The sequence below is a fragment of the Ammospiza nelsoni genome, chromosome 22 (genome assembly GCF_027579445.1).
Source record: "Ammospiza nelsoni isolate bAmmNel1 chromosome 22, bAmmNel1.pri, whole genome shotgun sequence".
Taxonomy (NCBI): Eukaryota; Metazoa; Chordata; class Aves; order Passeriformes; family Passerellidae; genus Ammospiza; species Ammospiza nelsoni.
In genome coordinates this window covers 5,187,347-5,448,074 of record NC_080654.1, presented here as the reverse complement: position 1 = coordinate 5,448,074, position 260,728 = coordinate 5,187,347, and the positions used below count along the sequence as shown (strand labels likewise).

The 260,728-nt window shown below is 55.1% G+C and overlaps 12 protein-coding genes across 22 annotated transcripts; 5 read left to right on the top strand and 7 right to left on the bottom strand.

Moving 5' to 3' along the window:
• Positions 1–3,868: 3,868 nt before the first annotated feature.
• On the bottom strand, positions 3,869–16,675 carry ECE1 (endothelin converting enzyme 1). 8 transcript variants are annotated; one of them, XM_059487524.1, is made up of 18 exons: positions 16,525–16,675; positions 13,314–13,400; positions 12,254–12,395; positions 11,043–11,255; positions 9,616–9,740; positions 9,147–9,359; positions 8,866–9,057; positions 8,189–8,331; positions 7,989–8,103; positions 7,668–7,778; positions 7,288–7,386; positions 7,096–7,173; positions 6,618–6,721; positions 6,305–6,415; positions 6,109–6,176; positions 5,842–6,032; positions 5,653–5,748; positions 3,869–5,387 (listed from the first exon to the last, which is right to left on the bottom strand). In XM_059487524.1, exons 2-18 carry the CDS (start codon positions 13,398–13,400, stop codon positions 5,211–5,213), a joined length of 2,265 nt encoding a protein of 754 aa, XP_059343507.1. In that variant the 5' UTR covers positions 16,525–16,675; the 3' UTR covers positions 3,869–5,210. The 8 variants fall into 8 exon arrangements, with proteins under 8 accessions (XP_059343507.1, XP_059343499.1, XP_059343502.1 ...); XM_059487516.1 differs by lacking the exon at positions 16,525–16,675 and adding an exon at positions 16,399–16,493; XM_059487519.1 differs by lacking the exon at positions 16,525–16,675 and adding an exon at positions 16,399–16,490 and having other exon boundaries at positions 13,314–13,436.
• Positions 16,676–17,774: 1,099 nt separating this feature from the next.
• On the top strand, positions 17,775–25,830 carry ALPL (alkaline phosphatase, biomineralization associated). Its single transcript, XM_059487437.1, has 12 exons — positions 17,775–17,919; positions 18,721–18,815; positions 18,887–19,006; positions 19,876–19,988; positions 20,563–20,737; positions 20,824–20,999; positions 22,336–22,479; positions 22,625–22,694; positions 23,321–23,455; positions 24,083–24,274; positions 24,889–25,008; positions 25,129–25,830. Exons 2-12 carry the CDS (start codon positions 18,755–18,757, stop codon positions 25,383–25,385), a joined length of 1,563 nt encoding a protein of 520 aa, XP_059343420.1. The 5' UTR covers positions 17,775–17,919; positions 18,721–18,754; the 3' UTR covers positions 25,386–25,830.
• Positions 25,831–27,409: 1,579 nt separating this feature from the next.
• Positions 27,410–34,738, bottom strand: RAP1GAP (RAP1 GTPase activating protein). The gene is made up of 21 exons (XM_059487700.1): positions 34,638–34,738; positions 34,510–34,557; positions 34,361–34,399; positions 34,077–34,262; positions 32,900–32,994; positions 32,746–32,824; positions 32,614–32,667; positions 32,451–32,534; positions 32,273–32,373; positions 32,061–32,190; positions 31,520–31,675; positions 31,372–31,443; positions 31,183–31,269; positions 30,297–30,434; positions 29,493–29,561; positions 29,305–29,414; positions 29,152–29,223; positions 28,278–28,371; positions 28,118–28,199; positions 27,970–28,037; positions 27,410–27,891 (listed from the first exon to the last, which is right to left on the bottom strand). The coding sequence occupies exons 2-21, from the start codon at positions 34,546–34,548 to the stop codon at positions 27,883–27,885; spliced, it is 1,764 nt and encodes a 587-aa protein (XP_059343683.1). The 5' UTR covers positions 34,549–34,557; positions 34,638–34,738; the 3' UTR covers positions 27,410–27,882.
• A 2,756-nt stretch (positions 34,739–37,494) lies between these two features.
• On the bottom strand, positions 37,495–71,574 carry USP48 (ubiquitin specific peptidase 48). 3 transcript variants are annotated; one of them, XM_059487697.1, is made up of 27 exons: positions 71,353–71,574; positions 70,348–70,468; positions 70,126–70,267; positions 68,579–68,706; positions 66,077–66,201; positions 65,412–65,520; positions 64,088–64,221; positions 63,858–63,940; positions 63,100–63,279; positions 60,485–60,610; positions 57,172–57,321; positions 54,640–54,840; positions 53,296–53,410; positions 53,037–53,167; positions 51,675–51,746; positions 48,805–48,929; positions 48,541–48,663; positions 46,635–46,696; positions 46,064–46,174; positions 45,062–45,180; positions 44,313–44,419; positions 42,425–42,529; positions 41,845–42,000; positions 41,014–41,139; positions 39,293–39,341; positions 39,168–39,194; positions 37,495–39,070 (listed from the first exon to the last, which is right to left on the bottom strand). In XM_059487697.1, exons 1-27 carry the CDS (start codon positions 71,484–71,486, stop codon positions 39,048–39,050), a joined length of 3,084 nt encoding a protein of 1,027 aa, XP_059343680.1. In that variant the 5' UTR covers positions 71,487–71,574; the 3' UTR covers positions 37,495–39,047. The 3 variants fall into 3 exon arrangements, with proteins under 3 accessions (XP_059343680.1, XP_059343681.1, XP_059343682.1); XM_059487698.1 differs by lacking the exon at positions 42,425–42,529; XM_059487699.1 differs by lacking the exons at positions 68,579–68,706; positions 70,126–70,267; positions 70,348–70,468; positions 71,353–71,574 and adding an exon at positions 66,279–66,376.
• An 806-nt stretch (positions 71,575–72,380) lies between these two features.
• HSPG2 (heparan sulfate proteoglycan 2) lies at positions 72,381–120,391 on the bottom strand. Its single transcript, XM_059487421.1, is given in 94 exon segments — positions 72,381–72,829; positions 73,769–73,872; positions 74,004–74,087; positions 74,195–74,265; positions 74,362–74,440; positions 74,576–74,651; positions 74,743–74,796; positions 75,464–75,598; positions 76,544–76,646; positions 77,085–77,317; positions 77,963–78,184; positions 78,817–78,915; positions 78,995–79,103; positions 79,177–79,286; positions 79,372–79,471; positions 79,540–79,684; positions 79,769–79,825; positions 79,827–79,854; positions 80,111–80,227; positions 80,433–80,580; positions 80,663–80,775; positions 80,850–81,116; positions 81,613–81,710; positions 81,790–81,985; positions 82,239–82,499; positions 84,027–84,206; positions 84,304–84,496; positions 85,238–85,419; positions 85,865–85,999; positions 86,074–86,217; positions 86,309–86,447; positions 86,534–86,685; positions 86,768–86,906; positions 86,990–87,141; positions 87,224–87,362; positions 87,448–87,599; positions 87,680–87,818; positions 87,914–88,065; positions 88,149–88,287; positions 88,611–88,768; positions 88,889–89,027; positions 89,427–89,584; positions 89,704–89,842; positions 89,945–90,099; positions 90,176–90,314; positions 90,400–90,545; positions 90,633–90,768; positions 90,853–90,995; positions 91,836–91,976; positions 92,063–92,185; positions 92,360–92,419; positions 92,904–93,084; positions 93,575–93,675; positions 93,755–93,865; positions 93,942–94,168; positions 95,865–95,951; positions 96,027–96,154; positions 96,244–96,357; positions 97,225–97,455; positions 97,536–97,616; positions 97,710–97,802; positions 98,702–98,893; positions 98,974–99,114; positions 99,189–99,277; positions 99,360–99,409; positions 99,494–99,580; positions 99,658–99,776; positions 99,856–99,969; positions 100,047–100,158; positions 100,239–100,357; positions 100,525–100,704; positions 100,804–100,980; positions 101,650–101,790; positions 102,379–102,446; positions 102,520–102,578; positions 102,671–102,757; positions 102,827–102,954; positions 103,042–103,189; positions 103,266–103,462; positions 104,163–104,339; positions 104,410–104,573; positions 104,649–104,795; positions 104,875–105,023; positions 105,846–105,990; positions 106,667–106,798; positions 106,881–107,000; positions 108,072–108,317; positions 110,276–110,401; positions 110,581–110,741; positions 111,919–111,977; positions 112,078–112,187; positions 112,641–112,724; positions 114,029–114,158; positions 120,269–120,391. Coding segments are annotated over 94 exon segments (12,525 nt in total). The 5' UTR covers positions 120,335–120,391; the 3' UTR covers positions 72,381–72,665.
• A 12,199-nt stretch (positions 120,392–132,590) lies between these two features.
• On the top strand, positions 132,591–136,732 carry TMEM269 (transmembrane protein 269). Its single transcript, XM_059487613.1, has 6 exons — positions 132,591–132,660; positions 133,886–134,033; positions 135,018–135,115; positions 135,206–135,349; positions 136,309–136,509; positions 136,588–136,732. Exons 1-6 carry the CDS (start codon positions 132,636–132,638, stop codon positions 136,695–136,697), a joined length of 726 nt encoding a protein of 241 aa, XP_059343596.1. The 5' UTR covers positions 132,591–132,635; the 3' UTR covers positions 136,698–136,732.
• A 1,448-nt stretch (positions 136,733–138,180) lies between these two features.
• SVBP (small vasohibin binding protein) lies at positions 138,181–139,360 on the bottom strand. 2 transcript variants are annotated; one of them, XM_059487601.1, is made up of 3 exons: positions 139,262–139,360; positions 138,451–138,572; positions 138,181–138,369 (listed from the first exon to the last, which is right to left on the bottom strand). In XM_059487601.1, the coding sequence occupies exons 2-3, from the start codon at positions 138,568–138,570 to the stop codon at positions 138,283–138,285; spliced, it is 207 nt and encodes a 68-aa protein (XP_059343584.1). In that variant the 5' UTR covers positions 138,571–138,572; positions 139,262–139,360; the 3' UTR covers positions 138,181–138,282. The 2 variants fall into 2 exon arrangements, with proteins under 2 accessions (XP_059343584.1, XP_059343585.1); XM_059487602.1 differs by having other exon boundaries at positions 138,451–138,631; positions 139,262–139,332.
• Positions 139,361–141,505: 2,145 nt separating this feature from the next.
• Positions 141,506–151,647, bottom strand: LOC132083039 (E3 ubiquitin-protein ligase TRIM62). The gene is made up of 6 exons (XM_059487554.1): positions 151,580–151,647; positions 148,783–149,198; positions 147,010–147,105; positions 145,072–145,328; positions 143,921–144,036; positions 141,506–142,223 (listed from the first exon to the last, which is right to left on the bottom strand). Exons 2-6 carry the CDS (start codon positions 149,188–149,190, stop codon positions 141,673–141,675), a joined length of 1,428 nt encoding a protein of 475 aa, XP_059343537.1. The 5' UTR covers positions 149,191–149,198; positions 151,580–151,647; the 3' UTR covers positions 141,506–141,672.
• Positions 151,648–157,923: 6,276 nt separating this feature from the next.
• Positions 157,924–168,942, top strand: ZNF362 (zinc finger protein 362). The gene is made up of 9 exons (XM_059487512.1): positions 157,924–157,953; positions 159,823–159,907; positions 164,801–164,864; positions 164,998–165,244; positions 165,331–165,652; positions 165,750–165,974; positions 167,146–167,224; positions 167,301–167,459; positions 167,536–168,942. Exons 1-9 carry the CDS (start codon positions 157,944–157,946, stop codon positions 167,650–167,652), a joined length of 1,308 nt encoding a protein of 435 aa, XP_059343495.1. The 5' UTR covers positions 157,924–157,943; the 3' UTR covers positions 167,653–168,942.
• A 930-nt stretch (positions 168,943–169,872) lies between these two features.
• Positions 169,873–183,826, bottom strand: PHC2 (polyhomeotic homolog 2). Its single transcript, XM_059487658.1, has 15 exons — positions 183,656–183,826; positions 180,733–180,918; positions 180,505–180,663; positions 180,356–180,433; positions 180,110–180,271; positions 179,475–179,579; positions 179,194–179,407; positions 178,438–178,781; positions 177,125–177,284; positions 175,582–175,775; positions 173,942–174,071; positions 173,720–173,834; positions 172,856–172,997; positions 171,705–171,990; positions 169,873–170,633 (listed from the first exon to the last, which is right to left on the bottom strand). Exons 2-15 carry the CDS (start codon positions 180,874–180,876, stop codon positions 170,479–170,481), a joined length of 2,388 nt encoding a protein of 795 aa, XP_059343641.1. The 5' UTR covers positions 180,877–180,918; positions 183,656–183,826; the 3' UTR covers positions 169,873–170,478.
• A 53,245-nt stretch (positions 183,827–237,071) lies between these two features.
• On the top strand, positions 237,072–242,088 carry LOC132082843 (basic proline-rich protein-like). Its single transcript, XM_059487257.1, has 6 exons — positions 237,072–237,086; positions 237,826–237,969; positions 238,120–238,218; positions 238,580–238,606; positions 239,128–239,397; positions 241,879–242,088. The coding sequence occupies exons 1-6, from the start codon at positions 237,072–237,074 to the stop codon at positions 242,086–242,088; spliced, it is 765 nt and encodes a 254-aa protein (XP_059343240.1).
• SLC2A1 (solute carrier family 2 member 1) lies at positions 242,087–258,757 on the top strand. The gene is made up of 10 exons (XM_059487535.1): positions 242,087–242,228; positions 249,167–249,259; positions 253,575–253,735; positions 254,096–254,336; positions 254,649–254,811; positions 254,892–255,079; positions 255,171–255,275; positions 255,375–255,476; positions 255,708–255,911; positions 256,977–258,757. Exons 1-10 carry the CDS (start codon positions 242,211–242,213, stop codon positions 257,172–257,174), a joined length of 1,473 nt encoding a protein of 490 aa, XP_059343518.1. The 5' UTR covers positions 242,087–242,210; the 3' UTR covers positions 257,175–258,757.
• The last annotated feature ends 1,971 nt before the right edge of the window (positions 258,758–260,728 follow it).

Here is a 260,728-nt window from a genome sequence, read left to right as displayed (position 1 = left end):
AAGAGAGAAATAAGGAGCACCAAAAAGAAAGGCCAAATACTCCTCCACTCCCCAAAAATGGGAGTCAAAGGAGGAACTTCTCTCATGATATGGGCTTTGCCCAGGTACCAATAGATCTCCCAGCATCCCAGAGAGCTGCTGTGTTCACAGAATACCTCTCCTGCTGGGGAGACAATTCTGGTTAAGATTTGGCTGTTATTATTTGGAGGGTACAAGCAGAGCTGTGTGTTCTGGGGGGCTGGTGCCATTCCATGACCACCTCCTGGCACAGCCCCTCTCCAGCCACCCCCCTTTGCATGGAAGGAAATTCATCTCAAAAGCAAATTGACATCCATGGCTGCCTCTGTTCTACAGAAATAGCTGCCTGTAAACACAGCTGCGAAAGAGCTTCCCAACTCCAGGATCTTTGCATTTAACACTTTTTGCCTGTTTAGAAAGGAAAAAAATGGCATTTTCACCATATTGTCTGCTGAAGCTCCCAAAATGTGCTGGCCAGGGGAAGGAGCCATGCTCCCAGTTCTGCCTTAAAGCCCTTCCAGAGTCAAAGTCTCTCCCCAGCCATGTTTTCCCCTTCTTTTTATTTTTTCCTGAGAAGAAAAAGCAGATATGTCTCCCTTCTACCTTATGTAGGATGATTTGGCCAACAAATCCTGCAGATTTTGGAGCCTGAGCGAGTTCCAGCTGGATTCACACCCTTCTTGCCGCCTCTCCATTTTGTTTTTCCTCCTCTTTTTCCTGCTAGCTCTGTTAGCACCTGGGAACTGATGTGTCACCGTGGGCAGCTGGAACCTACAGTGCTGAGCTCCTGTTTCAGAGCACCACCAGCCCTTTTTCCAGCCCCACAGTGTCTCCTGTACCTGCCACAGCAGAGACACAACCCCACAGCACAGAGTGCAGTGGGAATGCCGGAGCTGTTGGTGAACTTCAGAAAACACAGGAGTGGGGTATCCCCTGAAGGGATGCTCGTGAAGAGCAGAGCATAAAGTGAGAAAAGCACAAAGCCATGGTCCTGGGAGTGAGTGAGGAGTGAGGAGATACAGCCTTGACTCAGCTTGGCTCTGAGTGAAATGAGCAGGTCCCAGCTGCAAGGTGGGATTTAGAACCTGCTCCCCACCTCCCACTCCCCATCCTCCTGCCTTCAGGAAGGTATGACTTGTTCAGGGGAGATTTTGGCTGTATAATCTGTTTGTTCCACTAGGTGACCTCAGTACTGTTGAGATGTGTCAGGGGTCAGATCCTACCTGCAGGGAACAAAGCAGGAAGGAGAGGGGCAGTTCAGATGGCTGGGTTCAGCCTCTCACCAGCCTTCTTGGCCCCACCGATCCTATGAACAGCCCTCATCTCCAGCTCTGTTTGTAGGCTCCAGCATGCTCCAGGTGCCTGCTTTCACCCAGCACAGCACAGCAGCACCTCCCTCTTTTGACTTCTCCTGATTTTCCCCCACTGTTCCTCTTCCAACACCCTCCAGACAAAAAAAACACCCAACATTAAAAAAAAAAAAAAAAAAAAAAAAAAAAGGTCCTGCTTGGAGCTTTCCCCATTCTTCCCCCTGCCCGGGCTCAGCCCTCGGCAAACAACGACTCAGCCCTCCAGGGCACAGCTGAGCGCACAATAAAGCGAATACCACCCAGGACCAGGCAAGCCCACACCAGGAGCTGGCACAGAGCGGGATGATTCAGAAGAGAGCAACGAAACTAATAAGGGGCTTGGAACACAAGCCATATGAAGAGCGACTGAGGGAGCTGGAGTTGTTCAGCCTGGAGAAAAGGAGACTAAGGGGTGACCTCATCACTCTCTACAACTTCCTGAAGGGTGGCTGTAGTGAGCTGGGGGTCGGCCTCTTTCTCCAGGCGACAACGGATAGAACAAGAGGACACAGTCTCAAGTTGCGTCAAGCTAGATGTAAGTTAGAAGTAAGAAGGAAATACTTCACAGAAAGAGTGGTCAGAAACTGGAATCATTTACCCAGTGAGGTGGTAGAGGCATCATCCCTTGAAGAATTTAAAAAAAGACTGGATGTGGCACTTGCTGCCATGATCTAGCTGAACAGTTAGAACATCGGCTGGACTAGATGATCTTATAGGTCTCTTCCAGTCTTGAAAATTCTGTGATTCTGTGATTCTGTGATTCACTCCTGCCCGCTCTCCCTGTGCCCGCAGCCTCCCAGGGAGGAAAACTCCTCCTACCTGCACCCAGCACGGGCAGCCTTGACCACAGTGTCCCCCACCACAACACAGCTCATGGTCACCCTCGAAGCCCTTCCTGCCCTAGGGCTGTCCCTGACCACGGTGTCCCCCACCACAACACAGCTCATGGTCACCTTCAGAGTCCTTCCTGCCCTGGGGCTGTCCCTGACCACGGTGTCCCCCACCACAACACAGCTCATGGTCACCCTCAAAGTCCTTCCTAACCCTGAACCATCACCTGCCTGGTCCCTCCCTGCAACTAAATCCCAGAGAGCCAAAGTGTTTCCTGTTTGGATGGTTAAACCACTTCTAACAGCATCTCCATGTGACTGACGCCTGTGCTCCCTTCCTTGCTGCTTTGCAGCTGGGAAAACACCCTCACCCAGCCGCACTCTATTCCTCTTTGCCTTACACCCACGCTGTTCCTCTCTTTCCCTAGGAATGCAGGTATTCCACCACAATTCAAACACGTGGGGCCACATCCAGGCCCAACCAGGGATCGGGTAACATCGCTGGTTCCTGCCAGCCCAGCCCTGGATGTGCAGCAGCGATTTTCTCGGCTCCACCGCCCTCTGCGGGTTTGCGCCATTTCCAGGCGGATCTCAGGGAAAACAACGGCGGCCACGGCCACTCTCAGCGCTGCAGGAAGCCCAGGGCCTCACACCGACAGAGCAAGCAGAGAGTGAGGGCTATTACTACATTTCCATTCCATCTGGGCGAGAAAACACGGTAAAAACAGTCAGAGATGTATTTTAATGTCTTATTTGTGCAACACCCATGTCCCCAGCTCACTGCTGGCTCAGTCCTGCCCGTGCCAGCAGCAGAAGCACTCTGTAGCCCCAAAAGTTTGCTACCAGTGGGCTGCAGCCTCCTAGTTTTGCCCCAAATCCAGCCCCCAATAACAAACCCGTCCCCTCATCTGCTAATAACCCCAACACCCCCCCCCATAACAAGTCCCACCACCACAACCAACCCTATCCCAAGACCATAACCAACAACACCCCACCTACCCCAAGCTTCCAGATAAGGATTCACCACCAATGACACTGAATAAACAAACACTACCAACATCCCCCCTAAATAAACTATAACCAGTACCAAAGTACCAACAACTCCTAGGTTAAACAGCAAAGGAGTACCCAGCACTTGGTGTGGTAATAACCATCAGCCCAGGGGTGAGGCTTGCAGGGAGCCTGCAGTCCAGGTCCTGCCTTGCATTTTTTGGGCAAGCCTGCTGAAGCCATGGAGCATCTGTTCAGAGTGAATGTTGGCCTGTTGTGGAGCTGGCAGCATCCCACCAGCATCACCAAGCCATAAATAAGGGAGTTTGGAGGAAAACCTGCACAGGGCCTGTGCCGCTGGATCCAACCGCAGCCCAGCCAGCCAAAAACTCACCCAGGAGGAAGGAAAAGCATCTGGGAAAGACCTCCCTGCCAGGGAGCTGTGTGGGGCCATGCCATAGAGATGGAAAGCAAAGAGCCACCTGCAGTGAGAGTGAGGTTTTTGGGCAAAAATCCCCTGGATTTAGCCTCCAAGAGAGGCATAGGTCACCAAGCACAGGCTAGGAAAAGGCTCAATGGCTCAGTTTTGTCAGCACAGGACAGTCTCAGTGGTGTAGACAGGGAGAAGAGCACAAATAAATGGATGCAGACCCTCCTGCTATAAGAAAATTCAAGTCATGATCAGCTCCATATCCAGTAAAAAGTATTTATTATTTCAATTACAATAAGCCTCACGCGTAGGGTGAAAAAATAGTTACAAAAACCCAGCCCCTTCCATCCCTCCCTTTACATATAAATATTAAAAATCCCTCTAGGTCTCTGCTTTGTCTAGAGCAAGAAGACAACACACAGCACCTGAGCTCCTGTCAGTGCTTTCCCCTCAAACAGGTATTAAAAACATCCCTTAAAAAAGTCCCTCAGCCCCATCCTGATCACTTCTCACACTGGTGCCAAAGCAGCTGTGGAGGGACAGAGCTCTGGGGGCACGTGGTGCTTTTGGGGCTTGCAGTTTCCCAGGCAGAGGGCAGGCTCGGCATGAGAGAAGCAGCGGCAGGAACCGCCTGCACTTGTCTGGGAAGCTTTAGGGCCAGGAAATCCTGGCTGGCCTGGCTTCAGAGGAGAGAGGAGGGAGAACAGGATGCTTCATCCACCCCATCACCACCTTGGTTACATCTTTGGTTACGTCAATTTTTCCCTTTACGCTCTGAAATTAAAGCTAATCCCAGGAGCTGCAGCATCTCGGCACAGCCTCTCTGACTTGCAGCATCCTCCAGCCTTGTCCCCAGGCCTGCTGTCCCTAATTTTCCCATCAGCATCCTCTAAGGATAGTCCCTCCCAGAGAAACACAGCATCCAAGACTGGAAAGATATCCACAGCCCTACCCAGCTTCCCTTGCCAAGGGACTGTCACCACAGGGTACTGCACCTACTGCACTAAGTAAAAAAAAATTAATAAATATACTAATCTTTTACTAAAAAAAGGCTTTTAAATGCATTTTCCCTGAAAATTTCCAGTGTATTCCACAACACATGAAAAAAATATATGTATTTCCCCCCCTCCCCCAAAAAAATACATCTTAAAATACTTTCCACCCTCGTGTGCGCATCTTTGGAGAGAAGGTGGTACAGCAGGTGTATTTAGACACGCAGACAAACCTGCCACTGCTGGGGGTTCCCTTTATCACCTCCAAAACAGAGGGGTTTTCCATGTGGTGGGTCAGGCTGGAGCGCTGTGTGTGTAAATACAGGCAGTGCCCACAGATGCCTGTGCCTCGGCACTTGGCCCGGTCATGGTGGCAAAGAAGAGACCCCCAAACCGAAGCCATGTCACCAACAAGCAGGGGATGAGGAGTTTTCACAGTGGGTTGAACCTCGGACAAAGCCGGGGCACAGACACTGCTCCGGCTGAAGAGTCGGGCTCTCCGTGGCATGGAGAAGTGGTTTGAGCCTCAAAGGACAGGGGAAGCCCAGCTGTTGGCAGAGGACAAAGCAACCAGCCGCCGGCTCCCTGGGGCACTCGCCCATCACCAGACTTCACACTTCTTGAGGGGGTTCATGGGGGAGCCCGGGGGGCAGCTGAAGTGCTCGGCGAACTCCCGCGAGTTGGAGACGGTGCCGATGACGCGGAAGCGTGAGGGGCTGTGGGGGTCGGTGATGAGCCCCTCGTGCGAGCTCTCTGGGGTGCGAACTGAGCACCACACCTGCAAATGGAGGGCAAGGGGGCTGAGTACTGACACCATCACCATGGGGCCAACCTGGTGATGAATCCAACCTCTCTGCCTGCGTGACAGGGGCCTAGGCAGCTCGAGCTGCAGTTCTCTCTTCCTTTGTAACCAGCACCACCCCAATCTCATTCTCCATCCACTACATGAAGGACTCTGTTTTGCCATCACACCCTCCTCCCATCTGGGCATACTCCACCTCCAAAAATCTGTGTGATCACCCTCCCAAGGCCACCACATGTACCTGTGCAAAGCCAACGAAGAAGAGCTGATAGTTGGTGAGGCCGAGAGTTGGGAGTGTTTCTTCATCTCCATTCTTTTTCAGCCAGTTCTGATATGCCTGAAAACCAGGGAGCACAGCGGGCTCAGGAGACAGCACAAATCCCACCACACCATGTCCCCCTTTGAATCTCCCCCAGCCCCGTGGTCCTACCCGGTAGGCAGCCTTGAGGCCCCCGTTGTCGGCGATGTTCTCTCCGAGGGTGTGCTTGCCATTGACCGCCTCACCGTTGACAGTGTAGTTGCCATACTGCTCCACCATGCACGCTGTCTGATGCTTGAAGGCCTCCACGGAGGAATTCTTCCACCAGGGACGCAGGTTGCCATCTTTGTCATATTCCCGGCCTGCAAAAACACAGTGGATCCTTCATCTCGTATTGGCCACCCCTCCAGCTGCCCACCCACCTGGCTGTGGTCATACCTTGGTCATCGAAGGCATGTGTCAACTCATGGCCCACCACCACGCCAATCCCACCAAAGTTCAGGGACCTGCAGGAGGGTAATGCAGAGATTAAGAGAGCAGCTTTTGCTCTCCACAGCCATGAAACTTAGTCAGAGATTTGGATATAGGAGGAAAGCTGGGAATCCTGCCCTCTCTGTTTTGTCATGGCTCTTACTTGGGGGACGCACGGGTGTAAAAGGGGGCCTGGAGGATGCCAGCAGGGAAGACAATCTCATTCTTGGTGGGAGAGTAATACGCGTTGACCGTCGGAGGTGTCATGCTCCACCTGCAGGAACAAAACATGGCCAACATGGCAACACAAGCCATCATCAGTGTTTGCTCCAACAACATCCACTTTTGTTGCAAAGCCATTGTCCTAAATGTATCTCCTCAAAACCAGCACAGGCTGGTGGACACTAAATCCCAGTGCTCCAGATATGCTGATATTCCCCACTGAGTACAACAGGGAAGTGGAGCAGAGGACTTACTGGTCCCGGTTTGGTGGTTTCCGGAGCTGGTCAGCCGTGACCCTGGCTGAGAAGTTGTAAAACTGCATGACATTCTCAAAATAGAGGTCGGACACGGCCTCGTACTGCAAAAGAACAAGGCGTGAGTGGTGTGTGGTGATCGCCCAGCCCCACTCCTCCCTTCACAGTCATGTCTGAGCCTCCAGAGCCAGCAGAGCTATGGCTTCTCCTGTTTCTCTACATCTGTAGAGTCTCTGGAGGGAAATGAATCACCATTACGGAAAACAGCTCCTCCTTTTCCCAGGCAGGGATCCCAAGAGCCTCAGCCACCCCAGGACCGGCCCACAGCTCTCTGAGAAATCCCAAGAGAAGGGCCAAGGACATCAGCGAGACTCTTCAGGAGGAAACCTGGGGTTCAAGGCTGCCCTGAGGCCATGGTGATACAGACACATCCTGTACCTCCTAAAGAAAACCCAGGGGACATATCTGACCTACTCACGTCATTAAACACTTTATCCAGCTCCTTGGGGTCCATGATGAATTTCGGATAGCCAATCATGTTGTAGATGGCATCTGCCTGGAGGGTGACAAGGACCAGAGTGCTCTCAGTGCCAAAGATGCAGGACAGGCTCGCCCTGTTATGCCATCCTCCACCTTCATCCTCTCCCCAGCGCAGCCACCAGTGCCTCACCTTCTCTTTGGCTGATTTCCTTGTCTCCTCATCCATCCACTGCAGGGTCTCCAGGCTTTCCTCGAAGGCAGTTTTAATCTCCGCGATCATTTCCTCCGCCTAGACAAAACAAGGCAGCACAGCGTCAGTCCAAAGAGCTGGCTTCCTGTCCCAGAGAGGTCAAGGACCTTCACACCACAGGGAAGAAGTGGCTGGGAGGCCAAGACAACACATGGTGAAAAGCCCGGCACGCGGAGATGCACAGTGAATGCAACACAGTGGACAGAGAAACTCCTTTCCCACCCACAGTGGACAGAGAAACATTGTCTGCCCCGACAGTTCCACCACTGTAGAGACCTTCCCAGCACTGGGACTCGCATGCTGCTGCCTTGGGGACGTACCACCTGCTTGCTGTCCTCAGCAAAGGTGGCCTTGACAAACATGGCCCCCAGAGCGAAGCCCAGGTTGTTGTCCGTGTCACTGATGCAAAACTTCCAGCGTGGGAGGCAGCTCTGCATGGGACAGGAGGTGGTCATCAGCGGTGGCACGGAACAAAGTCCTCTACATTCCCACTCCTCGCACCACCTGGCCCATCCAACCCTCTGCCACCCCAAAAGCTGCCCCACATCTCTACTGTTTGGATGCCACATGAGAGGGCCTTGGGATAAAAAGCCATCACCATTTTAATGGTGATTCAGGGGCACTGAGGACTTCACCCTCACCTTCTTCGTCCCATACATCACTTCCATGAATTTTTCCTCGGCGTCCCGGAAGCGCTGGTCAAGGAGAGGGCTGGTTTTCCTCACCAGGTTCCAGATCATGTAGTTGTTGAGGAGACTATGGTGAGAGGGGGTGAGTAGGCAGCAGCACATTCCTGCCCACCCTGGGTACCCAGGTCTCTGTACAGGCTGGGGGTTCTCACCACTTATCCGTGGCCAGGATGAGGTCAGAGACCTGCTCCAGGTACTCCTTGGCATAGACCACAACGGGCTCTGACTCGTTGAGCTCCACAGGGTAGAAGACCGTGGAGAGGAAGGGCATCCAATCCACAGCTGGTGCCAGCTCCTGCAAAAGCCACAGCGCTGCTATGGACCTAAAAACCATCTCAGGGGGTGGCAGCTGCTTCTTGAGCTGGAAGTGGCTGCATCAATCCCCATTTGATGAATTCAGCTGATTTTGCAGAGGTCAGTTCCTATAACAGCAGCATCCTTGAAAGGTTGAAGGGGAGTAAACAATTTCCTCCCACAAAGAAGGAAAAGAAAGTGGGGTGGGTGTCAGAGATGCTGACACAAGTTACAGCCCCTCTGGGGACACTGGGAGGTGACCAGGCTGACGTCCAAGGGCAGCAGTCCCAGGAGGACATAAGTGCTGCAGTAAGACAGCTGCTGGCCCCAGGGGTGGTCCAGAGGCTGGGAGGAAGGTTCAGGGTAGGATTTCCCCAAGGAGGACGTGGGCCAAGCTATTGCACAAGAGCTTCCCAGGCTGTGTCAGCTGGTGTCAGGATTCCCAGAGGAGCTGCGTCACCTCCACCCATCCACCCCAGAATGGGGAACCACACAACCACAGCAGAATGGGGAAGCTCACCAGCTCCATCCCTACCTTTAGTTCTCCTGCTGTCATTTTATGGTAGATGACCTCCTCATCCCGGTGCTTCTCCTGCGGGATGGTGATGTTGGCCAAGGCCGTCTCAAAATCCAGGATCTGCTGCATCTGCTGCCGTGTTGACTCCTCATCGGTGCCTCCCAGGAACATCCCCAGCTGCACCATGTAGTTCAGGTACCCGGCGAGCACCTGCATGGTCAGACAGGTGGGATCAGCACAGCAGGTTCACCCACCCACGGCATCCCCCAGCCAACCCACGTTTCCCCTGACACCCTCACCTTCTCGTTCTCAGTCTTGTTCAGGTAGTAATCCCGTGATGGCAGGCCCAGCCCTGACTGATCCACCTGGATGACGTTGCTGTTGGAGTTCTTGGAGTCGGCGCTGACGTAGACGGAAAAGAAGGGCGAGGTGCGATAGTGCGCCGTCACCTCCCGCAGGGTCTCGTTGAAATTGTCACCAGCACAGGTACCTGTGATGTTCCAGCCACCCAGCTGGGGACAGACAGCAAACGACTTCTGAGTAAGAAACAACCACCTGAAATTGCTTCAATTTCCATCCTGGGGGGAAACATCTTGCAAGGGGGCTAAAAAGCCCCACTATAGGATTATAAATCTCCGCCTGTCTGACCTGGATATGCTCTTCTGCAGGAAGCACCAAGAATGGAGTATGGAGGGTGCTGGGACTGCCCATGACTGAGCTTTCCCCCCCATTTTGCAGAGGGAAGATGGCTTTTCCACAAGGACAAACCTTTTGGATGAGTTCCATGAGCGGGGTGGCACGCAGCTCCTCGATCTTGCTCTCATTCATGCAGGCCTGGTAATAGCGCTGTGCCTTGCGCTCTGCCTCGCTGGACACATTGGCCGTGGTGTTTTCTGTGGGAGGTACCCAGGGAGAATCACATGGGGCTCCAGGGATGGGCATCTGCTGGACCCAGAAGGATTCAGCTCCATTCTGGGCAAGGCCAGGCTCCAGAAAAGCGCCAAGGATTGTCCCAGTAGTCCCCACCATGCCCCCAAGGCATCCCATTGGCCCCATCCCTTCCTGGCCTCCTGCCCCCCTCTCCTTTCCCACCCACAGTGACTGCTCCAACTCTTTGGGGACAAAAGATAAAGAAAGAAAAAACAAAGAGCATTTTTATTTTTCCAGCAGCTCTGATATTCCCAGCATCATCCAGCCCCGGGTGCTGCCCTTGCCTCTGTGCTGGTGCCCCCCAGACCTATATTATTTATTCCTGCAAAAAGGAACAATAAACCCATTTTTCTCCTCTGCCTCCAAAACCTTCCTTTCATCTCCCCAGCTAAAATTCTACTTTCCCAGAGGGATTTTGGGGTTTTTTAAATTTATTTTCCTGATGACACAGCTTGCACCTTTGGCTTCCCAGCTGTGTGGTTTTATTAACTAAAGGTCCCTCAGCTCCAAGGAATTCAAGGAAATGCCGACCGCGACCACTTGGCTGGAGGCCCAGTCTCTTCTCCCGGTAAAACCAGCGCCAGATTTCTGCGGGAAAAGCCAGGGACGAAGCTGTTCCCGCGCCACCCCCTTTCTCTCAAAAGACAACACTCTTCCCAAACCTTCTCTTTCCAGATAATCAGCCCTGGCGCAGTGGAAAGTGCTGATAAGGAGCCAGTTGTTTGCTCAAAGCTTGAACAAACCGTCCCCGCCGGTTGCTGGGATAAGCCTCTCTGCTTCGGCGTTCGCACGCAGAGCCTGAGCCAGGACTCTCCTTTTGCTGGGGGAGTTTTGGCCCCCCAAAACGGCCAAACTAGCAGCCAGTCCCCTAAAAGGCTACTCACAAAGGCTGGAAGTTATAGCACAGGAAAAACACATATCCTTGGGGTGATACTGGGGCACTACAGCCTCTGGACGCAGTCTGGAATGCACATCCTGAATTTCAGAGCTCCTGGGAATGCCACCATGGGGTTTACAGCACAGAGGCCTTTTCCCTACTCAGCACCACAGACTAGCAACACCACAGTCAAAAATCTCAGGACCATCTAGGAGAGCAAACACAGCCAGGATCCCTTTCTTAATGTCCTCACAGCACACATGTCACGGACTGGTTTGATGCTGGAGTTCAGTTCCAAACTTGAATTTGCATGCAGATGTTTTTGGCTTCCCCGGGACCCACTGAGGCCCCTGAGCATTGCGGGGTCCCACTGCTCCCACACACTCACCCAGCAGGTGCTTCATGATGGCCTGGTTGTGCTCCCAGAGGTTGTTGAAGGTGCCCCAGCGTGAGTGACCATCGGGGAGGGGGTTGGCCTTGATCCAGCCCCCGCAGGCGTAGCTGAAGAAATCCTCGCAGGGATTCACCGTGCGGTCCAGCGAGCTGAGGATGGAGCTGGTGATGGAGATGCAGGCTTCTGACAGGCACATGGCAGGTGGCCCTGGGGGACAGGGACAGGGTCAGCTCCTCTGCTGAGCAAAATGAGCAGCACCACAGAGCATCCTGCCCTGAGCTGAAGGATGCAGGCAAATATCCCACCTGGTTCCTGAGCATCCCACCTTGGACCTTTACCACCATGCTCTATGGCAAGCAATATGGACTAGCATGCTGATATATGTCTGAGCATCCTGCCCTATCATCCTATCCCAGGGCAAGCATCTCATCTTATGCCCAAAGATCCTGCCCAGTGCCCAGTCATCCACCCTGGGGTGAAGGATGCAGAGAAATATCGTTATAGGACATGAAAGAACACAAGTGCACACTGCTGTCCTCAAGATGAAGAAAAAAGGGAAGTTTATTTTCTGACACCAACATTTATAGTTTTCCAAGAGTGATAGTGGATTGGAAGGTGACAGTGCCACCTCTCCAATGACACTGGACAGACTGCTAGTCTATCAACTTTCTCTTCTTTTATAAAGGAATGCAAAACAGTGCGTTATTTACAGAAAGTGTGTGAGAAAGTTCGCTACAAGATGTCAACATCAGAAAGCTTAGAAAATCTTAAAAAATCAAAGCAACAGAGAAACAGTCCATCCTGTGCTCAGCCATCAAGTTCCAGGATAAAGGATCAGAGAAACACCTTATCCTGCATCTCAGCATCTCGCCCTGGGGTGAAGTGGTGCCATGCTGTCTTGAGCCCAAAGATCCCACCCCACACCTGAACATCCTGTTTGATACCCAAGAATCCTGTCCTGAGCTGAGGAGTGCAGCTAAGCATCCCACCTTTGCACCAAATAACATATTCTGGGAACTCCCCAGCAACCCACTCTGGTCAAGAAAGCAGGATCCCTGCACAGCTGTTTGCTCAAAGCTTGAACAAACCATCCCTGCTGTCGCTCGGACAAGCTGCTCTGCCTCGGTGTTCACAGGCAGAGAGTGAACTCAAGATCCTCCCTTTCCTGGGCATTCTGGCCCCCGAAAAATGAGCAAAGGACTTACTGGCTCTGTACTGGAAGATGAGTCCCAGCAGACAGGCCACGAGCAGCACGGCCAGCACCCCCAGCAGCACCAGCAGCTGCTTCTCGGCACGCGTGCGCTCGGCCCAGCAGCCCCGGCTGCCGCGCGAGCCGCGGAAGTTCACCTGCGGGAACAGCAGCGTCGTCTCCCCGCTGGCAGAAAAACTCGCTGACGCAGCCCCCATTTTGCTCCCCACAGCCCACAGCAGAAATTTAGCCCCGGCGAGGGATCCGTCATGGATTGGGCTGGGAAAGGCAGCAGCTGCCTTCCAGAAACAGGGCAGGAAGGGCGGCACAATGGCAGGAAAGGGAGCGGGACGAGCGCTTTGGAGGGCTCACCTGCTGTCCCGTGCCACCCTGAACCCCTCCTCGAGCACAGCGTAACCCCAAGGCTGTCCCCGTCCCCGCTGCCAGCACTGGGACAGGGTGGGGGCTGCATCACAAAATGCCTCAACAGGATACTCCCACTCAGCCAAAAACATCCCCAGGAAACATCTCAATGTGACGGCAAGCGGAGACGGCCCCGCCGGGAAAACTAAAAACACATTTGGGGCAGAAACCACCATTCTAGAGACTGATGGAGCTGGGATTGGGGCCAGGACAGAGAGGATCTCTCCAGACCTGAACCTTTCCTGGTGAGGCTGGACACTGGCACTGGTGGAGTTTTTTCTTGCCACCCTCAGCCCTCTTTAAGCTGCTTTCCCACTGCTCAGGGAGGAATTAACCTAATCCCCTTTTGTGTGGGGACAAAACTCCCAGTGCTTGGATAATTGCTCACCCCAGCCATACTGGGAAGGGGTTTGGCAGCAGAAAAGCTGGGAGGTGGAGTGTTGAAACAGTGCAGGCAGGATATGGCCCTGCTGGCTCCCTGTGCCAAAAGGGGAGCGAAGGGCAGCAGTGGCAGGAGCCAACATGGCTCTGCCCACACTGGACTTTACTCCCCAGATATTGGTCAAAGGTAGAAAACCCTTCTGCACCCCCTTTGCTGCTTGCCAGGACACAAAATCCCCTTTTTCCTCCCTAAAAGACACATGAAGCCATACCTGAAAGCCATTGGGGTATCCATCACTGTCACCAAGAGACTCCAGGGGGTCCTCATCATCCAGCGTTGCCCGCTTGTAGGTCGACATCTGCACAGGAGATCAGCAACAGAGGTGCTCAGTGGCCTTGGAATGAGGAAAAGATGAAGGAGAAGGAAGGTTTACACACCTTCCAAAGCCACCTCCTCCTTCAGGGAGCAAAATCCCGAATGGCTCAGAGGTAGTAAAGCACTACACAAACGCCGGAGGATGGTTATGGAAAGCAAAGAGGCCGGAGCCAAGAGCTGAGCAAAGCCCGAACCCGCCTCACTTTCCCCCGGGGCCGCGTTGTGCAACCTCCCCTTCAGCCTGGAATAAATCCGGATCCACCTCCGCCCTGCAGCGGGGAGCGCGACCCCCCTGTGCCAGGGCACCCCGGAGTGCCAGGCACCTGGGCAAGGCTGGCAGCAGGGAAAATGGCTTTTCTCCCCGACACTCCCGGCTCTATGAACCCCGCGCACCGTAAAACACCCGGACACGTCCCTGCGAGCACCCAAAAGCGACAGCACGAGGAATTTCAGCTGCGGACTGGCTCCCTCCCGGCGCCGTGTCCCCCGGGCATTATCTTGTGCCTGTGCCCGGCTCTTATCTCATCCCCGGCAGAAAAACAAGGAAAACCTCACGGGTTGGCAGCCGGCCCTTATCGTGCCGCCGCCGCTGTTTCCTTCCCCCTGGCACTGCCCTGCCATCCAGCCAGATTGTCTCCCGATGGAGCAAACAACGCTCCACTCCCCACCGAGGCGCTGGGCACCCCAAAATCCACCCTGACCCTGCCACCGATAGCCCGAGTGGCACCACTCACAACCCTTCACCCGCAATCAGTGCAGGGAAGGGATTTAAACCCATCTGGATGTCCCCATCCCGCTGCCATCAATCCCAAAGGGATGAGCTGATCCAAACCCCGCACAGCCGTGCCTCAGTTTCTCCAGGCAGAATGAAAGCACCGGTTCTCAGCCTTGTTTCCAACAGCAGCATTCCCAAACCTCCCTTTGCACACTTAATAACAAGTCTAATCCTCTCCCCGAATCCCAAATCCCAGCCTCAGTTTAATTAACCACAAAACCCACCTGGGGAAGAAAAAGGGTTAAAACAAAGAGGTGGTTTCCCTCCTCGGTTGTACGGAAATCTCCGTTTGCAGCCCCAAAATCTCCCCTGGGCGCCCGCCTGGAGCCTGAGAACCGTGAGGCAAAAGAGCCTCAACTGCAAGATTTTATCGTGGGGAAAATCTCTGTTTAGATCCTATTTTTTCCCACCCCTTTCACTTTTTCCCACCTATTTTAGTTCTTCGCACATGGCTGGAATTGGCAGCTCCGGGCACAAATCCCCGCTCACGCAGAGGAGGGGGGGGATCCATGAAGCCCCCACGGCTCTGCAACACCAAATTCCTGGAATCCCAGCTTTCACTCCATTTCCTGAGGAAATGCAATCTTTTTTTCCCCTCAGCGATCCCCCACCCCGCCTACCCCAGCCTGAAAACAAGGAAAAAGACCAAAACAAGAATCCCTTTCTGTTCTTCTTTCACAAGAGATGTGCTGGCTCAACCCTGTACCAGCCATCAGAGAATCAAAACTGAGCCCGAGTTCCCCAAAACACCCCCGAGAGGCACTAGGGTCGACCCCCAGCATCCTTAATTTGAGGGGAAATCGGGCCCGGGAGGTGTTTTTAACACCCATATCCTTCATATTGTGGCCATAGCAGCACCTCGGGGTGCTCCTCATCCTCTCCAGCAGGTGAAGCAGGAGCACCCCTTTTTGTGGGGTAGATTTTGTCATACACCTCCCCCCCCCCAAGCTTTTATTTGCTTCAATCCGAATAAAAATCCATTCTCCCCTCTCCAACAGGGTGGGGGACACCCACACTTTACCCCCCGCGCAAGGGATTTTCACTCTCTTTACAACTTATAAAAATCTTATAAAAATCAGCATTAAATAATGGTTTTACCCCAGATCGCTCCTTCGCTCTATAAACAATAAGCCCCACGTGCTCGGAGCCCGCACACCCCCAGGAAGGCCCGGGGGGCCCCCAGCGCCCGGTTCTGCCCCGCCGGGGGAGCCCCGCTCCGGTACCGGGCACCCCGAGCCTCCGCCGGCCGCTTTCAATTCCCGTCCGGGCGCCATTTCGGAGCAAGCGCGGCCACGATCGGCATGGCGATTCCTCGCCTCCTTCCAGCCCCTCCAGCTCCCCAACTCCCCCCTGAGCCCCCCAAGCCACCCCCGCGCCCCCAAAGCCCCGCCTGGCAAAGCGGTGCCCACCCGCCCCACCCCCGGCACCCATGGGTGCCCCCGCACCTTTGCAGCCCGCAGCCAGCGCCCAGCGAGGCTCAGCTTTGCTGCTTAGGATGTCCGGGGGTAATTAGCAACTCCTGGGGTGTCGGTGTTAATCAGGGGTGCTGGGAAAGTGTTTTGGAGGAGCCCCCTGTTTTGTAGGAAGCCCTGAGTGCAGATAAAATAATTTTTTTTTTGAGAAAAGCTTAAAAAGCAGCAAATAAGGGGTTAAACTTAAAAAATAAAAAAATAGGGAGGAGTACAACCCAGTTTGGGGGTGTTCGCAAACAGCCCCACAAAAGTGGGTTCAGTTGGGTGGGGGGCGCCCCCCTCTCTTTGCAGAGGGAAACACGGAGCAAACCCCCGCGAGTTTGGGTCAAGAGTGGATTTGGGGGCGGCGGGGGAGTTGAGGGGGCACCCAGAGGGGGGCATCCACTGGTGACCCCCCTGGCCACAAAGAAAAAGCGGCGGGGGGGCCCGAGGGGGGCACCCAGGGGTGTTCGGGGGTGCACCGGGGGTCCCTGGGGGTGTCTTGGGGAGGGTCCCTTGGGATGCAATGGGGGATCCCTTAGGGGTCCAATGAAGGTCTCACGGAGTCCCTCGGGGATCCAAAGGGGGTCCCGCGGGGATGCCGGGGGGTCCCCCGCGATGCAGTGGGGGGGGAGCCTATGGGGTTACAAAGAGCATCTCACGGGAGATGCATCACCCGGCGCCCCGCTTCGGCCGAGCGGCCCCCACTCAGCCACCCCCAGATCTGGGGGTGTCGCTGGGCCCCCCCCACTCACCATGGCCGTCACCCCACTCCCGCCGGCCCCGGCCCCGATGGGGCGAGCGCCCGTTGAGCCCCGGCACCGCTCGTGACGCCGCCGCGGCCTAGCGAGGGTGGCGAGGGTGACGAGCAAAGGATGTACCTGGGATGGGAAACCAATGGGGCCGCGGAGGGACGGGCTTCCCGCACGCCTCCTTTAACTCTTTCGGGGGGCCCCGAGCCCCGTTTGGGGGGCCCCGCGTGCCCCGGCGCTGCCGGCAGCATCCCCCAGAGGCAGCCCCGGCTCCATGGCCGGAGGGGATGTGGCGTCCTGGGGCGAGCGTGCAAGGCGCGATCCCGGCGGCGGCCGCTTGTGCAAGGGCGAAAGAAAGCACGTGGGGCCGCGGGAAGAGCGCTCGGGGCCGCGGGGAGAGCGCTCGGGGCTCCGGCCGCGGGAGCGCGCCCGTGCGAACGCGCGTGGCCGAGCGAGCGGGGCCACCGACGGGCACGCGCGCGGTCGTGCAAGAGCGCGCGTGTGCTGCTTGCACGCCCGCAGCTGCAGCCACTCGTGCACGCCCGCGGCTGGAAAGCACGGGTGGGTGCAGCTTTCCCCACGCCGAAAAGCACCGGCGGCTGCCCGGCCGTGGGGACAGGGATGGGGACACGCGGTGCCACCTCCGCCCCCTGCGCTGAGCACTGACGCGCTCATCGTACCCACGGGGCTGCAAATAGCTTCTGCTGGGCTGCCAAAAGGCCGGGGGGTGCTGAGGGGTGAAGAGAGGGTGGGAAGGGGTAAGGAGAGAGGGTCCGCAAGGCGCCGTGCCCGTCCCCTGGCATCGCGGCCGTATTGGGGCTCCCCCGGTTGCACCCCGAGGCTCACGGGGAGCGGATTTTTGGGCTGAGACCGCCACCTTCTGGGAGGTCACGGACGGCTCCGCGGGTCACGGAGCCCCCCGGGCCCACGGCACGGGGAAACTGAGGAAAGGCTGGGGTCACCCCGTCCCCCCGCGCTCGTCGCGACGCCGTGTTTATTGTGGGACCGACAGCAATGCCGCGGGATACCACCAGGGATCTCTCGTGGGCTGCTGCAGGAGCCCGTGCGGGGAAACTGAGGCAGGGAGACCCCACTCATCTCCATCACCCCCACCCCAACGCCTCGCTGGAGCAGCTAGCATAGTTTGGGTGAAAATAATGCAAAATCGGGCAAAACACACATCTACCCCGCCAAGAGGCACCCCAAACTCCCGCGTGTGAAGAGGGGGAGGGTTGCTCAGCACTTGTAGCCAGGCTTGGTGCTCCCCAGTCCTCCCAGTCCTCCCAGTATAACCCGGCAGAGGGCACCAGCAAGCCCAGTTGTGGCCTTTTCTCCTCCCGCCCCCCCTCGCTGGCAGCAGGGGGAGGGTGGAGGAAGGGGAGGAGGAGGAGGAGGCGAAGGCCGGGTGCGGGGGGATTTAAGGGCTCGCGGTCCCCCCGGCCCGGCCTCCTCCCGCCGCCCAGAGGGACGTGGGTGTAGGGACCCAAGTTAGTGCGGTTACGAGTGTGACAGCCCCCACCCCCGGTAAGGACCCCCGGGGGCACCGCTGCCATCCCGGGGCACGCAGGGAGGCTCTCCGGGGAGGGGGCGTGCGGCGGAGGGGAGGGGATGTGCGGGTGTTGGGGACAGGAGAGTGCCAGGGGACACGGGAGTGTGGTGGGGACAACGGGGACACGGAGATGCTACAGGGACCTGGGTGCGCAACAGGGACACAGACATGCAGTGGGGACATGAGCGTGTGGCGGGCACACAGGCACGGGTTGGGGACACGGGCGTGCAGCGAGGACATGGATGTGTCATGGGATGTGATCATGTGGAGACGTGGGCGCACAGCAGGGACAGAAATGCAACAGGGACACAGGTGTGTGATAGGGATGGGGACAGGGGTGGGTGGTGGGGACATTTGGGACATTGCACACACAGGGGACGTAGTGGGGACATGGGTGTGTGATGGGACTGGAGATGTGATGTGGAGACATGGATGTGGGATGGGAACACAGGGGTGACAGGGACACATGATGGGGACACACGAGAGGTGCACAAACACATGATGGGGACATGGGCATGGAAGGGGAGCACACATGTGATGGGGACATGGCCATGTGATGGGGACCTCACTGTGCCACAGGGACCATCCGTTGGTGACAGTGAGGTGACGCCTCATGGGACTGATGGCCAGGGAGGCAGGGTGGGGGGGGGGAGCTGGCATGTCCCCACGGGGGTCACATCGGAGGGGACATTTCTTTCCGTCCTCGCTTGGCTGACCCCAGGGCAAAGTTCTCAGTGGGGAAACTGAGGCACGAGCAGGTGCCACCCTCTTTGCAGCTCTCTCCTGGCAGCACCCGCTCAGCGCCGCAGGATGAAGGCTCTGCTCGTCCTCCTCCTCCTCGCCCAGCTCTGCTCGGCATCGCTGGTCCCGGGTAGGTGATGTTTGGAGGGGCAGCCCCCCAAAAGCTGTGCTGTGGGGTGCTATGAGCCCGTTCCCCCACAGAGAGGGAGAAGGACCCCGAGTACTGGCGGCGGCAGGCGCAGGAGACCCTGAGGAACGCGCTGCGGCTCCAGCGCCTCAACCAGAACGTGGCCAAGAACCTCATCCTGTTCCTGGGGGACGGTGAGATGGGAGGGAGCACCCATCCCGGAGCGGTGCATGGAGTGGGGTGATAAAGTGGGTGCTGGGATAAACTGGGGCTTTGACACATTGGGTGTTGTGTAAAAATCGGTGCTGTGGTGAGTTGTGTTCTGGGATAAACTGGGGTTCCAGTAAGTTGGGTGCTGGTGTGAACAGGGTTTGCAAAAAGATCTGTTCTGGGGTAAACTGGGTGATGCAACGAACTGGATTTACAAAAAAATGGGTGCTATGGTAAATTGAGTTTACAGTAAACTCAATTTATTTTGTGGGTGGTGGAGAAATTGGATTTGCAAAAAATACTGGTTGCTGCAATCAGTTTGGGTTCGTGTTAAGGTGGGTGCTGGGGTAAACTGGGTGCTGGTATGAACAGGATTTAGAGTAAGTTGAGTGCTGCAATAAGTTGGGTTTGCAATGAATATTGGGTGCCAGGGTGAACTGGGTTGCAAAAAATTGGGTTCTGCAATGAACTGGGATTGCAGTAACCTGGTGTAGGGATAAACTGAACTAGCAAAGAATTGGGTGCTCAGGTAAATTGGTTTTGCCATCATTTGAATGCTGGCATAAACTGGGATTGCAATGAAGTGGGTGCTGGGATAAACCATGTGCTGGAGTGAATTGGATTTGCAAAAAGTCGGGTGTTGCAATAAACTGGGAGCTGGAATAAACTTGCTTTGCAATGAGAAGTGGCTACTGGGATAAACTGGGAGCTGGGATAAACTGGCTGCACAATAAACTGGGCTTGCAAAAATTGGTTGCTGCGATGAGCTGAGCGATGGGATAAACTGGACATCAGGCTAAGTGGAGATGAGCGGGGTTTGTGCGGGGTTGGCGCGGCTGACACTGTCCCGCAGGAATGGGCGTCTCCACGGTCACGGCCGCCCGCATCCTCAAAGGGCAGCTGCATGGGCAGGGCGAGGAGAGCCTGCTGGAGATGGACAAGTTCCCCTTCGTGGCCCTGGCCAAGGTGAGCCCCCACGGGGACGCGGCACCCACCGCAAGGCCACGGGCGGGAGGCATCGACCGAGCTGAAATTAGGTCAGGGGCGGGCGAAGGCAGCTGGCTCCGGTGCCCGCTGGCCGTGCCAGGGGCCGGCCGTGGGAACGGGGAGGGGACAGGAGGAGCCCGCCGGCTGCGGGGCGCCACCACGGGACCCCCCTGCTTCTTGCCGGGCTCGTTTTGCTGAACAAAACATTTTAAAATAATAATTAAATTGGAAGCCAGCAGCCACCTCAGCTCACCCCGTGGGGATGCCCGTGGCAGTGGCTTCCGTCTCCCTGCCAAAAGATGGACTGAAAAAAGGCTAAAAGCAGCAAAATGCAGTGAGGGAGGGATGTGCCCCCACGGTGGAGGGAGCAGAGGGTGAAATGGGGGGCAAAGGGCAAAAGAGAGGGGACACAGGTGGGATGGGGGTCTGGTGCAGCCAAACAGCTCAGGGAGGGAAGCCCCAGGGTGGGAATGGTGCTGTCAGTGGCACTGGGGGTGTTGAACACAATGATGGTGGTGATAACGATGGGGTTTATCCATCTCCCACCTTCCAGACCTACAACACCAACGCCCAGGTGCCCGACAGCGCGGGCACGGCCACCGCCTACCTCTGCGGTGTCAAAGCCAACGAGGGGACACTGGGGGTCAGCGCCGGCGTCACCCGGGACCGCTGCAACACCACCAAGGGCCAGGAGGTGACCTCCATCCTCCGCTGGGCCAAGGAGGCAGGTGAGGGATGGAGAGACTCCTGGGCAGCAGCTCCAGCGGGCGGTTTGGGGGTGTTCTCACCGTTGTCCCCTGAACTGGTGGCGCAGGCAAGGCCGTGGGCATCGTCACCACCACGCGCGTGACCCACGCCACGCCCAGCGCCGCCTACGCCCACTCTGCCAACCGCGACTGGTACTCGGATGGGGAGATGCCCCCCGACGCCCTGGAGGGGGGCTGCAAGGACATTGCCCGGCAGCTGGTGGAGAACATCCCTGACATCGAGGTAGGGATCAGGACACCAGGAATGTGCCCTACAGGCAGGGGGATGGGACCAGGACAGCCTGGGGTGCGGGTTGGAGCCACCCAAGGGTGGGGACAGGGCTGTGGGTAGATGGGGGACCAGGACCAGCAGTGGTTGAAGAGCCAGGACTCCCAGGAGATGCTGGGCTGGAACCATCAGTGGTTGAAGAGTCAGGATTCCCAGGAGATGCTGGGCTGGAACCATCAGTGGTTGAAGAGACAGGACTCCCAGGAGATGCTGGGCTGGAACCACCAAGGGGTGCAGGGTCAGGACTGTGAGTGGGTACAAGACAAGCACCACCCCTGCAAATGTGAGGCTGAGACCAGCCACGGGTGCAGAACCAGGGTTGTGGGTGGATATGGGGCCAGGACCACAAATGGGTGCAGAGTTGGGACCCCAATGCAGTGATGGGCTGGGACCACCCATGGGTGCAGAGTTGGGGCCCTCATCAAATCTGGGACCAGGACCACCATAGGTGAGGTACCAGCACTTTCAGGTGGACATGGGACCAGGAAATTCAAACACAGATCTTGGAACACAAGCACCTGTAGGATCAAGCCCCACAAATCCATCTTAGCCTCCTCCCTTCCCGTATTTCCCAGACCCAAAATTCTTCCTTTTTCCCCAAGTTCTGCTCCTTACTGTGGATTTATGCAGAAATTCAGCACTGTAAATAAATCTTCTTCTGTCCTTCAAAATAGCCCCAAAGCAAAACATCCCAGCCTGTTATTTAGCTCTTTAATAGCCTCTTTTGCTGTGTTTTTTTCCCTTTAATATAATTTTAACTCTGTCCCTGGAAATAATTATATAGTGGGGAAAAGAATTTTTTTCCCTTCTTTTTTGTTAATAATTTTGGCATTGGTGTTTTGCAGCTTTATAATTCACCTTCTACACAGAGAAAGGGGGAAAAAATACAAAAAACCATAAAATCTCTGCTTGGTTATAAATAACAGAGGCCAAATAAATCAGGCTCCAAAGCAAACAGGGAGAGCCGCGGGACGGGGCTCCATCCCAGCGGGTTCATGTGGGGATCCCGATGTGGAGCATCCTTCCCACAGACTGGGGAAAAAAGTATTCAAAAAGCCAAATCCCTGCTGGAAATGGTTATTTTTGTCCTGGGTTTTAATTAATAGGGAGATATTCGGAGTTATTTTGAGCGAGGTGAAATTCCTCGGGTGTTTTTGCCCACAACTCCAGGGCTTTCCTGGACATCCCGCTCCGCCCCTTTGGGGTCTTCCTCTATTAAACTCCAGCTGGAGGGGGAGATTAAAAATAATTTTAAAATATTTAAAACTGCATTTCCACCCCTCTTCTGCAGGTGATCCTGGGTGGAGGGCGGAAATATATGTACCCCAGAAATGCCAGTGATGTGGAGTATCCCCACGAGGAGAAGCAGCGGGGCACCCGCCTGGACGGCCGGAACCTGGTGCAGGCGTGGCGGGAGGCCAAGCCCCGTGGCAAGGTGACAGGGGTTCTGGGGTTGGGGTGCACACACATCACCCCCCTGTAACCCTGCAGAGCCATTCCTAGGGCTGGAATATCCTGGGGAGCACACCAGGGATGGCAGAAGCAATGGAGAGGTGGCAATGCCTGTCCCCTGTCCCCAGGTTGCTGAGTACGTGTGGCACCGGCGAGGGCTGCTGGCGCTCAACCTCACCCGTGTTGACTTCCTGCTGGGTGAGTCCCTGCACCCACGGGTGCCCTGGCATCAGCTGGGTGCTTTATGGGTACCCCTGTCCTGCCCTGGGCTGCTGGGGCAGCTGCAGTGGCCAGTTATCCTCCAAGGGATGGTGGTGCCCTGTCCTGGATGTGCTGGTAGCTCCCAAACACGGTTCTATTCCCTTGGGGATGCTGGTACCCCCCAAACGATCCTGTTACCTCCCTGGGGATGCTGGTACCCCAAAGGGATGCTGTTACACCCCCAAGGGTGGTGCTTCTGCTGCCACCTCCCAAAGAGGCTGCAATTTCCCTGGAAATGCTGGTGCCCCATCCTGGTGTGCCCTCAAGGATGTGCTGCCCACCAAGGACAATGTAACACCCCCAAGGATGCTGCTGCTCCCACCCTGGGGCACATCTCCCTCCTAGGGATGCAGTTCTTTTGTCAGCAGTGAAATTCCCATCCCGACTGGAATGTGGAATCCAGCAGGGCAGGAGGAAGGAAGGGCTGGGATTGTCCGGCTTCTATCTAATCTTCCTGGATCCAGCGGTGTGTGAAACACTCGAGTCAGCACAAGGAGCAGGATTTGGCCCCTCCTTTTTCTTTTGGTGGAAAAGGATGTCTCCAGCAGTGTCCCTGTCCCCAGGCCTCTTCGAGCCAGGGGACATGATGTACGAGCTGGACAGGAACAATGATACAGACCCGTCCCTCAGCGAGATGGTGTCCGTGGCCATCAGGATGCTCCAGAAAAACCCCCGAGGGTTCTTCCTCCTGGTTGAAGGTGGGGGAGTTCGTGGGGGTGCAGAAATGGGGCACAATGGGGGTGCAAAAAGGGAGGGATTCTATAAAAGAAGAGTGCAAGAGGAGAAGAAAATGGGTGATAGGGATACAAAAAGGAGAGGAAAAAGGGGGTGATGGGGTGCAAAATAGGGTGCAAAAAGGTGGGGAATTGGATGAAGGGGAGGTACAAAAAGTGAGGATGGGAAGATGGACAAGGATGATAAAGGGCGTGATGAAAGAACAAAAACAGGGATTTAAGGTGATGGTGCATAAAGGGAGGATAATGGCGAGATGAGAGTGCAGAAAAAGGGGATGACAGGGAGGAAGGATAAAGGAGTGGTGGGGGATACACAAGTGACAGATAAAGGGGATATGGGGGGATGCAAAAAGAGGGGTAACGGGCAATGAAGGTGCAAAAAAGGGATAAAAGGGGTGAAGGTGGAGTGCTAAAACAGATAGAGGGCAGGGGTATGAGAAGGAGGCATCAAGGGGCTGGGGTGCAAGAGGGAGGATGTGGGATGTAAAAAGGGGGGGATAAATGGGGTGAGGGGAGGACACAGGAATGGAATAAAGGGGTTTGCAAGGCTGGGAAGAGGAGGGCAAGGCCGAGCAGTGCTGGGTTCCGCAGGCGGCCGCATCGACCACGGGCACCACGAGGGGAAGGCGAAGCAGGCGCTGCACGAGGCCGTGGAGCTGGACAGGGCCATTGGGCTGGCCACGCGCCTCACGTCCACCCAGGACACGCTCAGCGTCGTCACCGCCGACCACTCGCACGTGTTCACCTTTGGAGGCTACACCCCCCGAGGGAACCCCATCTTTGGTGAGCCCTGCCCGGCCAGGGTGCTGGGGACGGCTGGGGGACAGCTCAGGGACACCGTGGGGACAGCTGGGGAACAGCCTGGGGACAGGCTGGGGACACCTCAGAGACACCCTGGGGACAGCTCGGGGACACCCTGGGACAGACTGGGGCCACCCCAGGGACACCATGGGTACAGCTGGGGGACAGCCCAGAGACAGCTTGAGGACATCGTGGGGACACCCCAGAACAGCTGAGGGACAGCCTGGAGACACCATGGGAACAGCCTGGGGACAGCCGGGGGACACCCTGGGGACACTGTGGGGACAGCCTAGGGACAGCTTGGGGACACCCTGGGGATAGCTGGGGGACAGGCCAGGGACAGCTGGGCGACACCCTGGGGACTGCTCAGGGACACCCCAGGGACAGCGCAGGTACACCCTGAGGGACACCCTGGGGACACCATGGGGACAGCGTGGGGACAGCCCAGAGACAGCTGGGGGGGACACCCTGGGGACAGCTTGGGAAGACCCTGGGGGCAGCCTGGAGATACCCTGGGGACAGGCTGGGGACACCTTAGGGACAGCTCAGGGACATCATGGAGGGATCCCGTCCTGCTGACCGTGCCCCACCGCCAGGTCTGGCCCCGATGCAGAGCGACGTGGATCGCAAACCCTTCACCTCCATCCTCTACGGCAACGGCCCCGGCTATAAAATCGTGGCGGGCGAGCGAGAAAACGTCTCTGCCGTGGATTTCGGTGCGTGCGTTTTGGACCAAAACCCCTTGAAAATCAGCCCAGCTTGGCCAAAACGAGCTGGGTTCTTAAACAATTCTCACTTCTGCTGGGTTCTTAAACGATTCTCGCTTCTGCCCCCAGCCCACGCCAACTACCAGGCACAGTCGGCCGTGCCGCTGCGGCAGGAGACCCACGGCGGCGAGGACGTGGCCGTGTTCGCCCGCGGGCCCATGGCCCACCTGCTGCACGGCGTGCACGAGCAGAACTACATCCCCCACGCCATGGCCTACGCCGCCTGCATCGGCTCCAACCGAGGCCACTGCAACGCTGCCGCCCGCGCCGCCACCCCGCTCCTCCTGCCCTTCCTCGGCCTCCTCCTCCTCCTCCTCCTCTGCTAAAGTGCCTCTCGCAAATCACCGAGGGGGGATTTATTTTTAATTCATCCCCCCTTTTTATTTTTTCTGTGGACAGCAGCGCCCGGGAAAGAGGAGAGAGAGAGAACAGAGAGACTCAGCGGAGCAAAAGCAGCCGCCGGTGGTTTGGTGCTGGGAGCTGCCTCTGTAAATACATGGTTCCTTCCCTATAATTAGCAGCGTTCCCTGGCCTATCCCAAACCCACTGCGGGATTTGGGATGGCAGCCGGAGCCTCGGCGGATAAAATCCCCTCTTTGAGCGAAACGCCGTGGGGCTGGGTCCCAAAATGCCTCTGTGGTCCCTTGGCTGAGGACTGACCCTGGTGCCCAACTCGTCACATGCGTGGAGGAGCCAGGGACCACACGAAGATGGGAAAAAAAATTAACTCATCGGGTTAATTTGTCCCTAAACTTGGGTTTTGTTGTCTGCTCAGTGATTTATTTTGTTTTAAAATTCTTCGGGTTAAAGCAATTTGCTGCGCCGGGAGGGATTTGGGAGGGGCTGGGATTGTGGAAAGGGGGGTAAAAGCAGCAAAGCTGGATGTGAGGGGTGGGACGCCCTTGGGCATGCCCTCTTCTTTGGGGTGAGGTAATTAGGGGGATAATTAGTGGGTGGGGTCACAAGGGGAAAGGGCTTGTGCAGCTGGAGAGGTGCTGGGAGTGGGCAAATGTCACTGTGCTTGTGCCAATGTCACCGTGCAAGTGGGTAACAGTGCCTTGCACACGCAAATGTCCCTGTGCCAGTGCCACTGTGCGCTTGCAGACACTGCCTGAGCCGAGCAAAAGGTGCCCTGTGTGTGCAAATGTCACCGAGATGTCACTGTGCGTAGTGCCCTGCACACGTGCAGATGTCACCATGTACAAAAGGCACCGTGCACGTGTGACTGTCACTGTGAGTGACACACAGTGAAAATGTGCAGTGCAAACACGTGCCCGAGTCCCTGGGCTTGTGCAAATGACCCCTGGCACGGGCAGAGGTCCCGCGGTGCCCCTGAGCTCCTGTGCTTGTGCAGATGGCTGGGAAAACACTGCCCTGCCTCCCCCAAATCCCCCCAAAGCCCCTGAACCCCTCCCTCTTTTTTCATTCATTCACCAGTTTTATAATTAAAGGGTCAGTTCCTCATTAACCAGGATCCTGCAGAGCGGGTGGAGGTGCTGACCCCAGCAGGGCTGCATTTGGGGGGCACTGACCTCGGCAGGGCAGGATTTGGGGGGGGCTCTGACCTTGGCAAGACTGCATTTGGGGGGCTCTGATCCCAGCAGGGCAGGATTTGGGAGGCTCTGACCCCAGTAGGGCTGGATTTGGGGGGCTCTGACCCCAGTAGGGGTGGATTTGGGGGGCTTTAATCCCAGCAGGGGTGGATTTGGGGGGCTCTGACCTTGTCAGGACTGGATTTGGGGGGCTCTGACCTCAGCAGGGCTGGATTTGGGGGGCTCTGACCTTGGCAGGGTAAGATTTGGGGGGGGGCTCTGATCCCATCAGAACAGGATTTGGGGGGCTCTCACCTCAGCAGGGCAGGATTTGGGGGGCTCTGACCCCATCAGGGCAGGATTTGGGGGTCTCTAACCCCATCAGGGCAGAATTTGGGGGGCTCTGATCCCCGCTTTGCCCCCCAGGCAGTGCCAGCTCCCGAGCAGGGCCGGCTGCTGGCCCTTCCCAGAACCCGGGCTATGTTTAACCACTCCCGGGGTGCCGCGTGGTTTTTGGGGGTTCGGGGGGGTGGGAACCACTCTGCCTTGGCCGGGGGGTTGGCAGGGCGCCGCTGGCCACGGGGCCGTGGCCAAAAGCCGCTCCTGACGCCGGGCTGCCCAGCAGAGCTGAAAGAGGCACCGGGGAGGGGGGCTGAGGGCACTGCCTGGCACATTTTGGGGTACTCACAGCACCCCAAAAATGGGCACCATCAAAGGAAGGTTTTGCTCAGTGAAACCCCAACATTTTCCCCAAAATGATTGTTTTTACAGCCCCCGTTGGTGTTTGGGGTTTTGGGGATATTGGTGACACCCCCCAGTGTAGCGATAAATAAACCTTTATTTTATACAGGACTCACGGGAAACACAAACACAGTTTTGGGAGGGTGTGAAAAAATATTCCTCCCCCTCCCCCCCAGTTCCAGCCTCCGGCACATTCCGGAACTTTTGTCCCTTAAAATAAAGGGGGGGAGAGGGAGCTCCACTTTGGGGTTACCCTGGATTTGAGTCCCCTCTGGTTTTTTTAGGGGAGGGGATGATGCTGGGGTTGGACCCACTCCTCATTTTGGGGTCACGGCAGAGGGGAGGCCCCTTTGTGGTGCATCACCCTCTCACCCAAAGGGTTTTTGGGGTGACAGAGATTGTCTGGAGGGGAAGGGGGGCACATCCCAATTTTTGTTGGGGGTTCCCCCCCCCCCAAATCCTGCACCGGGGACGATGGCTTCAGCTCCTGGCACGGGGGTGGCACACAGAGGGGGGTGAAGCAGTGACACCCCCGCAGGTCGGGGGGTGACTATGAGCCCTGTGGGAGGGACATCAGTGGGGGCACCCCACGGTGGGCACCCCCACTCTGTGCTGGTGGAGAGGGGCAAAGCCTCACCGGGTTCTGGGGGGGCTGCTCCAGCTGGATTTTGATCTCAGGGCAGGGGGAGTCAGGCGGGCGGCGGCCTGGGGCAAAGGGGGGGACCGTGAGCACCCCGAGGAGCCCCCCAGCCCTGCAGTGCCCCGATCTGGGGGTGCTGGGCTACCTGGGGGGGTCCCGGGGGGCTCATCCGGCCAGGGGGTGTCCGTGAAGGCGTCGCGGTGGCTCCCCGAGGGCGAGCGGCTCTCCTGAGGGGGCACAGGGGGGTCAGGGGGCGCTGCCCACCCCAAAGTGCCCCCCAGGACCCCACCCCGGGCTCCCCGTACCCGTCCCGGCTCGCCGGGCTCCTCCGCGGCGCTGCCGAAGCTGCTGGCGCTGGAGGAGGAGCGGGAGAAATCCGGCGGCTCCGGCTTCTCGGCCCTGCCAGGGACAGTCCCCAAGGCCAGGGACGGTCCCCAAGGCCACAACAGGCTGGCACCGCGCCTCGTGGCCACCACCGTGGCCCCGCTGCGATGCTGTGCTGGCCCCGGGACACCCTGTCCCCACACCACCCCGGCCGGGACGCTGCATCCTCGTGTCACCCTGGCCCCGGCATGTCCCATCCCTGTGGCACCCTGTCCCCACCCCAGCCCATCCCAGCCCTGGGAGGTCCCAGTCCTGTGCCACCCTGTTCCCATGTCCCTTGTCATCACACCAAGCTATCCCCGTGCCATGTGTCCCTGTGCCACCCACCTTCATGCCAACCTGCATGCAAGCCACTCAAGTGCCACCCCAGAGCCCCCTGGGACATACGGACCCGGTGCCACTCAGCCTCTGGGTGAGCCTGTGCCTGTGACATCCCGTCCCTCTGGTGTCTCCATGCTGCCATGTGCCAGCCATCCTGGTGCCACCTTGTCCCTGTGCCACCCCGCCGCCACTCTGTCCCTCTGCATTCCTTTGCTGTCCCATCCCTCCGGTCCCTGTGTCACCTTCACTTGTCCCAGTGCCCATCCCTGTGCCACCCCATCCTGGTGCCACCCTATCCTTGAGCTGCGCCATCCCAGTGTCCTCCAGTCCCCATGTCACCTGGTGCTGGAGTCACCCCATCCTGGTGCCACCCTGTCCCGTTGCCACACCACCCCAGTGTCCTCCGGTCCCCAAACATTCCCCCCCCAGTGCCCTCCTGTCCCCGTGTCCCCATCCCGGTGCCAGCCGCGGGACCTGTCGGGGTTCCGGCGGCTCTCGGGGGAGCTGTGTGTGGAGCTGGAGCCGTCGGCGGCTGCGGGGCCGTCCCTGCGGGGAGGCGACGGCAGTGAGGTGACACCGGGAGGGGACATCGGGAGGGGACAGCGGCGGGGCCGGTAGCGGGCTCACCTGCCGGCCGGCGCCTCCTGGATGCTCTCGATGCCGATGGCGCTGGAGCGGCGGGAGCCGAGGGGGCCGGGCCGCCGCCGTGACGGGCTCTTCCCGGGCACCAGCAGCGCCTGCGGGGCGCCGTTAGCCGGGGGGACACCGGGGACCGGGGGGACACCGCGGGGGGACAGCGAGGTACCGGTACCCACCTCTTCCACCGAGCCCAGCCCGATGGCGCTGCCGCGGCGTCCCCGGCGGCTCCCGGGCACCAGCAGCGACTGAGGGGGCAGCGGGTCAGAGACCGGGGACACGGGGCGCAGGGAACCGGGTACCGGGGGGGGGGAACCGGGTACTGGGGGGAACCGGTACCGGGAGGGGAAACTGGGTACTGAGGGGCACCCGGGACCCAGGGACTGAACCGAGTACCGAGAGGGGAACCGGGTACTGGGGGGCACTGGGCACCGGGGGGGTAACCGGGCACCGGGAAGAGAGAATCGGGCACCGGGGAAAAACCGGGCACCGGGAGGGGAACCAGGTACTGGGGGAAACTGAGCACCGGGGGGTATCAGTCACCGGGGGAAGTCGGGTACCGAGATGGAACCGGGTACCGGCAGGGGAACGGGGTACCGGGGGGCGGAGCCAAAGGCGAGATAGGAGGGGCCTGTAGTAAGGGGCGGGGCTTAAGACGCGGGGCGCGATCAGCAATTTGGGCGGGGCTTGTGCCGATGAAGGGGCGTGGTCTACATGGGCGTGGTTTCTACAGGAACGGGGCGGGGTTTGCGGTCACGGGGCCGTTCTTGTCCGTGAGGGGGCGGGACCCGGGGTGGGCGTGGCCGCAGCCACACCCCCGCAGATCGGCTGCGCGCGTAGGGGGCGGGGCCAAGGCCTAGGGCGTGGTCACAGCAAAGAGGCGTGGTCAATGCAGGGGCGTGGTCAGTGCCGGGGGCGTGTCCTGGGGAGGGAACCCGGCCCCGCAGCGCTGCGTGAGGGACTGCGGGACCCCCGCGCCCCACCTTGAAGGACTCGAAGAAGCCCGGGGCGGTGCCGCCGTTGTCGGGGCGCTCATCGTCGGGGCTGAGCCCCAGCATGGCCTGGCTGCGCGCCTGCAGCTCCTCGTGCAGCGTCTCCAGCAGCGCCGCCCGCGTCCGCTCCTGCGCGCCAGCCCCGCACTGCTGCGCCCACGCGAGACCACCCGGCCCGCACACAGACCCGCACCCCGCCCCGCACCCAGCCCGCATCCACCACGCATCCAACTCCGCACACATCCCCGCATCCATCCCCGCACCCAGCCCGGCATCCACCCCCGTACCCAGCCCACACCCAGCCCGCACCGCTGTGTCGTTCCAGACACCCACCCCCGCACCACTCAGCCTCCACCCACGCAGGACCAGCCCCCGCCCTGCTGCACCCACGCGACGCCGCCCGCAGCGCCCCTCACCCACCGCTGCCACCCACCCCTGCCCGCTGCACCCACGCGAGCTCATCCCACGCCGCACGGCTGCACCCACGCCAGGCACGCACAGCCCAGCGCTGCACCCACGCGGGGCCGCCCCTCACAACCCCTTCCCCACCTCTCTGCCGCCCCCCGTGAGACACCCCCTACCCGGGCACCACCGTCCTGCCCAGACGGGGACCCAGCCCCTGCCCACCCACGCTGTGTGCGGGCCCCACAGCGGGCACGGCGCCCACAGCACCCACATCCACAGCCTCGTGCTGCCCCACGGCGTGCCCAGCCCCTCTGGGTGCCCCCAGTGCCCTCATCCCCATGCCCTCAGCCCCGTGCCCTCATCCCCATGCCCCGTGCCCCGTGCCCGCATCCTGTGCCCGCAGCCCCGTGCCCGCACCCTGTGCCCTCATCCCCATGCCCTCAGCCCCGTGCCCACAGCCCCGTGCCCGCACCTCCAGCTTGGCGAACTTCTCGGCACGGTAGCAGGCGTACTCAGCGTTGATGAGCTTGGTCAGCAGGAACTCCTGGAACTCGGGGCCCTGCGGGGTGCGGGCAGGCCGTGGGCACCGTGGGTCCGTGGGTGGGTGGGTGCGTGGGTGGGGGTCCCCAGGGGCTCCCCGGTGGCACCCACGGGCTCTCACCTTCCTGAAGACAGCGGGGTCGGGCAGCGGCGGGCCGAAGAAGGGCACATCATCACGGGCGGTGACGGAGACCTGCGGCGGGTGAGGGCGTGACGGGGACACCCCGCGGGCCCCCACGGGCACGGGGACACTGAGGCACGGGGGGTACCTTGTAGAAGGTGCCCTGGGCGCCGCCCTGCTCCAGCTGCACCACCACGAAGGCGTGCAGGAAGTTGGAGGCGATCATGTCGGGGACGAACGGGGTGTTCTCGTCCTGGAAGACGATGGCCACGATGTCGTTGCCGATGTGGCGCTTCCGCTGCAGCTGTGGGGACAGGTGGGGTGCAGAGGGACACGTGGGGACACAGCAGGACAGGAGGGACAGAGGGTGGTCACACTGGGGGCATCAAAGGAATGAAAGCCCCCGTGCCCCATAGATGCACCCGAGCCCCCATGGATGCTCCACCAGCCCCCTGCATCCCACAGCTCCCCCCTGGCACCCATGGGTGTCTTAACAGCCCGCTGCATCCCAAAGATGTTTCCCCACACCCATGAGTGCCCTGCCATCTCCTGGGCCCCACAGATGCCCACACCACCCATGGTCACCCACGAGTCCCCTCCACCCCATGGAAGTGCCCAGGACCCCCTCCCACCCCTGCTCTCAAGCACCCAAGCGTCCCCCCCTCCTTTCACCCCCCATGGGTGCCCACCTGCTGGGCGTCCCCCTCGGTGTAGGGCAGCTTGGTGGAGACGTGGAACATGATCTCCTTGTCACGGAAGTGGCAATAGACCGACTCGCTGCCCGTCTGTCCGTGGGTCACATCCAGCCCCCCTCGGAACCTGCGTGGGTGAGTGGGTGGGTGGGTGAGACAGCACCCTGACCCCGAGGGTCCCTCCCTTCCCCTGGCATCCCCTCACGCACCCCTTGAAGTCCCGCAGCTGCACCCGCTGACCCAGCACGTCCAGGAATTCGGCGAAGGCCGGGCTCTCCTCCGTGGTGCCGAAAAGCTCCTCCTCGGAGGTCTGCAGGGGTGGGGATGGGCGCCAGCACCCACCCAGGGACTCCCCCCACCCCGACCCCCGCCCACCCCGCCCCGTACCTGCCCCAGTTTTTGGTAGATGACCCCAAATTTGAAGTGGTTGCTGAGCACGTGCTCATCGAAGGCGAGGATGAGGCGGGATGCCTGCGGGGTGGGGAGGGGTCAGAAGGTGGGGAGGGGCACCCAGGGGTGCCCAGGTGCCCCCTCCCTGCAGCCCGCTCACCTTGGGATAGAGCACGGGGTAGAAGCGATCCACGTTGACGTCCTCGCACACCAGCTGTGGGAAGGAGGGAGGGGAGCTCACTTGGGGGGCACCCATGGGTGCTGCCTTGGGGGGCAGGAGGGCCTCACCCACCTTGGCCATCTGCACCACGTTGGGGAACTCGGCCAAGCAGGAGATGGGCACCACGTCGTGCAGGGTGCGGGCACGGGTGCTGCGGGGCGAGGAGGGGGTCAGGGCAGCCCCCAGGCCCGGCAGCTCCCATGGGTGCCTCCCCAGCCCCGCTCACCGCAGCAGCAGGTGGAGCTGCTCCTGCTCATCGTACTTGAGCGAGAACACCAGGTGTCCCAGCGCCGGGTCCAGGGAGTAGTAGTTGAAGTGCTCCTGGGGGAAGGAGCCAAGGGTGCTTAGGATGGGGGCACTTGGCCATGGGACCCCCACATCTGTGGGATACCCATGTCCATGAGCACCCACACCCATGGCACACCCGTGTCCATAAGCACCCACATCTGTGGGACATCCATGAGCACCATAGGTGTCCATGAGCACCCACATCCATGGGATACCCATGTCCATGAGTATCCAAATCTGTAGGACAGCCGTGTTCACGACCACCCAAATCTGTGGGAAATCTATTTCCATAAGCGTCCAAATTCTTGGGACACCCATGCCCATGAGCACCCACATCTGTGGGACATCCATGTCCATGAGCACCCACACCTATGGGACATCTGTGTCCATCCGTGTCCATAAGCATCCAAATCCGTAGGACACCCATGTCCATGACCACCCATGGGACACCCATGTCCATGAGCACCCACACCCATGGCACACCCAGGCCCATGAACACCCATGGGACACTCAGGCCCATGTCCACCCATGGGACACCCATATCCATGTCCACCCATAGGACACCCGTGTCCACGGGATCCCCACACCCAAAAGCACCCATCCCATCTCCATGGAGCACTGTGTCCATGAGCACCTGTACCCACAGGTCAGGTACCACCTATGGGGCACCTGCACTCAGTGAGCCTCACACCCCTTGGGGCATCCAGGTCCTATGGACACACAAACCTATGGAGCCCCCATGCCCATGCAAACCTGTGGGGAACCCATTCCATGGGCACCTGTGCCAGGGGCTCTCCCGCCCATGGAGACCCAATGCTCACCTCCTTCCATCCACCCCATGGAGGACCCATGTCCACAAGCAGCCATATGCCAAAGCTGCTTTGTTCATGAGGTCTCCATGTCCTTCCATTCCCATGGAGAGCCCACCCCAAGCACCGTTGCCATACCCACATCCATGAGCCCCCCTGTCCATGGCCCACGGGGCTCCCACCCCCGTGGACACCACACCCACGTCCAGGAACACCCGAACTTACGGGGTCTCCAAGCTCCTGCCCATCCACACCCATGGGCCATCCCCCAGCCCAGCCCCACACCTGCAGCCCCCAGGGCTTCACCTTGCCCAGGAAGTGCTTGCGGTAGATCTTGGCCGTGTGGTTGCCCTCCAGCTTTGCCCGGGTGCCGGGCACGGGCGTGGGGGGCGAGTCGGGGGCCCCGCTCAGCTGGTGGTTGGTGCCCTCAATCCAGTAACCCCCGAACTGCGGCAGGAGGATGAGGGGGAACGGCCCCTCCCGGCCCAGCACCTGCGCCCACAGCCGTGGTGGGTGCTTTGGGCACCCCACCAGCCCAGCCCAGCCGGGCACTGCCCCTCAGCCCCTCAGCCCCTCAGCCCCTGCCCTACCTCGTGCACGCTGGGGTAGGGGATGTAATCCTCCTCCGTCTGCAAGACACGGAGTGGTGACGGCCACCGTGGGCACTGGGATGGGTGATGCCCATGGTGGCACCCCAGGGTGCTGCTGGCTGTGTGCCCCCCATGCCAACAACACCTACCTTGAGAGGTGGGGGCATGGCATGGCGCTGCTGGGCCATCCTGCTGCCCTGCCGAGAGAGGGGCTCTGGGTACCTGTCTGCCCACCTTGGGTGGGCACCCACGGGTGGGGGGCACCCTCGGGTGTTACCTGGGGGTCGGGAGGTGCTGCTGGCTGGAGACGTGTCTAGGTGGTGTGAGGGCGTCCAGGGGGTCCCATGGCGCTTCCTGGGGACACGAGAGCTCCCCCAGAGCCCCTCTCCGGGACGCCCGGCCAGCAGCGCTACCCCTGGAGCCAACTGCTGATGGCAGCGAGCCAAGTGCCACCCTGCGGGTGCCGGGGCCAGCGGGGCGGGGGCGGCGGGGCGAGGTCACCGCGTGGGGACCGCGGGGACCCCCGGACACCCCCAGCCCCACCCCCCCACCCCCGGAGGGCGCCCTCTGCCGGCGGGAGGCGGCGGCGCGGGGCAGCACCACGGACAGCGCCGGGACCCCGCGACAGTGGCACCGACACCGGGGGGTGGCACCGACACCGAGAAAGTGGCACCGACACCGGGAGGTGGCACCAACCCCGGAATGTGGCACTGACCCCACGACAGTGGCACCGACCCCAGGAGGTGGCACCGATACCGCGACAGCGGTACTGACACTGTGAGATGGCCCCGACCCCGAGAAAGTGGCACCGACCCCAGGAGATGGCACCGGCCCCTGGAGGTGGCACCGACCCCGCGACAGTGGCACCGACACCGTGAGGTGGTACCAACCCCGGGAGGTGGCACCGACCCCGCGATAGTGGCACCGACCCCGTGAGATGTGATCACGCCCGCGCCAGTGTCACTGACCCCGAGCCAGTGCCACCAGCCCTCGTGGAACTGTCACTGGCGCGGTGCAAGCACGGTCATTGCCGTGCCAGTGCCACCGACCCCCTGCCCAGGCTCTCTCCCGGTGCAGGTGCGATCATTCCCGTGCCGGTGTCACCGGCCCCGTGCAAATGTCGCTGTCCCCGTGGCAATGTGACCGCTCTCGTGCAAACGCCACCGGCCCCATGCAAATGGCACTGTCCCCATCGCAAATGGCACTGTCCCCATCAAACACAGCCCCGGTGCAAGTGTGACCCGGCCCTGTGCAAACACAATGACGTGCAAGCGCGTCCCTGGTGCGAAAGGGACCCTCGTGCAAGTGTCACCGTCCCCGTGCAAACAGGACATTGGTGCAAGTGTCACCGTCCCCGTGCAAACAGGACATCGGTGCCAATGTCCCCGTCCCCAGCCAGCCCCAGCACAGCAGGTGTGACCCGTCCCTGTGCAAACACACCCGCAGCCAAGCCCGGCCCGGCGCAGGTGGGACCCGGCCCCGTGCAAGGTGTGACCCGCTGTCCCCGTGCCAATGCGACATCGCCACCCGGCCCCGTGCGCCCCCCGGGCCGCTGCGTGACCCCGCCGGGCTGGGGGCGACCCTGGGGGGCTCCCCCATCGCTCCCCCCCCACCCACGGGGGGGGTCTGGCCCGGCAGGAGGGGGGGAGATGTTCGAGATGTGGGGGCCAGGCTGGGGGGGCGGGATTCGGTTTGGGGGGGACACGGGAGTCAGAACGGGGAGACTGGAACAGGGGGAGGAGGCGATGGGGGGCAAAGAGGGGGGCAGGATTTGGGGTACCCGGGAGGGGGGGCAGGTTGGGTGGGGGGCAAGTTATGGGGTGCAATTATGGAGGGGACATTTGGGGGCTCAATGGGGGGCTCCTCCCGCCGCCCCCGCCCCCAGCCCGGCTCTTTTCCCCCAGGCCCGGAGCGTTCCCCCCCATCCCCTCCCCCGGTACCGGCAGCGCTGAAGGTCACGGGCGGACGGAGCCCCCGGTGCCGCGGCGGGGATGGGGGGACATCCCCATTGGGGATCCCCGGGGGCACCGCGCTGCCCGCGCCCCGCAGGGCGGCACTTACCGGGGGCGGCGGGGCCGGGCGGTCCCGGAGCGGGGCCGGTACCGAGCGGAGCCGAGCGGGGCCCCGGCGCTCGCTGCCACCGCGCAGCGTCACGTGCGGCGGGGCGGGGCGGCCCCTCCGGGGGCGGCGGGACCGGGAGCCGGTACCGGGAACCGGCACCGCACCGGGGAACGGCTACGGGCACCGGGAACGGACCGCCGGCCACGGGCACCGGGAAAACGGCACCGGGAACTGAGATCCGGAGCTGGGGATCCCCCGCTCCATCCCTGATGTCACCCCCGGGGTGTCCCCTCCTTCCCCAGCGCCCCGGGCCCCGCACACCGGGGGACCCCCAAACGTGTCCCTGTCCCCCCCAAACGTGTCCCTGTCCCCCCGGATCCATCTCCATCCCCCCGCCCGCGGTTGGTACCCGGGTACCGCTCTGGCATCACCCACATCCCCCCCCCAAATTCGGCTCATGGGGCTCCCCCCGCGTCTCCCCCCAGCACCCAGAGTTGGTTTCCCCCCTTTCCCTCTTCCCAGCCCTGACCCTGCTCATCTGTACCCCCCTCCCTGGGACTCAGGGACCCCCATGTCCATCCCCGGGGCCCAAACCCCTCCTCTCCCTCCCTGGTACCCCAAGAACACCCCCAATCCATAATTCCCCATTCCTGGCACCCAGAGCACCCCCCAACCTTAACCCCTCCTCTCCCACAAGCAGGGTGGCCCCATCCCTCCCTGGGACCCCCACCCATAACCCCCCCACACCCACAGCCCCCAACTCCCACCCCATTTCTTAATTCCCATCCCCAGACCCCAGGCCTCTCTTTGCCCCTCACCTCCAGCACCCATTTGCCTCCCCCAGGGGCTCAGGGACCCCCCCCAGGTGGGGACAGGGGTTGATGTGACACAGCCAGGGCCACCAAATGCTGTCCCCAAGCTCCATAAAACCCATTGCAAAGGAGAGGGGGGGGGATTCCTGCTCCAGCAGGGTCCCTCTTGCAGCTCCAAGTGGGATTTATGGGATTAATCACCTCCACCTTGCTCAGGCACCCTGGGCCCACGTGTCTGCACTGCAACGAGGCTGCCACAGCTCCAATGACAACTTTAATCTGATAATATTTGCAAATAACAGACAAACCAGGAATGGGGCCTTGGCTCACACCTTGCACCTGCATCCTCTGCAGGATCCGGCGCTGCCGGAACCGCCACAGCCCTCAACGCCCCATGGGGCTCCTTCCCACGACAGAGTAAGCTCAAGGAAGAGACTTTTTTATATATAACATTAAAAAAATTAACAGCAACTTGAAAAGATGGAATTTCCAAGGAATATGTACACAAGCGAGTGCTTCAGGTTGGGAAGAAAAGCCTCCTGTGGCTTTGGCATGGGATTTGCCATGTCTGTAGCTTGGGAAAGAATCCATGGGTTCAAACTGCCCCAAAATAGCACTTTTTAGGAAATTTAGAGCCCCTCAAATGCTGCTGTTTCACCCTCAAACCTAGCAGGGATAAGGGAGGAAGGCGCTGGGCAAAGAGCAGATGGAATTCTTTGCATATAACACTGGAAATAGAACACTGGAAATCAAAGCTAGTGGGGTTTTGGGCATGGAATTTGTGGCCCACATCCTCTTCTTGCAGCCCAAATTCCTGCAAACCTTGAAAAAATAAAGCTGATGTGATCTCTGCATTGTATTTTTCTGCAGAAACAAAGGAAAAGCTTGGAAAGGAAGAGGATCTCTAATGAAGAGATCTCTTGGCAGTGCCCAGTGTGGATCAGTCTGGAAGTGGGATACTATTTCCTGCTAAATATTAATGTGGAGAAAAGTTTTCTGGGAGATGTTAAAAAAAGGAAAAAAAAAAAAAAAAAAAAAGAAAAGAAATTAGTGCATTGCTGAAAAACGAGGAGAGAAGAGTAACAAAACCTCTTCCCATGGGAAACCCGGCACCCACCCGCAGCCCCTGGCCAGCTCTGACTGCCCTGAGCCAAGAACGCTCCCAGCAGCGCCAGACTGGAGGAAAATGTTCTCCAGAATCTTTAAAATATCCCAAATTTCTAAAAAAACCCCACAGTCCCCAGAGCCCAGGTGGTTACTGGATTGTCCAAGGCGTGGAAGTGACAGCGAAGGATGCGGAGAGGGGGCGGCTCCCAGGCCTGGCAGGGCTTTGGGAGGCAGATCCCAGCTTCCATTCTGGGTTAAGAAAATGAAGTTTTGCTGTCTGAGAGCTCTCTAGACATTCCTCATGAAGTCACAATTCCTGTACTTCCATGCTGGACTGAAAGGGTGGGAGTGGATCAAAGACAGGATTATCCTAAAGAGTTCCTGCAGAGGGATCAGGGTGGGCTGGAGCTACTGCAGCACCATCCCTGTGCCACACACACCAACTGCTGCTGCTCAACTTCCCAACCTTCCTGTTCTTTGTTAAATAAACCCGGGAACGTTGTCCTGAAGCAGGATGTCCTTCAGTGCAATCTGCTTTGACATAAGGCATTTGTTTTGTTTTTTTTTTGTTTGGGGAGCAAACGTCTCACGATGGATTTTTGCCTTCTGGAAGAGTCAAAAAGTACTGTATCCACCTGGTTTATTCTTTTAATGCCCTACCATGTGACAAATCCTCTTCCCTTCTGGTGGCTCCTCTTGGAAAACCATCAGTGGCCAAGTAAACCAGTCCCTGGGAAGGAAAGACAGCACCAGCAGGTGAGGAGGGGAAGGGGATGGGGTGAGATTTATGTGAGGGGACACAAAGGGGAAAAAACACCTGGACTCACCTTTAAATCCCTCTTCAGGCATACAAACTGGAGGGAAAGGGAAGGAAGGCATTAGAAGTGGCACAATCCCCACGTTCCACCTTCCCAAACCCAGTCCTTGGGCAGCCCTTCCCCACCCCGCTCACCTTGCATAACGTCGTCCATGGCCGCGTAATCCGCAATGGGCTCGTCAGCCTGGGGAGGAAAGGACAGAAATCAGGGAATGAACCAGGACAGGGAGCAGGGAATGAACCAGGGAATGAACCAGGACAGGGACAGGGAATGGACCAGGACAGAAATCAGGGAATGAACCAGGACAGGGAGCAGGGAATGAACCAGGACAGAAATCAGGGAATGAACCAGGACAGGGAGCAGGGAATGAACCAGGACAGAAATCAGGGAATGAACTAGGGAATGAACCAGGACAGAAATCAGGGAATGAACCAGGACAGGGAGCAGGGAATGAACCAGGACAAGGAATGAACCAGGGAATGGACCAGGACAGGGAATGAACCAGGACAGGGAGCAGGGAATGAACCAGGACAGGGAGCAGGGAATGAACCAGGACAGAAATCAGGGAATGAACCAGGACAGAAATCAGGGAATCATAGTTCTGCTCAGGTCAGGGAATGGACCAGCACAGGGGCAGGGAATGAACCAGGACAGGGAGCAGGGAATCACAGTTCTGCTCAGGACAGGGAGAGGGAATGAACCAGGGAATTACAGCCCTGCTCAGGAGTGGAGCAGGGAATGAACCCACACAGAAATCAAGGAATGAACCAGGACAGGAACCAGGGAATGAACCGGGACAGAAATCAGGGAATCACAGCCCTGCTCAGGACAGGGGCAGGGAATGAACCAGGACAGGAACCAGGGAATGAACCAGGACAGAAATCAGGGAATGAACCAGCACAGGGAGCAGGAAATGAACCAGCACTGGGATCCAGGGAATCACAGCCCTGCTCAGGACAGGGGCAGGGAATGAACCAGGACAGAAATCAGAGAATGAACCAGCACAGAAACCAAGGAATGAACCAACACAGAAATCAGGGAATGGATGAGAACAGAAAACAGGGCATGAACCAGCACAGGGAGCAGGGAATGAACCAGCACAGAAGTCAGGGGATCACAGTTCTGCTCAGGACAGGAGCAGGGAACAGCTCTGCTGCCCAAACACTGGGAGCTCCATGCAAAGACTCACTCCCCAATTCAGTTGTGTTTTGGGCTTAGCAGATGTATCAGCTACAAAGTACTCTTGGCAATAAAAGAAAGAGGGTTTTCTCCTCCAAAACAAAGATAAAAAGGATTTGCCTCCTCAAAAACAATTGAAATTAAGGATACTCCTCCTCCAAAACAAGAATAATGAGGATTTTCCTCCCCTAACTCAAAAAAATTAAGGCTTTTCCACCTCCTCCAAAACAAAACAAAAGGATATTCCTCTTCCAAAACAAAACAAAAAAAAAAAATTAAGGATCTTCCTCCTCCAGAACAAAAAACCAAACCAAAAAACCCTCAAACAAGGATATTCCTGCTCTGAAAGGATATTCCTCCTCTGAAACAAAATAATGATTTTTCTTCTCCAAAACAAAAACCAATAGGGATTTTCCTTATTGTTAAAAAAAATTTAAGAATTTTCCTTCCCTAAAACAAAAAAAATTAAGGATCTTCCTCCTCCAGAACAAAAAACCAAAATAAAAACTCCTCAAACACCCAAAGATATTTCTCCTCTAAAACAAAATAAGGATTTTTCTTCTCTAAAACAAAAAACAATAGGGATTTTCCTCCCGTAGGACAAAAAAAATTAAGGATTCTCCTCCTCCTCCAAGGAGCTGGCTCCCTTGTCCCCACTTCCACAGCCCTGTGGTACCTTGAGCAGGATGACAGACTCGGGGATGACTCCCAGGCTGCCCAGCGTGGCCGTGTCATCACTCAGGATCTTCCCATCCAGGGACAGGTTCTGGTCGAAGGGGGCCACGGAGAAGGCGTGCATGATCTGGGGACACAGGGACACCTCACCCTGGAGCTGCTGCACCTCCCACCCCTGTCAGGACTCAGTGCATCCCTCTGGGTGTCCAGAGTTGCCAAGGACCCCACTGGGGAGCTCAGAGACCCTGGCACACAGCCCAGAGCACCTGGGGATTTGATTTTGACCCCTGGAGCAAGTGGCCAACTTTGTATGAGGACCTGAAAGCCACAGAAGTTTAAATATTATAATAATAAATTTATCACAGGGTGAAAATGTAGATTTTAGGATTTTTGGTGTGGTGGTTATGGTTAAGATGGAGGAATTAGGGTGTGTCCAGCCTTTCTTCTTCTTCTTGTTCTCCATTTTCTGCAGTGATGTTGGCACTTTGGGATTGGTTTAGAGTAGAAGTGCACTGTCTAACACAGGTGATGGGTATTGGGAATTAAGTGTAAATATGTTATATGTAGTTTGTAGTATAAAAGGACAACACAAAGAGTGCCTGTGGCTGCCCTGCTGAGCAGAAAGAAAATTTTATAGATAAGAATTAATAAACAACCTCAAGACAGAAAAGTGAAGAGTCCAGACTCGTTCCTCAGAGACATCCTGCACATCTCGGGGCAGCAATTACCAACCAAAACCTGAGCCATGCCCAGCTCCTGGGGCAGTCAGACCCTTCCCTGCTCCCCCACACTCCTCCCTGTGTGTTTTTGCCTCCCTGAGGGCTGGCCTCACCTGGATTTTCAGCTCTTTCAGGGTCTGGCTGGCCGACACGAGCAGCGCTTTCTCGCCCCGCACCTTGCGGTGCCGCGTGCTTCTCCTGATTCCCTGTTTTTGGTAGGTGATGTAGCTCTGGTGGGAGAGCTTCTGGCGTTTTGTGCCACCATTGGCCTGGAGATGAGGCAAAAAATGAGAAGATTGAGGTGTTTGGGGATCAACAGAACCTTCCCAGATCCCAGGGAGTTTTGGGCCAATTGGTCATGCAAGGGAAGGCAGAAGCGATGGAAAACCCCTTGAAAGCCAATTGAAGCGTGCAAGTGTGGAGATGACCAAAGGATTTGCTTTCAAACCTCAGTTCCTAGTCCTGATGCCAGTGTGGGGCAGACTTCCACATGCACATGAATCCTTATCCATATTTCATCTCTCCAAACCCAGCACTGGTGTGGTTTGACCACTCAAATGACAATTTAAGACATTTTTTAAGACACTTTTTCACTGCCAGTGAGATGCAGAGGAGGAGGGTGGTGATCCCATCATGCTGACTCAAGAGGATGATGCAAAAATCAAGGAACCTGATGGGATTTTTCATCTCTACCTGGTTAAAATCAGGATCTTGCTCCCCCTCTGGCTTGTTTTCCTCCCTTTCCTCTTCAGCTTCCGAGCTGCTCACGTTCAGCTCTGGAGCCGCGTCCTTCATTACCTGGAGTCACAAAAATCATTCTCCAACAGCAACCAACAGCATCCACATGGCCTGTCCCACCCTGGCAAACAGCTCCTGGATACCTCTGGGTGCCACCTCCATCCAGAGAGCCCAGAACAACCCTGGGAGCTGCTCCAAGAGCTCTGCAGAGGCTCCTCCACCCTCCCCAGCTGTGTGGAAGCTCAGGGGGATTCAGCTCAGGAATCCCCCTCTGTGGAATTGCAGGTGCTTCCTGTCCTCCTTTCCAGGCAAAGCAAATTCTCCCGAGCCCCTGACTGATTCCTTTCCCATCAGCTGTCTGATCCAAGTGTATTACAAAAGCCTCAGCATGGAGAAAGTATTTACTGTGAATTAAGACATTTATCTGCTCCTGCAGCAGCCTGGCAGGGACACACAGCACCATTACTTATGGGGCTGGAGGCTGTAAGTAAATGAAATCTAAATAATTTACACAAATACAAAAATAAAAAGGTTGCTCAGGTCAGTGAAAGTCACTCCAGGCATAGATTTGCCTGGATGTAAATTCCCAGCTATGCTGTAGCTGGAACTGGGCTTTGCAGGAGATGTGGATGCCAAGAGCTCTCTTCTCCATCAATGTATTTGCAATTAACGATGCAATTCCAGTTCCAAACATTCCCCAGAGCCCTCTGAATTCCAGAAGTGCCACCCTACAACGATTTGATCTGGATAAGGCTTCCCTCTGCAGCACCATTCACCCCAAGGAAGAACCAGGTGGTGCAGAGGAGGGAGGAAAAGGGGTGAGGGGCTGGGAAACACTCCCTGATTTTGCAAAGCCAGCAGGAAGGGCACAGTGGCTCCCAGTGCTGCTGAGAGTGATGCTGGCCAGCATTCCTGCTGCTTCCCATCCTGCTGAGGCTGCCCTGTTACTGGGGGATCTCGTGGGCACGTTCTCACCCCCTCTCTCCAGCTCCAGCTGCTCCATAAAGAATAGCTGCCTGTTTTTCTGCCAGCCCCACGTGTGAGCACAGTCCTGTCCAGTGCCAGAAAAATACAACACCCAACCCTCTTGTGCAGCAGAGCCAAGAGGATTCAGGCTGGGGATTGAGGCTGAAAGCCCAAGGCTGAGGGCTCCAGACGGTGCTGCGTGATCCACATCTCACATCCAAGGCAGGAGCTCATCCAGCCCCCAGCTCCCTGTGCTTCCCTGGGGTTGCCAGCGAGGGGGAAATCAAGGAAAAGGTAAAAAAGATTGTTTTCATCTGAGCTTGCCCACCCTTGGCTCCCTTCTTAAGAGGCCTAAGGAATGGGGTTTACCAGAACCAGCTTTGAGTACTTGGAAAACCAGCTCTAGAGCTGATCCTGACACTTAAGATCAGTAAAAGCAAAATTTACAGCTTCAGGGGATCCTGAGAATCATCTTCAAGTTCATTGTCTCACCAGCACTGAAGGGAAAGAGCTCATTTCTATCCAGGAATTAAAATGTCACTTGAGCAAGAAGAAAGGAAATGACAAATATTGGAGGGGGAGGAGAGCAGGTACAGCTTGGGGACACAGCTAAGACAGAGAAAACAGCTGGGAGCATCCCTGAAAACACAAAGGATTTGGTTTGGCAAAAGGCAGCCTCGAGGAGATGGAATTTTCAGAGTCACAATGTCCCAGTTTGCTGGTTTTGCCAAAGCTGCCTGGAGCTGCAGAGCTGGAGATTCTGCCCTCACCACCACCACAGAGCAGCAGCATCCCTGGGGACACGGGAGCTGTGCCAGCCCCCTGGGGACATTCCTGGAGCCTGGCTGAGCAGGGATGAGGGACAATCCCTCCCTACCTTTTTGTTGTCCACCACTTTGTGGATGTAGATGGTGGCCTGGGTGTACTCGCGCAGGTCCCGCTGCTGCTGGCACAGGAGCCCCTCCCGGCACTCGGGGCACAGCTCTGGGCAAACACCAAGGAGAAAACAGAAAACATCTCACTGCTGCAGCTCCTCAGAGCCCTCAGTGCTAACTGAGAGTAACTACACCAAATCCCAGAGTGGTTGGGGTGGGAGAGACCTTTAGGATCTCCTTCACCCCCTGCCAGGGGCAGGGACACCTTCCACTAGCCCAGATTGCTCCAGGCCTTGGACACTTCCAGGGATGCAGGGGCAGCCACAGCTGCTCTGGGCACCCTGTGCCAGGGCCTGCCCACTCTCACAGCAAAGAATTTCACTGCAATACCCCATCTAACCCCATCCTCTGGCTGTGGGAAGCCATTTCCTGTGTACTCTCCCTCCAGGCCCTCATCCCACATCCCTCTGCAGCTCTCCTGGAGCCCCTTTACACCCAGGAAGGGGCTCTGAGGCCTCCCTGGAGCCTTCTCTTCTCCAGACTGAGCATCCCCCAGCTCTCCCAGCCTGGCTCCAGAGCAGAGAGGCTCCAGCCTGTGGACTTGCTCCAATGGCTCCACATCCTTCCTGTGCTTAAAACTCCAGAACTGGACACAGCATTGCAGGGGGGACCCTGCCAAGCTCTGTGTGTCCCAGTGCCGCCCTGGGACAGAAGTTTCCAGCCCTGGGAGCCCTTGCCAGGGGTCACTCACGGGGCTCGGAGGCGTAGCGGGCGCCCTCGGCCGTCTGGCTCCGGGTGATTTTGATGACGTGATCCACGACAAAGAGCTTTTGGATCCTCTCCCACTCACTGGGCCATATCAGAGCTATACTGTGCAAAGGAACAGGCAGGTGCTTTATGACATTGGAAAAGCCAAACTCTAAACTCACAAAAAAATCCCTCCCCTCTTTTGGCTTGTTGATCTGTCAATGAAAGAAAAACTGCAAAATCCGCCCAAAACGCAGCTCCACGGGAGGGCTGCACAGCCAGATAACAGCAGCCTGTGATTAGTGACACTGCTGTGCTCCTGTCGTGCCAGAGGGAGGGATGGAGGAGGAAAGGAGTGGAAGATTTCCTACTTTTAGTGCTGCATCACTGCAGAAACAAAGCTGTGGAGCATGAAGTCCAGCCCTGCAGCCAGCGCTCCAGGGGGGAAAGGCTCACGGAAAGCAAATTGTAAGGAAGCAGAATGTTTCTGCATCCTGGCCAAATCTAGAGTGGTTATTGTCAGGAACAAACCAAGCTGAAGGAAGCTCTATTTTCCTGACCCTGCATCCTTGGACAAGTCTTGCCTTGCAGGAAGGCTGGGGTGGCTCTGAGAAAAGCCTTGGTGTTCATTTTGAGGGAAAGGATTACTCCTCATCTTGCTGTGGCTCAGCAGCAGGAGCGTTCCTTTGGGAATGTTCTCCCGAGGCTCAAGGAAAGGTCAAAAAAACCCACCCCACACTCCAAAGGTGCAGAGATTGTTTTCATCTGAGCTTGCCCACCCTTGGCTCCCTTCTTAAGAGCCCTAAAGAGGAGGGTTTAACAGAACCAGCTTTGGGTACTTGGAAAACCAGTTCTAGAGCTGATCCTGACACTTAAGACCAGTAAAAGCAAAATTCACAGCTTCAGGGGATCCTGAGAATCATCTCCAAGTTCATTGTCTCACCAGGACTGAGGGGAAGAGCTCATTCCTATCCAAAAGGAGAGTGTGTGAAGGGAAGGAACTCACTGTTTGGAGTCTTCTTTGGTCATGGAAGCAAAGGTGAACATGAGCCCCCCGTGGGGACAGAGCAGGACACTGTTTGCTATGGAGGACACGGGGCTGCAGCGCGTCGGCCTCCTGCAAAAGGGAGGAGGTTTGGAAAGCTGGATCAGGTTATCCCACCAAAACCCCAACAGTTCTTCAGGAAAACAGGAAGAAAACACAGGTGAGTATTTACACAAGGCATTCCAACAAGGAATAGTAGCTATGAGTGATGAGGAAATCAGATCTGCGTTCCTCTGTGGTGCAGAATGACTCTGACCAGCAGAGATTTCCATCTCCAGCCCCAGCGGTGACCTCTGGGATACAGCTCCAGACAGATGAAAAAACTAATCAGGTTACCAGCTTATCTGACCATCTGGTTAACACACAGCAAACAAGGAAATTCAGAGTCTTACACTGCATTACAACTGATACAAGTCCTGCAAAAACCAGCTTCACTCTTTCCATGAGCTCACTGTGCTGCCAGTCAGAAGCAAAACATCTACAGCCCCCAAAATGAGAGATAAAAAGCACCAAAACCCTCCAGCCAAGTTACCTGACAAATTTCCTCCATTCTTCTACAAAGAACTGCGAAACAATATACAGCTCATCCGTCTCCTGGGGGAAAAGAGGAGGGAAAAGGATCTTTTTAATGAACCCAAAAATGACTGTTGGGTTTTTCGGCAGCGCTCGCTCCCTTCGAGACCTCAGTGCTGCTTTACCATGACAACTCCATCCAAGTGGGCTGAGAAAGCCAAGCAAAATAATTTGGGATCAGGTACTAAGCACTGCCATTGCTAATCTTGTGTTTATTATGAAGTTACTTGAGCTTTTGATCCAATTACTTTCAATTCCCAGTGGGAAAGGGCATTTCCCTGGAGCAGCCAGGACTCCCCAGTGTGGTTCCTCTTGCTGGGGGCTCAGTGTTCAGAGCTGGTGAACCCCTCACTCCCACAGGGTGAGTCCACCCCAACATCCCTCAATTGCTTCCAACAGCAAAATTCACAAGTTTTTCCTTTTGGTAGCAGCAGGGGTGCAAAATCACAGCTGTGCACCAAATGAGACAGCGTTTTTGTGGTAATCTGTGGGGTTTTGTCCCAATCTTTCTTTAAATTGTTTGCTCCTGGACAAGAAAGCACCCTGCCCCCAAGAGCTGGGTGACAAAATTATTTCCATGCTCTAATTTATCCTCACCCCTTTCCCAAAGGCAGATTTAAGTACTTGCTCCATCTTTCTGTAGGAAAACTCAGCACACCCAAGGAATATTTATACACACAAACATATATATACACTTCTTAATTTCCCTTCATCTCGTGATTTCTGCTGGTTTTCCTCCCCAAACCTCAACTTCTTTGGATCAGGAGAACTCCAAAGGCTTGAGGGGAAAATCCTCAGCTCTCTTCTATGAGGCTGCCTTGGGAAATTAAAAGGGAAAGGAGAATAAAAAGGGAAAGGAGAATAAAAAGGGAAAGGAGAATAAAAAGGAAAAGGAGGATAAAAAGGGAAAGGAGGATCTAACCCTGCTTGTGGAGACCCTTCTATGTCTGACCCACAGTGATGAGCTCCAACTTTCTCCAGCTCCAAAAGCAAATCCAATCACATACAACCTCAACCACCTACACTGGCAGGACCTGGAGCTCTCCAGCTCAGCATGAAAGGAAAACTCCTTTTAAACCATTTTGGGTCTCCTTGGTTTTGAGCCATGGATCTGTGTTGCCCCAGTTTTTATTCCCAGCTGGAGCAGTGAGGGATGGAGGCAGACACCTGCCAATGCACCTTGGCAGGGTTTTAGAGTCAGCCATTAATCAGCACCACTCCAGGAGCCAAGGACTGGAGCCAACAGCTCATTCTGAGCACCTCAAACCTCCAAAAATTCCTGGAGAAGCTGCTAGGAGAGGGTTTGTACAGCCATTGCTGCTCTTTGGAGGGCTTCAGCATTTTGGGAAGCTCCCTGAGCTTTTGGGACACAGGATGATGCTGGAGCACACCTGAATTTTGCCCAAGCAACAGCAAAAGGTGGTGGTGGGGTGAAGTTCAGGTGTGTTCCAGCATCCTCCTGCTGATGGAAAGCTGTAGGAAGTGGCTGTGCTGTTTCCTCTTTCCAGGGATGGACACAACCATGTCACTGATATCTCCCTGACTGTGGGCCAGCCACAGCTCCTCATTCCCCTGGCTCTGCAGGGCTTTGTGCCAGCACAGCTAATCCAGGCAAGTCACACCTCAGCACAGCACCCCTGAGAGCTCTGCTGGCATGCAGAGAGTGAATGGTTATGGAATGGTTTGGGATCTCCTGGTTTGGGATCTCCTTCCATCATCCCAGGTGCTCAAAGCCCGTCCAACCTGGCCCTGGGCACTTCCAGGGATGGGGCAGCCACAGCTGCTCTGGGCAGGAGAGGGATTAAAGCCAACAAAAACCTCTCCCAAGCTTGTCTGCATCCTCTGATCCCCCTCCTGATCCCTACCTGAGGCCAGCTGCCCAGGCAAGGCCTGCATTTATCATGGAACAGGTTCTGCAGAGAAGTCTTCTGCTCACTGGCCATCATCTTATGCAGAGCTTCATTTTCCTCCCCTTCACGCTCCAAAATCTGCAGGAAACAGTGAATTACACCCCAGCTCCCACTAAAGGTGACTTTATCCTCCTCCATGGCACAGGGTTGTGTTAAAAAGGAAAACCAGAAATACAAGCAGTATTTACAGTCAACAAAAAGGGAGTATTTGGCAAATACCTTGCACTGGGAACAGCACTCTTTGTTGTTTGGGAATTCAGGGGCTTTTGGAAAATATTGCTTGAGTTTCTCCCAGGCTTCCTTGGAAACCACCCTCCGTTCATTCTCAGAGATGCACAGGTCACCTGCAGGGAGAGAATCAAGGAAAAGCTTTGATCACAACATGCTCAGGGATGTTTTGCAGCCCTTGATTGAAGAGATTACAAGGAACAAATGTGGGGAAGAAATCCACACCACGTCAGCAAAAACCACTAAAGTCACCTTCAACTCCTTCCTTGCTTCCTTTAGACAGAGAATAAAAAAAAAAAATAATAATATGACTTTAATTTACAAAAATGCTCTCTAGATTTCCAAGACCATGGCCTAAGCAGCTGATCAAACACAAGGAGGGATGTGGGGAAAAGGCAAAGGGTTTCTGTTTTCTGATCCTGGCTATCCACAGCTACATCCTCATGGTGACACCATTGCTGATCCCCAGGATAATAACTCTGAGTTCCATGAAACCAGGTGCCTTCCACATCCTTGAAAACCCCAAACTGCCACTGCAGAACCTCAACACAGTTCCATGTGCCCTATCCAAGCACATTCCCAAAAAGGGAAGATTTTGCACCCTAAATCTGCTCTAGGGAATAAACGGATGTGAGGATACCAAGCAAGATTTACCAGCTACCCCCCACAGAACACTTATTTATCCATCCTGATATCAGGATTATCTTTCCTGTTGCTCAGGCAGCTCCAAGAGCCCAAGAAGGATTTCCAGGAGCCATTTGTGCCTGCAGTCTCAGGGGTGGGAGCAGAAGGCACACTCAGGCACTGGGACACCACGTGCACAAGGACGACACGTGCTGGCCGGATAAACAAGGCTTGGAAAAACGGGAGAAGGCTCTGGGATCTGACCAGCTGCCCACTCACAGGGCTGCTGATGGCCAAGGGGAAAAAACACAAGCTCATCTCCCTTGGAGACAGCAGCTGGGAAGTCTCTGTGCAGGGAGGAACACGGGGAGCAGCCATTGCGACACCGGGATGTGAAGAGGATTTGGGAATATCAATGAAGAGGGAAGGAAAACAGCAACTGTGCTGTCCAAAGGGCACAATCCCTTATTATCTGCTTTTCTATAGCCTGGAGAGCTGCAGAGACAGGAGAGGAACTCCTTCCTCCCCACCCTCAGGCAGCTCTTTAACATGACAAGCAGCTCCTCAGGCCCACGACTCCCTCCAGCCTTGCCTGGAATTTGGCCAGCCCTGAGGAGGAGAAAATAGCAATGCTCTCCTCCTGCTTTTCCTCTAATAAACAAAGGTCAGGCCTCTGTGCAGCACTTGGCCACTTGAGCTTCATCCAACGACGCCAAATGGCTCCAGAGGCTGGCCCAGGATGCTGCCCAGAGCCAGCAAGGATGGGCAAAGAAAGGAGCTTGTACAAATAAGAGCCTTGACACCACATGATTAATGGAAACAGATTAATATGGTGAGTGAAAGAGGTGGAAAAATCAGCTCTGGGTCTGCAGGGCACAAGTGTTTTGCCATCTGGAAGATGAACTCAACCACTGCTGACCCTGCTTCCCACTCCCACCATCCCACAGGGACATGTTTTGGGCACTGACATCAAAGAAGGCTTAACTTGGTATCTGGAAAAAATTCCCTGGGATCAGGCAGCTACTGGAGAGCGAGGCATTGCAGCAGGGATGCAGAGGGAGCTGTGAAGGGAACGCCCGGGTGGCATTCTTGGAGGCCAGCCAGCCCTCCCAGATCCAGCACAGCCTTTTCCAAAGCCTCCATGGAGGCAGGAACCTCCTCCACCACAAAATTAAGGCCGTAGGAACAAGACTAGAGATTTGCTGATCCACTGCAGAGGGAGTTTTTCAAGGTGGAAAGCTTGTTTTCCATGAGTAATCAGAGGTTAACTCAAGACAACAAATCCTGCCCTGCCAGCAGCCCCCTTATTTAGTATTATTTATTCTGCTATGACCCCAAGTCACAGATCAACCAGCAATTTAACACCATACATTTTCCAAAGGCCTGTTGGCCTATTTTTTTATCGTGTCTGGCTCCCTAAATGTTCCATCCCCACGCTCCATGCTTTTATTGAACAGCAGCAGCCCCGAGGCAAAGGGAAATGCAGCGTTCAAGGCACTGAGTAACAGCTAAAATCGTGACAAAGTGCTCAAGCACTCTGCTTGAAAATGAGATTTCTCAAGCCTTACTCCAGGTTCTTGACTACCTCTGATGACAGGAGATGTGTGGCTAATTTATGCCATTTTTCCTTCAGTCTGAGGTAAGATGGAGCCTCCCCACAAACTGATGCCTGCAAACAGGAGTTTAAGTAAAGCTGGGTTTTATGGCTGGGAATAAAGTGAGATTAAAACAACAGGGTAGCCAAGGATGCAGCTAATGAGGCATCACTTTCAAAACAACTTACAGGAGGTCAAAACCTTCTGTAAACAAACACCAAAGCACAGCAGGTTGGGAAATCGATATCCAGGAGTGGTCCTGGCCCAGGTGCTGGGTGAGTGCTCCCGATTTAATGTAAACCAGGATGTTAAACAGATACTCTCAGCTCCCACCTGCACTGATTTACATCACCTCTTCTTCTCTTACTGTTTTTAGAGCTTCCAAATGGCTGCAGCAGAGCTTTGGTGCTGCCCATGCAAGGATGGGAACTCAGCATCTGACAGCTCTGCTTGGCTGAGTCCTTACAGAGTCTGCCTGCAAGGAAAACTTTTGAGGCAAGAAACACCAGGAAAATGAGAATTAAGCACTCTTGGGCAGTGATTCCTCAAGCTGGCCAGAGCTGGAGCAAAGGCTACAAGGTCAATGTGGGCAGCAGTGGGCAACAACGGGGATATTCAGCTCCATCCCCCGGAGAGACTCACCATGAGGGCAAACGATGTCTTCATTAAAATTTAACTCCTCTTCCTCCTCCCTCTTCTCTTCATTTGATTCATCTAATTAAAAAAAATAAGAATACAAGAGGATTGCACAGAGCTGCTCTCCCAAGGAAAAGAATTCTTACAGGGAAAGGAGCACGGTTGCCTTTCAAATTACAGCAAACCCCCTCACCCAAGGGAAAATTTGGAAGGAAATTTGTTATTCTCCGATGTCTTGGCCTGTGGGCAGGCGGGATTACAGCCCCCAGGTCACGTAGGAGGGCTTTGAAGTGCACGGAGCACAAGCCAGGCCTTTGTGAGATTACAAAGGATGCATTTGTTAGGGCTGGAACACCGCAGGGGTTCCCTGCTCCCAGACATCTCCGAGTTTAACCTAAACAGGAGCATAGGTAAGAGCAAAAGGAGCAGAATTCCTGGCAAAATTCCTGATCTAAACCAGATGCTGCCTGACAAACTGAGGGGGAGCCTGCCAGGGGGCTGACAAGCCCTACATCAGTCTCTAAATTAGTTAAAGTCAAGCGTTGGCCACTGAATGGAGCATCATCGAGACAATGACGTGTCAGCAAGAGCCTCTAACGAGCTGCCTAATGAGCAACTTGGCTTGTGAGTAATTCAAATGCACTACTGGGAGTTGCAACCTGTTGTGAATCGAAGTCACCCCGAGGAAGGATGAGTGGGAACTCAGAAATGCCCTTTTCTCCATGAGTGCTCCTTATCAGGGGGGCTGAGGTGCCCTCCAGTCCAAGATCAATGCCCTGAGCCATCATTCCCACTTCCATTCCAACAAGCTTCTTACCCAGTTCAAAGGAGCTCAAGAAAATACGATTTTCAACCATTTAAAGAGCAGAAGGCAAATAAAACCTCCATCTACTCTCATGATATGGGCACAGAATGGAGTGCACTTCATGATTTTTGATCCCAGGCTGTGTTTTCCCAGTGCTGCTGCATCAGCTGTGCTGTTTTATCCCTCAACCTTCACAATAAACATCATCATCCCTTCCCCAAGGTAATTTTCACGTTTCTTCCTTCCCCGTGCTCTCTCATTCAAGAGAAAAGTGGATAAAAAGATCATGTGTCTGGGGTGGTAATTTCACACAGCTTTGTAAAACCACTTATCACCTCATCTCCCTCTCCAGCATGAAGATCACCCCGCAGTTTTCAAGATTAGCAAAGAAAAAGCTCCTTAAATGAAGGCCTTTTTTTTATTTATTATCATTTCCCCCCTACTCATACAAGGGGAACAAAACAGCTACAGAAACCTCTGACGTGTTTTTTGTTAGCAGGGATAAGGCAGAGCTGGTAGCTCTCTACAGCAGCAGAAATTAGGAGGAAATCAGGAGTAAATACCTTTGTTTTGTGCATTTCCATTCATTTTTCCATTACTGTGCTCTGCATCTTCATCTTGCTCATTTAATTGCTCCAGAGCCAGCTGACGCCAGCTCCTCAAGGAGGCTTTTCCAACCCAAAACCCATCGGTCCTGCAGGGAGACAAGCAAATGTGTGGCACCCCAAAACCACAGCTCCCTTCTTCAGAGCCCAAACAGGGAAATTTTTTAGGAAAAAGCTGTTTAAACACTTCTAAAAAGCATGATTGGGACTTCCATACCCTTTGACTGTCATCTTCAGCAGGTTGGTGACTGTTTTGTAGTCCTCGTTCAGCTGGTTCTTCAGCCTCAGGATTCGACACCTTTCCACCACACAGTCCTTGCAAAGTGCTTTGACTGGGTGGGAGGGAAAAGAAAAACAGGTTTTTACATTATTAATTGCATGGTTTATTGCACAGGTCGTTTCCTGCTGGTTTGAAGGCCCTCAGATAGGTGTGTACCAACTATCCTGCCTGAGGATGGGTGATTTCATGTGTAAATGAGGAAATCCTGGGGGTTACAGCCCGATCAGGCCACGTTTGAAGCTTAAAGAAGCATAAAATACTTCAAATGAGCTGTGATCTGTTCCGCTGCTTCACAGATCTGCTCTCCCAGCTCCTGCAGTCACAGGGAGCCAGGGCAGCCCAGCACCCAGCCACAGGAGGCAGGAAATGCCAGGAAAACAAACAAACATCTGCATTGTGGCACTTTTGACAGCTCAACCCAGAAAATCCACCCTCCTGCAAGGCTGGAGGACCAAGGGAGTGGAAATCCTTTAGCTGGGTGTGGGTTTAGATTTGCATCCTGGAGCAAGAGGAGAAGTGAAGCAGCATGTCCATCCATCCTTTTATCCATCCCTCCCTCCCTGCCAGCCATACTCAACGCACAACCCTTCAGGCAATCCTTCCACTTGACTAATAAACCTTGCCCTGTTTTTCCCCACAAAGGCTGCCTGCGTCACAAGCAGTTTCTTCCCTACAAGCTCCCAGCAGGAGCTGAGCTAATTTGGTCTCAGTGGGAGTTACAGAGCAACTTCCTAAAAGGAATGAAACCTGGGGCTTGATGAGGGGATGTCCAAAGCCTGGAGGGGCTGGGCTGACCCTGAAATGCAGAACGGGTGGTAGATGCAGGAGCAGGCTAACAGGTAAGTGCTTCCTTGGATGAGGTGACAGACAGGAAGGGATATTTTTGGCCTAATATTTCGTAAAACCCAGCCCACACACAGGAGCTGTGGGTGCTCAGAAAATAATTGTCAAGAGTTTGGAGTGTTGCATGTGCAAGTTTTATTTTCTAGAATCGCCTTCAAATCTTCCAAGTATTATGTTTCCTAAGCCAAGTGCCCCATTCCTCCACAGCAATTCCTCCAGGAACAGCCCAGGCCCAAAGCAGACCCTGTGATCACCCTAAATAGGTTTGGGAAATGGTAACAGAATTACGTGGCATTAAAAAAATCCCCTGGAAATAAGGCAGCACTAAAGCCATGCACTGAAATAAAGTTAGGATGATGAAGGATGGCTCAAAACAGGGCTGGGAGCAGAACAAGGCTCCAGACCACAAGGCAGGAGGTGACTGGGAGGAGATGTTACCGTTGAGCCGGGGCCCTCCTCCATATCGGCGGTAGAAGAAATCAGCCACATATTCTGATATCCTCTTCATCAGGGATATCTTATCAGGATGCAGTTTGCCATGGGAGCACAGGCAGGCTGTGTTATCAATAGGTTTGGGAGGAGTGGACTCATCCAGCCACTTCTGCAGCCATTCCAGAGAGATGAAGTCGTAAGGAGAACCTGGGAGGGGAGAAAACACAAAGAGAAACAAGACCACACATGTCAGCTCCAACACCAGGTGGTATTTTATAATTACTCTTAAAAATTAACAGGCAATCACTGTGGATTAAATCTCTGAGGTACAAGTTTTCAAAGGTCTGATCTAGCTACTCCCACCCCATTCTGATCTCAGTGTCACAGACTTGGAAGACAGGAGCTTCGTGAGATTGAGATGTGCAGATCATTTTGGATTCAGCAATCAATATGCAACACCTCCAAGGAGGAATGGGAGTGCTTTCAAACCTTTTGGGGATTACTGGAGAGCAGTTGAGGAAAGGGGAAGGTTTTCCTATCATCCATCAAGGGACTGATATAATATTTAAATCATGATCATACTTTCCAGGCTTTTTCTACAACAGAGACAGTTCACTGGGGTAATTTGAAAATTAAAGGCAACAACAGCAGAGACGAAATCAGTATTCCCCCTGTCTTTTCAGCATACAAATTTTCAGTGTCTCTTAAAATTTTAGGTGAGAAAATTCTAAAATTTACAGTGCAAATGGAAACTTGCTTAGGTTTTTTGCTGAAGCAGTGCAGCAGGTTTGCCCTTGTTTGATGAAAAAGAAATACAAAGCCGAGGTTCAGGAGCAGGTCAGTGCTTGTATGAGCAGGTTGGGGTGAAACCCCTGTATCTCAATACTGAGGCACAGTATCACTACTTAACTCTTCAGTGGATGACTGGGAATTTGGGAAGAAATTAGGAAGATTTCAAACCCATTCTGTGCTGCCATGAAGGCAGCTCTGAAACCATGGGGAAATGCACCCGTCGGTGACATTTATAACTGAGCAAAAATCCTTTATATTTCCTAGGAGGGAGCAACAGAGAAGCAAGAGGAAAATACAGAAGGCAGGAAAACACTGTGTCTGCAGCTTGCACTGGAGCTTTGTGAAGCCTCTTTTCCTCTACAGCCTCAATGCACGGTGTTTTCATCTTACGCAATGCCCGCCGCAGCCGTGACCTCCAGAGAATTGCGTCGCTGTCAGAACCGGTTTGCTAGTTTGGGATGAAACTGCCTCCCCCAGAAAGGAGGGTTTTCTGGGGCAGGCTCCACCAAGCTGGCAGAAAACGTGTCTGCACAGCTGCAGAGACAGCCCCAAGCTCCACAGACATAGGACCCGGAGCAGTGCTGGAATGACGCTGCCTCCAGCTGTGCTGGAAGTGCTGTGCCCATGACGTGCCAGCAGCAGGCAGAGGGTGCCTCAGGGCAAAGTTTCAGGTCTTGTCATCTCCAAATTGGGGCAGAAGAGCTTCACCTGCACTTGTAAAAATCATTTTTTTTTGAGATTTATTCCTCTGTCACATCAGAACTGCCGAGAGCAAACTCTTTTGTTCCTGCTGAGGAAAAGCACACGGGAACTGTGCTGCTGCTCCTTTTCACGGGTGACTCAGGGCAGGTTCATCCCTCCAGCACAACTCTGATCTCACAGTGACATCTGAGTGCTGCTCGGGCTCACAAGGAGCTGTGACACCTTCCTGACACCTGCATTCCCAAACTGGAGAGGCAGATGCTTACAGGAACAGGAGTTGCTGCTGGGCTACTCCAATCTCATGGTGGACTCTGAGCATCCAATAATAAAAGCTGAACAGTGAATTCTCTTACAGGCCACACAATTAAACCCACTTTTAAGTCTTCAATAGTAATTATTCTGCAGTTTTTAGGAGAGGTATATAGTGATGACAAATTCTCAGGGCTGGATAGATAGAACAAGTTTTGTGGGAGATGGGTGAGAAAAACAAAGTGGGAAATAAAACTCAGTGTGCTGAGGCAACAAGACACAAGGAGAAGAGAAAAAGCTTAACCCCAGTCTCCCTACAAAACTGAGACATGGAGCAGGGAAGCACTGGCAGGGATGGATCCAGTAATTTTCTGCTGGAGGTCAGGCATTCTCTCAGCCTGTTACCTGCTGATGAATTGGGCTCACCAGCTCCCAAACCTGCTGTGAGCTGGCAATTTGGGAGCAGGCAGTTATTCCGCCTCGATGATCCTAACGAGCTGAGCTGCTCACCAGGCAGAAGAAAAGAGTCACAAAGCATGAGGCTGACGGATGGGGAAGGAGCAGGAGGGGAATTAGCGATGCCAGAGGCCATGAGAATGAGCAAAGAAAGGAGAAAAATAGGTTAAGGCAGGAAAAGAAGCAAAGGAAAACAAATGTAAGCATGCATGAAGCTCTCCCCTTGCAGAAGGCTGCGGGAACGCCTTCCAGCAAGGCCACAGGAGTTGGGAGTTAATCACAAATCATTGCTAAGCTTAACAGCTCTACTACAGCAATACTCCACAATGTCTTACAGACCAGCTTCGGCGGGTAACCTTTGGTAGAGCTCCTTCACCTCCTCGTGCTTGATCTTGCCTCTGGCCACGCTCTGTTTGCGCATCTCGGCCATTTCGTTGCACCACTCCTCAAACTTGCAGTTATCCCGCTCTACCAGCTCCTGCAGAAAAGCTGGGAAAGAAAAAAAAACCAAGAAAAACAGGAATTGAAGGGAAAATGCCAGCTATGTTAATTACCATGGGTTATCTGGGGACAACAAACCTAAAAATTCCCTCCCGCAGCCTTGCTGGGCGAGGTCTTTCCCCAAGCCAAGCACGTGGATGTTGCCCTCTCTGATACTGAAGGTTGCAAATTATTAAAAGCAAAGTTTTGCACCCAAGAAAATAATTTACTTGGGGTTGGTTGCAATGTTAAGGTGCAGCTCCTCTGTCCTTCCTCATCATTCTGAGAGGGAAACAAATTTTCACCCTCTGCATACACCCAAAGCCTGTCACAACCTGCAATCCAGCATGCTGCAAACCCAAGGGCAAAGAGCCCTCAGGAGATGAGAGATTAGCCAGGGCAGATCAACAGAAAGGTGAAGGGAATGGGGATTTTTGCTGCCACTGATGGAAAAACCCCAAACAAACCAAACCTCAGCAAGGAAAAAAGAAGATAAACCACTTCCCTCAGAGGGCTGGTGTGAGGGAGCAGTGAGGGAAGCTCTGCTTATCTGAAGCCTTTTCCTATTTAGAATTATTCTGAAGAGCTAAAATAGCTGCAAAAAGGTTAATTCTTGACCAAAATATCCACCTTGGGAGAATATCCAATATTACAAACTAACCAGCTTGACCTCCTTGAGATCAGAGCCAAAGTTACGTCTCTCCACTGTCCCGGAAAAGCAGCTTTTTAACAGCATCAAAGCAAAATGCCTCAAATTTACAGTTCCATGAAACCTCCCCACAACCACAGAGCTCGACTGCTGCCCTTCACTCCCTGTTCCCTGGCAGGATTCCACGGGAAACAAAGGCAACCGCGAGGCTGTGCAGGAATTTGGAGCTGGGTGGGGAGGTTTTTGTTGAGTTATTGTTTTGGGCAGAGGGGTAGGAGGAAAGGGAGAGCAAGAAAGCTCAGGAAACAGGCTGAAAATACAGATCCAGGCAGGAATTAGTGCTAATTCCTGAAGTTTTATGTCTTGGAGGGTGTGTTTTAAACGGGGGGGCCTGGGAAAGGTTTGGGGTGTTATTAGAGGGGAATTAGGTGTATGATTTACCCCCTCTGCAGAGACCCAAAGGGACCTGCCACCTCTGCTGTCCCCACTCCACAGAAAATGAGGGAAGGGGGAACACACCTCAGCACCAGGGGCCTAATTAGTATTTCTAATCAAGGAGCAGCCTAACAGGAAACATGAAACCCACAGGGCAAAGCCCACAGGGAGCTCTGGCACCCCCATAATTCCACAGCACAACACGAAGGCACTTGGCCCAAATTCCCACTGGGGGCTCAGAGCCTCTTTATTTTCATGTCATTTATTCCTGATGTGGCAAAGCTGAAGCAGTCACAGAGGGAACCTGACATCTGTCAGGATTATTCACCTCCTCGTGCCTTGCTGATGACATTTAACCACACTGCTCTCCTGCTCCTCTGGGATCAAGGCAGGATGGTGAATCCCAGAGGGACGATCTCCTCCTGACCCCTTCCCAGCTTGACCAGCTGGGTAACAAAGCAATGTCTGAGTGGGCACATGGGAGGGATTGGCAGTTTAATGTTAATTAAGTGCTTGGAAAATCCAGGGGTTTCACTCAGGGTGCTGACAACACCTTTGGGGCTCATGGCAAACAGTGAAAAATCATGGAATCCTGGAGTGGGTTGGGAGGGACCTTGAAGATCATTTTTTTTTTTCACCCAGGGACACCTTCCACTATCCCCAGTTGTTTCAAGCCTCATCCAACCTGGCCTTGGACACTTGCAGGGATCCAGGGGCAGCCACAGCTTCTCTGGGCACCCTGTGCCAGGGCCTGTCCACCTCCAGAGCCAGGAATTCCTTCCCAATATCCCATCTGACCCTGCTCTCTGGCAGTGGGAAGCCATTCCCTCTTGTCCTGGCACTCCATCTCCTGTCCCAGTTCCCTCTCCAGCTCTCCTGGAGCCCCTTTAGGCACTGGAAAGGGCTCTGAGATCTCCCTGGGGCCTTCTCCAGCCTGGAACCACAGCAGAGGGGCTCCAGGAACTTCCTAGCTCTAAAGGGGTCTTCAAGCAAAATTTTGTCCACCTAGAGCATTGCAGGGACTCACCTGGCACCTGGACAGTGAGGGATGGAAGACCTCAGGACTTGGGGTCCTTGTCAGGAAGACAAGCAGGACCCCAGGACTCACCTGGACAGTGAGGGATGGACAAACAAGACCCCAGGACTCACCTGGACAGTGAGGGATGGAAGAGCAGGACCCCAGGACTCACCTGGACAGTGAGGGATGGAAGAGCAGGACCCCAGGACTCACCTGGACAGTGAGGGATGGAAGAGCAGGACCCCAGGACTCACCTGGACAGTGAAGGATGGACGAGCAGGACCCCAGGGACTCACCTGGACATTGAGGGACAGAAGAGCAGGACCCCTGGGGGACTCACCTGGCACCTGGACAGTGAGGGATGGAAGAGCAGCACCCCAGGACTCACCTGCACAGTGAGGGATGTCCGAGCAGGACCCTAGGACTCACCTGGCACCTGGACTGTGAGGGGTGGACCCTGTGGATCCCAGGGACTCAGGTGGAACCTGGACAGCGAGAGATGGCTGAACAGGACCCCAAGGACTCACCTGGACAGTGAGGGATGGATGAGCAGGACCCCAGGGACTCACCTAACAGCGAGGGATGGCTGAGCAGGACCCCAGGACTCACCTGGCACCTGCACAGTGAGAGGTGGAAGAGCAGGATCCCAGGGACTCACATGGACAGTGAGGGATGGACAAGCAGCACCCCAGGACTCACCTGGATAGTGAGAGATGGAAGAGGAGGACCCCAGGGACTCACCTGGACTGTGAGGGGTGGAAGAGCAGCACCCCAGGACTCACCTGGCCCCCGTACAGTGAGGGATGGAGCAGCAGCACCCCAGGACTCACCTGGCACCTGCACAGTGAGGGATGGAGCAGCAGCACCCCAGTACTCACCTGGCACCTGCACAGTGAGGGATGGCTGAGCAGCACCCCAGGACTCACCTGGCACCTGCACAGTGAGGGATGGAGCAGCAGCACCCCAGGACTCACCTGGCACCTGCACAGTGAGGGATGGAGCAGCAGCACCCCAGGACTCACCTGGCACCTGCACAGTGAGGGATGGCTGAGCAGCACCCCAGTACTCACCTGGCACCTGCACAGTGAGGGATTTCTCCCGGGCCTGCAGCCTGTACACCAGCATGTAGGCGTTGCGGGAGCAGTGCGTGCCCTTCCCGCACTTGGGCTTGCGGGTCTGGGATTTCGATGGCTCCGCTGTGGGAACAAAAGGCACAGCCTCAGCAACACACCAGCTCCTTCCCTGGCCCTCCATTAACGGCATGAGTGTGCCACCCAGCCAGTTGCTCTGTGCCAAGCACTGGGCTTGGCACGGCTCTAAATTGTATCCCAAAGAAAGCCCCAAATCTCTCCAGCCTTTCTGGGTAAATCAAAGGGACTAAATTTAGGAGCCTGTTCTGAACCTCCCTTCTCAAGAGCCTTTCTTCTCTCCCCAGTGGAACTTCTCTGAGCCAAAAGCCACTCTTGGAAAAACATCCTTTCTCCCTTTTGCCTCTTGTTCTGCTGTCCTGACTCCAAAGAAAAGAGTCAAATCCTCAGGGAAGAAAATGGTATTTACAGGTGATGGTGGATATGAAAAAAAACACAGCAAAGCTTTTAGGAAGCCAAGAGCTGTGGAAAGGGTTGTTTTTGAGCAGCTGCTGGGGGATGTAAAGTTGTGTTGCAAGAGCTGCTCTTTCCAGATGGATTCTGAGGCAAGGAAAACACTTATCTACAGCTGCAGCTTCAAAAATCAAACCATTCAAAAGAAAGAAATAAATTAAAGGGACAACATTCCATAAATTGAACTCTAAGTGGGCCATTGAATTATTAAGTTTCTTTCCCCCAAATTCTGAAAAAAATCATGTGCCTTTCCCCCAACACCATCTAGGGGACTTCCCAGACTCTTTATTTGCATTTTATCCAAGAATTTTCAAAATTGTTCCCATCTGCATGGCCAAGACTCTCCCCCCTACAGTCCTTCAGTTTATGTTACTGACCTTCTCCTGCTGTTACATGTATTTGTAACAAAGAAAAGCCTCAGTTTTGCCTAGAACAGGCAAATTACATCAAAACTTGATACAAATATTGAGCTCCAAGCTTAAAGAGGCTCCTAAACACACTTTACTTCTATTTTCTAAACAGCCATGAATTGAAATACGAGAAATAAGAACATTTACAGTTAAGCATGAACCTTAATAAAACTGAGGTCATGAAACTTTATAAAATTGAGGGCACAGCAGTTTACTTGCATCTCATTTGTTGCACTGGGTGAGTGGGGAGGGTAAAAACAAAGGCTGAGCTGCCCTGGTGCTGTTCAGGGCTCAGTTTCCCTGTGCACCACTAGATGTCCAGCCAGCTCCAGCCTGGGCCAGCTCTGAGCAGAGGAAGGAATGTCCTCATTCCAAGAGGAACGGGACAGAGTGGTGGCACAGGCAGGATCAGGGACTCACTAAGGCTGGAAAAGCCCTCCAAGATGATCAAAGCCAACCATTAACCCAGCAGTGCCAGGCTCACCACTAACCCTGTCCCCAGGTGCCATGGTCACACACTTCCTGAGCACCTCCAGGAATTGTGACTCTACCACTGCCCTGCCTCCTCCAATGCCTGACTGCATCTTCCATGAAGGATTTTTCCCAATGTCCAACCTAAATCTCCCCTGGCACAGCCTGAGGCTGTTCCCTCTCCTCCTGTCCCTGTTCCCTGGAGCAGAGCCCAACCCCTGGGCTGTCCCCTCCTGTCAGGAGCTGTGCAGAGCCACAAGGTCCCCCCTGATCCCCCTTTCCTCCAGGCTGAGCCCCTTCCCAGCTCCCCCAGCTGCTCCTCAGAAGTTCTCCAGACTCTTTTCCTTGTGCTGCAGACCCCTCCTCAGCTCCACTGTCCATCTCTGGACACATTCCAGCACCTCAAGAAGCATCGTGGAGGTGAGAACAAGGAAATGGGAGAAGGCTTAAGAGAGCACTTAAATCTGCAGATTTTTTTTTTCTCTTAAAGAAAAACAACATTCCATAAATTCTAACCACAGCAAAGCATCCTGGTAGGTAACAATTCCTGGGAATGGATTGCTTGCACTGCAAGTGAATTTCTTCATCATTTCCCTGGCTTTCCCCGCTGTGAGCACCTGCACTAGAGAACACTGAGCCACTACAAAACCATTTCAACTCCAAAACGAGCTGTTCTTATTTATTGACTGCAGAGTAAGAAATTCACATCCTCAGCCCAAGCTTTCCAAGAAATCTCCAAGAAATTCTCCAATCCAGGAACACAGTGATATGGGCAGCACACAATGAGCCAGTAAAACAGAAAAGAACCAAGGAAAAAGCTCAGAGTAAAAAGGCAGTTTTAGCTTCCAAGTTGTTATTTGGATCAAAAACCTTTTTTACTGCCTCCAAGTAAAACACCTCAGTGGAAACAGAACCATAATGTGTTAAGGAAAACTGAAAGCATTCTCCTTATCTGTTCCAAGGAAATGGCAGCCGCCTGTTGCTCCCTGATAGGAACCCTCTGCCCGTGTTATCAGCATTTTATCTGCCATGTGGCAGCCAGAAAAATACTAGAGCAGCTGATCACGAGGTGTAAACACTCACACGGGGCTGAAACAAGCAAATCTGGCTGTAATCACCAGGATTGCTGTTAGGAGGAGCAGGACGCCAGTGCTTGTGGTAGAGAGTTACTTTAAAAAGGCACTCACAACTGAAAGGTTTTACCTAAATCTTCCTCAATTCCCAGCTGGAGTTTCTTCCCCTCCATCTTCTCAATGTCTTCATCGTTGAACTTGTACCACTCTCCTGTCTGTGGGTCCTTCACGTGGGCGATGTAGTGCCCGGAGTAGGCGCTTACTCCACGGTGTATGAGCACAGCGCTCAGCTCGTACACGTACACCCCGTCTGCAAGGCAGGCAGCACTTACACACAGCTCTGCAGCCAACACAATTCATCCTTCCTGCCCTAAAACCTCCTGTTTTCACCAGGCAGCAAAGCCTGCACTTGAACTCACAGCGCTTCAGGACATTGCTAAGAGGTTGTGGTTCAATAACAGGGATGTTGTTTGAAATACGGGCTTCAAACAAGTCTGGACAGAATTTTGAATCAAAATTGGAGAGGAATTCAATCAAAATTGGAGAGGAATTCAATCAAAATTCGAGAGGAATTTAAGCAAAAATTCGAGAGGAATTCCATCAAAATTCAGAGGAATCACAGAATCCCAGAATGGTTGGGATTGGAAGGGATTTTAAAGCTCATCTTGCTCCACCTCTCTGCCATGGGCAGGGATATTTTCCACTATCCCAGGCTGCTCCCAGCCCTGCCCAGCCTGGCCTTGGACACTTGCAGGGATCCAGGGGCAGCCACAGCTTCTCTGGGCACCCTGTGCATCATCACCCTCACAGGGAATTTCCTTCTAAATAGAATTAGAGATCTGTCAAGAGGCAATGGGCAAAGATAACAAAAAACTGCCCCAAACTCACTTTTTTGCTCCATGAAAGGCTCCATGTCCAGCAGCTCTGAGAAGCCAATGTAGGTGTTCAGCTTCTTCTTGTGGCCAGTTTGTCTGTGTGGAGGCAAAGCTGTGGCTCAGGGCACAGCAACAACAGCTCCCATCCCAAAACACCACCCTGAGAGGCTCAGACACCTCAAATTAAAGCAGGAAGAGCAGGGTGGTGACTTCCCCAAGAGCTTCCAGGGTGTTCCCACTCACCTGTCAAACACAAAGCGCATGAGCTGCAGGTTGAGGGTGCAGGGCAGGCTGAGCAGCCGGATCTTCCTCGTGGCATTCTGCTTGCTCTGACAAGTCTCACAAAAATAACGATTGTCCCCTTCTAATTTTTCCTCCTGAGTGTGGAGAGGCAGAGGGAAAGGTCTTGAGAACGTGTCAGCACTGAAAAGTCAATTGAGCTACTCAACAGCTGGAGAATGAGAAGCACCAAAGTTATTTTAACTATTTAAGTTTCTTCTCAGCTGCTGCCCGAATTTTTCTGAGTTAAAGACACACTAATGACTGCACTTTACAGCATGGCCACAGCAGGCTGCTCTCACTTTAAGGCAAAGTTTAGACTGAATCAAGCCCCATTCCAAGTTCTCAGATCTCTTACTCTTGCTCCTTGCTTGGCTGAGTTGGTTTATACCAAAGAAAATAATTAAATCACCCCTTTTATGAGTTCACATGGACCCAGTTAATGTAAAGCCACATTTTAGCCTGGAAACTACAACCCTCTGCTCAGCCACCCAAAATCATCCTGCAGGAGTCACTCACTGCCTAAGCAGATCCAAGGGCAGGGTTAGGCCACAGGAAAATTCCAACCCCTCTAAAAACGTCACAGGGTTGCTCTGTGTGAAGGAGCAGACAAATGTCAAGTTCTCCAATTCAGGAATTCAATCTGTGCACCCAAACCAGTTTTTTTTTCATAGCAGACCTCCCAGGCAGAGCAACTGGTTTGCTGAGTGCACCAGAGCAAGCAAGGAGCTCAAGGAAGGGGTTCAGGTCAGTTCTGTCCTAAATAGTTGGCGTGGAATCCACACCTTAGTGTGCCAGAGCTGAATTTCATATCCAGAGAAATTTTCAAGCTGAATCGAGGGCACTTGCAGCTGTTCCTGCAGCTATTCCCAGCACTCCCTGGTACTTCTGAGAGCACATTTTTCAGCAGGGAATGTCTCCTGTTGCTATGCAGATGAGCACTGACACAGAAAACATGGAAAGCAGCCGTTCTCCCAGTGCTATCTGTGACAAAGCAGGCAGAGACTTTCCCCTAACTTTCCTGGCAAAGTATTTTAACTAAAAATGCAATTTTCAAGTGCTTTTTAAAGCCATAACAGGAGCATGTGCTATCACAGAGTTATTCCTTGCTCTGTGCCTCAATCCTCATTTTTTAGGTCTGCAGGAAAAAACATTTTCACTTGGATGGAGCTCCCTGAGCCAAGTCAGTGGCTTCACCCCAACACTGACCTCGAAGGCTGTGAATTGGAGGAAGGAACTGAAATTCCTTGCTAAAAATAGCAGGACTCCAACCCCAACGAGCTCATACCTTGAGGAATTCTGTTATACAGTCTGTCAACTGCTTGTGTCCTTGGATGTTTAACTCCAGCTCGTAAAATTTAGACACCAGTTTAGATTCTCTGCCACACTGGTTGCAGCTGGGATGGGAAAGAAGACAAAAATATATCTGAGGACAGGTCAGGGCTTATGCATTGAGGCTCCCAAGCCTTTAATAAAATATTCCTTGTGTAAAACCAGGAGAAAAAGTGAAGTCAGGGCTAAGGAGATTCACACCTCCACACCATAAAAACTCCAGGAGAAGGTTTAAACAACTTAACAGCACCTACCAGGACCTGTCACAACTTGCATGTACCGTTATATTTTATTTTTAAGGTGAAATTCCCAGCTCTGAGAAGACAGGAATGAAAATACAACACCCATGATGCTGTTTTCTGGCTGCAGGACCTGCCATTCCATTAACTCACTTGCAGGTTTAGTTGGTGAATTCTCATTAAAGGAGTAAAAGCAGCTGCAGAACTGTCACAACGACACCACACACACAGGAACAGGAAAGGAAAAGGTAAATATTTCCCAGAAAGTGTTTCTGCTGCAGCTTAACTGCCTGCTCCTGTTGCTAGGAGGGATAGTCTCCTCCTAAATCCTTCTAAAAATTTAAATATTTACAGAAAGGGTCTTCCCAGAATTATTACTTACACTGTGACATAGGCATACTCTCCACAGAACTGCTTTTGCACAATGTTCCGGACATCTGGGTTTTTCTGTTTGGACAAAGTATCTTCCAGCAGGGACATGAACAGCTTGGAAAACTCCTGGGCATCCTGAAAGAGAAAACCAAGTTCATTAACAATCCACCACAGCACAATCCCAGCCCTGTCACTAATTCACTGCTAATTACCCCAAGCTCTCCACACAGGCTGAGCTGAGGCTCCGTGAGCAGCATGGAAAATAAAGAACAGGCAGGAGAACTGAGGAAAACAGAGGAATTTGGCCAAAAGGAGAGTGAGGCCCTCGGTGTGGGAGCACAGCAGGAGCTGCCCTGGCTCCCTGCCAGCCCTGCTGGGGGCTTTGACTTCTGGCCTGCTCCTCCCAGGATTCTGGAAGGGATAAAAACCCTCCTGTGGAGCTTTCGAGCCCCTTGATCCTCCTCTTTGCAGCTGTCCCTGCTCAGATCAGAGCTGAGAAGAGAAATAAAAACACCCCAAAAATGAGAAGCTGTCCTTTGGGTGATCCCAGCAATGCTCCTGAGCTTCCCCACACCCAGCTCAGGGCCTTTCTCTTCTGCCCTGGTTCTTCCACAAATAAACACGTTTTGGCCTCACTCAGCTGCCCTTTGGTGTCCCTGGTCAGCTTCCTTCCTCTCCTGACCCTCCCAAGGAACACTTGCCAGTGCTCTGCTCTTGCTCCAAAACCTCCCATTACCTCTCCAAGTGGATTTCCCAGCCCTGCCCCTCTCCCAGGCTCTCTCCAGCTGCAGCCCCACAGGGCCCTGCAGCTCTCAGCTCCCACATGCTGCCCTGGAATCCTGGCTGGCTCCTGTGATCCACCTCCCCCTGAGGATCTCCTCACCCTTGGGAGGCCCTCTCACCACCCAAGCCCCAGGAGGAGCAGCCCATGGAGCTCACTGGGACCCTCACTGCAGCTCTGGCCCCATCCCATCCCTCCTGGGTTCATCCCACCACTCCCCTGGCTCCTCCTGATCTGCACTTAGCACTTGCTAGCCTCATTCCATTGCTCCCTGGGCTCCTCCTTGTATCCCTGTATTCATCCCATTGTTTCATGTTGTGATCCTATCACTCCCTGGGCTCCTCTTGATCTCCCTGTCTCCACCCCATTGCCCCTGGGTCCCTCCTTATCTCTGCATCATCATCCCATTGTTCCAGGTCCTGATCCCATCACTCCCAGGGCTCTTCCTCGTCTCTTTGGCCTCATCCCATCACTCCCCATTCTCACTCTCTGGACTCCTCCTCATCTCCTTGGCCACATTCCATTGCTCCTTAGCCCCATCCCATCATTCCTGGGTTCCTCCTAACTCCCTGTCCTCACCCCATTCCTCTTTGGGACCCTTCTGATCTCCCTCTCTCCATCCCATTGCTCCCTGCTCTCCTCCTGATCTCCCTGTCCCCATCACATCACTCTCTGGACTCCTCATCTCCCTGTCCTCATCCCATCACTCCCCATTCTCACTCCCTCACTCCATGAACTCCTCCTCATCTCCTTGGCCTCATTCCATTGCTCCTTAGCCCCATCCCATCATTCCATGGGTTCCTCCTATCTCCCTGTCCTCATCCCTCCCTTGGGATCTTCCTCATCTCCCTCTCTCCATCCCATTGCTCCCTGTTATCCTCCTTGTCTTCCTGGCCCCATCCCATCGCTCCCCATTCTCACTCCCTCACTCCTTGGACTCCTCCTGATCTCCCTGGCCTCATTCCATTGCTCTTTAGCCCCATCCTATCATTCCATGGGTCCCTCCTATCTCCCTGTCCTCATCCCATCCCTCCCTGGGACCCTCCTGATCCCATTGCTCCCTGTTCTCCTCCTGATCTCCCTGTCCCCATCACATCCCTCCTTGGACTCCTCATCTCCCTGTCCTCATCCCATTCCTCCTTGGGACCCTTCTGATCTCTCTCTCTCCATCCCATTGCTCCCTGTTCTCCTCCTGATCTCCCTGTCCACCATCACATCCCTCCTTGGACTCCTCCTGATCTCCCTGTCTCCATCCCACTGCCCCTGGGCTCCTCCTTATCTCTGCATCATCATCCCATTGTTCCATGTCCTAATCCCATCACTCCCAGGGCTATTCCTTGTCTCCCTGTCCTCATCCCATTCCTCCTTGGGACCCTCCTGATCCCACACTGCTCCCTGTTCTCCTCCTGATCTCCTTGTCCCCATCACATCACCCCTTGGACTCCTCACCTCCCTGGCCCCATCCCATCCCATCCCATCCCATCCCATCCCATCCCATCCCATCCCATCCCATCCCATCCCATCCCATCCCATCCCTCCTTGGGCTCTTCCCTGGGCACTCCTGCTGTCCTGGTCCCCTCCTGTTTCCCCCTGCACTCTATCAGGGGCCCACAGCCCCACCTCCCCCTTCATGTTTGCAGCCAGATCCAGCTGGGAGCTGCCCAGTGAGCACCCAGGGGTGATTCCCAGTTTCTGGAAGTGCCAGGAATCCCCCCACACACACACACACACCTGCTGCTGCCCCGTGTCCAGCCCCAGCGCCTTGACAAAGGCTGAGGGGTCGATGTAGCGCCGCTTGCTGTTCTGCAGCAGAGCAAACAGGTACTGCAGGTGCTCACAGATGGTCTGGGGCTCATAGTCTGGGAAAAACACAAGGCACAGCAGGAATTCAGGGGGAGAAGGGATCGCTCCAAGTGTTTCACAACCTTGTAAAAGTGATGGGCTTGGAAGGAAAAGTAGTTTGAGTTGTCAGGAAAACTGAAGTGGATCGTGTAGGTGATGATAGCACATCCCAGCACAAGCTAAATAGAGAATAATTTAGGTTGGAAAAACCCTTAGGATCATCAAGTCCAACTGTAAATATTTACATTCTGCAACTTTCACATAGGAGGGTGAAGCCAGGCTCTGTTCCCAGGGAACAAGGGACAGGATGAGAGGAAATGACCTTGAGTTGCAGCAGGAGAGGTCTAGGTAGGATTTAAAGGAAAATTCCTCCATGGAAAGGGTGGTCAGGCACTGGAACAAGCTGCTCAGGGCAGTGGTGGAGTTCCCATCCCTGGAAGTGCTCAAAACCTGTCTGGGTGTGGCAAATGGGTAGATGGGCTGATGGTGGGCTTGGCAGTGCTGAGGGAATGGTTGGACTGATAATCTTGGAGGAGTTCTCCAACCTTAGGGACCCCAAGATTCCATCCTGCAGTGCCCAGCACGAGCTATGAGTGAAGGGTTTACACAGCATGCACCAACTACCCCAAAACCAGCTTCTTATTTACCCCAGAAGGTGAAACATCATTTACAACCACCATGAAAGAGCTGAGGTGGCTGTGCTGACCCAGATCTCCAAGAGCAGAAAAATCTAGGAGACTTAATCCTGTGTGGGGCCCAAATTTCAGCCCTGCCACAGCACAGACCAACCCTGACCCACACATTCCACCCCCAGCACCACCACCAGCCTTGGCAAGCAAGACCAAACCAAACCATTTTCAACCAGCTCAGATCACTCTGACCTAGGACACTGTCGTAGACATCTTTTATGGAAAATCCTTTCCTTAGGATTTTTTCCTCCTCAGAAGCTGAGAGGCCTCAGGAACAAAATGTAAACATTGATTATCTGCTGCTGTGGAATGCAACAGGTGCATCTGTGATTGGTCTCATGTTGGTTGTTTGTAATTAATGGCCAATCACAGTCAGCTGGCTCAGACTGTCTGAGACAGAAGCTTTTGTTATCATTTTTTATTATTCTATTCTTAGCCAGCCTTCTGATGAAATCCTTTCTTCTATTCTTTTAGTATAGTTTTAACGTAATATATATCATAAAATAACAAATCAAGCCTTCTGAAACATGGAGTCAGATCCTCATCTCTTCCCTCATCCTCAGACCCCTGTGAACACGGTCACAGGACATCACCTGGATTAAGGTCAGTTCATCCCCAAAATCCAGATGACAGCTCCAAACCAACAGTGCAGGGACAGCCACAGCTTCCCCCATGAATTCACCTGACCAGCCTAACGCCAAGGTGGGGTTTTAGGGTGGGAACAAACCCCTCACAGGTGCCACTCACCTGCGTCCTTGGGCACGCCGTCCCCGCAGGCGCTGGGGCACAGGTAGAGCGCCTGCCGCAGCTCCAGGTTCAGGAACCACATCTGCAGGAAGGTGTTGACGTAGCACGTGGCACCCAGGTTGGTCAGGCCCACAAAGGCGTTCTGGGGGACAGAGAAAGAGCCAGCTGAGGTCACCTGCCCTGTCCCCAGCGTGTCCCTGGCCCCATGGCGGGGTTGGGTACCTTCTTGCGGCGCTCGCAGTTGGGGTCGTCGATGTTGTGGAAGCTGTTCTCATCGATCTCGCCCAGCCACGCGTGCTCCCCGATGCCCACCAGGCAGTTGGGGTTCCCCCGGCAGTTCCTCCTGGGGAGACAGACGCCAGCTGTCACCCCCGTGTCTCCTACAGACCCCAGCTGTCACCCCCGTGTCCCCCAAGGGCTGGCAGGGTGACAGTGGGGGGGATATGGGGAAGCACGTAATGTTGAATGGGATGAGACACGGAAAACCCCCCTCCCCAAAAACAGTGGTCATGGGTGAGGAAGGAGGTGGAGAACCAGAGGGGTTTTTAGGTAAAAAAAGGGGATGCCAGGACCAAGGGGATCTGCTATATCAGGGAAGTCAGGCAGGGACAGGGCTTGCCCCAACTCCAGGCAAGGAGATGGGTTCCCTTCAGCCCACAGGGATCCCCCACAAATGGGGAGCCAGGCATAGAGGGGTCCCCACAACCCTGGGGTGGGAATATTTCCTTACATCTGAGAAGCCAGGTAAGAAGAGGGATTCCCTACAACCTCAAGGTTATCCTAAAAATGGGGAGGGACAAGCAAGGAGCGGGACTAGCAAGCACCCTATAGGAGCTCCCCTAAATCTGAAGAACCCACCCCACAACACCAGGGTGGTGCCCTGTATCTGCCTGGGAGCTAGGTTGGCATGAGGGTCTCCCACCACCCCAGGGGAGTTCCCCTACATCAGAGGAGCCAGGGAAGGAGAGGGGTTCCCCACAGCCCGGGGAGGGTCGGACCCCTGTGTCTGAGCAGAGAGACAGAAGTTACCCCCCAGCCAAGGGAGCCCCACAAGGACACACAGGGCGCTGAGGGCCCAGCCCGGGGAATGGGATCCCCCAGAAGAGAACACGGGGGAGCCTCCACCGACCCCGCGGGAGCCCGGCAGGGTTGAGGACCGCCCCGCGCCTCATGGCGGGAGGGAGCAGGGGCTCGGAGGGTTGTGTGCGCGGCCCGGCCCCGCGGTACCGGCAGGCTCCGCGCTGGCACGGCTCCAGCCGGACGCGATAGGCCGCCTCGATGTGCTCCTGCGCCACCGCCTCGGGCGGCACCGTCTCGGTCCAGCGCCACGCCGCCTTCTCCAGCTGCAGCCGCGGCGCCATCGCTCCCGCCGGCGCCCCGGGGCTGCCCCGGCCCGGCGCGCTCCTTGTCCCGCTCCTCGTCCCGCTCCTCGCCCCGGTCCCGGCCCGGTCCCGCCCGGCCCCTCCCGCCGCCGTCAGGGCCGCTGACGCCACGAGCGCGACGCGGTGACGGCGCGAGGCACTGACGGTGTCGGGCCGCGACGCGCGGGGCTGGAGGCGGGGCCTCGCCATAGGGGCGTGGCTTGGGCGCGCCAGGTACGGGCCCCTGTGCGCCAGGGGCGGGGCTTGAGCCCTAGGGGGCGTGGCTGTCATGCGCAGCCGGAGGGGGTGTGGCCTGTGCACGTAGGGGGCGGGGCTCGCTTGATATGGGGCGAAACTGATGCGGTGTGGGCGTGGCCTATTGCACAGTGGGCGGAGCTCGCTGCATTGTGGGCGGGGCCTGTGGTCATGTGGGTGGGGCCTGTGACGCGGGGCGCGCTGGGTCCCACCACCCGCACCGCGCCCCCAGAGCCCCCCAGAGTTCCCCAGCCCCCTGCACCCCCCCAGACCCCTCTGAGCCCCCCAGCCCTGCACCCCTGCCAGACCCCTTTGCACATGTGTCATCTCCCGCAGCCCCCCACGCCATAGGAGCCCGGACCCCCTGAGCTCCCACACCCCCAAACCATATCCCACACCCCATACCGCACCCCAATACCGTAATCCTCCCTGTACCAGAACCTCCCGGGCTCGTACACCCCTGCACTCCCTAAATCCTCCCACTGCACCCCTCTCCTGCACCCCCACAGCCCCCCCAAACCATCCCGCTCACACCACGCCCCTACAGCCCCCCCTACATCCCCACCCCTCACGCTCCCATCCCATCACTCCCGTACCCCCACACCGCCCCCACAGCCCCCCCAAACACGGCAGCCGCACTGGTTGTCTCTCCTTTAATAGCTGTCCCCGCGGGGGGGTCCCCGCAGCACCCCGATTGTCCCTCGCGCCCCCACCCCGCCGCCACCCCGGGGGGCACCCAGGCGGCCCGGCCGCCCCGGCACAGTTTCGGGGGGCCGGTGGAAGGGGGGTGTAAACATTATTGGGGGTCCCGGCCCCCTCCCCCAGAGTCACCCCGGGGCAGCGAAGCACCGTTTCCTCCTGGTGGTTTGTTTTTGGAAAAGAATAAACTTGGCCAAATTCCCCCCAAACCCTGTTTCGGGGGGGTTAGGAGGGGCAGGGGGGCACGGGGGAGCCCCCCAGGGCGCCGTGCCGGAGGTCGATGGGGTGTCGGGGGATGCCGGCGGACTCCAGCGCCAGTCCCCGCACGCAGCCCGAGATGCCGGAGCTGAACTTGCCGCCGGTCAGGGCGCGGGGGTCGGGGGCGCCGCCTGCGGGGTACAGGAGGCGATGGGTGAAGGCACGGCTGGGCCCGCCCCCCTCCGGCCCGGGACACCTGCCCAGGTCTGTCCTGTGTCCCGCCAGGTGTCCCCACCCCATGTGCCACCACCCAGGTGTCCCATCCTGAGCCTCTCCCTGCCCCCTATCCTCTGCTCCACCCCGTGTCCAGTCCGTGTCCCATCTCATGTTCCACTGGTGTCTTATCCCAAGTGTCATCGCATGTCCATCCCCTGTGCCACCCCATGCCTCACCCCATCTATCCCACATCCATCCCATGTCCCATCCCATGTCCATACCATGTCCCATTCTGTGTCCCATATCCCACCCTGTATCCATGTCCCACCCCACGTCTTTCCCATGTCCCACTCCATGTCCCTCCCGTGTCCCACCCCATGCCCATGCCACATCTACCCCGTATCTGTGTCCCACCCCATGTCCATCCTGTGTCCCACCCTGTATTTGTGTCCCACCCCATGTCCAGCCCCTGTCCCACCCCATGCCCATCCCATGTCCCATTCTGTGTCCATGCCACATCCCACCTTGTTTCTGTGTCCCCTCGCATGTCCATCCCATGTCCCACTCCATGTCCATGCCATATCCACCCCGTATCTGTGTCCCACCCCACGTCCATCCTGTGTCCCATTCTGTGTCCATCCTGTGTCCCACCCTGTATCTGTGTCCCACCCCATGCCCATCCCGTGTCCAACCCCATGTCTATCCCATGTCCCATTCTGTGTTCATGCCATATCCCACTTCATGTCCATCCTGTGTCCCACCCCATGTCCATCCCCTGTCCCACCCCACGCCTCACCCCATCTACCCCATATCCACCCCATGTCCATCCCACGTCCATCCCACACCCACCCCGTGTCCATTTGTGCCCCAACCCATGTCACCCCATGTCCCCCCGTGTCCCCAGTCCCACGTACCCACGTAGATGCTGCCCTCGGTGTTGGCCATGACGTTGGATCCGGGTGATTCCCCGCTCACCGGCTCCTCTCCATCCACCTGGAGCTGCCCACGCCGGCCCTCCCTGCGGGGCACCGTCAGCACCTGCACCCCCTGCCCCACCCCGTGCCACACCCAGACCCTGCCCACCTTCTTGTCACCGTCAGCACCTGCACCCCCTGCCCCACCCCGTGCCACACCCAGACCCCTGCCCACCTTGTCACCGTAACCCGGTGCCACTCGCCGTCATTGACGGGGTCTTCAGAGGTGATGGTGGCCTCGCCGCTGCCCAGCTGGTAGCTGTGGGTGGCACGGTGTCAGTGTGCAGGGTGTCAGTGTGCAGGGCACCTCGGGGGGCACCCCGTGGGCTCAGGGGTGCCACACGTCACCCCATGGTCCCCCCTCACCTGAACACCAGGTGCCCATCCTTCAGCCCTAGGCCAAGGAAATCTTTGGCTTTTCCGCCCTCACCGGGCTCCTGTGGGCACAGAGGGGGGTGAGCAGGGGGCACACGGACCCCCAGCCCGAGGGGTCCCACAGGTTGTGCCCCCTGTCCCCCTGTCCCCTGTCTCACCACGCCGTGCCACAGCAGCAGCCCCTGGGCGCTGCGCGTCCGCAGCTCCAGCTCGATGGTCTCGGGAGCCTCGGGGGGGCTGCAAGGGGAGGAGGTGATGGGGGGCAGCACCCAAAATGGGGGTGGTGCCGTGGGGAGGAGCGCAGCACCCCAAAAATGGGGGTGCTATGAGGGGGGGGTGCAGCACCCACTCGGGGTGTCCTGTGTCACTCACCCACGGGGGAAGAGGTGCCCAGGGAGGGCCAGGTAGGAGCCGTCCTGGAATGCGGCGCTGAACTGTCCGGGGGCGTCTGCGGGGAGATGGGGGGTCAGGGGGATGGGAGGAAGGGGGTCCCACCTGCATTTTGGGGGGAAAAAGGGGAAATGGGTGCAGGGACCCACCGCCACCCCCGCTGCCCTCCTGCCAGTCCTGCTCCAGCTCTGCCAGCGCCGAGCCTGCGGGAGAAAAAGGGGTAAAGGGGGGACATGAATCACCTTGGTGTCCCCAAGTGTCCCCCCAACACGTCCCCATGTGTCTCCAGTTGTTCCAGGCATCCCCAAGTATCCCCCAAGTGTATATCCTCAACAGTGTCCCCAGGTGTCCCCCATGTCCCCAGGTGGCTTCACTTATTCCCAGGTACTCCCCAAGCGTGTGTCCCTGCCATGTGCCCAGGTGTCCCTCTGTGTCCCCAGTCAATCCCCAAGGGTCTCCAGGTATCCCCAGGTGTCCCCCCCATGTCCCCAGGTGTTTCCAAATGTTGTCATGTGTCCCCATGTATGTCCCTAAGTGACCTCCTTCATGTCCCCAGATGTCTTCCCCTGTCCCCAAGTTTCCCCACATGTCCCAAACCATCTCCAAGCGTCCCCAGATATTTCCAAGCATTCCCCAAGTGTGTGTGTCCCTTGTGTCCCTTGTGTCTCTGGGTGTCCCCATGTCTTTCCTTTGTCACCCCCATGTCCTCCAGTGACCTGAGATGTCCCACTGTGTCTTCAAGAGTCCCCAGGTGTCCCCCCATGCCCCTCCATGTGTTCCCCCTCGCTGTGCTGGCAGTGTCCCTGCATGCTCCCTGTGTCCCCAGGTGTCCCCAAGTTGTCCCCCCATGTCCCTGTGCTATCCCCTCACGGTGCTGGCAGCGGGCCCCGCTGTGTCCCGGGGGGCAGTGGCAGGAGCCATGGACACAGGAGCCACCGTGCAGGCAGGGCCGGGACGGGTGACAGCCTTCGGCCTCCTCCTCCTCCTCATCCTCGCAGCGCGGGCCTGGGGACAGCAGGACACGGTCACTGCAGGTGACAGGTCAGTGTGCACGGCACACATGGGCACGGCCCGTGGGGCACGCCGGGCACAGGTGTGTGCACTGAACAGTGCGAACTGAGTGTGCACACACATGGCACAGGTGTGTGCAGTGAACAGGTGTGAACTGAGTGTGTGCAAATGCACAGGAGTGTGCAGTGAGCAGTGTGAAATGTGCATGTGCACATGGCCCAGGTGTGTGCAGTGAGCAGGTGTGAACTGTGCACACACACAAAATGTACACACAGCGCACACACACACAGGTGCAGTGCATGTGCACACATACAAATGCACATGCAGTACACACACACTGCACACACGCATACACACATGCAGTAATGCAGATGCAGTGCACACACGCATACACACATGTGCAGCACACACATGCAGTAATGCACACGCAGTAATGCACACGCGCTGCACACATACATACACACATGTGCAGCACACACGCGGTAATGCACACGCACTGCACACACACACAGCGTACACACGCACACACATGCAGTAATGCACACACACACATACACACAGAGTAATGCACACACTGCACACATACATACACACGTGCAGAACACACACGCAGTAATGCACACACTGTGCACACACACACACATAGTAATGCACACACACTGAACACATACATACACACATGTGCAGCACACACACGTGCAACACACACATGTGCAGTAATGCACACACACTGCACAGACACATACACACATGCAGTAATGCACACACGCAGTAATGCACACACAGCACACACATGCAGTAATGCACACACAGCTCACACAGTAATGCACATGCAGCGCACGCACACACACGTGCAGCACGCACATGCAGTAATGCACACGCAGCAATGCACACCCACGTGCAAACGCCCCCAGCCCAGCCCCGTGTCCCCGCTCTCACCGCGGCTCCCCGGCCGGCACGGGGCGCGGTGGCCGCAGGGCCGCACCCCCCGGCTGCGCAGGAACCGCTCCCGCAGCTCCAGGCGCTTCCCGCTGACCGACACCTGCGGGGACACCGCGGGGACACCGCCACCATCACTGTCACCGCCCTGCCGCCGGCGGCACTGCCCGACCGGGACACCAACGGGGACACCAGTGAGGGGCACCACTCCAATGAGGGGACATCAACAGGGGACACCAATGGCACCGTCACCCAGCCACTTCCAACCAAGGGGACACCAAGGAGAGACGTCACCAAGCCGGTGAGGGAACTCCAACAAGGGGATGTGAAGGGAAGTCGCCTCTCCAATGGGGTCACCTCCCAACCAAGGGGACACCGCCAACGGGGTCATCTTCCCCATGAGACACCAAGAGGGGTCATCCCACCAACAAGGGGACATCAGTGGGGGTCACCTCCCTTTCCACCATGTCCCCAGTATGGGGGAATCCCCTCCCCACCTGAGGGTTCCCCTGCCCTCCGAGGGGACACAAGGGGGTCTCACCTCTCCGATGCAGCCGCGGAAGGAGGCGTTGGTGGGGGGGCGCAGGGGGGGCTCGGTGCCCCCCAGGTACAGGGGGCTGCGCAGGTTGAGCCCCTGGCTCTTGCCGGGCGAGGAGCGTTTCACCGGGGCGGCATCGTCCACCACCAGTGTCCCGTCCTTGTGGATCCGCTCAGCTGTCACCCAGTGCCACTGGCCCAGGGCCACCGGCTCTGTGCTCCGCAGCACGGCCGGGCCTGTGGGGACAGGGGGTAGTGTTATGGGGGGTGACAAGGGATACTCACGGACCTGAGATGTGCCCTGGGTGATGCTTGGGGACCAGAATGACTCCCAAGGGCCCCAGTGACATTTGGGGACCCCAATGGTGCCAGGGGACCCTGCTGTGGCTCAGGGACTTCTTTCATGCCAGTGAACCCTGGTAATGCTGTGTCACCCTGTCACAGACACGTTTTATGAAAAATCCTTTCCTTAGGATTTTTTCCTCCTCAGAAGCTGAGAGGCCTCAGCAACAAAATGTAAACAATGGTTATCTGCTGCTGTGGAATGCAACAGGTGCATCTGTGATCGGTCTCATGATTGTTTCTAATTAATGGCCAATCACAGTCAGCTGGCTTGGACTTTCTGTCCAAGCCACAAGCCTTTGTTATTAATTCTTTTTCTATTCTTAGCTGCCTGCTGATGAAATCCTTTCTTCTATTATTTTAGTATAGTTTTAATACAATATATATCATAAAATAATAAATCAGCCTTGTGAAACATGGAGTCAGATCCTCATCTCTTCCCTCATCCTAAGACCCCTGTGAACACGTTCACATCACCCCCTCACTCCCACAGTCCCCGGTGCCACCTGTCCCCAGTGTCCCCTGCCCCGTGCCACCCACCTGAGCCCAGCTCGTAGCGGAACTCGAGGTGGCCACCGATCATGGCCAAGGCCACGTAGTCCTCGACAGGGGCGGCTTTGCCAGCGCTGAAGAGCAGGAGCCCATCGGGAGCCAGGGGCAGGAACTCAACCTCCAGCCGCAGCTCGTGGTGCACGTTGGTGAGGGGCGGGTACGAGACGAAGGCTCCCTCCTCATCGAACGATGGCACGTTCACCACCTCACCTGCACATCCCAGTCAGTGCCCAGTGTAGGACCTCACCATCCCCAGGGTGAGACCTCCAGCCCCATCTTCAGAGCAACACTCATCCACAGCCTTCATCCCCAGGGTGGGACAACATCCATCCATCCATCCATCCATCCATCCATCCATCCATCCATCCATCCATCCATCCACCATCCATCCACCATCCATCCATCCATCCATCCACCATCCATCCATCCATCCATCCATCCATCCATCCATCCATCCATTCATCCATCCATTCATCCATCCATCCATCCATCCATCCCCAGCCTCTATCCCCAACCTCCAACCCCACAGTGTCACCCAACGTCCAACCCCATGGTGAGACCCAACCTACATCCCCAGGATGGGACCCCAGCCTCCATCCCCATGGTGCCCATTTTCCTGGCTGGTCCTTACCTCTTGCCAGTGTCCCCAAGGTGGTACCCAGCCCCATGCCATCCCCATGTCATCAGGGCAGTCCCAGCCATGTCCCCATCTCCCTGGAGTGGTCCCCAATCCCACAGCCACTTCACCAAGGTGGTCCTAGCCATGTCCTCATTTCCCTGGGTGGTCCCCACCATGTCCCCATGTCCCAGGATGGTGCCAGCAGTGTCCCTGTGTCGCTCACCCTCGGTGCACCTCTCTCCAGTCTTGCCCAGGTGGCACCGGCAGGTGTAGCCCTGCCCGTCCGGCCTGTTGACGCAGGTGGCATCAGGCCCACACGCCTCTGTGGGGTGAGAAGCCATGAGCACCCATCCTGAAGGGACCTGGGATGATGTCCCCGTGGAGGGAGTGGCGTCACCTACCCGGGTGACAGTGCAAGGCCTGTGAGTACTCGCAGTTGCTGCCAGTGAAGCCGTGGGGACATCGGCAGACGTAGGTGCCGCTCTCGTCGTCCTGGCACACGCCGCCGTTCTGGGTGAGGGGTGACACGGGTGTCAGCATGGGCAGGGATGGGTGGGCATCACCTCCTCCCCTCCAAACTCACCTGGCACGGCCGGTCCTGGCAGGTGGGACAATTGGTGACACCGTGTGCCTGCAGGTCCATGTCCCCAAAGGCCACATCTTCGCCTTGGATGCGGAGCTGGCGCACGCAGCCTGTGGGGCGGTGGAGATGGGCAGAACTGTCACATGATGCCCAGCACCCCCCTCAGCCTGGTGCCCCCCAAAACCCCTCACTCACCCATGAAACCCCGGCTGAGCCCCGTCTTTGCCACAGCGCCGATGTCGGGGTACCCGCCCAGGTACAGCTCCTCGTTCAGATCCAGCCCTTGGAACTTCCCCTGCAGGCACACGAGGGTGGGCACCAGCTCCAGCCCCCTGACCCCCTCCCCACCGCCCAAAGTGGTACCTGGGAGGTGCCGTTGACAGCCGGGTGCCCGTCCAGGCCCAGCGAGCCCCAGGTGAGGTTGCGGAGCAGCCGCACTGTGTGGTACTCGCCCAGCCGCAGCGCCGTGGGGTGCCGGATGGTGGCCATGCCCGAACCAGCATCAAACCTGGTTTTATGAGGGTACAAGGGGTGTGGGCATGTGCTGGCACCCATCTCCCACCTCTCCCCTACACCCTCTCATAGGTCTCACCTGAATTCGGGGCGTCCACCCACCAACCCGAAGGAGATGAAGTCGGCGCCGCTGTTTTTTCCGCTGCCCATTGTACAGGAGAAGACCTGAGGGGTGGCAGGGGGTCAGATGGGACAGTCCCCATCCTGAGATGGGGGACACATCCTAGGGGACCCCGAAATCCTCCCAGAATGGAGCAGAAATCCGCCATAAACTGGAGGCTCTCAGATGAATGGAGAATGGGAGATAAGGAGGGCAAGTGGAGCATGAGAGGAGGGGAGGATGAAGGCAGGGAAGGGAAGGGGAAATGATGGAGGGGACATGAAGGAGGACACAGAGGACACTTGGGGCACACAGGCTCACCATCAGCAGCATCAGGTCGGAAGGTGATGAGGATCTCAAACCTCTTGTAGGCGTCCTTGATGGTGGGCAGGGGGAGGAAGGAGCGGGGCGACTGCCCAAAATAGGGGACCACGTGTTCTGCAGGAATGGGAGGGTAAGGAGGGACGGGGCACACCACCCCTGCCCCCATCCATCCATCCATCCATCCATCCATCCATCCATCCATCCATCCATCCATCATCCAACATCCATCCATCCATCCATCATCCATCCATCCATCCATCCATCCATCCATCCATCCATCCATCCATCATCCAACATCCATCCATCCCTCTGTCCTCACCTTGGACCTTCAACACGTAGTAGGCTGTCTGCTGGCCGCGGTGGTTGGCAGCCACACAGGTGTAGACACCGGCGTCCTCGGGGCGCACGGCCGGCAGCGTCAGCACGTTCCCCTGCACCCTGGCACCCGCTGGCAGCTCCCCATCCAGCTGTGGCACAACAGAGGGGTTCAGCACCCCCAAACAGCCCCCACAACCCCTGCCAGGCCCACCCTCCACCCCTCCACCGTACCTTGCTCCAGGTGATCTCCGGCACTGGGAAGCCAGATGCCAAGCACGGCAAAACAGCTGCTGATCCAAGGGACACCTCCTTCACCTCCGGCTGCCCGGCGATTTGAGGAGCGGCTGGGGACACACAGAGGAGTCACCAACCTGCAGGGACACGCTGTGTGTCCCCACCTCTGCGTCCCTGTGCTCACCTTGCACGTGGAGGATGACGTGGGACTGGACGGTGCCCACGGCGTTGGTGGCGGTGCAGCGGTACTGCCCCGCATCCGCCCGCTCCACCTGCTCCATGGTGAGGGTGCCGGCACGGATCAGCACCCCGGGGCGGATGCGGCCCCCCACTTTGCTCCAGGTGACGTGGGGACGGGGCTCCCCCAGGCCCAGGCACTCCAGCTCCACTGTTGTCCCTGCCAGCACCGTCTGCACCGCGGTCCGGATGTTGATCAGGGCCCTGGGGAGAGCTTGGGGGACAGTGGGGATTTGGGGTGAACCTCCGTCACAGGGAAGCATTGCAGTCTGGCAACAGAGTGGGAGATAGGGAGAAAAGGGGTTCCTGAGGGGATGTGGGACAATTGGGGTGGCTGTGGGAATGGGGAGAGGTCAGAGGTGTTGGGAGTCCTTGTAAGAATGTGAGACTTGGGGAGTACCAGGGTGGTCATGGCTGTGGGAAGAGATAAGGGGCACTGGGGTGTACCTGGGTGTGGAGGGAGACTGATTGTGTCGGGGTGTCCACAGGCATGGGGAAGGGTGGGAGTACTGGGGTGCCTGTAGACTTGAGGAGAGATTTCAGGTCACCCTGGGCATTGGGGGCTATCAGGGTGCCTGTGTGTGTGTAGAGAGATGGAAGGTGCTGGGTTGCCCCTCAGTGGGGGGACATGGGGGTCCTGGGGTGCCCTTGGTGGTGTGGGGCAGATCAGGGGGTAGACGTGTCCCCTGGTGCTGGGGTGATGCTCCTACCCTGGACAGTGAGGGTGGCCCTGTCCTCTGCCTGCCCGCCTGGGCCACTGGCCCGGCACACGTACACGCCCTGCGCCCCCGGCGCTAGCTCCGGCATCCTGCGGGGACACAACCAGGGTGAGGGACCCCACGAGGGATCAGCGAGGGGGCCCCACCTCCCTATCCCATGTTCCTTACCTCAACACTCCATCCCGCACACTGTGGGTGGGGGGCAGCTCCCCATCTTCCTTCAGCCACTCCACATGGGCACGGGGGTCCCCGGAGACAGAGCAGGCGAATTCCGCAGTGCCACCCACCCCCTTGACGAGGCTCCCTGGTGTCACTCGCACCACCAAGGGACCACCAGCAATGTCCCCACCTTCACCAGCATCACCTGGAAGGGATGCAGAGCCCCTGTGGTACCCAGCAGCACTGTGGGGTGCAGAATCCCAGTGGTACCCAGCAACACCAGGATAACTGGGGTGGGATGCAGACCCAACGGCAGCACCCAGGGGTATGTGGAGCCCCGGCGGTACCGGAGAGCACTGGGATCACCTGGGCAGGATGCAGAGCTCCAAGGGCACCCATCAGCAATTGCCAGCACCCAATGTGGAGCACAACCAGTACCCAGGCTGGGATGGGCTCACCATGAACAGCCAGGCGGGCGAAGGCCTCGGCGGTGCCGACGTGGTTGGTGACGAGGCAGCGGTAGGTGCCGGCATCGGCAGGGGCGGCGGGGCTGAGGCGGAGGAGGCCGGCACGGTGGGCCACGCGTGCTGAGAGGCTGCCATTCACCTTGTCCCAGGTGTAGTGTAGTGGGGGCGTGCCATGGGCCAGGCACTGCACCTGCACCGCGTCACCGGCCCGCACCACCGCGTCCTCCGGGAGGATGGTGGCATATGGAGGTGCTGCAGGATGAGGGGAGATGTCAGCCATGGTGGAAGGGTGCAAGGAGGGTGGTGGTGAGGGGTGTAGGGGGTGTGGAGGTGGGCGTGTGTTGGGGTGGATGAGAGCTGGATGGATTCATGAGGAATGGGTGGATAGAGGAGTGAGAGGAGACAGAGATATGGATGGGTGGGATCGGCAGGAGTGATGGATGAAATCAGCAGGAAGGAAGGGATGGATGGATGGATGGATGGATGGATGGATGGATGGATGGATGGATGGATGGATGGAAACCATGGATGGAATTCATGGATGGATGGATGGATGGATGATTCGAGAGTTTGAGAGGAGATGGCAAGTTGGGTGTGTGTTGAGATGGATGAGATAGATGATACACAAGGAAAAGATGGATGCAGGAGTCAGGAAATGCAGAGTTGGATGTGAGATGGAAGGATTGAATGATGGATGAATGCACCAGGAAGGATGGATAAATTTGAGGGGAGATTGAGAAATTAGTGTATGCTGGGATGGATCACATGGATGCATGCACAAAGAAGAGATGTGTAGAAGAGTCAGGAGATGGATGTGAGCTGGGATGGTTGAATGATGGATGAATCCACAAGGAAGAGGCAGGTATGTGGGTGGATGGGTCAGTGATTGGCAGAGTTTGAGAGCAGATGGTGAGTTGGGCATGTGCTGGGATGGATGATGCACTAGGAAGGGATGGATGGAAGGGTGTGAGAGGAGATGGAGAGATGGCACGCACTAAGATGAATGAGAGATGGGTGGATGCACAAGGATGAGATGCATGGAGGGGTGTGAGAGGAAACAGAGAGAGGAATGTCAGCTGGAGTGGGTGTGCAACGGATGAGTCCACCAGGAAGGGATGGATGGAGGGTGTGAGAGGAGATGGAGAGATGGATGTGAGCTATGACAGATGAGGGATGGGTGAATTCACGAGGAAAAAATGGATGGAAAAGAAAGGATGTGGGGAGATGGGTGTGTGCTGGGATTGATGAATCCACAAGAAAAAGATAGATGGAAAGGTGTGAGCAGAGATAGAGAGATGGACATGAGCTGTGATGGATGACTGATGGGTGAGTCCACAAGGAAGGATGTTAGAGTAAGGAGACAGAGAGATGGGTGTGTGCTGGGATGAATGAGACGGATCCATGAGGAAAAGACAGAAGAAGAGATATGAACAAAGATAGAGAGATGGGTTTGAGCTTGGATGAGCCATGGATGGATCCATGATGAATGGATAGATGGATGGATGAGAGTGCAGAAGTGGAGAGGGACATGCACACGGATAGGACAGGCAGGTGGACACACCCATGGGAAGGGTTGGTGACGGAGCTTGAGAGGAACTTGAGAGGAGGAGAAGGATGAGTGCTGCAATGGAGCAGCGTGGTCCCACGAGGAAGGGCTGGATGTAAGGGTGAAGGTGGTGACGGAGGTGGCCACAAGCTGGGGAAGGACAGGTGATGGCCACAGCGGAGGTGGCAGCAGGAGCCCAGGAGCACCCCAACCCCTGACTGTCCCCTTCTTACTCATCACATCGAGAGTGACGAAGGCTTCGGTGGAGCCGAGGGGGCTGCTGGCATTGCAGATGTACTGGCCCGAGTCCTGCTGTGCAGCACGAGGGATGACCAGGCTGCCATTCACCACGCGGTGCTGCCAGGGCAGGGGTGCCCGCAGCTTCGACCACTCGATCCGAGGCGCTGGGTCACCTACGACCACACCGTGCCCATCACCGTGGTGCCAGGTACTGCTCAGAACATCCCCTCTCCAGGGATGTCTGTACATTTCCCTCCAGGCTCCCCATACCTCTGGCAATGCAGACCAGCGTGGCGGTCTCCCCGGCCACCACGGTGACGGCGGATGGCACGGTGACCTCGGGGGCCCCGGGGTGCCGCTCTGCTGACTCCACACTGACATCCACCCGTGCCTGTGCTGAGCCCAGGGCACTGTGCGCTGTGCACACGTAGGTGCCGGCGTGCTCCGGCTTGGCTGGTGAGAGCTGGGGGAAACAGGGTAGGGGTGAGCACCAGGCACTCCTGGGTGCCTGTTGAAGATTGCAATGCAAGTTGTTTTCTATTACCATCTGTATGGCAGATTATCTTTGTCAAGTGGGCAGTTTGCTTTATCTCTCTCTTTGAGTGACCACAATCACACCTCCCCCTGGAGGGGACATTGCTGATAACAGCTCTTGAATGTCACTGCATGACTGATAAGAACTATAACATCCCATTGGGAGATGCTCCGCCCAGAGGGAGGAGCCAAGCATTGCAACCCAGATATAATCCAGGTTTTTGAGACACCAGCACAGCTTTCTCCACAGGATTCCCCAGAGGAACAGCAGCTGCCTCTTCTTCCACTGGATTTTCAGAGGAAGAATACATCCTTCTCTACAGGACCCCCTTGCTCCAGCAGAACCACCCCTGACACTGCAGGAGGGCTGCAGCCACATTTCCAATGGGACTGCCACCAACACCCTGACCCACAGGGTGTCAGGTTGGGTTCTGACTCTGTCAGTGTTGTTTTGGTTTACTGCATTGTTTATTTTATCCTTTATTTTTTTTTCCTTTCCCTATTAAAAAACTGTTATTTCCTGCTCCCATATTTTTTGCCTGAGAGCCCCTTAATTGAAGTTATAGCAATTCAGAGGGGTGGGGAGGGTTTACATTCTCCATTTCAGGGGAGGCTCCTGCCTTCCTTAGCAGACTCCAAACCAAGACAGTGCCTCACTGTGCCCCCTCACCTGCAGGATGGCCTGGCTGTCCATGTGCAGCAGCGTCTGGTGCTCCACCTTCTGCCGGGAGCCCAGCCGGCTCCAGCGCACCAGCGGCCGTGGCTCGCCCCGGCCCAGGCACTCCAGGCTCAGGGATTTGCCTTCCTTCACTGTCACGGGGCCTGGTGGCATCACTGACACCGTGGGGGCACCTGGAGAAGGAGGAGGGCATTGGGGTGGGGACTGGGACACCACCATGAAGGGCAGCTGGAAGGAGCCTGGCCATAGGGGCACCCATCACCCTGGGAGCATTGGGAGCATAGGAGGACATGAGCACGAGTGTGGGGATGGGGACACAACATCTCAGGAGCTTCCAAAGCCCATGGAGGACACCTGCATGGGGATGGGGACATCACAACTCCTGGGGCTCCTAGAAGGACACCAGCATGGGGACATGGGCACCACCACTCCAGGAGCACCTGAAGCATGGAAAGGAGATGGGGACAGGGACACCATGGATGACATGGAGGACACCAGCATGGTAACAGGGAGACCACCCTGAGGGCACAAGGAGGACATGGGGATGGGGACACATGTGCTCTGAGGACACCTGGAGCACATGGAGAAAGGGACAGGGCCACCCTGGCCACCTCATACCTTGCACCACGAGGTTGACGACGCTGCTGGTGACGCCGAAGCGGTTGGAGGCCACGCAGTGGTAGGCGCCCTGGTTGCCCACATGGGCACCGCTGATGGAGATGACCGAGCCATTGGCACTGATCTTCACATTGTCTGGGCAAGGAGGAGCCATCAGCACCAGGGCCACCCTGGGGACCACGCCAGGGCCACCCTGGGGACCGCCATACCTTGGAGGTGTTGGCCAGGCCCCATACGCCAGGTGATGTTGACAGGCCGGGCGCCATCGTGAACGCGGCACTTGAAGGTGGCATCTTCACCTGGTGCCACCGCCATGCTGTGAGGGTCGATGGAGATGATGGGGCTCTGCAAACCTGTGGGGGACAAAGGCACAGAGAGGCCACGAGGTCACTCACATCACCCATCTCCCCTCTGCATCCTCCCTCACCCTGTGGCTGCACTCACGGTAGCTGGAGCTGTCACGGGAGGTGACAGTGACAGAGACACTGGCCTCACGGAAGACACTGCCCGTGTCAGCCCGGCACACGTACTCTCCTGAATCGGCCACCGAGAGCTGGGACAGCCGCAGCCGGGACCCCGAGATCTGGGGACATCATAGCAGAAGGTGGTGGCATCACCCAGCAACGCGCAGCAACCAGCATCCCCCACCCCACCAGTGTCCCCACCCACCTGGTGCTTGGCTGGCAGGGCCCCACCACGCTTGTACCAGGTGATGGTGGCCTGTCCCTGGCCGGCCACCATGCAGTCCAGGTCCAGAGTCTGTCCCTCGGTGACAGAGGACGCCGAGGACTCGATGCGGATGGGTGGCGTGATGCCGGTGGCTGCACGGGCAGGGTTGAGGGTGAATGGCCCCAGTGGTCCCTGACACCAGTGGGACCCTGTCCCCAGGAGGGTGGCACTCACAGTGGGATGGGTTGTCTCCGTCATCGATGGTGACAATGAGGGATGTCTCCTGCGTGATGCCACCCGATGTCACCCGGCACACGTACTCCCCTGAGTCGGCTGCTGTCACCTGGGGGATGCGCAGGCGAGTGCCTGACACCTGGAGGGAACGGTTAGGGGACAAGTCAGCACCGTAGAGCAGGAGATGGGACAAATTCAGAGTGACCCTCCCCTGCCACCTACCTGGTGGCCAACAGGCAGGGAGCCACCACGCTTGTACCACGTCACGGTGGTGGGGCCAGACCCTGCCACCACGCAGTTGAGGTCCAGGGTCTGTCCCTCGGCGATGGCCGAGGACAAGGACTCGATGCGGAGGGGCTGGGAGATGCCAGAGGCTGGGGGAGGACAGGGAAAGGGAATGTTCATCACCAAGGTGACACCTGACTGTCCCCAAGCGCTGCCCTCTCTCACACTCACTGTAATAGCTGTTGGCACTGCTGGGCACGGTGACAATGACAGATGCCTCCTGGGTGACGCTCCCCAGGGTCACGCGGCACACATACTCCCCTGAATCAGCCACTGCCACTTGGGCAAGGCGCAGGCGGGTCCCTGTCACCTGGGGACGTGACAAGTTGGAGACACATCAGCACCTGATGCAGGGTTGTGGCCTGCAGGGCAAAGCCACCTCCCCCATGTCCCACCTGGCTGTTTGGAGGCAGAGCCCCCCCACGCCGGTACCAGGTGACTTGGGGGTGACCTTGTCCTGCCACCATGCAGTTGAGGTCCAGCGTCTGTCCCTCGGTGACAGCAGCAGAGGAGGTCTCGATCCTCACTGGTGGTGTGACACCAACAGCTGGGGGTGGCAGTGGGGTCCATAGGGTCACCACAGTGTTCTCACCATGTCCCTATGTCACCCCTCACCCATCCCAGTACCATAAGAGGAGCCAGCTCCAGTCTGGATGGTGACAATGAGGGATGTCTCATGTGTGGCACTGCCTGATGTCACCCGGCACACGTACTCCCCTGAATCAGCTGCTGTCACCTGGGGGATGCGCAGGCGGGTGCCCGACACCTGGAGGGGTGACACACATGAGAACGGGCACATCAACCCCTCAACACCACCAAAAATCCCTTTTCCACCCCAAAATGCTCCTCAGCGTCCCCTACCTGGTGCTTGGCTGGGAGAGCTCCCCCGCGCTTGTACCAGGTGACAGTGGCCTGTCCCTGCCCGGCCACGATGCAGTTGAGGTCCAGGGTCTGTCCCTCAGCCACGGAGGAGGACGAGGACTCGATGCGCACCGGAGGGGTGACACCAACAGCTGGACACAGAGACAGCAGGGTCACCTCAAGGACTGCAGCACTGCCCCCCAGTCCTCAGTCACCTCCTCCTGTCCCCACTCACGGTAGGTGCTGGCACTGCTAGGCTGGATGGTCACCATGATGGAGATCTCCTTGGTGGCCGTCCCACTGGTCACCCGGCACACGTACTCACCCGAGTCAGCTGCTGTCACCTGCAGCAGCCGCAGCCGGGAGCCAGACACCTGTGGGGAGGGGACACAGGGGCCATCAGCTCTGGCAAGGGGTCATCTGGGATTGCACAGGGCCACTTTGGGCTTGCACGGGCCACCTGGGCTTATATGGGGTCATTTGGGCTTCCTTGGCATCACTTGGTCTTTCATGGGGTCACTCAGGCTACCATAGTCACGGGGCCGTCTGGGCCTGCCCAGGACCAGCCAACCTTGCATGGGATCATCAGGACTTGGATGGGGTCCCCAGGACTTGGATGGGCCACTTGGTCTTGCCCAGAGCTGTATGTCATCCCTATCTTCCCCACTTGGTGACATCCCCTTGCCATGTCCCCTACCTGGTGCTTGGCTGGGAGGGTTCCCCCGCGCTTGTACCAGGTGACAGTGGCCTGTGCAGGGCTGGCAATGACACAGTTGAGGTCCAGGGTCTGTCCCTCAGTCACAGGGGATGACAGGGATGACGACTCAATGCGCAGTGGGGTCGTGCTGCCTGGGGCTGGGGACAGGAGGTGGGTTAGAGATTGTGACCACCACCATGTGTGTGACCCTCCCAGGGACACTGGGAGCGGTGTCACACTCACGTGGGTAACCTCTCGTGCTCCCTGTCCCCACTCACAGTAGGCACTGGCACTGCTGGGCTGGATGGTCACCATGATGGAGGTTTCCTTGCTGGTGGCCCCAGTGGTCACCCGGCACACGTACTCGCCCGAGTCAGCCGCTGTCACCTGCAGCAGCCGCAGCCGGGAGCCAGACACCTGTGGGGAGGGGACATGGGGGTCACAGGGGACACTTGGGCTTCCATAGGGCCATGTGGGCTTGAATGAGACCACTAGGGCTTGAATGGGGACACCTAACCTTTCATGGGCTACTTGGACTTGCATGAGTTACATGGGCTTCCATAGGTCACCTAACTTTTCATGGACCACCAGGACTTGCATGGGGTTTCCTGGTCTTGTATGGGGTCACTTGGCCTTATAGTGGCCATCTGGGCTTCCATAGGACCATCTGCATTCGCACAGGTCACCTAGGCTTGCTCAGGGCCAGCTGGCCTTGCATGGACCAACAGGAATTGGATGGGCCACCTCGGCTTGCCCAGAGCTGTTGGTCAACTGCATCCACCCCCTTTGGTGACATCCCCTTTCCGTGTCCCCTACCTGGTGCTTGGCTGGGAGGGTTCCCCCACGCTTGTACCAGGTGACAGTGGCCTGTGCAGGGCTGGCAATGACACAGTTGAGGTCCAGAGTCTGTCCCTCGACCACGGCAGAGGATGGAGAGTCGATGCGCAGTGGAGTCGTGTTGCCCGGGGCTGGGGCTGGAGACAGGAAGGTGACACCAATGAGGACCTCACCAGTATGGGCACCTGAGCCATGGCTCAGTGCTGTGACACATGAGGACTTCCTGCTGGCACTGCCACCCCCTGTCCCCACTCACAGTAGGCGCTGGCACTGCTGGGCTGGATGGTCACCATGACCGCGCTCTCCTTGCTGGTGGCCCCGCTGGTCACCCGGCACACGTACTCGCCCGAGTCGGCCGCTGTCACCTGCAGCAGCCGCAGCCGGGAGCCAGACACCTGTGGGGAGGTGACACAGGGGTCACCAGAGACACCTGGGCTTGCACACAGCTTGCATCAACCCCAGCCACCCGTCACATCATCACCCTCTGTTTCCCCTACCTGGTGCTTGGCTGGGAGGGACCCCCCGCGCTTGTACCAGGTGACAGTGGCCTGTCCCTGCCCGGCCACGATGCAGTTGAGGTCCAGGGTCTGTCCCTCAGCCACGGTGGATGAGGATGCCTCGATCCGGACAGGGACACCTGAAGCAGGTGGTCCTGCAGGGGAGGACAGAGCTGTGACCATCTGTTGGGAACCAGCTGCTCCCTGCAGTGCTGCTGAGCCCAGTCTCACCATAGGATGCGCCTGATGCAGCCACGACAGTGACAATGACAGATGCCTCCCGGACAGCGGTCCCCAAGCTGGCCCGGCACACATACTCCCCTGAATCAGCTGCAGTGACGTGGGGGACACGGAGCCGGGACCCTGAAACCTGCAGTTGGCGACATCACGCTTTGGTGTCACACAGCAGGGGACAGGGCAGTGTTTGGGGTGCTGCCCACCCTGCTGTGCCCTACCTGGTGGCCAGCGGGCAGGGAGCCGCCACGCTTGTACCACGACACGGTGGCAGAGCTGGGTCCTGCCACCACACAGTCCAGGTCCAGGGTTTGCCCCTCGGTGACGGATGGGGACGAGGACTCGATGCGGACAGGCGGTGCCGCCCCTGTGGGGAGCAAAAGGGGCAACAAAGGTGGGTTGTAGCCCCCAAAAACCATCCCCAAACACCATTGGTGTCCCTCACCCTCCTCACCTGGCACCACAGCCACCTCAATAGCAGCATGGGCCGTGCCAGCAGCGCTGGTGCCCACGCAGAGGTAGATGCCACCATCAGCCGGTGTCACAGCAGGGATGACGAGCGTGGCGATGTCACCGTGCTCAGCGCGGGACTGTGGCACGAGGGTGGGTGTCAGTGGCACCTGTGGTGCAGCCACACCCCCTGGAGCACCCACGGGTGGCAGCACCCTGCTCACCTGCGGCGGCAGAGTGCCCCCCTGCTTCTCCCAGGTGATGGTGGCAGTGGGGGTCCCCGAGACCCGGCAGTAGAGCCGCACTGTGGAGCCCTCCTGCACCTCCGTCCGCTCCGGGCTCACCTGCACCTGTGGGGTGCCTGCTCCTGTGGGGAGGGGGATCAGGGAGGTGCTGGGGGCAGTGGCGGGATGGGGACAATGGGGGTGACATGAGTGATGCAGACGATGAGGGTGAAGGGCACCGGGGGATGATGGAGGTGATGGGGGACAATGAGAGTGATGGAGATGGTGGAGATGATGAGGACGATAAGGGTGATGGGAACAGTGGAATCATGGTGATGACAGAGACTATGGGAGTGATGGGGGTGTTGGGGGCAATGGGGACAATAGGGTGAACACAGATGATGGAGATGATGAAGATGATGAGGGTGATGGGAACAATGGAATGATGAGGGATGATGGGGATGATGGGGGATGATGGGGGATGATGGAGATGAGGGGACAATGGGGGATGAAAGGGAAGAAGAGAACAGTGGGGACAATGAGAGCGACAGGGATGGTGGGGACAATGAAGGGTGTGAATGGGAGGTGACACAGACAATGGTGGTCATGATGGGGTGATGAGATGATGGGATGGTGGGGATGGACAATGGGAGATGAGGGTTATGGGGATGATGAGGATGACAGGAATGATGCACGCCATGGAGACAATGTAGATGGACAATGGGGATGATGGGGATGATACAGATGGTGGGTGATGATGAGAGCAAGAGGGGTGACAGGGCCAATGGGGACAACAGGGGTGATGTATATGACAGCAGTGATGGGAATGATTGGGGTAATGGAGATGATGGAAGTGATGGGGATGGGGGTGATGGGGACAATGGGGTGACAAGGATGACAGAGATGACAGGGATGATGGGGACAGTGGGGTGACTGATGATGAAGATAATGGGGATAAAAGGGACGATGGTGATGCCACTCACCTTGCACGTGGAGGAAGGCTCGTGCCGTGTGCTGCCCGGCGCTGCTCCGTGCCCGGCACTCGTACTGCCCGGCATTGGCGGGTTCCACCGCGGGGAACCGCAGCGTCCCGCCCTGAACCACGGCCTGTGGTGGCAGCGCACCTGCAGGGACACGGCCTGCCATCACCCCTGCTCGCTGTGTCCCCCCACCCGCTCCCGGTGTCCCCCCGTCCCCAGCGGGCACCTACCGAGCCACTCAAGGCTGGGCTGGGGGCTGCCGGTGCCCACGCAGCGGAACTCGGCCGGCTGCCCCGGTGCCACACTCAGCTGGGCTGGCTCCACGGTGGCGGTGGGAGCGCTGGCGGTGCCAGCTGCGGTGAGACCCGGGTTGGGGGCTTAGGGCTGGCCAGGCTCCCCAGTGCTGTCCCCAGGCGGTTGGAAGCGGGGCGGCGTGGCACAGCCAGCAGCAGGGTGCACGTGGAGCCCTGGCATGCAGTGGGTGAGGGAGCATGCGGACCCCCAGGAACTGTCCCCTGGTGACTTACCCGGTCTGTGCCCCTCCATGAACTCAACGGGTCCATAGAACATCTGAGTCTTTGAGGCAGCTGCAGGAGGGAGTGGGTCTCAGGGGAGTGTGACCATCACCCTGGAGTCCAGGCACCAAACCTGCCCACCATCCTGGCGTGCAGGCACCAAACCTACCCATCACATTGGCATCTAGGCACCAAACCTGCCCATTGCCCCAGTGTCTGGGTGCCAAGTGTGCCCGCCACTCCAGTGTCTGGGCATTCAATGTCCCCATCACCCCAGCATCTGGGTACCATCACCACAGAGCCAGGGTGGTGAGTGTGCCCATCACCTGAAGGACTGGGCACCAAGCAAACCCATCAGCCTGGTATCCAGGCATTGACTGTGTCCATCACCCTGGCATCTGGGCATCAACCTCCAAACAGCAAGCGTGCCCATCAAACCCAGCACCTGGGGGTCAAGTGCAACCACCACACCTTGCCTTGGCACTGTGTGCACCCATCACCCTGGTGCTGCCCACCACCCCACGGGCACGGGGTGAGGCACAGTGTGGGGGCTCACCCTGCACGTAGAGCGTGGCGGTGCCCTGGTCCATGTCCAGCATGTTGGAGCCGGTGCAGACGTAGACCCCAGCGTCCTGGGGCCGCACGTTGCGCAGCGTCAGGATCCCGTTGAAGTCCACGGCTCCCGCCGGCAGCGTGCCGTGGTTCTGCCGAGTCCACACCAGGGTGTAGGCAGGAGACTGGGGGGCAAAGATGGGGAGGTCTGAGGCTGCTGGGATGGGCACATGGCAGGGCACATGCCCAGCTGTGGGACAGGTGGCACCTGGGATGGGATAATGGGATGGGATAGGCAAAGGGAAGAGGATGGGATGGGATGGGATGGGATGGGATGGGATGGGATGGGATGGGATGGGCAAAAGGGAAAGGATGGGATGGGATGGAATGGGATGGGATAATGGGATGGGGTAAGAGGATGGGATAACGGGATGGGATGGGCAAAGGGAAGACGATATCCAATGGAGCTACATAAGGACCCAAGAGGGCTTGAGGGACCCATATGGGCATAGCGGTTCCTGTGCTCTGGATGTCCCCATGAGTACATTCTTGGGTGTCCTTTTGCTCTGTAGGACCAGGTGGACACCCAGGGGTGTCTCCACACCCTGAATATCCCTGCACACACCCAGGGGTGCCCTGCAGCCCCCCTGCCATGCTGTGCCCCCTTCCCCTCACCTTGCTCTTGGCGGTGCAGACGAAGGTGACATCGGCGCCAGGCTGCACCCGCTGCACCCGCTTCTCCTCCACGGTGACGGTGATGGGCTTGTCGGGGGTCTCTGCGCCCATACAGAGAGGTGAGCCCCACTCCTGCCTCCCCTCCGTGCATGTCCCCCCCTCTCGGTGACAACGACCTACCGGTGACAATGACCTCGGCGCGGCTGGCATTGCTGTGCCGGAGGTTGCGGCAGGAGCAGACGTAGACGCCGGCTTCAGAGGGCTGGATGCTGGGGAAGTGCAGCTCCTCACCTGGAGGGACACACAGGTGACACCTCACACCTTGGGGACACCCCGATGTCCCCCCACCCCCGGAGCCACCCAGTACCTTGGTGGCGGCTCTGGGCGCCCTCGGGCAGGGGCCGCCCGTCCTCTCGCACCCAGTGGTAGTAGAGCGGCGGGTCCCCGGCGGCGTGGCAGCGCAGGGTGACAGCGCTGCCCTGCGGCACCGCCGTGCGCTGGGGGTGAACGCGCACGGCCAGCGCCGGGGGCGGCCCCGCGGGGACACAGCCCTGGCCCCGCACCGTGGGGTCACCCGTGTAACCGGGGGCGCAGCTGCGGGGAACAATGGGGGTTTGAGGGAGCCTGGTGGGGTGGGTGCTTTGGGGTGTGTATGGGGATGGGCATTTTGGGGTACACAGGGTGGGTTTATTGGGGTGAGCACATCATGGTGAGTACATCAGGATGAGTATAGCAGGTATAAGGGTGGGCACTTTGGGGTATCTCCACTGCGGTGAGGCCATCAATGTGGGGTGGGTGGGCTGGGGTGGGCGCTTTAGGGTGTTTGGGGATGGGCATTTTGGGGTACACAGGGTGGGTATAATGGGATGAGCACATCAAGGAGAGTACATCAGGATGAGAATAGTGGGTGACTGCGTCAAGGTGGGTATGAGGGTGGGTACTTTGGGGTATCTCCACTTGGGTGAGGCCATCAAGGTGGGGTGGGTGGGCTGGGATGGGTGCTTTTGTATGTGTATGGGGATGAGCATTTTGGGTGGGTATATCGGGGTGAGCATATCACGGTGAGTACATCAGGATGAGAATAGTGGGGTGGTGACTGTGTCAAGGTGGGTATAAGGGTGGGCACTTTGGGGTATCTCCACTGGGGTGAGGCCACCAAGATGGGGTGGGTGGGCTGGCATGGGTGCTTTGGGGATGAGCATTTTGGGGTACGCAGGGTGGGTAGATTGGGGTGAGCACATTATGGTGAGCACAAACACATCAGGATGAGAATAGTGGGGTGGTGACTGTGTCAAGGTGGGTATGAGAGTGGGCACCTTGGGGTGTCTCCACTGGGGTGAGGCCTTCAAGGTGGGGTGGGTGCTTTGGGGTGTGTATGGGGATGAGCATTTTGGGTGAGCACATCATTGTGAGCACATCATGGTGAGCACATCAAGATGGGTATAGCAGGGTGGTGGTGCATCAAGGTGGGTATAAGGGTGGGCACTTTGGGGCATCTCCACTGGGGTGAGGCCATCGGGGTAGGTGCACTGTGTATTGGGGTGCTTATGTCAGGCAAAAATCTGGGGTGAGCTCATAAGGGTGAGTACATCGGGAAGGTGAAGCAGGAGAACATTGGGGTGGGTGTATTAGGATGGGTATTTTGGGGAGCACTTTGGGGTGGGTCTGTAAGGGGAAGGCTGTCAGGGTGAGTATATTGGGTTGCATAAATTGGGGTGCATATGTCGGGGTGAGTACACAGAAGTTCTTTAGGATGCATGTATTGGGGTGAGCTCATAGGGGTGAGCACATTGGTGGGTACAGTAGGAGTGTATTGGGGTGGGAATGTGTGGGTGGATAAATGGGAGTGAGCCCATCAGGGTATGTGAAGGTGAGCCAATGAAGGTGGGCTTTGGGGATAGGTATATAAGGGTGACTCAATCAGGGTGAGGTTTTGGGGTGGATATATGGGGGTGAACACATCAGGGCAGGTAGAGCAGAGTGGGTATATGGGGGTGAGCCCATGAAGTGGGTTTTTGGAAGGTATATTGGTGTTGGTTCTGGCAAGGGGTATATTGGGATGGGTTTTTGGGGTGGGTATATCGGGGTGAGACCATGGAGTGGGTTTATAGAGGGGTATATTGGGTTGGTGAGGGGTATACTGGGATGGGGTTTGGGGGTGATCCCACGGGGTGGTTTTTGGAGGGGTATATTGGGGTTGGTTCTGGCAATGGGTATATTGGGATGGAGTTTGAGGGTGAGCCCATGGGGTGGGTTTGTGGGGCAGGTTTTGGGGTGCCAGCAGCCTCACCGCTCGCAGTACTGCCCGGTGTAGCCCGGCTCGCAGGCGGTGCAGCGGTACCCGCCGCCGCCCAGGCTCTCACAGGTCCTGGAAAACCTGCGGGGACAGACCAAGGTGAGGGCAGTTCCCTTCCCTGGCACCCAGCTCCCCCAGCCCAGTGCAGGCACCCACTGGTTCTCGGGGTACGGGAGGGGACAGGCGCAGGGCTGGCAGTCCTCGGGGGTCCCGGCGGTGGCATCCCCGTAGAAGCCGGGGGCGCACTGGTCACAGAAGTCCCCTGCCGTGTTGTGCAAGCATCCCTGGGGGACAGTAGGGGCACAGATCGGGGTGTCAGGACTGGGCCAACACCACAGCTCCCCCCAGGAGGTTTGGGGACGTGGGGACTTACGGAGCAGGCGCCGCTCTCGGGGTGGCAGCTCTCGGAGTGGCCGTTGCACTCGCACAGCTCGCAGTGGCCCAAGTAGAGCCCCCCGCCCGTGCGCGTGTACCCGGGGGCACAGTCCTGCAGGAGGGACAGAGCTGGCACCCCCACAGCCTGGGCACGGGGCTGGGCAGGGCTGGGAGGGGGCTTGGGGGACAGATGGATGATGGTGGGGGTGCTGGGGGTGATGAAGAGTGATGGGGGTGATGGCAGCAATGCTGGGGGGAGGGTGGGGGAGTGATGGTGATGATGGGGGGAGGCTGATGGGATGATGGAGAATGATGGGATAAATCCTCCCTGCTGAAGGGAGAATTAAGGGATGATGGGGCTGATGGGGGTGATACTGAGGTGATGGGGGGTCTGGGAATGGATGGATGATGATGGGTGGGCTGGGTGGGGGGGTTGATGGAGGGTGCTGGGGGTGGTGCTGGGTGGGAGTATGTAGGGTTGATGCTGGGGATGATGTGGAGTCATGGGGGGTGATGATGTGGTGTGATATGGGGGGTGATGGGAGAGTGATAGGGGGTGCTGGGGGGATGCTGGGGGCTGATGGGCAATGATGGAATTGCTGGTGATGATGATGGTGCAATGATGGAGGGATGATGGAGGGTGATGGAAGGTGATGAGGGGGTGATACTGTGGGGAGAATGGAGGGGTCACAGGGGTGAGGCTGGTGGGGTGATGGTGGGTTTGATGGGGGATGAGAGGGTAGAGGGATGATGATGGGGTGTGATGATGGGGGATGATGGAGGGATAGGGGGATGGAGGGTGATACCGGCCATGATCGGGGAATGCTGGGGTTGATGATGGGGACAGTGATGAAAGGAGTGATGGTGGTGATGGAGGGTCACCCAGGGCTGCTGGGGGATGATGAGGAGCTAGTGGGGAGGAGGGTAGGGAGGTCATGGGGGTGTCGGGGTGACACTGGGAAGGCTGGGCTGGGCTCACCTGGCAGGACAGCCCGTGGTACCCAGGGGGACAGCGACATTCCTCCACCTCGGGGGCGGGGGGCAGGCCAGGCTGGGGGGGCACGGCCGTGTCCATGGCCACGTCGGCGATGGCGGCCGCGGCCGTGCTCGTGGAGTAGGTGGCTCGGATCAGGATCTCATCCAGGTCAGCCAGTGCCATCAGCAGGTGCTCCCGTGTTGCTGGCTGCCCGTCTGGCCGCTGCCAGTATTGCTGCAGGAACAGGGGGTGAGCAGGGGACACGCTGTGGCAAAGGGGGACATTGGGCACAAAGGCTGCCCAGCACCTCCTACCTCCCGAAAAATGATCTCGAAGGCCTGGGGGGTCCGCGGGGACAGGTCAGGCTGGTAGGCCACCAGCGTGATGTCATTGCCCTGTGGACAAGGGGGACAATGGGGACAAGGGGGTCAGGGGGTCCTGGTGTCACCCGGTGTGCCCCTGTGCCACCCCAGCCAGCACCCCCTTACTGTGATCTGCACGTCGGCGTCGGGCAGGGGCGCTCCCTGTCCCCCCGGGGTGAAGGTCAGGGTGTAGCGCAGCCGACCGCCGTAGGAGCCCACCTGGGAACACAGGGATAATGGGATAACGGGATAACGGGGTAGTGGGATAGTGGGATTATAGATTATGGGGTTATAGGATAATGGGATGGAATAATGGGATGGGATAATAGGATGCGATGATGGGATGGGATGGGAAAATGAGATGGGAAAATGGGATGGGAAAATGGGATGGGATTATGGGGTAGGATGGGATGGGATGGGATAATGGGGTGGGATTATGGGATGGGATGAGACAGGATGGGGGGATGGGATGAGACAAGATAGGATGGGAAAATGGGATGGGATAATGGGAAAATGGGATGGGAAAATGGGATGGGATAATGGGATTATGGGATGGGATGGGATAATGGGGTGGGATTATGGGATGGGATTATGGGATGGGATTATGGGATGGGATTATGGGATGGGCAAAGGGAAGAGAATGGGCATGATGGGGACAGGGATGGGGACGGGAAAAGTGATGAGATGAAATAGGGATGAGGAAGAGGAGAAGGAAAAGAGGGGAAAGTGGAAGGGGAAAAGGGAAAGAAAGAGGGTAGGGATGAGGAAGGGAAGAGGATGGGGGAGGGGAGGGGATGGGGAAAGAGGAGAAAGAATAGAATGGGGATGATGATGGGAACAGAGGATGGCACAGGGTAGGGATGAAAAAGGCAAAAATTAGGAGAAAATGGGAAAAGGGAAAACAGAAGGGGCAAAGGGGAAAAAGACAAGGTAAAAATAGGAAAAAGGGAAGGGAAAGGGGAAAAGGAAGAAAAAAAAGAAGGTCAGAGACAAGGAGGCTGTGCCCAACCTCTTCCCTGACAGTGCCCGGGGTGCCCATGGGGAGGGGGTGCAGCCCCTGGTGGGGCATTCCCATGGCTCCCATGGGCACCCCTGTCCTCCCGGGCTCACCCTATTACCTTGTCCCCCTGGTACGGAGGTGGCAGCTGCCAGTAGTAGGAGTCAGGGGGCAGCTCCCCGAAGCGCTCGTAGCTCAGGTGGGGCTGGGGGTGCCCCGGCTGCACCCCAAAGCCGCTGTCCACGCGGGTGCTGCGCTGGCGGTTCACCAGGGCGAACCCCTGCGCATCCCCCGCGGCAAAGGACGTCCGGATCTGCGGGATCGAGGGGTGAGAGGGGTGTGGGACAGGTGGGGACACCCTGGGGACGTGTGGGGACAGGAGGGTTCGCTCACAGTGCCGCGGGCGTAGGCAGTGCTGGTGCAGTGCTGAACGATGCCCATGCAGAAGCAGGGCAGGCACCCCGCTGGCTCATCCCCGCTCAGGTGGAAGTGGTGGGGACGGCACGTGGCACACTGAGGACCTTCCACGTTGGCCTGCGGGGGAAGACAGCGCGGTGACATTGCCCTGTCACCCTGCCTGGGGTTGGGGACACACGCACAAGGCTCACCTTGCAGTGACACTGCCCGTTGGCATCGCAGCCCTCGCCGGTGCTGCCTCGTAGGTCACACTGGCATTGTGCACCGGGGACACCTGGCACTGAGGGGTGACACACAGTCAGCCACAACCCCTCTTAGTGCCACCACAGTGCCACCACTTTGTCCTGCCCTGTGACACTCACCTCGGCACGGCTCTCCCCGCAGCGGGTCCCCCACGTACCCGGGCAAGCACCTATGGGGGGAAAACCCAAATGAGGCAGTGAGAGGAGCAGTGACCCCAAAAACACCCCCTGCCCCAGCCCAGTGTCCCTGTCACCTCTCGCAGAGGCGCCCGCTGTGCCCTGGGGCGCAGGCACTGCACGTGGGCTGCCCATCCGTGTCCTCAAAGCAGATCTTTGTCACCCTGTGGAGGGGACAAAGGGACAGGTGACACCCAGGCAGTGTCCTCAGGGATGGGACAGACCAGGGAATGGCACCTACTGGGTGTCCCCGTGGGGTCCATAGCAAGGACAGGGCTGGCAGTCACCGCGGGTGGCATCACCGTAGTAGCCAGGCTGGCACTTGTCACACTGGGGACCCTCCGTGTGGTCCCGGCAGCCCTGTAAAGAAAGGGGGTGATGGCACCGGTGTCCCTGCCATGGGAGCTCCTGGGCAGTCCCCTGGGTGTCCCCAGCTGACCTGGCAGACGCCGGTGTCAGGGTGGCACTCGCTGGCATGGCCGTGGCACTGGCACGGCTCGCAGGTGCCCAGGTAGAGCCCGGCGCTGCTGCGGGTGTAGCCGGTGTCACAGTCCTAGAGGGGACAGTGGCAGGGGGTGGGACACAGCTCAGCATCCCCGCAGTGGCAGTGAGGGGACCCGAGGGTCTCACCTGGCACGAGGCCCCGCGGTACCCAGGGGGGCAGGCACAATCCTCCACCTCCAGCGCGGGCGGGCGGCCGGTGGCGTGTGGCACTGCCACGTCCAGGGTGACATCGGCCAGTCTGCGGGGCCAGAGGGGATGTCCCGTCAGCACTGCCCTGCCACCCTGCTGTGTCCCCTCCTGTCCCCACCAGGAGCTCACCTGCTCTCCTCTGGCTGCTCTGAGTAGGATGCCCGGACCATGAACAGGTCCACGTCGGCCAGGGCCATCAGGAGGTGCTCGCGGGTGGCATCGTGCCCATCTGCGCGGCGCCAGGCGGCCTGTGCCACACACCGGGGTGACATGGGGGCTGCCATACCCCACTGCACCCTGGGGCATCCAGGGTGACCTCCCCATGGCAGCCAGTCTGACCCTGGGGCCCCCAGACCACCCATCCCCAGCACCCCTCCATGACCCCTCTGTGGGTGTCACACAGGGACCCTCTCACCTCACGGATGGGCACAGTGACAGTGGTGGGGACACCAGCCGGGGGGGTGGCACTGGAGAAGTGCTCCAGGAGGATGCCATTGCCCTGGAGCAGCACATCAGGGTGCCGAGAGGGCAGAGGAGCGCCAGCTGGGGCCCGGTGTGTCACCGTGTAGCGCAGCTCCCCGCCGTACGCTGTCACCTGTGGGGACACTCAGCATGGCTCGGGGCCACCCACTCCCTGAACTGCATGGTGGGGACACGGAGAGGCACAGAGGTGTCCCCAGAGCGGCTGTGTCACCTTGTCCCCGGTGAAGGGTGCGGGCAGCACCCAGTAGTGAGCGCCCCGTGGCAGCTCTCGGAAGGCGTCGAAGCGCAGCTCCCGCGGGGACACGAAGTGTGGCACTGCCCCTGCCAGCCGCGACCCCGACAGGTTGGCCAGGGGCAGCGGGGCCGAGTCCTCAGAGCTGAGCAGCACCTGGCAAAGGGATTGTGGTGGGCATGGCATGGCATGGCACCACATGGCATGGTGCAACGTATAATGGCACGTCACTGCACAACACAGCAAGACATGGCAAGACATGGCAAGACATGGCACAACATGGCATGGCATGGCATGGCATGGCATGGCATGGCACTACTATGGCATGGTACATCAAGACAATGACAAGGCATGGCATGCCATGGAATGGCACAGCAAGACAATGACAAGACATGCCATGCCATAGCATGGAATGTCAGGACAATGACAAGGCATGGCATGGCATGGCATGGCATGGCATGGCATGGCATGGCATGGCATGGCATGGCATGGCATGGAACATCAAGACAATGACAAGACATGGCATACATGAAATGGCACATCAAGACAATGACAAGACATGGAATGGCATGGCATGGAACATCAAGATAATGACAAGACATGGCACCATGGCATGGAATGGCATGGCATGGCATGGCACATCAAGACAATGACAAGACATGGCATACATGGGATGATGTGTCAAGACAATGACAAGACTTAGGATAGCCTGGCATGGAACATCAAGATAATGACAAGACACGCCATGGCATGGAATGGCACATCAAGACAATGACAAGACCTGGCAGCCATGGCCCAGGATGGCCCGGCCTGTCCCGTGGGTACCTGGTGTCGGTGCCAGGCGGAGCTGGCGCAGGAGCGGGACAGCCCCATGCAGAAGCAGGGCAGGCAGCCCGCGGGGTTGGCAGCGCTCAGGTGGAAGGTGCCAGCGGCACAGGAGTCACAGAGCCGGCCACGGACGTTGGACTGGGGACACAGGGTGGGCACGGGTGAGCAGGGAAATGGGTGGGACTGGCACAACATGGCATGGCAGCGGGTGGGATGGATTGGGGGGGCTGGTGGGATGGGGTACCCCAGGGACCAGACTGGGTGCCATGGGGGTCACACTGGGTGTTATGGGGGATTGGAGTGGGTCACATGGGGGATGGACTGGGTGCCATGGGGGGTTGTCATTGTCATTGGTGCTGGGGGGATTGGATTGGGTGCCCCAGGGATCAGACTGGGTGTTATGGGGGATTGGAGAGAGTCCTTCTGGGGAAGTTGGGCTGGGTGCCATGGGGCAGGGGATGGGATTGGTGCTGGGTGGATTGGACTGGGCACCACAGGGATTGGACTGGGCACCATAGGGGTGGGACTCACTACCATGGGAGAGTGGGACTGGTTGCCTCAGGGAATCTGGGTGCCATGGGGTAGAGTTAAGATGGCTGCTAGGGCAGGGACTGGGTACCTGGGACCAGGCTGGTGCAGTGGGGGATGGCAACACCCAGCCCCGTGTTTTCCCCCTCATTGTCCCCACCAATATTGCCCCACTGTCCCCCAGCCCCCTGCCCTCACCTTGCAGCGACAAGTGCCACCCGCCTCGTCCTGGCCCCCGCGGGCATCACACTTGACGAGCTCCTGGCCTGCAGGCAGCAAGGGTGAGGATGGGGGGCACCCAAGGGTGCAGGGAACCCCCAACCAGCACCCTCCACTCACCAATTGGGGTGCACTTGCCACCCGGCTGGATGGGGTCTCCCTCGTAGCCTGGGGCACACCTGTGGATGGGTGGGGTGATAGGTGGGTGATGGGTGGGTGATGGGTGGGGGTGTCAGGTGGGGGCGTTATGGGGAGGGACCCCCCCACCCACCTCTCACAACGGCGACCAGCATATCCAGGGGCGCAGGCATCACAGGTGGCCTGGCCATCTGTGTCCAAAAAGCAGGACTCCGAGAACCTGTGGGTGACAATGATGGTGACACCAGGGCGTGGACATCAGGGGCAGGTCCCTGGGGTTGGCACCCACCTGCGAGATGGCTCTGTGTAGGGACAGGGACAAGGGTGACAAGCGGTGGCTGTGCCCTTGGTGGCATCGCCGAAGAAGCCAGGCTTGCACTTCTCACACTGGGGACCCTCCGTGTTGTGCTGGCAGTTCTGGGAGGGGGACACAGGTCAGAGGGGAGTGGTGATCCTGTGCTGTGTCCCTGTGCCCTTGTCACCTCATCAACCCCTCATCCTTACCAAGCAGTGCCCAAAAACGGGGTCACAGGTGCTGGAGTGGCCGTGGCAGCCACAGCCAGAGCAAGTCCCCAGGTAGGGTCCCCTTGTCACCCGCTCAAAACGGGGGGCACAGCGCTGGCACGACAGCCCCGTGTAGCCCACGGGGCACCTGGGGACAGAGCAGTGTGACAGTGGCATCACAGCAGCAGTGGCACTGAGCCCCTGACCGTGCTGCCAGTGCTCACCTGCACTCCTCGACGTCCCCAGCCGGCCCCAGGCTGGTGTCTGCAGTGCTGGTGATGTCCATGGCCACGTCGCTGAGCCCCACGCTGGCCATGCGCCCGTCATACACTGCCCGGATGAAGATGCCCTCCAGCCCCTGCAGCACCAGCAGCAGCAGCTCCCGGCTCACAGGGGCACCCTGCTCGTCCTCCCAGTGATCCTGACAGGATGGTGACAGCAGTGTCACAGCAGGGTGATGGTAATGCTGGCATCACCCACTTGCCACCACTGGCATCAGTGCCCATCATCAACATCACTGCTACCAGCATCACTCACTCGCCACCAGCATCACCCACTCGTCATCAATATCTCCTTCCTATCCCTAGATTCACCCACCCACCAGTAAAACCAGCACCACCCACCCTTTATCTTCATCACCACCGTCACCACCACCAGCATCACCCACTTGCCACCAGTACCACCCGCCCTTCATCAGTATCTCCCGCCCTTCATCAGTATCTCCTTCCCATGCCTGGATTCAGCCACCCACCAGTATAACCAGTGTCACCCACCCCCTCTCTGCGTCACCACCATCACCATTGCTCATTCATCACCGCCACCATCATCACCCACTCATCCTCATCATCACCACCCATCCCCAGCATCATCACCCACCCATCCTCATCATCACTCACCCATCCCCAGCATCATCACCCACCCATCCTCCTCATCACCACTGGCATCACCCACCCAACCCCAGCATCACTCATCCATCCCCAGCAGCACTCATCCACCACCACCATCATCACCCACCCATCCCCAGCATCACCCACCCATCAGCACCACCATCATCATCACCCACCCATCACCACCCACACCACCTCCCCACCACCACCACCACCACCCCTTCTCACACCCACCTCGGTGAGGGGCACGTGCCGCCGGTTGAGGACGTCAGGCCGGGTGTCCCCAGCCCGTGCCCGCAGCTGCCGCCCGTGGCCCCGCAGCAGCACGTCGGGGTGGGCGGTGGGCTCGGGGGGCCCCCGGCCCAGCCGGTACCGCACCCCGTAGCTGAGCGCTCCCCCGTAGGCGTCCACCTGCCAGCACAGCGGGCTGTCAGCGGCCGTGCCACCGGTGTGCCCAGCCCTGCCCCTGCCCCGGCATCACCTTGTCCCCAAGGAAGGGCTCTGGCAGTGCCCAGAAGGCGTCCAGCGCCAGGAAGCGGCGAGACAGGTCCAGCAGCTGGAATTCCTCAGTGCCCACATCCACGTGGAGCTGGGTGGCTGAGAGCACCGGTGCGGATGGCGCTGCTGGCACCGTCACGTTGACACCTGCAAGGAAAACGCTCAGCCCCTGCTGCGTCCCTTGTCCTTGCCCAGCCCCTGTCCCCTGTCCCCACAGCTCACCCTTGAAGTCGTCGGGGCGGTTGAAGCGCAGGTGGAGGCGGTGGCGGTGCCGGGTGGTGGCACGGCAGGAGGTGGTGACACCGAAGCAGAAGCAGGGCAGGCAGCGGGATGTCCCTGTCACCTGGAAGTGGCCCTCGGGACACGGCCCTGTGGGAGATGAGACAGCGGGTGATGGTGACAGTGCCACGGTGGGGTTGGTGGCACGGAGCAGGGAGGGGTGGCTCACCGGGGCGCGTGACGGTGAGGATGCTGTCAGGGATGCCGAACACCATGCCCAGGGTGTTGATGGCCTCGCAGGTGTAGGCGCCTTGATCAGCCTCCTTCACGTCCCGGATTGTCAGGGTGCCCTGCCCAGCCTCGCTCACGATCGACACCCTGTGGGGCACGTTTGGTACCCAGAGCCTGGCACAAGCGGAGCCCGGCACAGCCGGGAGCCACACACACCCTGTGCCCGGCACACGCAGCACCTGGCACAGCTGGAGCTCTGCACACCCAGTATACCCAATAGCCTGGACACCCAGTGCCCTGCACACCCAGGGCCCCACAAACCCAGTACACCCAGTGCCCTGCACACCCACACCACCTGATACTGGGCACAACCGGTGCCCTGCACACCCAGTGCCTGCACACCCACACCACCTGATACTGGGCACAACCGGTGCCCTGCACACCCAGTGCCTGCACACCCACATCACCTGATACTGGGCACAACCGGTGCCCCATATACCCAGTACACCCAGTGCCCTGCACACCCACACCACCTGATACTGGGCACATCTGGTGCCCCACACACCCAGTACACCCAGTGCCCCGCACACCCAGTGCCCCACATACCCAGTACACCCATGCCCAGCCCCAGCCCAGGAGCCTATTCCCACCGCATGACACCGGATTACACCCCGACCCCGCCCCTATCTCAAGCTCCTCCCACCTCAAAAGTCCCGCCCACATCATAATTACAACACTCATTTGCCAAACCCCGCCCACTCACACCACGCCCTGCACATAAGCCCCGCCCCCAGGCTGGTCCCAGCACCTCAGCCCCCAAACAAACCCCACCCACACAGACCCCACCCCAAAAAGAAGCTCCTCCCTTCACAGACCGCAGCCAATCACAAGTTCCTCCCGTGACAAGCTACGCCCCTTCCTCCAATCAGCAACCGGCACCCCTTAGGCCCCGCCCCCGTCCCCGCCCACCTGTGGCTGCTGGGGGTGTGTCCCCAGTTCAGGCGCCAGGTGACGATGGGGGTGGGGACACCGGTGGCCACACAGGTGAAGGTGACGGTCTGGCCTGGCACTGCCCTCACCGACTCCCGCGGCAGCGTCACCACCTGTGGGGGCACTGCCACCGCCGCCCAGTCAGTCATTGTCACCGCCCGGGGGACAGGGACACTGCCACCGCCACCCAGTCAGTCATTGTCACCGCCACGGGCACCACGGGGGACAGGGACACTGCCACTGGCACCCAGTCAGTCATTGTCACCGCCACTGCCACCACCGGGGGACAGGGACACCGCCACTGGCACCCAGTCAGTCACTGTCACCGCCACGGGCACCACTGGGGGACAGGGACACTGCCACCACCGCTACCCAGTCATTGTCACCACCACGGGCATCACCCACACCGCACAGCACCCCCGGGGGACAGGGACGCTGCCACTGCCACCCAGTCACTGTCACCACCACGGGCACCACCAAACACAGTGTCCCCAGTATGGTTCTGTGGCACTGGCTTGGGCATAGAGTCCCCAGCCCAGTGCCATGGCACAATGTCCCTAAACACAGTGCCACCAGCCTGACACCATGACACAATGTCCCCAGCCCTCTATAGTGGCACGAGGCCCCCGGACAGTGTCCCCAGCCTGGTGTCACAGCAGAGGCTCCCCAGCCCAGCTCAGACACAGCCCCATACCCTGAGGACAGCTCGGGCACAGTGTCCCCATCCTGGTGCCACGGCATCACTGGCACACCATCCCCAGCCCAGCAGTGGTCCCCATGTCCCCTCTGGTGTCACTCACCACATCCAACCTCGTCGCTGCGGTCGGGGCAGTCGGGCTCCCTGTCGCACTGGTAGCTGGCTCGGATGCAGGTCCCGCTGGACACACACCGGAATTCCGCCGGCCCACAGGCCGCACCGGGCGCCTTGGTGGCTGCAGGGGGTGACACACGGTGTCAGCCGTGTCCCCACAGTGTCCCCGTGTCCCCACGGTGTCCCCGAGCCCCCGCACTCACGGCAGTCGCTCTCGTCGGAGCCGTCGCCGCAGTCGTTCTCGCCGTCGCAGCGCCACAGCTTGAGGGCGCAGTGCCCGTTGGCACACTTGAACTCGTTTGGCTCGCAGGGGGATGGGGTGCCTGGGGGGGCACGGGGCAGGTCAGCACCCAGAATCCCAAAATCCCAGGGTGGAAAACACCTTTGAGATCACTGATGACCCAACACCGCCTTGTCACCCAGACCGTGGCACTAAGTGCCACATCCTGGCTTTCCTTAAACACTCCCAGGGATGGTGACTCCACCACCTCCCTGGGCAGCCCCTTCCAGTGCCCAGCCACCCTTTCTGTGTGGAGCTTCTTCCTAATGTGCAGCCTAAACCTCTCTGCACACCTCAGGGCTGTGTCCTCTCCTCCTGTTCCTCGTTCTCTGGGAGTAGAGCTCATCCCCACTGGGCTGCACCTTCCTCTCAGGGAGTTGTAGAGTGAGTGACAAGGTCCCCCCTGAGCCTCCTTTTCTCCAGGGTCAGGAGCCCAGCAGCTCACTCAGCTGCTCCTCATAGCTCTTGTGTCCCAGACCCCTCACCAGCCTTGTTGGCCTGCTCTGGACAAGCTCCAGCCCCTCCACGTCCTCCTTAAATTGAGGGGCCCAGAACTGGACACAGCACTGGAGGTGCTGCCCATCACAGGGGAAGAATCCCTGCCCTGCTCCTGCTGGCCACACCATTCCTGAGCCAGGCCAGGAGCCATTGGCCTTCTTGGCCACCTGGGCACACTGCTGGCTCGTGTCCAGCCTGCTGTCCACCAGTGTCCCCAGGTCCCTTTCTGCCTGGCTGCTGTCCCCAGCCTGTAACACTGCAGGGTTTTTGTGGCCAAAGTGCAGAACCTGGGATTTGGTCTTGTTAAACCTCACACCAATGGATTCATCCCTTGGATCCAGCCTGTCCAGGGCCCTCAACCCTCCAGCAGATCCACACTCACACCCAGCTTGGTGTGGACCTCAATGCCCTCACCCAGACCATCATTAAAGCTGATTTTTACTTTACTTCACCACAACTGGGCCCAACGGGGACACATCTGGTGACCCAACACTGACCGCCCCATCTCCCATCACCCCACCAGCCCTTCCCAGCCTGGCACGGAGCACACCAGCCCAAGCCATGCCCTGCCAGCTATTTAGAGCCCCCCAAATCCCCTGCGCACCCCCAGACCCACCGCAGGCGTCCTCGTCGGAGCCGTCGGCGCAGTCGCGCTCTCCGTCGCACAGGTAATCCCTGGGCACGCAGCGCCCGTCCCTGCAGGCGGCCTCGCCCCCCTGGCACCCCCCGGGCGCTGGTCTGGGGGGCCGAGGGGTGAAGGGGCGCAGGGGGGACGCCGGGGTGGTGCCCACGGGCGCGGTGCTCAGCGGGCGCGTGGTGGCGGCCGGGCGGGCGGTGCTGGGGGGCGGCCGTGGGGACGGCTCTGGGGGCAGAAAAAGGGGGTTAGCGGGGGATTTAGGGGGGAAGAGGGATTTAGGGCTGGAGGAGAGGGGCGCAAGGGGGGTTTATGGGGGGGTTGTAGGGGAAAAATGTGGTGCAGGGGGGTTATATGGGGGGAAAAGGGGTGTGAGGAGTGTTTATGGGGGCATGGGGATAAAACGGGGTGCAGGGGGGTTATATGGGGGAATAAAGGGGTGTGAGGAGTGTTTATGGGGGCATGGGGATAAAACGGGGTGCAGGGGGGTTATATGGGGGGAAAAGGGGTGTGAGGAGTGTTTATGGGGGCATGGGGATAAAACGGGGTGCAGGGGGGTTATATGGGGGAATAAAGGGGTGTGGGGAGTGTTTATGGGGGCATGGGGATAAAACGGGGTGCAGGGGGGTTATATGGGGGAATAAAGGGGTGTGGGGAGTGTTTATGGAGGTGATAGGGGTAAAATGGGGGTGCAGGGGGATTAAAGTGAGAAATGGGGGTGCAGAGCGGTGTGGAGGGGTATACAGGGCAAAAGGGCTGTGGGAAGTGTTCATGGGGTGCAGGGGGTTAGGGGGGATTTAGGGGGGAAGAGGGGGGGTCTCGGGGCTGGAGGGGTGCAAGGGGGGCTTGTGGGGGAGTTTAGAGGAAAAATGGGGTGCAGGGGGGTTATAAAGGGGAAAAAAGGGGTGTGAGGAGTGTTTATGGGGGCATAGGGGTAAAATGGGGGTGCAGGGGGATTAAAGTGAGAAATGGGGGTGCAGAGTGGTATAAAGGGCAAAAGGGGTGTGGGAGAGGTGCAAGGGGGGCTTATGGAGGTGTAGGGGTAAAATGGGGTGCTTTGCAAAATGGGGTTATGTGGGGGGAAAAAGGGTTGTGAGGAGTGTTTATGGGGGCATAGGGGTAAAATGTGGGTGCAGGGGGATCAAAGTGAGAAATGGGGGTGCAGAGTGGCATAGAGGGCAAAAGGGGTGTGCGAGGGGTGCAAGGGGGTCCTTATGGGAGGGTGTAGGGGCAAAATGGGCTGTAGAGGGGTTATAAAGGGCAAAAAAGGGGTGTGAGGAATGTTTATGGGGGCATAGGGGTAAAATGGGGGTGCAGGGGTGTTAAAGTAAGAAATGGGGGTGCAGAGTGCTACAGAGGGCAAAAGGGGTGTGGGGAATGTTCATGGAGTGCAGGGGTTTGGGGGGAAACGAGGGGGCAGTAGAGTATAAGGGGGTATATGGGAAAAAGGGGTTGCAGGGGATGTGTATGGGGGTGTAGGGATAAAATGGGGGTGCAGGGGGGTTGAAGTGAGAAATTGGGGTGCAGGGTGGTATTCTGGGCAAAAGGGGTGTGCGAGGGGTGCAACGGGGGGCCTTATGGGAGGGTGTAGGGGCAAAATGGGGTGCAGAGGGGTTATATGGGGGGAAAAAAGGGTTGTGAGGAGTGTTTATGGGGGCATAGGGGTAAAATGGGGGTGCGGGGGGAATTGAGTGAGAAATGGGGGTGCAGAGGGATATAGGGGGCAAAAGGGGTGTGGGAGAGGTGCAAGGGGGCCTTATGGGGGTGTAGGGGTAAAATGGGGTTATATGGGGAAAAAAGGGGTGTGAGGAATGTTTATGGGGGCATAGGGGTAAAATGTGGGTGCAGGGGGATCAAAGTGAGAAATGAGGGTGCAGAGTGGCATAGAGAGCAAAAGGGGCGTGCGAGGGGTGCAAGGGGGGGCCTTATGGGAGGGTGTAGGGGCAAAATGGCGTGCAGAGGGGTTATATGGGGGGAAAAAGGGGTGTGAGGAGTGTTTATGGGGGTGTAGGACTAAAATAGGAGCAGGGGGTAAGGGGGAACTGGGGGTGCAGGAGGAGACAATAGGAAGGTTATAGGCAGGAAAGGGGGGTGCAGAGGGGGAGTATCAGAGCCATGGGGTGGGCAATGAGGGCAGGGAGGGTTGGTGAGGGCAGAGGAGGTTCTGGGGTGCCCCATTGCCTCACCACATCCCTCCTCATCAGAAGCGTCGTGGCAGTCGGGCCGGCGGTCGCAGCGATACTCCAGGGCCACGCACTCCCCGCTGCCACAGGAGAACTCCCCGGCGGTGCAGGCGCGAGGCTGGGGCGTCACTGCGGCCAGGGAGGGGGCGCAGGGTCAGGGGGGGCACCCCAAAACATCCCCCCCACCCATATAATTCAGCCAGCAGAGCGACGCAGGTTGGGATGCGCTGCTCTGAGGTTTCCAACCCCAAACTGCTCCAGAGCACCCCAAAACCCCCCAAAACCCCCCCAGAGCCCCCCAGTCTCACCGGCTCCCAGGCGGCGGAACTGGAAGCCCAGGGGGGAGGTGAGGTAGGAGGCGATGGAGCCCCCGGCCAGCAGGTCCCGCAGGACCCCCCCGAGCTGCGCCTCGTCCCCGTTGCCCTCCGAGCCCACGTCCAGCTCCACGAACACGTCCCCGTCCAGCTGCCTGGGGGACAGCGGGTCAGCATCCCAGAGCGGCCTCACTGCACCCCCAAACCACCCACACTGCACCCCGAGAATTGCTCGTCACCTCCAATGCACCCCAGCACCTCCAAATGCTTCAGTCAGCCCAAAAATCCCAGCAGCTCTTCACTGCGCCTTGAAACGTCCTCACGGCAACCCAAGAGCCCCTCTTTGCACCCCAAAACATTCCCATCACTGCCAATCCACCCCAACACCCTCAAAACCTCTCTGTCCTCACAAAAGTACCCCAAAATTTCCTCATTGCACCCCAAAACCTCCTCATTGCACCCCAAAAGCCCCTCATTGCATCCCAGAACACCCCCTTCACCTCCAATCCACCCCATCACCTCCAAATGCATCAGTCACCCCAAAAATCCCTGCACTCCCCAAAGTTTTTCATTGCACCCTGAAATGTCCTCACTGCAACCCAAGAGCCCCTCTTTGCACCCCCAAAACATTCCCATCACTGCCAATCCACCCCAACACCCTCAAAACCTCTCCGTCCTCACAAAAGCACCCCAAAACTTCCTCATTGCACCCCAAAACCTCCTCATTGCACCCCAAAATCTCCTCATTGCATCCCAAAGCATCCCCTTCACCTCCAACCTGCCCCATCTCCCCCAAACATCTCCATCATCTCCAAAACCTCCCTGCACTCCCAAAAGCTCATTGCTGCACCCCAAAACTCCCTCATTGCACCCCAAAAGCCCCTCATTGCACCCCAAAATCTCCTCATTGCACCCCAAAACATCCCCTTCACCTCCAATCTGCCCCATCACCTCCAAATGCATCAGTCACTCCCAAAAAATCCCTGCACTCCCAAAGCTCCTTGCTGCCCCCCAAAACTTCCTCGTTGCACCCCAAAATCTCCTCATTGCACCCCAAAAGCCCTCACTGCATCCCAAAAGCCCCTCATTGCACCCCAAAACATCTCCTTCACCTCCACTCTGCCCCATCGCCCCCAAACATCTCCATCATCCTCAAAACGCCCAAAAGCTCCTTCTACACCCCAAAACTTCCTCATTGCACCCCAAAATCTCCCCAGATGATGCCTTGCTCCACCAGGCCCCCCTGCCCCACCTTTTCCCAACGTCCCAAACCCCTTAAACCCCCCTGGGCTCCCCCAAGCCCCCCAAAGCCCCCCAATCCCCCTCACTCACTTGATGAAGACCACGCTGACCACCTGGTCCCCAGGCACTTTGTAATACTCGGACTCCAGCTGTCGGAAATGAGGGTTCAGGATGGTCCCCCGGGTTCCCCCAAAGGGTCCCTCGGGTGCCCCCCACCCCTGCACCCCCCGAGTGCCCCCCAGCGCTCACCGTGTCCACCACGGCCTCGGAAATCTCGCGGAACTCCTCGGAGTCAGGGTCCTCCAGCCGCGGGCTGTAGTCGATGCTGCGGGTGAAGTTCACCAGAGCCCGGAAATAAACTGGGGGTGGGGGGTGCCAAAGTTGGGGATGGGGTGTCAAAACTTCTGGGGGTGACACCTGCACCCCCAAAAAATCCCCCTCGCCCAGCTGTGACCCCCACCCAGCTGTGACACCCCCCCGTCCAGATGTTCCTTGTAATCCCCAGCTGTGTCCACCCCATCCCCACAGGGATTTGGGATCCCACCCAGTAAAGCACAGGAGGAGGAAAAGTGGGGGTGCAGCAAAAGGGGGGTCCCCAAAAAGTGTCACTTACTGATCGGGGGGTCGTCCTCGGGCTCGGCCACCACCATGCCCGCGGGCGCGGGGCGGGGCCCGGGCGCTGCCCCCGGGGAGGAGGAGGAGGAGGAGGAGGAAGAGGAGGAGGAGGAGGATGAAGAGGAGACAGAGGTTGAGAGCGGTGCCAGCAGTGGGGCCCAGCCCGGGGCCAGGTGCCATCCACAGTGTCCCCTTACCGGTGGGTGCCAGCCCGCTGCTGTGAGGCGGGGCCTTGACGCTCGGTGGCCAGGGGACACCGCTGCCATCCTCCCCGCTGCCATCTGCCACGGGCACAGCGTGAGGGTGGCACCCGCCCGCGGGGTCCCCATGCGTGGGCACCCACCCACGGTGACACCCATCCACCCATGGTGACATCCACCCGCCCATGGTGGCACTCACCCACCCACGGTGACATCCACCCGCCCATGGTGACACCCACCCACCCATGGTGACATCCACCCGCCCATGGTGACACCCACCCACCCATGGTGACATCCACCCGCCCACGATGACATCCACCCGCCCATGGTGGCACTCACCCACCCACGGTGACATCCACCCGCCCATGGTGACACCCACCCACCCATGGTGACATCCACTCACCCACGGTGACATCCACCTGCCCATGGTGGCACCCACCTGCCCACGATGACATCCACCTGCCCATGGTGGCACCCACCTGCCCATGGTGGCACCCACCCGCCCACGATGACATCCACCCGCCCATGGTGGCACTCACCCACCCATGGTGACATCCACCCGCCCATGGTGGCACTCACCCACCCACGGTGACATCCACCTGCCCATGGTGGCACCCACCCGCCCACGATGACATCCACCCGCCCATGGTGGCACTCACCCACCCACGGTGACATCCACCCACCCATGGTGACACCCACCTGCCCATGGTGGCACCCACCCGCCCACGATGAAATCCACCCACCCATGGTAGCACCCACTGCCACCAAATGCCACCAGATCGCAATGCCACCCACAATGGGGACCATGTGGTCATCCACACATCCATGGTAGCCACCACCTGGTGACATTTTACTGCCACATGACACCAGGTCCTAGTGCCATCCACCATGGGGACAACATGGGAGCACCCAGGGTGGTTCTACCCACGGTGACACCCACGGTGATGCTCACCCCCTCAGTGCCACCCTGCCACTGTCTGCCACCAAATTCTGGTGGCATCTCTGTTGGGGCAGCACGAGCGGCACTCGCTCGCTGTGACATCCACCCACCCAGTGCCACCTTATCACCAGATGCCACCAGTCCCAGTGGCATCAAGAACAATGAGGACAGTGCAAGCAGCATCCAGGGTGGCACCCACATACCCAGTGCCACCTTAGTGCTGGGTGCCATCAGGTCCCTTTCCCATCTGCAGTGGGGACAGGTGAGTGAGTGGCACCCGTGGTGGCACCAGCTGATGGTAACAACCCCCATGTATGTCACACCCATCCACGGTGACATTCAGCCAAAGTGACTACCACTCCCACAGGGTCCCAGTGCCATCCACTGTGCAAGTGGCACCCAGGGTGGCATCAGGACCCACCCACCCACCCTGCTGTCCCCTCACCTCCAGAGGCCACCAGGTCCTCGTCATCTGACAGGTGTCGGTAGTAGCGCCGTCCCTGCGTGTCCCCGACGTGATCGGCCACCGTGTCCTCGGGGAAGGCGTCGGCCCAGGCATGGGCACTGCTGGTGACCTGGGGACAGGGCCACCGTGGGACAGGGCCACCGTGGGACGGGGCCACCATGGAATGCGACACGTCACCCCGGGGGGGACGGGGGTGGGGGTGCGTGGCTGTGCGGTGGCGTCACCGGGAGAAGGGAGCGGGATGAGCTCATCACACACCCCCGGCATTCCTGCCCCCACCGGCACCGGGATCACCGGGATCACCGGGACTGCCTGCACCGGGATCACCGGGATCACCGGGATCACCGGGATCACCGGGATCACCGGGACTGCACCGAGATCACCGGGACCGCCGGCACCGGGACGTGCATGTGCAGGCCCTGGGGAGAGTGCCCCGGAGCCCGGTGTGCAGCCACACGGGAAGCGTGCGCACACGTGTTTGCACTGCTCCACGTGTGCGCTGACACGGGGACGCGCGTGCACGCTGACACGTGGCCGTGCACGCGCGTTTGCACCAGCACCGAGGCGCGCCCGCGGCCGGCCGTGCACACGCGCGTGTTTGCAGCACCACGCGTGTGACAGCACACACACGGCGACAGTCACACCCAAAGGTGGCTGTGAACACCTCCAGGTGCCAGGGAACGCTGGCACTGCCACACCCGCGCCCTGGCACACTCGTGTGCCCCAGCCGGGTGTGCCCCAGCCCGGTGCCCGGGTGTGCCCGGTGCCCCGGGGCCATGCACACGCGTGTGCCCCAGCCGGGTGTGCCCCAGCCCGGTGCCCCCGCCCCGGCCCCGGCAGGAATCCGTCGCTGCAGCACTTTGCTGTGCAAACAAGCGCCGGGGGATTAGGCGGGACGAGGGGGGGACGGGACACGGGGGGAACACGGGGGGACACGGGGGGGCCACGCTGTCACACGGACCGGAGGACTCAACACCCCAAATGGTCCCTCGTGGGTGCCAGCCCGGCCCCCGTGCAAGGGGAAACTGAGGCACGGGGCCGTGTGCGCTTGGGGTGGCTCTGCCGCTCCCCAGATGTGCATTGGGTGCTCACCCCACATCCCCACGCGTGTCCCCAGCGAGTGGGGCTCTGCCATTGTCCCCACGGGGGTGGCTGCTCAGTCCCCACATGGAGTGTGCGGGGGCACTGCCACCGTGTCCCCCACTCGTGCCCCGAGCCCGTGGGTGTCCTGGAATCACCCCCACTCGTGCACTGAGCCAGTGGGTGCCCAGCCCCTGCTCCCCAGCCCCTGGAATTTCCCCCCACTCATGCACAAAGGCCGTGGGTGCCCAGCCCGGGCGCCGCAGCCCCTGGGTGTCCTGCAATCACTCCCCACTCGTGCCCCGAGCCCGTGGGTGCCCTGGAATTGCCCTCCACGCGTGCACCAAGCCCGTGAGTGTCCAGCCCCTGCTCCCCAGCCCCTGGATGCCCTGGAATCACTCCCCACTCGTGCCCCAAGCCCCTGGGTGCCACCCCTGCTCCCCAGCTCCTGGAATCATTCCCCACTCATGCACCAAGCCCGTGGGTGTCAGTCACTGCTCCCCACTCGTGCCCCAAACCCGTGGGTGCCACCATTGCTCGCCAGCCCCTGGAATCGCCCCCGACTCGTGCCCTGAGCCCCTGGCTGCCCAGCCCCTGCCCTGGTTGTGTCCTGGAATTGCCCCCACTCGTGGCCCGAGCCCGTGGGTGCCACCCTTGCTCCCCAGCCCGTGGATGCCCTGGAATCGTCCCCCACTCGTGCCCCACTGCCCAGCCCCGCTCCCCACTCGTGCACTGAGCTCCTGGGTGCCACCCCTGTTCCTCAGCCCCTGGCTACCCTGGAATCGCCCCCACTCGTGCCCTGAGCCTGTGGGTGCCAGCCCCTGCTCCCCAGGCCCTGGAATTTCCCCCACTCGTGCCCCGCGCCCCTGGGTGCACAGGTCCTACTCCCCACCCGTGCCCCGAGCCCGTGGGTGCCAGGCCCCGCTCCCCACCCGTGCCCCACTGCCCAGCCCCGCTCCCCACCCGTGCCCCGGGCCCGTGGGTGCCAGGCCCCGCTCCCCACCCGTGCCCCACTGCCCAGCCCCGCTCCCCACCCGTGCCCCGGGCCCGTGGGTGCCAGGCCCCGCTCCCCACCCGTGCCCCACTGCCCAGCCCCGCTCCCCACCCGTGCCCCACTGCCCAGCCCCGCTCCCCACCCGTGCCCCACTGCCCAGCCCCGCTCCCCAGCCCCATCCCGGCCGCAGGAAGCGCAGCCGCGGGCCGGGTGTCCGGCGCGGTCGGCGCAGGGTCGGGGCCGATCCCCCCTCTCCGGTTACCGGAAGCCTCTCCCGCTCCCCGGCCCCGCAGCCCCGGGCGCCCGGGGCCCCCCCGGCAGCCGGGACCCCCCCGCTGCCGCCGGGGCACCGCGCCCGGCCGGACGCCACGGCCCCGCCGCCGCCGCCGCTCACATTTTCCACTCCCCGGCCCAAATCCTGCCCCGCACCCTGGGGAAAACTCGGCGGGGAAGGGGGGCGAGGAAGAGGAGGGTGAGGAAGCACCACGCTGCCAACCCCCCGCTTCCAAAGTGCGCCCCAAATTGGGGGGGAAAACCTCACACACCTCCCCCCCCCTTTATTTCGGTGTTCCCCGGTAGTTTGGGTGTTCCCGCACTAAAATCTGGATGTGGCCCCTCAAATGTCCAAGTGGCCCCCAAATCTGGATGTGCCCCCCCCCCGTTAATTCATCCGGGTGAGGAAGAGGAGGTGACGCAGCACAAGAATAATAACCGGGGGGGGTTATTAATAGCAGTCCCCCCCTGGCTCATTGTTCCCCCCAAGGTCATGCTCAAAGGTGCTTCCCCCATGAAAAAATTCCCCTCTCCCCACTGCCGGGGGTCCCCACGGGCTGGGGGGCATTGGGGTCACCCCAGGGTTTGGGGGGGCTGCCAGCACAGCTGTGGGATGCTGGTCCCGAGGGGAAGGGGGGGGGACAGAAACAGCTGCTCTGACCCCCCCGTCCCCCCCATCCGCCCCCGGGATTTGGGGGTGAAACAGCTGCGGGGTCACCGGCACGGCCGGGCAGAAAGGGGGGCCCCAAATATGCGCCTGCCCTGCCCCCTCCCCCCTGCATTCCTCCCTGCTGGCATTGCCTAATTTATCCCGGGACGGCTCGGGATAGCGGGGGGAGGAACGGGAGGGTTTGGGGTGAATGGGGTTTGGAGGGGAGAGTTTGGTTTTAGGGGGGATTTTTGGGGGGGGAGATGGGATTTTGGGCAGGGGGAGTGATGGGTTTTTGGGCAGGGAGATGGGTTTTGGAGAGTGGAGATGGATTTTTGGAGGGTGGAGATGAGTGGCAGGGTTTTTTGGGGGGGAAATGGATTTTTAGGGGAAGGGATATGGGGGTTTTTTTGTGGGGGGGAGGTGGGTATGGGGGGAGATGGGTTTTTGGGGGTAGGGGTATAGGCAGATATTCAGGAGGGATTTTTTGGGGGGGAGTAGGTTCATTTGTGACATAACAAGACTTTTTGGGGCAGTGTCGGGTTTTCATGGCAAGAGGGGAAACCCAGGAGTCCTGGCAAGGACCCAGCGTCTGAGCTGACCTTCCTCCCCGCCTTCCTCCTCCTCCTCCTCATCCCATAGCCGGGCCATCTTTGGCGATGGGAACGAGCCGGAGGCGAGAGGCCATGTGAGCCGCGGGCCCGGAGGGTCCCCGAGTGGCCCCGAGCGCTCCCAGGTGGCCCCAGATGCCCCCAGGTGTCCCCAAACGCCCCCAGGTGTGCCAGGAGCCCCCCCAGCAGCGCCGTGGCCGCGCGTGCCCCGGGCACACGCGTGTGCAGAGCGTGCGTGGGGTGTCCCCCCCTTCCCCAGCCCTTCCCCCCGGGGCACGCTGATCTTATCGCGCATTCCTGCTTCGCCCTCCCCTTCCCCCCCCCACCGCATTAACCCTTCGCAGCCCGTGCAGGTGGCGCCCACCCTCCGTGGGCCGCGTGGGAATGGGAACACCCCCCCACACGTGGATGTAGGGCCAGCATCGCGGCCAGGGGGGTCATGGGGCTGCTCCGTCCCCAAATCCCCCCCCCCCCCCCGTTTCTCAGCAGAATGAAGGGTGGGGGGTTGCAAAGTGGGGCTCCCCCCCTCTGTCCCCCCCCGGGCGTGGGTGGGAGCCCCACGGAGAGCGGGGGGGCCGCGCTGGCAGCCCGGCCCCGAGCACAAGGCCCCCTCTGTTCTCCACGCCGGGCACCCGCCCAACCCCAAACCGCCCCCGGGCCCCCCAGCCCGCACCCACCGGGACCCCCCCGCCCATCGGTGCCACCCCGAGGTGCCACCCCCGCCCCGCTGCCCCCAGCACGGTGGGGAGCCCCCCAGGGGCGCCCCCCCCCGGGCGGGTATTTTGGGATGGTTATTTTTAGGGTGAGCGGCGCCACCATCACCCTTTAAATTTAGCCGGGGCGGGGGATGGGGTGCGGTGCGCACGGGGGGGACCCCAAAAGCAGGATAGGAGTGTCCCTATGGGTGACCCCCCTACCCAGGGCAGGGGGTGGGGACAGGGGGGCTGGACCGCCACGGGGGGGTTTGTGGGGTGATGGGAACCATCCCCACTCCGGGGTCATGGGGGACCCCAATTCCCTGAAGGAATGGGGGGTGACAGAGCCCCCCCCCCCCAGACTGGGGCCCTCACACGGGGGTCACGGGGACCCCAGTACCATAGGGATATGGGGTGGGTGACCCCATGCACCCCCGGTCCATGGGGGACCTCACGCCCCATAGAGGACAGGCAGGGGGACCCCAAATCCCCCATTCCCAGATGGGGCAGGGCATGGGGAGAGGGACCCCCCGATACTTTGGAGGGACACTGCAATTCCCAGGGGGGGCCCTGGGGTCTCCACGGGACTCTGGTACAGGGGGGGACCCCCAGTCCCTTGGGGAGGGGGGCAGGAGGCCAGGGACCCCCTGGTACAGGAGGGACCCCCCAATCCCTTCAGGAACAGGGACCCCCACATCTCCTTGGTGTCCTGGGGGACCCCAATTCCGGGATCACAAGGATCCTCAAGTCCTTCGAGAGACACAAACTCTGTGAGGGACCCCAACTCCCAGAGGGATCCCCAACTCCCAGAGGGGTTCCTAACTCCTCTAGGGGACCCCAACTCCTGCAGGGGACCCCAACTCCTGCAGGAGACCTCAGCTCCGAGGTACCCAAATCCTTTAGGGGATTCCAAAATCCTGTGGGGACCCCAACTCCTTTAAGGGCCCCAAATACTTCAAGGCACCCCAAAACCACAGGGGGCTCACAACTGCTCCATGGAACTCCCACTCCGGGGACCCCAACTCCTGTAGGGGACGGGAATTCCAGCTCCCAGAACCCCGACTCATTTGGGGATCCCAGTTCCGTGTGAGGAGACCCCAACTCCTGCAAGGGCCCCCAGATCCTTTCAGAGCCCCCAAATCCGCGGGTGGAGACCCCGGCTCCCTTCAGGCACCCCAAATCCTTTAGATCTCCCCAACTCCTTGGCGGGACCCCAACTCCTATAAGGGCCCCAAATACTTCAAGGCACCCCAAAACCACAGGGGGCTCACAACTGCTCCATAGAAGTCCCGCTCCGGGGACCCCAACTCCTGTAGGGGACCCCGACTCCTGTAGGGGACCCCAACTCCTATAGGAATTCCAGCTTTCGGGACCCCGACTCCTTTGGGGATCCCAGCTCCGTATGGGGACATTCCAGCTCCTGCAAGGGCCCTCAGCTCCTTTCAGAACCCCCAAATCCGCGGGTGGAGACCCCGGCTCCTTTCAGGCACCCCAAATCCGTCAGAGCTCCCCAACTCCTTGGCGGGACCCCAACCTCCAACTCCTTTGGGGATCTTAGCTCCGTGTGAGGAGACCCCAACTCCTGCAAGGGCCCCCAGCTCCTTTCCGAGCCCCCAAATCCGCGGGTGGAGACCCCGGCTCCTTTCAGGCACCCCAAATCCGTCAGATCTCCCCAACTCCTTGGCGGGACCCTGTTGAGGACCCCAACCCCCAACTCCTTTGGGGATCCCAGCTCCGTAGGGGGAGACCCCAACTCCTTTCAGAGCCCCCAAATCCGCGGGTAGAGCCCCCGGCTCCTTTCACACCCCCCAAATCCTTCAGATCTCCCCAACTCCTCGGCGGGACCCCAACTCCCAGCTCCTTCCCGGGACCCCCCAGCGCGGTTCGGGGTCCCCGGGCGCCCCCAGCCGCACTCACCGGCCCGAGGCTCCCCAGCAGCAGCAGCAGGAGGGTCCGCAGCGCCGCCGGGCCCCGCCGCCCCATCGCCGCACGGCCCCGCCGAGCTCGCCCCGCTCGCTCCGCTCCGCTCCGGCCGCGCCGCCGCCCCGGGGCCGCCCCGCCCCCCCCCGGTACCCCCCCGGCCCGCGGGGCGGGGCCGCGCAGCGCGCGCCCGAGGGGGACACCGGGGGGGGGGGGGGGGAAGGGGACACGGCGGGACACGGCTGGGGGATGGCACCGGGACACGGGGACACCGGGACACGGCTGGGGATGGCACCGGGACACGGGGACACCGGGACACGGCTGGGGATGGCACCGGGACACGGGGACACATCCGGGAACGGGCACGGGGACACGGGGACACGGCTGGGGGATGGCACCGGGACACGGGGACACATCCGGGAACGGGCACGGGGACACGGGGACACGGCTGGGGGATGGCACCGGGACACGGGGACACATCCGGGAACGGGCACGGGGACACGGGGACACGGCTGGGGGGAAGGCACCGGGACACGGGGACACCGGGAACTTGTACCGGAACACGGCGGGACACGGCTGGGAATGGCACCGGGACATGGGGACACGGGGACACGGCTGGGGATGGCACCGGGACATGGGGACACATCCGGGGAAATGGCACCGGGACACCCCTGGGAATTTGTACCGGGACACCGGGACACGGCTGGGGAATGGCACTGGGACACCGGGACACATCCGGGAACGGGCACGGGGACACGGGGACACGGCTGGGGAATGACACCGGGACACCCCCGGGAACTCCTACAGGGACACGGGGACACTCCCGGGAACTTGTACAGGGACACGGCGGGACACGACTGGGGAATGGCTCCGGGACACCGGGACACGGCTGGGGAATGGCACTGGGACATGGGGACACCGGGACACGGCTGGGGATGGCACCGGGACACCGGGACACTCCCGGGAACTCCTACAGGGACATGGGGACACTCCCGGGAACTGGCACTGGGACACGGGGACACCCTTGAGAACTGCCACTGGGACAGGGGGACACCTCTGGGAAGTGGCACCAGGACAGGGGGACACCCCCAGGAACTTGTACAGGGACACGGGGACACTCCCGAGAACTGGCACTGGGACACAGGGACACCCCTGAGAAGTGGCACTGGGACACGGACACGTGGGACACCCCCAGGAACCGGCACAGGGACGCGGGGACACCTCTGGGAACTTGTACCAGGAACTGGCACAGGGACACCCCCGAGAACTTGTACCGGGGCACTGGGACACCCCTGGGAACTGGCACTGGGACACGGGGACACTGGGTCACAGCTGGGAAATGGCACTGGGACACTCCCGAGAACTGGCACCGGGACACCGCGACACGGCTGGGAACGGGCACGGGGACATGGGGACACCCCGGGAACTTGTACTGGGACACCCCCGGGAACGGGCACCGGGACAACCCTGGGAAGTGGCACTGGGACACCCCGGGAACTTGTGCGGGGACATGGGGACACCTCCGGAAACTGGCACTGTAACGTTGGGACAGCCCCGAGTGATTGTACCGGGACATATTCGGCGACTGGCACTGGGACAAGGGGACACCACTGGGAAATGGGGACACCCCTGGGAACTGGCACTGGGACAAGGGGACACCACTGGGAAATGGGGACACCCCTGGGAACTGGCACTGGGACAAGGGGACACCACTGGGAAATGGCACCGGGACACCGGGACACTCCCGGGAACTGGCACTGGGACACACGGACACCGCTGGGAACTTGTACAGGGACAGGGGGACACCCCCAGGAGCTTGTACAGGGACACGGGGACACCCTCAGGAACATCTGCAGGGACACGGGAGGCACGGGGAACACGGAGGGGCACAGGGACACCAGGGGACAACTCTGGGGTCTCGCAGAGTTTGAGGACTGTGACACGGGGACACCCCGGGAACATTTACACGGAGGGACACGGGGAGAAACTCTGAGAATTTATGTTGGGGTGTGTGGGGACGTGGGGTGACACCCCTGGGAACGCTTGCAGGGACACCAGGGGGACGGGGGGACACATGGGGACACCCCTGGGAACGTGCACTGGGTGTAGGGGACAGCCCTGGAGACTTTTGCAGGGACATGGCGGGGACACAGGGGACAATTCTGAGAGCTTAAACTGGGACCCGGCTGTGTGGGGACATCCCTGGGGACTTCCAGGAGGGCACGAGGGTGCGTGGGGACATGGGGGACATGGGGGTACAGGGGTGGTCACCTGTGGAAACCTCTGCTGGGACACACGGGTGCCTGGGGACACCGTGGGACGCTCCTGGGAACTTCTCCTGGACGTGGAGGCGCATGGGGACACTGTGGGGCAGCTGTGGGAACTGGCACAGGGACACGTGGGGACACCGTGGGGACACTCCCGGGAGATTTATGGGGACACAAGTGTGGGGAGAGAATGGGGAGGCACCCCTGGGAACTTTTATGGGGACAAGGGGTGTGTGGGGACACCCCTGGGGACTTTTTCAGGGTCGTGGGGTGCAGGACATCATGGAGCACCTGTGGGGACATCTATGGGGACACAGGGGTGTGTGGGGACATGGGGGCCACCTCTGGGCAGCTGCAGGGTGACACGGGGGTGTCACTGTGGAGCACCTGCAGGAACTGTTATGGGGACATGAGGGGACATGGGGGTCACCCCTGGGAACTTTTACAAGGACGTGGGAGCGCATGGGGACGCGTTGGGATACCCTGGGAACTTCAACAGGGACACAGGTGTCACCTCTGGGGACTTGTACAGGGTCATGGGAGCACTGCAGGGGACATGGAGAACTCCTGTGGGAACTTCCATGAGGGTTCTGGTGTGCATGGGGACACCTTGGGACACCCCTGGGAATTTTAATAGGGACACAGGTGTCACCTCTGGGAACTTTAACAGGGTCATGGAAATGCTTGGGGACACCTTGGGACACCCCTGGGAACATTTACAAGGATATAGGGGTGCAGGGGACACCTTGGGACACCCCTGGGAACTTTAACAGGGACACAGGGGCCACCTCTGGGGATTTCTACTGGGTCATGGGAGCACCTGGGGACACCCCTGGGGACTTTACAAGGACATGGAGTGCGTGGGGACCTTGGGAACTTTAACAGGGACACAGGTGTCACCTCTGGGGACTTGTACAGGGTCATGGGAGCGTGTGGGGACACTGCAGGGACACCCCTGGGAACATTCACAAGGACATGAGAGCCCTTGGGGACACCTTGGGACACCCCTGGGAACTTTAACAGGGCCACAGGTGTCACCTCTGGGGGCTCGTACAGGGTCATGGGAGCGTGTGGGGACACTGCAGGGACACGGAGAACTCCTGTGGGAACTTCCACAAGGGTTCTGGGGTGCGTGGGGACCCCCCCCGGGTGTGTGAGGGAGTTTGGGGGCAATGGGGGGACATGGGGGGCTCTGGGAGCAATGGGGCCATGGGGGGCTGTGGGGGCACCAGGGAATTATAGGGGCTGTGAGGGGGCATGGGGGGATCTATGGGGGCACCAGGGTGTGGAGAGGGCACTATGGGGGCACAGGGGGGTACAGGGGCTATGGGGGTACCAGGGGCTCAGGGCCATGGGGACACTGAGCTTTATAGGGTCTATAGGGCACACCAGGGACATAAAGTGATTTAGGGGGGCTATAGGGGTGCAGGGGGAGTCATTGGGGCACAGGACAGCACGGGGGGTACATGGGGAACACAAGAAGCATGGCAGATATTGGGGGGCACAGGGGTTTAAAGGGTTTAGGGGGTGATTGTGAGGGCTGTGGGTTCTGGGAGGGGGCCAGGGGGGTCAGGGCACAGGGCATGTGGGGGGCACAGGGACCATGGGCTGTGGGAGGGGGGGTACATGGGGGCCATGGGGGGTTTATGGGAACATGGGGGGCACGGGGCTGGTTGGAGGGGGCTGTGGGGGCAGCAGAGGTGACGGGGGGGCCGTGGGGGCACAGGGGTAGATGGAAATGCTATGGGGTGTGGGAGGAGGGACGTATGGGGCCGTACAGTCCATGGGGGCCATGTGGGCACTGTGGAGGGCACCTGGGATGGCTGTGGGGGCCCTGGGGGTGCAGGAGGGGAGGGTGTGAGGGGCACTGAGCCCATGAAGGGTACGGGAGCCATATGGGCACACCAGGGGTGCAGGGAATGGGGGGGACAGGGGTGGTTGTGGGGCCCAGGGGGTGGGGAGCGCTGGAGGCCACCAGGGGCACAGGGGGTGGTTGTGGTGACTCTGGGGGTACAGGGGGGTCCTGGCGGCTCAGGGAGGCACAGAGGGCACTGTGGGGCACACAGAGAGCTGTGGGGACTGTGGGGGGTCACTGGGGCTAAGGGGGGCACTGGGGGAGCGCTCAGAGGGGCTGTGAGGGCATGGGGTGGGCATGGGGCACTCTGGGGGCACACAGGGGGCACGGGGGCAGCGGCAGCAGCAGGGACAGGGGGGTTCGGGACCTGCAGGGTCCCCGCTGGCCGGGTGCCAGTGCCACGTCCCCCCAAGGCCCAGGTTAATGTTTAACCCCTCCGGGACCCAGCTGGGCACCGGGTGCCCGTTCCCAGCGGTGCCCTTGGGTGCCCGCGGGGATTTAAGGCGGGCGGGCGCCCCGGGACAGCCACACCGGAGCCATGGCTGCCCTGCTGAGCCTTGTCCTGCTGCTGGTGGCCGGCGGTGAGGTGTCCCCTGAGCCCCCCCGTGTCCCCAGGCTCGGCTGGCTGGGGGATGCCGGGGGGTGACGGTGCCGCCGTGTCCCCGTGTCCCGCAGGTGCCCGCGCCGCCGTGCTGCCCGAGTCCCGCGTGGTCAACGGGCAGGATGCGGAGCCCTACAGCTGGCCCTGGCAGGTGAGGGACGGACAGGGGGACAGGGGACAGAGGGACAGACAGGGGGACAAAGGGAGAGACAGGGGGACAGGGGAGAGGGGGACAGACAGGGGGACAGAGGGAGAGACAGGGGGACAGGGGAGAGGGGGACAGCGGGACAGACAGGGGGACAGGGGACAGACAGGGGGACGGGGAGACGGGGGGATAGAAGGACAGCGGGACAGAGGGACAGGGGGACAGAGAGGGGGACAGGGGACAGGAGGCAGACAGGGGGAGAGCGGGACAGACGGGGGACAGGGGACAGCGGGACGGGGGGACAGAGGGACAGGGGCACGGGGGGGACAGGGGGACAGACAGGGGAACAGACAGGGGGACAGGGAGACGGGGGAATGGGAGGACAGAGGGACAGCGGGACAGGGGGACAGACAGGGGGACAGCGGGACGGGGGGACAGGGGGACAGCGGGACAGGGGGGACAGGGGGACAGCGGGACAGCGGGACAGGGGGGACGGGGGGACAGGGGGACCCGTGTGGGTCGGTGGCACCCAGCCGTGTCTCTGCCCCCCCAGATCTCGCTGCAGTACGAGCGGGACGGGACCTTCCGCCACACCTGCGGGGGCACCCTGATCGCGGCCAACTGGGTGATGACGGCCGCGCACTGCATCTCGTGAGGGCACCGGGCACCGGGATGGGCATCGGGCACCCAGGCACCGAGCACCGGGATGGGGGCTGCGGGATGGGGCACCGGGACCGGGCACGGGGAATGGAGCTGCGGGATGGGCGCACAGGGATGGGGGCTGCGGGATGGGGGCACCGGGATGGGGATGGGGGCTGCGGGATGGGGGCACCGGGATGGGGGCTGCGGGATGGGGATGGGGATGGGGGCACCGGGATGGGGGCACCGGGATGGGGATGGGAGATGGGGATGGGGCTGCGGGATGGGGATGGGGGCACCGGGATGGGGGCACCGGGATGGAGATGGGGGTTGAGGGATGGGGATGGGGGCTGAGGGATGGGAGCTGCGGGATGGGGGCACCGGGGCGAGGGCACCGGGATGGGGGCACCGAGACGGGGCTTTGGCCTTTGGCATGGGGGCTGTGAGATGGAGCTGCAAGGATGGGGCACAGGGATGGAGGCACCGGGAGTGGGGCTGCGGGATGGGGGCTGTGAGATGGGGCTGCAGGGAGGGAGGAGCGCAGAGAGCTGCATGGAAGAGGCGCGGGGTGCAGAGTTGGGTGTTGGGGGTGTGTTGGATAGGGGGGTGAGTGTGGGGTGCGGGGATGGTGCAGGAAGGGCGCAGGGAAGGGTGCAGGTTGGAGAGGTGGGTGTAGTGGGAGTCTGGGCTGAAGGGAGTGCAGAAGGGCTGCGGGAGGAGCGCAGGGCGCAGGGATGGGAGCAGGAGGGGATGTGGGGTGCACGGAGGGGTGCATGGAGAGGCCTCATGGGGGTACAGGGGGCTTCTGGGTACGGGAGGGGTGCAGGGAGGGAGTCCTGAGCGCAAGACGGGAGTTCTGGGAGTAGGGAGGGCATTCCCGGCGCAGGGAGGAGCTGCCACATGCGTTGAGTGCAGGGATGGGGTGAGAAATGTAAAGTGGATGCAGAGATGGGTGCAGTGCAGGATGGGGGCAGGGAGGGGGCTCGGAGGGCAGGGAAGCGAGTTTGGGTGCGGGGTGGGTGCGCGGGGAGGTGCAGGGCTGGGGTTTGGGTGCAGGGCTGGGGTTTGGGCGCAGGGCTGGGGTTTGGTGCAGGAATAGGCTCAGGGTGCCGAGGAGATGGGGTTCAGGTGCAGTGAGGTGAGTTTGGGTGCAGATTTGGCGCATGGAGGGGATTTAGGGTGCAGGGCAGAGCGTGTGGGTGCGTGAAAGGCTCCCGGGTGCCGAGGGAGCGCCGCACGCCCTGACTCCCCCTTTCCCCGCAGTAAATCCCGCACGTACCAGGTGGTGCTGGGCGAGTACGACATGAGCACCGGCGAGGGCTCCGAGCAGCGCATCCCCGTCAACTCCGACGACATCTTCGTGCACCCCAAGTGGCTCAGCTTCTGCGCGGCCTGCGGGTGAGCGGGGTCCCTGCGGAGGGGGCTGGGGACGCCGTGCCACCCCCGGCCGCCCCTCTGACCTCTGTCCCCCCGCAGCAATGACATCGCCCTGATGAAGCTGCAGCGCCCGGCCGTGCTCTCGGCGCAGGTGCAGGTGGGGCGGCTGCCGCCCGCCGGCTCCGTGCTGCCCAACGGGTACCCGTGCGTGCTCAGCGGCTGGGGACTGCTCACCAGTGCGTACGGACAGACAGGCAGACAGACAGACAGACAGCCGGGACGGAGGGCAGGGGGCGGGGAGGAGGGACGGACAGAGGGATAGGTGGGGAAATGGATGGGAAGGTGGAGGGAGGGATGGAGGATGGATGGATGGATGGATGGATGGATGGATGGATGGATGGATGGATGGATGGATGGATGATGGATGGGATGGGGAGATGGAGGGAGGGGTGGTTGGGGAGATGGTTGAAGGGATGGTGGGATGGGGAGGGAAGGGAGGGTTGGGTGGAGGGATGGAGAACAGATGGGGAAATGGATGGGAAGGTGGAGGGAGGGAGGGAGGGATGGATGGATGGATGGATGGATGGATGGATGGATGGATGGATGGATGGATGGATGAATAATGGATGGATGGATGGATGGATGGATGGATGGATGGATGGATGGATGGATGATGGATGGACAATGGATGGATGGATGGATGATGGATGGATGGATGATGGATGGATGGATGGATGGATGGATGATGGATGGACAATGGATGGATGGATGATGGATGGATAATGGATGGATGGATGATGGATGGATGATGGATGGATGGATGGATGGATGGATGGATGGATGGATGGATGGATAATGGATGGATGGATGGATGGATGGATGAATAATGGATGGATGGATGGATGGATGGATGGATGGATGGATGGATGGATGAATAATGGATGGATGGATGGATGGATGGATGGATGGATGGATGAATAATGGATGGATGGATGGATGGATAATGGATGGATGGATGGATGATGGAAGGATGGATGGATGGATGGATGGATGGATGGATGGATGGATGATGGATGGATGGATGGATGGATGGATGGATGATGGATGGATGGATGGATGGATGGATGATGATGGATGGATGGATGGATGGATGATGGATGGATCCATGGATCCATGGATGATGGATGGACAGACGGATGGCCATGTGCACACCCCGATGCTCTGATCCCACAGCTGGGGGGTCTACTCTGCCGGACCGGCTGCAGCAGGCCGAGCTGCCTGTGGTGGATTATGAGCACTGCACCCAGCCCGACTGGTGGGGCGCCCTGGCCATCCGCAAGACCATGATCTGCGCCGGCGGCGCCGAGAAATCTGGATGCAACGTGGGTACCGCTCCGGGGGCAGGGGGCACATCCCAGACCCACTGTGGTGCTGACCCTGCCTCACCCCACCCCTCAGGGCGACTCCGGGGGACCCCTGAACTGCCAGGCTGAGGATGGCACCTGGGAGGTGCACGGCATCGCCAGCTTCGTGTCTGCCCTGGGCTGCAACGCTGCCAAGAAACCCACGGTGTTCACTCGCGTGTCCGCCTTCGAGGACTGGATTGCTGAGGTGGGCGCAGGGAAGGGGATCCTGGGCTGCCAGGGGGCAAGGGTGCCAGAGAATGGGATGCCAGGGAACTTGGGTACCATGGGGCTGGGGAATTGGGATGCCAGTACCATGTTGCTGGGTTTTGGGGTGCCAGGGAATTGAGGTGCCAGGGCAATGGGGTACCAGGGTAGCAGGGCACCAGGGGGCAAAGGAGCCAGGCTGCTGGTCTGCCATGGTGCTAGGGTATTGGTGTACCAATTGCTGGGGTGCTCTGATGCTGGGGTACCAGAGGATGGGACTGCCAGGGTGCCAGGTGTCAGTGCCACAGTGCCAGGGTAAGAGTGCTCTGGGGTGCTGGAGTGCCAGGGTACCAGGCTGCTGGGTGCCAGGGCAGTGGGGTGCCAGAGTGCCAGGGCACAGATGTGCCACAGCACTGGGGTGCTTGGGAGTCATGGAGCTGAGGAAAAAGGGCTCTGAACTGCTGGCATGCCAGGGCACCATGGCACCAGGTCTCGGGGGTGCCAGGACAAAGGTTTGCCAGAGCTCTGGGGTGATGGGGTACCAGGGCTCTGGGTTTTGGGGTGCCAAGGAATTGGGTGTCAGGGCAATGGGGTACCAGGGCTGTGGGTTCTGGGGAGCCGTGGTGCTGGGGTGTGAGGTGCTGGGCACTGGTGTGCCAGGCTGCTGGGGTGCTGGGATGCCATGGTGCTGAGGTGATGGGCTGCTGGCATTTTGGGTTATTAGAGTGTTGGGGTGTCAGGGTGTTGGGGCGCTGTCCTCCTGTCTTAGAAGCTTCTCCCTTCCAGACCATGAACAACAACTGAGCATGGCAGCGTCCTTGTCATCAACTCCCCCTGGCCTGGCATCGGGCAAATAAAGCAATAAACACCAACAGCTGGCACCAGTGTGTCCTTGTGGTCCTTGCGCTGGGCAGGGGTCTGGGGGCAGCAGGGGCTGCACCATTGCCAGCAGACAGTGCTGGGAGCACCCCAATGTCATGGGCATGGACACCCAAAGACACCCCATTCTCCCAGGGATGGGCACCCAGGACACTCCTGTGCCACAGGGATGGGCACCAAGAGACACCCCAGTGCCACAGAGATGGGCACCCAGAGATACTCAGACACCATGGGGACAGACCCTGAGAAGTGCCCAGACACCCACAGGTGCCCAGATGCCGTGGAGATGGCACCCTCAGACACCCAGATCCCACAGGGATGGGCACCCGGGTGCCACTCAAGTGACACAGCACCAAGCACCCCGAAGTGCCCAGTGTCATGGGCATGGACACCCAGAGACCCCATTCTCACAGGGATGGGCACCCAGAGACACTCAGGCACCATGGGGACAGCCACCCTACAGGTGCCCAGATGCTGTGGAGATGGCACTCCCAGACACTCAGATCCCACAGGGATAGATACCCAGGTGCCACAGCACCCCAAAGTGCCCTGTGCCATGGGCATGGACACCCAGAGACACCCCAGTGCCACAGAGATGGGCCCCCAGAGATACTCGGACACCATGGGGACAGACCCTGAGAAGTGCCCAGACACCCACAGGTGCCCAGATGCCGTGGAGATGGCACCCTCAGACACCCAGATCCCACAGGGATGGGTACCCGGGTGCCACAGGGGTGGCACTCAGGTGACACAGCACCCCAAAGTGCCCTGTGCCATGGGCACCTGCTGCCATGGGCACCCCAACACACACCGGCGCGGTGGCTCTGTGTGCCCTGAGGACACCCGCATGTCCCCTATGGGGCACCCAGTGCCATCCCGTGCCCCCCCGAGGCAGTGGCACAGCCCCCTCGGGGTGCCCCAGGGCCCGGTGCCCATGGCCGTGGCCCTCCTGGCCCGGCCGTCTCCTCGCAACGGCCGGCACCGGCGCGTGACCGGGAACAAAGAGCCCTTTCACGGTGTCCCCGCTGCCACCGGCACCCTGGGACCCCCCAACGGGGCACCCCGGGGCCATCCCCCCCACCCCGGGGCTCTGCAGCACCCCCGATTCCCGCTGCGGTCTGGGTGGAAAATTCCAGCTGCAGGGCTGTATAAGTTTTATGGGCTCCTTGTCACCGTGTCCTCGGGGACCTTTGCTCCCCCGCTGGTGGCCCTGGCGGTGTCGCCCGCCCCGCAGCCCCCTCGCTATCGCCGGCCCTTTGCTCGGGGCCAGGGGGAGGCTCGGCTCCCCCAGCTCGTGACACCCTTGCACAAGTTGGGGTCACCTGGCACAGGCCCAGGGTGGCGGGAAAGGGGACCCAGGGCAGGGGGTGAGGGTGGGGGGCACCGGCTGTACCCCCGTGCCACTGGTGGGAATTGGGGTGGGGTGGCACGGGGTGGTGGCACCTTTTGGGTGCAGTCATGCTGTGGTGGCAGTGGGCGCAGGGACAGGTGTGTGGCAGTGCCAGGGGGCTGCTGTGGGGCTGTGGGACTGGTGTGGGGTTTGGGACTGGTGTGGGACTGATGTGGGGCTGCGGGACTGGTGTGGGGTTTGGGACTGGTGTGGGGCTGCGGGACTGGTGTGGGACTGGTGTGGGTGTTGTGGGACTGGTGTGGGTGTTTGGGACTGGTGTGGGACTGATGTGGGGCTGTGGGACTGGTGTGGGTGTCCTGGCACTGGTGTGTGTGACATGGGACTGGTGTGGGTGTCCTGGCACTGGTGTGGGTGTTGTGGGACTGTTGTGGGTGTTTGGGACTGGTGTGGGGCTGTGAGGCTGCCATGGGCGCTACAAGCAGGACACAAATACAGGTGGTGAACACTTGGCAGAGGTTTTGTGAGTATGGCATGGGTGCTGTGAGTGTGGCAGGGGTGCTGTGAACCTGGCATGGGTGCTGTGAGTGTGGCAGGGGTGCTGTGAGCCTGCCAGGGTGCTGTTAGCAGGATATGGGTGCTGTGAGCCTGGCAGGGGTGCTGTGATTGTGGAGTGGGTGCTGTGAGTGTGGGGTGGGTGCTGTGGGCATGGGATGGGCAGTACAAAGCATGGTGTGAGCACTGTGAGCCTGGCAAGGGTGCTGTGAGTATGGGTGCTGTGAGCCTGGCATGGGTGCTGTGGGCAGGATATGGGTGCTGTGAGCCTGGCAGGGTGTTGTGGGCAGGATATGGGTGCTGTGAGCCTGGCATGGGTGCTGTGAGCAGGATATGGGTGCTGTGAGCCTGGCACGGATGGTGCAATCCTGGGATGGGCCCTGAGAGCCTGGCATGTGCTCCATGAGTGTGGGATGGGTGCTGGAGTGCGGGATGGGTGCCATGAGCTGGGTGTGGGTGGCGTGAGCCTGCCCAAGGGGCTGCAAAGCTGGCAGAGGTGCCGTGAGCATGGCACGGGGGGTCCACACCTGCAGAAGGCGAGGAGTGAGCCTGGAATGGGCGCTGTGAGAGGTGTCAGCAGAGTGACAAGGGTGCTGTGAGCCTGGCACAGGTGTTATCAGCGAGACGCCCGAGCTGCGAGTGTGACACAGGTGCTATCAGCGCCCCATGGGTGCTGCCAGCCCGGTCCTGCCGTTGTGGGTGCTGCGAGCCTGGCACGGGCGCTGCGAGCCTGGCACGGGCGCCGCAGGCTTGGCACAAGCGCTGCGAGCCTGGCACCGGTGCTGCGAGCCTGGCGTGGGCACCGGGAGGCTGGCAGGGGCGCTGGGAGGCTGGCAGGGGCACGGCGAGCCTGGCATGGCCCCCCGGCCCCCCGGGGCAGCTCCTCCCTCGCCGGTGGTGCCAAGCGGCTGCGAACCCCCCGTGTCCGTGTCCGTGGCCTCTGGCCGGACCCACCCCCGCCGGGTGACTCAGCCCGAGAGGCTTTTCCTTATATAACGCGGCACCGCGCGGAGCCCCACGGAGCGGCCCCTGCCTCAGTTTCCCCGGGCCGGGGCGTCACTGTCGCCGCTGCCGCAGCCGCCGCCGCCATGTGGATGGTGTCACCGCCGGTCGGTAAGTGTCACCTGGATGCCGCTCGGCCCTTTGGCGAGGTGTCCCCCATCCCTAAAAATCATCATTTGGCAGGGGTTAGGAGAAAAATTAGGGTTATAGGGGCAGAAAATTGTAAAATACATGCATAGCCCCCCCAAAAATAGGTTAACTTCGAATTTGTGGTGGCTGAACCCCTTTTCCTTGCGCCTCCTAACGCACCTGGGAAGAACCAAAATCACCTTGTTTCCCCCACCTAAAGTAGTGATAAAAGCAGCGGGAGCGGCGCAGGGTTAAGGAATTCCCTCCCATCCCAGCACGGAGATTTTGGGGTGACAAACGCCAGGATCGGGCGAGCTGGGGGGCCCCGGCCGTGCCCGGCTTTGTGACGCTCGCAGGTGCCTGGAGCCGGCGCTGCCGCAGCTCCGGAACATTCCCGGCTCCTCGGCAATGGGAAAGGGACTGCAAATCCCTAAAATTCCACTTTCCAGCATCCCCAAACTCACCCCGAATGGAGGGACAAAGGCGGGGAGCGCGGCCCCAAAGATCCGCGGCGGCCGTGCGGGAATCCGGGGGGATTTTCCCGGCTCAGCCCGGGCTCAGCCCCGCTCCGGGCGCGGTGTCCAAAGGTCGCTCCCGGCTCGGAGCCGCCGACCCCCGGCACCTCCTGGGCTCCTCTGCCGCGGCTTTTCCGGGCTTTTCCCACCTGGGGAGCTGTTTCTGGTGGCGTTCCGGCGATGGAGCGGCTCTGGGGGGGCTCTGAGGGCGCTCGGGGGGGTTTGTCTTGCTCTGACGTGCTGTTTTCTTTCAGATGAAGGATCTGCCTGGCTTTGGGACACGGCAAAGGCGGGGGGCAAAGGACAGGACCCTTAAATTCTTTCCCTAAAGCTTAGCCCGATAGGTATATAAGATCCATAGAGCTTAAACCGGGGTTGGCTTTTAGTCTAAGCTTGGGTTTGGCTTAATTTTGTCTTTATTTTATTATATTTTTACGGTTCTTTTATTCGTTTCTTTGCTTTTTTTTTTTTTTTTTTTTTTTTGTTGGCCTCTTTTATTCCATTTTTTTGGCCGCCGGTGGGGAGCTCAGCAGCAGAGCTTGCACGAATCAATCCCCTGCTGCTTTCCTAAAGAGATTTTGGGGGATTTTGGTTTGAGGAGGGGGAACCCCTGCACCGACCCTGCTATGTTTTGTTTTTTTTGGGGGGGCTGCAGCCCCTCCGTGGTTTGGAACACGCTGGGGGGTTTGTAGGTATTTTCCAGTCCACCAAGAAGCTGGTGCTGAGCGAGCAGGCGGGACGGGGCCGGGCGCTGGAATTCCTGCGGAAAAACGCGGCCAACGGCATCTCCGTGGCCAACCTGCTGGCGGGGCTCTCCTCCATCCTCTGCAGCGTCAACAGGTGGGGAAAAACTGGGAAAAACGGGGGGAAAATCGGGGCTGGGGAATGGGGGTCACACTGGATGCGCTCCCCTTGTGGCCAAGCGGGTGGGCAGGGTCCTCTCCTGACTCCACAGTTTCAATAGGTGGGGAAAAAATGGGATAAAAAATGGGAAATGTGGTGAAAAAGATGCACAGAAATGGGGGTCAGCTTGGTTTTTCTGCAAAAGGGGGAAATGAGAGGGCAAAGATGGTAGAATAGTGTGGCTTGTCCTGGTTTGCTGGAAAAAGGGGGAAAGGGGAGAGGAAATATGGAAATGGGGTGAAAATCGGGTAGAAAAGTGCAGTTTGCTATGGTTTGCTGGAAAAAGGGGGAGGAAAGATGGAAATAGGGTGAAAATTGGGTAGAAAAGTGAAAGCCAGTCTGGTTTTGCTGGAAAAACAAGGGAATGGGGGAAAAGGGGATGCAAAGTGGGGGACACTGTGGTTTGGCTCTCTCCTCACCTTTGGCCTCTGCAGCATCAAAGGATGAGGGGGGAAAATGGAGGAAATGGGCTGAAAAGGGGTGAAAAAGAGGGTTGAGAAGTGGGGATTACCCCAGTTTTTCTGGGAAATGGGGGAAATGTGATGAAAAAGGAGGAAATATGGTGAAAAAGGTGTAAATGTGGTGAAAAAGAGGTGGGAAGTGGGGGTCACCCTGGATCTGCTCCCTCTATGGCCAACCTTGGAGGTCAGGTTCTCCTCCATCCAAAATAAGAGGGCAGGGCAGAAAAGGGGAAAAGAAGAAAATGCAGGTTGAAAAGTGGGGATCACCCTGCTTCTGCTGGAAAAAAAAGGGCAAATAGGGCAAAGATAGGATGAAAAGCGGAAATCACCCCAGTTTTGCTCTCTCTGTGGCCAACCTGCTGGCTGGGCTTACCTCCACCCTGTACGATGGGGCAAACAAGGGGGAAATGGGGTGAAAAAGAGGGGAGCAGGGTCTGAGAAGTGGGGTGTCCCCCCTTAGGCAATACCAGTACTCCTGCTGGCTGCTGCTCCTGGGTTTCCTGCTGGATCTGGCCGATGGGGCCGTGGCCCGGCAGCTCGACGCCTGCTCTGCACTGGGTGAGTGCATCCCCCCGGGGCCAGGGCTGACCCCATGGGCGTCCCCTGTGCCCGGTGCCCACCTGGCACTGCCCCTCGCTGCCCCCACAGGTGCCAAGCTGGATGATTTTGCTGATTTCACCACGTTCGGGCTGGGCACGGCGCTGCTGCTGCAGCCCCAGGGCGTGCTGGGCGGGCTGCTGAGCCTGGCCTATGTGCTGGCTGTGTTTGCCCGCCTCTGCTTCTTCTCCAGCGGTGAGTGAGCCCCTAAAAGGGGGGGGGGATTGGGCTGTGAGCCCCCACATTGTGCTCTGGTTTGTCTGAGTGCCACTGAGTCCCTCTGAGTGCCACTGAGGGGACCCCGGCCAGATCCGGGGGTACCAAAGGCAGGCAGGCTGAACCTGGGGGTACAGAAGGACAGAAGGACAGCCAGGCTGATCCCTGGGGGTACAGAAGGACAGAAGGACAACCAGGCTGATCCCTGGGGGTACAGAAGGACAGAAGGACAGCCAGGCTGATCCCTGGGGGTACAGAAGGACAGAAGGACAGCCAGGCTGAACCTGGGGGGTACAGAAGGACAGAAAGACAGCCAGGCTGATCCCTGGGGGTACAGAAGGACAGAAGGACAGCCAGGCTGATCCCTGGGAGTACCAAAGGCAGCCAGGCTGATCACCTGCAGCTCAAGAGATGCTGGAACATGAAGATGAAGGGGTTGACTCTCAGCAGGGGTTAATCCAAAGGAGCCCCTACACCTTAGGGGGCTCCTGCTGAGAGCCTTAGAGAGGTGCCAAAATTACATTTAAAGGGAGGTGGAAACCTAAAGAAATAACTTTTTGCTAGCCAATAAGAAATTTACTATAGATAACATTTTACTGACCAATAAGAAAAATTAAGGAATGGATACTGGGAAATGGATAATTAGAACAGCCTATGGAGAAACACTTGGGGGTTGACTCCTGGTCTCTGGATAATCACTCAACATCCTGGACTGAAAGTTCTGGATGGAGGGGATGGGATGCTGAGGGATTGATAGAGAGCCAGGGTGGGGATTTGGGGATGATCTCAGCAAAGGAAAGGGATTACACAGGTAAAAGGAAGGGGTACAATGCGGGGTAAACCATTTGGGAAAAATACGGGGATACAAAACCAAAACTATTACAGAGTATTACAAAGTATAAAAACTACAACAACACTGAAGTGCTGCCGCCCCCCAGGGATCCCCTTCACCTACCGAGGGCTGCCGTGCCCCTACGCCTCGGCGCTGCTGGCCAGCACCTTCCTGCTGACCGGGGGACACGTGGCCCTGCTGCGCGTGGCCGCCACCGCCATGACCCTGTTCATGGCCGACTGCGGCTGCTACCCCCACGACAGGGTGCTGGAGTCACAGCTCTGGAAGAAACTGGTTTATGCTGGAGGTAAGGACGGGGATGAGCTCTGGGGATGGGGGTGAAAGGGCAGGGAGAGCGGATGGCCAAGGATTGTCCTGCTCACAGGGGTGGCGGCCGTGCTGCTGGCGCCGACGGCGGTGGCTGCGGTTTATTGCCTGGCCTGGGCCACGTCCTACATCGTCTTCCCCTTCGCCCTCTGGAGCTGCAAGGCCTGAGCCCTCCCTAGAGCCTAGTAAAGCCTTCCTCATCCTCATCCTCGTCCTTGTTTCGGGTGCTGCTTCCTCCCTTCACTCTTCCTGCTGAATCCGAGTGGCTGCTAAGGTAAAGAAAGAGAGGCTGAGCTGCAGGGAAACCTCAAAATCCCAATCCTTTGTGGGGATTGATGGAAATTCCAAAATCCCTGTTCTTTGTGAGGATTGATGCGAAGCCCCAAAATCCCTGTCCCTTGTGGGGATCAAGGGAAGCCCCAAAACGCCAATCCTTTGTGGGGATTGAGGGAACTCCCAAAATCCCTGTCCTTGGTGAGGATCGAGGGAAAACCCAAAATCCCAATCCTCTGGGGAGATTGATGGAAGCCCCAAAATCCCTGTCCTTTATGGGGATCGAGGGAAAACCCAAAATCCCAATCCTTTGTGGGGATGGAGGAAAGCCCCAAAATCCCAGTCCTTTGGAAGATTGATGGAAGCCCCAAAATCCCTGTCCTTTGTGGGGATTGAGGGAAGCCCCAAAACCCCTGTCCTTTGTGGGGATCAAAGGAAGCCCCAAAATCTCTATCCTTTGTGGGGATTGAAGGAAGCCCCAAAATCCCTCTTCTTTGTGGGGATTGAGGGAACACCCAAAATGCCAATCCTTTGTGGGGATCAAGGGAAGCCCCAAAACCCCCACAAATTTTACACCTTTCCTTTGTGGGGATTGAGGGAAGCCCCAAAATCCCTGTATTTTGGAAGGATTGAGGGAAACCACATCCCCCCAACAGCAGAGAGCTCCAAATCCTTGGGAAATGGGAAATTTAGAGTTTGTCCTGACAAGAGACCCCCAAGCCCTTCTCTGCACAGGAACCTGAAGTTTAGGGATCCTTCACACTGTGGCCGAGTGGGAATTAATTACAAAGGGAGGTTCACACTCCAAAAACAAGGAGGGCCCTCCCTGGCTGGGAGGAGGAAGATGCTGATCAAACTTCCAGAGGGTTTCCAACACGGGATTCTCTGGGAGCAGTTTGGAATTCACCACTTAACCCGTGGCTGCAGGGAAACACCACATCCCAAACGTTGTTTATTTTCACCCTCTCAGTGCGACACAGCTGGGGCAGGGAAAGGGGGGCAGCAGGACTCGATCCAAAGTCTCTGCAGAGCCGGAGGCCGCCGGACAGCAGCGGCTGGAGCAGAGGGTGTGGGCGGAGGAAGGAAGCGAAGGTCAAACCTGGCGCTGCAAGAACGCTCGGGATCCCCGGGGAGGCTCTGCCGGCTGCAGCAGCTGCGGGATGCGGCTCCTGCTGGATCCCATTGGGATAAACCCCGGCTCCGGGAGGGCAGGACCCTTCCCTGCTGGATCCCCTCGGGATAACCCCCGGCTTTTGGAGGGCAGGACCCTTCCCTGAACCAGGGAATGGCGGGGTGGGGCCGTGCCTGGAGCCGGCACCCGGCACTGCAGCTGCTCTGGCCTCAGGCCATTCGCACCCGGAGCAAGCAGGAGCCGGGAGACAGAGAACCAGCAGAGATTTTATTGATACAAAAAGGGCGATTTGATAATAAATACCGGGGGATTAGAAAAGGGGGGGTAGGGCAGAGGCCGGGCTGGCTGTCATTCCCCGGATCCCTGCATCTGCTTGCAGAAGGAGTCGAACTGCTGCTGCTCCAGCTCCGTCATCACCCGGTTCAGGGCGTAGATCTGGGGTGGGGAAAGGGTTAGGATGGCAAAGGGGGCTCGGCCGCGGCTTGGGCCGGGTCCCTCCCCATTCCCCGCTCCCACCTCCGCCCGCTGCCGCTGCTTCAGCTCCTGCTGTGCCGACCTCTGCTTGGCCTTCTCCAGGCGAGCCGCTGGCTCCCGCGGCTTCGGCCGCTCCTTCCGCGCCCCCGCGCCCGGATCCATGGCTGCGGCCCGGGCTGGGGTCACCGGGGGTCCCGGAGCCACCCACAGGGACCCCCCGGCCCTGACACCCCCACACAGCCGAGGCTCTCATGGGGTGCCCCAATGGCATCCCCAAAGGGGACTCCCCACATCCACCCTGAGGGCCCGGGGTGACCCCAAATGCATCCTAAGCCTCACAGGAGAGACTCAACCCCACCCGGAGCCTCTCGGGTGCCTCACACCCACCCCACAGTTATGCTGAGCCCCACAGGGCCCCCCCAAGGCTTCTCCCCGTCACCCCCCATTCCCCTCAGCGGCCCCATCTCCTCACACCTCGCCCCACAACACCCAGAGCACCCCCAAGCTCACACACACCCCGATCCCAAAGCCCCTCTCCACCCTCACAGCCCCCTGCACCCCATCGCCCACCGAGACCACTGAAGGCCCCCAGGCCCCTCACAGCCCTCTCCATCTCCCCAGCCCCTCATAAATCACAACCCGCCCGAACCCCCCCACCCTCAGTGCCCACAGCCCCCCCAGTCCCGCAACCCCCAGCACCCAACAAGCTCCTTCCCAGGCCCACAGGGACGCCTCAGCCCCCGGACTCCCTCAGCCCCCTCCAAGGCCCCGGTGCCCCGTCGCTGCCGCAGCCGAGCCCCTCACGCCCCTCGCTCCCTCAGCCCCCGGTGCCCCCCCCCGCGTTCCCCGGTACCGGAGGGGCTGTGCCCGGGGCAAGATGGCAGGGCACCCCTTCCGCTTTTCGGTGCTCGATTGCCCACCCTGGGCGCACGCGCGGAGAGCACGGGCCGGGCCCCGCAGCGCCGCCTGGCGGGCGGGGAAGGGAACTGCTCCTAGTGTGCCCCACTGTCCTTTACTGGTGTGGGACACATCCCCAGCGCTCCTTTACTGGTGTGGGACACATCCCCAGCGCTCCTTTACTGGTGTGGGACACATCCCCAGCGCTCCTTTACTGGTGTGGGACACATCCCCACTGCTCCTTTACTGGTGTGGGACACATCCCCAGCGCTCCTTTACTGGTGTGGGACACATCCCCAGTGCTCCTTTACTGGTGTGGGACACATCCCCACTGCTCCTTTACTGGTGTGGGACACATCCCCAGCGCTCCTTTACTGGTGTGGGACACATCCCCAGCGCTCCTTTACTGGTGTGGGACACATCCCCAGCGCTCCTTTACTGGTGTGGGACACATCCCCACTGCTCCTTTACTGGTGTGGGACACATCCCCAGCGCTCCTTTACTGGTGTGGGACACATCCCCAGCGCTCCTTTACTGGTGTGGGACACATCCCCAGCGCTCCTTTACTGGTGTGGGACACATCCCCAGTGCTCCTTTAATGTTGTGTGCAACCCCCAGTGCCCTACTGTCCTTTACTGGTGTGTGACACCCCCTAAACATCCTCCCCAGTGCTCCTTTACTGGTGTGTGACACCCTCCCCAATGCTCCTTTTTACTGGTGTGTGACAGCCCCCCAGTGCCCCACTGTCCTTTACTGGTGTGTGACAGCCTCCCAGTGCTCCTTTACTAGTGTGTGACACTCCCTACACACATCCCAGTGCTCCTTTACTGGTGTGTGCCACCCCCTACACATCCCCCCCACTCCCTACACGTCACCCCCTACCCCGTGTTCCTATAAACAGCCCCCCCCTATACATCCCCATCCCTCCATATACAGCCCATCCCCTGCACAGCCACACATCTCCCCTATTACACCACAGTCCTGGCACAGCCCAGGCCCTAAAGATCAGCCCCTTCTATCACCCTACTGTACAGCCCACCCCGTTACCACCGCCCCACACAGCTCCCTCCACACACCACACCCCTACGGACCCACGTCCATATATGACAGCCCAGCCCCTACACATAACCCCAAACACCATATCCCTACAGAGACCCCCCAAAACATCACAGAGCACCCCCTGTACCACATCCAGGCACACAGCACCCCCTGTGTGCAGCCCACTGCCCACAGATCAGCCCCTCTGTACAGCCCACCCTGCACGGCCCAGCTCCCACACAGCCCCTGGACATTGCAGTACACAGAGAGCCCTGCCAGCGCTGGCACAGCCTGGCACAGCACAGCACGCATGGCATGGGATGGCACAGCAGGCCACGGCATGGCACAGCAGAGCACGGGGCTGTACATGTGGCACATGTGTCACAGGACATGTCCCACGGCATGGTGATCCCTGACACATGGGTGTGACACCCATGGCACCCCCATGATGGTGACAGACCCCTGCCATGGCACAGAGCCGGGCACAATGTCCCAGCACAGTGTGGCACCCCAGCACAGTGACACACCCCTGCCATGGCACTGTGCCACAGTGCCCCCAGCACAGTGTGGCACCCCCATGATGGTGACACACCCCTGCCATGGCACTGTGCCACAGTGCCCCCAGCATGGCACCCCCAGCATGGTGACACACCCCTGCCATGGCACTGTGCCACAATGCCCCCAGCATGGCACCCCCAGCATGGTGACACACTCTTGCCATGGCACAGTGCTACAATGTCCCCAGCACAGTGTGGCACCTCCAGCACAGTGCCACAATGTCCCCAGCACAGTGTGGCACCCCTAGCATGGTGACACACCCCTGCCATGGCACAGAGCAGGGCACAATGCCCCCAGTAGCGTGGCACTCCCATCATGGCGACAGATCCCTGCCCTGGCACAGCCTACCATGGCACAGTGCCACAATGTCCCCAGCTCAGCGTGGCACCCCAGCATGGTGACACACCCCTGCCATGGCACAGTGCCACAATGTCCCCAGCTCAGCGTGGCACCCCAGCACGGTGACACACCCCTGCCATGGCACAGTGCCACAATGTCCCCAGCTCAGCGTGGCACCCCAGCACGGTGACACACCCCTGCCATGTCACCCCACGGTGCCCCCAGCCCAGCCCCCCCACCCTGGGGCTCTCCACCACCCAGCCCCTTCTCTCCAAATCCTTTATTGCCGATCCCAGCCCCCCGCACTGGGATTCCCTGGAAGCACAGGACCGAGAGCAGCAGGCGCAACGCCAGACCCTGCCCAGCACCGGCACCAGTTCCTGGAGTGGGGGAACACCCGCCAGGGCCGGGGGGGACACCCCAAAACCCCCCCTAGATACGGACGGTGTTGATCCGCAGCGGCTGCACGTTCTTGCCGTTGGCGTGGCTCTGGCCAGGGCTGAAATAGGAGCACAGCTTGCCGGGAAACCTCTCCCTGAAGGTGTAGAGCCAGGACATGTCGTCGGCGTTGTAGAAGATGAGCAGCCCCTTGTCGTAGTCCAGGAAGACGCCCACCTTCTCCAGCTTGCCCTTGACGTTGAGCCGCGTCCAGGGCTCGGTGCAGGCGCTGTACTGGTTCCCGTCGTGCATCACGATGCAGTAGAAGCCGCGGCTGGGCTGGATCTGGATGCTGCCCTTGCGGGTGACGGCCTCGTGGGCCAGGCCGATCATCCACTGGGTTTTTTCGGACACCACCACCTCCCAGTAGTGCACGCCGGCCCCGAAGGCCTCGGCGCCCAGCACCGACACCTCGACGTCGAAGCGGCGCGGCGAGTCCTGCAGCGGCTGCGGGTGCAGGTTGCCGTAGGCCACGATGGTGCAGTCGTCCGACAGGATGAGGCGGTGGTGGGCAGTGCCAGGGTCCAGGGTCAGCGCTGCTGGCACTGCCACAGCAGGGACGGGGGGGAACGAGGGTTAGTGCAGCCCTGGAGACAGCCCAGGTGCCACCGGGGTGACGAGCGGCACGGGGAGGTCAGCAGGGTGGTCTTGTGCTCATCCCTCACTGGGGTGTTCTGTCCTCATGCTCATCCCTTGTCAGTGATGTTCCCCATCCCTGCTCCTCATCACTCATGTCCCAGACCCTTTGGAGCAACGTCCCCATCCCTTGTCAGTGATGTTTCCCGTCCCTGCTCCTCATCACTGATGTCCCAGACCCCTGGCAGCAACGTCCCCATCCCTTGTCAGTGATGTTTCCCGTCCCTGCTCCTCATCACTGATGTCCCAGACCCCTGGCAGCAATGTCCCCATCCCTTGTCAGTGACATCCTGTTCCCTCTCAGGTGATGTCCCCTTCTTCATCCTTGACTGGGGTGTACTGTCCTCAGTGGTGTCCCCTGTCCCTCACTCCTGTGTGTCTGCTCCTCATCACTGATGTCCCAGACCCCTGGCAGCAATGTCCCCATCCCCTGTCAGTGACATCCTGCTCCCTCCCAGATGACGTTCCCTTCCCCATCCCTCACTGAGGTGTTCTATCTTCATGCTCATCCCTTGTCAGTGATGTCCCCTGTCCCTCACTGCTACGTCCCTGCTCTTCATCACTGATACCCCAGACCCTTGGCAGCAATGTCCCCATCCCTTGTCAGTGATGTCCCCTGTCCCTCGCTGGTGTGTCCCTGCTCTTCACCACTGATGTCCCAGACCCTTGGCAGCAATGTCCCCATCCCTTGTCAGTGACATCCTGCTCCCTCCCAGACGACGTCCCCTTCCCCATCCTTCACTGGGTCTCCTGTCCTCATGCTCATCCCTTGTCAGTGATGTCCCCTGTCCCTGACTGGTGTGTCCCTGCTCATCACTGATGTCCCAGACCCTTGGCAGCAATGCTGCAAGGGCTGCACTAACCCTCGTCTCCATCCCTTGTCAGTGACATCCCATTCCCTCCCAGGTGGTATTCCCTTCCCCATCCCTCACTGGGGTGTCCTGTCCCCATGCTCATCCCTTGTCTCAGAATCACACAATGATGAGGTTGGAAGAGACCTCCAAGATCACTGAGTCCAACCTACGCCCTAACACCTCAACCAGACTCTAGCACCAAGTGCCATGTCCAGCCTTTTTAAGCACATCCAGAGATGGGATTCTACCACCTGCCTGGGAAGAGCATTCCAGTGCTTTATTATTCTTTTGGTGAAAATTTTTTCCTAATATCCAACCTACACCTTCCCTGATGTAGCTCAAGACTCTGGTTCTGTCAGTGCTGCCTGGTGGAAGAGACCAACCCCACCTGTCTGCAACCTCCCTTCAGGAATGGACTGAAAGGATCCTAGAAGAACTACCCAAAGAGCTTTCCAAAGAATCTTGGAAGAACCTCCCCAAAAAACCCAAACCTCCCTTCAGGAATTGTAGAGAGCAATAAGGTCACCTCTAAGCCTCTTGTCCAGGCTGAACAACCCCAGCTCCTCAGTGATGTTCCCTGTCCCTCACTGGTGTGTCCCTGCTCCTCATCACTGACACCCCAGACCCTCAGCAGCAATGTCCCCATCCCCTGTCAGTGACATGTGATGTCCCCTTCCCCATCCCTCACTGGTGTGTTCCTGTCCCCGGTGACCTCCCCATCCCTTTCCACTCCCCCATCCCCATGTCCTCACCAGGATGGATGTCCTGGAAGAGGGATTTCCAGATGGTGTACTGCAGTGGGCCCATGTACTTGGAGGTGGGGAAGTCCTCATAGGTCAGGTTGGTCTCGTGGATCTTCCCCTTCAGCCTGTGGAGAAGAACACTGCTGTGTGATGTCAGAGCTTGCCTCAGTTTCCCAATCCTTCCCCAGGTGTCAATCACCTCTCCTTTCCCCCTCCCTTGCCCCTGCTGAGCGCTGTCAATCCTGGCACTCCAGAAGGGATTGGCAGAGTTCAAAAGATGCCTTTCAGCCCTGGGGGACATTGGGCCATCCAGGTGTCATTTGTCCCCTGAGACTCGCCCCCCTTACCTGGTTGGTGGGATCCCTACCCCTTCCCTGCCCCTCTCCCCAGGGTTAAAGGAGCAGCAACCACGGGCTCAGGGAGTTCTGTTGGAGCTGGTGCTGCATTCAGAGGCCTGTGGGCCAGAATGAAGCTCTGGATCCAAACCCTCCATCAGAACTGACTCCTTTCCTTCACCATCACCTCAAAGCTTCTCCACCAGAGGTAAACCTGAGGACCAGACCCTGTTATGGGGAAAAGCTCTATCCCACCACCACCAGAGCTCCTGCATGCCTGGACTTGTCCCAGGTGCCCAGCTGCAATAGCCAGCTGGCCAAAGGTGTCTCTGAAGTGAAACCACCACACATCCAGCTAGCCAAAGGCGTCTGAGGTGAAACCACCACACATCCAGCTAGCCAGAGGTGTCTCTGAGGTGAAAACACCACACATCCAGCTAGCCAAAGGTGTCTCTGAGGTGAAAACACCACACACCCAGCTAGCCAAAGGCATCTCTGAGGTGAAACACAACACATCCAGCTTAGCCAAAAGTGTCTCTGAGGTGAAACACCACACATCCAGCTGGCCAAAGGCATCTCTGAGGTGAAACACAACACATCCAGCTTAGCCAAAAGTGTCTCTGAGGTGAAACACCACACATCCAGCTTAGCCAAAAGTGTCTCTGAGGTGAAACCACCACAGTTTCCACCTTTGGTCGAGCAGCAAGGGCCAGACGAGCCCAGGCACGTTCCACCTGGCCATATGGGTATTAATTCCAATAAAAACACACGGTACCGAGGCAGGGGTGACACGGGTGACACCGCCACCCCCTCACCACCACCCACCTCTCGGAGAGGGACGCCACCCCGGCCAGGAAGACGTGTTTGTCGGCCTCGGCCAGGCGCTCCTGCAGGATCTGGGTGCCCTCCTGGACCTTGCGCAGCTGCTGGCTGTAGCGCTGGATCTTGTGCTCGATGTCGCTGAGCGTGCGCGCCGTGTCGGCCTCCAGCTCCTCCAGCATGGCCTTCTGCCGCTCGCGCAGCAGCCGGTGCAGCCGCTCAAACGCCTCCCCGATGGTCCCCCGCAGGCTCTTGGCTGAGGACTTGGGGTGCAAAGGGGGGTTAGGGGTGCACAAAGATCGGCTGGTCAGGCCAGGAGGTCCTTAATCCCCCAAGTGAATGTCTACAAGGGTATCGGAGCAGGGAGTTCCACGGGTTGCAAGGGTGGGTTTGGGAGTGTGTGCTTAAAGAATGGACTGAGAGGATGCTGGAAGAAGTACCCAAAGAGCTTTTCAAAGAAGCCTAGGAGAACTTTCCCAAAAAGCCTAAAAGAACCCTAGGAGAACCTCCTCAAAAAAACTGAAAGAAGCCTAGGAGAACCTCCCCAAAAAACCCTAAAAGAAGCCTAGGAGAACCTCACAAAGAACCCTAAAGTAACCCTAAAGGAACCTTCTGAAGAACCTAAAAAGCACCTCAAGGAATCTCCCCAAGAAACCTAAAAGAACCCCTAGGAGAACCTCCCCAAAAAACCATAAAAGAACCCTAGGAGAACCTCCCCAAAAAAAACCCTAAAAGAAGCTTAGGAGAACCTCCCAAAAAAAACCAGAAAGAACCCTACAAGAACCTCCCCAGAAAAAAAACTTAATAGAACCCTAAAAAAAACTCCTGAAAGAACAAACAAAACACTAAAAGAACCTTCACAAGAACTTAAAAGAACCTCCCAAAGATCCTAAAAAAGCGCCTTAAGGAATCTCCCCAAGAAACCCAAAAGAACCCTAGGAGAGCCTCCCCAAAAAAAACCCTAAAAGAACCTTAGAAGAACCTCCCCAAAAAACCTAAAAGAACTCTAGAAGAACTTCCCCAAAAAAACCTAAAAGAACCCTAGGAGAACCTCCCCAAAAAAACTAAAAGAACCCTAGGAAAACCTCCCTAAAAAAAACCATAAAAGAACCCTAGGAGAATCTCCCAAAAAACCCTAAAAGAACCCTAGGAGAACCTCCCCAAAAAAACCTAAAAGAACCTTAGAAGAAACCTCTCAAAAAAAAAACCTTACAAAGAACCCCTCAAGAACCCTAAAGTAACCCTAAAAGAACCTTCTGAAGAACCTAAAAGAACCTCCCAAAGATCCTAAAAAAGCACCTTAAGGAATCTTCCCAAGAAACCTAAAAGAACCCTACAAGAACCTTCCAAAGAACCTTAAAACAATCTCCAAAAGAACCCTGAAAAAAACTCACAAAAATTTATGGAGGTCTTAAAAGAATTCTTAAAGAACCTTTAAAGAGATCTTTTAGGAAGCCTAAAAAAAACCCTAAAATCCTCTAAAATTCCTCAAATTACACCTTAAAACCCCCTTAAAAAAAAAAAAAAAAAAAAACAGGAAACCAAAACTAAAAAAAAAAAAACAAAAACCTAAAAAGCCCCACCTCACTTGCTGGTGGGGACGGGGAGAAAATTGAACCTCACTGGACACTGAACCCCTGAGTGAAGAGATAATTAATTAAATTAATTAAAAAGATAAATCAAAGCAGCCCTGCAGGAAATTACAGAGGGATGAGCAGCCCCATTGGGGGACCACAGAAGGAAAAAATGGGGGAAATCCAGGAAATTGTCCAGTTTGGAGTGTTTGGAAGCTCCAAAAGCAGGCTGGTGAGGGTCAGGGTTGGGGTGTCATTGGGGTGGCAATGAGGTTGACCCCAATTCTGCTTTGGGGGGCTGTGAAGGGCTGGGGGGAAAAGAGAGGGTCCCCAGGGTTCCCAGGGGTGACAGTGGTGTCCTCACACGTACCTTGGTCTCAGCCAGCTGCTTCTTGAGGAGCTGCAGGGCTTCTGTGTGGCCACGCTCGCTCTCCTGCAGCCCCTGGAGCTGCTCCTTCAGCTCCCGCTGGGGACAGGAGGGAAAACCCAGAAATTGGTGATTTGGGGCAAAAAAGGGATCCCACAGGGAGCTTTCCCACCCAAACCAGCCATGGGGTTATGGGGCTGTGGGATGGCCAGGTTATGGGTGGCCTCTGTGGGATGAGGGTCCTGCCTGGGGTGGGGGTGACAGGTCCTGGATTGGAAGGTCCTGGACTGGGGGACAGCTCAGCCATGGGGGGATTTGGGGGTTCCCAAAGATTCCCAGTGGGGATGGAGAAGGGGGATCCCAGGGGGATAACGTGTGGAGCAGTGTGGAGGGATGGAGGGATGAATGGATGGATGGATGGATGGATGGATGGATGGATGGATGGATGGATGGATGGAGGGATGGATGGATGGAGGGAGGGATGGATGGAGGGATGGATGGATGGGGCTGACCCCAACACAGACAAAAGGACTGTGGGAACAGACAGACTGGAGGAAGGCATGGAGCTGATCCCAGTGAGGAGAGGAGGAGGGAGTGACAGACAGACAGACAGAAGGGAGCCGTGGCACTGACTCCAATAGGGAAAAGAAGGAATACAGGGAAATACAGGGTTCAGGGACACGTGGGCAGGAGGAAGTCACAGGAGTGACCCCCATGGAGACAGCAGGGGTGCACAGACAGACTGATGGGGAAATGCATGGGACTGACCCTGACAAGAAAATAATTGGTGCAGGGACACAGGGACAGACAGGAAAACAGCACAAGGATGACCCCCACAGGGACAGGAGGGTTTCAGGGACAGACAGAATGACAGGACGTGGGCACAGGGCTGACCCTGAGAAGGAAAAGCAGTACAGGGACAGAAGGACTGGAAGAAGCCACAGGAAGAAGCCTCTGCTTCCATAATGAGTGTCTGGCAGGAGCAGGGACAGGAGCAGTGGCCTCACAGAGTGACACCAGCCTGGAGGGGACCCCAGGGACCATGTGGGGTCTCAGGGCAGGCAGTGGGAGCAGTGGTCCTGGTGCTGGGGCTGTCCCTGTCACCCTCAGAGCACTCACAGTGCTGTGACCCTGAAGGTGACAGATGGGGTGCAGGGACAGATAGACATACAGAAAGAAGGCACGGGGCTGCCCCTGATAGGGAAAAGGAGTGCAGGGATGGAAGAAGGGGTGCAAGGACAGAAGAAAGGGTGCAGGGACAGGCACATGGGAGGAAGCCACAAGACCGATGCCCATGGGCTCAGGATGGGCACAGGGACAAAAGGGAAGGGCACAACCACAGATGTGAGAGGGACTAGGTGGACACAACAGCCCCAAGGAGCCACCTGGGGCAGGGAACCCCACAGGGACCTGTGATGGTGTTCACAGGGGTCTGAGGATGAGGGAAGAGACGAGGATCTGACTCCATGTTTCAGAAGGCTTGATTTATTATTTTATGATATATATTATATTAAAGCTGTACTAAAAGAATAGGAGAAAGGATTTCATCAGAAGGCTGGCTAAGAATAGAACAGGAAAGAATCATAACAAAAGCTGGGCTGCGATTGGCCATTAATTAGAAACAACCAACATGGGCCAATCACAAATGCACCTGTTGCATTCCACAGCAGCAGATAACCATTGTTTACATTTGGTTCCTGAGCCCTCTCAGCTTCTCAGGAGGACAAACCCTAAGGAAAGGATTTCCCATAAAGGATGTCTGTGACAGGGACCCACCTGCAGCTCCTCAAAGGCGTCATCCACGTTGGTGACCTGGTGCTGCTCGTGCACGGCCGGCTCGTCGCAGAAGAAGCAAACCACGGCGCGGTCGGTGAGGCAGAAGAGCTTCACCTTCTCGTGGTCCTTGCAAGGGAAGGGGCTGCGCTGGGCGCCCAGGATGGCGTCCAGGGGGAAGGCGCTGTAGCGCTCCACGATGTTGGCCAGCTTGAGGCTGGGCGCCAGCGTGGGCTCGGGGAAGGTGCGGCGGCACTCGGGGCAGTCGCGCGTGCCCTGCGGCTCCTGGCGCACCCAGTGCTCCGTGATGCAGCGGCGGCAGAAGTAGTGCTCGCAGCCCAGCCCCACCGGGTCCTGGTAGATGCTCAGGCAGATGGAGCACAGCAGCTCGTCCTTGAGGCTGCAGGCCATGGCTGGGGCTGCGGAGAGGATAAATGGGGTCAGGGGGGGCCAGGGAGGCTGGGGACAGGGGTACGGGGTTAGGGGAGAGAGGCACGGGGTAAGGGGCATGATGTTAGTGGGTGCTGGGAGAGGGGTACACAGGGTGAGAAAAGAGGGGCACGGGGTTAGGGGGACTGGGGAGAGGGGCACAGGGTTAGGGGAGAGGGGCATGGGGTCAGGGGGGCTGGGAAGAGGGCACACAGGGTCGGGGGGTGTTGGGAGAGGGGCACACGGGGTCAGGGGAGAGGGGCATGGGGTTAGGGGCGGCTGGGGAGAGGGGCAAGGGTCAGGAGGTGCTGAGGAGAGGGGCATGGGGTCAGGGGTGATGGGAGGGCGGCTGGGGTTAGGGCAGCTGGGAGAGGGGCACACAGGGTCAGGGGAGAGGGGCACGGGGTTAGGAGGAGCTGGGGACAACAGCACAGGGTCGGGGGGGACCAGGGAGAGGGGGCATGGGGTTAGGGGGGCTGCAGAGAGGGGCACAGGGCTAGGAGGGACCAGGGAGAGGGGCACAGAGTCAGGGGGGGCTGGGGAGAGGGGCATGGGGTCGGGAGGGCACTGGGGATAACAGCATGGGGTCAGGGGGGCTGGGGAAAGGGGCACTGAGTCGGGGGGCTGGGGAAAGGGTAAACAGGGTCGGGGGGCTGGGGAGAGGGGCAAACAGGGTCAAGGGGGCACTGGGGAGAGGGGCACACGGGGTCAAGGGGAGAGAGGCACACAGAGTCAAGGGTGCAGGGTTAGGGACATGGGGTCAGGGGGGGCTGGGGACAACAGCATGGGGTCAGGGGGGCCAAGAAGAGGAGCACGGAGTCAGGGGGGGCTGCAGAGAGGGACACAGGGTGAGGGGACCTGGAAAGACTGGTACCGGGTCAGGGGGGGCTGGGAAGAGGGGGATGGGGTTAGGGGGGCTGGGGAGAGGGACATGGGGTCAGGGAGAGGGGTATGGGGTTAGGGTGAATGGGGGATTGTGGGGAGGGGGACCATGGGGGAACAAGGTGAATGGGGGGCTTTGGGTGGAGGAGAGAGGATGAATGAGGGGAGGGGGTAAAAGGGGGGCTTGGGGTAGAAGCAGTTGTGGGGGAGAGGGTGAGTGAAGGCCTCGGGTTGATAGGGAAAGGGTGAATGAGAGGGTTTGAGGTGGGAAGGTAAAAGGGATGGGGGGAGGTTGAAGGTGGAGAGGGTGAGTGGAGGCCTTGGGATGAAGGTGAGAAGGTGAATGGGAGCTTGGGAGGGTGAGCAGAGGGCTCGGGGTGGGAAGAGGCTGGGGGGAAAGTTGTAGGGGGAAAGGCTCAATGAGGGTTTGGGGTGGGAGGAAGTTAAGGGTGAGAGAGTGAGCGGGGGCTTGAGGGGGTGAATGGGGATTGATGGGGAGGGCATAAGTGGGGGGACTTGGGGTGGGGAGAAATGGGGGAGTAGGGAAGAGGATAATGATAATAAGGGGGATGGGGATCAGGTGGGAATGGGGGGTGCAGGGTTTGTAATGGGGGGCAAGGTGGGGGTCGGGATGCAATGGGGGCTGGAGGGGCTGCAGTTGGGGAAATGGGAGTGTCAGGAGGCAATAAGGGGCTGGAGGATTTACAAAGGGGGGAACAGAGGGGGTCAGGATGCAATTGGGGGTGCTCAGAGGGTCTCACTGTGGGGAATGGATCAGGCCACAACAGGAGGATGTAGGGTTACAATGGGGGACCAAGCTGCAACAGGGTTGCAGTGCAGGGAGGGGGAACTGGGGGGTCAGGATACAATGGGTGGGGGGGCTGGAGGGGTTACATTAGGAGATTAGGATGCAACGCGGATAACGGGAGCATCAGGATGTAGTTGGGCGGATTTGGGATAGATCAGAGCAATGCTGGGAGAGGACACAATAGGGTTGCAATAGGAGCGAAGCTGGGGGCGAATCAGATACAGAGCATGGTCTGACAGGGGCACCGGGGGTACCGGGGATATTGGGGAGTGGGGCTGAGCCTGCAGAGTGCTGGGGGGCAGGGATGGGGCTGAATGAGTGGCACAGGGGCGGGTGGGGCTGAGGCTGGGTTGGGGTCCGGGGCTGAGGCTGGGTTGGGGTCTGGGGCTTAGGCTGGGTCTGGGGTTGGGGGTCCGGGGCTCAGGCTGGCTCTGGGCAGTCAGGATTAAGGCTGGATTTGAGCTGCTCGGGTTCAGGCCGGATTTGGGGGCCGTGACGAGGCTGCCCGAGGCGGGCTCGGGGCTGAGGGTGGATTTGGGGGACTCGGGGCTGGGGTTGCACCGGAGCCTCGCGTTCGAGCCGCCCCCCGCTCGCGGCCGAGCCCGGGTTCGAGACCGGTCCCCGCCAACCCCGTCCGATGCCACCCGCGCCTCCCTCAGCCGCCGGCGCTGGTGCCCTCACCCAGCCGGTGCCCGGTGCTGCTCTGGTGCCGTGCCCCGGTGCCGGTGCCGCTGGGATCGCTGTCCCGCCGCCGCCTCAAGAGCGGCCCCGCCGCGACGGGCCGGGGGTGGGCGAGCGAGAGGGGGCGCGGCCGCGCGGCACTTCCTGCCCGCCCCCCCCGCGCCCACAGTGGGCCCGCCCCCACCCCATTGTCCCCCGCGCGGCGCGGCCTCGCCGGCGCGTACCATCGCCGCCCGCGGGGGGGCGCTTAAAGGGGCCACGGCCAAGGCAGCCGTGTGCTGTCCGTCTGTCCGGACAGCCGGCCACTGACCCTTCCCCATCCTGATCTAAAGCCCTTTTTCTATCCCTGTCTGTCCCTCTGTCCATCCCTTTCTCTTCTACTCAGCTATTTCCCTGTCCAGCCCTTGATCCATCCATTTGTCCGTCAGTCGTTCTGTCCCTCTGTCCTCTGATCTTTCCATCCATCCTTCCACCTAGCTCTCGGTCCCCTGTCCAACCTTCTTCCCTTCCAGACCTTAATCTCTCTATCCATCCATTCATCTGTCCTGTCCCTCTCTCCACCCATCTGTCCATGCACCCATCTCTCTGTCCATCCCTCTGTCCAATCATCCATGCCTCCCATTGTGCATCCCTCTACCCACTCCTCCCTCCCTCTGGCCCTCCATCAATCCCTCCAGATCTCCTTGTTATCCTGTCCACCCATTTCCCCATGCGGTCCTTAAAACCTTCATCCATCCATTTGTCCATGTCCCTGGACTCTCATCCATCCATCCATCCATCCATCCATCCATCCATCCATCCATCCATCCATCCATCCATCCATCCATCGCTTGCTCTCCCATCCACCCATTTCTCTTATTCCTCTGTCTCTCCATTTGTTTATCCATCCTGTCTATCCTTCCTGTACTCCTGCCCCTCTATCCCTCTCTTCCTCCCAGTTTTCTGTACCTACCAGTGACCAGAGCCAGGTGACCCCACAGCTGACACAGACAAACCTATTGCTGAGACAACACTGCTTTCCCCCCAAACCTACTGCTGAGAGAACATTGCTTTCTCCCCAAACCTATTGCTGAGAGAACACCGCTTTCACCCCAAATGTACCCATTTAGTCAAAAATTGCAGAGAGGAGTTTTGGGTGGCAGATATCTGCTGTGTCATCACCATGCTTGGCCATGGTGGGACCAGTTGGGACCAGTGGCAGCACTGCCTGCCCCATAATGACATTTCTACCCCCTGGGATCCCCAGGGATCCTTAACTCCCCACTTGAGGAACCCGAGAGACAAAGAAGGAGCCCTGGGGTGGGGGTAAGGGGGGCTGGAGGATGGAGGGAGCAGTGGGGAAGGGGACACAGTTCCTGAGGGCAAGTTGAGCTGCATATTTGGGAAGAGGCGTGACTGCCCGGCCAACAGCCAACAGGAACAAACTGCTTGGTTTTCACTGCTGGATCACCCCCTCCCACTGCTGGCACCCCCCTTGCCTCCCCCCAAGCCCAGGTACACCCCATATCCCATTTATCCCCATCCCCTTCCAGGGAATCCGCTCTGCTCCTCTTCCTGCTAGGCCCCAAAAGCTTGGAAACAGCTAAAAAAATATAACAAACCCACATGGTGTTGTTTTTTTTCCTGCTTGTTTTCCTGCTTTAGGAATTCAGGTCATGTCTCCCCTCTGGGACCCTCTGGGGACTGAGGAACAGCTGGAATGGTATCAAATAACCATGGAAAGAAGGAAAAATAATTTTTTCACCCCAGATTCAGATTCAGGGCTAGAGGATCCCATCCCATGTAGTTAATGAGTTATTTAATTGTATCCTAAGCATTTGGGTGAAATTTCCAGGAATTTGGGGCAATGGAGAGCATCATCCCAACTGGAGCACGTGGCACTCAGCCAGCACTGCCAACACTCACCCTGGCGGATCATTGGGCAACGAAGGGAAACCACAGCGTGGTTTGGGCAAACAGGGAAATTAATCCCAGTTAATTAGTAAATTGGCTTTGTTACCTCCTGGTAAACCCTGTGTGAGCCAGGGGGGCTGCACCATGCCTTGATTCCCAATCTTTTTACGGGATACACGGCCCTTCCCTGCTGCGGTTCCAGCAGGCTGGAGGATCCCACAATGTGGCAAGAGCCTGGGTGATGCGGCCAAGCCGGCGGGCAGGGAAAAACCTGTCTGTGCTCCCCACGTGTGCTGCGTGTGCCGGGAATGCCGGTGGCAAGGGAGGGAGGCCCTGAGGAGCCGGCGGTGCTGGAATGTTCCCCCTGGCTGCCGGCGGCATGGGCACGCCGGGACGTGCCTGCTCCGGCTCTTGGCGTGTGTGATTCCATCCTGGCACGGAAATCCATCCCTGCTGGAGTGCCGGGAGCACCCTGGAGTGCTCCACCCCGCTGGGTTTCATCCCAACCTTGTTGGTGGACCCCCCTTTCCTGAGGAGGATGCTGCACTCCTCCATAGAGGAAGCAGGAAGCCGCCCCACACCGCCAGTTCTCATCTCCGCAGTGCTTTGCAAACAGTAACTAATTAATCCTAATTAACTCGTTACCTAATTAGAGCCCAAGGGCTCTCCCCTTTGCAGGGAGATGGGAAATTCTGGCACCTCAGGGGATTTTTTTTTTTCCAGCCCAAAACCTCCATGTTTGCTTCACACCAGCATCAGACTGTGCCCTTTGTACTCTCCATCGCTGCCAATCCAGGGAGAAAAACCTACTTTTTGGGGTTGCTAATGCCAAGAAGCCTGGAATGAACATTTTCCCTCATGTGGATAGCTGGCACTGGGAATACTGGCATCCCTAATGCCTGCTGTGCCCACCCATCCCAGGGGAGCCCACTCTGGTAGGTGCTTTCAACCACGTTTTTATGTAAAACAAGGGATTTTTGGGGAAGGAAACAAGTAGGTGGGTGGGATGAAGGTGTTTCCCAAAGAATTCCCTTTCCATGGGAGTGCCACAGGCTTTGGGAACACTGGAAAAGTTCTAGAGGATCCCAGTGTCACCACTCAAGGACCACATTTCTCACCAGAAAATCCCAGTTTGAAACCCATAGAATGGAAACCCATAAAAATCTCCTTTTCTCTGCTGAGCCTGCCGAAGATCCTGTATGGATCTGGTGCTGGTGGAATGGGAAGGACACACTGCTCTGTGGAGGTCTAACAGCCCTGTGGCTTTGCAGAAACCCTGTGGTGGTGATTCCAGCATGATTTCCTTCCACTCCCACCTTCTGCTCCTTTTAATCGTGGTTGGATCTATCCTGGGAGCAAAACCAGCCTTGGAATCATATTTTTTTTCAGCAGGCAAGCACTAATTTCCTTCATTTTCCAGCCTCTGGGATGGAGCTGGGCATGGGTTTTGTTGTTCTTCTTTTTTTTTTTTTTTCTTTCCCTGCATACCAACCACCTTCCCAGGAAAGGGGCCCCTTTCCCACACCCAAGATTAATCCACCCAAAGTAGAGTTGGAAAAAAAGCCTGGAGTGTCACTTCTCCCAGCCAGTCCCAACAAGGAAAATCCCAGGAGATGTTCGCCAATCCTTGGTGGATCCCACAAGTTCAGCAGTGACCCACGCCATCTCCTCCCAGTGCAGATTTGGGATTGGATAACTCCACTCCCCCTGCAAAAAAAAAAATCAGAAAATGCCTAAATTGGTGCCGAGGTTTAAAACCACCAGTTTCTTCATCACAGGGAAAAAAAATCCCACAGCAGAAGTGAAAGCCCTGATGGAAATTAACCCAGAGAGGGTGAAATCAGACATTAGGGAAGCTCTGGGGGGATCCAGGCTCTCCCAGTGTTCCATTTTTGGGTGGCAACTTCTGGGTGTCAATATCCGAAAAATCAGATAAAAAGGGAGTTTTGGAGCTGCTGGCTCAGGTTCTTGGTTGAGTCATGGATAATTAATGGATCTGGGGACCTTCCAGGATGGGGAAGTGATGGGAGACGGGGGATCCCAGCTGGAGGGTGACAGAGAATGAGGGGAGAGCCAGGGACAGGCCCAGAGGTCCCACGGGGGATGGTGCCTCTGTCCCAGCTCCATTGCTGTGGCCAGAACGTGTTCCAGGGGTTCTGACACCCCAGGCAGCTGCAAAGGGATGTCCACTCCGTGTCTTGGGTGCCCATCCCATCCCATCCTATCCCATGCCATCCCATCCCATGCCATCCCATCCCATCCCATGCCATCCCATGCCATCCCATGCCATCCCATGCCATCCCATGCCATTCCATGCCATGCCATGCCATGCCATGCCATCCCATCCCATCCCATCCCATCCCATCCCATCCCATCCCATCCCAAATCCTTTCCCATTTCCCACCTCTCTCAGAGGCACCATTTCCTTTCAGGACATCCCTCTCCTCTCCATCCTCCTCTGTGACAGAACATTTTGGGAAAACATGACAAAGAGCCTTAATTTTTTGTTTGTTTGATTTTTTAAAGTAATTTTAAAAGTGAAAACTCAGAAGCTCTAGGGTAAATCCCTTGGACCTAGGAGAAGAGGAATGGATGGGATTTGCCCCGCTCTTCCTTCCCCTGTGTGCAGTGTCTGTGGATTTAGGGAGCTGCAAGAGACCCACAGAGGAGCTGGGGGGACCCTGAGTTTGGGGGAGACCCCGAGAGGGGCTGGACACCCCTGGGAAATGTTGGGGATCCTCAGGGTGATGAGGAGGACTGGGGATGTCCCTGATGGGGCTGTGGAGCCTCACAGAGGGGCTGAGGGTGGCAGAGGCAGAGAGGGGGGCAGAGAGGGGGAAATTTAGGGGAATTTGGGGGATAAGAGGAACTGGGGTGCGTGGGGTATTAGGGGAACAAAGAAGGGCTGGGACCTGTGGGGGGCTGAGGAGATTTGGGGGGCTAAGGGAGTTCAGGGGGATTGAGGAGAACTGAGAGGAGCTGAGGAAAACCAAGGGGGCTGAAGAGAATCAGGAGTTGTGAGGAGATTTGTGTGGGAAATGGAGGGGTGACAGCTTGTGGGGAGCTGAGAGGAATTGGGAGCATGAGGAGCTTTTGGAGGAGTTGAGGGGAATGGGGTGGAAGAGTTTTAGGGGAGAGGAGGAGATTTTGGAGAGTCTGAGCAGATTTTGAGGAGTCTGAGGAGATTTGGGAGGCCTGAGGAGATTTTGGGGTGGTCTGAAGGGATGTGGGGACATTGAGGAGTCCTGGAGATGCTAAGGAAACTAGGGGGATGAGGAGATTTGGGGGGGCTGGAGGAGGCTGAGGAGAATGAAAGGAACTGATGGGATCTGGAGGATCTGAGGAGATCTGGGGAGTCTCTGAGATTTGGGGGTCTGAGTGAAATTGAGGATCTAGGGGGATCTGGGCATTTGAAGATCTTTGGGTGGCATAAGAGGAACTGGGGGGCTGAGGAGATTTGGAGGCTTTGAGGAGATTTTGGGGGATTCCGAGCAGATTTGGGGATGTGAGGACACTGAGAATTCCTGAAGGCGCTGAGGGAACCATGCGGTTGAGATTTGAGGGATCTGAGACTTGGCAGGGTCAGAGGAGAACTGAGGAGATACAGGGGATTGAGGAACTTTGGGTGGGCTGAGGGAAAAGGGGTGACTGTGGAGATTTTGGGGGTACTGAGGTGAACTGAGTGGGCTGAGATTTGAGGGTTGCAAAAATTTGGGTGGGCTAGCGATGCTGAAGGAGTGGGGCAGGCTGAGAAGGAAGGGGAGCCGGGGGGTGAGGAGACTTGAGGCAGCTGAGGGAACCAGAGGGCTGAGGAGATTTGGGGGCCTGAGGGAACCAGGGAGCCCAGACAGGGCTGAGGGGGCTGCGGAGGTTCGGGGAGCCCTGCCGGAGCCGAGGGGACCGGCTGGATGAAGTGGTGTTGGAGGCTGAGGGAACCGGAGAGCCCCGACAGGGCTGAGGGGGCTTGGGGGGCTGCGGAGGTTCGGGGAGCCCTGCCGGGGCCGAGGGGAATGACCGGGTGAGAAGATGTTGGAGGCTGAGGGAACCGGGGAGCCCCGATAGCGCTGAGGAGGTTTGGGGGGCTGTGGGTACTGAGGCGTCTTCCCGGGCCTGAGGGAATCGGGGGCTGCGGAGCTTTGGGGAGCCCTGGGGGGCTGAGGGGAGCTGAGGGGACCTGGGCAGCCAAGAGGACTTGCAGGGCTGCGGACACCGGGCACCCCTCCCGGGGCTGAGGGAGCCGGGGCTGCGGAGCTTCGCGGAGCTCTCCGGGCGCTGCGGCGGTTTCGGGGGGCTGCGGGCCCCGGGAAGCCCTTCGGGCCGGGGTGCCCCAGCCCAGCTCAGCCCAGCCCGTCCCTGGGCGGGCGGTGGCGGCGGCGGGGCCGGGCGGGCCGGAGGCGGGGGCGGCGGCGGGGGGGCGGCGCGGGGCTCCATCTTCCTCCGTGCGGCGGAGCCGGCGGGACGGCGGGGCACCATGGCTGTCGGTATAGGAAGTGTCTTTTTTTTTTTACCTTCCCCCCCTCGCTTTATTTTTTTTTTCTTATATCCCTCATCCCTCCCTTTCCACCCCCCCGTTCCCTCTCCAAAACACCTCAAAACCCCCCGAAATCCCCCTCACCCCGGGGGCAAGCGGGAAAAGGGGGACCTTCACACACTCCCCCCATCCCCCCCCGCCCCCGCGCTGCTTTTTATTCATCTTTCATCTAAATCAATATTTTAAAAAAATTTCCCTCCTTTTTTTCCCCCCTCACCGCCCCCCCTTCCCCCTCCCCTCAGCCCTGCAGAACATGGCGTCCCCGTCCTAGCGTTTTAAAAATAAGCCGGGGCTGCCATTTTTGTTTGCCTTTTGTCTGCGAATTTTAATAAAAACGTCTGAGAATGTGGGAGAGGCGGCGGATGGAGGGGGGGTGGGGGGAGCACCCAGCCGGCCCACCCCCCCTTCCCCAAACCCCCCCTTCCACCCCCATCCCCCGGCCTTTTTGTCTGGCAACCCCCCCCCCCCCTCCGCAAATCCCCTCCCAGGTTGAGGATTTCAACTTCACTTAACCAAACTTCGCCTTTTTCCACCTCTTTTTTTTTTTTTTTTCATTATTATCATCATTATTCCACCAACCCCCCTCCAAGCAGGAAGAAGAAGGAAAAGAGAGAGAAAAAAAAGCGGGGAAAAGAGGGGGGGGGACATCGAGGAAAATACCCATTTACCAGGATTTTCCCTTTTTCTTTCCCTCTGGATGGTCTAATGGAAAAGTTAATTGCAGCCGAACGTACCTATTTTTGTGGATGTTGCATGTTTTTGGAGGGGGGGGGGTTGCTTTTTTAATGCATTCTTGGCTTTTTTTCTGACTTTTTTTGCTTACAGGAGGTGGCAGAAGCAGCGCAGGGGCTGAATATTATCATTACCATCATCATAATCACCATTATTATAATTTTCACCATTTTAATTCCTTTTCTCCTTCCTCTTCTCCTCCTTTTCTTCGCTGTTTTCTGCATTAACTGGTTTTGTCTAGAAAAGTGGTCTCGCTGGCTGGAAGGTCTAATGGAGGGGGGGAGATATTTTTTTCATGGCGTTTTTGGCAGGAATGCGGCAGCTTTAGCGAGGGACCCAAATTTCTGTGGCTGTGTCCCAGAGGTCTGTCTGTCCCTCTCCAACATATATTTAGCCATATACTATTTATACATCCATAATCTCCCGGCCACGTCGGGGGGCCTGGGGGGGGAGCTTAGAGCCGGCGTGGCCACAGTGATGGATTTGAACCCAAGAATGATGAATTCGATGATTTTGATTTCTTTTTCTCCCTTCAAGGTTGGAGGATGCTCCTTGTTGGGTTATTTTTTCCCCCCCCAAGCCTGCGGTCCTTCGGATAGCAGCCGGGTTTTTTAACCTGGGGAGGATGGAGCAGGTGAAAGCGGCTTCGAGCCCGAGGCCTTTGAGATTATAAAGTGATATTTTAGCAGAGAGGTAAAAAAAGTTTTTTTAAGTCCCTCACGGCGTGCGATTTGCCGAGAGGCGGAGGGTCCAGGGCAAGGGGATGGATTTCACCCCCACTTTTCCAGCCAGCTCCCCATCCCTCAGCTTTCCCAACAGCTCAGGGGGCGAGCGGGGCTATAAAAAAAAAAAAAAAAAAAAACCACTATTTTTTATTTTTATTTTTTTTGTTTTGTTTTTATTTTCCTTTTTTTTTTTTTTTTTTTTTGTTGTTTTCTCTCTATTTTCAGGCAAAACCCCACGTTCCCACGGGTCGGGTAGGTCGGAGCCGCTTCGCTTTTGTTCCTCCGCTGTGGGATCTCGCGCGCCGGGGGCTGGCGGGGGGTTCGGGGTGTGTGAAGTTGTCCTCCTCCTTGTCCCCCCGTAGAAAAACGCCCCACGTGCAGCACCCGGTCTCAGCTAGAGCTGGAGATGGACGCGGATAAGGGGAAGCAACGCCAGTACTCGCAGAGGTGGGCATGATGGCTGGATGGAGGGGGATCACAGGGAGGAAAAAGGAAAAAAAAAAAAAAACCCAACAAAAAAACCGCTGCTTTTATACGTTTGCAGCTTAAAATAGCGCCTAATGCAACGGTGTGCATGCATGGGATTATGTGCGTGTGCTTGTGGAAATAATATGTATGTGCACACCAGAATGCAGGTATTATATGTGTGTGTGTATATTTCTATATAAGTGGGGGTATGGTGTTTTTTTGGGGTGTTTTGGGGGTGTGAGGGACTCCTTGTTTACCCCCTCTGCAGAGAGGGGACCCCACTCCCAGCTTATGTGTGACCCCCTTGATATTTCCCTTTTAAGCAATGTGCCTTTATATGCATAAAATAATAATGTTCACCCTCAACCCCCCCACACCTTCTGCTTTTTCCCTTAAAAATGTGGATTTTTGGTCGTTGGGCACGATGTCAGGACAAGTGCATGTTGGATTCGGTGCTCTCACTCCCTCCTCAGGGTGATCCCCTGCCTGTGCCTCAGTTTCCCTGCGTGCTGTCACCCAGGAGTGACCCCCCTGTGCTGCTGGGGGTGGGCATTCGCCCCTGGCTGATTTGTGGTGCTGCCTTTGCCTTGCAGGGTGCCTGGCTGGTCTCTTTTGGGGGGGTGTGGGTGTATTTGAGGTTTGGGGGAGCAGGGCCCCCTCAGGCTGGGGAGTGGTGTGTTTTGTGGGGCATGTGTGCCCTGTGTCTGGTGTGTCACCTCATGGGCTCTGGGTCTCCCTGCGGGCTGTCCCCATGTCCCCTCTGCTGGGTCACTGGACCCAAACTGTGGATTTGGGGTCACACCGCCTTGGCCCCCATCTTTTGGGAGTGTTGCCACCCTGGTTTCCCCCTCCTCCACCCCTGAGCTGGGGTCTCCAGCGTGGCTTTGCCTCCCCTCCCGCTTACCACTGGTGCTTGGTTCCTCACCCTGCCCCGTGCACCCCTTTTCCTGCGCGGGGACCCTCGCTCCAGGCTGGGGGCTCGTTTTGGGTTGGTTTTGCTGGAAATGCAGAAGGAGAAGCCCCAGCCCAGGGCCCTTCGGGGGGCGGAAGCCGGGGGTTTAATTGGTTCCATCTTGGGTGAATTCTTGTGGCGTGCAGGCCACCCCCTCCCCGAGCCACAGGGGGCTCGCCCGGCGTTCCTGCTTCGCAGCCATGCCTGCCTCTGCCCCCTTCGCCTTGGGGTGAGTCCTTCTGGGCAGGAGGGATGTGTGTTCCCTGAGCATGGTGCTAGATGCTGGTTGGCTTTGGGATGCAGGTTTTGTGGATGGGCACTTGCTTTCCCTCCAAAACTCCTCCTGCTCCAGGTGAACCCCAGGGAAACTTGTTCTTAAGAGGGGACAGCGACCACGGCCTTGTGTTTTGGGGGGGAAACTGAGGCACGGTGGAAGGCAGAGCTGGGTTCCCCGGCCCAGGGAGCATCCCTGGTGTGTGTGGGCTGTGTTGGGAAGGGCGTGCTGGGGTTTGGTGGGGAGTGCTCAGGGTACATCCATGCCCCGGCTCGGTTCTCCCCCGTGCGCCGTCCGTGGCCGCCGCCGGCTCTCCTGCACTCGCCGCTTGCCATGGGGGGTGGGACCTGTGCCCTGATGCTCTTGCTGGGACACTTGGGGACACCAAACTCGCTGTCTTGCTCGGTCGAGGACACATTTAGCTACCAAGTGCTGCTCTGATCACCCCGAATCCCTCCCCTCTCCTCCCAGACCCCCCTCACTTTCAGGCTGTACCAGGTTGGTGGTCGCTCACCGGTCCCTGGGAGCTGCCCCTTTTCTCCCGGCGGTGGCGTGAAAAGAAATCTCTTGTTTCTTTTTATTTCAGCGAAGGCGAGACAGAGAGGGCTGCCAAGGTAGAGGCGTTCCCTAGAGAACTGTAGCTTGACTTAGCGGCAGTTGGGTAGGAAGTTGGAAGGCTCTAGTGAGCTCGTGCCCACCCGTGCCATCATCTACCTCCCATCAATCTGGAGCCTCAGCGACACGTCTCCCCAGGCAGCTGCGCCCACCTGGCTCCAGAGGCCACCCTGTGAGTACCAACCACCGACCCCGACGGCCCCGGCATTGCTGCCACCGCCCCCGCTGTCCCCTCGCCACCACCCCCAGCCCTGGCTTGCCGGCTTCTCCCGCTCTTCCCTCCCCGTGGGTGTGCAGGCCAGGAGGATTTTGGTCTCTTTTTAGGGTGCTGCTGCTGCTGCTTCCCCTCCTTGGCCCGGCTGAGCGGTGATGCCGGGTGCTGTGCTGTTCTGGGGAGTTTGGGTTTCAGCCCCGTGGTTTTGGGGCTCTGTGCATCTTTCCTGCTTGCTCTTCCCACATCCCTCTCTTCTGGCTGGGCTGCTTGGGTCTCCACCATGCTTTGGGCACCCACCTTGTCTCTGGGGATGACCTTTGGCAACCCCTCAGCAGCCAAATCTGGTGCCTGTGGAGGATGTCAGGGGCTCTTCCCACCATGGTTTGGACCACAGGACCCCACGCCACTGGAGATGTTACCCAAGAGATGCCCAGCCAAAAAACTGGGGGGGCACAGAGAGCCCTACCACCCCCTGTGCCCTGCAGAGCTGGGGGGAGACGTGCCGCAGCATTCCCTACCCTTCATCATTTCCATTTTAATGGATTTTCTTTTTTTTTCCACCTTTGCTGCATGTCAGCTTCCATTTTTCATAGTTAGCTGAGAATAGAGAAAAAGGGAGTTTTTATATATGTATATATATACTTTTTTTTCCATCTGCCTTCTTCCCCCTCCCACTCCGTTTCCCAGCCCCAGAGAAGGGGACGCCGCTCCCGACAGAGAAACACTGCACAATTTGTAACATTAAATCGGGACAGGAACAGGGATTTTTAGAATTATTTTGGCAACGCCGACCATTTCTTCCCTCTTGTTCATCCAGCTCCGAGTGTGGTGGTTTTGCAAATAATTTCTCATTTCTTTAGTAAGCCCTCCTCAGGTGGGGGTGGGGAAACACGTGATATTTGTGCTTTTCTCCCCAAAATACCCTTTGTGCCTTTCCAGCTTTGCAGGAAGGATCTTGGGACTGGTGTAGGGTTGGTGCTGTGTCCTGGTCATGGTTTGGGGGCCACGCTGGTGGCTTTGATCTGTCTGGGTGCTGCTGCTGGCTCCACTGGAGCCCAGCGTGCTGTCGGGACAGGGAGAGGGATGGACAGATGGACGGATGGGAAGGACAGAGGTCACAGGGCACCTGCTGAGATGGGGGATCAGCTCCAAAAAACCCTTTTCTAATCATAGCTCCAGTTTCCTGTTTTCCCACGGCTGCTCTGGGGTGGCTGGGGGATTGCTGCCGGGGTGCTTGGTCCTGCCTGGGGGGCTCAGAGCCCTCCTGCTCCCTGCCTGTCTCTGTACAAGGGATTCCCTGCTGCCAGCTCTGCTTTTCTCCCTGGTGTCCAGCCCCTCATGCTGGCACTGGCATCCCTCATCCCGTGCCCATCATCCCAAGAGATCTATATGTGTGTATATATACACACACAACACGGAGCCAGTGGGTAAATGCACGCTGTGGGCGGCCTGTGGGTACATATATAATTACACAAAGGAGCTGGCAGTGGCTGCATCCATGCTTGGGAAGGTGCATTTAACATGCCCAGCGAATTCCTGTTCTGTGGCTCCCCCTGTGCCACTGGGATCTGGACCTGCTATCACTTCCAAACCCTAAAATTCGGTGCTTGAGCAGGGGGAGGTGACCTGGAGTGGTTCAAGACTTGGGAAGGGGAATTCCCAGAGCTGATGCCTGGGTGGTGTCCTGGACAGTCTGTGGTGTTGAGAAATTGCTCCCATTCCTTGATAGCCTGGAACACAGCTCGTCCTGTGCCAGGCTGCTCTGTAGCACAAGGGGCAGGTGGTTCCTCCCTCCCTGCCTTGGTTTCCTCCCCAAAATGGGCATGGTCCATCCCACAGCTTCTTCAGGGTAGCTGCTGGCATGTTACATTCTGGTGGGAACAGAATTTCCTTTCTCTGCCTGCTGCCCACCTCCCTGTGGGGAGCTCAGAGTGTGTGTGAACCCTGGGGCAGCAAGTGTGAGGAGGAAGAGGAGGAAAGCTCATCATCCCCAAATCCTGCCAGCCCCCAGAGCTTCTGGGGATGCACGTTGCTGGAGGCATCGCTCTGGTTTCTCCTGGATTCCTTGCCATGGCCTGGTTTATTTTGGAGCCAGAGCTCCTGTGGGACCCTCTCCCATACATCCCATCAGGATCCTACAGATGCTTACCCTCATGCCCCATAGTGGGATTTGCTGGGATGGTGATGCCTGGTGATGCCATGGGCTGCTCTGATGGGATCATCCTCTTGCTGCCTCCTTCCAGCTGTTTCCCATTACCCAAAGATGGATTTAGGATGAGTTTTCCCAACACCTTCAAGTGTCTCCATAAATCTCCCAGCCCTGCTGGTTCCTGGTGTTCCTGTTGAGCTGCTCTGGGTGTCACAGGCACTTCACTTGGCTTTGGAGGGGGATTTTAGGGGGATTCAGCTGGGATTGCTGTTGGGTTTAGTGTGCTGCTGTGCTTGTTCTCTCCCATGGCAGTGTCCCATCCACCTCCAATCCCTTCCTGGATGGGACAAATGCTTCCAGAGCTTGGGAGACTTGGGGCTTTTCCCCAAATTTCAGCTTCCTCCTTTTCCATGTAGTGTCCTAGTGCACTCACCAGTGTTTTGTGGTCTTTGGGCAGGCAGGTGCTTGGTGTCCCCCTGATCCTACAGGAATTTTCATCAGGGAAGATGCTCGGGGGGGGGGGGTTCCCCAGTCCTGCCCCCCTCACCAGCTCCCTGCTTTTGCTCAGAGTCTGGGTCTTGCTTCTTGGGGGGTGATGGTTTGTTTTGGGGGTTCAAGGTGGAAGGGCAGGGGGATGATGTCCCATAACCGCCCCCCTCTCTCCCCAGGATGGCGGAGCCTCGCTTCAACAACCCCTACTTCTGGCCGCCCCCGCCCACCATGCCCAGCCAGGTAGGACCCCTGCACTGGGATTCTGGGGGGAGGGAGGGTGAATGGGTGTGGAGAACGCTGAGGGGGAGGCTGGGAGTGCCAGGGATCCCAGTTCCTCTGCCCTCACCCACCCGTGTGCCTTCTCCCCCCTCAGCTGGACAACCTGGTCCTGATCAACAAAATCAAGGAGCAGTTGATGGCGGAGAAGATCCGCCCCCCTCACCTGCCTCCCACCTCGGTGGCCTCGCAGCAGCCCCTCCTGGTGCCGCCCTCTCCTGCTGAGAGCAGCCAGTCCATCATGTCCCTGCCGAAGCTGCAGCAGGTGCCAGGGCTGCACCCCCAGGCCGTGCCCCAGCCTGACGTGGCCCTGCACGCCCGGCCGGCCACCAGCACCGTCACAGGTACTGTGACGCTGCTCCTGCCGCTCTGGGGGCAGAGGGTGGTGTGGGTCCCCTCAGAACTAACGCTCTGTCACGTTGCACACCAGGGTTGGGGCTGGCGTCCCGTGCACCGGCCGTCAGCACCTCGGAATCCAGCCCGGGAACAGGGACCACCACCCCCTCGACCCCCACCTCCACCAGCCAGAGCCGCCTCATCGCCTCCTCGCCCACCCTAATCTCAGGAATCACCAGCCCCCCCCTCCTCGACTCCATCAAGACAATCCAGGGCCACGGCTTGCTGGGGGCGCCCAAGGCCGAGCGGGGCCGCAAGAAGATCAAGGCGGAAAACCCCTCGGGACCGCCGGTGCTGGTGGTGCCCTACCCCATCCTGGCCTCGGGGGAGACGGCCAAAGAGGGGAAGACGTACAGGTAGGCACCCCCCCGCCCGCTGCGGGGGCCGGGGGCCGTGGCGGGGAGCCCCCCACCCCAGCCCGGTCCCTGCGGGGTTCTCCCCCACACCCTCCAGGTGTAAGGTCTGCCCCTTGACGTTCTTCACCAAGTCGGAGATGCAGATCCACTCCAAGTCGCACACGGAGGCCAAGCCCCACAAGTGCCCCCACTGCTCCAAGTCCTTCGCCAACGCCTCCTACCTGGCCCAGCACCTGCGCATCCACCTGGGCGTCAAACCCTACCACTGCTCCTACTGTGAGAAGTCCTTCCGCCAGCTCTCCCACCTCCAGCAGCACACCCGGTGAGCGCCCCGCCCAGGGGCTGGGGACGCTCGGTCCTGCTGCCAGGGAGGGGCACCCACACCCAGCAATCTCTCCTGACATCCTTTATGGCCCTGCTCTGCTTGTTGGTCCTGCTGCCATCATCTCCATCATCATCATCCCCCATCATCTCCAGCGCTTTGTCTCCACCACACTCCTCATTCCCACTCATGGATTCCCCCCCACACTGGCTGTCCCCATTGCCTTTATCATCTCCACCACACTCATCATTGTCAGCACTTCCATGCTCATCATCTCCACTACCTTCATCATCCCCACCATGCCAGTCTGACACCACAGCCCTCATTATCCCCACTGGGCTCAACATTTCCACCACCTCCGTTGTCTCCACTACCTTCCTTCCAACCACATTCACCATGCTCATCATCTGCATTACCTTTATTGCCCCCACCATGCTCAGCCATCTCCACTGTGCTTTTTCCCACGACTTTCTTCATCCCCACCACCTTCAGCTGTCCCCACCATGTCATCTGTCCACACATGCCAGTCCATCTCCTCCACACTCACCGGTTTCCAGCTCTTCCATCCTCTCCCAATCCCCATCTCTCAGCCCCGTGTCTCCCCCCTTATCCCCTGTCACCTCCTGGGGCACAGATGTCACTGTGCCACTGTAACCCTGTGATGGTGTTCACAGGGGTCTTAGGATGAGGGAAGAGAAGAGGATCTGACTCCATGTTTCAGAAGGCTTGATTTATTATTTTATGATATATATTACATTAAAACTATACTAAAAGAATAGAAGAAAGGATTTCCTCAGAAGGCTGGCTAAGAATAGAAAAAGAAGGAATGATAACAAAGGCTTGTGGCTCAGAGTCTGAGCCAGCTGACTGTGATTGGCCATTAATTAGAAACAACTTTATGAGACCAATCCCAGATGCACCTGTTGCATTCCACAGTAGCAGATAATCAATGTTTACAATTTGTTCCTGAGGCCTCTCAGCTTCCTTCTAAGGAAAGGATTTTTCATAAAACATATCTGTGACATAACCCCCCACCCCATGTCTCCCCCCCTTCTCCCCTGTCACCTGCTGGGGCACAGATGTCGCTGTGCCCACTGTAACCCCCCACTCCAGTGTGGGATTGGCCCTGGTGGTGGAAGGGGAGGTGACAATGACAATGGTGTGTCCCCAGAATCCACACCGGCGACAGACCCTACAAGTGCCCGCACCCCGGCTGCGAGAAGGCCTTCACCCAGCTCTCCAACCTCCAGGTGGGTGTGTGGGGGGACCCAGGGCAGGGGGCACGGGGTCACCGTGGTCCCCCCCTGACTCCCTGTGTCCCCTCAGTCCCACCAGCGCCAGCACAACAAGGACAAGCCCTACAAGTGCCCCAACTGCTACCGGGCGTACACGGACTCGGCCTCGCTGCAGATCCACCTGTCTGCGCACGCCATCAAGCACGCCAAGGCCTATTGCTGCAGCATGTGCGGCCGTGCCTACACCTCGGTGAGCACGGGGGATGCCCCCAAAGGTGCCCAGAGCCCCCAGCCCCCCGCTCACCCACCCTGTGTGCCCCCCACAGGAGACCTATCTGATGAAGCACATGTCCAAACACACGGTGGTGGAGCACCTGGTCAGCCAGCACTCGCCGCAGCGGACGGAGTCACCCGGCATTCCCGTACGGATCTCCCTCATCTAGGCAGGGAGGGGACAGCACCCCCCCAGCGTGAGGAGGAGGAAGAGGAGAGGGAGGAGGAAGAGGAGGAGGAGGACGAGGAGGAGGAGGACGAGACCCCCAGCGCCGCGGGCCGCGCCCGGGCCGTGCTCCTGCCCGGCTCCCGCAGGTTTGGTGACATCCAAAGACGGTTTCAGAGCACTTTGAATCTCTGCGGTTTGGTTTCTTTTTTGGGGGAGCGGGGGCAGTGGGGTTTGGGGGTGTCCCCCCTGCCAGGCCCCACCCCCCATTTTTTGGATACAAATATATATATATATATATATATTTATTGGCCAAGAACTTGGTGCTGCTAAAAAGACCAGAAATTCACCCCAAAAACGAACCGTGGATGGAGCAAAAAGCAGCTGGGGTGGGGGGGGAGAAGATCCCACCTCCACCCCCCCCACAGACTCTGGGCCCAAGCACCTCCATTTGGGGTTGATTTTTAACCATTTTGGGGGTTTTTTGTGTTCTTTTGGGGTCCCTTTCGAGGGCGAAGCCGCGGGCAGAGCTGCGTCCCCCCGGTGCCGGCCCCCCCATTCCGCAGCCCCAGTTTTGGGGGGTCTGGGGGTCCCCCTGCTTTGCCTTGTGCCTGCCTGTACATACCCCCTGTATAGAGCCGGGGGGCTCTCCCCCCAAACTCATCTATATTCTGTACTTTTTGGTTCATTTTGGATATTAACTGTGTTATTTTTTATACACTTTTTAAGCCTTAACTCAGCGTTTCTTTGGGGTTTTTTTGTTGTTGTTTTTTTTTTTTTTTCAGGGTGTTTTATTTACCTTTTATTAATTTTTAACCCCTCTGTTATTTTTTATCCCCCCTTATTATTTTTCCCCTTATTTTTTACCCCCCCATTATTTCTCCCCTCAATGTTGTACGATATCAATATTGTAACCTTTTTTGTCAGCATGTTAATACTGTGTAAATATGCCTCTTATACACTTAGCCCCCCCTTTTTTCTCCCCTTCCCCCAAATTTTGGGGCTTTTTTATTTTCCTCGCTGCCCAGCCAGGCCAGGCCTCCCTAGAGCTAGTTGGTACCTTATTAAAAAAGGGAAAAAAAAAGAAAAAAAAAAAAGGAAAAAGAGGAGAAAATGGACAAAAAGTTGCCCCTGTTGTTGCCGCCCCCATCCTGCATTGTGGTTCCTGGAGAAGCTGGGCAGGCCACGGCCTCACAGTGTGGAAAAGGAATGAAACCCCCCCAGCCCAGCCCCTTTCCAAAAAAAGAGAATAAAAGAGAACAAAAAAAAAGACCAGACCGGGAATTAATGAAACTGGGGCGTTGTGGGGAAAGATGGGGGGAGGGGACTCCCCTGTGGGGACATCTGGGGACACAGGGGGGGCCTGGTCCCTGTGGGGCTGCAGCAGGGGAGGGGGAAGCTGTGGGGGAATTGTCCCCAATTTCCACAGGGACAGAGGTGGCACAGGGCTCCTGGTCCTGCTGGGGGTGTGGGTCACCCACTGTGGGGACACCAGCTCTGGGGACAGACTGGCCTGGGACACCTCACCATGGCCACAGCTCTGGGGACAGGTCACTCTGCCACCACTGCTGGGGACATTTCACTGCAGCCTGGGACACTTCACCATGGCGACAGCTCTGGTGAAACCTCACTGTGGCCACCTGGGGACCCTCCAGGACCCTGTCACCACCTCCAGGGACACCTCATGGTGGCCTCAGCTCTGGGCTCACCACAGAGCCTCAGGGACATGTCACAGTGGGCACCATCTCCATGGCCACCAAGGATATGTCACCACTGTGGCCACAGCTTTGGGACACCTCACCATTGTTCTAATCAGTGGTTGGGACACTCTTATCAACACCAGTGCTTGGGGACACTGCACCATGGCTGTGTCACTGCCACCAGCTCTGGGGACACCTCAGTACAGATGCTACATCCAGTGATGAGCTCCAGGGATGGCACAGCCCCGGGACATCTCCAGGGACAGGCCACCACCTCCCACCTCAGTGACCTGGGGACCCTGTGTCCCCCTAAGCCCTGGGGGTCACCTGGAGGTGTGGAGGGTGCCACTGTCACCACGGTGATGTCCCCACCTCCCAGCTGGGGGCAGGAGGGATGCCCAGGTCACACAAAATGTCCCCACTGCCCACAGAAGTCCCACCACCCACACATCCCTTAGTTTAGAACAGAAATTTGGAGGTGGGAAGTGAAGAAAACTGGGAGAGTCCCAGGTTTGATTTTTTTTTCAGTGTTTATTAAAAACAAAAACAAAAAACAGGAAAGGGGGGGTGGGACCATGTGTGGTTTTTTTCAAATTTTTTTTTTCCTTTTCTTTTCTTAAAAAGATCGTGCTGGCTGAGGGGGGAGTGGGGGGGTCCTTACCTGCCTGGGGGGGGACCCCCACCACTGTCCTCTGCTTGGGCACCCCCAAACCCAGCCCAGAGTGCGGGGGGTGTGTGTGAACGGGGGGGTGACGCCTCCTCCGCGCCCCCCACCTCTCCCTGACCCCTTTTGGGGGGCGTCCAAACCTCCCTGCGGGGGCCCCAATCCCAGCTGGGGGAGGGAGCACACGTTAAGGCAACAACCGTCCTGCTTGGCTCTGCTCGCCTGGGGGGGACACGGGGGGACACGTGGGGACCCCCCCTCCCTGCTGGAGAAGGGGGGATGACCCCCCCAAAGCTGGGTGAGGGGTGGGGGGGCTCTAGAGCTACGGGCTATTTACACCCCCCGGGGGGGCGGGGGGGGGCGGGGTGTGCTCACAAGTGTCTCCCCCCCCTTTGCCCCCTCCCCGGGGCCGCATTGGGGGGTCAGGGGTCCCCTGGGGGAAGTTGGGGTCCCGTGCCCTCGCCCCTCACGAGTCCTTGAGCATGTTGATGCGGGCGTAGATCTTGAGGGCGGGGCCCAGCTTGATGTTCATGGTGCTCATGAGATGATCCTCCTTGAGCAGCAGCAGCGCCTGCCCGTCGATCTCCTGCGTCCTGAACTCCTCGGCGATCTCCTGGCAGCCTGTGGGGAGGGGCAGCGTCAGCAAAGCCTCTCACAGCCCCCAAAAATACACCCAGAGGCTTCTCTGAGCTTGAATCTCCCTCACAGCCCCCAAAAATACACTCAGGGGCTTCTCTGGGCTTGAATCCCCCTCATAATCCTCAAAAATACAATCAGGGGCTTCTCTGGGCTTGAATCCCCCTGACAGCCCCCAAAAATACAATCAGGGGCTTCTCTGGGCTTGAATCCCCCTGACAGCCCCTCAAAAATACACCCAGAGGCTTCTCTGGGCTTGAATCCCCCTGACAGCCCCCCAAAAATACACTCAGGAGCTTCTCTGGGCTTGAACGCCCCTCACAGCCCCCAAAAACACACCCAGAGGCTTCTCTGGGCTTGAATCCCCATCATAATCCCCCAAAAATACACTCAGGGGCTTCTCTGGGCTTGAATCCCCCTCATAATCCTCAAAAATACACCCAGGGGCTTGAATCCCCCAAAAAATCTTATTTAGGAATCCGTATGTAAATAGCTTCCTCCAATTATCCTTTAGGTTTATTTGTAAGTCCCCATGCTCCCCTCAAAATATGAATGGGTTTCTAACTAGAATCCATCACCCCCTGCAAATATTTATGGGGTTATCTGTGAGTAAATCATCCCCCAAAAACAAAAAATCAGCAAATCATCCCCACAAAATTTATGGGATTATCTGTTTGTAAATCCTACTCTAAAATATGGGGTTCTCTGTGAATAAATCTCTCCCCAAAACCCCAACTTTGGGGTTGTCCTTGAGTAGATCAACACATCCTGAGGGACACAAATCCTCCCAAAACCACAGCGCTGGCTACCTCTGGTAGATCCCCACCCATCACAGGACATTCCTCAATCTTGAGCAGATTCCCCCATGAACACATCCCGAGGAACTCAAATCCTCCCAAAACCTCAGCACTGGCTATCTGTGGGTAGATCCCACCCATCCCAGGACATTCCTCAATCTTGAGTAGATCCCTCCTTGAACACATCCTGAGGAACACAAATCCTCCCAAAACTGGCTATCTGTGGGTAGATCCCCGCCCATGCCAGGGCATTCCTCACCCGGCAGCGAGCGGATGAACTCGTAAACGTCCTCCACGTTCCACTTGCTGGGCTCGCTGGGCAGGAAGCGGTGGCCGAGGCCGGGCAGGTCGCGCTCGGGCAGCTCCATGTCCCGCAGCTCCAGCTCCCGCTCCCCCTGCCGGCGCCGCGACGTGGAGGAGCTGGCCGAGATGGGCGACAGCGGCTCCTCGTAGCTGGAGTTGTCCGAGCAGCGGCTGGAATCCTCCTGGCTGTGGTTGAGCTGCAACGACGCCGTCACCGACCCCGCTGGGACAGACCCCGGGGGCTGCGGGGGCAGTGCTGGCCTCAGCACCGGCCCCGTGTCACCAACACTCAGGGACAAACCCCAGCCTCAGCACCCACCCCACATTCCCAAAATTCACGGACAAACCCCAGGCCCGGCATCTGCCCTGTGTCACCAACACTCAGGGACAAACCCCAGCCTCAGCACCCACCCTGTGCTCCCAAAATTTAGGGACAAGCCCCAGGCTGAGCACCTGCCCAATGTCACCAAAATTCAGGGACAAATCCCAGCCTCAGTGCCCTCCTTGTGTTCCCAAAACTCAGGGACAAACCCCAGGCTCAGCACCTGCCCCACGTCACCAAAACTCAGCGACAAACCCACCCCATGTCCCCCCAGCTGAGGGCAAAACCCGGCCTCAGTGCCCACCCTGTACCCCCAAAGCCAGGGACAACCCAAGGCTCGGAGCCCACCCAAAACTGGGGACAAATGCCAGCCCCAAGGCCAAACCCAGCTGGGGACAAGCCCTGCCCTCACTGCCCACCCTGTGTCTCCATAACTGGGGGTAAATCCTGTCCTCAGCACCCACCCTGTGCCCCCAAAGTCAGGGACACACCCAAGGCTCAGAGCCCACCCAAAACTGGGGACAAATGCCAGCCCCAAGGCCAAACCTGAGAGGGGACAAACCCTGCCCTCAGTGCCCACCCTGTGTCCCCATAACTGGGGGTAAATCCTGTCCTCAGTGCCCACCCTGTGTCCCCATAACTGGGGGTAAATCCTGTCCTCAGCACCCACCCTGTGCCCCCAAAGTCAGGGACACACCCAAGGCTCAGAGCCCACCCAAAACTGGGGACAAATGCCAGCCCCAAGGCCAAGCCCTGCCCTCAGTGTCCATCCCGTGTCCCCTCACCTGTTTCTTGCTGTCCTTGCTCAGGGGGGGCAGGGTCCCCTTGCAGCTGCGGCGCCGCCCGTGGGGGGGCCCTCCCGGTTTCTGCAGTTTGCTGCGGTCGGGGTGGAACAGCCCCACCCTCTTGGTGCAGCCCACGTTGTACCTGCATGGAGCAGGGGCATGAGGGGTCCCCACCCCACTGGGGGAACTCTGGGGGTACCTCTACCCCACCAAAGAGGAGGGGAAGGCTGGATTTTGGGGTTACCACAACCCCAAGCAGGTGGATTTTGGGGTTACCTCTCCCACGCTGAATGGATTTTCAGGTTACCTTTACCCTGGCAGGTAATTTCTGGGGCTACCTCCACTCTTGTCAAGGGTTTTGGGGTACCTCTACTCCACTGAAGAGGGTATAGATGGGTTTTGGGGTTACATCTGCTGTGTCAGGTGAGTTTTGGGGTTGCCTCTACCCTGGCTGAGTGGATTTTGGGGCTACCTCTATCCGGTTGTGGAGGGGCTGAGCAGATTTTGGGGTTACCTCTACCCTGCCATGAAGGGACAGCATGGATTTTGGGGTTACCTCTACGCCAGCAAGGAGGGATTGTTGGGTGGGTTTTGGGGTTACCTCTACCCTATCAAGGAGGGGTTGGGTGGGTTTTGGGGCTACCTCTACTCCAGCAAACAGGGGTGGGTTTTGGGGTTACCTCTATTCCAGCAAGCAGGGGTTGTGTGGCTTTTGGGCTTACCTCTGCCCCAGCAAAGAGGGATGGCATGGATTTAGGGTTGGGTGGGTTTTGGGGTTACCTCTATGCAGCAAGGAGGGATTGGGTGGGTTTTAAGGGTTATTTCTACCCTAACAAGGAGGGTTTGGGTGGGTTTTGGGGTTACCTCTTGGCACAGGCCATGGAGCAGAAGCGCTTGGAGCGCTTGAACTTGTAGGCGAAGTCAACGCGGCCGCAGAGCTCACACTTCAGCTTGGGGGGGTTCCCCTCCTCTTTGGATTCTGGGGGGCGTGGAGGGACACCCAGAGAGAGAAACCAGCCAGCTCAGCCGGGGGGGCACTCGGGGGGATCTCGGGGTTCAGGGGGGATCCCAGGGCCCGGGCGCTACCTTGCAGGTACGGCTCCTCCATGTCCGAGTCGGTGGTGGTGGTGTTGTCCTGTGCTGGCAGCTTGTCTGGCAGCAGCTCCTGTGCATACTGCTTGTGCAGGGCCCCCACCAGCAGCGAGGAGCGGCCCACCTGTGCAACACACCTGGCTGCACCTGTGCCCCAGGGAGCCCTGAGGGTGCCCACGGGGCTGGCACGGCCCATCCCACCCCTCACACCCAGGGATGGGGTGAGGACAGGTACCAGGGACAGCTCTGCACCTCCCTGGGCAACAAGGGTGGGGATCTGGGGTCCAGCTGTTGTTGGAGTGACCCATTCCTGACCCCTCAAATCCAGGAGCAAGGATAAGGAGAGGAGGGTACATTACCAAGAATGATTCTACCCCTTCCTGGCTGCTGAAGTGCTCAATAACACAGGCAAAGGTTTGGGGGTTCATCATTGTCAAAGTGACCCACTCCCAATCCCCAAATCCCAACGCCCCTTTCCCAATCCCTCAGCTCCAGGTATGATACTGGAACAGCTCTGTTTCTTCCCAGATGATGGAAATGCTCAATGAGATGGGTGAGGATTTGGGGACTCAGGATTGGGCATCCCATTCCCAACCCCACCTTCCCAACCTCTCAGCTCCAGGAATGTTACTGGAACAGCTCTGTTTCTTCTCAGATGATGGAAATGCTCAATGAGATGGGTGAGGATTTGGGGACTCATAATTGTCTGGGCATCCCATTCCCAGCCCCCCAAATCCCAACCCCACCTTCCCAGTCTCTCAGCTCCAGGAATGTTACTGGAACAGCTCCGTCTCTTCCTCAATGCTCAATAACATGGGTGAGGATCTGGGGGCTCATGATTGTCTGGGCATCCCATTCCCAATCCCTCTTCCCAATTTCCCACATCCAGGAACAAGGACAGGTGCAGGGGATGCATTACTGGAAATGGCTCAGCCCCGTCCTGCACAATAAGGAACTCAAAAATGTGAAGATTTGGGGATTCACAGCAATGTGGATGCCCCATTCCCAACACCCCAAATTCAGGAATGAGGGTGCACAGAAATATTCATTACTGGGAATGATTCTGTCCCTTCCTGGATGACGTCCTCGATGAAATGGGTGAGAATTTGGGGCTTCACGGTGCTGGGTGCTCCATTCCCAACCTCCCAAATCCAGGGCAGGGACATCGGGATACATTACTGGGAAGGGCTCAGCCGCTTCCCAGATGACAAAATACTCGGTAACGGGATAAACCACAGGGATAAACCATGGAGAGCACCGGGAGCAGCTCAGCCCTTTCCCAAATGACAAACACTCGGTAACGGGATAAGCCACGGGGATAAACCACGGAGAGCACCGGGAGCAGCTCAGCCCGTTCCCGGATGACAAAACACTCGGTAACGGGATAAACCACAGGGATAAACCACAGGGATAAACCACGGAGAGCACCGGGACCAGCTCAGCCCTTTCCCAGATGACAAAACACTCGGTAACGGGATAAACCACAGGGATAAACCACGGAGAGCACCGGGAGCAGCTCAGCCCGTTCCCGGATGACGAAGCAGGGATGGATTTGGGGGTTCAGGCCTGACCGTGTACCCCATTCCCCCCGCCCCAAAGGCCAGCCCCGGTCCCGGTAGACTGGGATACGTTACCGGGAAGGGCTCGGCGCCCTCCTGGATGACGAAGCCCTCGATGACGTGCGTGAGGATCTGGGGTTTCACGATGGCCTGGGGCGGTTTGTTCTCACCATTGTGGGGGGCGGCGCCGGCGACGGTGGCGGCAGCGCTGCCGGAGCCCGAGGTCATCCCGGGAATGCGGGGCTGCGCATGGAGGCGCTCGGGGGGCTCTGGGGACAGCGGGGCACACGCGGTGAGCGGCGAGGGGCGGGCGCTGACGCCGCCGCTGACGCGGGGCCGCGATTTCCATACAGCTGGAACGGGGAGCAGCTGCCGCCGCTCCCAGCGCCGCCCAGCCGGCCCCGGGGGGTGCCAAAGGGGGGAAAGGGCCCCCAAAATACCCGCGGGGCTCCGGGCACAGCCGCGGAGCGCGGAAGGAGCGGGGCAGCCCCGGCGCGGCGCTGGGAGGCACCGGCCAGGCCGCGGCTGCCCCGGCGGGGCTCGGTGCGCGGCGGAAAGCCCCGATGTGCCCCAGAAAGGCCCCAACAGGGCTCGATCCGGCCCGGAAAGCGCCGATCTGCCCCAGCACAGCCCAGAGAGGCCCGAACCGCCCGCTCAGGCCGCGGCACATCCCGGTACCGCCGGGCAGGGCCCGATCTGCGCCCGTGAGATCCCAGCACAGCCCCGCGGAGCCCGCTGGCCCCGGCCCAGCCCGCCCGGCCCCGCTCCTCTCCAGGCCGCCCCGGGCCGCGCGGACCCCGGCACCCCCATCACCTTTGTCCGGCGGCGGCGGCGGCTCCCGCTGCCCCCGCCCCTCCCTCGCCCGGGCCGCGGGGCCGGACCGGGGCCGGGGGCGGATGCGGAAGTGAGGTCAGAGCCGCCGCCGCCGCCGCCCCGGGCCGGGCCTGGCCGCCGCGGTCGGCGCTCACTCACCGGGCGCTCAGCGGGTCGGGGGGGGCCATGGCGGGGGGCCCGGGCCGGGGCTGCGGCGGGAGCGGCGCCGGGAGCGGGGCCAGGGCCGAGCGGGGACAAAGGCGGCGGCGGGGGCGGGGCCTGCCGAGGACACGCCCCCGCGCGCCCATTGGCGGGCGCTGCCGCCGCGCGCGCCCGGAGCCTCGGACACGCCCACCCAAACAAGGCGCCTCCTCCCGCGCCCCCGCCACGGGGGGCGGGGCCTCGCTCCATAAGGGGCGGGACTGCACGGGCGCGGACACGCCCCCACATCGGTTGCACCCCGACGCAGCCGGGGGGGGAGCCTCCAGACGTGGACACGCCCCCAGCCCGCGCGCCACTGCCGCGCCTACAGAAAGGGGCGTGGCTACAGCCCCGCCCCTCGGGTGCGCTCTGTGCATGAGCGTGGCGCGCATGCGCCCCCTAGCGGCAGCGGCGGGCGCCGCACCCGGCCCGCAGGCCCGGGCTCAGCGAGCGCCCCTCAGCGCTGCCCGAGCTCCCCTCAGGGCTCCCGCAGCCCCGCCCGAGCTCCCGCAGCTCTGCCCGGCCTCACCGGCCCCCGCTGCATGCGGGCTCGGGGTGCAGCACCCCGCGAGTGGGTGCCCGTGGGAGCGGGGCGGGCGCTTACCGTGCGTGAGGGGCCGCTCGCCCTCGGGGGTGTCGGGGCCCGGGGGGGCGGCGGGCGGCGAGAGGGCGGGGGGCTGCGGCGGGGCGGCAGGCGGGCTCTCGGCGCTCCTCGGCACGGGCAGCGGGTCCCGGCGGGCGCCCTCGGGGACCCCGAGGGACGGCTGTGGCGGCAGGGACACGCGTGGGGCAGGGTCAGGTGTGCACACGCGCGGGCCGGGGTCAGGTGTGCACACGCACGTGCGGGGCTCGGGGCAGGTGTGGGTGCGGGTGGCACGGGGCCATGCACCTGCACGACTGGAGGGTGCACACTGTCCATGGGTCACACAAGCATGTGCCTAGAGCGGGCATGCACATGCAAACACGTGTGTCACAGATGGGCACGCGTGTACAGACACACCTGATCTGCATTTGCACATGTGTGCGAGGAGCCTGTACACACCTCCACAAACACACACGTGCACGGGGCTGACACACACACACGCACAGGCCAGACACACATGGGTCAAGCACAGGTGCACACACATGCCAGGCAAGCACATCTGCACTCGTGTGCACACACATGCAGGGAGCAGACACATGCACATATGCACACATGCACGTGCATGCATCTGGCAAAGCTGTGCACACACACGTGTGTGGGTCCAGGACACACATACAAGATCAAACACATGCACACACACATGGATCAGCCACATGCTCCTCCTGTCACAGCACCAGGTACACACGGCCACCAAAGTGCCACGGATGGGGCAAAGCTGTGCACAGGTGTGCATGGAGCAGGCACACATGTGCAGCGTGGCCCGAGCGTGCACACCTGTACACCTGCACACTGATGTCACAGCTGGGCCCCCATGCACATTTCAGGAACACACACGTGTGCAGGGACTGTGCACTTGCACACCCACACGCGTGTGCACACAGCTGACACCCAGCACCCCCCACTCCCACTCCCGTGCCCCCATTCCTCCTTCCCTCCCTCCACCAAGGGGCTTGGGGGACCCTCACTGTGAGGGTTTGGGGGGAGGCTTTGGGGGATGTGTGGGGACCCCTCCTGATGCAGGTTTGGGGGAGATGTGGGGGCTCCTCCTGATGCAGGTTTGGGGGAGATGTGGGGGCCTCTCCTGATGAAGGTTTGGGGGAGATGTTTGGGGGTCCCTCCTGATGAAGGTTTGGGGATCCCTCCTGATGCAGGTTTGGGGGGATGTTTGGGGGCACCTCACTGTGAGGGTTTGGGGGGAGGCTTGTGAAGGCTTTGGGGGTTGTGTGGGGGCCCCTGATGATGAAGGTTTGGGGGGAGATGTGGGGGCCCCTCACCGTGGGGCCGGCGGGCTGCAGCTGCAGGATGACAGCCGAGGCGTGCTGGAACTTGCGGGGGGCAGCGTGGCAGCCGGGGTGCCCGTTGGGGGGGCCGCCCTCGCCCCCCGCCCCCTGGGGCACCCCCGTTTTGGGCTGGGGGCCCGGGCCGGGGCTGGCAGGGGGCAGGGGCTGGAGCTGGGGGGTGCTGGGGGGGCCCGAGGGAGGCTGCCCACGGGGACCCAGCTGCTGCTGCTGCTGCTGCTGCTGGATGACGAACTGCTGCTGCTGCTGCTGCGGCGGCTGCGGCTGCATCGGCTTCGGCGGCTGCTGCAGGAACTGGGGGGGCTGCAGCGGGGCGTAGGCTGTGGGGACAGCAACGGGGACAGAGATGCCCCTGAGCACCACGGGACCCACGCCCAGCAGGCTGCTGCTCACTCTGTGTCTGTTCCCTCTGGTGCCCTCGGACAATGAGCTCTGCCAGCTCTTGCGGGAAGCTGCACTCAGGTGTCCCCAGTTTTGGGAGCCATGGCAGTGCAGCACCCCAGGCTCCAGCACTCCACGGCGTCCCCTGGCTCACACCCTGACTGCCCCAGCCCCCTGGGATCCTATGGGTGCTGAGACCCTCCCGAGCGGGGCCCAGTGAGGGGATGGAGGTCCCAAACACAGACAGTGACAGCTGCAGGACACACCAGCGTGGGCCACCACCGGTGTCAGAGCGAACAGCCCGTGACTCCCCAGCACCCCGGGGTGTCCCTCCCCGGAGCAGCCCCTTACCTGGGGTGACGAGCGGGTGGGTGGCAGCGGGGGCGGCGCTGCGGGCCAGGCCATGGGCGCGGCCCTCGTGCCCCTCGGCCTTTTTGAGGTGCTCGGCGGGGGGCTCGGGCGGGGGCCCCCGGGGGGGGCAAGCCCGGGGAGGGGCACCCCCGGGGGGCTTCATGGCCAGGGCAGGGAGGTGGGGGCCGGCGGGGCGCAGGGCCAGGCTGTGCACCTGCAACGGCAGCGGGTCAGGGGTGCCGGGGCAGGCTCTGGGGGCTGCCAGGGGTGGGGACACTCACCTGAGGGGTGCTGGGTGGTGGGGCAGGTGGCGGGGCCGGCGGAGGGGCCGGCGCAGGGCTCTCGGGCCGGACAGCGCTGACGGGGCCCGTGGGTGTGAAGATGAGCTGGGGACAGGGAGAGTGGGTGCACGGCTCACCGTGTCAGGGGTGGCACACCCTGTGTGTGTCCCTCCTCTGTGCCCCTACAGGGTGGCACATGGGTATCTCTCTATCTATGTAGGGTAGGAACAGTGTGGGGGAGGGCACCCTATAGGGTCCCAACGTCCCCCCAAAGGCAAAGAGCACCTGCTTGAGTACCCCCAATGGAGCTCTGGGTGCCCTGTGGGGTCTGGGCATCCCAGTGGGATGGGGTTCACCCTATATAGAGGCTGAATTCCCTCAGCTGAGTGAAGGCACCCCATGAAGTCTACACGCCCCACAGCAGGGTGACAGGCACCCTGTGGGGTCCTTGGACCCCCAGTCAGGTGGGGGGCACCCCATAGACTCTGAGCACCCTACGGATTCCCCATGGGTCCCAGGCATGCCATGCAATGAGCACCCCTCCAGTGTCACAGCCACGTGCCCTTTGTGGGTCCCGTCACCCCACAACAGGATGATGGGCACCCCAATGGTCCTGGGTGCAGCCCCACCCTTACCATCTGTGCCCGCAGGTACATCTGGGCCTGGCTGGCGGTGAGGGCGGGCGAGGCAGTGTTGCCCAGCAGCACGGCCTGCTGAGCGATACCCGACGCGCCGGGCCCCACGCTCTGCGCCCGGTTCAGCAGCTGCGCCGCCGCCGGCGACGTCGCCAGGTTGATCTGCAACGGGCACCAGGACAAGGTCGGGGTGCTGGCACGGGTGGGCACGGTGGCTGGGCGGGTGCCAGAGGCCGAGGGACTCACCGTGGGCTGCTGCGCCGGGGCTGCCTGGGTGCCGTTGCCCCCCGAGGAGCTGCTTTGCCGGTTCGCCGCCAGGCTCGCCTTGGGGGAGAGCCGAGGGTGAGGGCTGTGCCAGCCCCGAGCCACCCCCCGTGCCCACGGGGCGCCCGTACCTGCTGCACAGCGGCCAGGCTCTGGAGCTGGGCGCTGGTGAGGTGCTGCTGCTGGAGCGCGGCCGTCTGCAGCATGAGGTGCTGCTGCTGAGCCGCGTACATCTGCTGCAGGTACTGCGCCGCCGTGTTGGGCTGCCGGTGCAGCGCCTGCTGGATCACCTTTGGGGAGGAAATGTGGCCACGACCCCCCCGGTGCCCCCCAGCCCCCGGGTGTCCCCAGCCCCGTACCTGCACGGTCTGGCGGTCGGGGATGCCGCTGTAGACGGAGATCTGGGGCCCGGCGGGGCGCGCGGCCGCGCTGCTGGCGGGCGCCGGGGCCGCGCTGCCGGCGCTGCTGGCGGGGGCTGGGGCCGGGAGCTGCTCATTCTCCATGGCGGGGCCGGGCCGGGCCGGTGCAACGGGGTCAGACTAGAGCTGGGGAGGAGAACACAGTGAGGGGAACCATCGTGCTGGAAGCACAGAGGAGGAGGAGGAAGAATGATGGGAGACGCTGTGCTCATCCTCCTCCACTAAAGTAAAGTCAGTGCCCCAGGGAAAAAGGGGAAAGGGAGCACGGACAGAACAGAGGAAGTATGGACAGAGGGAAGGCTGGAAGGCAGAGAGATGGAGGGGAGGAGGTAGGGATGGACAGAAGGATGGCCTGGAGGAAGAGAGGGATGAAGCGATAGACAGGAAAGGAAATGAGGAATGGAGGGAAGTAGGAAAGAGATGAATGGGGAGAAGGAAATGAGGGGAGGAGAGGAAGGAAAGAGAGAAACCCAGGGAGTTATGGAACTAGGAAAGGGTAGAAGGACAGAAAGACAGAGAGAATGAAACAGGAGAAGGAAAGTGACAAATGGAAGGATGGATGGGCAAAAAGGAACATAGAGGGGAGGAGGCAGGATGGACATAAGGACAGAGAGAAGTAAGTAAGGAAGAAGAGACAGGAAGGACAGGAAATAGAAAAGGAAGGAGAGGTCAAGGATGGAAGGCAAGGACAAGGAGGGGTCAAGGATGGAAGGAAGGATGGACAAGAGGACAGACAGAATAAATGACAGACAGAATGACAGCTCTGAGAACAGAAGGAAGGAATGATGGATGGATGGATAGAAAGATGGACAGAATGAGGAAAGGATCCGAGGATGGAAGGAAATGCTGAAAAAAAGCAGGAAAGTCATGGACAGAGGGAAGGAGGGAAGAACAGAGCAAACAGGAGGGAGGAAGTATGGACAGATGGAAAGACACAAAAGGGAGGAAGGGATGGAAAAAAGGCTGGATGGACACAGGAGAGGGATGCAGGGATGCAAGGAGGAACGGACAGAGGAAATGGATGAGGGATGAATGGATGGCAGGAGTGGGACAGACAGCATGACAGGACAGGAGGAGGATGGGGACAGTGCTGTGGGGGCCAGAGAGGGGGGTTTGTGGGTGCCACCTCTGTCACCACGGCCACTGTGGTGGCCATGACACTCCATGGTCACCAACAGCCACCCACGGCCACCACACTCCACCCATGTCACCTGTTTGAGCCCCTGCAGCGCCACCACAGCGGGACCAGGGACAACAGTGTGTGACACTGCAGACTATGGACAGCAGCCACTGAGGGTGGCCTTGGTCACCATGCCAAGCACGGCCCCATCAGGCCATGCCAGCCTGGCACAGCAGGGACGTGGCAGCAGTGATGTCCTGGCCTCGTCCCCTGAGACGCCACTGTGGCAGAGCACAGGGTGGGACAGCCACGTGTCCATGTGGCCTGTGACACTGCCCACCCTCAGCTCTGCATCCGTGGCACGCTCACCCTCAGCTGGAGAGGCTCTGGGCACCTTTTCCCACCCAACAGCCACACACCTGCTTGTCCTGCTCTGGTGGCATCGAGGTGACACGGGGTCACTGCAGTGACTGACACAGAGGGACCACACCAGGCCCACCTGGACTCAATCCCCCAGGGGTGGGCAAAGCCCCCCACAGCTCCCACCCACACCAAACCCCACCAGGGAATTTGGGGTGTCACATGGGGGTCACCTCACTTTTGACCCAGAGGTCAAACCCCCAAACCATTCCACCCACCCAAAATAACAAAAAAAGGGAAGATTTTGAGCACTGCTGGGACCCCAGCACTGCTGGGGTGGGGGAACATGGGGAGGTCCCACAGCCAGGACAGGAAGAGCTGGAATTGCCTGAGCTGAGCCCAAAATGGGGGGGCAAACGATGAGGGGGTAGGGAATGGGGACACAGAGAGGTTGTGGGATTAGAGGGGGAAGATGGGACAGTGAGCAGCAGCATGGAGCAATATGGGGGTTCAGATTAAGGGGGGATGCAAGGAACTGGTGAGGGGTGGGATATGGTGGGAAGGTGGGATAGAAAAGAGAGGGGTCAGATAAAAGAGCAGGGATTGGAAAATGATGATGGGGTGGGAAAAATAATAAGAGGAAGCAAAAGCAGAGAAGGGGGTGCAAAATAATGGGAAAAAGGGGAAAACACTAATGACAGGGTTGGATAGAAGTGAGGGAGGTCAGATATTACACTGGGGGGCAGAGGTAACAGCAAGCACTGGAATATGATTGATAAAATAATAATAAAGGGGTGCAGGACAGGGAGCAGCAGGATATGACACAGGGAATGATAAGGGGGTGCAGAATAAGAGAGGGGATGCAAGATCCTGGTGAGGGGTGGAAAACACTACTGGGGTGGGATAGAAAAGAAAAGAGAGGGTCAGATTTAATAAAGGGGGAGTCAGATAAAACAGCAGGGACTGGAACATGATGGTGGGGAGTGGGAATAATACTAACGGTGCAAAATCAGAAAAGGGGGTAGGAGGTGGGGAGTGGGACATGATGGCAAGGGGGTCAGACATAGTATAGGGGGCCAGAGATAACACGGGGGCACTGGAATATGATGGTGGGCGGTGGGCAATAATAACTGTAATAATAATAATAACAAGGGAGTCCAGAACCAGAGGAGGGGGCAGGAGAAAGGGAAGGAGGGGAGACACGGATGGGGTGAGAAATGGGGGCTCCACGGGGGGCGGGGAGCGGCGGGGGCCACGGCCCCGGCTGGGGAAACTGAGGCACGGCGGGTGCGCATGCGCGGCCCCCCCCTCCCCTCAGCCAGCCCCCCCCTCCCCGGCCCAGACAAAGCCGCCGGGGCCCGGTAGCGGCGGCACGCGCGGTACCTGCGGGCCGGGCCGGGCGAGGCGGAGGCGGCGGGCGGGCTGTGCCATGGCCCGGGGGGCGCCGGGGGGTCCCGGAGCGGGGGTTGCGGGGATCCCGGGGGTCCCGGCGGGGCCGGGCCGGGCCCGCTCCCTCCTCCCTCCCTCAGGCGGCGGCGCGGCGGCGGCGCGAGGCCATCGCTCATTTGCATTCCTGCGCGCGTCACGTGGCGCCGCCCGGCCAATCGCCGCCCCGCCCGCCCCGCGCGCCCCGCCCACCGCGCGCCGCGCGCCCGCTGCTCGCGCTCGCCATGGCAACCCCGCTGGGGGGGGCGGGGGGGAGCGGGGTCGCCATGGCAACGGGGAGAGGAGGGGGCGCGGATGGGCCCGAGGGGAGCGGGCCGGGACCGGGACCGGCGGGGCTCGGCAGCGGGGAACCACGGAGATCCGCCCGGCCGTGCTTCCAGGAGCCATCCCGGGGCTGCCCCGAGTCAGGCCCGGCGGGGCGCTGCGGCCTGGGGATGCTGGCGGCAGTCCCTGCTGTCACCGGGGGTCGCCCGGGGTCACCCGGAGGATGCTGAGAGCCGCTTCGGGCGACAAGACGCAGCGTGGAGTTGATGGCAGCGGTCACCGCTGTCGCACGGGGTCGCTCGAGTCAGCCCGGCGCTGCCCCGGGCGGGATGCGGCTGCCTGGGTACGGTGGCACCGCCGCCGGGGTCACCCGGGGCCACCCGGAGGATGCTGAGGGCACACACCGATCAGTGCCACCCGTGCCCGGTGCTTCCTGCGGGGATGCTGAGGGCACACACCGATCAGTGCCACCCGTGCCCGGTGCTTCCTGCGGGGATGCTGAGGGCACACACCGATCAGTGCCACCCGTGCCCGGTGCTTCCTGCGGGGATGCTGAGGGCACACACCGATCAGTGCCACCCGTGCCCGGTGCTTCCTGCGGGGATGCTGAGGGCACACACCGATCAGTGCCGCCCGTGCCCGGTGCTTCCTGCGGGGATGCTGAGGGCACACACCGATCAGTGCCACCCGTGCCCGGTGCTTCCTGCGGGGATGCTGAGGGCACACACCGATCAGTGCCACCCGTGCCCGGTGCTTCCTGCGGGGATGCTGAGGGCACACACCGGCCGGTGCCGCCCGTGCCCGGTGCTTCCTGCGGGGATGCTGAGGGCACACACCGGCTGGTGCCGCCCGTGCCCGGTGTTTCCCGGGACCGGTACCGGCAGGAGGTACCGGGTGGGCAGCACCGGCCCCGGAGCTGTCGGGGTTGGCATTCCCGGAGGTGCCCATGGTCGTTACCGATGGCTGCAGCGGGGAGGGGGTGGCACCGATCCCCGGTGCTTCCCGTGTTGTCCCGGGCATGCTCAGGGTCGGCGCCGCCAGGAGAGGGTGGCACTGGTGCCCATGCCCTCGTGGGTCACTCGCGGCCACCAAAGCCCCCCCGAGCTGGGGTCCGTGCCCCCCTAGGACACTCGGGGTGTCCCCAACCCAGCTGGCCATGCAAGGACAGGATCTGCTCCCGGCACCGGGGTCACCGGGAGGGGACATGGAGGGACATTCCCCTGTGTGTCATGCTGGGAACACTGAGGGGGATATGGGGGGACACTGAGCAGTCAGGGGGGGCTTTAAGGTGTGTTAGGGGGCTGTGAGGGCTCTGGGGCAGACTGAGGGGCTGTAAGGGCTACGGAGAGGAGTTGGGGGGCCATAGGGGGCACTGAGGTGGGGGGGGACCCCAGGGAAGCGTACTGGGAGCACTGGGAGGGATCAGGGGGACACTCAGGGGCTGCACTGGGGGGCCATGGGGGCACTGGGGGGCTGTGAGGGTACTGGGTGGGCTATGGGGGGATATGGGGGTACTGTAGGGACCTATGGGGGCACCGAGAGGACTTATGGGGCCATTGAGGGGCTATGGGGGCACTGGGGTGCTATGGGGGCGCTGGGCGGGCTATTGGGGGACATGGGGGTAATGTGGGGATATGGGGGTACTGGGGGGAGCTATGGGGGCACTGAGTGCAGTTATGAGGCCACTGGGGGCTATAGGGGCACTAGGGGACTACAGGGGTACCGGGGGCTCTGGGGTGGCCCTGGGGGGGCTCTGGGGCCCGTCCGGACCCCTCGGGGGCCGCGCCGCCGCTGCCGCGAGGAGGCGCCGGGGCTCCTCCCGGTCCCTCCGGGCCCCGCTTTTCCTCTTTACCCCTGGTTCCCCCCGGATTTCCTTCCAGATTTCTCTCTTTCCCCCCATTTACCCGTTTTCCCCTTCTACTTCACTCTGTTTTTTCTCTTTTTCTCCTGTTTCTCTCTGTTTTCCCCAGCTTCATTTCTTCCCCCCCCCTTTCCCCCGTTTTCCCTGTTTTCTCCCATTTTTCCTTCCTATCATCCCCTTTTCCTCCTTTCCCTTGTTTTTCCTCTGTTTCTCCTGCTTTTTTTTCTCCCTTCCATCTCCTTTCCTCGTTTCTTATTTTTCCTCTTTTCCTGCTTTACCCCTCTTCCACCCTTTTATCCCCTGCCCCCTTTTTAAATTTTCCTCCACTTTTCCCTGTTTTTCCTCTCTTCCTCCCCATTTTCCTGCCTTTATTCCCCTTCCCCATGTTTTACATCCAGTTTTCCCATCTTCCCCCTTCTCCCTTGCTTTTCCCATTTCCCCAATTTTCCTTCTTTCCTCCCTCTTTTCCTCTCTCCCTCAACTGTCTTCTCCCTTTCCCCCTCCCTTTATCCCCCGTTTTCCCCCTTTCCCCCCATTCCCCACTATTTTCCCTCTTTTTCCTTTTTTTCCCCCCTTCCTCTCTTTGTTTTCTGTTCCTCCCCCCACCTTTTTTTTTTTTCCTTTTTTCCCTTTTTCTGCCCCAGATCTCACCCCACCACCCACAACCACCTCAGACCAGCGCATGGCCCCAAATCCTGCCTTTTCCAACCCAAAAAAGCCACATCTGGTGACCGTGGGACAGAGCTTGGGAGCCACCGTGGTTGGAGGCCACGGGCTACTGGCATCCCTCATCCTGGAGCTGAGGCTTCCTTTGGGGTGGGAGGGATCCCCATTTCATATTCCCCTTTTATGGGGTGGATCCCCATTTCACATTCTCCCTGGATGCGCTGGATCCTCATTTCCCATTCCCCCAGGATGGGATGGATCCCTGTTTCACATTCCTTTGGGATGGATCCCTGTTTCACATTCCCCTGGATGGATCCCTGTTTCACATTCCTTTGGGATGGGATGGATCCCTATTTCACATTCCCCTGGATGGATCCCCGTTTTCCATTCCCCCTGGATGGGCTTGATCCCCATTTCATGTCCCCCTGGATGGGATGGATCCCCATTTTCCATTCTCCCTGGATGGGATGGATCCCCATTTCACATTCCCCTGGATGGATCCCCATTTCCCATTCCCCCTGGATGGGCTAGATCCCTGTTTCACATTCCCCTGGATGGATCCCCATTCCTATTCCCCCTGGATGGGCTGGATCCCTATTTCACATTCCTCTGGATGGGATGGATCCCTGTATCACATTCCCCTGGATGGATCCCTGTTTCACATTCCTTTGGGACGGGATCGATCCACATTTTCCATTCTCCCTGTATGGGATGGATCCCCATTTCGCCTTCCCCCTGGATGAATCCCAGTTTTACATTCCCCCTGGATGGATCCCTGTTTCACATCCCCCAGAATGGGCTGGATCCTTGTTTCACATTTCCCCTGGATGAGATGGATCTGGATGGGATGGATCCCCATTTCACCTTCCCCCTGGATGGATCCCAGTTTTACATTCCCCCAGGATGGATCCTCATTTCCCATTCCCCTGGATGGGCTGGATCCCTGTTTCCCATTCCCTCTGGATGGATCCCCATTTCACATTCCTTTGGGACAGAATGGATCCCTGTTTCACATTCCCCCTGGATGAGATGGATCCCTATTTCCCATTCCCCCTGGATGGGCTGGATCCTCATTTCCCATTCCCCTGGATGGACTGGATCTGCATTTCACATTCCCCCTGGATAGATCCCACTTTCACATTCCCCCTGGATGGATCCCCATTTCACATTCCTTTGGGATGGATCCTCATTTCCCATTCCCCTGGATGGGCTGGATCCCTGTTTCACATTCCCCCTGTATGGATCCCCATTTCACATTCCTTTGGGATGGATCCCTGTTTCACATTTCCCCCTGGATGGGCTGGATCCCCATTTCCCCAGGATGGATCCCCATTTCCCATTTCCCCAGGATAGATCCCCATTTCCCATTCCTCCCCTCACCCCTGCATCCCTCTCCTCGGTGGATAGATCCCCCATTCCATGTCCTCTCATCCCTGAATCCTGAATATTTTGGGATGGGGTTTATCCCTGCCCTGCATCCCAGCCCCATCAGGGGGCAGCTCTCTATCGGAGCAAGGCCACCCCGTGTGGAAGGGAGGAATGACGAGGAGAACTCCATGGCTAATTAATCACTTTATTATATTATATTATTCTATACTATATTACATCTAAACTGAATCTGCCAAGCACTCAACTGCCCAGAATCTTGTGGCTGTGAGTGACAGTCCCAACACGCACACAAACCTGGATTTAATCGGTCGGTGAATCAAAACACACAGAATCCAATTATCCATTGGATAACTGGAATCAGAATCCAATTGCCAATTCCTTTCAGGTAACTAATCAATTCCCTCCAGGTAATTGATCAATTCCCTCCAGGTAAACAATTCCACTTGTGAACAAACACGGGCACAGCAAATGTGATAAGAATTATTTTGAAGGTTTAAACACATCTCTGGAAGTGTTTAAAAAAATTCTGGACATGGGACGCGGTGCTATGGGACCGTGAGGTGTTAGAGCACAGGAATTGATGATTTTAGAGGTCTGTCCCAACCTCATTATCAAGAATCCCAATTCCCTGCTTCTCCCACGTTCAGAAGGTGCGAATCACAATGCGAACCCCACATTTCTCCCCATGGAACCCCCAAATCCCGGGAGCGCCTCGCTCCACGCTGTCCCAACCTCATTATCAAGACTTTAGATGTCTGTCCCAACCTCATTATCAAGAATCTCAGTTCCCTGCTTCTCCCACGTTCAGAGGGTGCGAATCACAACGCGAACCCCACATTTCTCCCCATGGAACCCCCAAATCCCGGGAGCGCCTCTCTCCGCGCATCCCGCGGGCACCGCGCCACGGCGGATCCGCTTCTCTCCGGGGAACCGGCCTGGAAAAACCTTTTCATCCCAAATCCATATTGTTCCCAACCAGCAGGACTCCCATTCAACCTCCCACCAGGCAGCAGGGTTGGGTTTCCAGCCGGAAATTTCCGTCCCAAGGTACAAAAAGTCACATTTGGCCCCCCCCAAAAAAAAATAATAAAAAGTTTGGGGAGGGGGGAAGGGGGGTGGGCGGAGAGGAAAAAAAAAAATAAAATTTCTCGTCCTTCTTCCCGCTCGTTGGGGCTCTCCAAATATTTATGTGGATCCCAAGGGGACAAAGCACGGACGCGGCGCGGCTGCCCCGAACAATGGGGCCGGATATTTTCTGATGTGAGCGGAGCCGGATCATATCCGGCCTGCCCGGCCCCTACAGCACCAATCCCTTTTTTTATTAAAGGAAAAAAATCGGATTTTCTATCAAAAGTCCATTAAAAAAGTCGAATTTTCTATAATTTTTTTTTAAATTTGCAAAATTAATTACATTAAATTTAAATTAAATTATATTTAATTTATATTTTTTTTTCATTTCCCCCTTTTTTTGTGGAAAAACAAAAAAAAGGTGGGGCTTTTTTCCTTGGGAAAAGGAGTTTTATAGAAAATCTTTTTCTGCAAAAAGATTTTTTTTTTATTTTCAAAATTAATTACATTAAATTTAAATTAATTTTTTTTTCATTTTCCTCCTTTTTTGGGGAAAAAAAGGGCTTTTTATCCTATGGGAAAAGGAGTTTTGTAGAAAAAAAGATGATTTTTTTTCTCTGAAATAAGGTCCCTTAAAAAATAAAAAGCCTTTGAGGGGAAAACCTTAAAAAAGAAAAAAATCCTTTGAGGGAAAACCTTAAAAAATAAATCCTTTGAGGGAAAAATGTGGGTTTAGGAAAAAGAGAAGGTGATTTTATTTTTTAAAAAAGAAAGCTTTATTTTTTTTAATTTTTCTTTTTAGAAAAAGGCACTTTTTTGAGAGGAAAAAATGTCTTTTTTTTTTTAAGTGGACTTCTTTAAGGAAAAGCTTTGGGTGGAAAAGGGGCTTTTTTTCTTGGAAAAAACAGACTTCTGGATAGAAAAACTGCTTCTAAAAAAACCAAAATAGCCAATTTTTTACAGGAAAAGAAAAAGCAGAAAATGGAGTTTAGAGCTCCACAAAGAAATTCTCTATGTTCTACAAGGAAAAATGGGTTTGGGAAAAAAAGCCATTTTTTTAATTAAAGAGGGGTTTTTGGAAAAGACACTTTTCTTGAGAGACAAAACCCCTTTTTTCTTGACTAAAAAAGTGCTTTTTTGAGAAAAAAAAAAAGCTTTAAAAAGAAAAAGTAGGTTTTTTGTTTGTTTGTTTTTTAAAACAACTTCTTCTTGGGAAAAAAGGTCTTTCTGGAGACAAAAACATGGGGTTTGGTGGGAAAAATAAAGCCAAAAAAAGGTTTTAATGGGAAAAACTGAGGGGAAAAGTGCTTTATTTTTTTAAAAAATAAAATTGTTTTTGAGAAAAAATAAATTTTGGGGTAAGAAGTAATTTTTTTGGGGGAAAAAGTGTTCTTTTATTTGCAGGAATAGAGCTTTTTGGAATAAAACTTGTGCTTTGAGGAAGAAGAAGTGATTTTCTGGTGAAAAAAAAGTGCCTTTTTTGTAAAGAAATACCTTTTTTCAGGAAAAAAGGCTTCTTAAGACCAAGGTTACATAAATATTCCAAGGGAATATTGGGGGTTTATTCCATTTATTTGCCGTGGATTTGGGTACTTTTCCAAAGGAAATCTCGTGCTGACGTGGGCTCTGCGTCCCATCCCATCCCAGCCCCCTCTCACCCTCCACCTCGTTCTTCTGGATGCTCAAAATTGGCATTTTTAGGACAATTTTTTTCTGGTCTGAAGAGTTTTTTGGTTTGGTTTTGTTTGGTTTGGTTTTGTTTGTTTGTTGTTGTTGTGGGTTTTTTTGTCCCTTTTTTTTTTTTTCTTTTTTTCCCTTTTTTTTTTTTTTTGTGGTTATCCCTAATTTTTCCCCCCAAATCTTCCATTTTCTGCTCCCAGATCAGGAATTACAATTTCCATCCACTTGGTGTCAGCTCCAGCCCCACCATCCCATCCATCCCAAACCACCCCAGCCCCACCAGCACTGGTGGACCCATTCACTTCCCTGCAGCTGAAGTCCTTGATTTAACAGCATTAAAAATTATTATTTCTAATTTAATAATAATAATAATAATTTTAAATTATTTTTATTTTTGCTATATTTATCAGCTCATTATTATCCTGTGGGTTCCATCCAGGAATTCAGCCCAAATCCCACTGGATTCCAAACCAACCCTGGGAACGCACTGCCTTGTACAGCTTCAAACCATCATTGGTTTAATTAAAACCCCCAATTAATCTGAAAATTGATTAAACTCTGGGATGAGGGGGGATATCCCAAAATGGAGCCTCTGCTTTTGGTTGTGCTGGGAATTTTTTCACTGGTTTGAAGCAGGATGAGCAGAAAGTTACTGGGACATTGAATTCAGTGCCTGGAATATTCAGTGCATGAGGAATTTAGCGTTGGGAATTCAGTGCCTGAGGAATTTAGCATTGGGAATTCAGTGCCTGGAATATTTAGAGCTTGAAGAATTTAATGTTGGGAATTCAGTGCCTGGAATATTCAGTGCATGAGGAATTTAGCGTTGGGAATTCAGTGCCTGAGGAATTTAGCATTGGGAATTCAATGCCTGGAATATTCAGTGCCTGAGGAATTTAGCGTTGGGAATTCAATGCCTGGAATATTTAGTGTCTGAGGAATTTAGCATCGGGAATTCAGTGCCTGGAATATTCAGTGCCTGAGGAATTTAGCGTTGGGAATTCAGTGCCTGGAGTGTTTAGCACCAGAGGAATTTGGTGTTGGGAATTCAGTGCCTGGAATGTTCAGTGCCTGAGGAATTTAATGTTGGAAATTCAGTGCCTGGAGTATTCAATGCCTGAAGAATTTAGTATTTGGAATTCAGTGCCTGGAATATTTAGAGCCTGAAGAATTTAGCATTGGGAATTCAGTGCCTGGAATATTTAGAGCTTGAATAATTTAATATTGGGAATTCAGTGCCTGGAATATTTAGATCCTGAGGAATTTAGAGTTGGGAATTCAGTGCCTGAGGAATTTAGCATTGGGAATTCAGTGCCTGAGGAATTTAATGTTGGAAATTCAGTGTCTGAGAAATTTAGCATTGGGAATCAAGTGCCTGGAGTATTCAGTGCCTGAAGAATTTAGTGTTGGGAATTCAGTGCCTGGAATATTCAGTGCCCGAGGAATTTCGTGTTGGGAATTCAGTGCCTGAGGAATTTAGAGTTGGGAATTCAGTGCCTGTAATATTTAGAGCCTGAAGAATTTAGCATTGGGAATTCAGTGCCTGGAATATTTAGATCCTGAGGAATTTAGTGTTGGGAATTCAGTGCCTGGAATATTTAGATCCTGAGGAATTTAGTGTTGGGAATTCAGTGCCTGGAATATTCAGTGCCTGAGGAATTTAGCATTGGGAATTCAGTGCCTGAGGAATTTAGTGTTGGGAATTCAGTACCTGAGAAATTTAGCATTGGGATTTCAATCTCTGGAATATTTAGTGCCTGAGGAATTTAGAGTTGGGAATTCAGTGCCTGAGGAATTTAATGTTGGAAATTCAGTGTCTGAGAAATTTAGCATTGGGAATCAAGTGCCTGGAGTATTCAGTGCCTGAGGAATTTAGAGCTGGGAATTCAATGCCTGTAATATTTAGAGCCTGAGAAATTTAGCATTGGGAATTCAGTGCCCGAGGAATTTAGTGTTGGGAATTCGGTGCCTGAGGAATTTAGCGTTGGGAATTCAGTGCCCGAGGAATTTAGCGTTGGGAATTCAGTGCCTAAGGAATTTAGCATTGGGGTATTTAGCTCCGGGGCATTAAACACCTGGATGTTTAACTTCGGGGAATTTAATGTCGAGGCATTTAGCGTTCAGGGAATTTAGTGCCTGGAGAATTTGGCACCAGGTTTTTGCCTCCAGGGTATTCAGTGTCGGCCGCATTAAACACCAGGGAATTTAGCTCCGGGGAATTCAGTGTCTGGAGAATTTGGTGTCTGAGGAATTCAGTGCCTTCAGAGCATTTGACTCTGGGATATTTAATGTTGGTGCATTAAACTTTGGTGCATTGAGCTCTGGGGCATTGAACTCCAGACTATTTGCTGTTGGGACAGTAAATATACAGTAAATACCAGAGAATTTATTGCCTTGAGAATTTGGCATTGGGGCATTTGGCTCTGGGACATTTAGCTCCAGAGTATTTGGTGTCGGTGCATTAAAGACCAGGGCATTTAGCTCCGGGGAATTCAGTGTCTGGAGAATTTGGTGCCTGAGGAATTAAGTGCCTGGGGAATGTGGCATCAAGACATTTGCCCCCGGGATATTTAATATTGGTGTATTAAACATGGGTGCCTTGAGCTCTGGGGCACTTAGTCCTTGGGGAATTTAGCATTGGAGTATTTAGGATTTGGGGAATTTAGTCCCTGGGGTGTTTAGCATTGGGGTATTTAGTTTTCGGGGAATTTAGTGCCTGGGGAATTTGGCATCAGGAAATTTGGCTCTGGGATATTTCATGTTGGTGCATTAAACATCGGTGCATTGAGCTCTGGGGCACTTAGTCCTTGGGGAATTTAGCATTGGAGTATTTAGTGTTTGGGGAATTTAGTGCCTGGGGAATTTAGTACCTGGGGAATTTGGTGCCTGAGGAATTCGGTGCCTGAGGAATTCAGTCCCTGGGGAATTTGGCATTGGGACACTGAGCTCTGGGGCATTGAATTTGGAGTATTTACTGTTGGGACAGTGAGCACCCAGGGAATTTAGTGCCTTGGGAATTTGTCATCGGGGCATTTGGCTCTGGGACATTTAGCCCTGGGGTATTTAATGTTTGGGGAATTTAGTGCCTGGGGAATTTGTCATGGGGATATTCAGGAAAAGGGCACTAAGGATCGGGACATTTACCATCAGGGCACTGAGCCCTGGGGCATTAAACAGGGGACAATCAGCTCTGGGGCATTTGGGGTAGAGATATTGAGCACTGGGGCATTTTGATCAACACAGAAATCATCAGTTTAGCTCTGGGTGTTGGGGCTTTTAGCACTGGAATATGAAGCATTGGAGCATTCAGCCCCGGGGCTTTTGGAGTTGGGGCATTAGCAATAGGGCATTGAGCTCTGGGGCATTAAAATGGGGGAATTTAGCCCCAGGAATTCGGTGTTGCAGCATGAAAACATCAGTGATTAACACTGGTGTGTTTAATCCTGGGGTATTTACCCTCAGTGTTTAGAATGCTGGTGAATGTTGCACTGGGGCACTTGGCTCTGGGACATTAAACATGAGAGTGTTTAGTTCTGTGACATTAAACATCAGTACATGAGATATTGGAGCAGTTAGCACTGAGCCATTAAGAGTTGGTGTAATTAGCAGCAGCTCATTTAGCATTGGGGCATTTAGATCAAAGCATAAAGGGGAATTTAGCTCTGGGGTATTTAACAGCAGGGCGTTGAGTGTTGGGGTGCTAAACATTGGGGCAAGTAACTTTGGGGCATTTATTGTTGGGGCATTTAGATCAGTGCTTAAAACATTAACCAATTTTGCTATGGGGCACTTGGTGCTGGGGCATTAAATATGGGCATGTTTAGGTGTGGGTTATTTAGGATTGGAGCATTTGACACTGGGGAGCTTAGCTCTGAGATGTCAAACCTTGGCTGTTTAACTTTGGGATGTTGAATATCAGAGTGTTTAGCTTAGAGTATTTAGGGCTGGGGCATTAAACATGAGGTTGTTTGGCTCTGGGGTATTTATTATTGGGGCATTAAACATGAGGTTGTTTGGCTCTGGGGTATTTATTATTGGGACATTAAACATGCATGTGTTTGGCTCTGGGGTATTTATTTTTGGGGCATGAAAATCAGGGGGTTTAGCTCAGGGATATTTAAGGTTGGGGCATTGAACATTGGGGAATTCAGCTCTAGGGTATTAAACATCTGACACTTAGCTTTCGGTTTTTAAACGTGAGGGGTGTTTAACTCTGGGGTATTTAGTTTTGGGGCATTAAACATTGGGGTATTTAACTCTGGGTCATTAAACATGAGGATATTTCACTTTGGGGTACGTAGTGTTAGGGTATTAAAAATTCAGGCATTTAGGGCTGGCCCATTAAATGTCAGGGTGTTTAGCTTGGGTTTTTTTTTTTTTTTGTTTTTGCTGTTGGGGTGTTTAACATTGGGGAGTTTAGGGCTCGGGTATTGAACATGAGGGTGTTTAGTCTGGGATATTTAGGGCTGGGGCATTAAATGTTGGTGTATTTAATATCCTTGCAGGTCCTGTTGCTCCCTTGCACCGCAGAGCAGCCCTTGAGGCCCCAGTGAGGCCTCAGAGAGGCCCCAGGAGTTCACAGACCGTGAGGGATTTGCATTTGAGGGATTTTCCCTTGAGGGATTTTCGCTTGGACCCAGACTCGCAGAGGAATCCCAGCTCTGGCTGGGCTCTCTCACCCTGTGGAGCTGCTCCCAGCGCACCCAGTGCAGCCCTTTGAGGGCAAATAAACCTTCCCCAGTGGGACCTGAGCCTGGGAGCACACAGGGAACCAGGGAGAGGGTGGGAATGCAGGGGAGGGGGTGGCAGTGCCAGGGAGAGGGTGGGAATGCTGAGGAGAGGATGATGATGCTGAGGAGAGGGTGATGATGCTGAGGAGAGGGTGGCAATGCCAGGAGGAGGGTGGGAATGCCAGAGAGAGGGTGGGAATGATGAGGAGAAGGTGATGATTCTGGGGAGAGGGTGAGGATGCTGGGGAGAGGATGGGAATGCTGAGGAGAGGATGGGAATGCTGGGGAGAGGGTGAGAATGCCATAGAGAGGATGGGAATGGTGAGGAGAGGGTTAGGATGCCAGGGAGAGGGTGGCAATGCTGAGGAAAGGATGACGATGCTGAGGAGAGGGTGAGGATGCTGAGGAGAGGGTGGGAATGCCAGAGATAGGGTGGGAATGCTGGGGAGAGGGTGATGATGATGGGGAGAGGGTGGGAATGCTGAGGAGAGGGTGGCAGTGCCATGGAGAGGGTGGGAATGCCTTGGAGAAGATGGGAATGCCAGGGAAAGTATGGGAATGCCAGGGAGAGGATGGGAATCCTGAGGAGAGGATGGGAATGCTCAGGAGAGGGTGATGATGCTGGGGAGAGGGTGATGATGCCAAGGAGAGGGTGGCAGCGCTGCAGAGAGGGTGGCAATGCTGAAGAGAAGGTGGCAATGCCAAGGAGAGGGTGCCAGCACCGAGGAGAAGGTGGCAATGCCAAGGAGAGGGTGGCAGTGGCAGGGAGAGGGTGGCAATGCCAAGGATGGGGTGCCAGCGCCGAGGAGAAGGTGGCAATGCCAAGGAGAGGATGGAAATTGTGGTGAGGGGGATGGAGTGCCAAGGCCAGGGAGAGGGCAGTGTGCTGGGGAAAGGCTGGCAATGGCGTGCAGAGGGTGGCAGAGCCAGGAGAGGGTGGCATCTCTGGACACTGAATGTTGTGCCCAGGATAATGGATCTCCCCACCACCTGATTTTCCATGGCTGGGCATGCTTGGGAGGCTGTTGCATCAGCACCATGGTTTTTTTCTTCTTCTTCTCCTCCTCCTCCTCCCTGCTCCAGCCGGGAAGTGCCTGGCTCCTATTGCGGGAAATGCAGCGGCTCCAGCAGAGAGCAGTGGTAACACACCGGCATCCTGCCCATCCCGGCCTTTCCAGTAAATCTTCATTTCCCTGGAAAGAGAAAAAGCGGAATTTGCCAAAAAAACTTTGGGGCTTAATTAAAATTTAAAAAAAAAAAAAAAAAAACAAAAACAAAAAAAACCCAAAAAAACCCAAAAAACCACCCCAGTTTTCCTGGCGGCGGAGGTGGAATGGGAGCGGACAGGGCTGGCAGAGAGATTTACGGACTGAATCGAGACTGGTAATTGCAAAGAAAATAAAATAAGAAAAACCCTCGTAAGAGCAAGAAAAAACCCCTTGTACAAATAAATTATCAGCTTCTCTATTAAATTATTCTGCCCCGCTGGAGCGGGACACCCGCGGCTTTTGATCCTCCCGCTGCCGTCCCGTTCCCAGCCCGCGGGACGGGCCCAGGGGTCGCGGACGGTAATGGGCGCTGACAGCCCGGAAAAGCGAGACGGGATCTTCGCTAATGAGCCCTAACGAGGCCCCGGGGCCCGGCGGGAGCGGCGGCGGCGGCGGCAGAGCCGGCGGGGCGGCAGCACCGGGGGATGCGGGGGGCGGCTGGGGAGGATGCGGGACGCGGGCGCTCCTAAAATGGAATTTATTGTGTGCCGGAGTCACAGCAGCACAGGGTCTGTCAGACCCTTTAGGCCTGGAGACCCTTTGGTTTTGGTTACAAACGCATGATAGATATACTTTTCTTTTGGTTCCAGTGCATTATAGTCTTTTCTTTGCTGAGCATCTTAACACATAAGAACGAATATATACCTTAATTTTGTATCTATAGCCTACAATAACTGCTATCATTACCATTTTCTTCTTACTATTCTCCAATCACTACAAGTTAGTACATTACAGTTCAAGTTAGTACATTACAGTTTAAGCTAAAAGATGTTTTTCAGTTTTCTTGCAGTGGAAAATTAAGGACCTTTTTTCTGCTTGCAACATTGGCAGACTTGTTTGCCTGTGCTATCTTAATAGAGTAGAACCATACTTTATATATGGTTATATATACTTAGTGTATATATATACAGATATATATATATAGATTATATATATATAAATAGATAAAGTATATAATATATACTTAATCCATACTTTAATTTTTATCTATAGCCTATCATAACTACTATAATTACCATATTCATGTTACTATTCTCCAATCACTAAAAGTTAGTACATTACAGTTTAAGCTAGAGTTTTCTTGCAGTGGAAAATTGAGACCTTTTTTCTACTTGCAACATTGGCAGACTTGTTTGCCTGTGCTATGTTAATACATAAGAACTAATCTATACCTTAATTTTTACCGATAGCCTATAACAATTACTATAATTACCATATTCTTGTTAGTATTCTCCAGTCACTAAAAGTTAGTACGTTACAGTTTAAGCTAGGTTTTCTTGCAATGGAAAATTGAGACCCTTTTACTACTTGCAACATTTGTTGACTTGTGCAATACAGTAGAACCAATCTTAACTTTTATCTATAGGCCATCATAACTACTATAATTAGCATATTCATGTTACTATTCTTCAATCACTAAAAGTTAGTACATTACAGTTTAAGCCAGAACTTGTTATTCAATTTTCTTGCAGTGGAAAATTCTGAGATCCTTTTTCTATTTGCAGCATTTGCTGACTTGTTTGCCTGTGCTATGTAAATACAGCAGAACCAATCTATACCTTAATTTTTATCTATAGCCTATCATAACTACTATAATTACCATATTCTTGTTACTATTCTCCAATCACTAAAAGTTAGTACATTACAATTTAAGCTAGAAGTTGTTTTTCAGTTTTCTTGCAGTGGAAAATTCTGAGACCTTTTTTCTTTTGGTTACAATGCATTCTATACTTTTCTTTGCTGAGCATCTTAATACAGTAGAACCAATCTATACCTTAACTATTATCTATAGCCTATAATAACTACTATAATTACCATATTCATGTTACTGTTCTCCAGTCACTAAAAGTGTTAATGTTAGGCTGGACGTGACCTACACATGTGATCAGGGTCTAAGAAGAAAAAAGTTTTGTTCTATGTGTTTTCATGTACATTTTTATGTAACTTCTTTCATGTGTGTTTTTATGTAACTAAGAATAAAAACATAGATACACGAGTATCTATTTGCAATGCCTTTAGTAATTGTAGCTTTTGTGGCTTAATGGAAACTTGAGGCAAGTGTACATAGGTATGCTAACAGCATTTTCTTCTTTGCTACAAATACACTTAAAAATCATCAATAGTTATTTCTTCTATTAACTCAGCTTTGCTTGCAAGCCAGCTGTCAACCCCTGCATATAAAAGTCAGTACATTACAGTTTGAGCTAGAAGTTGTTTTTCAGTTTTCTTTCAGTGGAAAATTCTGAGACTTTTTTTTCTGTTTGCAACTTTGCTGACTTGTTTGCCTGTGGTATCTTTCTGCTTGGTAAAAACATCTCCTTGTTTGAGGTGGGTTTATCCTTTGCTCTAAGCCATAAAACCCCTTCTAACTAACACACCCTTTGCCTCCTTGGTTATCCAGTAAGAATGGCTCAGCAATCCTTTTCTTCTATATCAAAATTGCTTTCATTTCTATTCCTTCTTCAGATTCTATATTTAAAAGTCTTTCTGCCAAGCACACATATCTGTGAGACTTCCTTGTCAAACTTTCATCCTTCCCAACATCTTCCTCCATCCGTTGTTCTTCCAGCGGGGGAAAAAATCATTAAAGAGAATTTAGTGGGAGATTCGGATTGGGGAGTGGGGGCTTGGTGGGCTTCTTGCAAATGGGACATGAGAAAAAAGAGAGAGGAGAGCTTGGCTTGCTGTGAGCTTGCAATGCACCTGCAACAGGCTTGCAACAGGTTTGCAATGGATTTACGCAAGGGGGTTGCAATGGGACAGAAACAGGTTTGCAATGGGTTTGCAATGGGTTTGCAAGTGGTTTGGAAAGGGTTTCAAAGGTCCCCAGTGAAACAGCAAAGAGCTTGCAAAGGGTTTGCAATGGGTCCACAATGGGCTTAAAGGGAGCTTACAACAGGATTTGCAACGGGTTTGCAATGGGCTTGCAATGCCTTCTCTCCACATGGGCCCATCCCAGGAACCCAAACCCTGGTCCTGATGTTTGTCCCTCGTCCTGGGAGCCTCCAGGCCGCTCCTGCTCTCCCAAGGCTGCCTCTGGGCTCAGCCCATCCCAGGAAAGGGTTTATTCATCCCCCTCTCCCACCTCAGGCTTCCTTCTCCATGGTTTAAAGAGAAGGGAAAGGGTTTATACCCTGTCCCATCCTGGGTTTCCCTCTCCATAATTTAAGGAGAAGGGAATGGGTTTATCCCCCTGTTCCACCTTGGGCTTACCTCTCCATGGTTTAAGGAGAAGGGAGAGGGTTTATTTATCCCTCTGTCCCACTCTGGGCTTCCCAGTCCATGATTTAAGAAGGGAAAGGGTTTATTTATCCCCCTGTCCCACCCCAGCCTTCTCACTGCATAATTTAAGGAGAAGGGAAAGGGTTTATCCCCCAGTCCCAGCCTGGGCTTCCTTCTCCATGATCTAAGGAGAAGGGAAAGGGTTTATTTATCCCCCTGTATCATCCTGGGCTTCCCAGTCCATGATTTAAGAAGGGAAAGGGTTCATCTCCTTGTCCCACCCTGGGTTTCCCTCTCCATGGTTTAAGGAGAAGAGAATGGGTTTATCTCCTTGTCCTACCCCGGCCTTCCCTCTCCACAATTTAAGGAGAAGGGAAAGGGTTTATTCCCCTGTCCCACCCCAGGTTTCCCTCTCTATGGTTTTAGGAGAAGGGAAAGGGTTTATTTATCCCCCTGTCCCACCCTGGACTTCCCTCTCCATGGTTTAAGGAGAAGGGAAAGAGTTTATCCCTTTGTCCCACCCTGGGCTTCCTTCTCCATGATTTAAGGAGAAGAGAAAGGGTTTATCCCCCTGTCCCACCCTGGCATGGTCTAAGGGGAAGGGAAAGGGTTTATTTATTCCCCTGTCCAATCCATGCCTTCCCTCTCCATGGTTTAAGGGGAAGGGAAAGAGTTTATTTGTCCCCCTGTCCCACTCCAGCCTTCCTTCTCCATGTTTAAGGATAAGGGAAGGGTTTATCTCCTTGTCCCACACCAGCCTTCCCTCTCCATGATTTAAAGAGAAGAGGGAGGGTTTATTTGTCCCCCTACCCCATCCTTTGCTTCACCCTCCATGATTTAAGGAGAAGGGAAAGGGTTTATTCACCCCCCTGTCCCGCCCCACCCTTCCATCTCCATAATTTAAGAAGGGAAAGAGTTTATTTATCCCCCTGTCCCATCCTGGGCTTCACCCTCCGTGGTTTAAGGAGAAAGGAAAGGGTTTATTTATCCCACCCTGAGCTTCCTTCTCCATGATTTAAAGAGATGGGAAAGGTTTATCTCCTTATCCTACCCCAGCCTTCCCTCTCCATGGTTTAAGGAGAAGGGAAAGAGTTTATTTGTCCCCCTGTCCCACCCCAGCCTTCCCTCTCCATGGTTCAAGGAGAAGAGGAAAGGTTTATCTCCTTTTCCCACCCCAGCCTTCCCTCTCCATGGTTCAAGGAGAAGAGGAAGGGTTTATCTCCTTTTCCCACCCCAGCCTTCCCTCTCCACGGTTTATGGAGGAGCAGCTGCCCTGGTGGGGGATCAAAGAGCCCGCTGGGAGGGTGGAAAATCCCCGGGGGGCTCCGGGGGGCTCTGGGGCTGTGCTGGTGACGCGGGACGGAGCCTGACGGAAGCGCTGGAGCCTCCTGTGAGTGGAGCCGGCAGGGAGGGGAGCCCAGGCTGGGAAATGAGCCCGGAGCAGCGGGGAGCCTTTGATCCCAGCCCTGCTCCTTCCCCTGCTGCTGGGGCTGCTCCCAACGGGATCGAGTGCGCTGGGAATGGGCCCGCAAGGGTGTAACTCCAGAGAGAAAAGCAAGGCGCAATTCTTCCCAAGAATATTCTCGTATCATTCACTGTGGCTGTGTTTGTGCAAAAGTAGAATGCAATATGGAATTGTTTATCCAAAGTGATGGGGTTTTGATTCCTTGGCCTGTCAGGGCCAAGTGTGTGTGTGTGTGTGTGTGTGTGACATTCACAAAATTCTGTGCACTTGTGTGGAGTTGGCAGATTATATTACATATTTTATGTATAATATATGATTGTATTACAATATTCAGATTATATTACAATGTATTATATTACAATATATTATATTATTCAGATTATATTACAATGTTCTATATTGCATTACAATATTCTATATTATATTATATGACAATATTCAGGTTATATTACAATAAAATTCTGTGCAGTTGTGTGGAGTTGGCAGATTATATGACATATATTATATGTAATATTATATATGATTATATTACAATATTCTATATTACAATATTCAGATTCTATTACAATATTCCATAACAATATTCAGATAATATAACAATATTCTATATTATATTACAATACATTTAAGCGCTTGGCAGATTCAGTTTAGATATAATATAATGTAATATAATGTAATATAATGTAATGTAATATAATATAATAATGATATGATATGATATGATATGATATGATATAATATAATATAATATAATATAATATAATATAATATAATATGGTATAATAAAGGAATTAATTAGCCTTCTGATAAGATGGAGTCAGATGCATGATATTCCTCTCCTTCATCAGGGGTTGCCTGCAAGTACTGCCTACAATGAGTGTACAATGGGCTTGAAATGCATTTACAAGGGGCTTGCAACAGGCTCGCAAGGGGCTTGTAGTAGGTTTACAATAAGCTTGCAACGAGGTTACAACAAGCGGGCTTGCAAGGGATTTACAATGGGCTTGTGATGGATTTACAGTGGGCTTGCAATGGGTTAGCAAGTGGTTTGCAACGGGTTTGTGATAGCCTTACAATGGGTTTACAATGGGCTTGGCATTGGGGTGGGACAGAAATTAAAGAATTAATAAATATGAACATAAATGGAGGGGATTATTTGCATCTTTACCGTTTTGGGTGAATTTGATGCTTCTTTCAGCCTCTGTCACAGGTTTGTAACACAGAGAGAGGAAAGCAGCCCCTACACCTGCCCAGATCATCCCATTCCCAACGTTTATTCCATGAAAATGTCAACACAAACCCACCCTGCACCTTGTTGGACAAGCAATCCAACAAATTTACATGGATTTGAGTTGGAGAGCTGCAAATATTCCATATTTCTGGTGTTCCTTTCTCTTACTGGGGCTACTCCTGCTGGAATATCACTTTCCTTTGGAGCTTTTTGCTATTTACAGCGGGACCTGAGGGTGGTTTTGGATCCCATTTTGCACTAATGAAGATGTTCAGTATCACCCCCTGAAAAATTACAAATATCAAGGCCCAAATTGCAATGGATCAGGGATGTGGAAATGCATTTCACTGGAAATATTTGCAATCCCAAATCTTGGAGCAAGACGCTGAGATAAAAAACCCTGGGATGGGTTTGGGAAAACTGCACAAAAACTGGTCTGAGAATCTTCCCAACCTCTCGGTTTCACCCCTGTGATCCAAAATAAGGGGAGAGGAGATGGGTCAGAGGATTTTCACCCACGCTGATGATTCACCCAAGCCCACAACCAGCCCAGTCACCCGTGGGTGTGTGGGAACCTCTGGCCGTGGGTTTGTGCCCCTGGAGAAACCTCCTGGAGAAACGTCCTGGAGAAACGTCCTGGAGAAACCTGCTCCTGGTGTTTGGGGCTCTCCCAGGAGCAGGAAAGGTGTTGTTATTGGTGAATCCTGGGGAACTCATCTGGGCAGCTCCCTTCCAGCCAGGAACGTCCCCCAAACCAATCCCAGGAGGAGAAAGTGCAGGGAAACCTCTCTGACAGCAAAGTCCTCCTTGTATTCATGTTATAATGAGGATATAAAGCTGAAATCCCAAAATCTTTGGTGGATCAGCATTTCTTTGGGAAGCAGATGGATCTGTGGGTTTTTTCCTGTGGAGCCAGGGTGTTTATCCCTCCACACCAGCAGCAACAGAGACCTGGGGCCTTCTCCACCATCCTCACCATGGCTTGGGACATGTGATGGTGCTTTGGTGCTGCTGGAGATGCTTCCCAGGCCCTTAACAAGATCCTGGGAATCTCAGGATGTGCTTTCCTCAATAAAATTCAATGTTTATTGAGGCGTTTTCCTCAATAAACCACCAAAATTGGCAAAAATCTGATTTCCTTTAGTGGAGATCAAGTGCTGCTAATGATTAACAATTAATTGGGACCACTTGAAGCACCTCAGGAATTTGCTTGGCCATGTTGCTTTTGGGATATGCTGGAGACCCCCATCCCCATGTTTATCCATCCATGATTTGGGCATGATTGCCTCCAAAGTCTCTGGGATTCATCCATCCATGATTTGGACATGATCACCTCCAAAGTCTCTGGGATTCATCCATCCATGATTTGGACATGATCACCTCCAAAGTCTCTGGGATTCATCCATCCATGATTTGGACATGATCACCTCCAAAGTCTCTGGGATTCATCCATCCATGATTTGGACATGATCACCTGCCTTGGTTCCTCTGGCATCAACTCTTCTCCTTTGCTTTGCCCACAGCTGGCCTGCTCCTGCTGGAGTTTCTCCTCCAGCTTTGCTTTCTGGCTGATGTTAAGCCCACATGGGCCACAGAGCCTCCTCACCCTCTTCACGTTGGGCACAGAAAAGAGCCAGGAATCTGCAAAGTTCCAGAGGAATGGGCATCTCCAGCTTGGCCTCATCCTCAGCATTTGCTCCTTTTCACAGCTCTGGTTCTCCAGCCCAGCCTCGCTGCTTCTCTTGCAGGACCTTCATCCCCTGCCCTACCCAGTGTCACTGACATCTTTTATGGAAAATCCTTTCCTTAGATTTTTTCCTCCTGAGAAGCTGAGAGGGCTCAGGAACAAAATGTAAACATTGATTATCTGCTGCTGTGGAATGCAACAGGTGCATCTGTGATTGGTCTCATGTTGGTTGTTTCTAATTAATGGCCAATCACAGTCAGCTGGCTCGGACTCTGAGACAGAAGCTGTTATCATTCTTCCTTTTCTATCCTTAGCCAGCCTTCTGATGAAATCCTTTCTTCGATCCTTTTAGTATAGTTTTAATATAATATATATAATAAAATAATAAATCAAGCCTTCTGAAACATGGAGTGAGATCCTCATCTCCTCCCTCATCCTCAGACCTCTGTGAACATGGTCACAGCCCAGCCCTTCCCCTCCAGCTCCCACCAGGAGCTGCCCAGGTTGGCCATGCGATGCCAGGTGAGATCCTATTCCCACCACGCATCCCATGGGGTCACATCCTCCCTCTTTTCTTTCCTGGCCTGTGATTATTTATCTACCCCTTGGCTTCTTCCTTTTCCCACCCTTTGAAAGAGGGTTTTGGCTTCCTTTTGAGTCATCCGGGAGTTCCTGCTCTCTCCACTGGAAGAGGTGAGTAAGAGTGTAGGGTTGGATGGACTGCACTGGTCCGGGGAGAGGGATGGGAGAGGCGAAGCTGGGATAACAACCAGGCTGACCAGGAGAAGCCACAGCCCCATGACCATGGAAGGTTCCAGATCTCCTCGAGCAGTGAGATGTTAACAGAGTGGCCAATCAAGACTTTCAGGCCTTGGGTTGGTGTCACATTCTCGGGACAGTGTGGGAAGCAGGGACCCTCCCAGGCCAGGTGAAATGGGAGAAGGAGCAGAGCAGGGACACCAAGACACCCAGGGCAACACAGGTTGGGAGATGTGGGGGAGCTGGGCTGGGATGTGGTGAGGAAGAGGAGGGTGTTCCCAACTGGACAGAACCAATTCTGTGTCCGTGTTCACAGGGGTCTGAGGATGAGGGAAGAGACGAGGATCTGACTCCTTGTTTCAGAAGGCTTGATTTATTATTTTATGATATATATTACATTAAAACTATACTAGAAAGGATTTCATCAGAAGGCTGGCTAAGAATAGAAAAAGAAAGAATGATAACAAAGGCTTGTGACTGAGAGAGTCCGAGCCAGCTGACCGTGATTAGCCATTAATTAGAAACAACCACATGAGACCAATCCCAGATGCACCTGTTGCATTCCACAGCAGCAGATAACCATTGTTTGCATTTTGTTCCTGAGCCCTCCAGCTTCTCAGGAGGAAAAATCCTGAGGAAAGGATTTTTCATTAAAGATGTCTGTGAAACACAACCCTACCTGGAAGTGCCCCATTCCCAGATTTACAACTGGGCATGGGAGCCCAGGGGCAAATCCTTCCTTCATTCCCAGATTTACAGCTGGTACAGGAACGTGGGGCCAAATCCTCCCTTCATTCCCAGATTTTACACTGGTACAGGAACGTGGGAGCAAATCCTCCCTTCATTCCCAGATTTACACCTGGTACAAGAACATGGGAGCAAATCCTCCCTTCATTCCCAGATTTTACAGCTGGGCATGGGAGCAAATCCTCCTTTCATTCCCAAATTTAGCTGAGCATGGGAACGCAGGGGCAAATCCTCCTTTCATTCCCAGATTTTACAGCTGGGCATGGAAGCAAATCCTCTCTTCATTCCCAGATTTTACAGCTGGGCATGGAACACAGGGATAAATTCCTGGCAGTGCCCAGGGCCAGGCTGGAGCAGCCTGGGACAGTGCAGGGTGTCCCTGCCCATGGCAGGGAGTGGAACTTTAAGGTCCCTCCCAACCCAAACCAGAGTGGGATTCCATTCTAGGAAAACCCAAATTTACCTCAATTCCACGCTCCAAAACACCACAACACGAGCCACACACTGCCTGGAGATCCCCAAATTCCCCCCTTTTCCAGCCTCCTTCCCTCCTTCGCCTTTCACTCAGACAAAAACCCTGGGAATTATTTCGGCTCAACAGGTCGGAACGGGGCCAAGGCGCCGGAGGAGCTGTCGCCTTGGATTTTCCAGCCCCTTGCACCAGCGGGAGAAATTTAATGTAAATAAACCCCCCTCCCATCCCATGGCACGTCCGGGCTCTGTGAGGGTCAGGGCAGCACCCAGCGCCCGCCTCCCAATCCGGCTTGGCATGAAAATCCACACCAACGTGGGCACTGAGGGTTCTGCTGCTAAAGCCTTCCCAGCAGAGGGAATTCAGCACGGATTAACAGCCCGGCCTGGGAGGGCGTGCAGGGGGAAGATGCCCAAAGAACTGGGTTCACTTTGGTGTTTGAAATTATAAAAAAAAAGGGAGATTTTTATGGTATTTATGATTTTTGCACTCCTGGGGAGGGGAGGTTTAAATTCCCCCAGTGATTGCAAATGATGCATATAATCTCTGTGCGAAAAAATATAATTTTTTCTTTCTATATATTAATTTTTATATGAATAAAAATTAATTTTCTATGAATAAAATTATAGAAATAGAAATAATACATAATGTAGAATTAATATTTTATATATAAATATATTAAGGGATCATTTATATTTTATATATTTATATATTTATATATTCATATATTTATATATATATTTTTTATAAAAATATATTTATATATTTTATATTTCTATATTTCTATATTTTATATTTATATATGTTTATATTTATATATTATATTTTATATTTATATTTTATTACTAGCAATAATAATATATTAATAGTAATATTTTAATAATATTTAAGAAAATTATATTATATAATATATAGCTAATAATATAATAATAATATATAACTAATAATATAATATTTAAAATAATATTTTAATATTACTACTAATAATAGTAATATTTTAATAGTAATATTTTAATATTACTAATAATATTTAATATTATTTAATATATAGCTAATAATAGAATAATTATATATACCTAATAATATAATATTTTGATAACATTTTAATATTACTACTGATAATAGTAATATAGTAATAGCAATATTTTATTATTACTAATAATATAATATTGGATATTATATAATATATAACTAATAATATAGTAATTTTTATATAACTAATAATATTATATTTTAATAATATTTTAATATTACCACTAGTAATAGTAATATATTAATGGTGATATTTTAATATTACTAATAATATATTTTATATTATATAATATATAACTAATGATATAATAATTATATATATAACTAATAATATATTATTTTAATAATATTTTAATATTACTACTTATAATAGTAATCTATTAATAGTAATATTTTAATATTACTATTAATAATGCTACTAATAATTAGTAGATATACAAAGAGAGAGGGAGTGTTACATATATGTTTCTATGAAATACAAATATATATTTATTAAATATATAATCAAATATATATATAATTAAATATATAATTAAGTATATATATTTATATAAAATACATAATATTTATAAATACAAATATATAAATTTGCAAGCCCTTTTCCCAGCAAAGGAGCTGATTGGAAAAGAAGAATCCAGCCCCAAGCTCAGCTGCCTCCTGCATAATCCCCCAGCAGCTCCTGACAAAGAATGGCCCCATTATGAATTAAACGGTGAAATTCAGCTATAGATGCTCGAAAATATTTCCTGCTGGGGCACGTGCCCCCAAATCCCAGCGCCAGGTTTATGGGAATTTCAATCCCCAGCGCTGCCCTCAATCAGCCCCCTGCAGCTTTTAGGCTTGGTTTTAAGGGGCTTGAGGGGAAATCAGGGTTTGCTCCTGCCTGGAAATGAGAAAGTGTGTCCCTGAATGGGGGTGAGTGCTAAAAATCCGTCCAAATTTTAATTTTCCGAGGTGAATTTGAGCAAAAAAAATCCATCCAAATTTTAATTTTCCAAGGTGAATTTGAGCAAAAAAATCCATCCAGATTTTAATTTTCCAAGGTGAATTTGAGCAAAAAAAATCCATCCAAATTTTAATTTTCCAAGGTGAATTTGAGCAAAAAAATCCATCCAAATTTTAATTTTCCAAGGTAAATTTGAGCAAAAAAAATCCATCCAGATTTTAATTTTCCAAGGTAAATTTGAGCAAAAAAAATCCATCCAAATTTTAATTTTCTAAGGTAAATTTGAGTGAATAATCCATCCAAATTTTAATTTTCCAAGGTAAACAGAGAGAAATAACAAGAAGTCGCAGCCTTTTGAGTTTAACCAAAGTATTAAACATAAATTTATCCGTGTTTTATCTGTTAAGGTGCCCCCCAAATCCCATTTCTTTCATAACCAGGGACCCTCCTCCATGTTTGGATGCAGGAGGCTCCATGTTTGGGGAAAAGCACCCCAATTTCGCAAAATGGAGTGGTAAATTTGGAAAAGGAGGTCTCAGGTTTGCAAATTGAGGTCCCAGACTTGTAAAACTCCACCCCAATTTAAGAAAAGGCACCTCAGGTTCCCAAAATGAGATCCCAATTTCATAAAAAGGGATCTTCAGGCATAAGAAAAATCCCCCCAGGTTTGAGAGGAGGAGCCCTGATTTCCAAAAACACCTCCCAGATTTAAGAACCATCCCCAAAAATGGGTCCAAGGTGTGCAAAAAGGGGTCCCCGATTTGCAGAAATGGACACCAGGGGTGTAAAAAGAAAATTTTTTTTTCAATCCAGATTTGAAAAACGAGGTCCCAGATTTGAAAAACGAGGTTCCAGGTTTAAGAAAATCCCCAAAATTTCAGAAAAGGAGCCCTGATTGAAAAAAAAAAACCTCCTCAGGTTTAAGGAAAGCTGCTCCAAGGTCACAAAATGGGGCATTATTGTTGGAAAAAGTGGTTTTGATTTGGGAAATGAGGTTCCAGGGTTGCAAAAAGACACCGCAGGTTCCCTAAAATGCGTCCAAGGTTTGCGAACAAAAATTATATATTTATTTTATTATATTGTATTTATTATTTACTATATTTTAACAAAAATAACTCTGAATTTTAACAAAATGAATCCTGATCCCCAGCTCTCCTCCCCAAATGTGAGAAAAGGCCCAAAAATTGGGGTTCCAGGGTTGAAAAAAAGACACCTCAGGTTCCCTAAAATGGACACCAGAGTCTCTAAAAAGGGTCCCGGGTTTAAAAATAAGGAGCCCTGTTTTATTAAAAGTGCCCCAAAACTTAAGAAATCTTCCAAATGTTCCCTAAAAAGGATCCCAGATTCCCTAAAAGGGTCCCAGATGTGCAAAAAACCCCAAATTAAAGGGAAGACCCCAAATTCCCAGGATGGGGCTCAGGGTTGGCACCAAGGGCATCCTGGTTTCCAAAAGTGTTCCCAAATTTCCACAAAATTAATTTATTGGGTGGCACAGTGCTGTAAAAATTTGATTATTGGGGAAAATTGGGCTGGGAAAGTGAATTTTTGGACCACTCCAATGGTGCTGAATACACAAATCTGGTGGGGGGCTTGGAGATGGACAATGGGGACTCCTGGAGGAGAAATTGGTTGCTAAAATGAGTATTTTTGGGGGTCCCAAGTCTCCAAATTAGGGTGATTTGATATTTCAGAGCTGCAAAATGGGAATTCTGGGGAGCCCCACAAAGCCAAAAACATTGGGGGGTGTGGGGGACCCCAGGAGGGCAAAATTGGCTCCCTGTGGAGATGCAGAAATCAGGAAAATGCTGCAAAAATTTGCACCTTTTGGGGAGGATCCCAAAGTCACAAAAAAGGGTCTTTTGGGGCACCCAAACTGGGATTCCTGGGGGGCTCTGTGCTGCAAAAATGGATTTTTCAGGGGAGATCCCAATGCTGTAAAATCAGATCTTGTTGGGGACCCCGTGCTGGAAAAATGGGAACTTTTGGGGAGATCCAGAAGTGCAAAAAAGGGGAACCCCGGAGTCCAAAAATCTTCTTGGCAGGGATCTGTGAGGGTAAAAAGGGATTTTCTGGGGGTCTCAGGAGTGCAAAATTGGTGATTTTGGGGAATCCAATCCTACAGGGGACCCCCAATGGGGGATTGTGAGCTGCAAAAATTTCACCTTTTTGGGAGATCCCAATGCCACAAAAAAGGATTTTCTGGCGTATCCCAAGAGTGAAAACTGGGATTGTTGGGGCACTCTGTGCTGCAAAAATGGATTTAGGAAAACGCCCTCCAAATGTGCCTGTCAGGGAAACCAGTAAAATGCTGCAAATGAGTAAAATGCTGCAAAATTTTCACCTTTTTGGGAAGATCCCAATGCCACTAAAAAGGATTTTCTGGGGGACCCCATGAGTGAAAACCGGGATTCTGTGCTGCAAAAATGGATTTAGGAAAACGCCCTCCAAATTTCCCTTTTGGGGCCGAAGGGTCCCAGATCCTGGGAGGAATTCCCGCCCTGTCACACGAGGGAATTGCCCCAAGTGGACATTGCCCTTTCCAAATCTGAATTTTGGGAAATGATGGAGCTGGCAAACCCCCCCTGGGGCTCAGGGCTGAGATTTCGGTGGATAATCCTGTAATTCCTGCAATTCCTGTGATTCCTTCAGCCCCAGCTCCGATCACAGCCAAAAAAAAAGCAGCAAAAATCCCCATCTGGAGCAAAAAAGGTTTTGTCAGGGTGGGTTATGCCCCAAAATCTGCTTGATGATCCCCAAAATTGGAATTTAGGGGTTCCCTCCCAAGAGTTAACCACATTAAATTGCAATAGGGGGGATTGTAGGGCAGGATCCCTCAATTAACTCATTTTTTTTGTGTGGGGTCTTACAGGAAAATGAGTTTTGGGATTCCCCCCAAAAATTTTTGCAGCTCAGAATCCCCCAAGAATCCCAGTCTGGGTCCCCCAAAAGACCCTTTTTTGTGGTGTTGGGATCCCCCCAAAGAGGTGCAAAATTTTTGCAGCATTTTCCTGATTTGCAGCATTTTATTGATTTCCCTGACAGGCAAATTTGGAGGGCGTTTTCCTAAATCCATTTTTGCAGCACAGAGTGCCCCAACAATCCCAGTTTTCACTACTGGGGTCCCCAAAAAGACCCTTTTTTGTGGCATTGAGATTCCCCCCAAAGTTTTGCAGCTCACAATCCCCCATTGGGGTTCCCCTGTAGGATTGGATTCCCCAAAATCACCAATTTTGCACTCCTGAGACCCCCAGAAAATCCCTTTTTACAGTGGGGGATCCCTGCCAAACAGATCAGGGTTGGACTCTGGGGTTCCCCTTTTTTGCACTTCTGGATCTCCCCAAAAGTTCCCATTTTTCCAGCACGGGGTCCCCAACAAGATCTGATTTTACAGCATTGGGATCTCCCCTGAAAAATCCATTTTTGCAGCACAGAGCCCCCCAGGAATCCCAGTTTGGGTGCCCCAAAAGACCCTTTTTTGTGACTTTGGGATCCTCCCCAAAAGGTGCAAATTTTTGCAGCATTTTCCTGATTTCTGCATCTCCACAGGGAGCCAATTTTGCCCTCCTGGGGTCCCCCACACCCCCCAATGTTTTTGGCTTTGTGGGGCTCCCCAGAATTCCCATTTTGCAGCTCTGAAATATCAAATCACCCTAATTTGGAGACTTGGGACCCCCAAAAATACTCATTTTAGCAACCAATTTCTCCTCCAGGAGTCCCCATTGTCCATCTCAAGCCCCCCACCAGATTTGTGTATTCAGCACCATTGGAGTGGTCCAAAAATTCACTTTCCCAGCCCAATTTTCTCCAATAATCAAATTTTTACAGCACTGTGCCACCCAATAAATAATTTTTTTTCCTGTCCCCCCTAGGAGGGTCCCCACTGAGTTCCATCTCTGCAGGAGTAATAATAATAATAATAACAATAACAACAATAATAATAATAATACCACCACCAACAACAACAATAACAACTACAATTAATGATAATTTAAATTATTTGGGAACTGTTTATTTTACTGGTTTAAATGGGTTTTTAACTGGATTTCCCCCCCTATTTTATTAAACTTGAACACTCTAAGGATTGGAAGCGGCAGATGGAAAATGCTCCTTTAAATCTGGATATCCTGAAAAGTGTTTGGGAAAAGGCAAAATTTAATGTTTTAGTGGCAGAATAAAGGGGAAAAGATAAGAAATAATCTGAATAAAGGACTAGAGAAGGAAAATTATATAGGAGTCGAAGAGTGTAAAAGACAATAAAGAGAAATGAAAAAAATGGAAGAAAATGTAGGGAAAATGCAGGAGGGTAAAAATGGGAATAAGGAGATAAAGAGTAGAAAATTAAAATAATGGGAAAATAAAGCCAGGAAAAGACGGATAAAATCATGTGAATGCAAAAAAAGAAATGAAAGGAAAAATAAAAATAATATAAAATAATAATAAAAAAAAGTATAAAATAACAAAACTCCAAAATAATGCAGAGTAAATGGATAATAAATGAATTACAAATAAAAATGGACAAATAAGGTAGTAAAATGGATAAAAAGGGAAAAGAATGGAAGTGAAAAAGAATATAAAAATGAGAAAAATATAAAAATGAGAAGATATAGGAATAAAATGTAAAAGAAAAAGAATAGAAATATAAAAGAATACAAAATATTAATTAAACCCAAAAGAATGTAAAGACTCATTATACAATATAAAGGAATATTAAAATGAATAAAATGATAATAGAAAAATTATGGAAGAGTAAAAATCCACAAAAAGGATAAAATGAATTATAAACTAATATTAAGAAATCAAATAAAAATTAAAATAATATTAAAAATTATTAAAAGCAAAAGACTGAAATTTAAAAATATAAAGCTAAAAAAACCCAAGCACACCGAACATTTAAAAAATATAGAAATATATTTAAATAAAAATATAGAAAAAATTAATATTTAAATAAAACTATGAAAAATTTCTGTATTTAAATAAAAATATAGAAAATAAATAACCATAAAAACCGAAATAAAACAATCCCAACCCCATTAAACTCCAAGGCTGCAGACCAGAACCCAGCACGAGAATTCCATTAATTCCATTTTTTTGTTTCCCCGTCCCCCCTCTGCGCTTTTCCCTTTGCTGCCAAGGGAATTCCGGGGAGGGCAGGACTGGGACCAGGAGCTCCCACACCTCCTCCTGCTCTTCTTCCTCCTCTTCTTCCTCCTCTTTTCCTCCTTCTCCTCCTCCTCCTCCTCTTCCTCCTCCCCGCAGGGGTTCCCGGCCCTTTGTTCCCCCCACATCCCGCCCTCAATAGCACCGGGAGGGTTTTTTTTTTTTGCAGTTTCCTAAATTAAATAAACATTTTTTTTTTTTTTTTCACCTCCCCCCCTCAAGGTTTCTGGAATTTTCCTGCCCCGGGAATGGCCCCTGACGGGTTTGATTTGATTATTTTTTATTTTTTATTAATTTTTTTTTTTTTTTTAATGGAGTTTGTTCTGCGGCTGTTCCGGGAAGAGGAAAACAACGCAGGGCCCCCCGAGCGTCGCCCTGGGCGGGGAATCAGAGCCCAAAAATACCTGGGAAAAAAATTCCATCGTGGATTTGACCTCTTAGAAAAGGCTTTTCCCTAAAAAAAAAAAAAGGCAGAATTTGGGATTTGAGATGATGCTGAGGTTCCTGTGTCCCTGCCCACGTCATCTGTGGTACCCACAGCTGGTGGGATGCTGGAGGAACATCCCCAAAAAAATTTCTCCCAGATAGTGGAAAATGCTCCTCCAGAAATCAAATTCCTCCTCTTGTTGGGGCTCAAAAGGGAAATTTGGGTGAAAGTTTGAAAATCTGACCCCAAAAGTCGCAATTTCCCTTCTTTGTGGTATTTAAGAGGAAGTTTTGGAAAAAACGATGGGAAATCCACTCAAAAGGTCACGATTGCCCTCCTCAGTGGGATCTGAGGGGGAAGTTTCAGAAAAAATTTGGACAATCTTCACCTTCAAACTCCCAGTTTCCTCCTCAGTGCTATTTAAAGAGGAAATGGTGGAAAAGATGTGGAAAGTTTTCCCAAAAACGTCCCAATTCCAGTGGGATTTGAGCGCTCAGGGCAGGTTCCATGAGTGCCACGAGGTCCCAGCCCTTCTCCAGGCTGGGCAACCCATGGATCAAACTTCCCCAAGGCATGGAAAATCAAAATTAAAAAGTCAAATTCCCCCAGTTCTGGGTTTCTCTGGGATTGAAGGCACTGAGACAGCAGTTCATGTTCACAAAATAATGTTTATTATTTCTTATCAGTGAAACAGTCTCACTGCTGTGAGCTCAGCAGCTTTTCATTAGGAGGCACAAAATGGCCAAGAATCTCTTGGTACAAGGGCTTTTCAGAATAAACTGTCCAATTAACAACTGACACCTGGATTATTTTCCCTTTTAACCCAATAACTGATCCCAATGCAGACTTTTCTGCCCAATTACAAAATGCCACCCAAACCCATGAGGAAGGAGAAGCATGAAGAAGAAACCCAGGACAACACCCTGTGCCCTCCATCTTGCTGCCATCCACAACACACTAAAAATCCCAAAACCTAAACTGGGAAAATGAGGCTGGGGAAGTATCAGTTTCTTTGGGTCTGAATTTAAGGCACTTGAAACAGTAGTTTTGTGTTCACACTCAGCTGTTTATTATTTCTTGTCAGTGAAACAGTCTCACTGCTGTGAGTTGGGCAGCTTTTCATTAGAAGGCACAAAATGGCCAACAATCTCTTGTTATAAGGTCTTTCATTAATTAACAGCAGACAATTTTATCATTTTATCTTTTATCAATTAAGAGCTGACACCTGGATTATTTCCCCTTTTAACCCAATTACTGATTTTCAAAAGCTCACAATGAGGACTTTTCTGCCCAATTACAAAATGCCACCCAAACCCATGGAGAAGAAACCCAGGACAACACCCTGTGCCCTCCACCTTGCTGCCATCCACAACACACTAAAAATCCCAAAACCTAAACTGGGAGAATGAGTCAGGCTGGGGAACTATCAGCATCTCTGGGTCTGGATTGAAAGCACTTGAAACAATAACTCATGTTCACACTCAGGTGTTCATTATTCCTTATCAGTTCTGCAGGTTTTCATTAGAAGGCACAAAATGGCCAACAATCTCTTGGTACAAGGGCTTTTATTAATTAAGAGCTGACAATTTTATCATTTCATCTTTTATCAATTAAGAGCTGACACCTGGATTATTTTCCCTTTTAACCCAATAACTGATCCCAAAGAGCTGCAATGGGGACTTTTCTGCCCCAATTACAAAATGCCACCCAAACCCATGGAGAAGGAGGAAGAAGAAGCATGAAGAAGAAACCCAGGACAACACCCTGTGCCCTCCACCTTGCTGCCATCCACAACACACTAAAAATCCCAAAACCTCAATTTCTCACCAAGTGATACACCTACACTGCTCTCTGTAATCTATTTGACACATTTGTGGGTTCCAGTCTATTCTGGAGTTTAGGAAACTTTCTCCATGAATGAGGGTCAGAGTCAGCGCTGCCCTGGGGAAGCAGACACAGAAATATTCCCTGTGCCCTGGGTTTCCACACCCCCACACTGGTGGAATTCAAAGGGTGAAAATTTGGAAAAATGATGGAAAATACACCAAAAATAAATCAGATTTTCCCCCTATCACAGGGACTTAGATGGGAAATTTTGGAAAAATGATGGAAAATCCACCCCAAAAATCACGTCCTGCAGTGGCAGCCGGTGCTGTTGGGGTTATGGGCTCACCCCTCTCCCAGCTGGGAGTTTTGTTCCACTTTTCCTTGGGAAAAGAGACCAAAGGATGGAGAGGTTTTTCCATGGGATTTGAAAGATTAAAATGTGGAGTTTTGGGAGTATTTATGGAGTAAATGTTGTTAATTCTGTTTGTTTTAGTCATCTTTAGGCAGTATTATATTAATATGGAAATATGGATAATGATTCTATTCTATTCTATTCTATTCTATTCTATTCTATTCTATTCTATTCTATTCTATTCTATTCTATTCTATTCTATTCTTCTGTATTATATCTTATTATACATTTATTATATCTTTATTATCTTTATTATCCTATATGATATTATTTTATCACACTACATATTATATTATATTATATTATATTATATTATATTATATTATATTATATTATATTATATTATATTATATTATATTATATTATATTATATTATATTATATTATATTATATTATATTATATTATATTGTATTATATTTCATTACATTACATTACCTTATATTATATTACATTACATTACCTTATATTATATTACCTTATATTATGTTATATTTATACTATATAGTATTATCTATAGTATTATCAGTTTAATACTATATTTATATGACATATTAATGCTATTTTTATCTCATATATTAAATACAGACATAAATTTCCAACTTTCTTGTGAAAAAGGCCCCTAATCCTATATAAATCGTTATTTTTGAATAATTTTTGTGTCTTCCTAACACAAAAAAAGACCTCAGACCCTCCATATATTTAAATTTATGTGCAATTTTTTGGCCTTCTGCTGCATGTCCACCACAAACCCTCTCTATATTTGTATTTAATTTTACAATTTTCTAGTGCAAAAAGGAGCCTCATATCTCTCTTATATATTTTTTTATATTGACTTTCATGGCTTTGTAATACACAAATACCCTCAAAAGATGGACTTTATCTAATCTTGCAATGCCATAGCAGAAAAACGACCTCAACTCACCTTATATGAATTTTTAAATATATTTACCTCTTTTCAGCTTTTTATTTCAAAAAATACCCCAAACCCCTCCATTTTATTGTGCTTTATGTGTTTTATTGTGGCTTTCTTGTGAAAAAACCCCAATTAACCAGAGAATTGATATATTTATATCAAATTTTGCAGGTTCTTAATGCCAAACCTACCCAAATCCTCCTATATATTCATCTATAATTAATATTTTACTTTAAAACCCTTCCACTGTTCCCTGCTGCCCCAAATCCTGATGTCAATCCATTTTTGATGGATGCAAAATGATAATTTCTCCCAAATTTTTTGGAAAATTTGATCGATCGGGCAAGATCCTCCATGCAGAAATGTATGTATTATACCTTATATGTATTTTAAAATATATATATTTATATTTTTCAACTTTTTATTTCAAAAAATACCCCAAAACATCAATTTTTATTGTGTTTTATTGTGTTTTATTGTGGCTTTCTTGGGGAAAAAAAAAAGTCCCAGTTAACCAGAGAATTGATATATTTATATCCAATTTTGCAGCTTCTTAATGCCAAACCTACCCAAATCCTCCTAGACATTAATCTATAATAGATTTTTACTTAATAATTTTATTAATTTTACTTATTTTACTTTAAAACCCTTCCACTGTTCCCTCCTGCCCCAAATCCTAATATCAAGCAATTTTTGGTTAATGTAAAATGATAATTTCTCCCAATTTTTTTGGAAAATTTGATTGTTTGGGCAAGATCCTCCATACAGAAATGTATGTATTATACCTTACATTTACTTTTAAATATATATTTATGTTTTTTCAGCCTTTTATTGTGAAAAAAGACCCCAAAAACTCAGTTTTTATTGTGTTTTATTGTGGCTTTCTTGTGAAGAAATCCCAATTAACATGAGAGTAGATATATTTATATCAAATTTTGCAGCTTCTTAATGCCAAACCTGCCCAAATCTTTCTATACATTCATCCACAATAAATATTTTACTTATAAAATACTTTACTTCAACCCTTTTACCCTTCCACTGTTTTACTTTTACCCTTCCACTGTTCCCTGCTGCCCCAAATCCTGATAATAATCAATTCTTGATGGACGCAAAATGATAATTTCTCCCAATTTTTTTGGAAAATTTGATTGTTTGGGCAAGATCCTCCATGCAGAAATGCATGTATTATACCTTGATATTTTTGCTCTTTTCTCCCAAATTTATTTTCCCACCCGGGGAACTGAATTTTCAGGACTCGGAGGGAAAAATAAGCGAAAACCCCGCGGAAATTATAGTTTTGTTCAGCAGGACGGGGGTTTTTTCAGGTGGGCAATGTGGGAATGGAGAGGTTTGGAGCCTCGGTGGAAAATTACTGCCGGGCAAACAAAGAAATCTGGGATTTGGGAATAAACAGGCGGGCCAGGAAGCCGGGAGGAAACCTTGGGCAGGGGAAGGGAAGAGAGAGAAAAGCTCCCACTGCGGGGGGCAGCGAAAATAACCCTGGGGGGCAGCGTGGGAAAGGGGCTCGGGAGCCGGCAGGGGGACCCCAAATGTGGGGAGTGGAACGGGGACCCCAAATGTGGGGCGTGACAGAGGGGAGCCCAAATCTGGGGTTTGGCAGAGGGACCCTAAATTGGGGTTTGTGAGAGGAACTCCAAAGGGACCCCAAATGTGGGGTTTGTCAAAGAGACCCCAAATCTGGGGTTTGTCAGAGGGATCCCAAATGTGTGGTTTGGCAGAGGGACCCCAAATCTGGGGTTTGTCAAAGAGACCCCAAATCTGGGGTTTGTCAAAGAGACCCCAAATCTGGGGTTTGTCAGAGGGATCCCAAATGTGTGGTTTGGCAGAGGGACCCCAAATCTGGGGTTTGTCAAAGAGACCCCAAATCTGGGGTTTGTCAGAGGGACCCTAAATTGGAGATTTGTCAGGGGGACCCCAAATCTGGGGTTTGTCAGAGGGACCCTAAATTGGGGTTTGTGAGAGGAACTCCAAAGGGACCCCAAATGTGTGGTTTGGCAGAGGGACCCCAAATCTGGGGTTTGTCAGAGGGATCCTAAATTGGGGTTTGTAAGAGGAACTCCAAAGGGACCCCAAATCTGGGGTTTGTCAGAGGGATCCTAAATTGGGGTTTGTAAGAGGAACTCCAAAGGGACCCCAAATCTGGGGTTTGTCAGAGGGATCCCAAATGTGTGGTTTGGCAGAGGGACCCCAAATCTGGGAATTGTCAGAGGGATCCTAAATTGGAGATTTGTCAAAGAGACCCCAAATCTGGGATTTGTCAGAGGGATCCCAAATGTGTGGTTTGGCAGAGGGACCCCAAATCTAGGATGTGTCAGAGGGATCTCAAATCTGGGGTTTGTAAGAGGGACCCCAAATGTGGGATTTGTAAGAGGGATCCCAAATCTGGGGTTTATCAGAGGGATCCTAAATTGGGATTTGTCAGAGGGACCCCAAATCTGGAATTCGTCAAAGGGACCACAAATCTGGGGTTTATCAGAGAGATCCAAATCGGGGATTTCTCAGAAGGACCCCAAATCTAGGGTTTGGCAGAGGGACCCCAAATGTGGGATTTGTAAGAGGAAACCCAAAGAGACCCCAAATCTGGGGTTTGTCAGAGGAACCAAAAATCTGGGGTTTGTCAGAGGGACCCCAAACCTGGGACCCCAAATGTGGGGTGGGACAGAGGGACCCCAAAGGGTCCCCAAACCCAGGGTTTGGCAGAGGGACCACAAACGTGGGGTTTGTCGGAGGGACCCCAAAGGGACCCCAAATCTGGGGTTTGGCAGATGGATCCTAAACCTGGTGTTTGTCAGAGGGATCCTAAATCAGGGATTTGTCAGAGGACCCCCAAATCTGGGGTTTGTCAGAGGGATCTGAAATGTGGGATTTGTCAGAATGACCCCAAATGAGGAGTTTCATAGAGGGACCCTAAATCTGGGGTTTGTAAGAGGGATCCTAAATCAGGGATTTGGCAGAGGGACCCCAAAGGGACCCCAAATGTGGGGTTTGGCAGAGGAACCCCAAAATGTTGGATTTGTCAAAGGGACCCCAAATCAGGGATTTGTCAGAGGCACCCCAAATTTGGGGTTTGTCAGAGGGATCCTAAACCTGGGATATGTCAGGAGGATCCTAAATTGGGGGTTTGTCAGAGGGACCCCAAATCTGGAATGTGTCAGAGGGACCTCAAAGCTGGGGTTTGGCAGAAGGACCCCAAAGGGGACCCCAAATCTGGGGTTTATCACAGGGACCCCAAATCAGGGATTTCTCAGAGGGACCCCAAACCTGGGGTTTGGCAGAGGCACCCTAAATCGGGGATTTGTCAAAGGGATCCTAAATCAGGGGTTTGTCAGAGGAACCCCAAATTGGGAATTCTAAAAGCCAGCTCTGGTCCCAGGGGTCAGGGGGCACCCCCCAGTTCTGCTTTTGGGGCGGGGAGGGTTGGGAATTCTGGGGGCAAAGGGAATTGAACCTTGCCCTGGGTTTGTTTGGCCTTGTGGCTCCTTGTGAAGGGCGGGTGTGCAAGGCAGGGAGTGTGCAAGGGAATGGGGGTGTGCAAGGGAATGGGGGTGTGCAAGGGAATGGGGAGAGAAGGGAATGGGGAGAGAAGGGAATGGGGACTGTGCCAGGGGAGACCATGTGTGAAGGAAAAAACCGAGCAAGGGAAGTGAGTGTGCACAAGGAGCAAGTGTGGAAGGGAGTGAGTGTGCAAGGGGAACAATCCTGGAAGGGCACCGAGCTGCAGAAGGCCTGAGTGTGCAAGGGGAGTGTGCATGAGCAAGGGAGTGAGGGTGGAAGGGGAACGAGTGTGCAAGGAGAGAGAGGGACAAAGGGAGAGTGAGTGGAAAAAGGGAATGAGTGTGCAAGGGGGAGAGGTGTGGAATGGCAGTGAGTGTGCCAGGGGAGTGAGAGCAGACTGAGGTGAGTGTACAAAGGGGTGAGTGTGCAAAGGGAGTGTGGCCATGCAGTGCCAGCCCCCACCGGAGCCCCCAGCGTTTCCCACTCTCCTTTGGTCATCTTGTAAAACAGAGGGGCCCCAAAGGGACCCCAGTTCTGGGATGTGGGGAAAGAAACTTCCAAATCCCAAAAAGGGCCTGGGGCTGGGTGAGCTCCCAGCACTGCCACCCACGGCTTAGGGGCTGGCAGCAACATCTGGGAGGGTTTTTGGGAGCAAATTCCCTAAAATCTGGCTCCTGAGCAAGCAGGTGGGATGTGGGGGACACAGGAGCTGGGAGAAGCCCCAGCCGTGGTTGTGACCCTGGGGAAAGGTCTGGGACGTGCTGCTGCTCGCCAGTACTGGGGGATATTTTTCTATGATCCAGCTCTGGAGCATCCCAAGAAATGGGCAAAGAGAGGATGAGGAGGCAGGGAGGAGGCAGGGAGGAGGCAGCTCCCGGGCAAGACAGTGCCCAGCGCTGTGTCAGGCCGGCACACGCCCACCCCGCCCCGGGCAAGGGCTTGGAATGAGGAAGGAACTGCTCTGGCTCCGGCTGCTCCTGATCCTGCTGCTGCTGCTCCTTCTGTTCTTGGTGCTCCCGTTCCTGCTGCTGCTGCTGCTGCTTCTCCTCCTGCTCCTTCTGATTCTCCTTCTCCTGCTTCTCCTGCTGCTCCTTCTGCTGCTGCTCCTGTTGCTTCTCCTGTTCCTGCTCCTGTTCCTGCTGCTGCTGCTGCTTCTCCTGCTCTGGCTCCTGCTGCTCCTGCTTCTGCTCCTTCTGCTCCTGGTGCTCCTGTTCCTGCTCCTGCTCCTCCTGCTCCTGCTTCTCCTGCTTTTCCTGCTGCTCCTTCTGTTTTTCCTTCTGCTGCTTCTCCTGCTTCTCCTGCTGCTCCTTCTGCTCCTGTTCCTGCTCTGGCTCCTGCTGCTCCTGCTTCTGCTCCTTCTGCTCCTGGTGCTCCTGTTCCTGCTCCTGCTCCTCCTGCTCCTGCTTCTCCTGCTTTTCCTGCTGCTCCTTCTGTTTTTCCTTCTGCTGCTTCTCCTGCTTCTCCTGCTGCTCCTTCTTCTCCTGTTCCTGCTCTGGCTCCTGCTGCTCCTGCTTCTGCTCCTTCTCCTGTTGCTTCTCCCCCTTCTCCTGCTGCTCCTGCTGCTCCTGCTGCTCCTGCTGCCCCTTGTGCTCCTGCTCCTTCTCCTGTTCCTGCTACTGCTCCTGCTCCTTCTGCTGCCTCTCCTGCTGCTGCTGCTCCTGCTGGCCACACCATTCCTGAGCCAGGCCAGGAGCCATTGGCCTTCTTGGCCACCTGGGCACACTGCTGGCTCGTGTCCAGCCTGCTGTCCCCACCAGTGTCCCCAGGTCCCTTTCTGCCTGGCTGCTGTCCCCTCAGTCTGTAGCACTGCAGGGTTGTTGTGGCCAAAGTGCAGAACCTGGGATTTGGACTTGTTCAACCTCACATCCATGGATTCATCCTCGGATCCAGCCTGTCCAGGGCCCTCTGCAGAGCCCTCAACCCTTCAGCAGATCCACACTCACACCCAGCTTGGTGTCATCTGCAGATTTGTTAATGATGGACTCAGTCCCCTCATCCAGGTCATCAATGAAGACCAAGCTGCTCCTGCTGCTTCTCCTGCTCCTGCTGCTCCCACAGCCTGGAAGCACTGCTGGACCCTGGCCGGGGCCTCACCCAAAATCCTCACCCAAAATCCAACCCCACCCCACAGTAACCTGTCCCTAGGTGTCCCCAGTGCAGGACCCCTGGGTGGGACCCTGCTCCAGGGCATCTGCCCACTGTCACCCCCTGGAACATCTTTCATTGCTCCATGGAATGTCCTCCATTCCCCACACACGCCCTTCACCCCATGGGGGTCCTTCACCCTACAGATCTTCTCCATTCTCTGAACTTCCTTCACTCCACAGGTGTTGTTCACCCAGTGAATGTCCTTGGCACCATGGATGCCCCTCACTCTGCAGATGTCCTTGATCCCACAGATATCCTTCACCCCATGGGTGTCCTTCACCCCATAGATGTCCTTCACCCCATGGATGTCCTTTATCTCCCCCACGAGAGTTCTCCACCCCAGAGATGTCCTTCATTCCATGTGTGTGCTTCACCCTGTGTGTGTCCTTCATCCCACGGATGTCCTTCATCCCCCCATGAATGCTCTCCACCCCAGAGACATCCTTCATTCCATGTGTGTCCTTCATTCCATGTGTGTGTCCTTCACCCTATGTCCTTCATCCCATGGATGTCTTTCAACCCCCTATGGATGTCCTTCACCCCAGAGATGTCCTTCATTACATGTGTCCTTCATCCCATGGATGCCCTTTATCCCCCCATGGATGTCCTTCACCCCATGGATGTCCTTCATTCCATATGTGTCCTTCATTCCATGGATGTCCTTCACCCCATGGATGTCCTTCATTCCATGGATGTCCTTCACCCCATGGATGTCCTTCACCCCGTGGATGTCCTTCATTCCCCCATGAATGTCCTTCATTCCCCTATGGATGTTTTCCACCCCAGAGATGTCCTTCATTCCATATGTGTCCTTCATTCTATGGATGTCCTTCACCCCATGGGTGTCTTTCACCCCATGGATGTCCTTCACCCCAGACATGTCCTTCATTCCAAATGTGTCTTTAACCCCATATGCGTCCTTCACCCCATGGATGTCCTTTATCTCCCCCATGAATGTTCTCCACCCCAGAGATGTCCTTCATTCCATGTGTGTCCTTCATTCCATGTGTGTCCTTCGTTCCATGTGTGTCCTTCATTCCATGTGTGTGTCCTTCATTCCATGTGTGTCTCCTTCACCCCATGGATGTCCTTCATACCCCCATGGATGTTCTCCACCCCAGAGACGTCCTTCATTCCATGCGTGTCCTTCACCCCATGGATATCCCTCACCCTGCAATCTCCTTTATCCCCCATGGCCCCTGCCCCATTCCCACTGGGAAATGCCACGATCTTCTATATCCACATCATGATATTCCATATCCACGTCATGACATTCCATATCCACGTCATGATATTCCATATCCACGTCATGACATTCCATATCCACGTCATGACATTCCATATCCACGTCATGATATTCCATATCCACGTCATGACATTCCATATCCACGTCATGATCTTCCCTGGACTCAGCCCTCACTTTGACGCTTCCCGAGCCAGCCTCATCTCCTGCAGCAGGCGCCAACAAGCCCTGACCTGACCCCACCCCACCCCACAAATTTTGGGGCTCTGGTGGCCAAGCAGGGCAGGTCCCAGCAGCTCTGGAGCAGTTTTGGGAGGGTGTTGCCAGGATTTGACCTTGGTTGTGGGAGGGGAGAGTTTTTTTGGCTGACCCATGTTTTTTGGGAGGTCCATGGGAATCGGGGGGTGAAGCCCTAAAATGCTGATCCCACTCAATGCACCGGGAAACGTGGAAAAGAGGGGGAAAAAAATCCATCTGAAATCCCAGGTTGGGGAGCACGGAGCGAAATTCAGAAACCACAGGAATTTCAGAGCCTGAAAAGGGCGGAAGGGATCAAAGAGGCTGAGTGGGAATGGGCGAGCCCCGACAAGATCCGGGGTGACCTGCCTTTGACATTCCCAAAAATGTGGATCCATCCTGCTGTCCCTGCTCAAAATACTCCCAAAACTGAGGCTTGAGGCCCCCAGGGAGCCCCGATGGGGGATGTTTCAGACCTTTTGGGATGTTCTGAGCATCCCCCAATCCTGCTGGGACGCCGGCAGCCGGGCCGGTTCTCCGGCGTGCCGGGACGTGCTGGGAAGCACTTTTCCTGCATTTTCCTATCTCCTCCTTATGCAAGGAATTCGGTGCTAAAATGCAGCTGAGAAGTGCTGGGGGCTCCGTCCCAGGGTGCCGCAGAGCTGCTGCCCGTGGGGCTGGATTTTGGGATTGCATGGGAATTGCATGGGAATTGCACGGGAGCAACATGGGATTGCATGCGATTTCATCATCCTGCGTGCGATTGCGTGGATAACATGGGAAATGCATGGGATAATTGCATGGGATGGTTTTATGGGATGGTTGCAAGTTATTTAATGGGATTCCATTCCAACCCATGGGGTGGTTGTATGGGATTGCATGGGAATTGCACAGGAACGACGCAGGATTGCATGGGATTGCCTGCAGTTTCATAATTTGCATGGATTGTGTGGATGACATGGGAATTGCATGGGATGGTTGCAAGTTATTTAACGGGATTCCTTGTGGTGGTTGTATGGGATTGCATGGGATTCCATGGGAATTGCACAGGAGCAACATGGGATTGCATGGCATGACTCGATGCAATTTCATCATTTTGCTTGGGATTGCGCGGATGACATGGGAATTGCATGGGAATTGCATGGGATGGTTGCAGGTTATTTAATGGGATTCCTTGTGGTGATTGCATGGCATTACATGGAATTGCATGGGAATTGCACAGGAGCAACACAGGACTGCATGGGATGGCTGGATGCAACTTCATCATCTTGTGTGGGATTGCATGGATGACATGGGAATTGCATGGGATTGTTTCATGGAATGGCTGCAAGTTATTTAATGGGATTGCATGGGGTGATTGGATGGGATTGAATGGGAATTGCACAGGAGCAACACAGGATTGCATGGGATGGCTGGATGCAGTTTCATCATCTTGCATGGGATGGCGTGGATAACATGGGAATTGCATGGGATGGTTGCAGGTTCTTTAACGGGACTCCATGGGGGGATTGTGTGGGGTTGCGTGGATGACATGGGAATTGCATGGGATGGTTACATGGGATGCTCGAAAGTTATTTAATGGGATTCCTTGTGGTGGTTGTATGGGATTGCATGGAATGGCATGGGATTCCATGGGGTAATTGGATGGGGTTGCATGGGAATTGCACAGGAGCAACATGGGATTGCATGGGGTGGCTGCATGGGATTGAATGGGATTGCATGGGATTCCTTGTGGTGGTTGTATGGGATTGCATGGGAATTGCATGGGGTTCCATGGGATGACTGGATGGGATTCCTTGGGATGACTGGATGGGATTATTGATAGGATTGCACAGCATTTCATCAGGTGAATCCACAGGACTGCACGGGATTGCATGGGATTGCACTGGGATTGCACAGAATTCCATGGGATTGCGCAGGACTGCGTGGGAAGGGAAGCCTGGGAGCAGGAGCAGGGCAGGAGAGGCTCACACAGGTGGGTGGAGGGTGGGAGGATGTGGGATCAGGTGCAGGGGGATCGTGAGGATTTTTGAAGGAATTTTGAATGAGTAAGAGGTGGAACTTTGAGCTGGTTTTGATGATGTGGTTTATTTTCTCATTTTTTACAGAGGTGGGAAGGGTGAGTTTGGTTTACATTGTTACTGCATGGTTTAGAAAGTTACAAGACTTTAAGTTACAAGACTCTAAGGAGTTATCAACTAATAAAGCACAGTTAATGAGGAAAATTACATTTTTGACTTAATCTTTAAATATTTTGTTTTATGGACTTATAGTATAAGTTTTCTTAGTTAATTATGACATATAAACTTACAGTACTGATTTTAATATCTTATTTTACTTTTGTGCCTACTTTATTTTTTCCTATATTTTAAATCCTAAAACTTTAACCTTTCTTTTATTTAGCTTAACATGTCTCTACTTTAAAGTTCAAACCTACATTTTCCCTTTCGGCCCTTAAGTTTGGAAGCATTTTCTCAGGTTTCAGGTTAAATCCTTTGTTTACCCCTAAGGTTTGGTTTACGGGTTTAAAGCTCTGAGAGCTCTTTGCATTTCAGATTCCAGCAGGGATGTTTGGGATGGGGCTGGCCACCCTTTGGCACATCCCCAGGGCTTTCACCTGCCCCCATCCCATCTGCATCCCTGGGAATGGGGAAGGAAAATCCACCTGCAGAGATAGCGGAGCCAGTTTGGCCATCAGTGGATTCCGGACCCCTCTGAGCCTCAAATTCGGCTTTCAAACCCTTAAACCTGCAGAATACCGGGATATGGCACGAAAATACCTTGGGAAAACCCCAAAAATGGGAATTTCATGGCAAAACCAGCATTGATCCCCCTTTTCCACAGCCAGACCCTCCCGTCACCCAAATTTCTGGGGGGTCTGAGCCTCCCACTCTGCTGTCTCCATTTCCACATAATGAGTGGAGCCGTTCCCTTCTCCTCATTAAATCCTGCTCATTAACCCACGAGATTTAATTGCTCCCGACCAGGGGCAGCAGGAGCTGCATTTCCAATTTCCTCCCCTTAATTCTTTTAATTGGGAGGAGCAGGGGGATGGTGACCCAGCACCGACAGAAAATCCACCCAGGGCAGAGGCTTTGGGAAGGTTTTCCATAAAATCTCTGTATCGCCCCCAAAAATAGGGAGAATATCCCCAAATCCACGAGGAAAGGGTTGCAGGAGCTCAGTTGACACTCCCATTGATGCTGGTAACAACAGCAGCAATAAAAATAAAAATAAAAATAAAAATAAAAATAAAAATAAAAATAAAAATAAAAATAAAAATAAAAATAAAAATAAAAATAAAAATAAAAATAAAAATAAAAATAAAAATAAATAATAATAATAATAATAATGCTCTAACCTTTTATTGCAGATTATTTATAACAAAAATTTTTGGGGGGAGGTTTGGAGATTTTTTTATTTATTTTTAATAAAAGAAGGTTTGAAAGTTTGGAGATTTTTAAAAATTTATTTATAATCAAAAATATTTGGGGGGAGGTTTGGAGATTTTTTAAAAATTTATAATGAAAATATTTTTAGGGAGGTTTGGAGATTTTTTAACTTATTTTTAATTAAAGGAGGTTTGGAGGTTTGGAGGTTTTTTCAAAATTTATTTATAATAAAAAAATATTTTTGGGGAGGTTTGGAGACTTTTATTTATAATAAAAGGAGGTTTGGAGATTTTTTTAAATTTATAATAAAAATATTTTGGGGGACGTTTGGAGATTTTTTTGGGAGATTTGGAGATTTTTTAAAATTTATAATTGAAGGAGGTTTGGACATATTTTTAATTTATAATAAAAATATTTTTGGGAAGTTTGGAGATTTTTTGGGGAGGTTTGGAGGTTTTTTATTTATAATAAAAGGAGGTTTGGAGATTTTTAAAATTTATAACAAAAATATTTTTGGGGGGTTGGAGATTTTTTTATTTATTTTTAATAAAAGGGGGTTTGGAGGTTTGGAGATTTTTTGTGGAGGTTTAGAGATTTTTCAATTTATAAGTAAAGGAGGTTTGGAGATTTTTTTATTTGTAATAAAAGGGGGTTTGGAGGTTTTGAGACTTTTTTAAAATTTATAATAAAAATATTTTGGGGGGAGGTTTGGAGATTTTTTGGGGATGTTTGGAGATTTTTTTTTATTTATAATAAAAGGAGGTTTGGAGATTTTTTGGGGAGGTTTGGAGATTTTTTTTTATTTATAATAAAAGAAGGTTTGGAGATTTTTTGGGGAGGTTTGGAGATTTTTTTTTATTTATAATAAAAGAAGGTTTGGAGATTTTTTTTATTTATAATAAAAATATTTGGGGGGAGGTTTGGAGATTTTTTTTATTTATAACAAGAGGAGGTTTTGAGATTTTTTAAAATTTATAATAAACATATTTTTGAGAAGCTTGGAGATTTTTTAGAGAGGTTTGGAGATTTTTTTGGGGAGGTTTGGAGATTTTTTGGAAGCGAGCCGTCGGCGTGGCTTTTCTTCTTCTCCCACTCAAAAAGGAGTTTGTCATTTGCCCCCTGGGCTTTTTGGGATTGCTGAATCATGAGTTTGGGCAATGGGGTTATGGAGAGGGCGGGTGGGGCTGGGGAAGGCGGAGGGTGTTGGGAGAACCTCACAAAAATCCAGTTGCATTCCCAAAAAAAAAAATCCCTGTAATGCTGATAAACCCCCTCACAGAAGTGAATTGTGCTGTCCTGGGAGGGTGGTGATCCCCAAAATGTCCAATTGCATCGTCCTGGGAGGACGGAACCCTCCAAAAAATCCATTTCCGTCATCCTGGGAGGGCAATGATCCCCACAAAAGTAAATCCCATTGTCCTGCAAATCCACCAGACCCCCCCTGCAAAACTCAATTTTCACCATTGTGGAAGGGTGATGATAACACCCCCAAAAATCCCACTGGATTGTTCTGGTTGGGTTCTATCCCTGCCAAAATTGAAATTCATCCCTTCATCCCATTGGGAGGTCAATGCTGCCCACACCCAAATCAATTTGCATTGTCCTGGAATGAGGATAATCCCCCAAAATTAAAATTCCATTATCCTGGATGGGTGGTGCCCCCCCAAAACGGAATTGCATTATGCTGGGAGGATAATGAACCCCCCCAAAATCAAATTCTATAAGCCTGGCTGGGTGTTGTCCCTCCAAATTATCGAATTTGATTGTTCTGGGTGGGTTATGACTCACTCAGAATTCAAATTGTCTGGTGCTCTCCCCAGAAATTCATATTGCCCACACAAATTTAAATTACAGCACATCAGCAGGGCAATATCCCTCAAAAAACCCAAAATGTATCATTTTGGGAGGATGGGAGCCCCCACAAAAATCAAATCTCATCCTGGATGAGTGATATCCCCAAAAATCAAATTGTGTCACCCTGGGAGAACAACCATCCTAAAAATCTCAATTTCATTTTCTTGGAAATGTGAAATCCCCCAAAAATCAAATTATGTTATCCTGGGAGAACACCCATCCTAAAAAATCTGAATTTAATTTTTTGGAAGTATGATATCCCCCAAAAATCAAATAATGCCATTCTGTCAGAACAATGGTCCTAAAAACCGTGAATTTCATTTTTCTGAAAATGTGATATCCCCCAAAAATCAAATTGTGCCATCCTGACAGAACAATCATCCTAAAAAATTTGAATTTCATTTCCTTGGAAATGTGAAATCCCCCAAAAATCAAATCTACTCATCCTGGGTCAGTGATATCCCCCAAAATCAAATTGTGCCATCCTAAAAAATTTGAATTTCATTTTCGTGGAAATATGATATCACCCAAAAATCAAATGGTGTCATTCTGGCAGAACAATGGTCTAAAAAAAAGTGAATTTCATTCTTCTGAAAAGGTGATATCCCCCAAAAATCAAATTGTGTTGTCCTGGGAGAACAACAGTCCTAAAAAATTTGAATTTCATTTTCTTGGAAATATGATATCCCCCAAAAATCAAATAGTGCCATTCTGGCAGAACAATGGTCCTAAAAATGTGAGTTTCATTTTCCTGGATGAGTGATATCCCCCAAAAATCAAATTGTGTCACCTTGGGAGAACAACAGTCCTAAAAAATTTGAATTTCATTTTCTTGGAAATGTGAAATCCCCCAAAAATCAACTCTACTCATCCTGGATGGGTGATATCCCCCAAAAATCAAATTGTGTTGTCCTGGGAGAACAACAGTCCTAAAAAATTTGAATTTCATTTTCTTGGAAATATGATATCCCCCAAAAATCAAATAGTGCCATTCTGGCAGAACAATGGTCCTAAAAAATTTAAATTCCTTGTTTTTGGAAGTATGATATCCCCAAAAATCAAATTGTGTTATCCTGGGAGAACAACCATCCTAAAAAAAATTTGAATTTCATTTTCCTGGAAATGTGATATCACCCAAAAATTCAAATTGCGTCATTCTGGCAGAACGACGGTCCTGAAAATTTTGAATTTAATTTTTTTTTTTTTTTTTTGTCCGAAATATGATATCCCCCAAATAAAACCGCACCATCCTGGAAGGAAAATTACCAAAAAAATTTTTGATTTGCAGCGCTCTGGGAGGATGGAACCCCCTGCCCCATCTAAGGGGAAAATCGGGATCCGAGGGATTTTCACCTCCCGGATTTGCTGAGCCACCCCCGGCATGTCCCTGCAGCCAGGGCCCCTGACACACCAACCCTGACTCATTATTATTCAGGCGGTTAATTAGGTAATGGGCATTAATCCTCCTTCCTGCGGGACGGGAATTGCCCATGGAGCCTGCACCGACCCATTCCCACCTCCAGCGCGGCATTTCTCATCCCTGTCTGCAGCCCCGGGGACTTTCAGTGGAAGAAAATGGGATTTTGGGGCTTTTTTTTTCTTGTTTTTTCGGTTTCTAATGTTTTCCAAAGGCACCTGCACCCACACGCGATTGGTGGGCCCAGGGGGTGAATTGTACTTTGTGCAGAAAGAGGAAAACCTTATTTAAGATTAAATAAGATTGAATCTTATTTAATGAATTAAATGAAAATGTTATAAATTAGTTATTTGGAAATGGAGCGTCCCAAAATGTGGAACACCTCAAGCTCACAGCTCACAACATTCCCATCATTTAACCCAACATTTATGGAACCTCTGACTCCAAATCTCCCCAAATTCACCCCAAAATCCCACACGCTACTGGAGGGCCCTGGGGGTGAATTGGGCCTTGTGCAGCAAAAGGAAAATTAACTATTAAATTAATTAATTAATTGAAAATGGAGCGTCCCAAAATGTGGAACACCTCAAGCTCACAACATTCCCATCATTTAACCCAACATTTATGGACCCTCTGACTCCAAATCCCCCAAAATTCACCCCAAAATCCCACCCGCTATTGGTGGGCCCAGGGGGTGAATTGGGCCTGGTGCAGCAAAAGGAAAACCTTATTTAAGATTAAATAAGATTGAATGTTATTTAATGAATTAAATGAAAATGTTATAAATGAGTTATTTGGAAATGGAGCGTCCCAAAATGTGGAACGCCTCAAGCTCACACCATTCCCATCCTCTAACCCAACATTTATGGAACCTCTGACTCCAAATCCCCCAAAATTAATCCCAAAATCCCACCCGCTATTGGTGGGCCCAGGGGGTGAATTGTGCCTTGTGCAGCCAAAGGAAAATTAACTATTAAATTAATTAATTAATTGAAAATGGAGCGTCCCAAAATGTGGAACACCTCAAGCTCACAACATTCCCATCCTCTAACCCAACATTTTTGGACCTTCTGACTCCAAATCCCCCAAAATTCACCCCAAAATCCCACCCGCTATTGGTGGGCCGAGGGGGTGAATTGGGCCTGGTGCAGCAAGAGGAAAATATTATTGAAGATTAAGATTTAATCTTATTTAATGAATTAAATGAAAATGTTACAAATTAATTATTTGGAAATGGAGCGTCCCAAAATGTGCAACACCTCAAGCTCACAGCCTGGCAACGTTCCCATCATTTAACCCAACATTTATGGACCCTCTATGACCCAAATTCCCCAAAATTCCCCCCAAAATTCGCCTCCAGCCCTTTTCCAGGCTCCTCAGCAATGATCAGGCATTTCAGGGATGCCAGGGTGTGGAAGCAACTCCGGGGTTCTTAGAATGACTCTGACGTTTTGAGTGAAAAATCAGAATTTAGGGGTTTTTCACTGGGTTCTCAGAATGCCTCATATTTGGCAAATTGGGCTATTTTGAGTGAAAAATCAGGATTTTGGGATTTTTCACTGGATTCTCAGAATGCCTCATATTTGGCAAATTGGGCTATTTTGAGTGAAAAATCAGGATTTTGGGATTTTTCACTGGGTTCTCAGAATGCCTTACATTTGGCAAATTGGGCTATTTTGAGTGAGAAAAAAAAATTCAGGATTTAGGGTTTTTTCAAGCCTGGCAGGGAATATGGGATGGGAAGAGCAAAATCTTCCTGTAAATAAATTCATAGCTCTGGGAGCAAACATTGGATTGTCTGAATGCCTTAAATTTGGGAAATTATGCTCTTTTGAGTGAAAAAAAAAATTAGGATTTAGGGTTTTTCACTGTTACAATGCCTTACATTTGGCAAATTGGGCTCTTTAGAGCAAAAAAAATAACCAGGATTTAGGCTTTCTTCACTGGGTTGTCAGAATGCTTTAAATTGGGCAAATTGCGTTTTTTTTTTTTTAGTGAAAAATCAGGATTTTGGGGTTTTTCACTGGGTTCTCAATGCCTTAAATTTGGGCTCTTTGGGGTGAAAAAAAACCCCAAAATCAGGATTTAGGGTTTTTCCAAGCCTGGCAGGGAATAAGAGATGAGAAGACCAAAATCTGCCTGTCCCACCTATTTTCTTTCTCTTCCAACCCATTTTCACCCATTTTCACCCATTTTCTCCCCATTACACCTTTTAATTTCTCCTTACCCCGCCTTTATTCTCTCTGATCCAAGGTTTTTTCTCAGTCCCGCCCTTTTCTTTACTCTCTGTTCCACCCTTTTTTGTCTCTAATCCTCCCAATTTTCTCCCGATTCCACCCTTTTTTTCACTCTGTTCCGCCCGGTTTCTCCCAACTCCACTTTTTTCTCGCTAATCCACTTATTTTCTTCATTCCACTCTTATTTTCCTTCCACCTTTTCCAAAGTTTGTGTTTCACCTCTTCTCCCCATTCCGCCTTTTTTTGTGCCTGTCCCACTTTTTTCCCCCTCACTATTCCACCTTTTTTTCTCCCTATTCTTCTGTGTTTTCTCACTTTTCCACCCATTTCTCCCTATTCCACCCTTTTTTTTTTGTAATCCATTTATTTTATTCTCCCCTTTTCCACTTTTTCCTCCCCAGATGGAGAAAATCCCAGTGATTGGATCCCAAAACCTCAGCAAATCTCCCCAAAAATTTCCCCCATGGCATCCTGTACATCACAGCATTGGGATGAAAAAAAAATCAGATAATTAATCAAATAATTAATCCAAAAATTAAAAATAAAAAGGGAACAGCCCCGTAAATGAAGCCACGGGAGTGGCCATTATTTTCTTATTAACATTAATGATTAATTATTGTAATTAAAAGCCTTTGACTTCAGAAATAGCTCCCCAAGGGGAAAATCATGGGCAAATCAGAATTAATTCATCATAATATCATGGAAAAAGGGGGGAAAATCTCATTTTTCTGCTGTTTTAGGGGTTCTTTGGGAAATCCATGGCAGTTTTATGGAATGGGAAAAGTGGGATTAAATAGATATAATTTAATTTATAATTTTTATATGCACATAATTAAATAAATATAAATATAAATATAGATATATATTTATATATAATATAGCATATTATATGTTACATTATAACATATGTTTCTATAGAAACATATATAATAAATATATAAATATAAATAATAAACTAAATAAAATTAATTATATATATTTAATATATAAAAATTAATTACTTATAAAAATAACCATATAAATACAAAATATCCCCCTTTAAAATATATTATATTTATATAATATTGATATTATAATTATACAGCATTATAAATATTATATATTTTATATATAATACAACATATATTATATTATATTATATTATATTATATTATATTATATTATATTATATTATATTATATTATATTATATTACATATTATATATGTTTCTATATAAACATATATAAAATATAAATAATAAACGAAATAAAAATAGTTTTATATGTTATATATATAATTTAATTATTTGTAAAAATAACCATATAAATAAAAATAACCCATTTTAAATATATTTATATTATATTTATATTATAGTTATAAAATATAATAAATATATATTATATTTGGACTCTCTTTATATATATAATACAACATATATTATATATTATATTATAACATATATGTTTCTATATAAACATGTATAATAAATATATAAATGTAAATAATCATATTAATAAAATTCTACAATTTTATTTCTATATTTAGTATATATACCATATATTTTATATATTTAGTATATAAAATTTAATTATTTATAAAAATAACCATATAAATAAAAAAATAATCCCTTTTTCTTTATTCTTGGGGAAGGACTGTGATCCTCATGCACGGGCATGTGAAGCTGAAGGGAAAATGGATTTTTCCCTCTGCTCCTCTCATGGGTTTGGGCTCTGGCACAACTCTCTGGTGCTGGCCGTGACTCACAGGGTTATTTTTAGCCCTGACCTCTTTTCTCCCCGTGTTTTCATCCACGTTTGGTGCCCTAAAAATAAGCAATAAAATGGAAAACCCACTTTTGTAAGAGTCAGAGCTGGGGGGTAACTTTCCCCCTTTTTGTGGATAATTGAGGATTTATCTTTATTTTCCCATCTTTATTGTGTTTGTTGGGTCACAAGCCAACAAAACCGGGTCAGTTTAGGACAAGGAAGTCGCTGCTGGGGCTGGAAAACTTTTTATTTATTGATTGTGATACATTAAATTATAATAATTGGTTTTATTTTCTTCCTGCTTTTTCACACACGGGACTTTTCCCCATTCCACTCCAACCCAAGGACTTCAGGGTTTAACACACTTTAATCCCAGTTTTACCAAACCTGGGGTTCAACTAACGCAGGTTTAAGGATAAAAAGTGAAATCCAGCGGTTAAATCCAAATATTAAGGATATTCAGGAGCTCTGTGGCATCCCTAGAGCTGGAACAGGGAACATCCCGCATAAGGAGCCAAAAATCTTTTGGGAGCAGCCAAAATTTCCTTCAGGAAAAGCCAAAGCAGGGCGTTCTGAGGCTGAAATCCCTGTGGGAGTTGTGCTCACGTTACCCAACCCAATTTTATGACAAATCCCATTTCCGGATGGACTTTATCCCCAGTGTGATCACCTGGGCTGAGGCTTCCCAGGTGAGCCAACCCCAGCTCAACCCTCCCCTTCCAAAGAGCCAGGAAAAACTCCCAATCCATGGAATTCATGCTGGGATCACTGGGCAGATGTTGGACCAGAGTTACTCACTCCTCCATAATTTTTTTCTGTAATTTTTTTGGGATTTGGAGGAATTGGGATGGTGGAAATCCAGAAATCCCCATTTTTTGGGAGGGATTTTTAGCTGGACTTTAAAAGGACGAACTCCAATTTTTGGCTCAAGGAAATGTTTTAAAGCTTCTAGAGGGTCAAACATGTTGGAGGGCACTAAACATTGAAATAAATTGGGAGTACTTGACTGGGAATATAAATTGTATTTGGGATTATAAACTGAAATAAATAAAGGGAATATTGAAATAAATTCCCCCCCCTGAAGTGGATTAACTCCATCCTAGGGATGCTCAGTGTTCAGGGACAAATTCTTTTGTTTCCCCATATTCCATCCCACATCCCATATCCCCCATATTGGGAAAAACTCCCAATCCATGGAATTCATGTTGGGATCACTGGGCAGATGTTGGACCAGAGTTACTCACTCCTCCATATTTATTTTCTGTAATTTTTTGGGGGGTTTGGAGGAATTGGGATGGTGGAAATCCAGAAATCCCCATTTTTTGGGGAGGGATTTTTAGCTGGGCTTTAAAGGGATAAACAAGTTGGAGGACACTGGGAATGTTGAAATAAATTGGGAATATTAATTGTATTTGGGAATATAAACTGAAATAAATAAAGGGAATATTGAAATAAATACCCCCCCTGGAGTGGATTAACTCCATCCTAAGGAGGAGTTTAACTCCTCGGTGTTTGGGAACAAATTCTTTTGTTTCCCCGCATTCCATCCCACATCCCATATTCCCCATATTGGGAAAAACTCCCAATCCCAATGGAATTCATGGTGGGATCACTGGGCAGATGTTGGCAGCTGGGGCAGTTGGACCAGAATTATTTTTTTTTTTCTATAATTTTTTTTTTTTTTTAATTTAGAGGAATTGGGATGGTGGAGGTCTGGAAATCCCCATTTTTTTGGGACTCCTTGAGTCTCAAACATGTTGGAGGACACTGAACATTGATATAAATGGGGAATATTTGATTGGGAATATAATTTTTGATTGGGAATATAAATTGTATTTGGGAATATAAACTGAAATAAATAAAGGGAATATTGAAATAATTCCCCCCTGGAGTGGATTAACTCCATCCTAGGGATGCTCAGTGTTCAGGGACAAATTCTTTTGTTTCCCCATATTCCATCCCATATTCCCCATATTGGGAAAAGCTCCCAATCCATGGAATTCATGCTGGGATCACTGGGCAGATGTTGGACCAGAGTTACTCACTCCTCCATAATTTTTTTCTGCTCAGTGCTGGGGGACAAATCATTTTGCTTTCCCATATTCCAAGGGATAATCCAGGATTTTGGCTTTTACCATCAAGTGCCAGCAAAGCCAAATTTTCTCTCATGATCCCTGCGAGGATCAGCTTCATTTCCCTGAAAAACATCCCTGGACAGGCGATTCCAGCCAGAAAAACAGGAGTGGTGTCCCCTCCCCAAACCCCGTGTGTGTCACCAGGATTGCGTGTCCCCGATGCACCGGGCCGGGATGGGAGAGGCCGCCAGATAAGAGCTCGTCATGGGTGATAAGGGGGTGTGAGAGGGGATGGGGTGTGAGGAAGGGATGGGGAGCCCGGATTTCCTCCTGTGCTGGCAGCCGGAGCTCATGGACACGGCCCCGGCGTGGGCAGGGGGTGTCAGAGCCCAAATCTCTGCTGGGGAAGGGGCAGTGATGGGGAGCTGAGCCCATCCCTGCTCCCCACACAGCCTGGATCCCACGGAAAAGCTGATCCCATGCTCTGCGATCCCTTGTCTCCAGCAGAACCCCGGTCCCTCAGAGGGGCTGAGCCCATCCCTTTGTGCTCCGGCACTGCCGGGCCCCCGGAGCCCATCCCATGGAGAGGCTGATCCCACCTGGGCACAGGTGGACACCCCCTGAGCCCATCCCATGGAGAGGCTGATCCCACCTGGGCACAGGTGGACACCCCCTGAGCCCATCCCATGGAGAGGCTGATCTCACCTGGGCACAGGTGGACACCCCCTGAGCCCATCCTGGGGGTCTCCAGCACAAAAGGCTGGTGGAGAGAAGAGACCCACTGAGAGGCTGATCTCATCCCATCACCTCTCCTGAGCACAGGTGACCCCCTGAGCTCATCTCTGTGGGTCTCCAGGCCATGAAGATGCTGATCCCAGCCCATCACCTGTCCTGGGCATACGTGGAGACCCCCTGACTCCATTCCTGTGGTTTTCCACCAGAACTGCAGCCCATGGAAGGGTTGAGCCCACCTGGACACGGGTGGAGACCCCCTGAGCCCATCCCTGTGGGTTTCCAGGTCTCCACCAGAACTGCAACCCCTGGAGCAGCTGATGGAGAGGCTGATCCCACCTGGACACAGGTGGAGACCCCTGAGCCCATCCCTGTGGATCTCCAGCCCATGGAGAGGCTGATCCCACCCCTGTACCTGTCCTGGGCACAGGTGGAGACCCTCTGAGCCCATTCCTGTGGGTCTCCACCAGGAAAAGCTGGTTGAGAGAAGAGACCCTGTGGGTTTCCAGCCCATGGAGAGGCTGATCCCACCTGAGCACAGGTGGAGACCCCTGAGCCCACCCCTGTGGGTCTCTACTAGAAGAGGCTAGTGGAGAAACGAGACCCTGTGAGTCTCCAGCCCATGGAGAGGCTGATCCCACCAGATCCTCAGGTGGACCCCCTGAACCCATCCCTGTGGGTTTCCACCAGAACTGCAGCCCATGGAGAGGCTGATCCCACCTGGGCACCTGTCCTGGTGCCACAGGAGACCCTCTAAGCCCATCCTTGTGGGTCTCCACCAGAAGAAGCTGGTGGAGAGATGAGACCCGGTAGATCTCGAGCCCATGGAGAGGCTGATCCCACCTGGGCACAGGTGGAGACCCTGAGCTCATCCCCGTGGGTCTGCACCAGAACTGCAGCCCATGAAGAAGCTGATCCCACCCCTGTGCCTGTCCTGGGTTTCCACAAGAACTGCAACCCCTGGAGAGGCTGATCCCACCTGGACACCTGTCCTGGGCACAGGTGAACCCCCTGAGCCCATCCTTGTGGGTCTCCACCAGAAGAAGGTGGTGGAGACAAGAGACCCTGTGAGTCTCCAGCCCATGGAGAGGCTGATCCCACCTGGGCACCTCTCCTGGGCACAAGTGGAGACCTCCTGAACCCATCCCTGGGGGTTTCCAGGTTTCCACAAGAACTGCAACCCCTGGAGCAGCTGATGGAGAGGCTGATCCCACCTGGGCACAGGTGGAGACCCCTTTGTGCCCATCCCTGTGGATCTCCAGCCCATGGAGAGGCTGATCCCACCTGGATACCTCTCCTGGGCAAAGGTGGAGACCCTGAACGCATCCCTGTGGGCCTCCAGCTCATGAAGAAGCTGATCCCACCCCATCACCTGTCCTGGGCACAGGTGGAGACCCCCTGAGACAATTCCTGTGGTTTTCCACCAGAACTGCAGCCCATGGAGAGGCTGATCCCACCTGGGCACACGTGGAGAACCCCTGAACCCATCCCTGTGGGTCTCCAGCTCATGAAGAAGCTGATCCCACCTGGGCACCTGTCCTGGTGCCACAGGAGACCCTCTAAGCCCATCCTTGTGGGTCTCCACCAGAAGAAGCTGATGGAGAGGTGCGACCCTGTGCATCTCCAGCCCATGGAGAGGCTGATCCCACCAGATCCTCAGGTGGATCTCCCGAGCCCATTCCTGTGGTTTCCACCAGAACAGCAGCCCCTGGAGAGGCTGATCCCACCTGGGCACCTTGTCCTGGGCACAGGTAGAGACCCTGAGCCCATTTCTGTGGATCTCCAGCCCATGAAGAAGCTGATCCCACCCCTGTACCTGTCCTGGGCACAGGTGGAGACCCTGAGCCCATCCCTGAGGGTTTCCAGGCCATGAAGAAGCTGATTCCACCTGGGCACCTTGTCCTGGGCACAGGTGGAGACCCCCTGAGCCCATCCCTGGGCATTTCCAGCCCATAAAGAAGCTGATCCCACCTAGACACCTTGTCCTGGGCACAGGTGGAGACCCTGAGCCCATTTCTGTGGATCTCCAGCCCATGAAGAAGCTGATCCCACCTGGGCACCTTGTCCTGGGCACAGGTGGAGACCCGGAGCCCATCCCTGGGGGTTTCCAGCCCATGAAGAAGCTGATCCCACCTGGGCACCTTGTCCTGGGCACAGGTGCCCCCTGTCCCCCCTGTTCCCTCCATCCCCAGCCCATCCGGACCCCCAAATGTCTCAGCCCATCCCGGCCGCCCCCCCCCGCCCTCCCCCGGTGTTTTTTTAACCCTTTTGCCGGCAGCAAATCCCCCTAAATCCGCTCCGGCCCCTCGGCCCCGCCGGGATTATCCCGATTCCCTCCATCAGCATTCCCGCGGCGCCGGGAGGGTCCCGCCGAGTCGGCAAAACCCCCCCGGCTCCGTGGGGTGGGCAAAAAAAATAGGGGGAAAAGGGGATGGGGGGGATCCCGTGGGTATTTAGGGGAATTCACAGGTGAGGGATTGCCCGAAATGGCAAAATTTGGGGCAAAATCCAACAGATTTAGGAAAAAAAATTAATATTTGTGTTGGTTTTTTTTTTTTTTTTTTTTTTTTTTGGTGTGATTTTCTGGTTTTGCCTTTCGGGTGCTTTTGGGATTTGCTCTCTTGGTGACTTTTAAAATTTTTTGTACATTTCTGTGCTTTATTTTTCCTTACTTTTTATTTTTTAATTTTATTTTTTCCCATTTTCTTCAATTTTTTTTGTACTTTTTGTGCATTTTTTCATATTGAGGACTTTTTTTTTTTTTCATTTTTTGGTCACTTTCCCCAACATTTTCACAATACTTTTATTTTTTTTACAGGAACAACAAGAGGGATTGCATTTTCCATGCACTTTTTAGGATTTTAGTGGTTTTAAAGGATTTTTTAATATGAATTTGGGGGGGGAAATGGGGGTTTTGGGTGGGCACATGCAGGTGACACAGACACACACACACTTGCACAAGGACACACAGAAACACAAGGACGGACAGACAAACACGGACACAAAAACACACGTACACACACAGACAGACATACACAGACACACGGACACACTCTTGGTTTCTCAGACACACGGACACTCTCACACTGTGTCACACACACACTCTCACGCTCGCTCAGACACACGGACAGACACACGGACGTGCAGATGCACAGACACTCCCACACTTTCACACAGTCACGTAGACAGACGGACACTCTCAAACTCACACACACACACAGACAAACGGACAGACGGACACTCACACAGACGCACACACAGTTTCACACTCACACACACACGGACACTCTCACCCTCTCACACGGACACACGGACAGACGGACGCACAGACACACGGACGCTCTCACACTGTGTCACACACTCACAAAGAGACACAGACAGACACACAGACACAGACACACACAGACACACGGACACACACACACACACAGACACACGGACACACAGACACACACACAGACACACAGACACACACAGACACACGGACACACAGACACACACACAGACACACACACACAGACACACGGACGGACACACGGACACACAGACACAGACACACACACAGACACACAGACACAGACACACACACGGACACACAGACACAGACACACAGACACACACACACGGACACACAGACAGACACACGGACACACGGACACACACACGCACACAGACACACGGACACACACACGGACACACACACAGACACACACACGGACACACACACACGGACACACGGACAGACACACACACACACGGACACACGGACACACACACAGACACACAGACACACGGACACACACACACAGACACACACACACGGACACACACACGGACACACGGACACACACACACAGACACACAGACACACACACAGACACAGACACACGGACACACACACGGACACACACACACACGGACACACACACACACGGACACACGGACGGACACACGGACACACACACACAGACACACACACACAGACACACGGACACACACAGACACACACACACAGACATACACACGGACACACACACGGACACACGGACGGACACACACACACAGACACAGACACACAGACACACACACGGACACACGGACGGACACACGGACACACACACACACAGACACAGACACACGGACACACACACACACAGACACAGACACACGGACACACGGACGGACACACGGACACACGGACACACGGACGGACACACGGACACACACACAGACACACGGACACACAGACAGACACACAGACACACACACACGGACACACGGACGCTCTCTCTGTCTCGGACCCTCCCGCTCCCGTCCCCTCCCCCCCGCCCACGTGCAGCCCCGCACGCGCCGCCGGCCCCCGCGCGCCCCCTCCCACGCCCCCCCATCCGCGGCCCCTCGGCCCCGCCCCCCCGCGCCGGCCGCGCCCCCTAACTCACACCGCCCAATGAGCGCCTTAGCCACGTACCGCCCCCACCCTGACCCCGCCCCCCGCCTCACGCCGCCCAATGAGCGCCGCGGCCTCGCGCCGCCCCCGCCCGCGCTTTAAGCGGCTCCAATGCCCGGGCGGCGGCCGCGCCTCCGCCCCGCTGCTCAGCGCACCGCGCGCCCCGCGCCTCAGCGCCCCGGCCCCGCCGATCGCCCGCCCGCCCTCACGGCTCCGGCCCCGCCATGGACACCGGCAGCAAGGTGAGCCCGCGCCGCCAGGATTGCTCTGCGTTACGCAACCCCCGCCCGCCCCCGCACGCGCGCGGCCGCCGCGTTTCGCTTTATTTTGTCCCCTCAGCCCCAGCGCAGCGCTCCCCACAGAGCCGCCGGTGCCGGCTCCGCGCCTCGCAGCGCGCCCGGCCGCCGCTCCCGGGCTGTCCCCGAAAGGCGGAAACGCGGCGGACAGACCCAATCCTGTCCCTTTTGACCCCGTTTCGGGACGAGGGGAGGCCCCAGAGCCCAGAGAGGGCCGGGCTGGCTTTGGGGGGCTGCGGGGTTGGGGAGAGCCCGCCGGGACCCCGCGATCCCCGCCGGGCTGGGCACATCCCGCCCGCAGCTTCTGACCCAATTCCTATTAATTTATCCCAGGCTGTGGAGTTATTAAACACTCAGAGCTCTCCCGGCCGCTCGGGGATCCACCAACACCCTCCTCACGCTAAATTAATTAATTTAGATTTAATTTGGGGGGGGGTAAAAGCCCGGAACGATGCCGGTGGTTGATTGTAACAGGTCACTGAACTCAGCCCCACTTGCTTCATTCCAACCACCAAAGTATTTCCGTCCCCAGTACTCCCGTCTGGGAAGAGCTGGAATAAATCCAAATGGTTTGGGATTTTTTTTTTTTTTTTTTTGGGGGGGGCAGGATGTGTTAGGAAATTGGCTGCGTGGCGGCATGAAGTGCAATTAATCCCCGAAATCGCGATTTTTATCCTAATTAAAGATGCGACGGGAGCGATCCCTCTTGGTATTTATTTCCCCCTTTCAAAACAACTCCCTCTCCCCCCCTCCTCCTCCTCCGCATGAAGCACACAATTCCCTTAAATTTAAGGAGCTATATCTGTGTATATATGTATTTATAGTGTATTTTTTGGCGTTCCGGGCTGTTTTGCGGGCTGGGCGGTGGGGTTGGGGTGGGAGCCGGGAACGTGCGGGCCGGCAGCGCGGTGATGGGGGCCGGAATTAAACGCAAATTTGCTCTCATACCCAAGAAATCCGACGCATTTAACTCCCGGCATCCCGAACGGAGCCCGAGCCGCGTTCCCGCTGCTCTCCCAGCTCCGCAAACCTCCCCCCCCCCCGGCCGCCTTGCATGGATTTGGGTTAGAAATGATTAATTTTTGTAAAAGGTAATTAATCTCAAGGATGATTTGCCGAGCGCTGATGGGTGGCATTTCCATCCCCAGCGTGTTTTGCGTGGAAAAAGAATAAAAGATATTTTTCATGGCAGCAGCTTGTGGTTGCGAGATGGGGGACAAACTCCCCTCCCGAGCCCGCTTTGTATTTAATAATTAATATTATTAGCGTGATTAACCCGGGATGTGTGTCTGTGTGGGGGGGACATTGCACATTCCGTGTGTTTTTTTCCAGCTCGTTCCATGCAAAATCCTCTCCCGTGCTGGTCGCGGTTGCAAAACTCGCCGCGATTGTGTCGCCGTCCCTGGATGACCTTTAAGTAGGGAAGCAAAACAAATAAAAAAACCCAAATTCCGCCGCTCCGCTGCTCCTTCCCACCCCCCCCGGTTCTCTTTCCCCACGGGGCCGGTGTGACCCCAAAATTCTCAGGTTTAGATCCCCTCCTGTGGGTTTGGAGCGGATTTTTCCTGGTTTTTAGTGGGGCTGTGAGGTTTTTCCCGGGTGTTATCAGTGTGCCCTGGCTCCCGTGAGTGTGCAAATGAGTGTGCAAGGGGCTGCTCTGAATGCCCACATCCCCTCTGTCCCCTTGGGAGCAGTGGCTGCTCCTTAAAAATCCCCCTGGATCATTTGAATCGTGTGTTTTTCATGTGGGTTTGCCCAAAATCCCCCCCCCCTTTTTAACCATTATTTGGATTTTTCAGGGATTACTAATTGTTCTTGTTCCATAGCATCGCAAAATCTTCCACGCTGGAGTGAAAAAAAACCAACAGGGTATCCTCCTGGGACCTTTTTTTTTTCCTGTTGTTGCTGATTTGATTTTAGAGAATTCATTAGTTTGCTTGATGCATGAAACAGTCAGCGTGCCAAAATTCCCCAAGTCCTCCTGCACTGGGGTAAAATAACTTGGAATTCCCTTCTGGGATGCTTTTTTTTAGTATTATTATGAATTATGAATTCCTTGTTTTTCATGAGGCAGCAGCATCCCGAAATCCTCCATGCTGGAGTGAAAAAAGTTGAAATTCCCTGCTGGGCCACTAATTTAAATACCTTTATATCAATATTTTGGTATTATTATTTTGCTTTTAAAGGGATTATTCATTCCTTTGATCCATGAGGTGGATCTCAAAGTCCTTCCAGGCTGGAGGGTAAAATAAAAAGGTTAAAAATAGAGTTATAAAGCCAAAGGCAGTGGGTTTGGGGGGCCCCTGGTGCCCCCCCAGATCCTCCTCAGAGCGTCCTGGCTTCCGTGTTGGAGCTGGAGAGGAAGCAGGAAGCAGCCAAAAAGAAAACAAATATTATAAATTTATTAAAAACCTGTTTTTCCTATAATATAGAGCAATTCTTAGGCATCAAACCAGGAGTTTGGGGTCTAGCCATGCTTAAATAAATTTATTTTATGGAAATACGAGGGAATTTGTCCCAAAATTCCTGATAAAGATGCTTTTCCCTGCAAGGAGTTAAAAAAAAAAAAATAAAAATCTCCCCACAGCCCCACGTGAGGTTTGGCAGGAGCTGCCTGGGCAAAGCTGCCCTTAAAAATCGACTTTTCCCTTTATTTAATTATTTCCCCCCCACCTAAAGTTGCCTTTAATGGCGAAGTTCAGGCTGAAAGGATCCGGGATCCGAGCAGGGCAGGGAGTTTGGGCTGGGGAGGGAGGGGGAAGGAGCTGACTCACCCTGACCCTGCTGGGGACGAGCCTCCAAAATGTGATTTTCCTGCCAGCTCTTCCTTTTCCTATGCCCAAACTGCTGGAATGCAATGAAATTACAAATTTTATTTTTTTTTAATGGAATTTAATCTATTTTTTTTTTACCTTTTTTTTTTTTTTTTTTTAGCCTTTTTTCTAAATGATAAAATAAAAATTTTTTTTTTTTTTTTTTTACATTTTAATTTTTTTTTTTTTTTTTTTTTTTTTTGCATCAAGCTGTTGTTACCTCTCACCTTCCTGGAGCAAAGTTCACCTGGCTGCCGCATCCCCATCCCCGGAGCCATGACTCACCTGGGCCTGCCCTACCCTGCCAGCTCCTGGGGTGCCCTTTAGCCAGGAAAAATCAAATTCAGCACCCAAACACACCGGGCTGACCCCCCCAAAAACAACGGGAAATCGCCCCATCCCCTAAACTCCCAATCCCCCAAAAACCCACTCATTTTTTAATAAGGTTTCCCCAAGCAACAGGTGCTTTTAACATCCTGGTGGGTTTTTTTTTGGGGGGGGATTTGTTGGAATTTTTAGGGCTTTTTTTTGTGCTTTTTGGGGGACATCACCAAATTCCCAGCCTGGTCACGCCCTCCCAACCAGGGAGGTGTTTTCTCCTCTACTCCAAAGCAAATCCAAGTGCCAAAACCTCCCTGATTAGTTGTGTTGGGGCCAAGCCTAATTAATGAGCTTCATTAACGGGCCTGGCTTCATTCCCTCTGCTTTTCCCCTGGGAACTTTCACGGGGAGGGAGGAGAGTGGCAAGGTCAGGGAGCAGCACTAAATCCTGTATTTATTTAAAAAAAGAGGAGATTTGTTCTTAAATATTAAATATTTAAAAAGACCCTTTTTGAGGAGGGAGCTGGAGTCACCTCCCCTCATTTAGACGGGATCTGAGGCGTTGATCCTTTGGGAATATCAATCCTGGGAGCATCCTTGGGGTGACATGGTGGTGTTTATGGAGAACCTCCCCTCAGTGGCAAGGTCAGGGAGCAGCACTAAATCCTGTATTTATTAAAAGAAATAGGAGATTTGTTCTTAAATATTAAAAATATCCCTTTTGGGGAGGGAGTTTGAGTCACCTCGCCTCAGATCCCATCTAAATGAGGGGTTGATCCTTTGGGAATATCAATCCTGGGAGCATCCTTGGGGTGACACGGTGGTGTTTATGGAGAACCCCCCCTCAGTGGCAAGGTCAGGGAGCAGCATTAAATCCTTTATTAAAAGAAATAGGAGATTTGTTCTTAAATATTAAAAATATCCCTTTTGAGGAGGGAGCTGGAGTCACCTCCCCTCATTTGGATGGGATCTGAGGCGTTGATCCTTTGGGAATATCAATCCTGGGAGCATCCTTGGGGTGACACGGTGGTGTTTATGGAGAACCCCCCTCAGCACCCCCCTCAAATTAAAGGGGTTTATCAATTTCACGTGGCCCGTCCCAAAGCTGATTAGGCGGGAATGTCGGATCCTGGTTCGAGCGCCGGGAAAATCTCCTGCCTGGGATAATTGGGCCGCTAACGAAGGTGGCCCGAGCGCTGGCCTGCCCTGACCCCGCTCCCAAACAAGGCTCTGATTGTTGCCGTGGCTCAGGCGGGAGGAAGAGGAGGCTGGGGAAGGAAGGCTTTGCCAGCTAAACCAGGGTTTTGCTCAGTGACTCTTAATTAGACAGCCATGGGAAGCTGTTGTTGGTGCAGCTCCCCGGAGCATCCTGCTGGCCCTATGGTCACCTCCAGGGCTCAAATTCACGGAATCCCCCAAACTGGGGTTTTTAACCCCCCCCAAAATGACATTTTTTGTAATTATTTTTTCCCTCTTTGCACCAAAAACAGTGAGTTTTCTCTTTGGTTCTGAATATTTGTACTCGCTGCCTTCGCAGTGTCCTGTGCGGTGCCCTGGTATCGCTGTGCTGGGGAAAGGGAACTGTGGATTTAACCCCTTTTTCCCTGTTTTTGTCCTGTGCAGTGCCCTGATATTGCTGTGCTGGAGGAGACAGGGCTGCAGGGATCCCAGATTTAACCTCTTTTTCCTGTTTTTGCCCTATGTTGCTCTGTTGGAGACAGGGATCCCAGACTGTGCCCTTTTCCCCTGTTTTTGTCCTGTATTGCTCTACAGGGGAGAGAGGGCTGTGAGGATCTCAGATTTAACCCTTTTTTCCCTGCTGGGGAGACAGGGCTGCGGGGATCCCAGATTTAACCTCTTTTTCCTGTTTTTGTCCTATATTGCTCTGTTGGAGGAGACAGGGATCCCAGATTTAACCCTTTGCCCCATGTAGTGCCCTGGTATTGCTGTGCTGGGGAAAGAGAACTGTGGCTTTAACCCTTTTCCCCTGTTTTGGTTCTGTATTGCTCTACAGGGGAGACAGAGCTGTGGGGATCCCAGATTTAACCCTTTTCCCCTGTTTTGGTCCTGTATTGCTGTGCTGGGAATACAGGGCTGTGGGGATCCCAGATTTAACCCTTTTTCCCTGTTTTGGTCCTGTATTGCTGTGCTGGGAATACAGGGCTGTGGGGATCCCAAATTTAACCCCTTTTCCCTGCTTTTGTCCCATGCAGTGCCCTGGTATTGCTCTGCTGGCGAGATCCCAGATTTAACCCCTTTTTCCTGTTTTTGTCCTGTATTGCTCTGTTGGAGGAGACAGGGATCCCAGATTTTGCCCTTTTTCCCTGTTTTTTGTCCCATGCAGTGCCCTGGTATTACTCTGGTGAGGAGTCAGGGCTGCAGGGATCTCTGATTTAACCCTTTTCCCCATTTTTGTCCTGCCCTGGGCTGTGGGGATCCCAGATTTAACCCTTTGTCCCTTGCAGTGCCCTGGTATTGCTCTGCTGGGGAGACAGGGCTACAAAGATCCCAGACTTAACTCCTTTTTCCCTGATGGGGAGACAGGGATGTGGGGATCCCTGATTTAACCCTTTTCCCCCCGTTTTTGTCCCATGCAGTGCCCTGAGCTGCAGGGATCCCAGATTTAACCCTTCTCCCTGTTTTTCTGCTGTGCAGTGCCCTGGTATCACTCTGCTGGGGGAGACAGGGCTGTGGGGAACCCAGATTTAACCCCTTTCCCCCTGTTTTTGTCTTATATTTCTCTGCTGGGGGAGTGAGGGCTGTAGGGAACCTAGATTTAACCCCTTTTCCCCTGCTGAGGAACACAGGGCTGTGGGCTCCCAGATTTAACCCTTTTCCCTGGTTTTGTCCTGTGTAGTGCCCTGGGCTGTGGGGATCCCTGATTTACCCCATTTTTCTGTGTTTTTGTGCTGTGCAGTGCCCTGGTATTGCTGTGCTGGGGAAACAGGGCTGTATGGATCCCAGTTTTAACCCTTTTTTTTCCCCGTTTTTGTGCTGTGCAGTGCCCTGGGCTGTGAGGATCCCAGATTTAACCCCTTTCCCCCTGTTTTTGTCCTGTATTGCTCTGCTGGGGAGTCAGGTCTGCAGGATCCCAGATTTAACCCCTTTTTCTGTGTTTTTGTCCTGTACAGTGCCCTGGTATCACTCTACTGGGGATACAGGTCTGCAGGATCCCAGATTTAACCCCTTTTTCCCCTGTTTTTATCCCATGCAATGCCTTGGTACACTCTGCTGGGCATACAGATCTGCAGGGATCCCAGATTTAACCCTTTTTCCCATTTTTGTGCCCTGGGCAGCAGGGATCCCAAATTTAACCCCTTTTTCCCCTGTTTTTGTGCTGTGCAGTGCCCTGGTACCACTCTGCTGGGCATACAGGTCTGCAGGGATCCCAGATTTAACCCTTTTTTCCCATTTTTGTGCTGTGCAGTGCCCTGGTACCACTCTGCTGGGCATACAGATCTGCAGGATCCCAAATTTAACCCTTTTTTCCCATTTTTGTGCTGTGCAGTGCCCTGGTACCACTCTGCTGGGCATACAGGTCTGCAGGGATCCCAGATTTAACCCTTTTTTCCCATTTTTGTGCTGTGCAGTGCCCTGGTACCACTCTGCTGGGCATACAGATCTGCAGGATCCCAAATTTAACCCTTTTTTCCCATTTTTGTGCTGTGCAGTGCCCTGATATCACTCTGCTGGGCATACAGATCTGCAGGGATCCCAAATTTAACCCTTTTTTCCCCCGTTTCCTGGCAGATGACGGCTCGCCTGATGCTGGCTGTGGGAGGAGCAGTGCTGGGCTCTCTCCAGTTCGGGTACAACACCGGTGTCATCAACGCCCCGCAGAAGGTGAGTGCTCCCAGAGGGAAATTCCAGCCTCCCCCAGCTCATGTCTGACAACAAACCAGCCTCTGTGCCAGCCTGGCTAAAATAGTACATCCCACTAGGCAGCTTAGGGCTCTAATGGGATTTCAGAGGGAGTTATTTAGCTCCAGCCTTCCCTGGAGAAGTTGTTTCCTCCTCCTTGCTCAGTGTGGTTTTTTTTTTTTTTTTTTTTTTTTTTTTTTTTTTTTTTGTTGGGGGAAATAAATCCCAGCAGTGCCTGCAGGATGCTGTGTCTGGGTGTGGCCAGTGGAACTTTTCACCTCGGCTCTCTTAGTGAAGGTCTGGGAGTTAATTAAGGTTTGAGTCATCCCCAGGTGGCTGCTCTGACCAGAGCTGGGGGTTTTGCATCCCAGCTGGGAAGTGCTGGGAGCAGGATGGAGTGCAGGAGTGTTTGTTCCTCCCCTCATGTACATGGTCCATGGAAAACATGGCTTTTCCCAGATTTGGTGGCTTTTACAGCCAGGACCCTCCTGCTGCTGGTAGATACCAGAGGTCCATGGAAAACTTTTCTCTGATTTGGTGGCTTTTATAGCCAGGACCCTCCTGCTGCTGGTAGGTACCAGAGGTCCATGGAAAACTTTTCCCACATTTGGTGGCTTTTATAGCCAGGACCCTCCTGCTGCTGGTAGATACCAGAGGTCCATGGAAAACTTTTCCCAGATTTGGTGGCTTTTACAGCCAGGACCCTCCTGCTGCTGGTAGATACCAGAAGTCCATGGAAAACATTGCTTTTCCCACATTTGGTGGCTTTTACAGCCAGGACCCTCCTGCTGCTGGTAGATGCTGGTGGTCCATGGAAAACATTGCTTTTCCCAGATTTGGTGGCTGTTTGAGGTGTTTAACACATGGAAAAGAAGCTCAGGATTGCAATGTGGTGCTTGCAGTGTTCCCTGGGCACAGCTCTTGTGTTGGGATGAGGTGTGGAGGGACAGCTTGAGCTCTGTCCCCAAATGTCATCACCCCAATCCAGCTGCCAGGGTTTAATCCCATCCCAGTGAGTCCTTCTGGAATGTCACCACAGGCATTGGGAAAACTCCTTGTGGGATAGAAGACCCTGTGGAAAAAGTCACTGTGGGAAGAGGAAAAAAGGCAGGGATTAGTTCAAGGTGTTGCATTATTGAATCCCAGGTTCAGTTCCTGGGGTTGAAGCTGCAGCTCCTGCCCAGAACCTGCTGGAGACCTGAAATATCCCAAATTCTCCTTGCTCCACGTGCACTGGTCTGAGGTTGGGGATGGCCATGGAGCAGCCCTGGAGCTGGGAATCCCTGGCATGGCTCTGAGGAGCTGCTCCCCAGCTCTGCCCTCACTTTCCCAGCCCTGGCATTGAGGGAGGAGGGAATGCTGTGATCACCACCCTGCTCAGAGCCACATCCCAGGAGCTGCTTTGCTCCCTGGCCTGGAGGGGCTCTCCATGCTCTCCCTGCAAATTCAGACACTCCTGAGGGGTGTTGCCACAGTTTTTGGGGGTGAATTATAGGAATGTGCCTTCTGTTGATGGAGTGACAAAATTCTCTTTTGTCCCCTTAAAAAGAAAATAAGCCCAGAAGTTTCTCTCCTTGATTAGGTGAAAAAGGCATCTGATAAGCTTGAGGGACTAAGGATAACCAATTGGACAGAAGCCAAAAAGTCCCACCTGAACAATTTACTAGAAAAAGGAGAGAACAAAGAAACAAAACTTTTTAGTGAGGTGTTTTACCAGGAGCAAGAACCTCTTGCACATGACTGGGTTTTTCTCTGCAAAGAGTTTTGTTACTTTGTCTTTTATTAAAACTTTTTATTTCCAATGCTGCAACAGAAGCCATCCTGGGGATTTTATTTATCTCCAAAGACAGCTGAGCTATCTCTTGAAGAGGCAACATTGCTGTGAATCCTTTGGGCACAGGGGGCAGGACAAGTCCCCAGTGTTGAGGGGAAGGATTTGGGGGGCTCAGGGGGAGGTGGGATGGGGTTTGCTGGGCACAGGGGGTCATCCCAGCCTCAAGGATGGGGACACAAAGTGTGGAATTGGGAAAGGGACGCTGTGCAGGACTGGGATAAACTGGGGCACGCTGGGGATGCATGGAGTGCAGGATTGGGACAGGAATGCCTTGGGGTGCATTGAGGATGGGGATGCAGTGGGATAAACTGGAGTGAAGGATTGGGATGAGGATGCAGAGTTGGGTTAGGGATGCACTCAGATCCATCAGGGCACAGGTTTGGGATGCACTGGTTTGGGATTCATGGAGCTGCAGGGTGGGGGTGAATCACAACACTGAGCTGAAATCCCCAGTTTGGGAGAAACAATTTTTTTTCCTTCACTCTTCTGCCTTTAAACCCATTTTTCACCTCTTTTCCTCTCTGAAAAAACTCTTGAGTCCTTCAAAGCATCTTCCCTTTTTTCCAGGAGGGGCTGTTATTTTCAGATACTCCCTGGGCCTACTGAGAGCCTGAGCCAGCCCAATTATTCTCCAATAATCCAATCAATTATTTATTTTGGGTATAGTGGTAAAAGGGGAAAAAGCATCCAAACCCCTGGGTGAAACAGGAGGGAACAAAATCACTTCAATATGGAAATTGTAACAATTTCTGTGCTTTGGAAGAGGAACAACTTGGCAAAATAATGATACTGTTGGGACTTGTACCCAGCCCAGTGAAAATTTCTTGTGCTGTCTCTGCCAGGGCTCCTGTTTGGGCTTGGATTGATGGGAAAAGTGGGAAATTAAGCACAATGGTGTAAATTTTGAATTGGGAGTGGAGCCATTCAGAGCAGCAAAATCTTGGAGCCACCTTGGAGCAAAGCAGGGAATCTCTGGAATTTCTGCTCCTTCCAGCTGGGTTTGGTGGGGTGTTAAGGAGCCCTTTGCTGTGGTGCTTTGGGGATGGGTGACCCTTAAATCATGGTGCTATAAAGGATTTTGGATTGGGAGGAACCTTTAGAGGGTCATTTAGGGCATTTTCCCAGCCATGGGCAGGGACATGAGCTTGGTGAAGCTACCAGTGATGGGCTAGCTTTAAAAATACATCAAAAGCATACAAAATGTATATGTATATATATGTCATGGTTTGACACTGGTGCAATGGCAGTACCAGCACAGTATCCCAAAAACCTCCCTTCCTTTTCAAACCAGGACACTATATGAAATTTTTGTATACAAAAATTTTTGTATACAACAGTTTTGTGTATAAAAAGATGCAAAATTAATATAAAACCACCTGAAATTCACAAACCAGGCTGTTCTTGGTGCTTCAAACCAAGGCCTGTGTTGGCATCACGGTCCTGCAGAACCATGGGAGAGATGGTGTGTTATGGAATTCTTGGGGGTCAAAAACCTGGAAATCCAACTCCAGGAGTATCCAAGGGGGCTAGTGATGGGCTAGCTTTAAAAATCCATCAAAAGTGTACAAAATGTATATATTTTATATATGTATATATATGTCATGGTTTGATGCTGGTGCAGTGCCAGTGCCCCCAGGGAGCACAGCATCCCAAAAAATGCAAAATTTTCAAAATTTCCTTTTCAAACCAGGACACTATACAAATTTTTTGTATACAAAAAATTTGTGTATAAAAAGATGCAAAATTAATATAAAACCCCCTAAAATTAACAAACCAGGCTGTTCTTGGTGCTTCAAACCAAGGCCTGTGTTGGCATCATGGTCCTGTAGAACCACGGCAGAGATTGTGTGTTGTGGAATTCTTGGGGGTCAAAAACCTGGAAATCCAAGTCCAGGAGTATCCAAGATTGTGTGCTATGGAATTCTTGGGGAGGAAAAACATGGAAATGCAACTCCAGGAGTATCCAAGATTGTGTGCTATGGAATTTTTGGGGAGGAAAAACCTGGAAATCCAAGTCCAGGAGTATCCAAGCTTGTGTGCTATGGAATTCTTGGGGAGGAAAAACCTGGAAATCCAAGTCCAGGAGTACCCAAGATTGTGTGCTATGGAATTCTTGGGGAGGAAAAACCTGGAAATCCAACTCCAGGAGTATCCAAGGGGATGGGAGCTGCCCTGTGTTCCTCCCCTTGCTCCGCGGGGCTGGCGCATCTGTGGCTGCTGCCCTGCCCTGGGGAGCAGCGTGACCTCCCCGTGCCTGCCCGGCCAGTTTGGCTCCCTCCCTCCCTCCCTCCCTCCCTCTCTCCGGGCAGGGCGAGCCCAGAACCCGTCGGGCTGCATTTCCCAGTGGATCCCAGCAGTTCCTCCCTTGGCCAGCGGCTCCGGTGACGCATTGTCTTGTGAGAGACTCGTCCCTCCGGTGGCGCGGCCTTGACGCGCGGTTTGGTTTCCCTCCTTGTTCTCCAGGTGATTGAGGACTTCTACAACCTCACGTGGCTGAACCGATACGGGGAGCCCATCAGCCCTGCCACCCTCACCACGCTCTGGTCCCTCTCCGTTGCCATCTTCTCTGTCGGGGGCATGATCGGCTCCTTCTCCGTGGGGCTCTTTGTCAATCGCTTTGGAAGGTGAGCTCTGGATCCTGCAGTGGGGAGGCTCTGCTGCCTCACCCACCCTGGTGTTCTACAGGCTGACTTTGGGGTTCTTGCAGTGTTCCTCACCTGCTTCTCCTGGTGTTCCTCACTTGGTTCTCCTGATGTTCCTCTCCTGGCGTTCCTCACCTGGTTCTCTCCCAGTGTTCATCACCTGGTTCTCCTGGTGTTCCTCACCTGGTTCTCCTCACCGGGTTCTCTCCTGGTGTTCCTCACCTGGTGTTCCTCACCGGGTTCTCCTCGTGTTCCTCACCTGGTTCTCCTGGTGTTCCTCTCCTGATGTTCTTCACCTGGTTCTCCCGGTGTTCCTCACCTCTCTCCTCCATCCCTCTCCAGGCGCAATTCCATGCTGATGTCCAACATCCTTGCCTTCGTGTCAGCTGTGCTCATGGGCTTCTCCAAGATGGCTTTCTCCTTTGAGATGCTCATCCTGGGCCGCTTCATCATTGGCCTCTACTCCGGCCTCACCACGGGTTTCGTGCCCATGTACGTGGGTGAGGTGTCCCCTACTGCCCTGCGAGGGGCCCTGGGCACCTTCCACCAGCTTGGCATCGTCCTGGGTATCCTCATTGCACAGGTGAGCACTGCAGAATGGTTTTGGTCCTTTTTTTGATCCTGACACTCCTCAGGGCCTGCAAGGATGAGGTGCTGTGGATCTGAGCTGGGGTGAGGGGTGAAGCTGGAGCTCAGCTGGAGCGGGGATGCTGTGGAATCTGAAGGTTTGGGACAGGTGGCATCAGGATATCAACATCTCCTGGCCACCTGGAAGCAGCACAGGAGTCCCTCCAATGGCTGTTCCAGCTTGGAGCACACCATGAGCTGCACAGCTGTGTCCAACCAGGACTTTTCCAGCTGGGATAGGTGGCTCAACCCTTCTTCTCCTCCTCAGGTGTTTGGTTTGGACTTGATCATGGGAAACGAGTCTCTGTGGCCGCTGCTGCTGGGCTTCATCTTCGTCCCTGCGCTGCTGCAGTGCATCATCCTGCCCTTCGCCCCCGAGAGCCCCCGCTTCCTGCTCATCAACCGCAACGAGGAGAACAAAGCCAAGAGCGGTGAGTGACCCCTCTGCAGGGCCCATCCTGGCACTCTGCAGGGTCCCTGACATCTCCTGACCCCCACCTCTCCCTCTCAGTCCTCAAGAAGCTGCGAGGCACGACGGACGTGAGCAGCGACCTGCAGGAGATGAAGGAGGAGAGCCGGCAGATGATGAGGGAGAAGAAGGTGACCATCATGGAGCTGTTCCGCTCGCCCATGTACCGCCAGCCCATCCTCATCGCCATCGTCCTGCAGCTCTCCCAGCAGCTCTCAGGCATCAACGCGGTGAGCCTGGGTGGGGTCTCGATGCCAGGGGTCAGCTTGCTTCACCCAGAGCTCCAGGACCTGATTTGTGGTTCCTCCCTGCCCTTTGTAGGTCTTTTACTACTCCACCAGCATCTTTGAGAAGTCGGGGGTGGAGCAGCCTGTCTATGCCACCATTGGCTCTGGCGTGGTGAACACAGCCTTCACGGTGGTCTCGGTGAGTTTGGCCCCTCCAGGGTCTCTCCGGGGAAGGTGGGAGGTGCAGGGGCCTTTCCTGCAGGCTGGGAGGTGCTGATGGATCTTGTCCATCCCACAGCTCTTCGTGGTGGAGCGAGCCGGACGCAGGACCCTGCACCTCATTGGGCTGGCAGGGATGGCTGGGTGTGCCATTCTCATGACCATCGCCCTCACGCTGCTGGTGAGTGCTGGGGAGGCTGGGAGGAGGAGGAGGAGGAGGGATGGCTAGGGAGGAGGAAGGACTTATTCCTCCTTGAAGTGATGGCTGAGCACTCAGTCCCCATTGTCACATCTCTCCTGAGCTCCTAGAATTCCATCTTCCAGCTCATGGCTCCTGTGCCAGCACCAGCTGAGGTGCCCAGGTGCCATATCCCCTTCACAGCACCAACCTTCTCCCTCTCCCTTGTTCTAGGACCAAATGCCCTGGATGTCCTACCTCAGCATCGTGGCCATCTTTGGGTTTGTGGCCTTCTTTGAGATCGGCCCAGGCCCCATCCCGTGGTTCATCGTGGCCGAGCTGTTCAGCCAAGGGCCCCGTCCCGCTGCTTTCGCCGTGGCCGGGCTCTCCAACTGGACCTCCAACTTCATCGTGGGCATGGGCTTCCAGTACATTGCGGTAATGATGGCTGGGAGCGCTGGGGGATGGTGGCTGGAGCCCTGGGGGAGTGGGGCATGGCACTGGGGACACAGGGAGCTGGGGGTCCCAGAGGATCCCAGCAATCCGGGGGAGTCTCTGTCCCAGCCTGTCAGACTGTGTTGGTCCAGATCCCAGTTCTGCATCAGGGATGGAAACTGTCCCACTGGATCTCTGTGCCAGACTCCAGTGCAGGATCCCACTGCTGGATCCTCCTGCGAAATCCCAGATCTGGTTGCTGGTTCCTGCTGCTGGATCCCACTGCTGGATCCTCCTGGCCAAATCCAAATCCCAGGTCTCGTTGCTGGTTCCTGGTGCTGGATCCCATTTGCCAGATTTTGGTGTGGAATCCTGGTGTCAGATCTTGGTGCCAAATCCTGCTGCTGGATCCAGTGTTGAATTCCAGGGCCACATTCTTCAGCCCTAAAACCTAGGCTGAGGTGGTTTGGTTGGGTTAAGGTCCCTTGGGAAGAAGGACTTGGGGCTGGAGCAGGAGCTTGGTTCAGTGTTTTTTGTGGAACTTGAGGTGTTCCTTGAAAGGAGGACCTGGGTTTTGGATAGCCATGGCAAGGTTGTGGGCAGGGTGGTATCAGCTGGCCCTTCAACCATGGCCAGAGATGGGAATGGAGCTGGGGAAGGGAGGCACCAGGAGCTGCTGGGGGGCTCAGCCTGGAGAAGAGGAGGCTCAGGGGGGACCTTCTGGCTCTGCACAACTCTGACAGGAGGGGACAGTTGGGGGAGTCAGGCTCTGCTCCCAGGGAACAGGGACAGGATGAGAGGACCAAGCTGTGTCAGGGGAGGTTTAGATTGGATATTGAGAAAATTTCTTCATGGAAAGGGTGGTCAGGGAGGTGGTGAAATCACCATCCCTAGAAGTGCTCAAAACCACGTGGATGTGGCACTTGGGGCATGGTTAGGAGTGGACCTGGCAGCGCCGGGTCTGTGGTCAGACTCAATCTTGGTGTGCTTCTCCAACCTCAACAACTCCACCATTCCATGACCTCCATCCAATCCACGCGCTCACCTCCCCTTTTCCCTTCAATCCAGCAACTCTGTGGCTCCTACGTCTTCATCATCTTCACGGTGCTGCTCGTGCTCTTCTTCATCTTCACCTACTTCAAGGTGCCGGAGACCAAAGGCCGGACCTTCGACGAGATCGCCTCGGGCTTCCGGCAGAGCGGGGGCGGCCAGAGCGACAAGACCCCGGACGAGTTCCACAGCCTGGGCGCTGACTCGCAGGTGTAACCCGGACCCCGGCTCTGCCGCCGCCCCCCGACCCGGGGGGACTTTTTAAAACACTTTGTACAGACCCCAGGCAGGAGGGAGTGGAGTGTGGAGGGGGGATCTGGCTCTGATGCCCCCTCTCCAGCCTCTCCCAGTGCTTTACTGGGGACAGACTGAGCTATTTTATTTTATTATTTTGGTTTTTTTTTTTTTTTTTTTTCCTGCTAGGAACGAATTTTATTTAATTTTTTTAGTTGGTTTCGCGTCCAAGATTTCAAAGCCAATAGGTGTTTTGAAACCCAGCCATGCAGCCCCCAGCACAGGAGGGCAATTCCCTGTTTTTTTATTGACGACGCGATAGTTATTTAACGGAAAATCATGTAGAGGAAGTTTTTAAAAAAAAAAGCTGGAAACTTATTTTTTAACATTCTAATCATAGAGAAAAAAAAAAAAAAACAAAAAAACAAAAATCACATAAATTGACTAAATCTAATATTTTTTTAAAAAAACCTACCAAGGAAATGAGTAATTTTTTTAAAAGTCTCCTTGATTTCAAGCCCTGCGGTGGGTTCGTGGACGGGGACCTCCCGCCCGGGGCAGCGCGGAGGACGGAGCCGTCCCGGATGGATCGGTTGGAAAGGTCAATCCATTGTCACAGGCTCCTCTCCTTTCGCCTGAAAATTCCAACTGGGAGGGGAAAAAAATGGGAGAAAGGTGGGGGGGGGGGGAGATGTGTTCTTGTTGAATTTTTGGGATTAATCTTGGCAATATTTGCCCGACAGTGAAGCGCCAGCGGCAGCCGCACACGACAACATCCCCCTCCATCACCACCCCCATCCCAGGACTCACCAAAATCCAGCACTGCATGGATACAGCTGTTTCCTGCTCTGTGTATAGACTGGAAGATATTTATATTATATATATTTTTGTTCAATGGTTGTTAATAGTAGACATTTAAGTTATAGCGTTTCTGATTTGACAAGCCAAGTACTGTAAATATTCTTGGAGTATATTCACACTGTATAATTGCATACAAAAAGGTACAGAAAAAGGTTATAGTTTCTATAGCAACTAAGAAAAAAAAAAAGCTTGTACATGGTTAGGATGACTTTTTGTATAGTTCTGCACTGTAGTTGTATCTATTGCACTGAATTTCAGGCTGTAGTATATTAAAAAAAATACACATGAGAAATACTGTCCTTTTCAAACAAAACTGAAAACACACACACAAAAAAAAAAGCATTTCCCTGAGTGCAGCTGGTGTGGGAGCTCCTGGCACATTCCCAAAGCCACAGGGAGGGTTGTTTTTTTTTTTTTTTGGTTTGTGTTGTTTTTTTGTTGTTTTTTATTAATAGTATCTTTTTTAAAATGTATTTGTTTGGTTTGGAAGTGATGACACTTGACCACACGTGAAAGAAAATAAAGGGGAGGGGGGTGGAATAAAATAAATCTCTTTAAAAAAATGCCTGTTCTCAGCTGGTTGTGGCACAGCCTCACCAAGCTGTGGGGGTGTGTGTGTGGTTTTTTAAGCAAATCCCTGCAGTGAAGTGCCAAGGGGAAGGTGTGTGGTGTGAACAATAAAGGAGAATGTGAGCAGCCACCCAGCCCTGGTGTCCTGTGCCTTTTATTTCTCGCAGCCAAACTTTCCCTGCCCTGGCAGGGCTGGGGGGGTGTCTGGCAGTGCGTGTCCCTGCAAAGCTTTTTCCACCACGGGCACGACTCACCTGGTTGCAAAATACCTGCTCTGGGTGCACAACCAGCTCGGAATTGCCTGGGCTGGGATCACGGGGGCTCCTGGCTGGAGCTGTCCTGCCCCTGGATCCCAAACCTGCTCCCCTTGCCCAGCACACAGCCTTGGTCATGCCATGAGCACCTGAGCAAGGGAAGGGAGAGGGAGGGAGGAGGTTGCTGCTGCTCTGTGCATTTGGTTTTTTTCCCCCTCCAGCTGAGAAGGTGCCAAATGCTGCAAGCCTGAACATTTTCAGGTAAAGAAATGCTGATCTTGGTCACTTCAGGCTTTTTGCTATTTATTGAAGCTGCTCTTTGCCCTGCAGGGCATGGCTGTTGTAGGAATCACTCCTGAAGTGTCTTTAAGATCTCCCCAGAATTCTTTCTGTGCCCAGGGCTCTCTCCTCATTCTGCTGTTTCATTCCTGGCTCCAGGAAATGCTCAGCCCTGCACAACCTTCAAAACCCAGGCTGAAGAAACTCAGGATTTTGAGCTCTGATCCCAAACACAAGGGCCTGATTTCCAGATGCTATCTGCTCAGCACTTCCTCAAAATCAATTCCTGGTAAAGCACAGAAATAACTGAATTTTTAAGCCATAAATACACAGGAATGCAGATTCCAAACTGGAATCACAGACCCCAGTAGACTGAACCTTGAACTCAGAAGAGTCTGGCTCAAGGATAGGTCTGCAAGCCTGAACACTTCCAGGCAAAGAAATGCTGATCTTGGTCACTTCAGGCTTTTTGCTATTTATTGAAGCTGCTCTTTGCCCTGCAGGGCATGGCTGTTGCAGGAATTGCTCTTGTAGCGTCTTTAAGATCTCCCCAGAATTCTTTCTGTGCCCAGGGCTCTCTCCTCACTCTGCTGTTCATTCCTGGCTCCAGGAGATGCTCAGCCCTGCACAACCCTCATTTCCAGGCTGGCTTTGTTCTGTTGAACGCTCAGAGCAGCCCCACGGCCCTGGAAGGATTACAGACACCGCCAAGCTCCAAATCCTGCTGACCCAAATCCTTGTGCCCTGGGGCACTGTGCCAGCAGGCACAGCTCCCCAGCATCCCCCACCCCACGGCAGTGACCATTCCAGCCCCTCGGAGATGATCATTCCAGGCCTTTCCAGCACCTCCCATGGAATTATTCCACACCTGATGGGGTGGAAAGACCAAAGCATCTCCCCCAGGAGTGTTGGGAGCTCTCCTGGCCCTTCCCCAGGGCACCCTGAGCAGCCTTCTCCCACCCCCTGCAATGGAACGTGGCTGAGCCCGCGGTTTTCCCTTCCCCAGCGGCAGCAATCCCTGCTAATTGCTCAGGCCCCAGCTTGATGAAGCGTTTACAAAGCTCACTTGACTCCAGCCCAACTCGGCGAGGCAATTAAACACCCTCATAAATCCTCCTGCGGTAAATGAGCCTTGATGGGAGCTCAGGGCTCAGCCCCACATTCCCTTCTGCCCTTTCCCAGCAGAGAGGGATCACGGCCACGGCACTGCCCCGAGCTTCCCACACTCCCCACGGCCTCTGCAGCCTCCTGGCCCTGCTCTGGTGTCCCTGTCCCTCCCACAGCAGGGTCACTGTGTCCCCTGGGCCAGGAGCCAGCTGGGAATGGGGCTGGTGGCAGATCCAAGGGGATGCCAGGAGGGAACTGCATCTCCTTCAGCTTAGAATCCCCACTTGAGCCTTTTCTTTCCTTCCCTCAAGGCTGCTTAGAGTCCCTCATGCCTCCCGTGGTTCCTCCTGGATGGAAGTTCTTCCCATGATTCCTGGAAGTGGAACAAATGAGTCTCTCAGTGCCCAGAGCTATGAGAAGCTCTGCAGAAAGAGAAAATTCTGAGCACCTGCCCTGGTGGAAGGG

Coding starts and splice junctions, on each gene's coding strand:
- ALPL (XM_059487437.1), top strand. CDS start 18,755: ATGAAGGCTCTGCTCGTCCTCCTCCTCCTCGCCCAGCTCTGCTCGGCA. Junction 22,480..22,624: donor AGGCCAAGCCCCGTGGCAAG/GTGACAGGGGTT, acceptor CCCTGTCCCCAG/GTTGCTGAGTACGTGTGGCA. Junction 23,456..24,082: donor GTTCTTCCTCCTGGTTGAAG/GTGGGGGAGTTC, acceptor TGGGTTCCGCAG/GCGGCCGCATCGACCACGGG.
- LOC132082843 (XM_059487257.1), top strand. Junction 237,970..238,119: donor TGTACCTGTCCTGGGCACAG/GTGGAGACCCTC, acceptor GGTCTCTACTAG/AAGAGGCTAGTGGAGAAACG. Junction 238,219..238,579: donor CCCTGAACCCATCCCTGTGG/GTTTCCACCAGA, acceptor GGTCTCCACCAG/AAGAAGGTGGTGGAGACAAG.
- PHC2 (XM_059487658.1), bottom strand. CDS start 180,876: ATGGAGAATGAGCAGCTCCCGGCCCCAGCCCCCGCCAGCAGCGCCGGC. Junction 174,072..175,581: donor AGGGCGCCGAGCCCTTCCCG/GTAACGTATCCC, acceptor TGTGTTGCACAG/GTGGGCCGCTCCTCGCTGCT. Junction 173,835..173,941: donor GGAGGAGCCGTACCTGCAAG/GTAGCGCCCGGG, acceptor CACGCCCCCCAG/AATCCAAAGAGGAGGGGAAC.
- ZNF362 (XM_059487512.1), top strand. Junction 159,908..164,800: donor CAACGCCAGTACTCGCAGAG/GTGGGCATGATG, acceptor CTCTCTCCCCAG/GATGGCGGAGCCTCGCTTCA. Junction 165,975..167,145: donor CACCTCCAGCAGCACACCCG/GTGAGCGCCCCG, acceptor GTGTGTCCCCAG/AATCCACACCGGCGACAGAC.
- LOC132083039 (XM_059487554.1), bottom strand. CDS start 149,190: ATGGCCTGCAGCCTCAAGGACGAGCTGCTGTGCTCCATCTGCCTGAGC. Junction 144,037..145,071: donor GTGGCGTCCCTCTCCGAGAG/GTGGGTGGTGGT, acceptor TCTTCTCCACAG/GCTGAAGGGGAAGATCCACG. Junction 142,224..143,920: donor CTTCCAGGACATCCATCCTG/GTGAGGACATGG, acceptor CTGCTGTGGCAG/TGCCAGCAGCGCTGACCCTG.
- SLC2A1 (XM_059487535.1), top strand. Junction 249,260..253,574: donor TCATCAACGCCCCGCAGAAG/GTGAGTGCTCCC, acceptor CTTGTTCTCCAG/GTGATTGAGGACTTCTACAA. Junction 253,736..254,095: donor TTTGTCAATCGCTTTGGAAG/GTGAGCTCTGGA, acceptor ATCCCTCTCCAG/GCGCAATTCCATGCTGATGT.
- SVBP (XM_059487601.1), bottom strand. CDS start 138,570: ATGGATCCGGGCGCGGGGGCGCGGAAGGAGCGGCCGAAGCCGCGGGAG. Junction 138,370..138,450: donor AGCAGCGGCAGCGGGCGGAG/GTGGGAGCGGGG, acceptor TCCCCACCCCAG/ATCTACGCCCTGAACCGGGT.
- TMEM269 (XM_059487613.1), top strand. CDS start 132,636: ATGTGGATGGTGTCACCGCCGGTCG. Junction 135,350..136,308: donor CCTCTGCTTCTTCTCCAGCG/GTGAGTGAGCCC, acceptor GCCGCCCCCCAG/GGATCCCCTTCACCTACCGA. Junction 136,510..136,587: donor GAAACTGGTTTATGCTGGAG/GTAAGGACGGGG, acceptor TCCTGCTCACAG/GGGTGGCGGCCGTGCTGCTG.
- ECE1 (XM_059487516.1), bottom strand. Junction 12,396..13,313: donor GATACCCCAATGGCTTTCAG/GTATGGCTTCAT, acceptor CTGTTCCCGCAG/GTGAACTTCCGCGGCTCGCG. Junction 9,058..9,146: donor ACAAGACTGAGAACGAGAAG/GTGAGGGTGTCA, acceptor CTGACCATGCAG/GTGCTCGCCGGGTACCTGAA.
- RAP1GAP (XM_059487700.1), bottom strand. CDS start 34,548: ATGGCCCAGCAGCGCCATGCCATGCCCCCACCTCTCAAG. Junction 32,825..32,899: donor CAGCTCCACCTGCTGCTGCG/GTGAGCGGGGCT, acceptor CTCGCCCCGCAG/CACCCGTGCCCGCACCCTGC. Junction 32,668..32,745: donor ACGTGGTGCAGATGGCCAAG/GTGGGTGAGGCC, acceptor TCCTTCCCACAG/CTGGTGTGCGAGGACGTCAA.
- USP48 (XM_059487697.1), bottom strand. CDS start 71,486: ATGGCGCCGCGGCTGCAGCTGGAGAAGGCGGCGTGGCGCTGGACCGAG. Junction 63,941..64,087: donor ATGCGCTTTGTGTTTGACAG/GTGAGTGGGAAC, acceptor GCCTCCACACAG/ACAAACTGGCCACAAGAAGA. Junction 57,322..60,484: donor CCTCACTGTGCAGGTGCCAG/GTGAGTACTGGG, acceptor TTTCTTTCCCAG/CTTTTCTGCAGGAGCTGGTA.